The sequence below is a fragment of the Vicugna pacos genome, chromosome 1 (genome assembly GCF_048564905.1).
Source record: "Vicugna pacos chromosome 1, VicPac4, whole genome shotgun sequence".
NCBI classification, from domain to species: domain Eukaryota; kingdom Metazoa; phylum Chordata; class Mammalia; order Artiodactyla; family Camelidae; genus Vicugna; species Vicugna pacos.
Genome location: NC_132987.1, coordinates 73879891 through 74091863, shown reverse-complemented (window position 1 = coordinate 74091863; position 211973 = coordinate 73879891). Strand labels below are relative to the sequence as shown.

Here is a 211973-nt window from a genome sequence, read left to right as displayed (position 1 = left end):
AGGTAACAGAAAGATCAGGCACTGGCAGTTTGGGTAATCAGACAGGATTTACTTTTGAATTCAAAAATGAATCACCATGATCAGGAGACATAGGAGAGAGCTTTGCAATAGTTTCTTTGACCAGTGGAGATGACGCTCTTGACCTTCAGTGCTTTATCAAAGGCGACACTGTTGCCAGTGATAAAGTTGAAGTGATATAGACTTCACACCTTCTGGTAGGGTCACTGTCTTCTGAGGCTAAAGTGTTCATGCTCCTAATTTAACGTGGGTAGAGGCTAAAGGCCACCTATCTAGGCCAGATAGCTCATCATGTCTGGAGTTACGCTATACACAATATGACTGCAAAACTTTAAATACATATTTTTCATCCTCAGATACTCCAAGCTACTATAGTCAGCTCTGGGCACATTGTCTGTCTCAGTGCTGATGAAACAGATGCAGGAATTACGCCTTTCTGCTCACTCTTGGGTTCGCTTCACAGTGATCTTTAGGAGTAGCTGACTAAGGATCACACAGTCAGTCCCAGATTGTTTACAGCTTCTGCTCTTTTTGATCAAAGCTGCAAGAAGCATCTGTGGGTATCGTCAACATATTTTCTGAGAAATTACACTGAGGCCAAGTGCATTATACTGATTAGTGCTCCAACTAAAAGACAATCCTAGAAAACCTGTCATTTTTCCCAAAGGAATTGACACAGTCCTTCCTTTCTGATTCTACCATACAAATGACTGATTTTCACTTCTTGTCTTGACTATCAAGAAGGCAAAGTCCAGTTAAGAAATTTCTTTCTGATTATGAAAATAATATGTACATATTAATTATGCAAAAGTTATAAAGTACAGAAGAGTAAAAATAGGGAAAGGAGAGACATCAAAAAGTTAACCCATTACCCCACCATCCCAAAGAACCAGAGCCACTGTTAACATTTTGGTAAGAGCCAAATATGACACTCAGTTGATGGAATTGAATTAACTATTATGGTTGATGGAAATACTTACCTTTCACTTGGTTGATTTTCCCAATTTACTACTTTATATATGTATTTTTTTTAATTTACTTTTTTTTTTTTGATGGGAGGAGGTAATTAGATTTATTTATTTATTCTTTAGAGGAGGCACTGGAGATTGAACCCAGGACCTCATGCATGCTAGGCATGTGCTCTACCACTTGAGCTATACCCTCCCTCCCATATGTAGTGTTTTAATTGCTTCAAGTCATTTGAGGGAAGAGAGTAGGCAAATAAAATTTAATTCTTAAACTAAAGTTATGGTAGTATCTTGCCAAGTCTAGGTCTCCTGACATAATACCAACCCGACTGTGGGATTATAACTATTAAATCAGATGAGTCAGTGGTTACACATTAAAAACTTCAAAGTACTATAATAGAAGAAGAAAAGTGATAATAATAACAACAGCTAACATTTATTGAGCACTTTGATATTTTGCCAGACAGAGTGCTGATTTGCCGGCATGTTGTCATTTAATATTCACTATAAACCTATGAAAGAACCTCACTTTACTATTTGACGACAACAACAACAATGACAACAGGTACAAGAAAAACCCTGGAGGCTTGGGGGTACTGAGGCATCTTTCCAGTTATAAACAGGCAGAACTAGATATAAATAGGTGAAAAGGATTTTGGTGTGATACAAATTTTTGAAGTGGTTTTGATCAAAACATTTTGGAGAATTTTTCCAGTAAGTAATACTTAAAACTCAGTCTTTGGTGCTATCAAACAGCCCACTTCACACTTCTGTAAGATAATGAGGTCCACAACTGAGTCCCTGGAACCTGAGTGTGATCTTATTTAGAAAATAGGTCTGGACAGGTGTAATTTAAGATAAGGACCTTGAGATGAGATCATAATGGATTATCTTGGCACATCCTAAACCTAATGAATGCAATCTTTACAAGAGACATATGGAGAAGAGGTGAAGGCAATGTGACCATGGAGGCAGAGATCAGAGTGATGCGGCAGCAAGCCAAGGAATGCCTGGTGCCACCAAAGAGGCAAAGAACAGATTGCCCACAGAGACTTTGGAGGGAGGGTAGCCTTGTGGACAATCTTGATTTTGGATGTCTAGCCTCCAGAACTGTGCGGGAATAAATTTCTGTTGTTTTAAGCCACCAAATTTGTGGATATGTTATGACAGCTCTAGGAAAATAACACAAAGATCAAGAGAACAGAACTAGAACCAATTGGGAGAAAGTAAAAGGATGAACTTTCTAATTGTCAGAATTGCTCAATAGTGTAAGAGGCAGAATATTTGCAATAGCTAAGGCATGAAAGCAACCTGAATGTCCATCAACAGATGATTGGATAAAAAAGATGTTCTCTCTCTATACACACACACACACACACACACACACACACACACACACAGGAATACTACTCAGCCATGACAAAGAATGGAATAATGCCATTTGCAGCAACATGGATGGATCTAGAGATTATCATACTAAGTGAAGTAAGTCAGACAGATTGAAAGACAAATATCATATGATATCACTTATATGTGGAATCTAAAAAAATGACACAAATGAACTTATTTACAAAACAGAAACAGACTCACAGACATAGAAAACAATCTTATGGTTACCAAAGGGGAAAGGGAGGAGGGATAAACTAGGAGTTTGGGATTAGCAGATACAAACTACTATATATAAAATAGATAAACAAGCTCCTACTGTTTAGCACAGGGAGCTATATTCAATAGCTTGTAATAACCTATAATGAGAAAGAACATTGAAAAGAATACATACATGTATGGCTGAATCACTATGCTGTACACCAGAAACTAACACAATATTGCAAATCAACTTCATTTCAATTTAAAAAGAAGAGTCTGAGGGGCAGAGTTATAAAATTGCTGGCTTCTGGCAATCAGTGGTTGAGTGGTCAGGAGGAAGAGCGCTCATTGCACGGAATTGGGAGTCTTAAGGTTTTATTTTATCAAATTTACGTATTTCTGACTATAGTTTTCTGAAATCACATCTCAGGAATCCCCAGCTTTTATTCATTTCATTGTCCATTATCTCTGTTTGAGTTAAGAATAATACAGTTAAGTCCAAACAGGAAGATTAGTTTCCAGGGCAGGAGGAAGCCAGTGTTGACCATGACTGGAAACGAGATCAGGGATACCTGGCAGAGCTTCATAACTGTGCAGCCATCTCCCTGAAACTGATTTATCTGATGCTCTCTACGTTTGTAGAGGAGCAGATTTTCTTACAGGAAAATAAAGAAGCTACCTTCTTTGTATTATTATACTCTCTTTCTTTGGGCCACTAGCCTGCTTAGGGATTAAAAACTCACATAATTGCAGCTGAATTTAAGGTCAACTAAATAATTTTCCCTGTCTCTGAGATGGTGAAGAATTAATATTTTGAATCCAGTTAGGTTATCTGATTCATTGGCTTTTAGGAAACCACAGGTAGGAGTTTTTAACCTGGGTTTCAGGGATATGTGATGGGATAACTCTACAAATCTCTTAAAATTACAAGCAAATTTTTGCTTTCTGGAAGGACACTGGTAACCTCCATATCGCTAAGTTCAACAAATGTTTTTTATCTCTTCTCACAGCATCTCACAGTAGACTGCCTTTCTTTTAACTCTCCCTTCCACTATCATCTGTGATACTATGTGTTCTTGATTTTTCCTCTTATCTTTACATCCCTTCCTCCTGTGCCTAACATAAATTCTGCAGTTCTTGAAAGCTTGGACATAGACCTTCTCATTTTCTCACTCTGTGCTCTCCCCTGTATGATCTCATCCATATCCATGGCTGCAATTATGAGCCATAGACTCACAACTCCAAAATTACTTTTAATCCAGAGCTCTCCTCTGAGTTTCAGATATGCATATGCAACTGCCTACCAAACATCTCCCCTTAGAGAAAACTCAAATTGAACAGGTCCAAAGCGGAACTCTGGTCTTTCTCAGTCCTAGGACTCATCCTCCTCCAGTTTTCCCTCTCACAGTATGTAGTATCATTCATCCAGGTATATAATCCAGAACCTGGTAGGCATGCTTGACACGTCTCTCTCCATCTGTCCCTATATCCAATTAATCAAAGTCCCACTAATTTTACATCCTAAAAATAAAATATACACCTCTGCATCTCCACCACTACTAACTTTATTCTACACATTATCATCACTTGTCTGAAATATTGTGAATCCATTCCCTACAAAGTTACCTGAGCAATCTCCCTAGATACTGATTATGACATCCCCTGATTCACATGTTCCAATGACTTTCTATCACTCTTAGAAGAGAATCTAAAGTCCTTCATAGGATCAGCAGTCTGGCCCCTACGTACTTTACTAGCTTCATATTGTACCATTTCCTCTGACTCTCTGTGCACTTCAGCCAAGTTGACTGTACCAGATATCTAATGCCATGACTATGTTGCAGATCACCATCAAATATCACAGACATATGACCATCATCATGTATTACCCATTGTGATTGGCTAGGCAGCTCTACAGATCTTGGCTAGGCTTGCTCACATGTCTGAAGGTCAGTTGGCAGTCACCTAGGAAAATTTGGTTCTACTACACACCTCTTATTGTCCAGCTGGCTCTCCTGGGCATGTTCCTGTAGCAATTAGAGACAGGAAAAAGAGCACATGGAAGCACACAGGCCAAGGCTTGGAACTGGCACATGTCATTTCCACCGCATTCTATCAGTCAAAGAAGATTCAAGGAGTGTGAAAATAGATGATATACTTTTTCTTAAAAGGAATGTCAAACCTGGAAAGCAAAGGAGAAGACAAAGGGTGGAATGAAGACTTGGGACCAACATCACAATCTTTCATCTTATCTTTCTTGAATATGCTTTTTCCCTTTTTATCTCAAGGCCTTGATACACGTCCTTCAACCTGCCTGAGGAGTTTCCCCCACCTTTACCTCACCACTCCAAATGATTGGTTAGATTCTACTGAATGTTCAGCTACCAGCTGATAAAATTTCCTAAAAGGAAAACTGCCAGAACCACCCCCTCCGGACTAGTTCCCTGGGCCCCATATGTCGTCTCCTTGAACCGGTATTTCAACCAAAGAGAATAATTCACTGTATAATTTGCTATTTAATGTCTGGCCATCCTTCTAGAACATAAGCCCCTTGAGAATAAGAAGGATATCTGTAATGTTTGATATTGTGTCTCCAGCACTGAGCAGAGTGCCTTATACAGATTGAGCGCTCTGTAAATATTTGTCAAATCTATGATTGAATGCTGACATTTGAGGAAAAGACCCATAGCTTTCATTAGAATCTCCAATGGGTTTATGATGCTCTAAAAAGTTAAGGACAGCTGTCTGAAGGTGATGTGACATAGACTACGGACAGATAAACGTGGAACATGGAAGGCTGAGGGTTTGGGGATGTTAGAGTCTGAGAGGAACAGGGTGTGCCTGTGGCCTTCTGCCTTGGTCTTGCTTTTCTTATACCACTGGACTGGGCTATGGTGTGGGGAGGTGCCTTTTTGGCTCCTTATTGTCACTTCTAGACCATTTTGCTTTCTGATTCCATGAAAAGCCCCTTCACTGAGACTCAAGTCATCAGATAACTTATAAACCCCTCCTCTTTCTTATAGTCATTAGCTTCCTCATGTCATTCCTTGAAGATTTTAGTTCCTGGCTGTCGTTGGTCTCTCCAACTGAGAGAATAAATTAAGAGCTAGTGTCCTTATGAAAAGAATATCATGTGAAGAACCAGAGACACCAGGAGAACTTTCGGAGACGGTGAAGGATTGGAATGAGGCATCTGTAAGTCATGGAATGCCCAAGATTGCTAGCAAACCCCCAGAAGCTAGAAAGAGAAGAGGCAAGAAAGGATTCTTCCCTACAGGTGTCAGGGAGAGCATGGCCTAGATTTTGGACTTCTGGCATCCAGAACTGTGAGAGAATAGCAACTCAGTTTGTGGCACTTTGTTACAGCAGTTGTAAGAAGCTGTTATGCATGGTTTCATTGAATTTTATTCCACTTAAGTCCAAACTGCTTGCCTTGCCCAGCTTAAATAATGGTGATTGCTAAAGCAATAAAATATACATTACACAACTGTATTTATTCCAGTAAGGAAGCAAACAGATTGAAATCTGTGTATGTGTTACAGTATTCACTTATCTAAATCAGGTGATAAAATGTTGTGAGTAAATATGGTAAAGTTTGGGTGAGGGTAATGCTGAAAAGAGGACCAGTACTTATGTAACACATTAAATTGATACATTAGTGGTTTCTCCGTCGACATTGCAGAACCTTTGCAAAGAGGCTTACCCTGTAAACCTGAGCTGAATCTTCTGCGGTGTCCTTTGTATTGTTTTTTACATCTTCCAAGTTTTAATTCCCTGGCCAATGACCAGTAATCCCAAATCTATAGCACTGCTATCAAATCTCTGACCAAGGACTCTGAGTAAATAATTTCAGCAGCTATGGTGGGCCTGAAATCATGATTCTGTTCTGCTTAGTTAAGTAAATGACTTTGCAAACCTGAAACTGTACAAAAAAATAAGCACTTAAAAAAACTGAAGTATAGCCAATTTATAATATGTTCATTTCTGGTGTACAGCATAGCGATTCATTTCTACATACGTATATATTCCTTTTCATATTCTTTTTCATTATAAGCCATTACAAGGTATTGAATATAGTTCCCTGTGCTATACAGTAGGATCTGGTTGTTTATCTATTTTATATATAGTAGTTAATATCTGCAAATCCTAAACTCCCAATTTATACCTCCCCATCCCTTCCCCTCCAACCCCGCCCGGTTAACCATAAGTTTGTTTTTTATGTCTGTGAGTCTGTTTTTTTGTTTTTGTTTTTTTTTTTGTAAATAAGCTCATTGGGCCCCCCTCTATTTTTTTTGGATTCCACATATAAGTGATATCATACAGCATTTTTCTCTTTCTGGCTTACTTCACTTAGAATGACGATCTCCAGGTCCATCCATGTTGCTGCTGCAAATAACATTATTTTATTCTTTTTATGGCTGAGTAGTAAGTTGAGTAAAGGTAGGTTTATTTAGAGAGATACATACTGCATAGAGTGTAAGGCAAGGAAAGATGTGTGGGAATTGGGTGCTCAGGTAAAAGTAAAAGTAGGTACACGCTCCATAGACAGAGTGCAGGCCGTCTCCAAAGAGGGGGAGTGAAAAAGGCTGCTGGGCGTGGTGTTGTCAGTTTTTATGGGCTCAGAAGCTTCACATGCCTACAAGTGGGACCATTCTGACTACCCCGGGGAAGGGGCTGGGATTCCCAGAAACTGGGCTACCACTCATTCTTTGGCTTTTTGTGGCTAGCCTTGGGACTGTCATGGGCCTGTGGGCATGTTATTCACCATGTTAATATATTACAGTGGGCGTATAATGAAGCTCAAGATCTGCTAGAAGTCAAATCTCCCACCATCCTGAGCCTCAAGACCTCCTGGGGGTTGAATCTTCTACCATTTTGATGTTAATTGCTGTAGCATTCCTTGAGTGGCTGTGCCCTGCCCCCTCCCTGTTTCACATTTATTGAATTAGATATTTAAAGTAATAAGTTTATATGTAATTTCTGAGGGATTCTGCACAATTTGTTCATGAAATGTATATGCTGCGCTTAATTTCAATCTAAAAAATTCTTAATTTATTACATTTTTGCGATTGTACTTAACACTTTAAAAAAACAAGGTTTTCCAAATTTACAACTATAGCAGATTGAACATCAATGATAACACAGGCTACTGTAAGTACTGCTTCCTATAAACAAAGCCACTAGGAGATTAAACAAAAAAAGCCCAACTGATGTCAACCGAGGGTGGATTCAAAACAATTTTTTTTGATGAAAGTGACTCAGAGGTTAAAAGTAAGGAATCTGAAAGACAGCTAAAACAGAGCCTGAGCAGCAGAGAGGAACGACCACAGACTTCATCCTTAGTGGAGCATAAAGAATGAGTCAGGAATCCCTAGGAAGGTAGAAGCCAAAACTCCTTAATTGGAAAACTATGCAACAGGCAGCTTAAAAAAACAAAACCAAACCAAAAAACAGCCTCTTCAAAATGCCTCCCACTTCCAAAGCACGCACACATACTTGATACGGTAAAAATGAGTCTGACTGGCTTCGTCTAGAACTCTTTTCCCTGAAGAGGCTTTGGATGGGCAGTGCCAGTTAGAAAAAAGGCTTCAATTTGTGCTTCCTTCAGCAGACCTGGTGTCAGCTCTTTGGCTCAGGGAATAGACCTCAATTGTCTCTGCCTCTTGTTCCCGCTCCTCCCTGACGTACTAAACTTTCCTGGCAGGCAGAGTAATCAAGTCAGACCTCCTGCCTTGCAGCCATTTGCATTGAGGTCAGCACACGGGTGTGAGTGGAAGGAAGCAGAAGGCAGATCAGGAAGAAACATTGCTTGGATGGAATAAACTGTAACCCAGGTAGACCTCTGCCTTGCTAGCTGACCCTCCCAGGCAACCCTGGACTCCGCTCCCGCCTGACTACTCTCGTGCAGCGCCTTCTTGAAGATGCACCAGGGCTGAACCACACGGAGCTTGGCTGCTGGCAGAGAGTCACTGGTTTTCAGCTCAGTCAGGGTTTTTGTCTGCGTTTGCTGTTTCTTCTGCCTCAAATATGAACCTGCTCTGTCTTGTCCAATACTCCACTTCCAGTGTCCAGAACAGCATCCTCACATAAGAGTCACTCAGAAAACACATGTGGATGCCTGAATGGAGGACAGGAAATGCGGGAATACTCTTTCAACGGCCTTCTCAGAGTTTTCCATTTTAGTTCACCCCAAGGTCAGAGAAGGTCCTTCAGGGTAGCGCTAGATTTGCTCTCTGCCTTCTGTGCCAGAAAATGCCTCACCATTGTCCTTAGGAACAAAAAAGAGGAAAAGGCCACTTTCTGGAAAACTCATAAAGCAAAGTCTTTCAAGGGCACAGATGGGCTCTGTATTCAGTCCTTTTTTCTCATACTAGGGTCCTGGTCCTGCCCTAACCCACAGAATAAGAAAGCAGAATAAGGGAGTGCCAGATTGGAACGCGAGAGCCTTGGACTGGAGTCTTCTCTTCTATTTACTAGCTCTGTGACCTTGAGCAACACCCTGGTCTCCTCTGTACACCTCTTTCTTCAGAAGTAAGTGGAGTTAAAGATAGCACATGGCTCAGAAGTTTGCAATGAGGAACAAAGATAAAGTTTGCAAAGATTTAGTCAACTTCCTCTAGAGGTGTGTGTTCAATTTATGTTAACTATACTGTGGTTTTAGTTATCAAAGGAGAAAGCCTCACTTGGTGGATTTCAAACTGTGTTTCAGACTGAAAGTTTCTTAGAGGTGCTTCAAGATCTGCAAATGTTTAATTCCATTTTTTAATAGATTTTACTTTGTAGTGTTTTTTTTAATAGACTTTAATTTTAGGTTCACTGTAAAATTGAGCAGAAGGTATGAAGTTTCCCATGAACATCTTGCCTGCTCCCCAGATACAGCCTCCCCCACTGTCAACATCCTGTGCCAGAGTGGTACATTTGTCACAGTCAAAGAACTACATTGAAACATCACTATCACCCAAAGTCCATACTATACATTAGGGGACACTCTTGGGGTTGTACAGTCTATGGATTTCAACAAATGCATAATGGCATGTATCCACTATTATAGTGTCATATAGAATGTTTCACACTCTAAAAATCCTATGTACTCTGCCAGTTTATCCCTTTTTCCTCCCAAACCATGGTAATCACTGGTTCTTTATTTTCTCCTTAGATTATCCTTTTCCAGAATGGCATATATTTGGAATCATACATCATATTGGCTTCTTTTACTTGGTAACATACATTTAAGTTTCTTCTATGTCTTTTCATGACTTGATAGTTCATTTCTGAATGATCTTCCATTGTCTGGGTGGACCACAGTCTGTTTTCCATTCACCAAGGACACGGTTGCTTCCAAGTTTTGTCAATTATAAATAAAGCTGCTGTAAACATCTGTGTGCAAGTTTTTGTGTGGACATAAGTTTTCAGTTCTTTTGGGCAAATATGAAGGAGTGTGGCTGCTGGATCACATGGTGAACATAGTATCCTTGGTTTTGTAAGGAACCGCCAAACTGTTTTCAAAATGACTGTAGCAGTTTATATTCCCACCAAAAGTAAATGAGAGTTCTATTGCACTGTATCCTCCCCAGCTTTGGTATTGTTAGTATTTGGATTCTGGCCACTCTAGTAAGTGTATAGTTACTTCTCATTGTTTATACAGGTGCTTGTTTGCCACTTATGCATCTTGTTGGTAAGTTGTCTGTTCAAGTCTTTGGCCTTTAAAACTGGGTTGTTTATGGCCTGGTGGCTGAGTCATAAGAGTTCTTTGCATATTTTGGAAAACAGTCCTTTATCATGTAAGCATTTTGCAAGTACTTTCTTTCAGTCTGTGGCTTGTTTTCTCATTCTCTTGACTGTGACCTATGAAGAGTAGAAGATTTTTATTTTAAAGAAGACTGGCTTATTAATTATTTCTTTAGTGTATGGTGCCTTTGGTATTATATCTAAAAAGTCATCACTATGCTCAAGGCCACCTAAATTTTTTTCCTATGTTATCTTCTTGGGCTTTCATAGTTTTGCATTTTATATTTAGGTTCAAGATCCGTTTGAGTTCGTTTCTGTGACGGGTGTAAGGTCTTTGTCTGCATTCTTTGCTTGATTGTGTTGCCTTTGCTCCTTTGTCGAAGATCAGTTGGCAATATTTTGGGGGGGTCTATTTTGGGGATCTGTATTCTGTTCCGTTGATTCCTAGTCTATTCTTTCAAGAATACCACACTGTATTGATTACTGTAGCTTTATAAAAAGTCTTGAAGTTGGGTAGTGTTGGTCTTCTGACTTTGTTCTTCTCCTTCAATATTGCATTAATTATTTGGGGTCTCTTGCCAATGCATATATAAACTTAAGAATCAATTTGTTGATATTCATAAAATAATTTGCTGGAAATTTTACTGAATTTGTGTTGAATCTATAGATCAAATTGAAAAGCACTAACATCTCCACAATAATTAGTCTCTCCATGCACATGGAATACCTCTCCATTTATTTAGTTCTTTGATTTCTTTCATCAGAGTTTTGTAGTTTTCTTCATATAGATCTAGTATATATTTTGTTAGATTTATACCTAAGTGTTCCATGTTGGGGGACAATAATGAAAATGGGATTGTGTTGTTAATTTCAGATTCCACTTGTTCATTGCTGGTATACAGAAAAGCAATGAACTTTTGTATTATTAATCTTGAATCCTGTAACCTTGCTATAATCACTTCTTAGTTCCAGGAGTACTTTTGCCAATTCTATCAGATTGTCCACATATATCATCTGCTAAGAGTTTTATTTTTTCCCTCACAATCTATATCTCCCCCCATTTTTTTGTCTTATTTCATTAGCCAGGACTTCCAGTAAAATCTTGAAAAGGAGTGGTGAGAGAAGACATTCTTGTTTTGTTCCTGATTTTAGCAGGAAAGCTTCTAGTTTCTCTCTATTTAGTAACACATTAGCTGAATTCTGTTTTTCAAGAATATATTTAGGCTGTTATAAATTTAAATAGAAAATAACATTCAAGGATGTTTGCATGCCTAATTTTAAGTAAGTACAAACAGCTAAGGCACTATATTTTTTCTTTCATGGTGACTTCTGGGCAGTCTTAGAATGAAACCCACTTCTGCATCCCTGAAATTCTTTTAAATTTGTCATTGATTGGGAATATTTTAGGTCTGGAGTAGTTTTTTCTTATTTGGAAGACAATGCTGAGCTTTCTCACCAATCCTTCTAGAGAAGGTACCAGCAGATTAATGGACTGTAGCTGATACAGTCAAACTGATCAAATGCTGGTTGGAAATTTGATGTGGAATTCAGACCCTTTCACTGATAGCTGGATTCAATACTGAGAAAGGATATTTCTTTAGTGTGGACTCTGTCCTTCTCAGTACTGAATTCAATGGCAGATATAAGTCAGGTTAAAGTGGCTCCCTAACAACGTCCAAAGAGTCATATTAATGTCTTGAGTCCTAAAGGGCATTTCAAAAAACAAAAGTATTTTATTGTATGTTCAGCCTTTTTTTTTTTTTTTTTTTGCAAAACCTCATTATGGATAGAAAAGCAGAGCAAAGAGCTGGTTGATGAAGTCCTCCTAAATGCCAGAGGAGTAGACTCCATCACAGTCCTAGACCCTCTGCACAGGAGGGTTCCTGGAGGTTGTCTGTTCACTCCTTGTCAGCTTTGGCTTCTGCTTGAGTTCCTCTCCTGACCCTACAGATTAGCAGAGGACAGAATAATGAGGGTTTGTTGGGGTTTTCTTCAATTTTTAAAATTTGTTTTTATTTGTTTTAAGCTAGTTTATTTTTAAAGGTTTTATAAGAAATAAAGAGCAATATAATAAACATGTCATGCACCCCCACAAGTTTAAGAAATAGATCATTGCCAACCACCAACATTATCTAAATTCTTAGGTGGGAAATCTTAGTACTTATGTCTTTGTCTAGATTGTTAGAGTTTTCTTTTTTCTTGATACCTTTTGGAAATAATAAAATTGATTGCGATGAACCAGATGCCCGTTTTCCATGCCATCAAACATTATCTTTACTACCAAACTAGGACTCCTGTAATATGTGTCATAACGACTTTGATTCATTTATTCATCCATTCAATAAATATTTATTGAGCTTCTATTGTATGACAGGTGCTTGTGTTTTACTTCGCATCGTATTCTTAATATTAAGAGAGATGATTCCTGTAGCTTATTCCTTGTGCTGTATTGTCGGTTTCATGGTTCTTTCAAACCTATCTCTGGGGGAAGCTTGGTGCAACTCTGTTCTCCTCTGAAGTAAATGAATCCTCTTTGGTTTTGCCTAAATTTGCATACCTGTTATACTTAACTAACTGCCTGCCTGGATTTTCAAGGGCAGTTCTGTGTTCAAACATTTGTCTTAATTTTTGTCTCCTAAAGTATGTCAGTTACAGTGATGTGTAAACAGCTTCTTTGCCCTAGTCTTTGTTGAGAACATATCCTGTATATTTGTCACAAGAGGGAAGGTATTCTATAAATAATTGTTGAGTAAATTGATAAATATGTTTTAACTGGAGACATAATTTATCAAAAGAAAAAAATACACTGCACTTACTTTTCAGCTACATTGGTGTATTGTTAAAGGGAAAATAGAATCCTTACCACCTCAAGCTTGCACTGCTGCCCGTCTACGACTCAGCAATCTCTGTTGTAACCTTTCACGTAACTGTGTTTATGCTGATATGCACACTTCTCTGACCAAGGCAAACCTCCACTTTTACTCCACTTATGTAAATTTTTCCATCCTCAAAGACAGTTCCCCCCAGAAATTGTCCCAGGACCACTCTATGCTTCCCTTGACTAGATGTGTAAAGACTTGGGGATAAAATGGAAAAATCAGATTATTTCCTCTCGGCTTTTGGTTCCTATTGTTTCCCAACTTCTTCCAAAGAAAAGTGAGGGAATGAGGGCAAGAAGACTCCTTTCCTCCATATTTTTCCAATAAGACAAGTATACATTTTATGCTAAATTTAACAAACTGAATTGTTTAAAAGAGCAAGCCAAGTGTTGCATAATAGACTTTCATGCCCCCAAACAATGTGATTTTATCTTTTGTTAAAATTGAAGTATAATCAGTTTACAATGTTTCATCAATTTCTGATGTACAACATGATGTTTCAGTCATATATGTACAAAATTATTCCTTTTCATATTCTTTTTCACATAGGTTACTACAGATATTGAATATAGTTCCCTGTGCTACACAGTAGAATCTTGTTTATCTATTTCATATATAATAGTACCTGCAAATATCAGGCTACCAATTTATTCCTTTCCACCCCTTCCCCTTCTGGTAACCATAAGTTTATTTTCTATGTGAGTATGTTTCTGTTTTGTAAATAAGTTCATTTGTGACCTTTTTTTTTTTTTAGATTCCACATGTAAGTAATATCACATGCTATTTTTCTTTCTCTTTCTGGTTTACTTAACTGAGTACAATCATCTCTAGGTCCAGCCATGTTGCTGCAAATGGCATTTTTATTTTTTAAGGCTGAGTAGTATTCCACTGTATAAATATACCACAACTTCTTTATCCAGTCATCTGTTGATGGGCATGTAGGTTGTTTCCATGTCTTGGCTATTGTAAATAGTGCTGCTGTGAACATTAGGGTGCATGCATCTTTTTGAATTAGAGCTTATTCTGGATGTATGCCCAAGAATGGGATTGCTGGATCATATGGTAAGTCTATTTTTAATTTTTTAAGAAATCTCCATACTGTTTTCCATAATGGCCAAACCAAACTACATTCCCACCAACAATGAAGGAAAGTTCCCTTTTCTCCACATTCACCTCTAGCATTTATCATTTGTGGACTTTTGAATGATGGCCATTCTGACTGGTGTGAGGTGATACCTCATTGTAGTTTTAATTTGCATTTCTCTGACAGTTAGCAATATTGTGCATTTTTCCATGTGCCTATTGGACATTTGTATGTCTTCATGGGAGAATTGCTTGTTTAGGTCTTCTGCCCATTTTTGGATTGGGAGATCAAGCCTTTGTTGGTTTCATTTGCAAAAATTTTCTCCCATTCCGTAGGTTGTCTTTTTGTTTTACTTATGGTTTCCTTTGCTGTGCAGAAGCTTGTAAGTTTAATTAGGTCTCATTTGTTTGTTACTGCTTTTATTTCTATTGCCTGAGTAGACTGCCCTAGGAGAACATTGCTAGGATTTATGTCAGAGAATGTTTTGCCTATATTTTCTTTTAGGAGGTTTATTATGTCTTGTCTTATATTTAAGTCTTTAAGTCATTTTGAGTTTATTTTTATGTGTGGTGTGAGGGAGTGTTCTAACTGCATTGATTTACATGTGGCTGTCCAGTTTTCCCAACACCACTTGCTGAAGAGACTGTCTTTTCTCTATTGTATATTCTTGCCTCCTTTGTTTAAGATTAATTGACAATTACTGGGGTTTATTGGGGACCATTAGTGGGTTTATTTCTGGGCTCTCTATTCTGTTCTATTGATCCATATATCTGTTTTTTTGTGCCAATATCATGCTGTTTTGATTACTGTAGCTCTGTAGTATTATCTGAAGTCTGAGAGGGACAATGTGATTTTAGATTTTCCAAATTTATAAAAGGAAAAGAAAAATGTTCCATGTATTTTTCCATTTAAAAAAGTTAATCATTTTTAACCTTATTTTCCTAACTTACAGTTTTTGATGCACATTTGGAAATTAAACATGTATTCTCTCATGGGATGATTTACATCATGTTATTTAATATCTGTAGGGCTGTTTAATAGTTTATAGGCTTAGAAACATGATAAGGGTTCCAAGATCCAAGAAGTTTCCCCAGGAATCTTGGAAAAAAGATAGAAATTATTTTGGAGTTTTTGAAGTATTGGGGCACTAAAATTGAGATTCTTAAGTGAAAAGGAAAAGAATGGAAACAAAGTTTTTTTATGCCTCTAGACTGGGAGTGTAACCTCAGATTCCTATAGGAGTCAAGGGAGGTTAATTAAAACAAAGAGTTTAACAAGAATAAGGAGCTGTAGGATCTGTGTCAAAGTTGAACTCAAGCACTAGGTAGTAGAAAATAGAATAGCTAGGAAGATATGGAACTGCCTCTGTAGCACTGGGATAACAGTTTGTGGTTAGTGAAAATTAATATTTTTAAGTGTAAGTCTTGGAGGTATTGCTCAAATGTCTCAAAATGTCCTTTGACCAAGCCCAGGGTAATTTTTCCCAAGTTTATCAATGGAGTTACCAACTTGACTTGAAGCTCTTGAGACTTCTATCCCTTCCATCTCACTTGGAATTGAAATTCTCAAGTAAAGAGTAAAGGAATTAGAACATAAGTTGTGCCTCTGGACTATTTTAAAAGGTCTTATCTCTGCCTTGGGTGCTTCAGTGAAACTCCTCATGCTCTGTCTTTTTATGCACTTCTAAGCTATGGTCCTGGCCTCTTGGTCTTAGATCTGGTTTTTCTCCCATGACACACACTCCCACCCTCTTGAATGAATTCTTCTTTGGACTACTTAACTCACAACTTCACTTTCCCCAAGAGTCTGTTTTGTTTCCCATTTGCCCTACAATATTTTCCTTTGTGAGGCGTCATGTTCTTCTCTGACTCAGTGCCAGCTTTCAGAAACCCAGCCAAGAGCAAAGCCCTCAAGTCGCCACGTGCTGATGAAAGGAATTTAGGCAAGGATAATGTTGCAAGAAAACTAAGGAAACTGGGAGAAAAGGCTACCGAAGAAGAGCAAGAGCTCTTGTAAGAGTGGATGGGTGGACAAAGAGCCTTCTGCACGTTGGCAATGATGGCAGCCAACAGGACTGGTTTTTACAACAGTTAGGCAGCTCTCCAGTTAGCAGCAAGGTTCCTGCACCTGCATGGCAAATTATGCTTGAACTTGTCATTGAACGCGGCCATAACAAAGTAAGTGGAGAGGAGAAGCATAGCTCCAGGATGGGAAAGCTCAAATACCTGCCACAGCGAACATAAAGCACTCTAGACCCTCACTGGAAAATAGAAAGGAAATGGGGGAGGGACAACTCTTAAGATCGTTAGTGGAAGGAAACTTTTATCAAAGATCACTGAGAAAGCATGTACATGCTTTGTTGTCCTTCCTGTCAGGTCTGCCTGCTGGGAAGAAAAGCTACAGATGTTTCCTCAGTGAAGCACTCTGGAGATAGCAGAGTAACACAGCTATTCTAGACTGGGAGCCAGAAGCCCAGGTACACTTCCTGTTGTAACTGCCAATGTGCCACCTCCCACAAGTGAGTTACGCCTCTAAACCTTGGCTTCCCCATTTACAGAAATGGAGGATATAAGAATATTCATCTTATACTATTGTTGAGCAAAATACTAGGGGGTATGCAAAAGAACTTTCAAAAACTAAAGTATCTTATTAATTTGAAGTTGCATTATAACAATGTTTTGGCACTTAATGGTGTTTGTACAAAGTGTTTGTGATTTAAAGGATACAAATTAGAAAGACACTTTGGATTTTCAGTCCAAAAAGTTGTGAGTCTTAAAGGAGACCTCCAGCCGGATAGAAACAGGTAATATAATAGTATAATGGGTTTTGGAGTCAGACCTCAGTACAAATCCAAAATCTGCAATGCCATAACTACATGATCATAAATTGTCCCTTTTCATGTCCTCATGTCTTCATCTGTGACTAATTCTTGGCAGTTTTCAGTACTAAATAAGAAAGCATAGCAGAGCATAATGTCAATTTTCTTTTTCTTTTTCTTTCTTTTGTTTTTTTTTTTTTTTGCATAAATGAGAAGCAATAACCAACAACTTTTGATTAACCAGGCAGAAACTGCTGTGTCAGATACAATAATATTTTTATCATAAAAAAAGAATAAAATTGGGCAAAGACTGGATGTAAAGGCTCAGAAAAATCTCTCCTAAAGAGCAAATCAATCAAATCTTTGCATAAGATTAGGAAGACACACACAAGAGGAAAAACAAACAAAAATGTGAGTTTTGATGATAAAGGTGGAAGAATATCTCATCTTATGTGTATTTTCCCCCTTTATCATCTGTATCATAATAATTTGTTGTACTTAATTTCATATCACAATGAAACGGTTCCAATAAATAATTATCAGTAAATAAAGAAGTCTTATTTTCTTTACCCAACAGAGCATATCTACCTGAAATTTTGCTCCTTTGTTCTGACCAGTCACTCATACTCACCTGGTATGTTAATAGAAAATTATTGCAAGTGAATGCAGCAAGGACTGAATATAAATAACCTCTCCTCTCTAGCAAAACCTCAACCTGGACTTATGTGACAGATACCTGTTAGAGTCATCTGATGGTAAAATTAGATGAATAAATATTTTCAAGAGCTTAGTTGCTGGAAATTCTAGACAGGATTAGGCAAAAGTAAGTCTGGCTCTTCAGGAAACAAACAAATTCAGTGACTGTGTTTTACAGTCACCACTGTTACTCAGAATTCCATCCACTGTAACTTACTTCCTCATTTCATGATAACAACCCTGAGTGAGCACTGTTTCTGAAATAATGCAAGATCCCAAAGACAGTAATTCTTTCTTACATGATTAAGGATATCTGTATATCAAAGCACTTTCATAAACTTTATTCCATTTGTTGTCACTTTACATATTAGGAGACTGAGGTTCAGAAATGTGATGGGGCTGACGCAACGTCTCATGGCTAGTTAGTGGCAAAGGCAGGACTCAAATTCCTTTCTTGCAATGCCCAGTACTTTCCCTTTTTCAGTATATCTTATCTGAAAGAATGTCAGATACATGAAAAAAGTAAATTACATTTTTTTTCAGTTTAGTGTAGGGGGAGACATCCTGACTCATCGTAGACTTTATTCTATTGCTTTATCCTTGCTCATTTATTTGTCATCTGTTCTAAAGATAAAGAAAAGAAAAAAACCTATTACGACAGAAAGTTCATAAAGGGACCTATTTAAAAAACATGCCTCAAAAGTGAGCAAATATCATTAGACCATAAATCTGTCACTTACTTCATCAATTTAATGTTTTAAACTTGTGCCAAATTTACTTAACACTTGAAAAAGGTAACTGAACATCAGCCATTTATCTCACTTGTATACAGTTTATTGGAAAATATGCCCTCAAATACAGACATGAGCTATGTTTTTTTCTGTAAATTGCCAATACTTAGAACAGAGCCTGGCACACACTGGATGCTTGGCAACTATTTGTTTAATTAATGAAAGTATAAACTGTGCAGTGGTGATAGGAGGCTGAGAAGGAGTCATGAAAGAAAAGAGGAAAGAATTGTATATTGCAGACATGGCCTTCCTTCTTGTATCTGCCTGGATGATGGCAACAAAAAATTACACAACTTTGGCAACAGACACCCAATTGGGAAATTTTCTGTTTCAAAAATAGGATACTTCTTTTCCAAAGAAATCAGAGAACAAAGTTGACTGAATTTGGTGTCCTTGTGCATTCAAGTATCATGAATAATGGATCTCATAGGACATTTCTATAGTATATCAGAAGCAAAAACAAAAAGGAATTATCTGCTTCTTATACAACATGATTCTTGAGTTATTCAAGTGCTTCTCAAACTCTTATATGCATGTGAACCACCTGGAGAACTTATGGAAACAAAGTGCCCATAGATTTGATTCAATGAGTCTGAAGTGGGGCTGAGATTCCGAATTACAACAGCTCCCACATGTTGCCAACATTGCTGTTGCATCAGTCACTCTACGAGTAGTATGTGTTTTGTTTACTTTGGGAGGAATTTCAACATTTCCTTCATCTTCACCAAAATCTTACCATTTCAGTATTAATATATACTCAACATCAGACATGAGGTTCTGCCATGTCCCTTAGGTAAAACTCTGGATTGGCCCTTCATCCTTCCTGGATCATCAGTTACATTTAGGTCACCACATCAGACTATGTGAGATATTCTGATTAGTCAATCTTAATATTATGACATTTTTCATGATTGAGAAATTAAATTAACCACGTTAGGAAATCACTGACATCCTACCTGAATATGACTGATCATCCTGAAATAAGCATGGCTTTGTTAACAGGTCATCTAGCCATCAGAAAAATTCCCTTTAAAGAAATTTTTTTTTTCAGTTTATTGCTGTTACCTCAGGTTGTGAACTGGGCCACAGCTCTCTGAAATCTAAGGCTAAGCAACCAACAACCAACTATTTTCAATCATGGTCTCTTTAGGTGGTGTAGAGTTTCAAAAACAATTTTTACAGTGAAATTGAGTATCATAAAGTAGTGAAACTGGCAAAAGACTGACATTATTTAAAAATTATACTCCAATTATAGGCTAATCACATTTTATATTATTTAAAAATTATAGTCAATCAAGGTTATCTTTCTGCCAGTAGTTCTCAGGCTTGAGAATCAAAATCACCTGGAAGAATTCTTAAACCACAAATGCTGGGCCCTGCCTTCAGTTACTGCTTCATTAAATCCGGGTGGCACTTGGTAATTTGCATTTCTGACAAATTCCAAAGTGATGTTCTATGCCACGCGTTCTCGACCTCAGCACCACTGAACTCTGGGATGGGTGGTTCTTTGTTGTGGGGGGTTGTCCTGTGCCTTGTGGAAGGTTTGGCCATATCCCTTGGTCTCTTCTTTAGCCATGCTCCGTTCTTACAGTATACTCACCTTCCTCCCAGTTCCTTTCCCATTCTCACTCCAAAGACTGTCCAAGCCATGAAGTCATCACCAGGGGACTATCCCTATTACTAGTGTGTAGGAGATGAGGAATGTGAGCCTTTCCTGAATGAAGAGATATATTCCCAGAATCTGACATTGTGAATTTGAGTGCGTTTTTATTCAATGCCGTAATTCCATTGGCTAGTAAATTACTGCTATTGCAGAAGTTCAGGCTTATTGAAAGTTAAATAGATTATTACTGATGCTTGAGGACATTATTGTCCTAACACAGTTCCAAGGCCTACACAAAAGAACACAAATGGACACTTGAAACACAGTCCAGTCTTATAACAGGGGTTACCTCGAGATATCAATTAGGTTGCTTAGGAAACACATGTAATTGGTGTAAGGTCACATCCTCTCCTCTCTCTCTCTCTCTCTCTCTCTCTCTCTGTCTTCCTCTCTTTTTCTCTGTATTTCTCTCTTTCTCACTGCCTGTCTCTCTCTCTCACCGAACTGCACTTTCCCCCAATTTAGACAGTATTTTTTAAAATCTTCCTTTGGATCTTATCTTAAAAGTTTATTTTTTGTATCCAAGAAGTATTATGTAATCTTTGTGACTTCATTATGATTGTGTATTTCATTCACTTAATTCATTGAGTTCCTTTTTCGGAGGAAAATAATCCAAAAGACTGTGGAAAATCCAATGAATAATGGTGCTATTGAAGTAAATAAAAGGTAATTTCTTCCAGTTAATATTTAATCCTCATATTGACCGAGAATTCTTAAGAGAAATTTCTCAAAACATCTTTTTGTTCATTTACTGAAAGAAGTCCATTAACAATGGATTCAGATTTCCATGGAAATAGGAAAAACAACTTTAATTTAGAAACTGTGATTCAGAGACACAGAATGAATCGCAGAAGTCTCACATAATGAAGAGTAATAGAGGGCTGAAGAGAAGAGGGTGGATTCTGTTCAGACAAATTCTCTATCTCTTCCTCCTTCTCCCACCCTTAACACCCCTATTGTAAGCCCTGCCAGGCCCTCTCAACTATGCAGCGCGCTGACCCCCTCTTCCATCTTCCCTTTGCTCTCTGTACCCCAGCCCCACTAAGGATAAATGACTCAATAAGGACTGGGTAAGTAGCCATCTGAAGTGGGAGGATCTCTTCCCTAAGGGGACATAAGGGAGGTTTTAGAACATGGGCAGGACGAGTCTGAAAGGAAGACAAGTACAGAATCCTGCAGGGCCAGGGCAGAGAAGAGCTCTGGGAGCTAAACACAGGATGGTAATACTAATGCTCAAAGGGACCAACTCCATCAGAGGCAAAGGTCAGAAGATGCTCTGAGGCTAAAGGAATTGATGCTGAGGGAAGCAGCAAAGCTAGCAAGACTAGTAATTTACATTAGAATAATAAGGTATATTAAATACTTATAAGTTTACATTTTATTTGATATTTTATAATACATATATAAATTTTTACATTTAAAATGTGTTATATATTTAGTTATGTGGGGTTTTTTAATAATTGTATGAATTCCAATCACATTTTTAAATAAAACTCAGGAATTTGGAAATAGTGAAACAACTCCATAAAAACTGGCATTGTAATTTTTCTCCATTATTGTGCTCACTTAATCAACATGTCTAAAACTCAAGTGGTATTTAGCCTCCAAACACTTTCTCTCCATCAGAATCTGCAGTAAAAGGAATTTGCGTTCCTTCCTAGGCATTCAAACCCTGGGTGTTATTAGTGATGCCACCATCTCACTCAGTCTCCATATCCAACTTGCTACCAAGTCTCAAAAGTTCTACCTGTTAAATATTTCTTGAATACACCTCCACCTCCTCTCCATTTTCTGCTGTCTCATCCTCTCTCACTTGAATGACTTCCAGAGACTTTAGATTTGTCTCCCTTCACCCTCTTTTTTCCCTCCAATTAATTATCCAAACATCAGCTAGTGATTTTCTTTATATTATTGTTAGACTGGAGTCCTCACATGGATGTACATTTTTGTTAGTTAGTTTGCTGGTCAGTCAGACTCTATTCCCTACCCTTCCCTGAAGCATAACCCCAATTATTACGTGCTTTTGAGGAAGGTGATCCCACCCATAATCTAAATAGTCCTGGTAGACCCTTATTGGTTTCAGCCAGTCAGTATGCAGGAAATTTGAGAAAAAGAGAGTGGAGGAGAAATTAACTGGATTGTCAGGGAAAAGCAGCATTCTACTCTTCCAAGAGAGAAGTGGGTGAGATTTCTTTTTTAAAAAAGTCTCTTCCTGATGTGAGCCAGGAAGCACAGAACCTCCAGGAGAACTGGTAGCTATCATACGCAAAAAATGGAACCACAGTTATGTTGACGGCACTGTAAGACATCTGCAGAAAGCAGAGAGGCGGGCAGGTAATGAATTAGTTCATTTGGTCCGTATTTGGGTTGCTGGATAAACTCTTGCCTGAAGCTCACATTACTACTAGAATTTTCTATTATGAGAGCCAGTAATTTTTTTTTTATGACTTAAGCCCATTTGAATTGCTTCCTGGCCTCTCCCATCCTCTTTAGTCTCACCCTACCCCTCTAAATGGGACTCTCAGGGCCACATGGCCTTCTTTCAGCAACTTGACCCCATCTAGGGTTTTTCAAAGAGCTTCCTATGTATTGTTCCTTCTGCTTGAAACATTCTTTACCCCTGTGCCATTATCAACGTATTAAAGGCAACGACCTTGTCGCCTGATCTGTGAAAACGGATCTGAGCCCTTTCAAAACTTTCCTTTCAGCAGCTGACATGACATTAAATCTTACCATTTGTGGGTGCTGGAGAGAGACTGGAGGAACAAGGGGTTCTTTCCCCGTTCCAGCACTTCATTTCCCAGGCTCTTGGAGAGCATGGTTTTTGCTTCAGGGCTTGGCCCATATGTTTTTCACCAGTGCTAGGTGCCTGCATGCCACAGCTTTCTCTAGCATTTGGCTGCATGTTTTCTTCAATTCTTGACTACAGCAGTAGCTCAGATAATATGGGCCTATGTCCTAGCTCAGGTCACTGTTCTCTATACCTTCCCTCAACCACATGGGTACCCATGCTGGCCCAGAGCTGCCCTACCCTGAGCGGCATATGGGAGTGTACTGGGTTCCTGTAGAGGGCATCCTCTCCATACTGTGGTACCCCCAACTCCCACTGTGCACCCCACACTTTCTGCTTGGCTATCTACCAATCTGCCTGCCCATCCCCTGCTCAGAGACTGTGGACCAGCTCTGGCCCAGCCAATCCAGAAAATTTCTCCACCCTCCAGGGTGCTGTAACCACATCTCCTTCAACCCCCTCTTTCAATGAGAGCTGAGCCTTCCTTGCAAGTGTGTCTTTCCTTGGGTATGTGTCTTTCCCCAGCCCTAAGATATTATTTAGAGCTCTCTTTCCATCCACATTGTTAGTCTTCTATCTTAGCTTGATCACTTTTATATTAAACTTCCCCTGTTTAAATTACCGTCTCCTGATGGGACTCAGACAGCACACCTCCTTTCCTATGGCTGCTCAGATTCCTGGTCTCATTTCCTCCAGCAAACTTTCCCTAACCTCCAGACTAAGTCAGATCCCCATCTTAATTAGCTCTCATTGCATATTGTACTTTTTTTGGTTTGTTTGTGACACTTGCAGCCATAATTAATGACTGTATGGTTATTTGCTTAATATCTTCATTACTATCCCGGAAGGTCAATGAAGAAAGGGAAAATGTCTTTCTTGTACTCGCAGCATCTAACACAGTGCCTGGTACAACACAGCAGGCTTTCAGAATACTGATTTTTTGAAAGTATGTTACGTACGTATGTGAGTTTTGTTAATTAAGAAACCAAAAATCCCATAGTAGCTATGAATGGGATAAACAGAGAGGATGAATTTAGGCAGATGTCACTCCTTTGCTAAGTTCACTCTGGTAGGGCTAAAAGCATTTTAAGTGTTCAATAAAAACTTCATTAACTTATGGCAAAGGAAGCCTATTTCCTCCTACATTTGGACAGCATTCCCTTGTACCACAACAGAAAAGTGCTTCAGAAAAGCATTTATATTCTATCAACCTCCTTGGTCTAATAACTGAAGAGGACCCTTCTTTCCCATCAGGCTCTTGGTGGAGTAGAACCCAGCCAGCGTACTTGGACCAGGGAAAACAGAGTTCAGAGTGAGCAAGCTGAAGATGCACAATTATATTTGATCATCAGCTGACCCCTGGGTATTGCTATTCAGCATGTTAACAGTCGTCAAATCAAATAAATCCTGTGACCTCTCAGTCAGGAGAAAGCTCTCTTAAGAGACAGTGCAGTGATGGCTCAATACCAGAGTCTTGAAGGATCTGTTTTTATGATTTTCATTTTTGGCTCATACTGGAATCCAGTGTTTTCTTTATCTATTCACAGCCTTTTAATATGAATGGTCTTTCCTGATCAGCAGTTTATGGGCATCTTTCCAAACATTAATTTGATGTTTCCTGAAGAATAACTGCCTCTTTTTGTGAAGCCCCCAAAGGGAGTTTCACATACATGCTAGAGACCAGACTGTGTATCAGGACGTCTATAATGGGCAGTTGTTGGTTTTGCTACCCACAGTCAAGACCCTAATCTCGTGGTCACAGGACCCTGATTTGGTTTGAGGCAGTCATCCTTCCTCATGCTTCTGTCCACACGTGTAGGGTGAAGCTGACTTCACCCCTGGCTCTGGGGATGCCCTTGTGACCAAAATTCAGACAATACAGTTCTGCGTTACAGTTTAGCCTGGTCATAACTGGAGTCAAGATTCAAGTAGACATAGGATCCAAGTCTGCACAATCCATCTCTGACTTGTAGTTCTGAGGCTTCACTTTGATCTTCCTGACACAAAGACTGGAATTTAGAGTTTCAAAGATACATGTTCTGGAGCTGCTACAGACAGAGCCTGGCTGAGGACTGATCCAAAATAGAGGTGAGAAGAACCAGAAGATAGACAAAAATAATCCAGATTCTGACAGTTTTATTGTAAGCTTCTCATCAAGGTGCTCCAAAGGTGAGAGTCTAGACTTTTCAGTTATGTGAGCTCATAAATTTAGTTATTAAGTAACCAATTTACCATGTTAAGCATACCTTTCAATCTTGGTGAAAACCTGTCCAGCTGTTTTCAGGTGTAAATTGATGAGCATGAACAGATGAGAGACAGAAAATAAATTTTGCTCACATAGATTGGGACAATTAAATAATGATCAGGTACTGAGGTAGGATATGCTTATATCAGTGATTTATTTACTTAAAATAGGTTTTGTAGCATTTGAGAGATGGTAAAGATATCAAAATACAGGCTGCCCCTAATGTCTGCAGACAGGCAAATATAATAGGTTGCACATGGATATTACAACACAACAGAGTAATTATGGATACGTTTATTTGACCTTAATACCTCTTATGATCTAGTTAAGGGTTTTAAGACTGATTAATAGACAACACTATTGAATAATACACATGTCTTAGTTCTTTTGCAATGCTATAACAAAAATATCATAAACTGGGTAGTTTAAACGTTTATTTCTCACAGTTCGGAAGGCTGGAAGTCCAAGTTCAAGGTACCTGCAGATTCGGTGTCTGGCTTCCTGGTTCATACATGACTGTCTTCTTGCTGTATCTCCACATGTCTTCATGTGATGGAAGAGGTAAGGGAGCCCTCTGGAGTGTCTTTTATAAGGGCACTAATCCCACTTCATGAGAGCTCCACCTTCATGACCTAACCACCTTCCAAAGGCCCCACCTCCTTAATACCATCACATTGGGAATGAGGTTTCAGCATGAGTTTTGAGGGGACAAAAACATTAAGCCTATAGCATCATGGGTATGTGTTTGCCAAGAAAATACCCACTACATAAAAAATACTGTTTAGGTGATTCAAAAAGTAGAAAACAGAAAAGAGAGAGAAATAGAGAGCTAGATTTAGAGATAGGTAAAGAAAGAGAGAAAGAGGAAGAAAGAAGGTGGGAAGGAAAAAAGGAATGTAGGAAGGAAAGAAAAAAGAATGGAAGAAAACAAAATTTAATTTACTCAACAAATTTTTTCTGAGTACTTATTCTGCACCAGGGATCTGGGAACATGAAGTCAAAAAAACAAAATAAAAGAAAAGCTACTGTTTCTATCCTTGAGAAGCTGAGTGTGGTACAGAATACAAACATAAAAACAATAAGACAAAAAATATTTATATATAGTAGGTTAGGTTAGTAAAATACAGAAGTATGTACCACATGTTACAATAACAAAGAAGCATGAGAAATGAATCCTGCCTAGAAAAGACTTCACAGGGGAGGTGACCTTCCAGCTGGAAGTTAACCATCGAGTAGGAGTTTCTGAGGCAGAGAATGTACCAGTCCATTCACAGCACAGGTCCGTCCACAGCTTCAGGGCCCCATGCAGGGCAGATGGCTTCTAACTAAGCAGAAAACAGACCAAATCTCTCTGGGGGATGAAAGACAACAAGATGTTCCAGAAGGGGTAGACCCAACCAAGTCTTGTCCCTTTTTCAAATTTACAAATCAAATCAAACACGTCTCTTTGAGGAAGGGCAGAGGTTAGAAAACTTAAGGCAAAGGTTATTGGTTTTTTTTTTTTTGTTCTCTTTAAACTTTGAGCTCAATACTTTAGCCTATGGACCACCAGTGGTGTGAAATCTCTCTTGGGGAAGAAGATCAGAAATTCATAAGGACAGTTTTGTTCTGATCTTCATGATGTTGCTTTCCCCAAATACTAACTACACTTTAAAATGAGGGAAAATAAATAGGTAGTTAAGTTAAATATTATTGAGTCTTTATGGCCATAGTCACTTCTACACAACAGTCCAAGCATTATCAATGACAAAACTAGTATTTTGTCCTATCTGTCCAAATACATCTCTCTCTCATTTGAATCCAGACTTGGGAGCTGAAACAGGAAGTTGTTTATTATCCCCCTAAAATCTCAATAGGAGGATTTTAAATATGAAAGTGACATAAGATAGGCTATGTTTTTGAAAAGATAATTCTGGCTGCTGAGTGAAGAATGTGTCTTAGGCAGTCAAGGTAGGAGGTGGGAGAGTTGGGGAAGTTCTTACCATCACAGGAAGAAATTACAGTGGTTGTGAATAGGGTGATAGTAAAGGATATGGTGATGAATGGAGAAGATAAGAATACGTTTTTGAGGATGAACTAGCTGATGGGCTGAAGTAACAGGAAGAATAAAAGGAAAATCATAGATGTTTCCTAGGTTTTGGACATAACTAAACAGATAGGATGTCATTTACTTAAACCAAAAAGAAAGCAGAGGCAGGCCTGAAAGAGGAAGGAGATTAAGAGTTTTGTGCTTGACATGTTAAGCTTGAGATTTATATCAGGCATCCAAGTGAAGTTTTCAGTTATAGAGTTAGATCTGTGACGCTGGAGCTTAGATGAGGGCAGGCCAGAGATATAAACTGAAAGATATGAAGGGTGTGCCTTTAGAAGACAACTCATAAACTATAAACCTAATTCTTAAAATGTAAGAATAATGTACACATTCCACACTTGAAGTTATTTCTTGTGAAGCAATACAAATGAAAATATATTTTAGGCATTGTTTCTTTAAAAGAAGTTAGAATTTTATCTCTAAACTTGCCATTCAGGGCATTTTTTTGACAATATAAGGACACCACAAGGAGCACTTGAGCACTGCAATTGAGGATGAAATTAAAGACAAGAGTACATTGATAATCTTGACAGCAGTAAATACATATAAGATGTGGATGGTATGTACACTGGCACGATCTTATACAGTCAGTGATGCATATCTGTCCCTAGCTCAGAGTCTACACATGTCCCCAGCCCCCCAGCTGAGATAGCATCTCTTCATGGGAAAAAAAATTCTTCAAATCTTACACGTGGCTATCACATGAACTGTGCTATCTCTGTCCCAGTTTCTAATTTAGGATTTAAACCTCTAAAATGAAATGCTGCAGCTACTAAGGGTGAATTCTCTAGTTGACCTAAAACGAGCTGACTGCTAGTTATTTTTCCAGCAATAATGGGTTTATTGGCGATCAGCAAAGAATTTCAATTTGACATCTGCATTCATGGCGAGCCACGTGCAAGTCCCTGCACAGAAAGAGAAGAACTCTTATAAAGGGAAGAAAGGAAGTTGGGAAGACTATACTGAACAAAGAGTCCATGGGTTTTCATTGGTTGAATTATTGCCAGAAAAAAAGAGGAGGTCTCAGGGTGTGAGAGCGCCCCCTTCTGGTATTCCAACTTTATTTAATTGAGGTTTCTGTTCATTAACTTTTTACAGTATTTCAGAAATAAGTAAAAATGACTTGCTGAAATTCGTGCTGTCTAGATGTCTTCTAATCTCATGAGTCTATGGGTACAAATAAGGTAACATTAACATTGATAATCCAAATTTTGCCAGCTTGTCTCCTAGTGCCTGACTCAGGACTTTGGTCAGTTTCTGCCTCCTTGTCCCTCCAGTCAAAATATCTTCCAGTTACTTCTTGAAGCATCTCTAGAAAGTTATCAGATGTGCTCAGGAGCACATGTCGTTTGAGACTGATATTTGATTCATTTATGGGGGGTACGTCTCTATGACCACTTTTGCAAGTGGTGAGAACAGTGTGAGAACAGTGCCTCCCAGTCTTGGGTCCTGTCTCCTGCTGCTCCCAAAGCTGCAAAGCTTTAGGGTGTTAAATCAACTCCTGCACCCTTCAGTTTCTCCACAATGCCTGAGCTACCCAGGGTTACTTGCAGAAATAGGTATATATTCCAAACATTTCGGACTGGAACTTCCAAAGGTATAATAATTTCATGGTTCTGGATCTAACTATAGAGACTTCCACATGTCTTGCAGCACAGTGACATTTTTCTCTGACACTATCATTCTCATGGAGGAATACAGAATACAGAATAAGGACAAGACAAACACTGCCAGCACCATCCCTTCCCCAAGGCTACACAGCACAGGGATAAACTATCTGCTGGTGACTCCCCTGAGAGTGAAAGGGAAAGTGGTGAGTGAGTGCCTGGCTACCCCAGCTGTGTGGGACACTGCTGGAGAAACCCATTTCTCTCCAATAGTACCCAAAGTACTGAGGTGGGACATCCATGATCTTGGGGTGGGGTGGGGGGGTAGATCAGGAAAGAGGCAGATAAGAATATCAAAGGGCATTAAAGAGATTTAGTTTCTGCTGACTCTTCTCAGGACTTCAGCAGGAAATTCACCTAGAAGCCTCTGGAAAAACCTCACCCAAGGATCTCCCACCACAGATCTATGGGCACGCCCAAATGACCCAAGTGCCAAAGTCATACTCCTTCAACTCTGCAGTCAGTTCTGTATGCTATTGAGTGTGGCAGCAAGAGTGAACGCCAATAAACAGAATGCTCTCAGGAAACCAGACCAGGATCTGTGACAAGGGAGAAACCGCAAACTTGAACTGTAGCGCTACCTTCCGGAAAACAAAAGAGAGGTTTTCAGCAGCCATCCTGGTGCGATGTAAGAATCACAGGAAACACAAATGCTTAAGAATTCTGCCTCAAGAAAGAGAAAGAAGTGTGGAGCAGGTATATGCATACAAGGTTGGAGAAAACTCCAGCTACACCAGGACCACCAGTACATCCCACCCAAAAGTAACTAGTAAATACCGGAGGAGGTGTCTGTTATTTCAAATATGAAAGCAGCGAAGGAAAAATCCAAGGAGCATGAGAAATCTAGGAAATCACGTCATCATCAAAAGATAAAAATAACCCTCCAATAACTAAACTCAAAGATACGGAATTTTGCTATCTCGCTAATAAAAAATTCAAAATACCTATTTTGAGGTAACTCAACAAGCTACAAGAAAATACCAAAAGACAATTCAACAAAATCATGAAAACAATACATGAACAAAATGACAAATTTAATGAAGAGATAACAGTCATAAAAATATACCAAGCAGAAATTCCAGAGCTGAAATAGTCAATGAATAAAATGAAAAATGCAACAGAGAGCATCTACACCAGAGTACACCAAATGGAGGATAGGAACCATGTTCCAGAGGACAGCAACTTTGAAATAACCCAATCAGAGGAGAACAAATTTTAAAAAATTAAAAAGAACAAAGAAAGTCTATGTGATCTACAGGATTCCATCAAACACACAAATATTAGAATAATAGGGATTCCAAAAGGAGGAGGGGAGAAGAAAGGGGCAGAAAACTTATTTAAAGAAATAATAGCTGAGAACTTTCCAAACCTGTGGAGAGACTTGAGCATCCAAATTCATGAAGTAGATCACCAATTTATCTCAATGCCAAAGACCTTCTAAAAGACACATTACAATGAAACTATCAAAAATCAAAGACAAAGAGAGAATCTTAAAAGCAGCCAGAGGAAAAAGGATTGAAACCTACAAAGGAATCCTTATTAGGCTATCAGCAGATTTCTTAGCAGAAACCCTACAGGCCAAAAGAAAATAAAATGACATATTAAAAGTATAGAAAGAAAAAAAAATGACAGTCAAGAACATTCTATCCAACAAAGTTATCATTATGATATTACATGAGAAATAAAGACTTTCACAGACAAACTGAGGAAGCTCCCCACCACTAGACCTGCCTTATAAGAATGCTGAAAGGAGTTCAAGGTGAAATGAAAACGTGCTAATTAGTGACATGAAAACATACAAAATTATACAACACACAGGTAAAGGTAAATATACAGTCAGATTTAGAAAACTCTAATTCTTAGGATGATGTGTTAACCACTTAATTACAGTCTAAAGGTTAAAAAAAGAGTAACTTAAGTGTCCAGCAACAGGTAAAATGGATAAAGATGATGTATTATATATAATTCACATACTATAATATTCCATTATCCTATATTCCAACATATATATATTAGAATATTATGCAGCCATGAGAAAGAAGGAAATCCTGCCATTTACAACAATGTAGATGGACTGTGAAAGCATTATGCTTAGTGAGATGAGCCAGATGAAGACAAATACTGTGTTATATTACCCATATGTGGAATTTTAAAAGCTGAACTCACAGAAACAGAGTAGAATGGTAGTTATCAGGGATGAGAGGCACGGGAACTGGAGAGATGTTGTTAAAGGGTACAAATTTGCAACTAGAAGATGAATAAGTTCTGGAGATCTAATATACAGCATAATGATTATAGTCAACAATACTGTATTATATACCTAAATTGCTAAGAGACTAGATCTTAAATATTTTCACCACAAAAAAGAAATAATCATATGACATGATAGCAGTGTTAACAGAACTAAGGCGGTAATTGTATCAAATCGACACATTGTACACTTTAAACTCACACAGTGTGTAAATTATACCTCAATAAAAACACTATAAGTAATAATTTCATAATAGATAAATGAAAAAAATTAATTCATAAATCAAGTGAGTCTGTTTCAGGTGGACTTTATTGTGTGCCATCAGTCATTTACATTTGGGCCAAGACCACAATGTCTTAATTACTATAATTAATTACATGATATAATTGTATCATATTATATAGAAAGTATATAATTAATTATATAGGCTAAGATATAATTAATTAATTACGGTTTTTAACAGATCCCAAGATCTGTTTTGTTCTAGATTTTTTGTTCTTCAAGATTGCCTCCACTGTTCCTGAGCCTTTCAATTTTCATATGTATTTTAGATTCAGCTTGTCAATTTCTGCAAAAATCAAACAATTAACTCTGCCAGTACTTGACTGAGATTGATTTGATAGTTTAAATTAGGATGCATGACAAAATATTTTGTAATTATTAAAATTACAGATACAAAAAACTCACAAAAATTCAAGAAAAATTGTTATAATATTAATAGCAACTTATATTGTGCTAACATCTTGCATGAATTATTTAATCAAATTGTCATGATAACTATATCAGATCTATGGAACTATCCTTACGGTTTGATATTTTATGACATGAGATTTCATAGATACGATTTAAATTATGCATGGTTACACAGTGAGTGGCAAAGTTAAAAAATACATTCAAGTCTGTGATCTTGTATAAATTTCCCTGTGCTATACAGTATAATCTTGTTTATCTATTCTACACAGAAATCTTTCTAAAATGAATCACAAACTTATTTTGCCCTCTTCTCAGCCTACAGAACACAATTATACATTTTAATTAATTTATGATCACCATTAGGAGTATTAGTGATTGGCTTAAACTGTAATATGGTGTTAACTGATGCTTTACTATGCTACATAGGATTATTTTCTGTTACCTTAAATGGTCTGAAAGGAACCTACTTTTCTTTTTGTAGCTACTCTTTTGGGCTTTTCTAGAATAAGTACATTAACTTGACCCACCTCTTACTCTTTGCTCTGTTTCAAATTTGATTTTATAAACCATGTAATTCTAGCATTTCAATCTGGTCTGTAAGACTTCCTGGCCTGGGATATCTTCCCTGGAAGTGGATTTAGAGGGTACCATCACAGGAAAGTAACTTTCTACATAATAGCTAAGCACAGCAAAGGTAGATGAAAAAAGGTAAATCTCTGATGACAGCTGGGGAGGGGAACCAACTTACAAATTCACAATGTCAAACACTATAGAAAAATCTTTCTTTAAATTTATATATCACATATTTAGTGAACTATTTATATATTGGTAATAAAGTCATGCTTTAAAATTATTTTATATTAAGCAGGTGTCTCCAAACATGACACTTTGCCCATCTTTTAAAATCACCAATAGATTTCTGTATTATCAAATACTGTTGTATTGACATTTTCCAAATATTATGGACTCAGGGAAATTTAATTATGGACTTGGACATCAAGACAAAAGACTTATCACACGTGCTTATCTCTCCTACCCCCTGAGAATCCCACTGAAATGATAATAAAATAGCTCAAAATATAAGTAAGCAATAAAGGAGAAAAGGTGAGCACATGTTAAAAACCAGGGAGTTTTAACAAAATTATGAAAGATGGCAAGTGAACATAGGAGCAAATGATGAAGCAGGATGGAGAAAGGGTGTCCTAGAACAGATATAGCTCCAGAAGTCAGGAAGGCAATGAATCCTGAGGCAGAACTCTGGGGAAGTTTGTGATTTAGACCCACAAGTCATCTAACTGATACTCTTAAGTTCAGGCTAAGTACCTGACTATGTTCTCTAATTTTCCCAACCACATGCAGACACGTGGGCAGCCAGTTCTTTGTACCCCAGGTGAAAGAAAAAACAAAACCAAAAACAAAACACAGAATCTTTCCACAAGGAAATTTTAAAAATTAACTGAGATTACCTAAGGCAGAGTATTTGGACATCAATTCCTCCAGAGAAAGACCTCTCCGTGTGGGCAAAGGCGGTCTGGAAACATCATCAGTCCGCTCTCATTTCCACAACAAGACTGTGAGTTACTAAGCTCCGTCTAGATTCCCAGGGCAGCCAAGAGTCATGACCACCTCCAGCTATTTCAGGAAATTTGGAACAAAAAAGATAGATCAAGTTAAAAACAAAAGTAAAACTCTAACCATTTAACTTAGAAGAAAGAGAAGTGATTTAGGAAACAAAAGAAACAAAAACAGACAAAATTCTAGTTAGCAAATTTTGAGAGATTATTATTTACCTAAAACGAGCATGAAAACCATGAAAAAAGAAAAGCCAGTTATCCTGAAAGACCTCTTGGAAATTAAAAGTGTGATCAGCCAACAAAACAAAACAAAGAATCAACGAAAAGGTAGAAAAACAAAACCTAGAATTGCTGAAAAGAAGAAAAAGAAAATGGAAAATCTGAGGGAAACATAAAAAAAATTATGAATCAATTCAGGAGGTCCAACAACAGACTAAAGGAGTTTTAAAAATGATGAACTGACAGAAAGAAATTATCAAAAGAGGAAGTCATCAAAAAGAAATGTAGAAGATAATTTCCCTCACATGAAGAGCGACATTGAAAGGAACCACTGAACGCTAAGGACAATAAATGGATTAAAAACCCCACACGTATTCTCAAAGAAGTTCAGAACGTTAGCGAGAGAAGGGAAACTATCTATCAATGCATAAGAATCAGAGAGCAGCAGATTTCTCATGTCTCCCCAGGATTCTTGAAGCACTTCTAAGTCAAGGCAGTGCTGGAGTTCGGAATATAATGCAGCTACAGCTGAAGGAAACAAATAAATAAAATTTAATACATAAGTAAGCCATACAAGATTTCCTTGGGGTCAATGACAGTAATTCATAATTTTTTATATTAGACTAAAATATCAATAACATTTTAACTCTTAAAAAAATATTTTCAGATGCTCTTAAGTTGGTCTTAGGACCAATCCTGTATAGAAAAAATTAAGTTTATTTTTTTCACTAAACCTCATAATTTTTAGCATCTTTAAAAAAAAAGACAAGTAATAGTGTAAGGGGAGCTACTACACAATTTTAATCTTTTAAAATGTTCAGTAATTTGAAAAAAAGAATGAATTTATTTTCCTAGAGTCAGTTTTTCATCCTTCCCTTTCTCTGCATTTTCTCATTTCTTTCCTTCCACAACTCTGCAAAAGTCATTCAGAGTCTCTTTGTGATCCTTACTCACATTAATGAATTATTTGCTGCAGGGGAAAAAGTACCATAGTAAATGACACAGAAGTACCTATTTCTGCGACGGCCACCATGCCCCTTAACTCCAGCTGACCTTGACTCTCTTGCCTGTAGTGTGAGATGCATGGACAAGATAAATCCAGTTGGTCTTCCAACTTTAACATTCCTTCTCTGGATACAAGCCCTTAAAGGTCAAGGGCCAGTATTTCTGCTGCAGCAGTTTGTTCCCTCTGGAAAACAGTGCGCTTGTCTTCCGTAATTGCCACATAAAAACACATTAAGGGGACATTTGCAACTGGCTCAAGAATCACTTCTCATATGGTTGTAAATCTGGTTTGCAGGTTTGCATGGTTTTTCACTGTAGTTTCAGTATGACTGAATAATTTTCCCCGCATATTTGTGTTATAAATGATATGCATCATTTTTGCCTAAGAGTCTACTCTTCTGCTGGGACATTCATTTACTGACCTGGTCAAACTTGAAAAAGGGTCACTTTTTCTCTCAGCATCTATGGAAAACCTAAAAATATGATCCCTAATTAATAGGAAGCTACACATTTCTACCAATCTCCAGACTTAGCACTGTTCTAGCACATACTGTTGTGTATCATAACTACCTTTTTCCTGATCTCTCTTCTATGATTGCCAGATAAAATACAGGGCTATCAGTTAAATTTGAATTTCAGATCCACAACAGAAAAGGTTTTAGTATGTACTAAACACTACAAGAACATACTTATACTAAAAATGTATTTATTTATCTGAAATTCAAATTTAACTGGGTGTTCTGCATGCTCATTCACTAAATAGACAGCCCTAATCTTGTCCCATGTAGATGACAAAATCCTTAAGGGAACTGCTTCTATCTTGTTTGCTTCTGTGTCCCCGTTTCAAGCATAGGATCTCTACACAATGAACACTTGATTTTTGCTGAATTAGTTAATAAAACTACAAACTAAAGACAGATAGTATTAGTAAATGTTATTTGTAATTTAGTAGGTGAAAATAAGCCATTCAACTCAGGTAAAGTCAGTGTACGTTTAGAGTGGACTTGGTCATAGGACGATCACACACAGTTTTTGAATATTTAAACATAGGTGATAGGAATTACTCTGATGTTTGGTTCGAACTCTTTAAGAGCCTCTCAGCTCCTGATAAAGTGTTAAGAGTAGGAGTGGCTCCAACATACTTAGTATTCCATTTCTAAAAGAGTGAAAATACTGGCTGATACAACAGAACGGCCAAGGAAACTCAATTTAACTGAGCAGTATCTTTAGTAATATTTTCCCTTGACATCTGCGACTAGTAGCCAAGGACATAATTGAGTCAATATACAAATAACCAAACTATTTTCCACAGGAAATTTTAAACTAAAAAAAAAAAATCCCATTCAATAACAAAAGAACATTTTGAAGAGATTTGACCAGGAAGTACAAATAATCAGATATGTACATAAAAAATAAAATAAAATAAATTTAAAATTGCCTCTGTGTATCATACTTGATTTTGTTCACTTTCATTTTCTTATTTCTCTTTTTTTCTCTGACTCTCATTTTAAAATTGAGGAAGTTTGGCTTTTAACTTTTTAATAAACTTCTGCTGATTATCTGCTCTAGATTGGTGTTTGAAGGACTAGGACTGTCTACAGCTTCTTAGAGAAGATGGTACATTTGATTGTGTCACCAAAGACTAGTGCCCACCTGTTGCTTTGCAGAATATACTCTCATACCAGTCCCCTCTAAGCCTCAGTTTCCTCAACTGCAAGATGGAGATCAGGACTCGTGTTTACATGGCTGTTGCAACAATCCAATGAGAACCACTAGACACTGCAGATCATTGGTGTCCATGCATTATTAGCGTGGCCTTTGTGTGGGGAGGACAAAAGATAGACACACAGACAGTACGGAGAAAATTATTTGGGTTCAACCTGGAAGCAGCCATGAGACCGTCTGTCTTGTAAATGGCCTGATGTCCCATGATGAAGAATAACTGACCCACTCAATTACATTTAATCCAAATCTACAACCACCTTTTGAAAGGCCACTGTGATAGACACTAGAAATACTGAGATAAAAGATATGTGGTTCCTGCCCCAAAGGACATGAGCCATGAATATCCTTGGAGCTCTGTGTATTCACTAGTTTTATTCCTCCAAGAAATGCTTGTTGAATTTGTTCAGTTGACAGAACCTGTGCTAAATACTGTGACAAAAACAAAGAACAGGGCACGCTTCATTCTTGGCAATCTTGTGTTGTATAGCAAAACAAAACACTTTCTCAGCCTCTTCCTCTACAATGAAGGCCTAAACTTCACCAGCCACTTGTTCTTCAGTTGCTCTCAATTGGGTGTGCAGACCAACCACTTATTTAAAAAGACTTTTTTAATGCACATATGAATGTGTGTATATGTGTACATATGTACAGATGTATGTATATACTATGTGCAGACTGGTTGATCACCATTTTGTTTCTAAATGCAAAACAAACCATCTGTTAAAAAAATTATTTCAGGGTTTTGCCAAAGATCCATGCTAAGCAGCAAAGCTTTCATGTGTGCTTTGAGTCCCTGCTCTTTTTAAGATAAATTGTTTTTCCCCTTCTTTCTTTTCCCCTTGCCAAAAGAATGAGCTACTCTTTCCACTCCTTGTCATGGTTTATTGTGTATTAAGCTTCTGTTGGGGATTCTTAGAATTCTGAACGCTCACAAAGTGCATTATGTCTAATGTAATTGAAAAGAAACATGGCCTGAATATATCAACATTATTACACTTTTCAAGTAGTGTCAGTTGATGTGAGCATTTTCAAAGCCCTGTTATTTAATATGGATAAGTTGGATACTTCCAGGACAAAAACTATAGACTCTGGAAAAATGTTTTCTTAATGTTCAGACAAATGGATGCATATATCTGTATCTACATTAACCATAGAATGTATACCTACACACATATATACACTTTATCCTTCTGGGGGTGTGTGTGCGTGTGTGTGTATATGTATATATATCTCCATGGGGGTGGGGGCACGTGTATAGTGGTAGTCTAAAAATGGCCCCCAAAGATATCAGGTACTAATTCCTAGAACCTGTAAATATTACTTTATTTATTTAGAAAAATAATCTTTGTCCATGTGATTAAGGATCTTGAGATGGGGATATTAGTCTGTGTTATCCAGGTAGACCCTAAATGCAATCCCATATGTCTGTATAAGAGGGAGGCAAAAGTAGATTTGACACAGACGGAAGAGGAAGAGGAAGAGGCAATGTGGACCATGGAGGCTGAGACTGAAGTGACACAGCCCCAAGCCAAGGGTTGCAGGGAGCCAAAAGAATCCAGAAGAGGCAAGACCCAAGTGGCCCCCAGGGCTTCGGTGGGGCGGGGGGAGCACAGCTTTTCTGTCACCTTGATATTAACCCACTAAAGTCAATTTCAGACCTTTGACCTCCAGAACTGTGAGAGTATAAATTTCTATTGTTTTAAGCCACCAGATTTGTGGTCATTTGTTACAGCAGCAATGGGAAACACAAATACACACACACACACACACACACACACACACACACAAGCCACATAGAGTATGTGTATAAATGTGTGAGCAAAACCATCATTGCACTTGAAAAGAAGAAAAAGGTACCATCTGTATGGGAACCAGAACTGAGAGGAATCTCTAAAAGACAAAAGGTATATAGACTGAACTGATTAGAAGCCACAATTAACTATGCTTAATTAAACAATTGAACAGATGGAATTTGGCACCAAGAAACTCCATACCTGGAGAATGATGGGTGTCAGAGGCAATAAACACGGTGGCTGGGAGGAGCAGCTGAGCTGACCAACCCTGCCCTGCTGACTCGTCACATGATGGGAGTGGTTGCTTGCAACAGGGAGGCAGGAGATCGATTCAGTTAGAGAGCATGGACAAGGGACAATGTGCGTGGGACTGTGATACCTGGGAGGAGTGGTGAGCACCCACACTCAGGAAGAACAGGCACCCAGGGGCCGTCCTGCCACACCACACTTTCCTCATACTTCCAGTGAAATGGTGTCCTGGCTGGCTGCACGAACACTGACAGTCAGATAACCAAAACTAAAATTCCACTGCAAAGAAGAGTAAACAATCTGGAATGATAAGATATTTGAGGAAGCCGAAACATGAGAGAGAGAGAGAGATGAATGAATGGAAGAGCTCAATGAATGGAAGAACCTAAGATGGAGAAACAGAGCTAATGGAGCAAGCTAAATAGAGCTCTTTCTTTCTTTCTTTCTTTTTTTGAAAGCATAATTAGCATCCTTAAGAGAGATGAAAAAAGCTATTGCAGACATAAAAATAGTCAACCTCCCTCATAGAGCCCAGGCCTGCCCCACCGCCAGGAGTACGAAAGCAGATTAGAACGAGCCTGTTTGCAGCCAGGCAGATCCAAAGTGAGAGCCAACCCAGAAATCCAATTCCTTCTCACAAATTCACCAGGTAGATACACCACCCTTCTTCTCGTAGGAAGGTATGAGTGAGGAAAAGAGGCCAAGAATTACAAGTGTTTGTATATAATGCTGTCTGTTGAATGGAGTAAACATTCATTTCTATTTTCATAAAATATGAGAATCAGAGATTGTATCCCCATTAGATACGAATCTGTCCAAAACGAGTTCTTGTAATACTGTGCATATGCATGACATTTTACAGTTTACAAAGGACTTTTTTCATAATTATCTCATGTGGCCCTTACGAGGTTCTTCTGGAATGTAGCAAGTTGGAGGCTCAAAACAGGAACTGTATAAGTAACCATGGGTCTTGTAACTCTAAGATCTGCACATAGATTTCCATGATGACCCAACTGTTAAAAGATTTAAGATTAAATAAATGTCACAGTGATCATAACATTTCAGACCCATTTTTATTTTCATTTAGGACAATATGGTCCAAAAATAAAAAGAGGCACAAAAAATAGATGATGAAAAATAAGTGAAATCAGATAGACACAAATAACGAAATGAATCATCTCCATCCTTGACATCCTCCTCTCCCATTAGCATCAACACTCACCCTGGTCAGAACCTGGAAGTCATTTCTCCCTCTTCCTAACCTTTTTTGACCAAATTCTACTCTACAGATACGACATTCAAAAATATAAATCTAACCACCACCCTCCTCACCCGCCATGGAAGATGCTGTTAATGAGGTGAACCTACAGCTGTTTTCAACTCCCTTCTTCCTGAGCACTCCCAACTAAACAGGCAATTGAGCTCCCACAGCTCTCTTGCACCTAGGAACAGCCACAGTGCTTATTTGTGGCACCAGCTATGAAGACTTCTGAGTGGCTTCTGGGAAGACTTTACTTTTTTAGTAAAAGGAATCTATGTATTGAATCCTCCCAACACCAGCCAGTACTCTGAGAGAGATAGCTAAGAGTATTATTTTATTACTCTGAAATACTCCAATGGAAATAGCATGATAGCACTCATTCCTGGTATTTAAACCCTTTGACTACCTTCAACCATTCCCCAACCCCACACCCTTGGCCCTGGCAGCCACCAATCTGCTCTCAGTTTCTATGAGTTTGTTCTGTTTGTTTGTTTTTTAGGTGCCACACACAAGTGAGATCATACAGCATTTGTCTTTCTTTGTCTGATTTATTTCACTTAGCATAATGCCCACGAGTTTCACCCATATTGTTGCAAATGGCAAGATTTCCTTCTTTATGGCTGAATAATATTCCATTGTATAAGTATACCATATCATCTTTAACCATTTATCCATTGGTGGAAACTTAAGTTGTTCTGTGTCCTGGCTATTATAAATAATGGTGCAATTTGAGCTTTGAGATACTGACTGGATATCCTTCAGATATATATCCAAAAGTAAAATTGCTGTATCATATGCTAGTTCTATTTTTTAATTTTTGAAGGAAATCCCACACTGTTTTCCACAAGGGCTGTACCAGTTTATGTCCTCACCACCAGTGCACAAGAGTTCCCTTTTCTCCACTCCCATGTCAACACTTGTTACTCTTGCCTCTCTAATAATGGACATTCTGACATGTGTGAAGTGTCTAATAATAGGCATTCTCATTGTGGTTTTGATTTGCATTTCTCTGATGATCAGTAATACTGGGCACCTTTTTTGTGTACTAGTTGGCCATTTGTTTATCTTCTTTGGGAAAAAATGTCTATTCAGGTCCTTTGCCCATTTTAAAACCCTGATTGTTTTTTGCTACTAAGTTATATGAGTTTCTTTTATAGTTTAGATACATGGGTCACTGTTCAGGCTCCCTGGCTGTGCAGAGCCAGTGGCTGCCCTTAACAGCAGGGCAGTAGTGTTGGCCGGGATCCCTGCCTGAGCACAGCTGTAGGATGGGCTCTGCAGCTGCCTAGATTCTTTAGTCAGGCTTCCTGGTCACGTGGGACTAGAGGCTATACTCCGAAGTTGGGCAGGGCTGAAAACTGGCTTCCCTGCCTGGGCAGGGCCATAGAATGCGCTCCATTGCCCATATGGCTTGTTGGTGGGGACCTGAATTAGACAGAACTGCCTACCAAGCTCCCTGGCTAGACAGTATTGCTGGCTCAGCTCTGCAGATGGTCAGAGCCACTGGCCAGGATCTCTGCTTGAGCACCACTGCAAGTAAGGATGTGGTTTCCCCAAATCCGAGCACTGGTTGCTATAAACCTCATCCTTCTTTTCTGTCTCTATCTGATCCCCGGTGAGTAAGCCCCATTGATTCCCCTACTGATCTCTGTGGGGTGAAATCTGAGTGGGTGTCCCAGGAAGTGTCCCATAAGACAGGGGGAGCTATACAACCTGGGCTCTCTTTTTCCTACTGGAGAAACCATAGGCCCAGAGGGCCCCTCTCCATGTACCTCAATGACAGCCTGGGGAAGGGAAGACGTGGTCAGAGTGTAGCCACTCCTCTTATCCATCTAACGTGGTCCTCCAAGGTCTCTGTGATTCAGGGGGTGCTTCAGCCTCACCCCTATGTTGTGGAATTTTCTCTTAGTATCTTGTCTATGGATAGTTGCTAGCTGGTCTTCTTGTGAGGGGGATTGGAGTCAAGAACAACCTATGCCACCAACTTCTTAACTTCTGTTCCCAATGTCATAGTATGTAAAAGATAAAGAAATATAAAATTAGCCTTGCTGCTCAGAAATGGAATCACGTTTACAGTTAGCCCAAATTTTGTTATATAGGGTGAAGTTATGCCCTACCCAAAAGTATACCTTTGGGAATACATACTGTCAAAATTAATAGCATAGTGTTGTTCATTTATATCACCTTTCCTGGACACAAGTACCTTTGAACCCAGATAAGCAAAATAGAAGAATTTTGTGAGATGGGAAATTTATATTCTCCCTCTACCCCTTATTCCCATCTTAGAAATAGTTCCAGTAGAGTCCTCATTCTACTCCCCCTCATAGCCAATCATTTGAATAACTAATCCAACCCTTAAAATTTTTTTCCAACAGCTTTTGAGAAACAAGGGTTTCAAATTCCATTCTAATTTTTCAATAAAACTACTGTTCTAAGAATGAAAAGGAATAGCCATACAATATTATTTTTCTTTGTTCATTTCTGTACATTGGTAGAAGGCAAACACATACCTTAATCAGAAGAACTATATCCAACTGAGCCAAATTGATAGACAATTTGCTCTTCGAGACCTTTAATTATATTCTCCAAAGTTGCTTCTGTTACAGGATAAGCAGACCCACTATAGTGCAGACTCAATCCCATTTAAAACCCACGCACAGCTCCCTGGGGCTACCAGGATTAGTAGAATGCAGTCTATTTGCCAGCTGTGCACAGGCCCTTGCCCTCAGGCAGTCTTACCTGGGCCATTTCAAAGAATTTCTTTCTTGTACACAAGGTAAATTTCTTACCACCTCAGTGAGCAGACACAAAGGGCATCTGTAAGTGCATCAATGCATGACCTGCGTTCCTTCGTGCCCATTCATTTCAAAGTAGCTTCTAACTAGTGATGTGATTAAGGCAACCACCTTTGTCTTCCAATCCCCTTCTGAGCAAGCAACTTCACTTTAATTTTTCCTCTAAATTTCTATAGGGAATTTGAAAACTGAGTTTCTCATACAGGATTTTCCTTATGTTCAGTCGTCTAGGTCTCATTTGCCTTGACCATATAGCAAGGCTACTAGCTGCAGGCACAGAGTTTGTAAGTATCCAAACAACTGTCTACGGCTGGAGTTTAACTCCACTTCTGATGTTAAATAGACAATCCCCAGCTCTGTTCATTGTGCAGATTTGTGTTGCCTTCTTTCCTTCAGGCTTATTCTCTTCAGGGTTCTGCCTTGATTTCCACACAGCAACGTGACTCTCAAGCCAGGAATGCCAATCAGTTAAAAGTGAACATTGCCAATTAATCAGGCCTTGCCTCACCTGAGAGAAAATCCTAAGGTTCAGACAGCAGTGGGGCTGGGGAGGTCCTCAGAGGCCTCTATTAATGTTCTTACAGACAATAAATCAACTCGCCCCTACATGTGTTGAACACCTCCAGACACCCCCTTCTGCATGCTCTAGAATACACCACTTCCACTTTATGAGAGAGTCTGCTGGGCTTGTTTTTTCCTTCTGGACAGTCTCTCTGGTATCACCTATGACGTGATCCTTATTACTGGTCTCAAATTAGTTGATGCCTTTCTATGCTGAGAGCAGTTTGAACAAGGTCAAGTAACAAGCTATCGATTATTTTTCAAATGGGCAGTTTCTGAGTGTAAAACTTGAGAGGTACCCATTGAGTAATGTACTTGATTTTTGTCAAAAGCACCAATCATGCATATGTTGTGGTTGTAGATACTTCTAATATCATCTGAGCAGTTAGTTCCAAGAGTTGAATGAGACTACCTGTGCTACTGCCCTTTGTAAAATTTTAAACACTTGTTTCTGCTCAGAAACTCATTGAAATTCAGATTTCTTTTGGTGATTTATGAGTTAGGACCAACAAGATTTCTAGAAGAGGAATATGATTTTTGTCCAAACCTGAGTAGCCATTCCTGCTTGCCTCTGATATTCTTGTTTATTGACGGAATCACCGAGTGACAATCTATTTCTCAGAGTTGGAGGAATGTTTCTAAGTTGCTCCAGCCCACATAGTTCCCAGATCGGGCTGGGCCTTACATTTTGGTTGCAGTTATCAGCCGCCATTTACTTACCATAATGGTGACCACAGCCAGCAAGGCCTCCCGAGCATCCTCTAAGGAGGCAGTTCTCATGATATCGAGTGTGGTACTCTAACTTGCTCTTAATGGTTACCAAGTATAATCTCATTTTATTAGATTATGACAATATGTAAACAAATTTAAATATCTCTGTGCCAAAACTGAATGACTACTGGGTTTCATTCCATGAGAATACCACACTGCTTGGCTGGAATCAGAAATTGAGGTTGAGAAATAGACTTATGAACATAGAAAACAAACTGTGGTTACCACGGAGGAAAGGTGGGGAGGGATAGATTGGGAGTTTGGGATTGATGGATACACATTACTATATGTGATATGGATGAGCAGCAAGGACCTACTATGGACCACAGGGAACTATATTCAATTTCTTGTTAATGAGCTATAATGTAAAAGAAATTGAAAAATATATATATGCATGTGTGTGTATATGTGTAACTGAATTGCTTTGCTATGTACCTGAAACTAACATTGTAAATCAACTACACTTCAATAAAAAATAAGAATTAAAAAAAAAAAGAAATTGAGTTTGAAAAGAAATCATTAAGTCCCCAAGTTACACACCAGTCTGCTTTAGCCTTTCTAGTAGTCTTTACTATATCAGACATTGCTAAAGCTATCAGACAATCTAGTTTTTAAAATACTTCACTGTCTACTATTAACCTGCAGGAACCATCTGCCTTATGCACTAGAGTTAGACAGGGCTGTTAAGGGAGCTAATAGAAATCAAAATTCCCACCTCAATTATTTTCTTTATCAGAGGCATTATCTCTTAACGCTTCCTGGAATTCTATGTTGCTTAATGTTTACCAGGAAGGAGGGCTAAGATAAATCCAACGGTTCCCACGCAGCATGGCCAACTAAAGCTGGGCAAAGGGCACTATGCTTGATTCATATATAATATCATCCCAGTGAAATGCTCAGGTTAAGGTGATAACCACCAAATAATCTCTCCAGTCACACTTTCCAATATGCAGCTTCACCCCTGCCCTGGTTCCCTCCATCTGTGGTGCCTTCACACCCTCGCAGTTTCCCTTCAGGCCTTTTAGTGCACCTTCTCTGTCTGCCATGACTGTCAGGGGTTTTATCCTGCCTACTGTCTTTCTTTCTTAGGGATCCACCAGTAGGACGAGAATATGGATTGTAGGTCCACTGCTTAATCATTTTCTTCCTAAACTGAAAACAAGCATTAGCTATTCTTCCCCCTCAGCCTGCTTCTCTGTAAGACAAACAAAACCCGTAACCACCAGTAATGAGATTAACCGGGTTGGGTCAGACCTCCTAGGAGTGGGGACTAGGAGAGGGATTCCTACACACAAGAGTTCTTGAGGAAGGACTCCTCAGACTGAGTCCCTAAGAGGAGTATGAAGCAGAAGAGGAAAGTGAAACAAAGTAAACAGGACGTCATGTGGCTGAATCTCTGGGAGTGGGAGGTGCACAGGAGCATAAACTGCACCACAGAGTCGTTCCCCTTTGAGGTGAGGGGTTGGTCTATCATACCTAGCGTCAACTAGCCAGTCCATCATTGGCCATAGGCTGTGGTGGTCGGGGGTGGGGGGGGATGTAGTCCCGCAGCAGGTGACAGCCGTCACCTGAGGGCAATTCTCCAAGGAAGTGAGCAGATAGGCAGCTGTGAGCCATTAGCAGTCTGCACTTAAAACAGCCTGGGGATGTAACTGCTGGTAAAGGCCATTTGGGAGGGGTGGCAACACCCTCTAGTTCTCAAACACATAGTAGGCTTGAGAACTCTAAAATGGTATTAAAGAGGAAAACTGAAAATAGTTTATAAAATGTCATTAATGAAGTGATCAGTGTATAATATGACAGAAGTTGATGGTGTATTTTGTACAATGAAATAGACTACGTTCTGCGTCCTTTCAGACAAGTGGATGCACACAGATTTAGTGAGAGTAAGTATACTGATAAGGATGAGTGCTCATTAGAGCAGAACTTTTAAAGTTCTAGTGGCAAATAAAGAGTCACAAGAAACGTATAATTTGAACATATTAGCAGCCACTCCTTTTGAAAAATCATTACCTTTGCCCAGAGATGATCTCGGAATAAAATCTGAATCCAGCATTTCTTTGTCTCTATATAAGGATAAGAAAATTGATCTCCAATATACACACTTGTTATATAAGTACTTCCATCACTATACCTCTAATGCTCGCACAAATTCGTCTCCATATCTCTTCTCTCTTGGACTCGAACTCCCTTTAACACAGAGGGCATGTCTTACACATCTTTCTACTTTATTCCCAGTTCTCATTTGAAAGTCAGTATATACTTTTGTTGCATAAATGAAGAGATGAGTGGAGTGCTGAGGAAATGTTCTAAGGATCCTCAGTTCCACTGACAAAAGAAACATCATTACTATTGGGAATGTGTGTAGGACGCTAGGATAGTTTTAAATTTCTCAGGGAGTAATGGCTCCCCTTCCACTAACTATCCATCATAATTCATGGAAGCAATTTCAGTTTTTAAATTTGTTTTTAAATTTGTTCCCATTTTCACTCAGTCAAGATTATTAGGGCAAAGTTGAATTCTAACTATGGCTTGAGTCTCAAAATCAAAGGGAAAAGAGACGTCAGTGAGATTCAACACAAGAAAAAATAAATTCTTTGGAACTATAAACAATATTTAATTTCTTCTTTGAATGAAAAAATGAGAAGTGAAAGTAAGTCTAGTTATATAATTATACAGAATAGCTTTTAGGATTATTGACACTGTAGTATAGTTGAGTAGAACCTAAAAAATCAAGGATTTTATTCTTTCAGCTTCAGAAATTAAGTAGAAATATTGAGGGTTTTTTTTTTTTAACCAGTAAACCATGTTTTTCCTTGAGTGGCGTAGGAACTTTATTAAAATGCAAAAGTGATTTATTTTTGGAAATTTGCCAATCAGAATAATTGTCATGAGCTAGCTGGTCAGGGACCCCACAACCTTCTCCCTCACCCTGTCTTTAAAAATCTTTCCCTGAAAGTCATCTAGGAGGTCAAGTTTTTTGAACACTAACTTCCCATACTCCTTGCTTGGATTTGCAATAAAGGCTTCACTTCCCTTCATCACAGTCCAGTGTCAGGAGATACAATGCAGGAAAATGGATGTGGGGTGTGAGGATGGCCGTGTCCCCGGTCTCAGTTGAGCCCCTGGGATGTGCCCCACCAGGTATGGGTCCTTTGCTTCACACAGGGAAGAATTAAAGTGTAAGCCACAGTTGAGTAAAGGTAGATTTATTTAGAGAGATACATACTGCATAGAGTGTAAGGCAGAGAAAGAGGTGTGGGATTTGGGTGCTCAGGTTAAAGTAAAAGTAGGTACATACTCCATAGACAGAGTGTGGGCCGTCTCCAAAGAGGAGGGAATAAAAAACGGCGGCTAGGCGTGGTGTTGCCAGTTTTTGTGGGCTCAGTAGCTTCACACACCTATAGGTGGGACCATTCCAACTACCCTGGGGAAGGGGCTGGGATTCCCAGGAAATGGGCCACCGCCCATTCTTTGGCCTTTTGCAGTTAGCCTTGGGGATTTCATGGCACCTGCCGGCATGTTATTTATCATGCTGTTACAATGAGCATATAATGAAGCTCAAGGTCTACTAGAAGTCAAACCTCTTAATCCTCAAGGCCTACTGGGAGTGGAATCTTCCATCATTTTGGTGTTAAATTGCTGTCATTCCTTGAGTGGCTATGCCCTGTCCCCTTCCCTCCTGTCTCAGATAGGTTTTGATACATGTGGGCAAGCAGACCCAAGTTTGGTTTGGTAACAAATCCACATTAAATTTATTCTGTTAAGATGATGCTGTCAAAGATAAATAAAGCCAGACAGTAGTTAAGTGGTAAAGATAGATTTTATTCAATAACTGTTTCAATAGGGAAGTGGATTCTGTGTGAAACCAAATGCAACTTCACTGAAACAAAAGGCTGGAGACTTTTTAAAGGCTAGGATATGCTAAAGGAAAGGCTCTGAAAGATACTAAGGGAGGTTGGTCCATGTGACTAGGCTTGTTAATTGGTGCTTGTCTAGAGAAGAAAAACGCTTTTATTTTTGTAACAAGAGGCAGAGGAGCAAGGTCACCATGAAAGTTGGGCCCTTATTTTTTTACAGGGACTGGGAATTTAGCTTTTTCTAAAGCTAGAGTTGTGTCCTTGAATGTTTGCATTTCAAAGAGGTGATTCTCAGGTCCTTGAAGAAATAGTTTTAAGTGGGAAATTCACATCTCTAAAGGCAGAAAAAGAGTTTATAACCACAAGTGTTCTAAAGTAACTGTTCCAAGAGGAGGTTCAGGGAGGTTCAGGGATATCTGCTATTATCAAGTTTTACCTGGAACAGACAGTGATTTCCCCTGGCAGCACTGAGCTTTCTCAGACTGGCATTTTAAGAGGGGTTGAGGTCATGCTAGGGACACAGCCTTAATATGCAGAAGCCGTGCTAGGATTTGATCAATTCTCTTTGATCAGAAGTTTGGACGGTGTTGTTCCAAGCCCAGAGTTCTGGAGTTCTCAGTGCAGACAAAAGGGAATAACCAAACGTATGTTTGCAGTTAGAGTAGCTTCTCAGGAAGATATTTTGCTCTATGGAGTAAGTGTCTTTTAAATGCTGTTTTTATTATTGTGACTAGTAAGATTACTCCTGTTTTTTAGGTTCCTGCATGTATGCATGATTCAAAATATAAAACTTCATCCAACAATCAAACAAGGACAAACAGGCAAAATACAATGATTCTTCTGAGTGTGATCAGTCAGCTGTTTTTAATATCCGGGGAAGTAAAATAGGGGTTACTGATGATAATATTTTTCCCACCAGCTTTATTGAGGTATAATTGACAAATAAAATTGTGTGTATCTAAGAGAAGCAATGTGTTGATTTGGTATGTGTATAATTTCTGAAAGAATTACCCCAATCAAGTTAATTAAAACAACCATCACCTTAGTGTTCAGAACACTTGGGATCTATTCTCTTAGCAAATTTCAAGTATACAACACAATATTATTAACTCGAGTCAGCATGCTGTACATCAGATTCCAAGAACTTATTGATCTTATAAGTAAAATTTTGTACCCTTTGTCCAACAGTTCTTCATTTCCCACCACCACCACCCTCGCCCCCCTTAGCCCCTGGCAACCATGATGCTACTCTTTGTTTCTATGAGTTCTATTTTTTTAGATTCCACATAAAAGTGATATCATACAATATTTGCCTTTCTTCGTCTGGCTTCTTTCACTTAGCATAATGCCTTCTAGGTTCATCCATGTTGTTTGTTATATTTTATATATATTTCATTTTCTTTATGTGTTCCCCTATTGATGAATACTTAAATTGTTTCTGTATCTTGGTTATTATGAATAACACTGCAATGACTATGGAAGTGCAGAAATCTCTTGAAGACACTGAAGTTGTTTCCTTCAAAGATATAACCAGAAGTAGACTTAATGGATTATTACCTCTCTGATTGATTTGTCACAGCATCTGAGCAAACATTTGAAAATTAGTGGACATATTACAATGAGGATAATGACCAAAATGCACCCTTGTGGTACTTCCCAGAATAGTCCTTCTATTTTAGATGGCAACAGGAAAATAAGTTCTGGAGTGTTTCCTCTTTATATATATCCAGTAAATCTTTTTGAATTATTCTTTGTTTTGGTTTTAATTTCTCCAGGGGTATTAATTATACATAACTGGAACTATTGGCCACTATACATATGTCATTTTTGTGTGTGTGTCAAAATATGATTTAAAGCAATTTTATTGTCCAGTATTCTAGCTGAAGAATTTTATGCCTTCTGCTGGGAGGCTATAGTTTGAGCTGTCTTATTTGCCACTACTATTCCTAAAGTAAGAGAAAGCTTTCGTTGTTACAAGAGGAGACCATGATGGTCATAGGGTTGCAGCTGGCGGCTGCTGGCAGATATTGTTTTGAGGATTTAATGGTGTCCTTAAGTATTATACTATTTGGAAAACTCAATTTCTCAGTAATGCAAAAAAAAGTGTCTAAAATCATGTTCACAATGGCATGTAGCTCCATTTTAGATGTCTGAACCATAATTACTCCATTCTGATTTCTAAATGTATTTTTTTCTTTTAATAGTTAGAGCAGCTATAACAATGCATGTTTAACAGACCACAAATGGGCTGTTTTGGTTTAAGTAAAATATAAGCCAGAATGACTGCCCCATACTTAAATATGTGACAATTTCCTCCATCATTTTCTGCCTTCGATTGCAAATCGTTAGACAGAAAGCGTAAAGCACAACCAATATCTTTGTCTCTTGTTGCCAGGGTGGCTGCTGCTTGCCCTGTGTCCATTATCTCCCTAGGTGCTTGGCCTCCTTTTTGTTTTTGTTCACATATTTGCCTAGTTATCCATGTTGGGGGAAAACTAACCACACATAACAATCAAGTGCAGAGGTATGCTGACAGGGAAACACTTTATACGTTTATACCACACCATCACACAAACATTGTAGAGGTGCTTCAAGCAGTAGACTTCGAGCAGTGATATATGCCATGAGTAGTGACACTCTGTGATAACTTTATTAGACATTTTTTTCCCATCCTAAACACTAGGGGCAATAGTATAGCTAGAAGTAAAACAATAACTTTCAATGTTGATAGGGAAACAAACATTTAGTAAATAGTTCAATTAAATTAGTATGATAGGTCTTACTGGCCTGGTGTGGATTCTTGCATTAGCTGTCTAACATTGCTGTCATCTTCTTGTCTTGGTGTGGGTGTTATTTGAGGTCAGCAGTCCTTTCTATTGACAAGTCCAATATAGAGGCACTTCTTAAGTGGGAAGTAGGAGTTCAAGAGTTAATTTCTTTCAGTTTCACTGTGTATGAGGTACTTAAGAATACTTGATAAGAGTCCTTTTATCTAGGTTGGAGACAGTCCTTTAAATAATGCTTTTTCCAGGGTGCATAATCCCCTTGTTGTAGCTCATGGGCCATCTGATCTTCATCCAAAGATAGATTACCTTGATCAGCTTCAGAAACAAGCTTAGAATATCTTCTTAAGAACTCAATTAAATTTTACAATAATATAACATAGCAACAAAGGTTTATTTGGAAAGGGAGTCTCAGGCAGCAACTACTGACCTTATTTAACAAAACTAGAATTTAATATCCATTGAAACATAATTTTTTTCTCTAAAATTACCTTCATTTTTATCAGATATAGCCAAGTTAAGACTAATTTGTTTGCCAAATAAGTCTGATTAGTTGATCATATAGGCTCTTTTAAATTGGCTGTGCCAAGGGTGGGGAGGGTATAACCCAGTGGTAGAGTATGTGATTAGCATTCACAAGGTCCTGGGTCCAATCCCCAGTACCTCCACTGAAAAATAAATTAATAAACAAAACCTAATTACCTCCCATCCCTGCCTCAAAAAGACAAAACAAACAAGCAAAAAGTAAAAAGAAACAGACGAAATTAGTAAAAAAAAAAAAAATAATAAATTGGTTGTGCTGGAATTCTTCATAATTAGTCTTAGACTTTTAAAAGATCACTCAAGGCCTAGAAAGCCATGCCAAGGGCTTGTCACAGATTCTGCCTGCAATATCTATAGATTTATGTGAATTCCTCTCTTGTCAAGGTCCCCAAAATATCTTGAGATTCTTGCATCTGTCAGGAGGTGACCGTCCTTGTTCACCTGATTAGGCAGCTGGGAACCTAAGAGTTTTCAATTTCTGGAGGGATTAGGTAAAGAGAAAAAGATAAATGTTTCAATTCTACTTATAAAGTATAATTTATCAAGTTGTTATAAATCATATTCAGCTTAAGGGGAGAGGTTTCCTTTTATCTGGAAAATGCAGACTGGAAGCCAGTAATTGAAATGTAGACAAAAGACATAAAAATATAGCCATATTTATCAGTTCACTCAGTCTTGTGTAACTAACCCTTTTTATTAACAGTCTTACGAAACCTTTGGGGTTTCCACCAGAATTCTAAAATTTCTTACCTAGTTCAGCAGCACGATCTGAAAGTTATCGGTACCTGTTGAAAAGTCCTTTTGATGAATCTTCTTGAAGATAAATTACTTTCGCAAAAGCATCAGAGTGAAACAATAACTGTCTGATGAAAAACTTAAAAAGGCACAAAGATCTGAGCACGATTTAATTGACAAAGAAACTTAACCAAGTTGCTGTGCCATACAACATATTAAAATAATAACCAGAAGTATAAGTAAGAACATAATACCAGGACATATTCAAATTTTAGAAATTTTGTATAATTTTTAGAGCATTTATATTAATGACATTTACCCACACAGTATGACCTAAGAATGTTTATTATTTGACAATGCTTTCTATGTAATTTAACCTACCAAATAATCCTAGTTCATTTAATATTTTTTTCTGAGATGACTCAGGGGCCTTCTGAAACATCCCAAAGTTAGCTGGAGGAAAGAGAACTTTAATTAGAATTTGATATATGGGAAGTCTGCCAAAAAATATTAAAAAGTTTCAAAACACTTGGTCAAATAGAATTATAGATCACTGTGAAACAATACTTTTCCACTTCACCAAACTGACAAAATGCTTCAAAAGAAACTTACCCCATGTGCTACCAGAAGCAGTATAGCAAGAAAACTTTGTTCTCTTGACAGAGAAAACCAGACTCAGTTTCGTACCAGCTTACTGTTAGTAACCAAATTCATTTACTTAATAAAATTCAATCTAACCTTAGTCAATCCTGACCAAGCACAAAATCCTTTTCTCAAGATTCCTTTCTACAAACTTTCCATCACCTTCTGTATCCATATTAGTTCATCCCGTTAATTTTTTTTTCCCATCCAGAAACAACCAGCTCTAGGACAAAATTATTCTCCTTTTTTTTTTTTTTTGGCCTTAAACAGGTATTTCCATTCTATATACCTTTTATCACTGACAACATATATCCTACTTCTTTTATACACTGAAATGCATTTTTATTACTTTAGTAGTTTAATTACATATATTATCATTTTTAACCCTTAAAAACCTTAACCTCTAGCAAAAACCAAGAAGCAAGTAATTGACTCTGTCTGTCAGACCAGTATTTCCTGATTAGCAAACTTAACATAATCTATAATCTTTAAAAACATACATTTCCACAAAGTCTAATTTCTCTTTTTAATGTGGTACAAGATGTGTACCTAATAAACCAAAACATGTTTAATTTTTCTCATAACAAGGCAAAAGAGACAAACTTAGACTTGTCTAGCAATCAATGTTTTACTATTTTATCTTAAAAATGATTTAGACATTCAATGAGTTCTTATCATTTAATTTAACTTAGCAAAACTCCAAAGTTTCAAGTTACCGAACATCTGGGAAAATTATTTTTAAGTAGACATTTCTAAAACACAATTACTCCCCCAGGGTTCACTCAAAAAGCTTTTATCCTCTTTATCTCTTATAACTTATCATAGTATCACACATAGACATACGTACTTCCAGACAGAGATCTCATAGTTTCATTTTAAAACTTATTTATGAATCAGATATTACAATGTAAAACTTCTTAGTTTGTAAATTTTATCTCCTTTTTCTCTGTCTATTGAAAACAATTCGAATTGTATAATAGTAGCATAGTTTAGGGATCCGTTAATAAGCCACTTTTTCCCCTAAATCTAGGGAGCATTATGGCCAGGCCATATTGCAAAGGAAAATCATCTTTTTACATTTCATTGGTTTGTAACTGAAAGCAGTTCAGTTCTGGAGAACGCAACTGCAGGGGCTGCATTCAGGAAATGAATTTGAATCTCCCATAGTGGGCACACTTAATCACAAGACAAATGCAAACATACACACAAAGAACAAAATCTAATTCCTGCAGGCCAAAAATAAATAGGTGAAGTCCAACAAGTTTCTCAACTTTCTCAAACAAAAGTCTTTCTTTTTAACAACAAACAACATGCAAATGGAAAGACAGGGAGTAATGACCTCACACATCATAGCGATTCATCTGACAAACACAAAACCAAAAATAACATTTGGAATAAGTTAAAATTGCTTATTTTATTTGAGTTTAAAGAAGCCTCTTTCCCCTCCTTTTTTTTTTCTTTTGATTTGAAGTTTTGGTAATTAACCCAAGGTCAGGAGTCTTAGGCAATGTGGGCTGTGTTTGCGTTTCACGGCCATGATAGAGAGTTGTAACTTCAAGGTTTCTCCTAGGAATATTTCTGTCCTCTCAGGGTCAGAATTCTGAAAAACAAAAACAAAAACAAAAACAAAACAAAACTCTATCAAGCCAGATTTTTCTAACTGCATATGCAAAAAGAACCATTTATAAAATTTCAAAAGTGTTTCTTCTTAACCAATTTTCTTCAGTCTAAAGAATATTGTGGCCATGCAGTGTTAAAAAATTAGTTTTTCCTTAATCATAGGTTCATAGCTATAATCAGACCATTTTTCCAAAATGTGCCCCAGAGGCACATTCTCCATCCGTTAAAAACAAAAAGGACAAAATACAAATGGCGTCCCCCAAAACTGAAGGCTAGCATCCAAAGAAACAAAGAATTGGTTCACAAATGAAGTCCAACAATTATCCCTTTATCCAGCAGGGTACCCCACCCCAATACAAGACAAACAGGCTTATTCTGGGGAGAAAAAGCCCAGAGTAGAGAGAAATGGAGTTATTGCTGTACGCATCAAAGCGACTTACCCTCCTACATCAAGCCCGTTGACTCCCGAATGTCTGTCTCTGTCAATTAGTAGACACAGACCAAAACCAGAGCTCTGTCCCTTCATCACAGAATTGAAAGCACCATGGGCCAGCCGCACCGGTCGGTGGCCAGCACTCTGGACTGTCCCTGAGACAAAGGTGCTTAAGCAGCTGCTGGACAGGATCCAAGAGCTGTCACTGGCCAGGGCTGATGTGCTATCGCATCTGAGGTACCAAAATTGTTACCCAACCAAACTTGGGTCTCTGCGCCAGCAAGCAGCAAAGTCAGTCTACCGACACTGGTTTGCGGTGGAGGAAAGTGCAGCATTTATTACAGAGCACCAAGCGAGGAGTCCAGACAGGCAGTGCCTAAAAGACCCAAGCACAACTTAGGAATGTGTGCTGGGACTTTATCCATAACTTCAGGGAAATGGAAGTTCAGTGATTCTGCTATGTAGTGGATTCATAGTCTAAAATTGTTACCAGTTTCTCGGCCCAACAGCTACTTCTCCTTGGTACATCTTCTCATTTCCTAACCATTAACTCCTGAGCCAGCCTTTCGAGACTCAGGGGAGGCCTGGGAGACTAACCTAAAAGCTTTTTACTTCAAAGGACAGGGACAAAGGGGTTTGTATGTGGTTTCAATTCCCCCTTTTGTTTGATATTCTTCAGTCTTGAGGGGAATAGGTTCTGGACAAGAAAGGGAATAAAATTTTGGCTAGGGAGGTTAATTATAAACTTATCAGAGGAACTTGGTTTTGGGGGGACTCAGCTTCAATTACTTGAAGACATACAATTGAAATTCAATGACTTTTGCACTTATTATTTGTGCTTTTTTTCTTTATGAATGTTTTATGTCTATAAAATTTCTACTTAAAAATTTTTTAAACAGCCAGGAGAGGTGGTGATCAGGATACCACAGATTGCCAAATCAATGACTTAAAAAACATGAGGAACTAATTATCCATAACTCAAAGAAAAACGAAAAGCAAGGAATATGATTAGCCAAAAGATAAGGGAAATAGAGGAGAGAATCAAGAGGAAAAATATGCTTTCAGCTGAGGTTCCAGAAGTAGAGAAGAATTAAGAAAGACACACTTGGAAAAATGCTACTTGAAATTCAGAATTTCAAGGATAAAAAAACATTTCTGCAATTATGTATCAGGAAAAAGAAACAAACATACAAGTTACCTAAAATGGAAAAAAATCATATTTTTTAATAGACTTTGTTTCTATAATGCTCAAAGTCAGAACCAATAAAAATAGTAGCTACATCATTTTGAAAGAAAAATGTTATCAAGAATTTTGTATCCAGCCAAATTACATGTGAGGGCAAGATAAATACACTCTCAGACATAGACGGATTTAAAAAAAAAAAACATACCACCCATTTACCTTACTGGAAGAAAATATTCCAGCTGCCTGAGAAATAAATCTAAATCAGTTTCCAAGAACAGGGAGACATAGCTCAGAAGAGAAAATAACAAACCATTTAAAGAACATTGAGTACTTTTAGCACAGTTACAAATCACTCAGAGTTGCAATATAGCATTTCCCCTGGCAGAATTTTTCATCCTAAGCCTCTAAATACCTCAGTAGTTGCATAAGCTATAAATGATTCTACCCATTTTGAGTGAGAAATCTACCAGAGTAAAAATGAATCTTTGTTATTGTTGGAGTTGTAAGCTAGGAGTAAACTTCAGACCCTCCTGGTACCCTCTCCTGCCTGACTTCTCTGCAGTTTCTAGCTTATCTGCCTATCCACTCACCATATACAACTGGTATAAAGAAATCCCAAGACATTTCCATCAGGTGAGTTCAAGATCAATTTCTGAGGATTATCCTTCTTTAAATTCAGGTCTTAGGTATGTCTGAGGTCCAGTCCTTTAACTACATCCCTTTGACATATTTAGGCTAAATCTATTCCCCTCATATAAGCCCCAGAAGGAACATTAAAGGTAAAATGAATGGCAGTTTATACCCATGGAACCACCTTCTTTTACCATCTCTGGCTGAACATTCTGATGGATGTTAACACGAAGAAGCCCAGTAGAGAACTCTGGCCAGGCTCCTACAGTAGCCTAAATATGATATATCGCTCAGATTGATTTCATTTCCTATTCAGGCTTAAAAAACGTCTTTTTAAAATGACCTTTATTCATTCTCTTTTTGAGTGGTTTTTAAAAAGATACAGAGATAGCTGTCACTTCCTGTTGTTGAATATATACACTTTAATGGGGATAAGAGTTTTATCGTGTATGAAACATCCTTGTCTTAGTCCAACTGGTATGTTATAACAAAATATCATAAAATAGGTGACTCATAAACAATAAAAATTTATTTCTCACAGTTCTGCAGGCTAGATGTCCAAGATCAGGGTGCCAGTATGTTCCCGGTGAGGGCTGTCTTCAGATTGCAGAAACTGCCTTTTGGGTCTTTACATGCTGGGAGGGGCTACAGATCTCTTGGAGGTCTCTTTTACAAGGCACTAATCCCATTCATAACGGCTCCACCTTCACGACCTAATTACCTTCCAATGGCCCCAATCTACTATTATCACCTTTGTGGGTGAAGGTTTCAACATATGAATTTGGAGGACAAAAATATTCAGACCATATAAATCCTCATCTCTTGGAATTTTGTAGTATTAACTAAATTTTTTTGACTACTAGTAGCTAAGTCTTACACTTGATAAATATGTACACAGTTCCTCTTAATTTATTTTTTCTTTCCTCGCACCCAAATTGCATGTTCCTACCAAGCAGAAATCATGAACTACACATCTTTTTTGTCCTTCCTCAGGCTTGTTATAGAATCAGAGACTTGGAATGCAAGCATCATAAGAGAAGCAAATGACCATCCAGCCCTGGTACGGCATATAGGTTTTGTCTTGAAGACAAATTCTAATCAACAAAACTGGTTTCTTAGAATGTCATGGAGACCTGTGTAAATACTGTCATGGGCACAATAAGAAGGATAGCTCTACTGACAATTTTTTTATTTTGATCTTCATTTTTCATCTGAAAAGTTGGTACCCAGAGAGGTTAAGGTAAATGCCTCATACACAAACCATTCAACGGTTTCCCTAATGTCTATTAAAAATACTCCAAATCTGATAGCCTGGTAATTTAGACCCACAATTGCTTTCATAGTGCTAGGGACAGAGGAGATACAATAATATGTTAGTCTTTAATTATTTTCGGAAATGAAGATTTCATTTATGATCTTAAATTTTTTTTTTCCAGAGGCCATTCCAAGCATCTCATTTCTCTGCCAACCAGACGCATAGCTACACCTAACATCTTGAATCAGCTTCTTCCCAACACATACACAGATGGATGGTTTAACCTGGGGATAGGTTTAAGGGAATATAAGTCTGGAGACTGAAACAGGACTAGAATATTAAGGGGAGACCAAACTTAGGACAAAAGGACCTTTAGCTAAGATTAATGCAAAATCTAGTCTAAAAATGTCTATTTGGTCAGACTTTGAAAAAATAATCAGAAGTAATTCTATAAGCAAGCTTTGAACATTGAGATGGTAGATGTATAAAGTAGAAATAGGAACACAGGCATGGAAGGCCATTGAATAAGAGTAGAAATTCCATATCCTTGGTACTAGGAAATAAGGGGAAATTGTATTGAGAAATTAGTTTAACCAGATTATAACTGAATTTTAAAAATAGTAATATCGATTTAATTAAAATAATTGATTAAATAAATTCCTATGTGTAACATTTATTTAAAACAAATGTTCATCATTTAAAACAAATACGTACATATCGATGAAGTCTACAACCCCTGCCTTCAAGATGTGGGTGGATGAAGGAGTCAGGCTGCTCTCAAGACACAAAGAATTATTATAATCCAAAATGCTGAGGAAACACAGAATGAGGTATAAATCTCATGTAGGAAAATCCATGGAAGAACTTACAAAGAAAGTGAGAATTAAATTATTAAATGAATAGGAATTGTCCCTATGCAAAATGGTGGAAAGCAATGTCAGTAATCTCCTAGAGCTATCAGACGTCTAATTGAGACAAAGTGAGTGTTAATCAGTTTGTTACAGTTATCCATCTGGTATGTTCCACTCACTTGTGTAATCTACTTGATCCTTTTAGAATTTCAGAAACTAGTATTTAATCTCCATGATTCCTGCAATGTATACATAAAGTTTTTTTTACATATTTTATAACACTTCGCCTTTACTTTTAAAAACACATTTCCAGTTGATTTCTAGGTGTTATCAGGCTTATAGTTAGTCTATGAATTCTGATAATTTTGATTCTTTTAATTTGTTTTGCGTCAGTGGTCAGATTTAGAAATAGTTTTTAATAGAAAAAGCAATACTTTCAATTTGCAGCTTGAATTTCAGAATTCTTAACATCTTTAATTTTGTACCTGTGTTAAATTTTGCTGTGCGGGAAAGCTTTATTTCTAAGTATATTAACATAGTTACATGTTTATCTTATACCATATACATATTATTTTTAAAATAACAATATTAATATATTTATGAAAAATACCAAATACAGATTTGTTCTTATAATGTATCTCTCCAGGGATATATAATTAAAATGCTAATAAAAGTCACTTATCATAATTATTCTACCTGCATGCCCTTTGTGTCCTATACTCATGCCTCATCTCTGGTCACTGTTATTTGGATTACTGACCTCCTGATTTTAACCTGCCCACTTTGGGACCCTCCTATTACACATACTTACCTTAAATGGCCATTTTATGATTTGTCATCGACATCAGCATGTATACGATCTTCTCCAATGTAGTTTCAGAACCTTACCTAGTCCTAATCCCTTCCTTCTGCTAATGAGCCAGAACTGATAACTGATAAATGTAGAACCTTCCAAATGAGTCTGTCATTAATGTGAACTGGCTTCCTGCCACACCTGACTCCTGGTGGGGAGATGTGAGTTCATAACGGCTAAGTGGATCGCAAGCTTCACGAATCACCTGAGTGAAATTGTGCAAATACAGATTCTTAAGCCTGAGGTTCTATGTTTCTGATGACTCCCAGGGGATGTCTATCCTACTAATTTGGGGACTATCTTTTGAATAGCAAGGGAGTAGATGACAACAGGCTTCAGAATCATGGAAAATCATTAAATTATCTACATATTTTTTTCTTATATTTTATTAATGAAATAAGTCATGTAGATAACACTAAAATAGGTTTGGGATGTACATATAGAACTCTGATGCCTTTTATTAAGAAGGAATGAAAACATAATTTATGGTTTTGGCAGCATGGTACAAATATAAATTATTTACAGAGGTGAAATCATTATCAACATTACCTTTACAGTAGGACATGCTATGAATATTCTCAACAATAGACAGAAATGTTGTGTTGTTCAAATTCAAAAGAATCATGACGGTATTGTTTAGCTTTGTGTGTTCTGTTAAGAACAGCTAAATGTGTCCTCCCCCGTTTCTATTTTTAAGAATACCACAGCAGCTATTTTAATACATCTTTTGTATGTTAGTTGCCCAAAATGCATCTTGGCTGAAAAAGTCTTCCTAGAATTGATTGCTCAAAATTCGAGGTGTAATGATACCATACTGGCTAGATGACAGTGACTCCAAAACAGCTCCCCCCGCAACCCCAATCCAACGGGGCGAAAGTCTTACATGCCAGTGTTACATAAGAAAAACTCTGCCACCAAAGCTCAGCTTTGTCTTTTGAGGACAAAAACTTTTATCGGGTGTCATACTCCCAGCCCCATAACTTACTTAATACATTATTTTCATACATTTTCTTTAATGACTCATTTACTCTAGAATTTTGAGATTCTTCAGCAAACCGAAATGGAATGTCAGGGTTTTTCCGTTTCTCTTTTTACCATTTCTGTAAGTCGCTACCCTTCTTTCTGTATACTAACTCAATACCCCCCACCCTCTCTCTCACACACACATACCCCACATTCATTTGTGCAGCAGCTGACGTATTCGCTCAAGTGGATCCCAGCATTTGCTATTCACTTTGTAAGAGGTCTATTGCACTGTTTAGTAGGAGAACCTGAGAATCCTAATATCCTCAAGCTGTTGAACAATGCTATGGGCTATTTTTGAAGTAATTAGACTCAGGCACTCTGGAAATGCAGATAATCTGAAACTATCTCTTCTTGCTCTTAAGTAGCTATAACCTCATCATTTAAAAATAAATGGTTATCAAACTGCACTCCTTCACTATTGCATGATTGTCCCTATTCTTTAGTAAGAGGAACAGCAAGATACAGATGTGGTGAATGAAAATGTGTTGACTCAACTAAATACCCTGACTCATCTCCGTTCCATTAATTGCACTTTTATTTTGCTATCAGGTCAATAATGCGGCCGCTTAAACCATTACTCTGCACTTGCTTGCCTATACCTGTTATCACTGATTTTTTACACTTGTTAGACATCCACAAATATGTTAATTCAGCAGCATTATGTCACATTCATACATATTAGTCTATGTTACCCCAACACTGAGTCACCACTGTGTTTAAAAATGCACCATGTATTAATTGCTCTACTACTATTTCTGTTTGCTTAGCAATCTAACAGGGTAGATACAAGCATTCATTTGTCAGGCGTGGGGAACATCTACTCTATAGATATATTCCATATCTTTTTTGTATGTTCATTCTTTCCATTCTTTTCTTATATCATCAAGTCTAAAATGATTTCTCCTTTACATTTAAAAAACTCCAATATTAGATTGATGAAGGAAAATTTCTGATTATGGGAGATTGACTGGGAATAAACACTATCATTCCTGAATGTGCAGATAGTTAGTCAAACTGGGACGTTCTTTTTCAAGAATGTATAGTAAACTGATCCAGACAATACAAACCTCTCTCCCCTACATGTCTCTCTGATAGCCCCAAAGAAAATACTGAGTTTGTATACCAGATAAAATGTGGCTGATTTTAAATATTCTGCTGCCCTGCTATTCATATCATTCAGTTTAGGACAGAGGATTTTTGTTGTCCAAGGCTGTAGTATAAAAAGCTCCCAAAGAAGTTTCTGGGAGAAATTTTAGTCATTTGGCCAATGGTCCCGTAAGACTCAAGCATCAACATGAACCTCCTTAAAATGAAACTTCTCAGGTCAGGAAATAGTATTTGACCTCCTGTTTGTTTCAGATAATGCTGTTGACTGGCAGATCATTTAATAATCACAGTGGGAGATCAGGGCCAGACTTATCTCCTTATGCATATGGCTGCATTTTCTGTAGGTGTTTCGTGTAGACTTCCTGCCTGTCTTGGGTTCATTCCCATAATCAATGTCCTCTTTGTTTTCTTTCAGACAAGCGTTAAAATAAACCCCAGACTCTTTCTGGACCCTGATCCCGGGGTTATTATCATAAATTTCAGTTTCTGATAGCAGTGTTTGGGAATTTTGCCTGTTCTGGACCCTGATCCCGGGGTTATTATCATAAATTTCAGTTTCTGATAGCAGTGTTTGGGAATTTTGCCTGGTGCCAACTTCAGTTTCCTCACTCCTAAAGGGCTGGGGAACCTCAACCTAACAGAGAAAAGATTGCTTTAACTACTACCAAAGGAAGTGAGAGCGCACAGTTGTCAGCAGACTATTAGTATAGGCCAAGCTAAGTCGGTATACATCGAGAGGAATAGTCTACTCTTCCTCACAAATGCTGTTGACATCTTTTTTTTTTTTTAGCAGATTCTCACATATTAAAGGGTCAAAGGTTTAAGGAACCCTAGTTTTCCCAAATATTTATTTTGTGCTTCATTATTGGTCACTTTTGACGTCACACAACACTTTTCAATCCCTCTTAAGATGAAAAGCACAGCCCAAATTAATGAGAAAAGCATATATCCCATAAGAACTTCAGGCAACTTGTAGTATAATGGGTAGCATTAACAAAGTCCAGGATGAAACAATTAAAGCAGAACAGATACCCTCTTAGGAGGCAGAAAGAATAAATACTATGAATTAGCCAAGGTATAGTGTTATGATTTGAAATCTGGAACTGAAAATTGCTGTCAGTTTGGTATGGGTAGGCAAAGCTTAGAAAAAGTTCTAAAATATTCTGATAATTATTTCTATCACAAGACAATTCTTACACTTCCAAATGGAGGCAAATATCTTAAAGCTTCTGAGAAAGAGGTAAACTTAGGGAAACTAAAAATAATGGGTCCTAATGTTTTTTACTCTTTTCAACTGTTTGTTAGCCATTTCTAGCTATTCAAGGGACCCAGCTGGTAAAAATGAAGATATCACGTTGATGCTAAGGATTGTTATTTCCATTTTTTAAGTCAGGTTTTGCCAGTCAATTTATGTTCTTCAAGTCTGGCCTAACTGCTGTAAGCTATCGGGTCCAAGGCCTTTGATAGCCCACATGCCTTCCCAGTCCTTGTCATCCTCCCTGTGTGTGTTCAGAGTTCTACCACACAAGCCTGTCTGGCTCCATCCCGGCAAACTCGGTGTTAACCGCTGAGCACATTGCCTCCCTCTGAGGGGAGGGGCTGCCCAGGAGGTAACACCAAGGCTGAATGACTGAAAGGAGGCAAGGATTGCCTTAACCTTCTGTCTCTTGGCTCAGATGGAAAGTGCCTCGAAGGAGCCTGGAGCACTGGCGAAGACGACTGTCATGTGATCTAATAAACAGCCGTAACTCTTTAATGGATCAGCGAGGTCCCTGAGGTACTTTTCGGTCTATATAGTCTGTCAACTCAGTTACCTGGATCCCTTCCCAAAAGATGGCTGGCTTCCATGGAAAACTTTGTGAGAGTAAATGGGTAAAAGAAAACATGGTGCCCCATGCTGAACCTATCTTGTGGCACCTTAATCAAAGTGGGTGGATGCCACAAGGCTGGTGCTGGTGAAGCAGTTATCTTACTCTGTATATATTTGTATGGCACTTTACAGTTTATAAAGCACATTTTTAAAAAATATACAATTCTCCAATTTATAGTTACACAAGCACCTTTATACCCTCAAAAGACACTGTGGAATAGGATTAGAACTTTGGCTTTTATATGTACCTGCCATATTTTTACCAGTTCCTTTCTCTACTTTGGATTTCTATTCCACTGATTCCCATACAACTTCCTTAACAAATCTTTAGTCTCAAAGATCTAATATGGCATCTCTTTGATTATTTTCTGAAATGTTTGACAATTCAAATGGGACAAAACTGGGCATTTCTGTCAAAGACATGAACAAATTAAAATTCCCAAATCATTGCACACACAGAAAAACCCCTCTTGAATTCAACTTCAAATTATTAACAATTCATCCAGCTTACACAGGAAAAATATGGACTTTATTTTAACCAACCTGGGTTTTAGCAGCCCAGTAAATTATTTAGATTATTGTTTTAAGTAGTGTCATAGCTCTTAGGCCTGATTGTAACCAAATGTAGTTTATTGTTGTTGTTCACTATAAGAAGATAGGAAATCATATTTATGAAAATTGCCCTACTTGAAGAAACAAAACCTTACACCCAACACAGTGATGCCTACTGATGCTTACAAAAAATCTAACACAAGCTTATCAAGTTGAATTTATTTAGTTTGATTTAAAATTAGGTGAACTGGTGGGGAATGCAAAGTGAAATTTAATATTATATAGAAGTATTGGCTATATCTGCTTCTGGCATTCCTGGAAATTCCAAGAAGTCTGCTACATTTTTATCTCTACTATTCTTAACAGAAATACACACACACACACACAAAAGTTCCTTTGCAGTGCCTCACTTATATGACTATCCGTTTTTAACCAAAGAGCTCCGTAAAGTTCTTTTTCAAAAATGCATTGCCTCCTCTTGCATTCTATTTTGAGTTCTAATATTTACAGAACATTGAACTCAAAAGGAAGGCCTACATTTATATTCCAAGAACTTGTGGGAAAACTTTGCACTGCCTCCAAAACTCCCTTTCCTTTGTCCGGGAGGTCTCTTCCTTGATGAGCCCATACACGTCACTCAGGACTTTCGAGAAGTAACTAGGCTTACGATCATGGTTCTTTATCTGATAGTGTGATTTATAAAGAAACCACACTTCATTTTATGAGGTTATTTATGATTCATTCTTTAATTAATTCCCAACTCTCTTCCAGAAAGACTTTAAGGCATTTTTATGAGAATAAATGAATAGCCTGAAGCCACGTAACAGGCCAAGAATAGAGGCAAGGTTACACCACTCAGTCTCTGACTTTTCTGCTTAGGTTCTACACTACCATCCAAGTCCTTCCAAAAGACCATTTATTATGAGACTTGTTAATCCTGAAGAGCTTTTGCCACAGACAAAGGTAAATGTAAAATAAGCACATTTTAAAAGTAAATCAGTATATATAGCACTTAGAACAGTGCCACACACGTGGTAAGTGTTACGCAGACTCTTTAAATTTTTTTGAAGGTATATAAATATTAGCATAGTATAACAGAGATTGCATTTGTTTTAACAGCTAAACCGAACATACCAGGTTAATTTCCCTTCCTGTTGTGTCAGAAGGCTTTTCTTGTTCCCCTGGAATTCAAAAAGAAAAATAAGAAACCAAAAGAGGTAAACGAACAGCACAAAATAAAATTCATCCTCAATTCCCTGCAAGTATGGTCGTGGGAAGAATATGGGCTCTAGAATCAGATCACTAGGTTGAAATTCGGTCCCTAGGCAGAGGTGGGACGCCCCCCACCCCCCACGCTCACCCGCTCGCACGCCACTGATAGCATTATCGCTAGTTTGGGCTTGTTTATTTGCTGTGACTAGTGTGGCGCTCACACCTGAGCTTGTGAGAATTCATGCTGCCCATTTTGTTCCTTGGTTCTTCACTTCTCACTCCAGCGTATCCAAGAGGAAGGGGCAGGGTCTAGCACATCATTTTTAAGAGCCTGGAAATCCTTGTTCTGGGGACATTCTGCACTCGATGCCACACACACGGCTGTCCTCTCACCTACATCATCAGGATCTCCTACTGCCTAGTTCACTTTCGAAAGAGGCTTGGAGTGGCAGAGGTGGAGCTGGAACTACAGAGGATTCCCTCGGGATCCCGAGAAGGGTTCTCGGCTCCGGAAGTCCTCACCGCAAAACACCAGAAGCACTTTTGCTCAGACAAGGCTTTCTCTTATGGCAGAAATAAGGGTTGCTCTGTCCAGCTTAGTTTCTATAGCTACACAGTGGCTGCTTTTGTGGGAAAAGGGATTCGATGAGATGGCAGAGGGAAAAAAGGAAAGCGAGAGCACAGAGGTGGTTCAGACCAGAGACAGACCGAGATTCGCCATACATCTCTCCCTTACCGTGTTTAAGTGTTCACTAGTGACATCCAGTGAATTCTTACAAAAGCAGAAAAGAATTGTTTTCCAAATATCATATCCTTCCCATCATAGCCAAACCCACGTTTTTCAAATGCATTATTGTCGAATGAGGTTTCAGTTCAAGCATGTCTTTATGGCAGCAGTAAGTACAGACATGATGAGTTTTCCTCTGGGAGCATTAGAATTTCATTTAGATAGGGGTGTGGATGAGTGGGATGCTATGATGCTGCTATGAAAAACAGGGCGAGACAAACTCACTCAGATTAGACATATTGATCTGAGAGATTATTTCAACACTCTTAAAGTTTAGAAGAGCTCTTCCTAAAACTGACACAGTAGCATGAATAAGTCCCAGTAATATGCTTTCCTCAAACATAGCTCTTGGCTGGAACACTGTGCTGTGGTGAGCATACCTTATCATGACTAGAGGAGACCTGAATTAACCTAATTCACTTGTTGGTGGACAGATGAGTTGTCCCTTAGGATATCATTGTCCATAGTTTACAGCAGAATATTGTGGGAAATAAAAACAACAGAAACCAACCCGAAAAATCTATCTTCCCTTGTTACTGAACCCTAAAAGTGTGGCACAGAGCAGCAGAGAGAAGAGGGAACCCACCTCGGTGCTTCGAAGGCAGCAGAATGGGAAGAAACAGGTAATGAGTAGAGGCAAACTTCTCAAAGGAAGCAAACTATAAAGGACCCGTTGTCTGTCTGCCATCTCTTCCTGGGAAGGTGGTCCTGAGGCATTCCTTGTGTCTGAAATGGTAGTCAATACTACGACAGCTAGGAAAGATGGGACGTGTTAGGCAACACGCTTTGAATTGTCAGAACCTGAATGGAGCTCCAGCTGGTGCCTCTGTGTCCCGCTCAGGAGGCTTTCCCCAAGAACCCCTGGTCTCCGTACTCTCACCCACCTCTTGCTTTATTCCTGAGCACATGTGGGTGACTCTGAGTTATAATTTATATTTTGAGAATAGATTTAAAAGTTTATCTATTAGATAGAAAAGATTAAAAAATAGATTTAAAAAGAAGATAAATAAAAGGTTTTTTATTCTTCGAAGGTTAATCCCCTGTAAAACATTATCCAAAACAGCTCTCAGATCGCACTTCACTGAGCTTTTTCATTTACATTGTCTTATTTAACTTTTGCATTCACCACTTCAGAAAAGGGAATAGTTTCATCCAGCTGCATGCCTTGGGAAGAGTAATTGTCCTAAGACTTGCCCGAAATCAGACAGCTATTGAGCGGCAGTGGGGACTCAAGCTACCATGTTTCTAAAACTAAATCCAAGATCTTTAACACAGTGCCCTTTCGTCGTCTCATAACTCTGATATCTCCCAACGCCAAATACTTTTGGTATCTCCAGGTATCTATGATGTTTCCAGATATGCTTTGCTGGGCGTGCAGCTGGTGCGCATCACTACTGATCAATCTTCATGTGCATGAAGGCCCTGCTTATCCATGGAAGGTTGCAACTTAGTAGTGGGTCATGAAACAATTTAATGGATAACCCACAATATTTTTAAAAATTGAAACATAATAGAGTAGAAAATATCAGGATTCATCACACATCTTTAAATTTTGTACTTGTGTTAAATTTTTTTTTATCAGGAAAGCTTTATTTCTGAATATACTAACATAGTTATAAACCCCTCCCCATATACTTGGTTTTGGGGTAAAAGTGGTCAGGAGCTACTGGATCTGGGCATAAAGTGGTTTGGTAATGCAGTTTTAACAAATGCTGTATTGTTCACGCCACAGCTGCTGTTTGTGCTGGGCGAGCAGCCAAGTCATTGCCAAGATTGACAGACTCAGCTGTCTGGGGGAGGGGAACGGATAGCAACAGGGACTAAGGTTTCCACAACAGATAACCTAATGTGAACAAATCCACTCAGTTAAGAAGATACAACTTGTATTATTTCTCTGACCACCCAACAAGCTAGTTTCCTTAATTTTACTTGGCAAGTTTGATACTTACTTGTAAGGTGTTCTGAATTATTTTGAGTCCATTCTGAAATAGAAAAACAAGATAAAGACTCAAAATTGGTTGTGAAAACAATGAGGGTTATACTCAAGTTTGTCTGAAATCAGAGCTAGTCCCTGAAAGGACTCCTGCATTTATGTACTAACAGAGTCCAGTAATCCAGCTCAAAGGCAATTTGAGAAATTGGTAGACCATCACAAGACCATGGACACAAAGTAAATCCCTGGGTTTATTTTGAGTCTCAAAGAAAAACTGTATAAATAAAACACGACCTTCCTCTGTCTGCTTTGATTCCCTCTTCTGCACTCCTTAAGCATAAGGACACAATTCAGCCTGTATGACACTTTTTGGAATAACAAGGTGCATATTCAACAGGTGCTCCAAGTGAATGTAGGAAGTTATGAGGAAAGAGTGCTTTTGATGACGTGGTGGGAACTAATTCTAAAACAAAGATTGTGTCTCTCACTTCCTGCTCACTCATCCACCCCCACTTTCCTGCTAACATGATCACCACCTGCCTTTGTGAAGCTCCTAATCAGGGACTGACCAAAGGCAGGTTGGAAAGGACCAGTGTATGTGTCAGTGACTGCTCAGTCAACTGTCCCCTTGGGACTAGGTTCTGCAAAGTGTTTTTCTTCCTTCTGAGAGATAACTGCTTTCCCAACAGCAACCCCCACTTTAAAAAAAATCATATAATAATTTATTCTAAGGGTTTTTACAAAACACTTCATGAAAATTATACATACTTAGGAAGTACAGTATAATTTCACAGTTTACATTCTAATTAAAACTTGAACATAAAAAGCAAAAGAGAGTCATGAACCAAAGCAGGAAAATTCCCAATACCACCTTAGAAGGATATTTCAAGAGGAGACAACGGAAGACTTTCTATCATACCTCCAAAATTTATTTACCAAAAGCATGGTCCTTAAATACCGTTTCAGAGTACATTTTTCTCCTCAACTCATGCTCAATTTATTAAGTACTCCGTGGTACAGAAAGAAAGTTTTTCTTTGACACTTTCCCTGTTATGTTTGTTTTCATTACTTCATGAAAGGAAAATCCACACCCAGTTCAAAGACAATTTCCAAGTAATTCATTTGACTGTTGGAAACCCAGCAGGGATGATCTAGAGAAATATGACAGTTCCTGCTTGCCAGGATATCATAAGCCTTCATGGTATAAAAGGCAGTTCCCGCATTTCTACAGTACAAGGAAATCTGTGATAAATGAGAGGCAAAGATCTCAAATGGCATAAAAATGAACAGAAAAGACAAACCACTTCCACTAGGGTAAACACAGAAGGCTTCACTAAGAACTAGGAAATGAGCTGGGCTTGACAGGACAGGTAGTATTTTGATAGATGGACGCAGATAAATGGGTGCTAGAAGAACCATGGTGAAGACATGACAATGGCTAGTTGGATGGTTAGGCTGGAATTGAGAGGTTCTATGTGGAATCCAGAAACAATTCAGAAAGGTAAATGGGGATGGACTGTGAAAAGCCTTGAATTCTGGTCAACAAATGTGAGCCCAATAGTGTAGGCACTGGGGATGCTCTGCAGAGGACTCAGTGAAAAAGTGGCATTATGGAAGAAGTTATTAGGCAAATTAAGTATACTAGGAAGATTTTGGGCTGAAATGAACCAAAAGTGAGGAAACATTAAGTCCTAGCCACAGTAATCAGACAAGAAAAATAAATAAAAGGGATCCAAATTGGAAAGGAAGAAGTTAAGCTGTCACTATTTGCAAATAACATGATACTACTCATACAATATCATAAAGATGCCACAAAAAACTACTGAAGCTCATTAATGAATTCTGTAAAGTTGCAGGACAAAAACTTAGTATACGGAAATCTATTGTAGTTCTATACACTAACAACAAACTCAGAAAGAGAAATTAAGAAAATAATCCCATTTACAATGGTATTAAAGAGAATAAAATACCTAGGAATAAATCTACCTAAGGCAATAAAAGACCTGTGGTTAGAATTATAAAACACTGATGAAAGAAACTGAAGGTGACACTAGCAGATAGAAAGAGACACTGTGTTCTTGAATTGGAGGAATTAATATTGTTAAAATGACCATTCTACCCAAGGCAATCTACAGATTCAATGCATTCCTTATCAAAATACAAATGGCATTTTCCACATAAACAGAACAAATAATTTAAAATTTTCTATGGAAACACAAAAGACCCTGAGTAACTGAAACAATCTTGAGAAGGAAGAATGGAGCTGGAGGAAACACACTCCCTGACTTCAGACTATACCATGAAGCTAAAGTAAGCAAAACAGTATGGTACTGTCACAAAAACAAACACATAGACCAATGGAACAGAATAAAGAGACAGAAATAAACTCACACACTTATGGTCAATTAATCTATGACAAAGGAGGCAAAACTATACAGCAGGGAAAAGATATTCTTTTCAATAGTGATGCTGGGAAAACTGGACAGCTACATGTAAAAGAATGAAATTAGAATATCCTCTAACACATATACAAAAATAAACTCAAAATGTATTAAAGACCTACATGTGAGACAAGAAACCATAAAACTCCTAGAATAAAACATTTGCAGAACACTGTTTGACATAAATTGCAGCAATGTTTTTTGGACCTGTCTTCTAAGGCAAAGGAAACAAAAGCAAAAGCAAACAAATAAGACCTAATAAAACTTAAAAACTTTTGCATAGCAAAGGAAACCATTAACAAAACACAAAGACAACCTACTAAAAGGGAGAAAATATTTGCAAATGATATGACTGAAAAGGACTTAATATCCAAAATATGTAAACAGTTCATACAATTCAACAACAATAAAAAACATACAACCTGATTAAAAAATGAACAGAAGACCTGAATAGATATTTTTCCAAAGAAGACATACAGATAGTCAACAGGCATATGAAAAGATGCTCATCATTGCTAATCATCAGGGAAATGCAAACCAAAACCACAGTGAATTATCACCCCACACCTGTCAGAATGGCTACAAATAAATGTTGAATTATCACCCCACACCTGTCAGAGAGACTAAAAATAAATGTTGGTGAGGATATGGAGAAAAGAGTACCCCTCTACTCTGTTGGGGGAATGTAAATTTGTGCAGTCATTATGGAAACCAGTATGAAAGTTCCTCAAAAAGTTAAAAACAGGACTACCATATGATCCAGAAATTCCAGCCCTGGGTATATATCCAAAGAAAATGAAAACGCTAATTTGAAAAGATATATGCATCTCAATGTTCATAGCAGCATTATTTATAATAGCCAAGATATGGATGCAACCTAAGTGTCCATCAACAGATGAATGCATAAAGAAGATGTAGTGTATATATAACAAAGCAGAAACAGACTCATGGGTATTAGAGAACAAACTGGTGGTTACCAGTGGGAAGTGGGAAGGAGAAAGGGGCAAAATAAGGTAGGGGATTAAGAGGTACAAACTACTACATATAAAATAAATAAGCTGTAAGGGTATATTTTACAGCACAGAGAATATAGCCAATATTTTATCATAACTGTAAATGTTGTATATTATAATTTTGAATCACTCTGTTGTTCAACTGAGACAAATATAATATTGTAAATGAACTATACCTCAATTTTTAAAAGTGCAACTATCACCATTATCTAGTTGTGAAATATTTTCATCACCTCAAAAGGAAACTCCCTGCTCATTAATCTCCCCCCATTTTACCTTTCTCTCAGCCCCTGGCAACCATTAATCACTTTCTGTCTCTGTGGTGTTTCTCTTCTGGGTATTTCATATAAACAGAATCACACAATACGTGATCTTCTGTGTCCAGCTTCTTTTGCCTAGTATAATGTTTTTGAGGTTCATCTATGTTGTATCCTGTACCAGTACTTCATTCTTTTTATGGGTGAATAATATTCCACTGTATGGATGTACCACATTTCCTTTATCAGTTAATAGGCATTTGGGTTGTTTCCACTTTAAGGCTGTTGTGAATAGTGTTCCTGTAAACATTTGTGTACAGGTTTTTGTGTGGATATATATTTTCATTTCACTTGGGTATTTTCCTAGCAATGGAATTACTGGGGCCTGTGGCAACTATGCTTAACCTTTTGAAGACCAGCCAGACTGTTTTCCAAAGCATTTGCATCATTTTGCATTCCCATCAGCAATATATAAGGATTTCAATTGTCCATATTCTTGCCAATACCTGTCATCTTCCATTAAAAAGGAAATTCTAGTTTCCCTAGTGGGTAAAGTTGTACTTCATTGTAGCTTAATTTGCATTTCCTTAATAACTAATTATGTTTTTAACATTTTTTCCTGTGTTTATTAACCATTTATATATATATATTTTTAAGAAATGTCTATTCAACTCCTTTGCACATTTTTAATTGGGTTCTTGTCTGTTTTTGAGCTGCAAGAATTCTTCATATATTTTGGGTACTAGTCCCTTAACAGATAAATGATTTACAAATATTTTTCACATTCTGGGAGCTGTCTCTTCACTCTCTTGATAGTGTCCTTTAAAGCACAAACGTTCTTAATTTTCATGAAGTACAATTCACCTATTTATTCTTTTGTTGCTTGTGCTTTTGATATTGTACCAAAAAACTACTGACAAATCCAAAATCATGAAGATTTACTCCTATGTTTTCTTCTAAGGAAACATAGTATAATAGTTTTATATAAACATAGATTTTATTGTTTTAGTTTTTATATTTAGATATCTGATCTTTTTAAAATTATTTTGTGTATCATGCATGAGGGAGAGTTCCAAATTTATCCTTTGCATGTGGATATCTAATTGTCCCAGCACAATTTACTGAAGAAAGTATACTTTTCCCTTTGAATGGTCTTGACACTCTTGTTAAAAATCAATTGACCAAAGATGTATGGATTTATTCTGGACTCTGTTTTTTTCCATTGATGTATATAACTATTCTTACAACAGTACCACACTGTTTCAATAACTATAGTTTTGTAGTGAGCTTTGAAATAGAAAAACATGAGTCCTCCAACTCTGTTTCTTTTTCAAGACTTTTTTGTCTATTCTGGGTCTACTCTTTCCTGCCTCAGTCCAAAGCACACACACACACACACACATACACACATGTGTGCATACACACATATATGACTACAAATTACAATCTGTGAGTCATGGTAGCCTTCTGATGTTTTATGTGAGTTCAATGTCTAACATAATCACTTGATAATCTGAGCCCTTTTCTTGAAATATGATATGAAAAACATTAGGTAGTCTTGGTACCTGAAACTCACTTGTCACATTAATGGTAACTGAGTGGCTTTCAATGAATCCAGACAAAGAGTTCACTGAACAGCGGTATGACCCATTTTCACTAGCAAGCACCTGATTAAAATGCAAAATAAAAATAGAAATAGTCTTCCTTTCTTCTCAACCCATGTATCCCTGAAGTCTGTCCCCAAGATGTAAACAGCTGTTTCCTTCGAGCTTGCACCAGGCCCCAGCAAGTCTGTTAGCACAGTATTTCACAGGCATTCCAGTTCAAATGGACCCCCTGCTGACACAGCACATACAGAATATCTCTTAATGTAAAGTTGTATGTCACATGACTCTTCCCCTGAGAGATAAAAACGAAATTAAAATCAAATCTGTTCTGGAAGGACTAAATATTTGCCATTTCAACAGTTTCTGACAAAGATTTCTCAAGTATGATTCTATAATTTTCCCAATAACATTTTCCAGTATATTAACCCTTATTAGCAGAGTGTCTGCTAGTGACACATAGTAGGCATATAACAAATATTTGTTGAAAAAAATCAAAATTTCCTCAATTTTCAAAATATTACAATTTTCATTATTACAAAATTAGATTTTATTTTATTTTATTACCTCCTAGCTACTCCAAAAATAGCAAATAATAACAATTTCTTGTCAGTTTCTTATTGTATTGTAGGGGCTGTTCAAAACACATTAAATATTTCAAGTTATTTAATTTTCACAACAAAAATAATATATATTATTATGAACCCTGTTTTAGAGATAAGGGAGCTGAGGTAGCAAGAATTTGTCTAAAATGTATATGCTAATAATTAGGAAAATCAAGATTCAAATTTGTATGAGTTCATTACTCTATGATTCATTAACCATTACTCTGTTGTTGTTTCTTGAGCAGTAATCACATTTTCTATTACTAGCTCTGGTATATTCCAATAAATGACATTAGGATATTTTTATACTTGTTTTTCAATGACTTTTAAGATGCCTTGCAATTTTTTCCATGGCTTTTTCTATGTAGGAGACATGCAACTTAAGATAACTTTCTGAAGATAGGATGTTCTGAGATAACCTGATTTTTTAATATTTTCCCAAGTGTGAGGAACAGCAGTTATCCACCTCTTTTGGAAGTTATGCCTTCTGGCCCAACATACAGGAAGCATGCTTTCCTTTGTTTTGGTGGGGAGAGCTTTTTCCTGGAAATGGATTGTTCTATTAGCTCCTCTGAACCTTCTGTTAGTAATCATTATTTGTATATAAAATCTGCAGCCAAGAAAAAATTTTAAATTATCTGTATTATTGAATAAATTTTGTTACTCTTAATTTATTATGAAATTTTGTACCTGGTAACCTCAGCACCTGAAGTATAACCTCAGCATCCAAGATATATGAAAAAGAAATTTTCTCTGAGCAAACAAAATAGCTATGGCAAGATCCAAAATGTATCTCATTTTTGTACACAATTCTTACAATTCCATTATCATTTCCTAATTACCCAGGGCATAGCAAGATCCAAAATGTATCTCATTTTTGTACACAATTCTTACAATTCCATTATCATTTCCTAATTACCCAGGGCATAAGTATGTTATGTAATAAAGACTAATAACTATGTTTATAATGATAAGATTGAATCAATAATACAATTCTAAATTATGTTTAAATACCGTCTATTTTTAGATGTAAAGAAGTGTTCAATCTGTTTTACTAAGAATTTCATCATAAATGGTACTTCAAAAAATATGTAGCCTACAAAGGGGCACACTTCAATTATTTAGAATGTACATTTATATGGAAGTATTCATTCTGTGATAATTGCTGGACTCTATTGTCTCTTTCGAGACTCATGCTATATAAGGAGCATGAGAAATGGCACCAATTCATAACCACTACTTAGCTTTTTTGCATCAGTTACATCACGAGTGTATATAAATCATGATTATTCTACTATGGGACTGACTCCCTGTGATGGCGAATCTAAAATAGGCCAACTAAAATTAGATCTAACTAAAATGGCAATGATTCCTTTTAGTTAAGCACTGTGTAGTGATTTGTATCTTCTTATTTTTTCCAGCAGAATTAGCCTTAGCTAAACATATGGTCTACAGGATGTTTTCTCTCTGACCTTTTCCTACAATCTTACAGGTCTTTCTTGGCTCTGTCTCTGCCTGTTTTGAACACTCTCTCAGTGATATATCCAATCCGTCTAATTTCTTTCAATAATTGTAAATTATTAGATTTTTAATAGATTAATAGTATCATAGGTTATAATGACATAAGCATAACTGAGATTATAGCCAAAATTCTTTTTTAAAGACAAAGGGTTAAGGACTAGTCAGATGTGGAACTGGGGAACAACTTTTGGTCCTGTGTTCCACATACTGCTTTACCAAGCATAATGTTCCACTTCATTTCTACACCTTGGCCAGCACGATAATTCTTTTTTAGCTGTTTCCTAATATCAAATAGACCTCTTCCTATGATTTATGCTCATATCTCATCAGTCGCTGCTCAGAATAATTGAAAACTGATTCAGCTTTCAAGAATCAGATCGAGACAAGGAACCTGCAGAGAACTTGTAGAAACCTCTGAATATTTAGATATTTATAACTGCTCTAAGAGCTCAGACAAGTTCACTTTAATATACCCTAATTCAGTTGTTTCCAAAAATTCAGCAAAAATTAAAGCAAACTCAGAGTCAAGTTATGAGGATGAGGTTTTTAAAAACTTGAAGTGAAAGGGTAAGATAATTTACTAAAAGGAAATCTCTAACAATGTAACATCTGGGTGTGTTTAGACTTACAACAAAAAAAAGCAAGGAGGCCAGAGGAGAAAGACCAAGTGAAACCCTTGTTTCCAAAAGTCTGTTCTTCTCCTTAAAGTTAATAAATACCTCAGCCTCCTAACTTCCCTATTCATTTTCTTGGATAAAATCAATCATAACTTATGGAGCCTACAACTCTGTGCCAGCATTGTGACAAACAAGAGCGTTATAGGCAAAGAACTTTTTGATCGCAAGGAGCTTATCATTTAATTGGTGAGACAAGATTAATGAACAAGGTCACTTTTCTGAAATAAACTTACTATCTACCACTCCTTTTTTTACCTTCAAGTATATATGAGCTGAAAAGGAAGGTTCAGAGGGACCTTGTATGCTAGATGTAAGGTGGTATAGGAATAGATAAGACAAGGTACCTCTCTTGAAAGGGCTTGCCTTCTAATGGAAATAGAGAGGCTTAACAAGTAGGAGAATGAAATAACACTAGAATAAGGTGCACACTTTGCTTGGTGTGCAGAGGAATTGTAATAGTGAAGAACAAATATGATTCCACATTAGCTCTATTCCTTTAGCTCTAACCCTATTCCAGTACTTAGTCATGCTGATTCTGCATTTTTTGTAAAAGAATGTTGCATATAGCCTGAAATATACAAGGAAGCCTATTTTCAAGGCTCTGACCTTTAAAGGTATAACACTTTCCCTTTCATATAAAGATTAAAAAAAAAGTTGCAGAATATAAAATAACATTTGTCTTGTTGGAGGTTTACAGGAACATCATGACCTGACCTACGTGGACAGCTGCAAGAACAAAGGATTCTGACACTAAGAAGTTTGCAACAACCAACCACATCCCCTCCCCCTTTTCAGTATAAAAGGAGCCTAAATTCTGACTTGGGGAAATGGTTCTCCAGGGCATTAGTCTGCCATTTTCTCAGTCTGTTGGCTTTCTGAATCAAATTGTTGTTCCTTGCCCCAACACCTCATCTCCCATTTTATTGGCCTGTAGTACAGCAAGCAAAATGAGTTTGGACTCGGTAACAGCATAACTTCAACTGGGACTATAGGGGCAAGGCTGAATGCAAAGGTCACATTTGAGCTAAACCTTAGTGAATGAGAAGCTCTTTGATAACCAGAGCAGTGAATAGAACAGAGAAGGTATTCTAAGACTGGGGAAACAGAAGGACAAAGGTAGACTGGCCAGGAATCTCCAGGAAGATTTAGGGAATTGATACACACTTGGATCATGGTTTTCTGAAAATAATGACATGCAGACCACTAGTTGTTTCAGAATAAATGGAATAAGCATTGGGTAGAAGAAGTGTAAACTTTGTTATCCACCATGAGAAAATAGTGTCTGAGTCTTTTGGTATATTTATAAAGGGTATGTAAATAACTGAAAATGAGAATATGCATTTGAACATGGTTCTTCAAATGCTAACAGACTGTGTGATGTTGAGACAGCCACCCAGTCTCACTGGCCCTCAGTTTCTTTAAAATAAGATGAAAGGATTGACTACAAAAATAGGAAAAGTGTTAGCCACCATCCTCTCTTACATACAAATACATACACAGCTCCACCTCCCTCAGTGTATGTCTGACACTTCTAAGTCTCTCGTTCTATTACAGTATGTTACCTTTCTATTTAGCCATTGAGCTGTCATCCAGTGCTAGTAGCACTATTGAAGATCCCTTCTAGTTCCCTCATTCCATGACTATATGCTGGGGAGTGTAATAGGGAACAAATCTGACTCCATATTGGATCTATTTCTTTTACTTTAACCTTTGTATCTATTGCTTCTGCTACAAGTTAACAATTAAAGTGATGTTGCCTATGGCTTAAGGTGTACATAATGGCCCATCTCCTGGAACCCTGCCTCCCATGCCTGAGTGTTGAGCTAAAATACCTTTGTTTAAACGCACAGGAAACATCTTGACCAGACCCACCCGTGAATGGCTGCAGGAAAGAAGACATTAATACATCCTTTCCGGAGTCTGGTCAGAGCCAGGAAATATTTGCAAAGACGTATTTCCTTTTTTGACTTTACGTCCTCACCTCCCCTTCTTTGTTGTAAAAAAGAAACTAGCATCCAAACCCCAGGCAAAATGGTTCTCTGGAACACTAGTCCATCATCTTCTCCGTCTTCTGGCTTTCTGAATAAAGTTGCTATTCGTTGTCTCAACAATTCCTCTCTTGATTTATTGGCCTGTTGTGTGAAAAGAAGTACGAGCTTGGGCTCGGTAATAGGAGTGCACAAAGTGGGTCAGGGGTGGAGAAGAGCTAGCTTTTAGTCCTGACCCTGTCAATGACTTGCAGTAGGATAATGGAAACATCACTGTGGTTCTTGCATATTCTTATCAGCAGAATGAAGATCATTGGCAGTCACACTGACTGACTAGCATAGGAGTTTTTCTTGAATGGAGGGAAGAACAGATGGAGGCTTGCCAACTTGGCATTAAATGTCATTGAGAGTACTCATTCTTTGTACAAAGAAAGAACTAATACTGTGTATCTCTCTGATACTGAAACTGATGTTTGTAGAGCAGGACTGATACACTAAGCTAAATGACATAATTCTAACTTTCCATTTGAGAAGCATGTTGACACTTTTTTGCTGCTTGTCCTGAAGTATGTAAAATCATCTGTGACAATCAGGATATCCAAAGCTGTCCCCAGGGGTTTGTCTCATCAAACAAACATTTTCTGAAGAGGAACAAAGATCTCAGCCACTTTTGGCTGGAATTTATCCGTCAATGTTAATTATTGTTATTACTGCTATTTTTCTCAAACATTCATATCTAATGGTAGGGAATTTTCAATGCTAAAAATAATTAAAATAAATGCATGCAGTGAATGATGCACTCTCTACCATCCTCAGGCTCTCATATGAAGTATCCCTTTTTAAGTCACTGTAGGTTTTCAAAAATTCTTATGAACACCACTACTGAATTATGACAGTATGTACATTCCATGACTAGGGTGTACTTAGCATAGTTGATGCCCAGAGTGCATCATTTTTAACAAACCCTTTTTCTATATGGCAAAATATTTGGAAGTAATCATTAAATGAAACAAATAATAAAATGGTCTAAAAAGAAACATAGACAGTGAATATTTTCTCTCATTAAACTTCATGCATAAAATGATGCAAGTTAAAAAATATTTGAAAAATAGTAATAGGATACAAAGAGGAAAAACGTGCAGATATTTAATAATTTTATATCCACCTAAATAGCATAAACTTCAATTCTTTAGTTATAGCCTAATACTGAAGTTTATATAATTTTCCAGTAATTAATAAGTGAATGTTACTAAAATGGAAATTCTCTAAAAGATACAATTTAGACAACTACCAAATTGTACCACTAAGGTAAAGTTTAATTTTCTTAATTCATTCTTTAAATTTAAAACATTGCTTTATAGAGAAAAATACATCTCAATTGTAAAGATATTAATAAAACATTTCATATATAAATTTTAGTTCATGAATGAAAAGAAGTTGCACCTCCCAGTTTGTACTCTGCTTTACTTTTTAAAATTTTAAACAAATAAATATTCAAAATGATTGCATAGAATGAAAGAAATGAAACCACTCATATTCTGTTTCTTTATCTCTATAATCACTGTGGTATTACTGTTCATTTAAAATCTACTGTGTAAATGCAGGAATAAGTAGTACCACAGGGGTTGGAGACACAAACTACTTGGAGCAAGTTCAAATGATTCTGAACATTATGAATTTACTTTTGAAGTAAATACATGTAGCTGAACTTGTATGTGTTCAGGGGCAGCTCTCTAACTGGGATGTTCTCTGAGATAACTTTCACGTAGATGTGATGTTTATGAAAGGGGAAGTACTGAAAATGTGCTAATTTGAAACTTACACACATATTACTCAAACTCAGGAGTAACCAGAGTAATTATTTAGAATTTAGACCAAAAATTTTTTTGGGGGGAGGGGATATTTTATCACTGATATTGTTCAGAATTACTGGCATATTGTGGTCATTAAAAGTAGACCAAATTTGTTTTAAAACTCTATACAGACAAGGCACCCACTTACTGCCCACACCCAGGGGTGTGGACATCCCACTGTTCATGACTATTTAGTAATAGGACAGTTTCTAGTGCAAAGGGGATGCAGAAAGAGCTCACTTGTCTCTTCAGCTTTCTCATCAGATTTTTTTTAAATATAATTATCTTGAACAAGATACAATCTCTCAGAGTTTTCAAATCTCTGAGAGAGACAGAGAGAGCCCTTCTGGCTGGGTAATCAAGAAAGGCTTCAAGGAGGAGCTTGAATTTTCTTCTGTTTCAAATCCCACCCCAGCACAAATCGGGTCCTCCTCCCATTAGCACAGTATAATACTGTCATCTACCTAATCACGTGGGCCAGAAGCTGGGTCCCATCTTGGTCTCACTCCATTCCATCAGTTACCAGGTTAAGTTAACTCAGCATCCAAAATATCTTTCTTTTTGTTTGTTTGTTTTTTGTTGTTGTTGTTTACTTTTTTTAACATTTTTTATTGAGTTATAGTCATTTTACAATGTTGTGTCAAATTCCAATGTACAGCATACTTTTTCTGTTATACATGAACATAAATATATTCATTGTCACATTTTTTTTCACTGTGAGCTACCACAAGATTTTGCATATATTTCCCTGTGCTATACAGTATAATCTTGTTTATCTGTTCTGCATATGCCTGTCATTATCTACAAATTTTGAAATCTTAATATCTTTCAACTTTGTTTTTATGCCACTATCGTAATTTGGGTCTCATTCTATTTCATGAAGGTTACTGTCACAGATGATCACCTAGATTTCTACATTCCAAACTTGGCCTTTTCCCCCTCCCCTACTCCAGTTCATTCTCGACATCACTGTCACAGTTTACATTTTTAAAATGAAAATCTAATTGCAAGATTTTCCCTAAAACCTTTCAAAGATTCTTCAATGCCTGCAAGATAATGTCCAGACTTCATCAAATGGCATTTAGCCCCTGCTTCTTTATGCAAACTAACCCGCCACACACATATTCCAGCAACCCAAGTCCACTTGATGTTACCCCGAGTAAATGTTCCACGCTGTTTTGTGTGACATGTAGCATTCTATTATAGTTAAATACGTGTTTATGCATCTGTCTTCCGATCTGGTCTACGATCCCTTCTTGATGGGATGAGATGGTTTCAGAAAAGGTATGAAGAGGCGTGATGTACACTGAGACTGAACAGAGAGAGCTTCATGAAGAGGAAAATCTGATATCACAGCTCTAATGCTCTCTGTACACTAAGGCCACTGAGCCCTTAGAGAGGTGGACTAAAGACATTGAGATGAAGATTTTATGCATCTCAACATACCCTTTGGTGATTAAAAAAAAAAACTAGACCATACCAGTATGCAGTGTAGAAAGGCCTGATTTATGTTCATTGAGAGGTGATATTCAGTGTATTTAAGAAGTGACATCCCATGGTCACCAGATACCTAGATCAGCCAATCAAGAAGGCACGCCAGTCACAAAATACTACCTGGTCCAGTACTTTCCGGCTGAGCAAGTGTGGCTGCTGGTATAAATACCATCACGTGCTGAAAACACTAATGAATTTGTGAAACTGATTAGCTACTAAAATAAAGATGCTCATGGTTATGAGTGTTGCACGAAATACAATCGTTTCTTATTTTTAAAGACCATATGCCTTGATTATAACTATTACCATGAGGAAATCCCAGTTGAGTTTGACTATCTCCCCATTGAAAAATTCTTTCAGATTTATGAAAAGATCAAAATAGTTATAATCACTGAAGGAAATGAATGCTGCCATAAATGTAGATTGCCTTAATTTGACCGAAGACAGAGTTACAGTTGACCATAAATGTGTAAACAAATAATTCTTGAAAAACTAAAATGATTATGAAAGGTGTAAAACAGCAATACTTTTCTGTGACATGAACCAGGATTTTACCTTCTATCAGAAGATACTGTAATAGACAAACAACAAACAAATTACAGATACATGATGGGGAGACCTCAGGAGAGAAGGCTGTAGACTCAGGAGGAAACATGCCTTCAGGGGATGCTGACGGGATGGTCTGCCTTGCTGCAGAGTGCTGGAGGGGTAGAGGTCAGGGGAGAGATGATTACTAATAAGGAAGGGAAAAACAGGATCCTCTTCTCTTGCAAATTAGTGTGGCTTAGGGGTCCTGTGAGGAAGTCCACACACAGTGACAGCAGCCATGTAATCACACATCAAAGATCCTGGAAGGCATCCACCGGGAGAGCCTCAGGGAATCTCATGCACAACAGCAGAAAGCCCACGGGGCATACTTCCCATCACAAGTCAGCTGGCACAGACTCCTCAAATCAGAAATGTGACAGGAGATGAGGGTGGGGGAATTCCATCGCATACAGAAACCACTAATTTAATGTTGTATTCTGTAAGTGTTGATTAAACTCATTACTTTAACTCTGTGGTAAGCAAACCCACTCCGTAAATCAGATATTCCCAGAAGTGGTAGGAATATCTGGGGAAATTTGAATAAGAATGATGCACACATCACATTGTTAAAAGCGGAGCTTCTATTTTAAAGGATGACCATTGTTAAAGAAAAACCCTGTGACTTGATCCCTCAGGGACACAATGAAAATTAACTGAGCCTCAGCTCCTACTGCGAGATGAAAGAGCCTCAGTCCTTACAGTGAGATCCACCTGACAAACAGCACAGAATGTAATAGCGCTCACTGGCATAAAAGTGAAATAATAGTTTATCTTCTTCTCTCTGGATATTGTCTGACACTGATCTCTAGACAAGGATAGGCAACTCCTCCTTGCCTGAACACATATATACCACACACTCACACGTATCTCACACACACACGTATACACACACATGTACCCATGCACACACATACAAAAGGAGAGAGACTTAAATAATGTGAAGCCCCTTTAGCAAAAATGAAACTGAAAAGAACTAACTTCACACCAAGAATCTATATGGCATGAATCCATATTTATTCCCTTCATCTGAAAAACAAAGACCATGAATTGAGAAAATAGAATTTTTGCGCTCATCTTCTATTACTATTTCCCCTTTAAAATCTCCTTAAGATGGTATGTGAATGAGAACACCTAGGGAGGGTTGTTAGCTCTATGCTTAGCTCATAATGCATAATAATAAATGCCAGGTGTTACTATTTTTTGGATAGGATGGATTTAGGGACGTGCCACAGCAGTTGACACATCCAAGGCCACAGTCCTGTGGGTGGCAGAGACAAGGTGGAAACCCAGAAGGGCTGCCCCTGGTGCCTCTCTCTGAATAGTTATTTCCAGCTGCTTTCGGGGATCAGCAGTGATACATAATGACTGGTCTAGTCACTGGCCAAATATAACAGAGATAGAAAAGGCGGTACATCCCATAGAAAACTGTTCTTTATGTGAGGCATAAAATTCTTCAGAATTTTACTAATCAGGAAGACCAGCCTTGGTTAAAACTAGGAAGTAAAAAAAACCTTCATCTTTGGGTATTTTCTTAAGACGTCTCTCAGTACTTCTTCATTACATTTCTACCAAATGACATATGTCCCCCTATGGTTTTAACCTATTGGTCACTGACTTTGTCTCCCCAGACCAGAGGACCCATTCCAGTCCTTCAGCGTCCTGCCTGCCCTATCTGACAGAGATAAGTATCTGGTGGAGAATTCGTTGGCCAGTATGTAATTAGGTCTCTGGAATAGCAAACGTATTTAGCCAGTTCAATAGGCCTGAAAGTAAAATGATTCATGTTGACAATTTGGAGAATAGTTCTGGGCAAGGAAGACTGTCTGGCACAGGTGGGCTCGTCCTTCAGAGATAGTAGTCCCTCCACCTCAGTCATAGTGACTTTAGGGAGAAAAGCAGGGCGGGAAATGCCTGAAACATACCTTAGAAGCTGTGGATAGTAGCATCCAAGAGACCCATTGGCATTTTGTAAGAAACCAATGTATTTCTAAGTATTGCCTTCAGTGATAGAGGGGTTACATGTGTTGTTCAGAATAATCGTGGGTTATGCGTTGTTGGAAGGACACAGGGAAAGTCCACCTCTGCTTCTCCCCCAAATATTCCCTCACCTTCCTAATCCATTCTACCGCAGGGATCACACTGAGATTCACTGGCATTTCTCAAATTCTGGAAGATATTTAACATTATCTATGTGGGCAGAAGTGCCAATTGTCCCCCAATATTAATTCTCTCCTCCTAATATCACAGGAGAAAAAGAAATGGAGCCATCACCATCCAGCTAGAACCGAAGTGTTGCAGCCTTCCTCATAGCTACTTCTGGACAATGGGCTGTTTGTGAGATATGCAAGTTCCGGGTTATGTTCATAAGATAAACATGGCTATCAGGAAGGAGAAAAGCTAAGAAAAGCTAAGGGTTCTACCAGCTAAACCTAACACTTCCCTGTGACCAGCCCAGATGGCCCCTCTAACATTCTCCCGGACTGTGTTCAAAAAGAACCTCAACTTGTGCATGTTTAGATTCTGAGCATATGAACACAATACCCCTGCATGTGTATCCACAGACACAGGCACACAGTACTTTCTTCCATAGAGATAAGCATGGAAATTAGAGTCTGTAACCATGAAAGGATGCCAGAAAGGTGGAAAGTACTAAGTTTATTTTGATGTAAGGGAGTGAAGAAAATTAGAAAAGTGAAGCAAATTGCTTATGATACAATAATTCATTGACACGATGTAACTCAAGTCTCAGGACTCCCAAACTCTGTTCTCATTTCTTGGTGATTGGGGATGATAGCAGATAATGATGTCAACAGTTTTTCATAGACTATTTTTGTCAATCCCAAATGAGAGACAATTACCCAATGCTACTTTAAGGGAACTATCAAGCTAATTAAATTTTGGACTGAAACACAAACAAAAAACTAAAACATTATTAGCCAAACTTACATAGCAGTTAAAATGCATCAGGCACTGTCCTAAGAGCCTTAGAGAATTAATTCACTTAATAGTTACAGCAACCCTGTAAGGTCAATATCATTATTGTCCCCATTGTTTAGATGAGGAAAGAGAACCAGAGAGGTTACAGTCATACAACCAGCAAATGGCAGCGATGGGAGGGTGATCTAATACTCCAGAGTCCCTGACCTTACCCTCTCCACCACTGCCTCTCCAAGGAACAATGCAAAAGGGGGATTTTGTGTTTGCACGTGATTACAAGTGTTTGTGAACATTTTTCTTTCAACAACTCTGAAACTCACAAATAATGGAAATTAAGAAGGAAAGTCCCAGTGAAGCAAGATAAACTATCTGACTTCAATGTCATAATAGAGGAAATTTTGATAGTGGGACAGAGGAAGTGATAATTAATTAAAGAGCTCAGTGTTAGAAAAGTCTATTCAAGGCTGTGATCAACACAGGGGTTAGTCTTTTCACACCTTAATCCAGGAAACCCTACAGCTGCAGGATGTATTCCTAGACATTTATGTAGGAGGTAGTCATATTTTATGGCAGACATTTTTGTGATAACAATACATGGGCACTGGCAGGAGGCAGGGCTCTATCTCTGGCAGACGATTTGCATTTTCCAGTAGGAACAAGTAGGTAGATTCAGAGAAATAAGCCTGATATAGATGCGTGTTACAAAATCAGACTTGAAAGCAACAGACAGATACTGAGCACCTTCTGCCCTGGTGTTTCTGCTTTGAACAAAGGATAACGTCTGTTCATGGTGGAGAAACGCAATCTGGGAGGGATGTGAAGTATGGATCCATGGAACACACTGAATCAGCACAATAAAGGAGAAAGAGAACACAGGCAAGACCCAACGGAGACTTGGCCTCAACCTCTCTGTTCTCAAAAGAGCCAAACTATATGTGTTCTCTGGTTCTAGTCCAGATTAGGATAATTTATTAGAATAAACAGTGATCAATCAGAGACTTCCTCCTGGCTTCGTTCAGGATCATATACAGTGCCAAGCAGTAGCCAGACATCAACTGCTGCGCTCCTGGCTGCTTGAAGGTGGAATCCTCAATGATGCTCAATTGAACAAGCGGTCCGGGGCCTCACAGCGGGAGCTGCTCATTGGGGATGAGCAGGTGACTGAAAGGGGCATCTCCACCTGCAGCCTCGTTCTCAACAGCATCACCTGCCATCTGTCCATGTGTATGTGCTGACACTTTTAATACTTTCATCTAGACAGAAATAATATGCCGGACACAAAGGAGCAGAGATCCCCCTAATATTTTTTGAGAAACACAAAAGCAAGCAAGCATTATATTGTGTTATTTCATTATAAAGAAAGACCTTAGACAGGCTGTTTGTAGATAACATTACCTTTTCTATGACCTTACTATTGATGTAGCCTCATTCTCGGGAAGAGGCACACAGACCTCACATTGCTTTGAAGTGGAGGGAAAAATTTTTTTTTATTATTTTTAAACACTTTGAAACTGTGCCAGTGTAAAGAATTCAGTAATTAAGTGAACTATAGGAAATCCCCAAGATATAAAGGTTAAAAATTAACGAGGTCTTAAGGAATAGACCCATTAGCTCTGTCCAGGAGAACAAAGCTCACCAAACATTCCTTATCTCAACCTGTATTCTTAATTTAATTCAAGTGCCACTGCAATGCATCAACTGCTGTATAAGATACCTGCCCTGTACTTTGTCCAAGGCTTTCTGTTTCATTTTTCAGATAATTCGAAGTCACTATATTTTTGGCTAAATATATTGTACAATATATTTCATGTATTCATTTTATTTTAGCTTCAAAAACTCAATTATTTTAAATGATGATGTTAAAACTTGCTTCTCATTTAATTGAATTTTGTGGGGGTGGCTTGATGTAAAGGATATTAGTAAAAATACCATTAATGTTTATCAGACTTTTCTTATGTGCACTTACTGTTCCAGGTCTTCACAATGGGCCCATAATTGAGGTACAATTATTATCTCTATTTTACAAATGAATGATAAGAGAGGATAAGAAACTTAACCAAGGTCACACAGTAAATGGCAGAGCCTGTAAATGAACCCAATTCTAACAGCCAAGTCTGTTTTAGTAAGCACATCGAGAGGAGGAGCAGATATTGTACCATACTCCCAGCGTGATATATCACTGAACATTCATTTACTTCATTTCACAAAGAATAGTTTACATATTCTCCCAGCCAATATGATTTCTGTTTAATAATATTTGACTTCCATTGTAGCTATGTGATTGTAGGCATCTGATAGAAAGTGAAAAATCCAGCCAGCCATCTAAGCACCCCGTCAACATAATAGCACATACTTACAAACATGAAAATGCTTAGATGACTGAAGGGGACTTTCATTTTGCACATGGTTGTGTGTCATCCCGGCATCACAAAGACAAATTCCAAACCCCACAGTTCCAGAATCGAAGATGACATCATGTAGGATTTCAGGGACTGTATTTTCTGATTTAAAACTGACAAGGAACAACAAGGATTTACTGTATAGCACAGGGAACTGTATTCAATATCTTGTAATAAACTATAATGGAAAAGAATCAAAGAAGAATATAGGTATATAAATAAATAAATAAATAAATAAATAAATAAATAAATAAATAAGTATATGTATAACCAAGTCACTTTGCCATACAACTGAAACCAACACAATAAAAAAAATCAGAAAAAAAAACTGATAAAAGTATGTTTGCTTGTGGGGATAATAAGGCAGGATATTTGAAACCAGGAAATCAGAAACTTCCACTAGCATTTTGTAGCCCTTCCCTCTTTGCAATATGCAGGCACCTGTAACAATGTGAAGGAACAAGGGAAATCACTTTTTTGCCTGCATAAAATCTTTGCAGAAGTGGCCAAACATCATCTATGCAGAATTCGAGAATTTCCTATGTCCAATTACGCCCAAAGGGGACCCGTTCTCTTTCAACGTAATAGAAGCAGAGATGAAGTGCTTCCGTCCCATATTTCTCAGCACTGTCTCATTCAGGAGTCTCAAGGCACCTACCCCACCGAAGCATAGCAAGATTCTATTTAGTCACATCATTTAAGAGTAACCATGGCGTCAGGTATAACTTGAGTTATCCAACACCTATCCTACCCAACTGAGCACCTCAACACTCCTCTAGCCTCAGTTTGGAAAGATCAAGCTATTTATTCACCATCAGTAGAGCATCTGGAGTATTTTTCTAGTAGTAGTGAAAAATTTGTACTGATCTATTTATAGGGTCTGCTCAATTCTCTTTTCCTACCATTAGAACATGTTTTTAAGAAAACCAGCCAAGCTACGACTTAATGACTGTGTTTTCGTTTGGTTTATGTCCTATAATGTCTTTAAGTGAGCAAATCTAACTACTCGGTTGCATCTACCATTATCTACTTGACATAAACAACACATCTTACTAAGATCAGAAAAGGAAAACATTGCCTCCAAAACCCTCTGAGAAATATAAGAAAAAGTAGGTGCCTTACCACTGATACTCCAAATGCCTAGATGTAGGATTAGAAAGAGGACCCAAGACAACTTCCCAATACCAAGCATGGCAAGCGATGTCTTCATTTCCTGTTTCTATCAGGGATACTCAAGTAGGTTTCCCTTCCTCCCCTAAATCCTTCGGGGTTGGATCAGGTTACCTACTTCAATGACATCTATAAAGTAAATAGGGAAGAGAGAGTAGGTGGGAGAGGACAGTAAGAAGAGCCTGAACAGTTTGCAAAACAAAATAACCAGAAAGACTATATGGAACTCTGTTCTGAGGCTTTTGCTTCTTGTCAAATTGGCTGTTCACTTTGAAATGCCCTGATCTGCAGAGCAGCTCAGTCTTTAACTTCTCTTTTTGCCCCATATTGGGGTTTTTCTCATTCAAAGTTCAGTGAAATGAACAAACTCTACAGAAATCTTAATTGTTGCAATATTTAGGTAGAGATTTTAATCAAATTAAGGTCAGGAAATTCATGGTAAAAAGTACCTATTGTAAGTATACATTTTTCCCCATTTCATAGCTTGTGATTATGAAACTTCTTTTATGTAAGAGATTTTAGATTTTTCTTCCCAAACATCAGGTCATAATAAGATGAGAATGCTTATTGTCATTAAGCCAGTGGAGATTTATCTGAGATTATGGAGAACATGAGTGACAGGTCCCCTTCCTCAGCGGTTGAGGGAAGGGCAGCTATTTTTTAGTCTATAGATAAATATCAATGGAACCAGATCATCATTAGTACTGGCTACACATCCTCTCTAAATAATAAAGTTCCAAGCTGAATAACATCTTGAAAATCAGTGAAAGGAAACTTCCATTTTCAACATTTCTTCATGTGGTGATTGTCTGGACTAAACAGAATACAAACAATAAAGGAAGAAATGGAAAAGTTCAAGATCAATGTGGAGTTGTTTTCTCCAAGGCTACTTGTAATAATAAGTAGCTAACTTCTAACCAGAGAAGCTAATTAAAATCACCCATTTGAGATTCTAAATGAAAATGAAAACTCTAGACTTGTGACATAGGTGGTCATTGACAGAAGTTGACTTTAGAACTCTTTCTTTCAGAGGACGATGATTTTTTCCAAGGTTAAATATAAATGGTTTTAAGTATATAAGGTTAAAAATCAGTTATCATACATACATTCATTGATTCAGATACACACTGTGCAATGGTTGGAGGCACAAAGATGAAAAGTCACTGTCCTTGATTTTAAAGAGCTCAGTCAACCAGCACTGCAGCTTCCTCATATCAACCCTTGTGTTAGAATGTAAATATTCATGCATTTCAACCATCATGGAGTAACACTGAGTAACTATTCATAGCTTCTTAGAACTTCTATTACTGGCATTGACATTCTGGGAAATATTAGAGTCATAGGTACACAACTTTCCCACTCTCAAGGTGGAATGCAAATGTCCTGTGGCATCTGAGACAAGGCTCATTGTCCCTTTAAAATTGTCTCAGAGGTCAAAAGTCATAAACCATAGGCCAAGGATCTCAGGATATTGTCCCAAACCAGAGAGAAGTCATATGAATTTTGTTTATCTCAGCACAGAATTTTATTCATGATTCACTATTTTAGAGATTTTTTTATGTGAAAAAACCCATGCTAATTAGACAAAATTTGGGGGGGCAACCTTATGTAACATCTAATGTATTTTTTAAAAGATACGTATTTTGTGACTTTTCTCAGCATGTCCCTCCATACCTGGAGTCCTTAGAGCCCCACTGTCTACAGAACCCTCCATCAGAATCTGACTCATATCTTCATTCTCATAAAGAACTGAAAGAAGTCTGTCTCAGAAGTTTGCTAGCTCAGGAACAAGTCCATTTTGCTTTAAACTTATGCCTCATCTAGTAATTAAGCTTTTATCATGACCCTCGTCCCGTTATAATCATGTCCTGTTTGATCAGAAAATTATACTTTTTATTTACATATGCAAATTTGAAGAATTTACTACATTTAAAAAAGTAATTATATTGTATTTGAGAAACAATTTAAAAAACATGAAACTAGTTCCAATTTTATGGTGAAAGGCAAAAAGAAAAATAGAATTTGGAATCTTCAAACTTATTTTGCAGACATCTTTGGAGCTACTCAGAGGACAAATTCTTCAGTTCATTTATAGACACAGTTGCTTTTATGAATCATGAAGCAGCTGTACTTTCTCCAAACTTTTACTCCTGGGTGATCAGAGTAACAGCAATCACAAAACAAGATGCAGGTTCCCGACTTTAGTAAACATCAGCCTAGAGGGGTGAATCTTGATTCTGAAATTTTTTAATACTCCAAAACTCACTGCATAGCTTCTACCAGAAATGTAGTCCAGCACTTAAAATCATTTCCATTCTTCTCCTTGGCATCTTCTCATCAATGATAGCAAAGGTTTTTATATATGACTGTACTTTAGAACCAGCATGGGAACTTTTTATAAACTGAGTGGAACTATTGGATCCCATTTACATCTACTGAATGAGAATCTCAAAGGATGGAGGCCAAATATTCATAATTTAAAGAAATTGATATTTTAAAGGTGATTCTGATATAGCTGGTTTGGATGAATATTTGGAAACCAATTATGAATTGGTGGGAGGCATGGACTTTTGAACCACAAAAGACTTGGTGTCAAATCTTTGTCACTTGCTAGTGGTAGAATCTTTCATATATTTCCTAGATTCTTAGAGTCTGTGGTAGACACAGATGTACCACTCAGATTGCCCTTCCAGGACAGATTTGCTCTTAGCTGTGGGGAATGCACTCAGCAGACAGTATCCAGGTATCTACTTCAGGGTCTACTCAGCTGAAACTCACCTTGTTCAAGGTCATGCTTTCCCATGACAGCCTAATCCAGTATGGAGCAAAGAAAGTGATTAAGGTTTGGCCATTTTGACTTCACATAAGATGCTGTGGGCAATACTTGACCCAGAGCTCCCAGCTGAGTCAGCCAAGGTTATGTCGGCTTATAGCACAGATTGACTTCTTTCTCTGCCCAATCTCCCTGCCAACCCCTCCCTTTTCACAGGTGTTGATCCCTAATTAATTTCAGTGTCTGCTTCCAGAGAACCAAATCTGCTCCACATCTCAATTTCCTCTTCTGTAGAACACAGACAGTAATAATATCTATTGCATTGGTTAACTGAGGTAATATATGCAAAGTGATCAATAAATTGCATCTATAATTGTTTCTGAACCAAAGATTGGGTTTCATTTGGACAAGATGGATACCAGGAAGCCCTATATTAATAAGCCAAAAAATAATGATGGGAGAACAAGTTGAAAATGCTTATTTGCTAATAGCAGTCATTGTTGCACAGAGAGTGAGACTCTGAAGTGTCAAAACAAAGCTTTGATTAGCAGAGAAATATAACAGATTAAAGAAGGTCTGAATTCCAAAAAATTCACAAGGATAGATCAGCTTCACAGAGAGACCAGAAAAGTAAAGAGCAGAAAGAATTAGAGGCCTGAGAACAGAAGGGCTAAAAAAGGGCCCAGCCATTAGGTCTGTCTCTCAGGGAAAGAGCTCTCACCCTCCAAAAGATTGCAAGGGGTCAAAGTAATCACAGAATCACAGCAAGACTAGAGAGCTGGACAGGTAACAAATGAGGGACCACTTACTGAAACCGGGATACAGTAAAGGGTAGCAGTCATTGGCACCACACCTGAGACGCGGGAGGATGCTGACTTAATGTTGAGCTCCTCCCCTTGGCTCTTTAAAGTGTCCCTTTGGTGAGAGGATCAGACCCACACTGTCAGATGGACAGGGCTGATCCAAAAAGAGGGTATAAAAACCCCCCAGCTGCAGAAGTTAGAAGACTGAAGATGCCTTGGGAAAACTTCTTCTTGCAATAAAAAATGTATATACAAGCAATACCCAAGAACACCCTTGTCCCCTTACTTCCTTGTTGGTGGATTTGAAATGTATTCTGGTTCTGTCCTTTACTAGATGTGTGTCCTTAGACAGGCTACTTAATTTTGAATCTATTACCTCTTTGAATCACATAACTTTGTGTGTAAAGCAGGGAAAATCACACCTACCTGGAAGCTTGTTGTTAGTATTCAATAAGAGACATAAATAGTAATGTATATTTTAACTTAGGAACATGAAGCCACTTATGACACTGCCTGGCACAAAATTAGGATCCTGATAAATATATTTTCCTTTCTTTCCTCTCATTCAGACAGAAAAGTATAGAGTGACTGTGTCTTGTTTATTTGTATGTTTGAGGCATGGACAGGGAGAGGGTTGACTTCTCCTATACCCCATGCACCTGTGTGTACTATATTTGTATATGCTTATATTTTTATGCCATTGTGGATGTATGTTTATCCTATTGCTTTCCTCGTGAAGCCGATTTATGGAAGCATCATTGCTTTGCAAATTGTTTCATCTTTTACTTTTGTGGATGTGTACACGTTCTGACATGCCCGCAGCTTCAGATCTCAGCAGAACGTTAGGGTCTGAAGCTGTGAACAGGTTCTGCACTCTGAAACGTATCCCCCCATTTGTGCCATGAGGCTGCGCTTCCCAGCCAGCAACTAAGCACAACAGAAGCACCAAGGCAGGCCCTTTTCTGAGAGACCCAGGACCCCTCTAAGGACCTACTGTGACTTAAGAACTCCTGGAGAGCCCCGCCAAATTGTCTTCGCGGGACCTAGCAGTCTAGGATGTTTCCACTCAAACTGCTTCCTGCTGTCACTCACAATCACACTTGCTCTGAGGTCAAACAGTTCTCTCTGGCATTTTTTTTTTCTCATAGGCATTTCCCCTAATCTAATCCCTGCATATTTCATCCTGTTTGGAGTGTGCTTTTTGGAGAACCCAGTCTAACACATTAATTTGACATAGTTATGACAGTGTTGAATATACAACTTTTTATTTTGCTTTCCTGTGCGTCTTGTTCAATGGGTAATATCCTTCATAGGGAGAATTCTGTAGATGGTGGGAAGGCACGAAAGCTAGCTTAGTAGAAATCGCAGTATTGAATTAGTCAATTTGGGAGAAACTGTGATTATTAGCCAAGTCAACGGGGAAAATAGTGAAAAAAAACAGGCATAGGAAACAGGCAGAAACATGGAAAATTCACATTCTTTTAACTATAGAAGTGAAAGTGGCTAAGCGCACAGTGGGAATCGGACCCATAAAGTCAAAGGCTTTTTCAGAGCTGAACTGCACAGCTCCACCTACATCTGTCTTCCCAGCAGCATCCTCTCCTTATTTACATGACTTCACGAGAAGAAGATGTAAATGAGTAAATAGTAATTCAAAGCAAAACAAGCTTTATCTTGGAGTAAGGTCAAACAAAGAATTTGGGAGGAGTTTATCCCGAAATGAAATATGTATTTGCTTATCCATCCAGCAGCTTCCTGGAGGCCCATCGGTGCCAGTCATTTCAGTTGCTCAAAAATAAAGGGATCCCAGAATGAGAGGTCCCAAGGATGGTCCCAGGAGGCCAGGGAAGCAGGGACAATTCGAGGGATCAGGACAGCAACTAGTCACCATTCACCAATCGGTTCAGACGTACAGCATTTCATATTTCAACAGCCAGTAGGGCCAGGCCAATGGTAACTGACTGAAGTTTGGTCGTTTTAATCCTTTTAATGCTGATTGGAGTCAGTGTTAATAAATTCAAATAACTACATATCTAAGTCTTCCCACATAATGGTTTGAAAAGAAACTCAGAAACACCAGATCTGTGGGAGGCATTTTCTTCTGACCTTTGAGCAAGGTTTTGGCTGCAGCTCAGCAGCCTTGTGGGATTGCTCTCTCTGCCCTCCCTTATCATCGGCACTTCTCCAAGTGATTTAGGAAAAACTACTCTCCAGTGGCATATATTTAAATAGCTGAATAATGTTCCATCTTATAGGACTATTTATTTAGCCCTTTCCCTATAATAGGGTATTTAGGTTTTTCCAACTTTCCACATAAAAATAAACATTTTTGCTCTGCTGCATTTTGGATGATCTCCCACAAGTGATATTATTGGGATGAGTATGTGAACATTTTTAGCCTTCTTGATACTTAGGTCTACATAACTTCCAAGAACCACCAACGTACATTTCTAGTGCCAAGTTATGAGAGCATCCAGATTTGGTTTAACTGCACCTTTACCATTAGTAATATCTTGTTATGATCATGAAAATTTTAAAAGTAAAACTTTCCACTTATTTTGGATTTTTATGCTTAATGAGGATGAACAAATTTGGGGGTGTTTTATAATTTGTGAATTGTTGTTCTTGAGTAATTAACTGTTGATCAAGATATTGGAGTCAGTGATTTTCTTAATATTTTAAAATTTTATCGTGCATATATTGAATATATTAAACTCTTGTCACCTTTCCTGTTATATTTTCAGCAAATAGTTTTTGCCTTTTAACATTTGAATAGTAGTTTTTGATTTATAGAAGTTGCTTTTTAAAAAGGCAACTGTATCTAACAGTAACCATATCTAACCATTTATGTTGCTTTTAAATCAGAAAAAAGCTTTCCTGGGTGACCTGTAATCAAGATGTCTAGATGAGTGTGGTAGGCTGAATACCAGCTTCCCAAATGTGTCCATATCCTGAACCCAGGACCCCTGGAACCCCTGCTACCTTATGGCAAAAGCGAATTTGTAGATTTGATTAAATTAAGGGTCTTGGGATAAAGAGATTATCCTGGTTTATCCAGGGTGGACCCAACGTAATTACAATGATGCTTATAAGAGGGACACAGAAGGAGTCAGCATTGAAGGAGAAGGCAATGTGACAACAGAAGCAGAGATTGAAGTGATGCAGCCACAAGCCAAGGAAATTCAGTGACCTCTAGAAGCTGGAATAGCCAAGGGATGGATTCTCCCCCTGGAGTTACCAGAAGGAACCTGCTCTGCTGACATCTTGATTTCAGTTTTGTAAGACACTTTGGAGTTCTGATTCTTTAGAACTGTAAGAGAATAGATTTGTGCTGTTTTAAGCTACTGAGTTTGTGCTAATTTGTTATAAAGGCACTAGAAAAATAATGAATGATGTTATTTTGCTTTCCATCCTGCAAATTCCCAGTAAATGCCAAAATGTTAATGTCCAGGAAGTATTCTATATTAATACGAAAGGAAACTGCCTCTCTATAAAACTTCCGTGGAACTTCTTTTAGAAATCAAGAAGCTGGAAGTTCTCGAGCCTAATTCATCTCCTGTGAAGTTTAGTATACTTGACAACTATAGAGGCCGCCAGGCAGCGCATTTCTAACCTTTCCTAGGAAGAGTGATGACAGGTCAAAGGGCTACTTTAGGGTTACATCACGAGTTTTATATCAGTTTAGACAGTTCTGCGGTATATAAGGGAAAAATCTGAAATAGTGATGGCTTTAGTACAGCAGAACATTGTTTCTTTCACTTGCAAAATAAGTTTAGAGGCAGGCAGGATGTGGCTCCTCATTAAACAGCAACTCTGTATTCTGTTTTTTTTGGTTCACTGTCTTAATTCTGACATTCATCCTCTGGGTCCATGATCCAAGATGAATGGTCTCAGCTCCAGTTATCATGTCTGAGTTATAAGCTCGAAGCAAGAGAGGCAGAAAGGTAATGGGGGCATCCCTTGGGGATGACCAAGACCCTTGAAGGAGATTTTCTGGAAATCTAGTACCAAGCTTTCACTTATAACACATTGAGCATGACTTAACCACATGATCACAATTTCTTGCAAGGAAGACTTGAAAATAAAATCCTCTATCCAGGCAGGAAAAATACACAACTAAATTTCTACATTCCTTTACTAAGAAAGAAGGGCCAAAGCTGTCTCTACCACATCGACCACTCTGACCACTTAAATATCCAAGAAAAGCACACACCCTTCTCCAAAAGGGACAATACTAGTATCTTACCTTACCAGCTCGTCCAAAGTCAAGATATTTGGAGGACAAATATTTCTCCCATCAGATTTCTATGTAGCTTCTCATGGTTCCATGAACTATGAACTAAAAGGCAAGTTATAAGCTCCCAACATTTCCATGATAGTGTTTTTTAAAAATTTCATAAGCAATTTTTGATTGTTGAATGAACTGTTATTTGCAATAATAAAACATAACATAGAGTCCCACTTTTAGAACAATGGGTCTCCCTAAATGAAGAAAGAATATAGTTTCAATTATTATAATTTGTTATTATTCTATAACAATAATCAATTCTAATTGGATAATATTTGGTCCCTTTTGATAAAGAATAACATGTTTTTGCATATCTTTTCTAGACTGTGGTGCATCAATGCTCCAAATTATATAGAAGGCTACTTCAAGTCGAAGGCAAAAATGTTGATACAATTTCTTTGCAGCTTTTAGGGAAAAGATACACACACATTTCTATACGGAAAAGGGTATAAAGGAAATATGAGTAGCTACTGTCAAGAGTGAGGATGTCCTGCTACAACAGTGGTTCCTAAGTTTGTGCTTCCAGTTGCCCCAGGCTTTGCCCTCTGAAGCCCTTTCCTAGTGTTTGAAGATTAAGTTCCTCAGGAAGCAGACTCTGAGGCTGAGATGGCAATGCAGGAAATTTATTAGCACGCACTAGGGATCGCTGTGTGCAGGGGCAGAGAAGAGAGCAGGAGAAAGCTGAGGGAGACACCAGGCTGTGATACAGTCTCAGCAAAGGCTTCAGTCAACCATGGGGGGATCGAAAACTGGATTGGCCCCTTAGAGCGGTTTCAAGTTTGGCTAAGAAAGCTGGGACTTTAAGCACCTGCACTGACAAGTCTTGCATGTAGATTGTCTCCAGGAAAGGCAGTGTGTCCTTCGGTGAAGTACTTCTCTCCAGCAATTACCCAGACAAGACTGACAGCTGAGGAATCTCAGCCAAGAACGCTTCCAGCAGCTAAAGAATTAAGTCCTTTCATCCTAAAAGGTATCTGGATAGTGCATCATGGCTCCTACTACATTGGTCCTTTTTCCTTTATGACCACAGCTGAGGGGGGCATTGGAAAGGATGACTTTGGGAAATGCACAGCTTCACCCTTCTACTTCCTGTTTGTGCAAGTCAGAGTCCAGGTAGAGTGTTGGTGTTTAATAGTCACAAGCTAGTCTTGGGGTTCCCTCAAAAATCTAGTTGGATTTCTTTCTATTATTTTTCAATAAGTTTCATACACAAATAACCACAGTAAAGGAGCTTGTATAGTTGTGGACTTTTAAGCCAGAAGATTCACTTATTTACTGGCCACTCTGCTTTGTCCATCCTCTAGCTCTCAGTCAATGAGAGCTATCCTGAGACTATTTGAAAGAGGATTATGTGGGAAGGTAATTCTTCTTCTTTTCTTTTTTTATCTTTTTTTTGTGGGGGGGTGTAATTAGGTTTATTGATTGATTGATTGAATTTTAACAGAAGTACTGGGGATGGAACCCAGCATCTCCTGCATGCTAGGCACATCCTCTACCACTGAGCTACACCCTCCCCCCTAATTCTTAATCTGATCTTTATCAGTGAGCTGGCTGCCATCATCAGGCAAAGAACTCTAAAGAGACTTGCCTGAAAAAACTTGAGATCAGAAATTTATCTCCTTCTAAGGCTGCAGTTTTACCGTAGCCTTTACTATTGAGGTAAGAGAAGTTGATTTTTTAAAATAGACTTTATTCTTTAGAGCAGTTTTAGGGTTCACAGCAACACTAAGTGGAAAGTACAGAGTTCCCCTATACTTCCTTCCCCAACAAAAGCACAGCCTTTCCCACCATCAATATCCTGCACCAGAGTAGAACGTTTGTTACACTAGATGAACAAACATGGACAGATCATTATCACCCAAAGTCCATAGTTTATACTACAGTTCACTCCAGGTGTTGTACCTTCTATGGGTTTTGACGAAAGTATAATGACATTTATCCAACGTTATAGTATCATACAGAGTAGCTTCACTGCCCTAAAAATCACTGCTCTGCCTATGCACCTCCCTCTTTCTCCCCTCTAACCCTGGTAAACACTGTGGCCATAGTTTTGCTTTTTCCAGAATGTCATATAGTTAGAATCATACAGGATGCAGACTTTTCAGACTGACTTATTTCACTTAGTATAATATGTATTTAAGTTTCATCTATGTTTTTCCATAGCTTGATAGCTCATTTATTTTTAATGCTAAATCATATTCCATTGTCTGGATGTATCCCAGTTTATTCATTCAACTGAAGGTCATCTTGGCTACTTCCAAGTTTTGGCAATTACGAATAAGGCTGCTATGATCATCTGTGTGCAGGTTTTTGTATGGACCTAATTTTTCAATTCATTTGAGTAAACACCACAGTTGAATTTTTTAACTCTGCAAGATTCCAAATTACTAAAGATGCAGTCTCCTTAGATTGCAGGCAACAGGTCCATGGCCTCTCCTAGCCAAGTGCTATTTCCTTCTACCTCTGGTTTGAGTTAATCTGTATCTTGCAGGACTTTGCTGAAAGCAGCAAGAATCAGCACACACACACTAAGATTTTGAATGTTTCTTATCTTTTTGGTTAATGTTACAAGCTCTGCCATCCAAGGATGATTTGACATCATATAACCAGGTTTACAAGTTTTCTAGTCTACAACATCTGAATCCTTAGTATCTTTCTCTCCACTTCCTTCATGAAGCCAAAGCCACAGTTTAGGCTGTGAAACTCCCTGTACACAGTCCCAGTAAGAATGACTGTGTTTCAAATAATAAAATCATCTATAGCTAGTTCAATCAGAAAAGGATTCATTTCAAATTTCTTGAAGTGCCAGGAAACCAACTTAGATGTTATATGAAGAGAAGAAATACAGTAAAGAGAAATATCCAGTTATCCAGTAGGGCTGAAAAAAAAAAAAAAACCACACTTCTGCCACTGCACTCAATGCCTGTGAAGCCAGAGACTAGTCCATCACTGCTACTGTTCTAGAAGCAGAACAAAACAAAGCCTCAATGACAGTGCTTGTCAGAAAAGTCACTTGGCTGCTGTCCCATGATGTTCACTGCTATGTTCCAAGTCTCACACACAGAATCCTGACTACAAGGGAGTCTGGGGAATGCGATCTTCACTTGCCTGCCTCCAGAGTACCGGAAGGCAGGAGAAAAAAGAGTTGAAGTTACATAGAGGAATGGTTACTGCCGACAGGTGATTTTGTCCCTCCAAGACAATGCCTGGAGACATTTTGGGTTGTCACAACTGAGGTGGGGGTGAGAATAACATTTAGAGGATAGAGGCCAAGGATGTTGCTAAACATCCTACAAAGCACAGGACAGCCCTCAAAGGATTATCCAGCCCAAAATGTCAATGGTGCCAAAGTTATGAAACCCTAATGCAGAGTGAACCAATCTACAGTATCTGCCTTAAACTTCCACTTCAGATTCATAGTCCCTAGTGGCCCTGGGAGTCACTTCTGGAGACTCACAACACAGAGTCTTATCCTAAGTCCTACAGAACCACACAAGGAACACATCCAAAGAAGGGGGAAAAACAAGGCAGAGACTATGTTTTGTCACCACCTGAGTTTCAGGCTTCTATCCACTTCCCAAGGCCCCTCATTACTGCACCTTGGAAACAATAACAGTGTATGATAAATATCAAACTCTCTTCTTCATTCCAAACTTGAAGAATTTAAACAAGACCCTACATCAGTCTATAACCAAATTCATCTCAAGTTCTGTTTCAGGTTGGGTTTTTCCAGAAGCAAATTTCAATTCAAGGACTTGAGGGCAAGCTATTTATTTGGAGGTGTTTCCAACACAGTATGGGAGTGAAAAAGTTAGGCAGGAATGTGAAGGAAGCTAGTAAGTGGTTTTTTCTTTAGAAAGTTACCACTGGAGAGAAGGAACTTAGTCCCCAGTTCCAGGAACTCTGCGAGCCAGCATGAAGCATAGGCCACAGAGTCCTCCCACTCAAGGACAGGGCAGCTGGTACAGGTAACCATTTTACTCGTTTCCTATTGCTCCTGTAACCAACTGCCACAAACAGGGCAGCTTACAATAACACAATTTACTATCTTACAGTTCCAGAGGTCAAAATGTGTCACACTAGGCTAAAACCAAGGTGACAGCAGGGCTGCATCTGTAAGTTCTAGGGGAGAATCTATTTCCTTGTCTTTTTAGCTTCCAGAGGCCACTTGCATTCCTTGGCTGTCCTCTTTACCCATCTTCAGAGCCAGCAGCACAGCATCTTCAAATTTCCCTGAGATTGTGACTTCCTTCTTCCATTTTTAAGGACTCTATGACAGGACTGGGCTCACCTAAATAACCCAAAATAAACTTCCATCTTAAGATAATTAATTTAGTTTCATCTGCAGAAAAATTTTGGCATATAAGGTAACATATTCATAGGTTTAGGAGATTAGGATGTGGTCTGTGAGTGGGCCATTTTTTTTGGATGCCATATACATCTATTCTCATCACTCATGACTTGAAGGCTGCTCTCAGGAGGGGCATTAGCACTTCCAGCCCACTGCTCAGGTAAACCAAGCAGCCTCTGGTGACCAGGGCGAGCCCATAAGCAACGAAGTGCAGGTGCCAGCGATTGGAAGTTGGGCAGGTGCACCAAAATGATGAAGATGAAAGAAAGATACAGGTGGGGCTCGGACACTGCTGCAGTTCCTCGTGATTCTAAGTCAATAAATGGAAAGCACAGGCAGCCCTCTTACTAGATTTTGTTTTGATTTAAGAGATGAAGGAAGAAAGGGAGGGAGGGAGTGAGAGAGGATAAAAAGCATAGGATATCTATGCAAAAATATTGTTTATATGTTAGAAAAGGTTCATATAAAGGTAGAGGAGGGACACAGAGCTCAAAAAGCAAGCCACCGTATTTTTCAACACTTAAAAAAAGAAAGACAATTCTGAAGAATCAAAGGGACTGCCTCCCTTTGAAAGAGATTTATTAAGAGAAACAGAATAAATTTTAGAAAATTTAATGTTTTCAACATAATTCAAGAGTTCACTGTTCATTTTGGGAAGATGGGGGTGGCAGCAGCATAGGTTGGGAGTCTTTCCAAATCCCCACGCCAAAACAAACAGAGCAACTACACAGAAAAACAAAAACTCATAACTAACATTTACCAAAAAAACCAACACCAACAAACAAAAAAATCCCAGGTAACAAATTACCCCAGAGAACGCAGATGAGGACAAACTACCAACAGGCATGGTATCAGCTCTGTGCAGACGGAAGCAGAAAGATGCAAAAGGGCATTTGACAGATCTGAGAGTAGCAGGACCCCAAAGTAGCCAAGGAACTCACTGGAGCATACATGGGCCAAGTGGAAATAGCAACTGAACTGGGAGGGGTGTGCCCACTCCGTTGGCTGGTAATCATAGGAGCCCGCAGGAAGAGGGTGGCTGGAGAGGTCTAGTCTCTGTGAACTTTCAAAACTTGGCCACCATGGCTCCCTCCCGGGATAGGGCCCACACTAAGCGGTAACTACTAGGAGTGGCATCAGAGCAGATGACAGGGATGATAAAGATGAAGAGAAGAAAAGGGTCATAGGAAGGTGGGGGAGGAAAATAGAGTTCAGAAAGCAAGCCACAACATTTCTGAACTCTATAAAAGGAAAGAAAAAACAAAACCCAAGACCAGAAAATAGAGCTCTCTGCAGTTAGGAAAGCTACCCTGAACCATTGCATTGCTCATTCTAAAAATCTGGAAGAGCTAATTAAGAAACAGGAACGTATTAAGGGCAAATCCCAGACCAAGTTATTATAAGAGATTAAAGAACAGAATAACTTCCCTGCAATGAAAGTATGTCAGAAAGACACTCACAAAATAGATTTAAAGAGAGCTAAAAGAAATTAAACACAAGACATGAAAGAATAACATAATTTAGATCAGAAAAACTCAAAATAAGGCGAGACTTCAGAAAAGAATTAGAAATAAACATTTCAGGAACAAACACTAAACAAGAAGGAGCACAACGGTGAATGAGCATGACAGATAACACCTTAGTAACACAGAAGGTAAAAATTAGACTGGTTTCTAAATTCAAAAGAAATGAATAGGTAAAAAGGATTTGAGAGAAAGTAACAATATTGAATGCAGGCAAAAAAAGATCTAATATACAGTTAACAGAAATCCCTGGTGAAGAAAATCAATGCAAGAGAAAAAATACTAAAAAATATATTAAAAAATTTTCCTGAAATAAAAAACACTGTGATTCTAAGACTATTAAGTGTTTAATATGAGATAAAGTGAATAAGTAAGTATAGGATCATCTAATTCTACCAATTCCTATGTCTCTGAGAACACAGGAGGAATACAGATATAATATAGAGGTCAAAGAAATGTTCCCAAATTTTAATTGGAGGCATATAGTATTTGATTCTAAAATATGTATATACATAAGCACAAAGCTAGGAGATAGATGGATAGAAGAAAGAACGGAGGGAAGGATGGAGAAAGAGTTGAAAAAGGATGGAAGAGGGAAGAAAGAGAGAGGGAGGGAGGAAGATTTTTCCAGGCTCTATCCATTGAAGAGGCCTAGAGACAGTGACCGATTCCATACCAATGAGAATCTCCATATCTGAACTGTGGTTTTGAAATAACATTTTCCACTTAGAAACAAAACAAAACCAGCAACCAAAAACCAGGGCCTCTTGGAGAAACAGTTGATTCAGGACCTAGGGCAGGAAATGTATAAAATAAACCTGGAACATCTTGTCCAAAAAAAGAGAAAGGAAGCTATGAAAGATTACTAGGGTTGTATCAAAAGGATTCAGAGTCAGTTTGAAGAGGCTCCTATTGGCCAAAGAGAGGACAAATAAGCCTATCAATGGATAACTGCACTTTATTAAAAATTGATCAAATGTGAGGGAAGAAGTGAGCAGTAAGAGAAGAGACTGCAGGGTGCCCATCCTAACAAGGCTAAGAGAGAAAACTTGGTGTCAATTCTAGGGTTTTGTCTTCCACGTTAGATGAGCGTAGGAACTACTGAATTATGACTTTGTTTGCAAACATGATTCTAGGACAATCTTTTACTCGAGAAAGATCAGAACAGCCATGGGCCTGCTGGAACCTTTACCAGGGCTAAAGGAAGATGGCTGCTATTGAATAAAGTCTGAAGGACTGGTGAAAGATAAAAATAAAGTTATGTTTTGATTTTAACCCATGTGTCATGTTTATTCAGCAAACCAAGTTACATGCATAAATATGATGAACTCTGTCCTCATGAAGCAGATAATCTAGGAAAGACTTTGCATGCATACAAATAATAATAATACAAAATAGTATGAAATAAATGCTGCAATGGAGGCCCAATCAAAAGTCTATATTTCAGTAGGCAGAAATAACTAGAGAGAAGAGTAGGCTCTGAGCTGGTCTTTAACGGATGAGTGGCATTTAGCGGGTAGAGATGGGAGGGAGAATATGCCAGCCTGAAGAAATGGCTTTAAGAGAAACACAACATAGAAAATGTAGGGGTGATCTGAAAATGCACTAGGAAATCCCACTTGTCTAGAAGCAGAACATTATGTGATGGAGGCGTGAGAGGCAAAGCTGGCAAGATGGATTGGGACCAGAAAATTGGGCAGGGCTTTTATCATTGAAGGTTTGGAATTTATCTTACAGTTACTGAAGGTTTCTGAGTGGGAGAAAGTTTTACCAATTAAAATAACATTTTAGGATGCAAGAAGGCTAGGCTGAAAGGAAGAGAATGTGGAAGCAGAGGGACCAACAAGGAGGCCACAGCGATCATTAAATAACTGAACTGCCGTGGTGCAGAGGAGGTGAAAAGGGAGAGGTGTCAGACAGATTTTGAAGGAAAAATCAAGATGGACTTTTGATGAGTGATGATGATGAATGATTAGTGAGGGTGTTGAGAAGCTGAAAAGGGGTAAGGAAATCTGAGGGCCTGCGCCTGAGCAATTGGTAGGAGCTGTGACTGGGTTGGGGAGGAGAGAATTCTTTGCTTTATAAACTTGAGGCAATGTTGACTCGGAGGAGCAGGACCACTGAAACGAGAGACTGGAATCAGAGAGTGGAGATGAGGCAGGAAATAGAGTTTGTGGGACAGGTCTATAAACGAGAATTCAAGGGAGTGTAGAGGAAGAGAAGGGAATCAGTGACGGGCCCTTTGGAGAGGCTGACATACAGTGTGGGCAGGAGGAATGGATGCAGAGCAGCCGGAGAGGAGGGCAGAGACCCAGCACTGTCTCCTGCATGTGCCGGAGTCTCCCAGGCTCAGGCTGCCCCACAGACGTAGACTGAATCAACCTAACCACTCCGCCGGGTACTATTTGAGATGGCTCACTTCAGAGCAGTGCTTCGCAACCTAACTGGTGAAACACCAGTTTTCTTTTTTTCTATTTGTTGTGATTGATACTTTTGTAAAATCAATAGATGTTAATTACCAGAAGAACGATCAAGTGCTTGGATGGTGTGGCAATGCCGAATTGCTCTAAAATTTTCTGCATGTTTACTTTCAATTTCTGTATTTTCACTGTGGTCAATATAAAATTAACATCAACGCGCTTGAGTCACACTAAGAGGAACTGACACCGAGACAAGGTATTATTCCTGGCTCTGTTATCAGCTCTCTGTGTAGGCAAGCCTTTTAATTTCACTGGGTTGCATTCCCTTGTTTGTAAAGTAAGGGAATTAAACTTGTCCTAAAGTCTAGATTGTATGATGCTGGAATACTAGTTGACACTGAAAAAGGCCTGACTAAATTATCATTCCACAAGCTCACTTCCTTGCCCAAATGAGAAGGGTCTGCTTCTCCTGGGAGCCTTTTCCTCTCCTTTCTAATATTTTGAGATGAACTACTGTGTGTTGAGGCTGGAACACCAGTAACAGAAAAACACCCCCTGGGAGCCAGATTTTCTGCAAAACTATTCTGAGCTAATCTTTAATTATCTCTAATTAGGGCATATAAAAAACACAGGAAATCTAAAACAAAAACATGAACCCTGAACCACAGACCCCAGCTTAAAACACAATAGGATCCATGACTCACTAGCTCTGAAGTCCAGGCAGCCAGCACCTTGCGTGGATCTAAGTGTGGGCATTTCCACATCCTCCAGCTGACGTGAGATGGTCAGTGATGTTTATCTCATCCTGCTCATTTTATATGCTCCAAATGCCAAACACCATGCTAGGCCTACAGTAGATAGCCAATAACTCTCTCTCAAATAAATAAATGAATGAGAATGGCTCATTTCCTTCAAAAGCCTTCCATACCTAAGGCTGACACTACCAAGTTTCTCTTCATTCAGTGTCCCCCTAGCATTTATTCTGTGAAGAAATTACATGTTTCCTATTATTTGCTACAGGAATTGTGATTCACATCTCTAGAAAATGTCTGTTTGGACTGAAATGTGCCCCCCCCCCGCAACCCACCATCTTCCAAATACATATTACAGCCCTAACCCCCAGTGTGACTACGTTTGGAGATAGGCCCTGTAGAGAGGTAATAAAGATGAAGTAAAGTCATAAGGATGAGGCCTTAGTCTGAAAGGGCTGGTGTCCTTACAAGAAGAGATTTCTCTCTCTCTCACTGTCTCTGCACACCAGAGGGAAGGCCTTGTGAGGACACAGTGAGAAGACAGCCACCTGCTAGTCAAGAAGAGAATCCTAACCAGAAACAAAATTTGCCAGCATCTTGATCATGGACTGTGAGAAGCTAGATTTCTGTTCGTTAAGCCACGAGGCTGTGATACTTTGTTATGGCAGCCTGAGCACACTAATATAATGCCCTTCCCTAATTTCTCCCACACAAACATCAGAAAAACATGACTGATTCCCCCACACAGAAAGCCTCTAACTTCTCTTTACCACAACCTGAGGGATCAGGGGATTATTCTTTGGGTCTTTATATTTCATATCCCACAATCATCAACACACGCATAGCCCACTTCTTAGGGACAAAGCTCTTTTTATATACTGTAAGGAAACCACAATATACTAATTCAATGGCTTTTAACCATTTTGCAGTCATAGAGTCCTTTAAAAACTGACGAAAGTTCTACAGCAGCACTGTCCACCTGAACTTTCTGAGATGATGAAAATGTCCCAGAGTCTGCATTGTCTAGTATAGCACCTACTTAGCCAGAAATGGACTATTAAGCTTTTGAAATGCAGCTAGTGCAACTAAGGAACTGAATTTCTAATCTGTTTGATTTTAATTCATTTAAATAGTCACATGTGGCTAGCAGCTACCATACTGTACACTTCAGCTCTTTAGTTTCTAGGTTTCTAAAGATGCACATATATACTTAAACTCAAAGTTTTGCAAACCAGTATAGAAACTAACAGTATCTACTCAGGTTAGGTGACCTGTATTAAAAACAAAGACCTATGCAAGAATGAATTTTTTTTCAGTGTAGAGTTGATGTGTGGTTAGTAATCAGAAGTACAAAGAGCAGATAAAAAGCCCAATCTGTATAGTCTCAAAAACAGGCATCTAATGCTCACAAGGATCTTAATATATATACTCAGCCCAACCACTCTGGCTAATGAAAGGATGCGCATGTATTCCTTCTAAAGCCACCCTCATTCATGGGCCTTTGGGGAAACAGAGGTAGTACAAAAACCATGGCTTTCAGAGTTTAATGGACCTAGGTTCAAATTCCAGTTCCCTCTATTTTAATCAGAATAGATTTAGGCTTTTATATAATAAACAACAATTTCCAAATCTCAGTGGTTTAAAAAAGTTTCTCACTTTTGAAGTGTCTGCTCGAAGTCCAGGCAACTATAGGGCAACATTCCCCAGGGGTAACTCAACAATGCAGGCTTTTTCTATTTATAGTTCTATCATCTGAGTATGAGGGGAAGAAAGAGACTGAAGACTTGTGCAGGGACTTTGCATGGCTACATCTCATATCCCATTGATAAGAACTATTACTCAGCCTACTGTCGGAGAATAGGTTCTTGCCTCACACAGAAAAGAATTCAAGAGCAAGACATAGTAAAGTGAAAGCAAGTTTATTTAGAAAGATACACACTGCAGAGACAGAGTCCAGTCTGTCTCACTCAGAAGGGAAAGCAGCCTAGGAGATACACATTGGATAGCAGAATGCAGGCCATCCCAGAAAGGTGAGAGGGAGACCGAGACGTGTCGGGTATTTAATTTAAAGTAAAGGCATTGGTACAAAAACAGACATATGGACCAATGGAACAGAATAGAGAGCCCAGAATTTAAATGAACCCACAAACTTTTGGTCAAATAATCTTCGACAAAGGAGGCAAGAATATACAATGGAATAGAGAAAGTCTCTTCAGCAAATGGTGTTGGGAAAACTGGACAGCAGCATGTAAATCAATGAAGCTAGAACACTCCCTTATACCATACACAAAAATAAACTCAAAATGGATCAAAGACTTAAACATAAGGCAAGATACAATAAACCTCCTAGAAGAAAACATAGGCAAAACATTATCTAATATACATCTCAAAAATGTTCTCCTAGGGCAGTCTACTCAAGCAATAGAAATAAAAGCAAGAATAAACAAATGGGACCTAATGAAACTTACAAGCTTTTGCACAACAAAGGAAACCATAAGCAAAACAAAATGACAACCTACAGAATGGGAGAAAATTTTTGCAAAAGATGAAACTGACAAAGGCTTGATCTCTAGAGTATATAAGCAGCTCATACGACTTCATAAGAAAGAAACAAACAACCCAATCCAAAAATAAGCAGAAGACCTAAACAAGCAATTTTCCAAGGAAGACATACAAATCATCAATAGGCACATGAAAAAATGCTCAGTATCACTAATTATCAGAGAAATGCAAATCAAAACTACAATGAGGTATCACCTCACACCAGCCAGAATGACCATCATTCAAAAGTCCACAAATGACAAATGCTGGAGAAGCTGTGGAGAAAAGGGAACCCTCCAACACTGCTGGTGGGAATGCAGTTTGGTGCAGCCACTATAGAAAGCAGTATGGAGAGTCCTCAAAAGACTAGGAATAGATTTACCGTATGACCCAGGAATCCTGCTCCTGGGCATATATCCGGAAGGAACCCTACTTCAAAAAGACACCTGCACCCCAATGTTCATACCAGCACTGTTTACAGTAGCCAAGACATGGAAACAACCTAAATGTCCATCAACAGATGACTAGATAAAGATGTGGTATATTTATACAATGGAATAGTATTCAGCCATAAAAATGACAACATAATGCCATTTGCAGCAATATGGATGTCTCTGGAGAATGTCATTCTAAGTGAAGTAAGCCAGAAAGAGAAAGAAAAATACCATATGAGATCGCTCATATGTGGAATCTAAAAAAGAAAAAAAAGAACATACATACAAAACAGAAACAGACTCACAGACATAGAATACAAACTTGTGGTTACCAGTGGGGAGAGGGGTAGGAAGGGAGGACAGACAGGGAATTCGAAATTTGTAGATACTGACAGGCATATGTAGAACAGATAAACAAGATTATACTGTATAGCACAGGGAAATATATACAAGATCTTGTGGTAGCTCACAGTGAAAAAGAATGTGACAATGAATACATGTATGTTCATGTATAACTGAAAAATTGTGCTCTACACTGGAAACTGACACAACATTGTAAACTGACTATAACTTAATAAAACAAGAACAACAACAAAAGTAAAGGTAGATACACCCTCCATAGACAAAATGCAGTTCTTCTCAGAAGGCAAGAAAGCATGACCATGAGGTGAGGAGTTAGTTTTTATGGGCTCAGTAATTTCATATGCTAATGAGTAGGAGGATTATTCCAAATACTTTGGGGAAGGGGCAGGAATTTCCAGGAATCGGCACTCCCCTGACCACTTTTTGACCTTTTATGGTCAGCCTAGGAACTGTCATGACACCTATGGGTGTGCCACAAGGCTCAAGGTCTACTGGAAGTCTGATCTTCCACCATCTTGGTTCTAACCAGTTTGTGTCGTATCCTCAATTGTTGTGTCATTCCTTCAAATGCTTGTGCCCTGCCCCCTTCCCTCTTATCTCAAGCCCACTTAATTGTAAGGGAAATGGGAAGCAAATTTTCACATCCAGGAAGGGAAAACATTAAAATAAATGTTGATGAACACAAAGCATGGTCTCTGCTACACTAACTTCATAAACCTGACAATTTAAGTAACCTTTCTTAGTTATCTCATTCAGAAAAGGGAGATAATTAAATCTACACAATAGGGTTTCTAAAAGAATAAAAATGAATGCACATGTGTAAAGTTCACTGCACAATAATGGGGACTCAGTGATGCTGGATACTTTTTCTTCACTAGAAAGGGGATTGTGCAGCAAACTTGCCGCAACACAACTGACTCATGGAACAGAACGTTAAACCATGTCTCAGACTACCATAAATGTGATCTAATTCCCTGCTTTTAATTAGTTTTCCTCCAACAACTCCTCACCTTTATGTAATTTTTAAGATGGAGCTTTTGTTGTTTCTACTGGCAGGGATGGGTAATTAGCCATAATTATCCCAACCATTAGCTCTAATCATTAGTAACTATACAGAGAAAGCTTTAATACAAAATTATAATGAAGTCAGAGTTCTAAAATATCAGTGTTTTTTTCCCTCTTTTCCAAACAAAATAGAAAAATGTCATTTTGTAATTGTGTAAAAACCAAAATGTTGTAATAAATTTGAGCTGTTTGAAACATCTACACTGGATACTACAAAGTACTGCAGAGTTAAATAAAAGAAGACCTAAAAAAATGAAGAGCTATACCATATTCATGGAGTAGAAGACTCAATCTTGTTAAAATGTCAATTCCCTCCAAATTTATCTATAGATTCAACGCTCCCAATAAAAATTCCAACAGGATTTTTATTGTAGAAACCGACAAGCTTATTTATAAATTCATATGAAAATTCAAAGGACCTAGAATAACCAAGTTATTGAGGAAAAAGAAGAAAAACATTGGAGGACATACACTACCTGATTTCAAGTCTTCTATATATCTGTATCAATCAAGACCAGGTGTATTGGCATAAAGATTGACAAGCAGATTAAAGAACAGAAGAGAAAATCCACAAACAGATTTACACTTTTAAGATAATCTGATATTCAACAAAGACGTCAAAGCAATCTAATGGAGAAAGTAAAGTGTTTTCAACAAATGGGGGTGGAAGCTGAATATGGACCAGTTTCTCATTTACACAGACCAAAGTATAAACACAATAGCTAAAATCATACAGTCTTTAGAAGTAAAATAGAATATAGATTCATGATTTAAAGGTAGAAAGGTTTTTTAAACAGGATACAGAAAGTAACAGAAAAGAAACTGAAAAATTAGACCTCATCAAACTTAAAAAGCCTATTCCTCAAAAGACAAAATTAAGAAAATGAATAGGCAAACCACTAGAAGCAAATATCTGCAAAACATATTCCAAAGGTCCAGTATGCAGAATATACAAAGAACTGCAAACTAAAAAAAGGTTTAAAGACAAATAGCCCAATAAATATGGGCAAAATATCTAAACACTTCATAAAAGAATACATATTAAATGGCCAGTAGGCATGTAGAGAAAAAAAGTGTTCATCATTATTAGTCATCAACACTAAGGCACTAGAATGGCTAAAATTAAAGATTGACAACATCAAATATTGGTGGGGTTTGGAGCAACTAGAACTCTCATGCATTCCTGGTGGAATGTAAAACAGTATATACTATGTTAGAAAAAGATCTGATGAGTTTTTGTTTGATTGTTTTTGAATAAAACTACACATAAGCCTACCTTATGATCCAACAATTCTACCCTATGAATTTACCCAAAAAATAAAAACCGGTAATGTCAGTAAAATGGTAGACTAGGAGGATCCAATGCTTGTCCCCCCAACAAAAAACAAAGAATAAACAACTACATACTGATGAAAACAGCTCTGGGAGAACTCTAGAGTACCCTAAAGTCACTGCAGAAATCCCGAGGAGTACAAAAACCAAAGATGGTGCATAGAAAGGTATAGAAAGCATACCTATGTCATCTCATCCCCCAGTCTGGCACAGCTTATGGCCACGAGGGATAAATGTGATTGCCTTCTACGAGGGAAAAAGAGAACCAAAGGATCCCAGCAGCCTTCATCAGTGCTGAGGGCACCATGGCTTTTGCCACCAAGAACCCCTACAGTCTACACTTATGCTGAAACCAGCTGACAGAATTGCCCGGAGTCACCACTGCTGTCTCCTACCCCCTGCTAGGCCCAGAGCAGCAGCTGCATCCTCATACCAAGGGCCAGAGCTGCCTCTGTGCAATGCTGCTCCCTCTCCAGAGCAGAGCCACCTGTGTACACTGCTGGATCCCCAGCCCCCAGTTCCAGAGTTGACAGCCCTCTCCCACAACCACGTACACACCCTGGGCCCTGTCTCCGTAACTGCCCCACATGAGCCTGCGCCTTAGACTTCTGCTGCACCACTGCTGCAGCAAGTGCACATCCACTCTGGACCTACACCAAGAGGCAGCCTCTTAGCTGTGACTTGCTCAAATGAAATGAAAACATGGTAAACAGCAACATAAACATTTATGTGAAAGCATAAGAATCACAGATAAAGGCACATATACAGACACATGCAGATTCACACACTAAAGGTGATGTGTAAGTTATTTTTAATCCTGATATAAAATTTAATAGATATAAATTTGTTCATGGCTACATAATATAAAAGAACACCAACTGTCTACAAGAACACGAAGTGTTGGGATGGGAACAATAAAAGGACAGTATTTTGTACAAAACTGAAGTTGTGTTATCAATTTAAATAGAAGGTTTTAACTACCAGATATTTTGTGCAAGCCTCAAGCTAACCAACAAAAAAAACTTATAACAGATACACAAAAGATGAAGTAGAAAAAAACAAACAAACAAAGCAAATCACTATAAAAAAATCATGAAATGACAAAGGAAGAGAGCAAGAGAGGAAGAAAGGGACAAAACAAGTGAAAAGCAGAAAATATTCAGCAAAATGTCAATGTTAAGTCATCATTTATCAATAATTTATCTTAAAATATTTAAAGTCCCCAATAAAAAGGCACAAAGTGGCCACATGTAAACCAAGATCCATCAACATACTGTCTACAAGAGACTTGCTTTTGAATTAAAGATACACATAGACTGAAAGTGAAGCAAGAGAAAAAGATATTTCACACAAATCATAACTTAAAGAGCACAGGGGTAGCTATACTCTTATCAGATAAAATATACTTTAAGTCTAAAACTGTCTCTAGAGACATTATATAATAATAAAAGGATAAATTCAACTGGAAGATATAACAATTATAAATACATAACACAACTCAACATCAGAGCATCTCAAGATATAAAGCAAATACTGACAGACCTGAAGGCAGAAATTGACAGCAGTAAAATAATAGTGGGGAACTTCAATACCCTGGTTACAATAATGGACAGAACATCCACCCAGAAAATCAATCAAGAAACAACGGACTTGAACACTACAGATCAAATGAAAGTTCATTTACATAACTTTCCACATATCAGCAGAAGAATACACATCCTTCTCAAGTGCACATGGAACACATTCCCCAGGAGAGGTCACGTTAGGTCACAAAACAAGTCAAATTTAAGAAGACTTAAACTACTCCAAGTATCTTTTATAACCACATGGAATGAAACTAGATCAATAACAGCAAGAAAACTGGAAAATTCACAAATACATGGAAATTAAACAACACGCTCTTTGGGGCAAAGAGAAAATCAGAAGAAAAAATTTTAAATACCTCCAGACGATCAACATGCCCCAAACTATGGGATACAGGAAAAGCAGTAATAAGAAGGAATGTCATAGTGATAAATAGCTACAGTAAAAAGAAGAAAGAGCCCAAAGAATCTAACTTTATATCTCAAGGAACGAGAAAAAAGAAGAACTAAGCCCAAATTTAGCAAAAGGAAGGAAATAACAAAGATGAGAACAGGAAAAAAAACCGATAAAGACAATAGCAAAGATCAAAGACACTTAAGCTAGACTAAGACAAAAAGAGAGAAGACATAAAATCAGAAATAAAAGAGACACTACAACTGATAATAAAGGAATGCTAAGGATCACAAGAAACTACTATGAATGATTATGTGCCAACAAATTAGACAAACTAGAAGAAATGAATGAATTACTAGAAACACACAACCTACCAAGATTGAACCAAAAAGAAACAGAAAATCTGAACAGATCAATAATGAAAAAAGAGACTAAATCAATAATCAAAATTTCCCAACAAAGAAAAATCCAGGACTGTCTGGCTTCACTAGTGAATTTCACCAGACAGTTAAAGAATTAATATCAATCCTTCTCAAAGTCTTCCAAAAATTGAAGAGGAAGGAATGCTTCTCAACTCAACAATATCCTAGTATCAAAACTGATGAACACAGATGCAAAAATCCTCAACAAAATAATAGCAAACCAGTTTCAACAATACATTAAAAGGATCATATAGCATGATCAAGTGGGATTTACCCTTGGGATGCAAAGATGGTTCAACATACGCAAATCAATAAATATGTTTACAAAATGAAGGATAAAAAATCCTATGATCATCCTAATATATGCCTCATCCCAATATATTTCATCAAAGCATTTGGTGAAATTCAACATCCTTTCATGATAAAAACTCTCAACAAATTAGGCACAGATGGAACATAATAAAGCCTATATATTATAAGCACACAGCTAAGATCATACTTAATGGCAAAAAGCTGAAAGTTGTTCCTCTAAGATCAGGAACAAGAAAGGATGTTCATTCTCAAACAATTCAACAGCAAACACCAAAACCAAAAACATAACCCAATTAAACAATAGGCAAAGACTCAAATGGACATTTTTCCAAAGACATCCAAATGGCTAACAGGTACATGAATAGATGGTCAACATTATTAATAATCAAGGAAATGCAAATCAGAGCCACAATGAGATATTACCTCACCTGCAGGATGGCTGTTATCAAAAAGACCAGAGATAGCAATTGATGGCGAGGATATGGAGAAAAGGAAACCCTTGTACACTGTTAGGGCATGTAAACTGGTACAGCCACTACAGAAAGCAGTATGGAGGTTCCTCAAGAAATTAAATAGAACTACCATAAGATTCAAAAATCCCATTTTTGGGTATGTATTCAAAGGAAGTAAAATCATTCTCTCAAGGAGATATCTGTACTCCCATGTTTGCTGCAGCATTACTCACAATAGCCAAGATTTTGAAACAACCTAAGTGTACTCTGCAGGATGAATGAGTAAAGGAAATGTGGTGTATATTATACAGTAGAATATTATTCAGCTTTTTTTAAAAAAAGAAATGCTCTCATTTTTGACAACATGGATTAATCAGGAGGGCATTTCACCAAGAAAATAAGCCAGATAGATAGAACAAATACCTCACCAACATATCCATGTGGAATCTTAAAAAAAAGTCAAACTCATAGAAATAAAAAGTAGCATGGTGGTTGCCATGGACTGGGAGAAAGGGGAGAGGCTGTTTAAAGGGCATATAAACTTTCAGTTATAAAATGAGTAGGGTATGAGGATCTAAGTATAGCATGGCGACTATAGTTGATCATAGTGTATTGTACATTTGAAATTTAGGTAAGAAAATAAATCTTAAGCATTCTCACCAAAAAAAAAAAAAAGTAAATATGTGATGTAATGAATGTTATTTCAATCGTGAGAATTCTTCACAAACTATTCATATATCAAATAACCACACTGTATACTTTAAATACATTATAATTTGATCAGTTATACCTCAATAAAACAAAAAATTAACCCAATCCCCTCATTTTAGAAAGGTAGATATGAAGGTCAGGTAAGATGTTAGGAGATTGAAACTGCCACTAACAACAAGCAAACACTGGGTAAACTAGATGCCTCATTGTCCTTCAAGAAATGAAGAGGGGACAATCTCAAAATTAAAGAACGTTCACCAATGTCACCACCTCCTTCCCCCATTAAAATAAAAAATATCATGAGAAAGCAGAAGTAATTTTTGATAACTCGTCATCTCTAGGATGCTTAAATTCTTACTCTTGTGCTAGTCCACTGCCCTCTGCTGGTGTGATCATTATGAACTCGAAACTAGAAGTTGTAGAGTGGTAGCAATTGTAATCATATAATCATCAATCTCCTACATTAAAATTACGTGAGTTGCTAGTTTAATACACAGAATCCCAGGCACCAGGATGTGTCATGGAAGCAGAGATAACAGGATGTGTTGCTGAGATGGGATATGCATCAGTGGGGCGGGTTTTGTCTCAGCAACTGGGTGGGTGGTAGTGACGCCAGCTGAGATGAGTAGGACTGGAAGAAGTAAATGGGTTTTTATTCTAGGCAGTTCAGTTCTGATAGTTGCTGTTTGGCAGTGAATAAAAAAAAAGTTTCAGTTTAGACATGTTATATTCGAGATGTCAGGATAACAGAATAAAAATGGAAAATGGAGGAAACCACAAAGGAAATAACTGAGACTTTTAAAAAATGTTATCTAAGCTATTTAACTTTTTGCGCGTGCGGGGTGGGGGGTAATTAGTTTTATCTATTTAATGGCAGTACTGGAGACTAAACCCAGGACCTCATGCTATACCCTGAGCTATGCCCTCCCCCACCTTTTTACTTTTTTGTTTTGTTTCGTTTTGAATGGAGGTATGGGGGATTGAACCTGGGACCTCATGCATGCTAATAATGCACTCTACCACTGAGCTATTTCCCTCCCTGGAAATAACTGAAATTTTAAAAATTTAGAACAATGTTTAAGATCTATCCATGTTGTCTTACGTGTATTTAATATGTACCGAATTGCCATACAGTACCTGACATCCAGACCAATGATAAACACCCAGACCAACGATAAACACCCAGACTGCTTCCAACTCCTGTCACCACAAACAAAACAGCAATGAGCATCCTCCTATATATTCCCTGTAATAGAGTAATAAATATATATATATTGGTCTCTGTCCTCGGTTCCTGACACAGGGCTCCTAAAACCCTTGTAAGTTCCTACGTGATAAGAGTACTAACAGCATCTTTTTCTCTGTCAAGGTGACTCTGGGTGGGCTCTTAGATTAGGGCTTTTAATGAGAAAGACCAAGCCATGATTAGAAGCTTAGAATTTTCAGCCCTACCTCCCCATTATCCAGATAGGGGACAGGGGCTAGAAACAATAATCAATCATGCCCAAGTGAGGAAGCCCCCACAAAATCCCAATAACATGATGTTTGCAGAGCTTTCAGGTTGGCAAACACATCACTCTGGGAGGCTGATGCACCTCAAATTCACAGCAAAAGAAGCTCCTGCACCCAGGAAACTTCCCCAGACCTCACCCTTCATCTAGCTGTTCATCTGTATTCTTCATCATTTCCTTTAATAAACTGGTAAATGTTAAGTGTTTCTCTGAGTTCTGTGAGCCACTCTAGCAAACTAATTGAATCTGAAGTGACATACTTAATTTACCAGGTACCAACAGACTCCTCTCTAAAATGCTGTGCCAGTCTACATTCCACCAGCAGCGCATGATGGTTCCTCTACCTTCACCTTTTTGAATGCTTACCGTTATCCAACCACGTTTCCCAAATGAACAGGTATAAAGAAGCATCATTATTTTAATTAACACCTCTCTGGTAAGTTTGAGTTTCTTAACACACTTGTTAGCTTTTTCCATTTCTTCTATAAATTGCCTGTTCATATTTCATCTTTTTTTTTTTTAAAAAATTGGGATTCCTGGCTATGGTATTGAGCCTACAAGATAGTCCATTAATGATCCTTCCTTCATTCACACCTTTTTGTGAATGTGTCCTTCCTACACTATACAGGGCTCACCTGTGTAACCAGTAAGGATACTGAAAAATTACAGCATGTGAATTCTGAGACTAGGTCATAATAGGTACTGTGGCTTCTGCTTTATTCTCTTAGATGACTTATTCTAGGAGAGGCTGCCTGGGGAAACTCAAGAAGTCTTATGAAGAGATCCACAGGGGAAAAAGATCCACCAGCCGGCACCAACTTGCCAGACATTCGGCAGGTGAATGAGACATCTTAAACTGGACCTTCCAGCTCCAGGTAAGCCTTCAGATACGCAGCTGTCGCCAACACGTTGACTGCAACATCATGAGACCCCTGACACAGAAATACATGGCTAAGCCACTCCCAAATTTCTGACCCATAGAGGCTGTGAGAGTTAAGTGCTTACTGTTTTAAGCCACTACATTTGTGGGTAATTTGTTATATAAGCAATATACTAATACCCTGGAGTTTTTTTGTTTTGATTTCTAGGACTTTCCTATATAGTCCAAAAAGGTAAGAGTCCCCTGTCAGTTTTAGATTTTTATTAACATCCTCTCCCAAACTACTATTTGTCTATTAAATATGCCTATAGTTTTCTTTTGAAAATAAATTCTTAATTTTGGTATAATAAAATTCATCTTTTTTTTCCTGCCACATAGCCCATGTTGGGGGGAGACTGCTAGTTAAGAAGCCCTTCTGTATCACAAGATATTTTCCTACATTTTCTTCTAGAAAGTTTTTAATTTTACCCTTCACAAGTGTTTCTAGTTTACTTCTATACTCTAATTAGGGCAGATTTACCTCAATTCAGGCATATATAATTTTTCACTCAAGATCTACCGTATTCCTTTAAATTTTTGTTTGGAAGGAGGAAGAGTATAAATTATAAATACAAAGCATTCTGTAGCTTAATAAGTAATATTAAGCTTTATCCATTAATTGACTGACTAGAGTTCAAGCACTTAAAACAGGAGTCCTTCTACAAGCCTACTATCCTTATTTACCTAATATTTTTAGAAGAATCTACACCTATCTTGCTTGGTTGTCTCTCCTTTTCCCCGAAACAGAAGTCCAAACCCTACACAATTAACTATACATTCTTTAAACAAGTGAGTTTTGCAGAGTGGTTCGGCAACTCTCAGATTTATTTGAATTATTTTAAAAATACACTATTATTTTCAGTTGTTAAGAGTGTAAACACCAACATTTCACAAGCGAATGCTTAGTACACTATCATCACAGTGTACTTCCAGGTTAAATCATTTATGTGAAGAGGTCAGAATAAGTATTCTTCCACCATTTGACTTAACTGAACAATATATCTTGAAACTGAATTGGTGTTTTAAAAAACAGACTTCTTCAGGATGTGGAGAGCTGGAAAAAGTGGTATTTTCATCCTTGCAACAAAAAAGAGCAACACTAGCTTCAAATTTAAGACTTTATGTGAACTCATATGAGACCTAAGGTTGCAAGGGAAACAAATGGTCCAAAATCTTCCCCTCGGAAGAGGAGAGGTGACAAAAGCCCACCGCAGCTAGTGCAGCTGGAACAGCTGGCAAACAGGTGCAGACAGACTGCAGAATGGAAGAGTGTGAAATCGGTGGGGCTGAAGACACTGGCTGGCATCCTCTCACATGCTGCCGCCCCATGAACTCTACCTGGCACTCACAGAAAGAGCCCCAAGAAGTGACCGCTGTGGTGCAGACCTGGGGCGGGGAAACAGCAGCCAGACAGGAGGCAGGACGCCATCAGGATCTTTCCTCTCTATTTCTACTACAGGACAAAATTCCTTCAAAAATACACAAATTGTCCAACCCTAGAAAAAACAGTCCTATATATAATACAGAAATTGAATCTATTTAAAACTTTCCCCAAAACCTCAAGGCTCAGATAGTGTCACTGGCAAATTCTAATTCTACGTAATATTGTCAAGAAAACATAAGAGAAGCAAACACATCCCAACTCATACTGAGGCTATCACTATTGTAAAATCAAAATCAGACAAAGACTACAGAAGAAAACCACTGCCAATATCCCTCATAAACACAGATATAAAACTCATCAATAAAATTTTAGCAAAGTGATTCTAGCAATACATGAAAATAATATGTGTCTCACCTGTGGAATGCAAGGCTGTCTCAATAACCAATGTAATTCATATTAACAGAATTTTTAAAAACCATGATTGTTTAAACAGATATAACAAATTTGACAAAATCCAACATTTATGATAGACTCTTAGCAAACTAGGAATATAACAGAGCTTCCTTGACCTGATAAAGAACATGTACAAAAAGCTACAGCTAACAGCCTACTTAATGGTGAGAAACTGATCCAAAGATCAGGAACAGGCAAGGAGGTCCGCTCTCATCACTCCTACTCAACACTGTACTTGAAGTCCTATCCAGTTTAATGATACAAGAAAACTGTAAGACACATAGATAGATTGGAAAGAAAGAAAAACTGTCTATATTTGCAGATGATATGATTATCTATAGAGAAAATCTAAAAGGATCTATAATAAACTACCAGATTAAAAATGAATTTAGCAACATTGTGGAATCATAAGATCAGTATATGAAGACCTAAATATAAGACCAGAAACCATATAACTCCTAGAAACAAAAACATAGGCAGAACACTCTTTGATATAAATTGTAGTATTATTTTTTGGCTCTGTCTCCTCAAGTAAAGGAAACAAAAAGAAATAAACGGAACCTAATTAAACTTGAAAGCTTTTGCACAGCAAAGGAAACTATCTACAAAGTGAAAAAAAAAAAACTACTGAATAGGAGAAAATATTCACAAATGATCAGACCAATAAGGGGTTAATATCCAAAATATATAAACAGCTCATATAACTCAATACCAAAAAACAGACCTGATTAAAAAATGGGCATAAGACCTGCATAGACATATTTACAGACATACAGACGGCCAACAGGCACATGAAAAGATGCTCAACACTGCTAGTCATCAGAGAAATGCAAATCAAATACACAATGAATATCAACCCACATCTCTCAGAACGACCTTCATCAAAAAGAACACAAATAACAAATGTTAGCAAGGATGTGGAGGAAAGGGAACCCTTGTACACTGTTGGTGAGAATGTACATTGGTGCAGTCACTGTGGAAAACAGTATAGAGGTTCCTCAAAAAACATAAAAATAGAACTACCATATGATCAAGCAATTCCACTCCTGGGTATATATCTGAAGAAAATAAAAACACTAATTCAAAAAGACACACGCACCTCAATGTTCACAGCAGCATTATTTACAATAGCCAAGATATGGAAGCAACCCAAGTGTCCACCAACAGATGAATGGATAAAGAAGATGTAATATATGTGTACATTGGAATAATACTCAGTAATTAAAAAGAATGTAATTTTGCCATTTACAACATAGATGGACCTGAAGGATATTATGCTTAGTGAAGTAAGTCAGACAGAGAAAGACAAATACTCTGTTATCACTTACACATGGAACCTAAAAAATAAAACAATATAACAAAATAGAAACAGATTCAGAGATACAGAAAATAATCTGTGGTTACCAGTGAGGTGAGGGAAGTGGGGAGGGACAAGACAGAGGTATAGGATTAAGAGGTACAAACTACTATACACAAAATAAATAAGCTACAAGGTATATTGTACAGCACAGAGAATATAGACTATATTTTAAATAACTATAAATGGAACATAATCTTTAGAAACTGTGATTCACTATGCTAAACACCTGAAACTAATACAATATTGTAAATCAACTATATTTCAATTTTAAAAAAAGAGGCAAGATTGTGGAAAACAGTATGGAGATTCCTCAAAATACTAAAAACAGACTTATCGTATGACCCAGCAATCCCACTCCTGGGCATAATATCCAGAAGGATATATTGAAAAAAATACCAGCACCCGAATGATCATAGCAGCACTATTTACAATAGCCAAGACATGGAAACAACCTAAATGTCCATCAACAGGTAACTGGATAAAGAAGTTGTAGTATATTAATACAATGGAATACTATTCACCCACAAAAGTAACAACATAATGCCATTTGCAGCAACATGGATATCCCTGGAGAAAGTCATTCTAAGTGAAGTAAGCCAGAAAGAAAAGAAAAATACCATATAAGATCACTCATATGTGGAATCTCAAAAAATAAAAAAGACAAATGAACTTAAATATAAAACAGAAAAAGATTCATAGACATAGAACACAAACGTGGTTGCTGGGGGGCGGAGAGGGGTGGGAAGGGACAGACTGGGAGTTCGAGATTTGTAGACACTGACAGGTATATATAGAATAGATAAACAAGATTATACTGTATAGCACAGGGAAATATATACAAGATCTTGTAGCTCACGGTGAAGAAGAGTATGAAAATGAATATATGTATATTCATGTATGACTGAAAAATCAAGCTATACACCAGAAATTGACACATTGTAAACTGACTATAACTCAATAAAGACAAATAAATAAAAAATAATAAAAATAAAAAATAAAGAGGCAAGAAAAAAATAAAATGCACAAACAGCAAAAAAAAAAAACTATAGTTAATGGTATTTTATCAATGTTAATTGTTTCTTCGTTTTGATAGATGTATCATGTTTACATAGGATATTAACATTAGAGGAAGCCAAGTGAAAGATGTACAGTACTTACAATTCTTCTGTATATCTAAAATTATTTCAAAATAAAAAGTTAGAAAAAAATGTATTACCACTTTCTACTACTTATGCAAATAAGACATTTAAAAATGCCATGAAACAAATATAAAATATAAACTGGATGCCAGGCTTTTAAAATTGTCATCTATAATCTGAATTCCAATTCTTTCTTTTTTTAATTGAAATATAGTCAGTTTACAATGTTGTGTCAATTTTGGTGTACAGCATAATGCTTGTTATACATGAGCATACATGTATTCACTTTCATATGCTTCTTCATTATAGTTTACAGCAAGGTATTGAATAGTTCCCAGTGCTATACAGTAGGAGCTTGTTGTTTACCTATTTTATATATAGTTAGTATCTGCAAATCTCAAACTCCCAATTTATCCTTTTCCACCCCCTTTCTTCCAGTAACCATAAGTTTATTTTATATATCTGAGTTTATTTCCATTTTGTAAATAAGTTCACTTGTGTCTTTTTCTTCCTTAGATTCCATATATGAGTGATACCATATAGCATTTTTCTTTCTCTTTCTGGCTTACTTCACCTAGAATGACAATCTCCAGGTCCATCGACGTTGCTGCAAATGGAATTCCAATTCTAAGTTCATCAAAACAACTTCACTGTTCACCAAACCAGTTCAATTTTCTCAATGAGTGCTAGAAATGTAAACTCATAAAAACATATTTATACCATTAATATATCCACATTTGTTTTAGGTGTTGGAGATCCATATAAAATTTTCAATTGGAAAAGATCTGAGAATAAAAAGGTTTGACCAACAAAATCATTTATGCCACCTAGTGGTGACTGAGATAAATATGACTGCTGATTTAAGAAGCTTAACTGGAAGGAAAATGTTGACGATGTGATAATATCAAATATTAGTATCATTTAAACAAAACATATTCAGAAGTAGGATATTTCAGTAAAATCAGTTTGGAAGATTAAATTTAGAAAGGAGAGTAGCTTCCTGGCTACAAGACAAGCAGGAAATCTGAAGTATATGAGAAGATGACACCCCTGTTTATAATTTCACATTATACCATATCAAACACCACACCACTGTACCAACCTGTTATTTTCATTACAGAGATTTTCTTAAAACACAAAAATTGGGCTACAAATGGAAAGGGGGGAAATAAAGAGGCACTAGAAGTAAGGAGAATACTCTTGAATGATGAAGAATAAACAAAGGTTCCTCACAGGTAGGGTTAGCCACTCCTGTTATACGCAGAATGGAAAGAACAGGGACAAGGGCACTGTGGAGGCACAAAGAAAAAGTAAAAGAAGTCATCAGAGGGCCTGAGCTCTACCCCTTCGCTCTCAGTGCATGTCCCTAAGAACACACAGAACCGTTCTGAACTCCCAGACCCAGATCTGTAAAGTGATGTGACACAACAAAGGGATACCTTCAAATTCTAATATTCTACCAGGCAATCACCACAGGAGAAAATATCCCCGAATCCTTAATTAAAAATAACTTCGATGGTATCAACCTAACAAAACAATCCAGAAACAAAATAAATAACAGCACTTTACAGACTTCCTGGCACACAGTAAGCACTTCATCAGTATTAATGATTAGCAGATAGGAGACTTAGAGAGACAGAGACAGGGAAAAAAAGGAACAAAGAGGAAGAGAAAGAAGTGAAGGTGAGTCTAGCATGCAGTATTCCTAGTCCCAGTTCTCACACTATCACACATTTAAATACCTATATGTGAACCAAAAATACTCTTATCATCATTCTGTATGAGACACTTCTGTACGTAAAGAATTATTATTTAAGGAAAATACTAACATCACCTTTTGATAAAAAGCAAAAAAATGGTCTTTTTACACTCATTTTTATTAATCTAGTAAGGCTGGTAGTGGAACTTTTTTATTTAATGCATAAACATGTAAGTCCCTTTATTAGATAAATTGTACATATTGGTGAATATGGTCAATGGTCACATCTATGGGTTAATTCTTCAAAAATAAGAACAGAATTAGGATAGATTCTATGCTCTCTTCGTTACATTGTGAAGTGTCTTGTGTAGTCATATTCTATTGTTGGAATGACAGCTTGTACAAATTTCAAGAAAATTAGAAGATACCTAAATGTGTTTAGATAAGGAAAATAAATTGGTAAATAGTTCTATGATTTAAGCTAACATTGTAATTATCCATTTTATCAAGCAATAACTTCTCAGGTAAAAATAAAGAAGACAAAATCTTAAATCAAGTATATTAAAAAAAATTCACTCATGCAAGTTTGTGTCTATTCAACACAAGGTTCTCCATATCTTTAAGAATGTCTAACCCATTCTATTTAATATTTGCATGTGAAACTTCTTAGTGAGCATGAGCTCAAGTATTTTGATATAAAAATAAGGGGAAGGCTGTATATATTTGAGTGGAAAATGTTCTTTTTACTGCCTTTAAGTTTGCTACAGTATGTCAGATAATAAGACAAGGCAAAGAATATAAAAGCACTGAAGCAAAAGAGCAAAAACTAATCAAGTGAAAACCACATAAGGACTGAGTCTAGGTTTGTATACGTACCTGCCATAGAATCTGCTACACTGCACTGTCTTTAATAAAATTCTGAATTTTTTTCTATGCTCCACTGCACTTGGAAACATTAAGAGCTTATTTTTTATTGGAGGAATTGATGACTCAACTATGAATTGCATAGTCTTCCAAGTTTCTAGCTAGCATCCAACACAGATGAATGCTCAAATTATGTGTAACAGGATTTCAGGTTTGGACCAGAAGTTCTTGGTTTGTTTCAGTGTCAAACCAGCCCAGTGTTTCTCTGAGGGATATGCTCTATTAGCAACACTTAGGTTATCTGTAGTTCTGACACAGTGGTGACTCCTCGGTCTACAACTAACACCGAGTGGCAACTAACAACTAACAACTAACCACCAAGTCTAATAGCAATCTAGCACCAAACTAATTCAAGCTTTTTGGAATTCAAATCATTGACTTTGGCTGCTTTTGATGAATCCATGCTATGGGTACATGTATTTCAGGATCCAGTAGTTTACTTAATTCCTCTTGCAACCCCAGATAATTGAAGGGGTGCTTTTAGCTGGAGAAAAATGAAAACACTATATTTTAAGACTACCTGAAATAGACTTCATGTGCTTTACTTTTTAATTACCCTACTTGTTTAATCTGAATCCACTGCTTCAGAGAGACCTCAGACTGACAGAACCCAACTTCACTTTTACATCATGGGAAAGTTCATTTCTGATAATATGGTAAATCAGAAATAAACTTAAGAAAAAGACGCTCATGTGTTAGCCTCTAAATTCATAGGTTACCCATCTTTCATCAATAGATTAAGCCCATTGAGTTTCTTTTCCATCAAGCATTAACAGTTTTGTAAACACATACTCTTAGCCATTGCCTTTTAGCCATTGCCTCTTCAACAAACAAAAGCATTTGGCAAGCTTCTACCTAGAAGCACATATTGCTCTGAGGCTCTGCAACAAGGCAGAGCTAACTGGTGCACACAGGGACATGTGCTTAACTAAACAAGGCCAGAACTACCACAATGTAACACTTTCTAAATAAAAGCTTCCCACTAAGACTTCTAGTCCCTATCAGGGACTAAAACAAGTTATAGGTATTGTGCCATTAAGTTTACACTAAATTTCCCAAAAAGGAAAGAAAAAATCTCAGAAGCCAAATTGCCACTAATCACATACACAGGTAAGGATACATATGAACACCAAGCTCTCCTCCTCCTTCTGCAACAGTCTCAATAATTTTCTTCATCACCTCAGCATGCCTAAAAGCAAAAGAACAAATCATCTTAGTATAGATCTATTAGATCAAAATAGGAAAAACAAGTTTTTTGTTTGTGAAGAAGTCTACTTTACTATTGTCAGTGAATTAATTTTAATACATAACAGCAATACTGTAAAATAGTCTCCTCCCTACTCCCCAACAAGACAGACTGTTGAGTCATGTAGACAGCTTTACTAGGGGAGGGAATAATTTTAAAAAGCTACAGTAGTCACAAATGAACACAATGGGACTACTTAGCTTTCCTATAATGCAGACGGAAGAGGGGTGGGGAGGGCAGAAAATCAGAGAAAGGAAAATCATGCCAAAGCATAATTGCAGAGCAAGGGCTGTCTGCTCTGAGAAACAAAAAAAGAATCAGACCAAGCAAATTTAAATAAGCGACATGGTAACAGTTGGTTAAAAGAAAAACAGTTATTTCTAATGCTGTAATTTTGACTGTTCAAACATTTAGCTGAGAACAAGCCAAAACTGAGTTAAAGAGAAGCAAATTGGTCAGAATCAAGAAGTTTATATTTTCTTCCCTTGTTCTAATGTGTATTGTAAAAATTATCTGATTCTATTCAGAAAATTTTTTGGCTTCATATAAAGAAAGATATTTATCTGAAGTTTTCCACAAGTTTTTTTGTGGCCAACTGGTGTCTCTCCTGTGCCAGAGAAAAGAGTGATAGCAAAGTAACTGCTTGGGCACATAACGGCATCACAGAAAAGAAATGAACTTTTATACGTATCCTGGCTTAAATAAAGCCACTTCAATTTTTATGAATATAACCTTCACTGACAGAGGCAGTCACCTTAGAAGATGAGAGTAAATGTATTAGCCCTGAGAATATAAAGACATAATCTGAGGTAGTTGATGGAAAGGCCTAAAATGTCCTTGCAGTCTCATTTAACAAGCCCCCAGCTCTCTGTGTGTGCGCCACATTTACATTATATTACATAACAGTTATTTATTAAAATATTTAACATTAACATTACCAGTTAAATTAGTTATCTCTTTTCCCCACTAAGTAAAGTTTATACCTCAGAAAAAGAGCTGGCTCAGTTTGATAAATGCCATTCTAAAATCTCAAACCATAGAGGGACCAACAAAATAATTCTCAATAATGAAAACCTTTTAGATTATTCTAAACTTAAACAAGGACTCGAATTACATTTGACATTTAGCAATATTAACAGCCTTGACAGAAATTGGAAAAATGAACTAGGCTTTCTATGGGATAAAGTTTAGGAATAAAGGGGTTGTAAAAAGAAAAATTTTTTTTAGTGTCAAAGGATTTTTAAAAACTAGAATGTTGCATCTAATTAGTCAATGGAGTATCAGAGTTTTCATTTGAAAAATATTGCTCCCAGAATTTCTCAGTGATTTGTAGAAGTTACCCACTAGAAATAACTAACTGAAAGAAATTTGCATGTTAACGTTGTATTTTGTTTCTTTTAAGGAAAATCCTAAACAAATCATGTATATAGACTCAGTTTCACTTATTTGGCCCTGTTAAAACATTGATTCAAAGAAATCCTAAATTATAAAACCAATAAAAGGAGATAAATGGGTCACCTAGAAAAAGCAGAGTTAACTTTATATTCCACATTCACAGAAAGAAGCATTATAATAGAGCAAACTATATCTAAATGATAAGTATTTTTTAACCTAAAAAGGATCTTCCAAACTATTTTGGAGCTTATAATAACAGTAGTAAAATCACAAATATATATTATAACTAAACACACACAAAGAGCAAAAAAAAACATTCTTAATGAATCTAAACAAATTGTTAAGTTTTTTTTTCTTATATATTTAAGCATAAAAACATTTCTAAAGAAGACAAAAGAGAATTTTGTTCATTAAGTAAATTTTGTGTTAGGGCACTATGCTTGCACAGACTCCCAAGTAATAAATCCATGAAGAATAATACACATACATACCTGCATGGGTGAACTGAACACATAGGAGGTGGTGGAAGATGAGGGTGATTTTCAATGGTCACTGTTTTCTTCACATGATCTTGACTGATGTCTTCATACATGTGCTCAACCGTTAAAGGCTGCCGTTGCTGAAACCATAAAAAAATGCTTTGAAATTACTGTTTTAGGCCTAAACTTCAGTGTTTGTATTTATCCAAACCTCCCATATCACTTGCAATTTAGAATTCTAGACTACTTGGAATTACCAGATTATTGGGGGGAAATTATATACCCAGTAGGGAGGGAGGAGAGAGTCTGTTCAGCAAGGCCATGTGACATCAGCAACCATCTAATGCAGTAAAGATCCCACAAAAAAGACAGCTTCATGGCTACCAAAACACTTTATAACTTTATAACATCTTTTAGGTTTATATCGCTTTATTTTCCTATTTCCCATTTATAGTCATTGTAATGCTGACAGGTTAAACAAGTTAGTTTTATTTTAGTTATCCTTTAATTCAATTATGTGAATGGGTAAAAAAAGGTTTCTGTATTAAGGGGAAAAAAAATTACATGCAACATGATCATTCTGTAAATGCCTATAAAAATCCAAACATCCAATAGATATAATCCCAAACACAATTTAATAAAACAAGTCAACTTCAGCTTCCCTCAAATTTTGAAGGTATAAGCTTAGCGACCAAGAAATAAACATGTAACAGGTTGTTTAATTCTTGGTAGTGTTGTTGTCACACTGAATAATTGACAGTTTCTTCAAAATAAGAATCAAAGTCAACATTAATCATAAAATTACAAAACAAATGATTTCTAAAATTTAAACGGCCAAAATACATACTATGGACCTAATGACAAAGGGATGAAACCTAATGATTTAAAACATTTACATGAAAATAAGTTTACCTCATCATAGCCAAACAACCATAGTCGTGGTGTCTGGTAGTATTTATCGTAAGTGATGTAAAGGTCATAAGTTCTGGTTTGCAAAATAGCATCTTCACCTCCAGCATCAGGTTTAGCTTTACAAGCTTCTACTATTTTCCTTGTATCCAGGGTAGCCTGGCAATCGTGGTAAAAAATTTACAATCATTAAAATCACACTGAGTGTGGTATTTTAGAAAATCTGTTTTCCCACTCAATATATTTTTTTAAAAGCAGATGTAACAGAACTCAAAGTTAAAATGTTATATGCTATAACTGATGTACATATATATAGACTTGTTTGATATATTAAGAACACCAATCCTCAAGTTTATTCATTAAAAATTAAAGAAAGCAATTTACAGACCTCATCTGTTTCCAACAATCCACTCTCTTCATATTCTGTTATAAAAAGCAACAAAACATTAATCAAGTTCAAAATAATTTCCTAAACCAAATTACGTATTACTTCAGAGCCATCATTCAAAAACTAGGTTTTTGCTTTGTTTCTGACTGAAGATACTGAATAAATGTCAGTGAGCTAATTTTATACTTCCAGAGCAGCAGACACTTTACCTGACAGAGTCAGAGAAAGTTAGCATGGTTAAGGCCTGGTCTGTGCTACAGACTATTAATAATACCAGCTGGCACAACAGCACTGTGGGGTGGTCAGTGACTCCACAGGATGCACAGGGCTATTTATATAATTGCATAAAACGTGCCTGTTAAAGTCATCAGTGATTTCCACTTTGCTGAATCCAGTGGTAAATTCCCAGTTTTCATCCTAATTGACTGCTCAAGAACATCTAGTATGATTTATTCCCTCCTTGGAAGGTTTTTCTTTTCTCAGCCTTTAAGATACTACATTTTCCTGGCCTTCCTTCCACCTCATTAGCTTCTCCTTCACTATCTCTTAGACTGGTTCCTCTTTATCATCTCACCATCTCGACCCTTTTTTACCCCTAAACTCTGCAGTAACCAAGAGCTCAGTTTTTGGACCTTGTCTCTTCTCTATCTACACATACTCCCTTGATGATTTCACCTAGTCCCAATGGCTTTAAATGCTGATGACTCTCAAATGTATTCCCTGACTACAAATCCTGGATACTTGATTGTCTGCTCCAATGAATGACTAAAGGGCAGCAGAAATATCACATTAAAAACTGAGTTGCTGGGGTTGGGGATGTAACTCAGTGGTAAAGTGGGTGCCTGGCGTGCACGTGGTCATGGGTTCAATCCCCAGTGCCTCTGTTAAGGGTGGGGAAAAACAAAAAACCTGAGCTCCTGACTCCCCCTCCAGAGCTGTTCAGTCTAGATTTTCCCATTCTCAATTAATGACATTTTTCCAAAAGAAACTCAGGTCAAAAATCTCGACTACTTGGTTTCTCTCATATCACATTCAATCCAGCAGCAAATCCTTTTGGGCCCTAGCCTCAAAGTATGTCCAGAATTTTGTGGTTTCTAATCAATTCCAATGTTACTACTCAAGCCCAAGCCACAGTCATTTCTTGCCTATATTATCAAAATAACCGCCTAACTGTCCCTATCTCTTCCCCCAACACCGAAGTCATAGAGATTCTGTTAAGATGTTAAATTCCACTTTAGTTGTTCTTCTGTTTAGAAAAGCCCTCTAAAGGCTTCTCATCACACTTTGACTTAAAGCCAGGGCCCTACACGATCTGGTTCTCAGGGTACCTCTCTGACCCCATGTCTTACTACCGTCTCCTCACTCTTGTGGAGCCTCCTTGCAGTATTTTATACAAACCACACATACTCCCCCTTCAGGGCCTTTGCATGCTTCCTCAGACCTCCAAATAGCTTGTTCACTCACTTCCTGCTGGGCTTCACTCAAAGGCATATTCTCAATGAGGTTTTTCTTGACCACCGATTTAAAAATTACAACACTCATCCTACCACAGGACTCCCTACCCACTCTGTCCTTTATTTTTCTCCCTAACACTTACAGCCATCTAAGACAGTACTATGTTTTGCTTATCTATTGTTCTGTTTGTGCCCCCTAAATCAAATGTTAGCTCCATGAGATCATGTCTACTGCATTATCTCCAGCACCAAAGCAGTATCTGATACATACACACTGCATTGCCCAACGTATACTTGTGGAATAACAAATGAAAATTGACTGTTACGTTAGATACTATCAACACTGTTTTTTAAGCAAAATTCCACATATAGCAATTCTTTAACTATCCATGGGAAATGTAACAAACATACTAAAAGACTAGTTTTGTCTTTTGTTTCCGCCTAAAGATACTGAATAAATGTGGGTGAGCTAACTCTATACTTCCAAATCAGTGCTTTATTCATACAATTCCCCACTCCAACTTGGACAACTGTGTGCCATTCAGAGACAGATGGAATCCAGAAAGATTATTTGTACAAGAAGGTTGTTCTGACAATTATGAGACATCCAGGTGGAAATGAAACTAAACAAGTAGATTTGAAGTTCATGAGATCTGGGTTGGGGGTTTAGACATGGAAGTCTTGAGCAAAGACAGGGTATATGAGGTTGCTGTGAGCAATTTCGGTTACAAGTAATTTACTTGGATTTCTTCAAAGAATGAGATTTTACAATGGAAATAAGGACAAGGCTCTCGCTTGATTTCAGGAACAGATAAACAGCTAGGTTTCATGGTAACTCAAAAATAAGTTAGGAAACAAACTGAAAGATACTTTTAAGTCAAGGCTACTCTGGTGATTAGGCTAGGCTGTGCTGTCACCTCCTCATCGGCAAACACCACTTGCCATTATGGTGCTTCAACTCTACTGACGCGACCTACTTCTGCGTGCGACAAAACGTGTCTATCTCACCATAAATTCTATGTGTTTGGGTGATTCAGCACTTCACAGCTTCCAAAATGCCTGCCATCGGTTTTTCATACTCTTCCTTTTTCCCAACTGCTAACTCTCTCTAAATGCATACATATATAGTCATATTTAAATCCTCATAGAGAATCTAATGTAATTTAGATCGCCATTTTTCCTGTTGTACATAATTCCATACTGGACCACAGTATGCAATTACAGAAACCGTAAAAGTAGACAAAAATCTACCTGGGAGTGTAAGAAGTGAGCAGAAAAAAAAAAGTGAAACCTTATGAAACAGTAACATTTAACAGCTGGGCAAAAGTAAAAGAACCCCAGAAGAAGATTTAGAAGAAACAGTCAAGGAAGGAGGAGGAAAACCCCATGTCATAAAAAACAAGGGAGGGAAAAAAAAGAGGAGGAAATAGTTAACAGAATCAAATAAATAATGCAGAGAAGATAAGTACAATAAAGACAGACTGCATTTAACAGAGAGGTTGCCCTGGTGACAGCAATTTCTTCAACTAATTTTAATCTAAGGTTTCACCTGCATAAAGACTATAATGCTTATAAAATATGCACCTTTGAATAGCCATATACATTTAAACCTATATTACCCTGTTGTTAGTACAGTGAGTTTCGGTCTCTTGAAACAATGATTCGCTAAAAGAGTGATTCTCAGCCGGTATTCCTAGAAAAGCACTTCAGATTCTCACAGAGCAGTGAGGGGTTCTGTGTAGTTCAAAAGACCCCATTAAGAATCATTATCATAAGGTTTTAGTAGTAAGATATTATCAAAAAGGAAAAAGAAAATACAAAATGCCAGAACAGATTTCATTCTGTTCTTAGTTTAAGAATTAGCTCAAGAATCTGTACCTTACAGTTGTACCCAGAATTAAAGATTTATGATTAACACTGATCTCAGCAGAAATAATGCTATCAAGGCTACGGTCTAGGTAAAGCAGAAGAGTTCTGCACTGTTTAAGACCAAGATAAGTTCTGTACTGATTAAATTTAAACCAAACAAGGCCTCTTTGTGCTGTTAAATGTTAAAATTTAGAACTCAGTGGAGTAGAACTCTTAACTCAAATGAATTACATATATTCCAAAATCAATATTCCACTGTGATTAAAGCAAATTTGGAACACAAATACCTTCCATATCTGCAGCTTCTCCTTCATCTTCGTCTTCCTCCTCCTCCTCACATAGTACTGAGAAATCTTGGAGTTTTATACTGTCCTTTGAAATTAATTATATTTATAGTCACTTAAGTATGTTCATTAGTTCAAATACTGAGCATCCACATGCGAGCACAGTGCTAACCACTATGAAAATAAGAGCTATAAGACAGTTGTTATCCTCAGGAAACTCCTAGTTCAGATAACAAACCCATGAACCAATCATTAAAAGTGATGTCCTATGTGCTGTGATCGAAAAATACAAAAAGCATCAAGAGCTATCTAAGCAAACCATTTAAAAATAGCTGCCAGTTGTACTTCCAATAAAACAATATTTTTAGTTAACCAATTCATCAGTGCTAGAAAAATCAGTTCACAGTTAACTTGCACACTTAAAGGAGAAAAAACATATATTTATAAATCACAATATATTTATAAGTTATATTATTATGTATCAAACAATTATATTCTGTTAACAATACCTTGGCTGAATTAAACAATAACAGTTATTACAACACATGAGATTTCAGTTCATTTATTAACTATGTTAGCACTAGAATGTAAGAATGCTAACCAAAGATAAGCCTAATATAAATTATCATTTTCACAAAATTAATATTCTAAAAATCTGAAGTCAATATAGTAAGTAAAAAAATTGGACAGCTAGTTTTATCTAATTTACAAGTTTATTTAGGGATGATTTTATTTACTACTAGAAATGTAAATAACATGTAGCACTATTACACCAAAAATGTGAAACCATAGAAAAAAGACCATCAGTATCTGGGTAAATTTTAGATGCACCAATAGGTGACAAATTAATCAAGGGAAGTTTTAATGATGTTGGAGAGGTTCATAATTGATATAGTAGAATACAGTAGAAATCATCAACCAAAATTAATACTTGGGTCTGGATAGTAAATATTCTAAGTATAAATTATAAAAAAAATCACATAAACTCTATATTAAATAGGAAATGACAGGATATTTTCTAGTTGTAAATTATTCTAAGTATACATCCTTTAGGAGGACATAAGAATGTTAGGTGGGGTACCAAGTACCATATTAATCATTATTGCATTTATTAGAAATTCTTGAAAGAACTACCATAAACCTATCAAAACAATGCTATATCCACACTTCTCTCCATTTATCATTCTCAAAGTCTGAAGCATACACACTAATGGCTGGAGTAAACAAGAGCTTCTGAAGCAGCAAAGCCATTTATATAATTTTCCCTTAGTCATTCAAACTCTCCAAAAAGTAGAACTTCAAAAGGATGAATTCTCAGAATAATGAACTAAACCTTAATCCCTATCAAGTCTAAAATTGAACACTAAAAAACAAAATTAAAAGAAAAACTTGTTTTAGTTTCTAACACCTTTGTTGAGCCCTAGTAACAAACCCAAAAGATCTAAATGACAAAAACACAAAAAGAGGAATTTCAAACTAGAAACTGTTGCAGTTTAATGAGTCATAAGGACAAAAGGAATACAATCATCCTGTCCAAATATTCTATCTTCTAAAAGACTTGAGTGTTAACAAAACAATTAAGAGAAGATAAATGTGAAGGTATTTTGTATTATTTTTCATATCGTTTCAAACTATATAAAAATATGAAGACAACTGTACTCATTATCTCTTTAGAAATGAAAAGCTAATATAATGCATAGTCTGAAGTAACTGAAAACTTTCAAGCAGAAAAACTCCAATTATAAATTTTTATCCAATTCCCAAAATTGTACAATAAAACCTAACTGATTTAGCTTCCACATTCAAGACGTCATTTTAGATGATATAAATTAAAGTTTACCTTTAAATTTTCAAAAGCAAAACAAGAAAATCCTCAAATTAGCAGTAAATTAAAAAACTACAGAAGAGACGAGTAAATTGCTTAAGACAATGTTTAAACTACAAATTTAAACAATATATTGTCAGCATCTACTAATCAGCAAGTAAAATCTCTTTGAAAACTTCCACTTTCAGAACATTTGGTACTTATGCTTAAAAATAAACACCCATTTCTTTTAAACTGGCCTAAAAGTCTTCCCAATTAGTAAAAACTGGGAAGTTTTAACCAGTTACATCACAAAAAAATGTTTTTAACCCTTTGACAGATTAAGGAAAAGAAGAGAAGCACTGGGAAACGGCAGTGTTTTGGATGTTGATATAGAAAAATGAGAGGGAAAAAATGAAATTTAAAAGAGTCTGATAATAAATAATCAGAGTTTACACAAGAATTATATAAGTAACCTTAAAACATAGATACATACACATGCATATACACGTGCAAATAACTAGGTTACTGAATTTAGATACATAACTAATTAACCAGTACCTTGCTTTCCAGTGTAATCTCTTTAACTGCTTCAGTTATTCCTGCAATACCTATTTAAAATTTAGAAAATAATAACTAAAATTAAGTTGTAAACATCCTCCATTTATGATTTGAGCAATATAAAAACACTTAATGTTATCTAAATTCTCTCAAGTTCTCTAAAATGTGGAGTCAACGTTAGCAGTATTTTTATAAATGAACTCTAATAGGAGTAAATAATCTCAAAGGCACTTTTCAAGATAAAAATAAAAATTTTAAAACACTAATTTAATATTTTACCATGAATTATCTTACCATATCATTCCTCATTTACTACTCCTCATTTACTTTCTCATTTACTTTATTTACTTTCCTTTTCTGAGTCTATAAAAACATATATGCTCAGAAAGTGAAGAGATTACGAGACTACAGGAGTCATATTTACATTTAAATATGCACTGACATTTTCTCAACAAGACATTGGTTATATTAAATAGCCATTCTTCAGAAATCTAAGACACCCAGAGAGTAGTATCATATCACATTTATATGGGACTTTCTATTTTACTGTTTCCACATTTTATGTAATTCTTACAAACACTATTCTGTGAGGCAGTTAGGGTAATAATTTTTCCCTATAAAGATTAGTCTCCAGAGAGAGAAAGTGACTTGCCTCAGTCTCAAGGAGAGTTACATGAAGAAACTGGGATTCAAATCTACACGGGCCGACTTTTGGTTCCATGCTGTCTACTGCACCTCACTAAGCAACTACCTTGGAACCTACTTGTCCCAAGGAAGATGGCATTGAGCAGATGACAGCATCATAAGTCAGCTAAATAATATTTCTAATTCAAAATACCCGTCAGTGTTCTCAACTAGATAGTTCTACAGGGATGGGAAATATCCAAGAAAAAAAACCCTAAATATAAAATATGCTTTGCTCCTTGTCAATCTTCTAAAGCTTTGATATCTCTGTTCAATATATCCAAATCAAAAAATGACTCACTTTTACAAATGGAAAATGTCAAAATCCACAGCTCTAGCATCAAGCTTTTACTTCAGAGTAGTTTTTCTAGAAATTATTTTATAATAGGTATGCTTATAACAGTAAAGCCCAAGTATTAACATAATGAATTGGTATTATAAAACAATTCACTGAATCCAGTATATAGAAACAAAGAAAATAAACCTCTTCAATCTGTTCTAAATACAATAACGTAGTAGTATCCCATTAAACCAGACTCTCCTAAAAGTAGGCCATAACTGGCAAATAAAAAGAAAGCTCAAATGACTCTAATGAAGGTTAATACTCTCAAGAGCTCTGACAGTTAATTTCATATGTCAACTTGGGTAGGTTATTGTATCCAGATGTCTGGTCAAACTAGATGTTGCTATGAAGGTATTTTTTTTAGATGTGCTTAACATTTAAATCAGTAGACTTTGAGTAAAGCAGATTACCCTCCATAATGTGGGTAAGCTTCATTCAATCCATTGTAGGCCTTAAGAGAAAAAGACTGAGGTGCTCTAGAAGAATTAATTCTGCTTCTAGACTGTCCTCAGACTCCAGCTGCAGTAATCAACTCTCCCCTGAGTCTTCAGGCTGCTAGCCAGTCTGCCCTAGACATTTCAGAACTGTAAGCTCCAACAATCATGTAAGCCAATTCCTCAAAACAAATCCATCTGCATCTATATTCACAGTTTCCCTGGAGAACCATGACTAATTCAAGGGCTAGCAGAAATAAAAGCAGCCTCAGAGAAGAAAAGCAGGGATAAAGCAAAGGGAACTGAGGTGAATACCTCACCTGGCCTTGTGAGTCAGCTGAAAGCACTGCTTTAATCCAATCAGAATACAGTTTAAACCTAAAATTCTAAGGGTATTTATAAACATAACCATTACTTAGAATTTATTTTGTATACCAACTAACTGAAGTATTGAAAATGACGTTATTTGTCTCCTGTCAATAGGGCAAACATTTTTTTAGTTGTAGAATTTCTATAATAGATTTTTGTCAATCCAATCATACTGGCACCTACTCATCTCTGTGATGAATGTCTTTGTAAACATCCACCTGGATTTGGGGCTAGGAATTATGGAATACAATGCAACTAGACAACAGAGTAACTCATTAACTTGACATCAGAAGAATAGTGCTACAACCAATGGCTCTAGTCGGTAACAATTTCCTACAGATGTGCTACCCACATCTAGTTGTGTGAAAACTAAAGCAGAGCAGCTGAAAGATTATGGAAAAACCTGGGGAAAAAGTCTAACAGCACTGCCCACTGGGGAAAAGAGGACGATTTTTGGAATTATTTTGAGTTGTTCATCTGCTATTTCCTCTAGGCCATGACATAACAATATTCAGCTCAGGAAGGAACAAGAGTTTCAGATCAAGGAACTCAAGTCCTGAATCTGTTTCTATATCATCATAAGGAAACAGATGGCAGTGTCCTTTATTCAGAGTAGAGGACAAACTACCTTAATGAGGTACTTTTTCCTGTGCAGATTACTTAGCGCTCAGTCTATTGCCATGAGTCTCAACTGAGGGCACCAATTTTGCCCCTTGTAGAATATTTGACAATGTCTAGAGGCATTTCTGGTTGTCACAACTGGGAGAATGCTACTGGTATCTAGTGGGCAGAGCCCAGAGATGCTGCTAAACATTCTGCAATGCATGGGAAATGCTATGACAAAGAACTATCCAGGCCAAAATGTTAACAGTGTTAAGGCTGAGAATCCCTGCTCTCCTACTACCTTTGATATACCTCCTACTGTCTAGGAGTTAAGAGGGAGAAAACTTGTTTTTATTAACCTAGATTTAAACTTAGTTTTAATAAAGAAAATACGTTCTACGTCACAAATGGTAGTTAGCTATAGCAGTATATATAATAATATTCATTTACATAGTTACATAAACAAAAACATGTTTCTATAACTTGGAATGAAAAATCATATTCAGAGTTCCAAACAACTTACACAAACATGATTTAATGAAAAGCTTAAATTTAATCAATTCCTTTAACAATATTTTACTGAACAACTTTTATATCAGATATTATGACAGATACTGAAGATGCAACAATGAATCTCTACCCTCAAAAGCCTACAGTCCTTACAATACTTTTTAGTAATCATTCAATAAATAACTATTAAATATTTTTAAATGCCAGGTCTCTGAGTAAAATAAATATGAGTATAGTGTGGTCCCTGTCCTAAAAGCTTGTCATCCAGCAATGGAATGACATGTAAATAAGGGATTCTAAAGCAAAGTAGTACGCATACTCAGTATTTCTAACTGGCTTGCCTTCTTTCTTTAGAAATAATATGGATATTTTCAAATAGCTACTAAAGTAGCAGTGCTACAGAAATCTAGTATACCCAAGGAGCATTTTTTTCTTTTTTTCCAATTTGTCCTCCCACTTTTTTTCAGGTAAGTCTACTGGGACAAAACAATGGCTTATGTACCCCCCCTTTTTTTTCCTTTAATCAAGGCTATTATATAAGTAATTTAAATATATGCTGTTCTATCTCCTCTTACCTGTGTTATGGTAAGTATCTACCCATCCTCCATCACCATCATCTTCTTCAATGATAGCTTCCAACTCATCCGAATATTCCATCTGTTTGCACCGTTTGTAGCATGGCACTGTAAAAAAAAAAAAAAAAAAAAAAAAAGCAAGTACAGTTACTAGCACATAATCTGCTTCCTATAAAAGAGAGTTTACCCCAGAAAATAAATTTCTACCAAAATATTAGATAAAAATTATATTTTACTTCTAATAAAAGTGCTTAATTTAAAAGTTACATTCAGCCTACAGACACATAATTATGTGACCACACTTATCTTTCCCTAAATAGCTTTGTTGGAAAATAATTAGAAAGGGTCTACTGGGAGTATTCTAAGTATTCAAGTATCCCTTACCCTGGCAGTCTGTGGAACAACAGCAAGGCTGAAGCCAGAGATGACATTGCTCAACCTCAGGCTAATGACTAATAATACATTATTTTAATGGCTTTACTCTCAGAACATGGAGGCACCACCTGTCATACTCGGAGGTGGTAGAGGTGACCTCTGGGTTTGAAATGCTAAAGTAACTTTCAATATGAATTTTATAATTTATACTTAAGCTCCAGCTATTCATAATGGATAAACTAGTACAAAATTCACTAACATGTTAAACTTTCCTATCTTACACAATATTGGTACCAAGTTTTCCATATAGCAAACACATCAATTAACAGGTATTATTCATATAAGTCTAAAATTGAACAATTATAATATAAAAACATTATGATGTGGAACCAAAAAAAATGCTACTAATCTGATTTTTTTAAAACAAGCAATATATAAATGATCAATACTCTTAAAACATATAGTGTGATTAGATAGGGACTATAACAACCTTTTGATGATGTTTTCAAATTAACTTCATAAATAACTTCATTAACTTCATAAACACCTATCCATTTCAGAAACATTTGTGTGCCTATAGGCAATCTTTCAGTGACACAATGGATAACAAAACCTCCAGCTTTAAGATTTTGGATATCAAAGGCAGTATCAATAATACTTTCCATGAAAAGTAAGTCTAAAGAAGATTAAAATTAAAAAGCTAAAAAGATTATAATTACGAAGTCAACTTAAAAAATCCAATTAGAAGAAGTCTAACTTTGCTTAAGGCCCTTTTCCTTCATGTCTTAAAACTAAACTTGTCTTGCAAAAAGAAATAAAAAGGAGATTAAAAATCAGGTATGGAAAAAAATATTCTCACAATAGAGAACCCAGAGTTTCATTAAATTTCCAAATTTTCATCTGAGAGAAGATGTAAATACAGCTTTAAGCACAAATTAAGATCAGTAAGTGCTAAAGGTTTTTTAAAAATATAACTCTTCATGCAAAATTTACAAATATATGCAACATAATTCTTACCATTTTTTGTGACCAAAAATTGTTTGCCTGCTGGTAGGTATGCCTTCACTTTCAATTCTTCCCCTGTAGCCCTTTAAAAGAGTGAAAAGCACCAAAACGCACAAATATTTTTAAAGGCAAAGACAGAAGATATCACAAGTTAATCTCAAAATGTACAATCCACACCCCTGAGAAAACAATTTTAGGATGGTATGGGAAGGATGCCATAAGTGAAATATGTCAGGGCAATGAAGAACACAGCAATACTTTAAATGAAATGTACTAAGAGATACAGACAGACCAAGAAAATCTGGAATAAATATTAGACAAAAAAAGTAGAATACAGAACTATTAAGCAATTATTATGTTTACCTCTAAACAAAAAGAATTTCATTCAGATTTTTAATATAAAAGTTCTGTTCTTCTGAAGACCAGGAAGCAGAAAAATAGCTACATGACATTACATAACAAAGCAGGTGGTTGACAAGAACCATGTTCCTACCACTGTATTAAAATTGGAACTAAGAGATAAAATATGCTTTGGATCCCAAGATGGTAATGTTGAGAATGATGGAGGAAAACAAAGAAAGAATCTTTTATTGCATGCTAATAAATACAGGACCTAGAACTATAACATGCATTCTTTTCAAATAATCCTCAGAAACCTAAAAAATGAGCAATACTAATATCCCCATTTTATAAGTAAGTAAACAAAAGTTTAAAGAAGGTAGGTTGCCCACAGTCATAAAACCAGAAGGTAGAAGAGCCTGGATGAAGCCAAGAGACGGACTCCAGGACTCCTGTTCTTAAACACTACTCCCTCTGTGGGTCAGAGCTAGATACAACATTTCTGACTTTTTGGAGCTACTCTGGAATATCTCACTATTTGTGCAAAGATTCTTCTTTGGTTACCTACTGGAAGTGGTTAGAGCTGGGGTGGCATGTGGCATCCATACAAATATAAACGAGCATAACTCTGGAGGTCTGCTGCCTCCTTAAGCTTCAGTCTAAAATTCAAACCACAGATTTGAGCATAAGATAAAGCCAGGGAATGCCCTAATATCATTTGGTAGCTTTCTAGGCTTCTTTTAGACCACTCCCAAGTGTGAAATTCAACAATGTCATAGTAATGCCTGAAGTTCTAAGGAAAGAAGATACAATACGGTCATGATGGCACTGGTAGATATGAACGCATAGCACAAGAAATAATCTGTTTCTAGAACTGATTTAAAATGAATTGTTCCTTTGGCCCCAGCAGTTCAGCCAGAAGTGTGGACACTGGAATGTGGTGTAACTGAGTTCTAAGCTCAAATAAAATGATTTCAATCATCACAATTCATAAAGTAGAACTATGAACTACCATCCACTAAAAGAAGATCCTGTCCATATATACCAACCCATATGACAATACCATAAATCATATACTTAACCAATTACACAATTAAGGGCTACAACAAAGAAATCTGAATAAAGGAAATGTGTATCTATCACACGTGTATTGAAGAAAATCCTAAATCAGTAACTTTTTCTTTTGCAAAATGAGTATTATTTTAAATTTTATATATATAGTTGACTTGAAATATATATAAACTATAGACCAGAACTTAGCTAAATAGTTTTAACAATTTAGGGAGAGAAAAGAATAAATCAGAGAGCTTCTATGATAGGAACACAATTTAAAATATGGAACAGAAATACACTCAGGCAAGACAAAGACATAAAAATAAATGAACCTGACATTTTGGCCTTTCTTGGTACATAAAAACAAATGTTCTACAAGATAAAGAGCAATTGATAAAAAGCAGTAAGAACAATTTTGGATATGTGTTAAACTTAAAAATTAAGGGTACAAGAAAAGACCACAGATGAAAAAGAGTTCCAACTCTAATTTTAAATAGTTTAATAATTTAACCTCTTTAGATATTAAGGAAAACATTATCAATTAGACTCTTGTTAATTCTAGAACCCCTACTCCCAGTTCAAAACTATACCTTTCAATTACACTTGAAAAAGCATCACTGAGGGGGGAAAAAAAGGATGCAATCAGTTGACTCACTCATATCCAAATAAGATAATTCCAAACAATTTTAGTCTAATTAAAATAGTATGCCGGTATTGGGATCAATGTTTCAGCTACTTACAGTTTTATCATAAGAACAGAGAGTAATGAAACTGAATTTGTTTTAAAACATTGTTTTTATTCACACATTTAAAAGACACATTTTAAGTAGCTTAAAATACCTTATACTTAAAAGAAAAGTTACATAGAAAATAAAAGTGGAAAAGTCTATTATGAGTAGATTTCCAATTTTAACTTTATTCAGTATCACAAATCTCAACTTTTAAGCTAATTCCTAAAATTGGGAGATACTTTTGAAACTTAAAGAAGGCCTTATGGTTAAAATCTGTAAGATTATGCAAAATTCCACATTTATTATTGTCACAGAAATAGTCAATACTTTTCAATTTAAAAAATAAGCTGATCAAATTGATTTAACTTTTGAAAATTATTTTTCAAAGATCTAACACAAGATCAGACCTAGAACTAGGGAAGAAAGGGAATACTGGCAAAGGAAATAAGGCATTTATCTCCAAAATGTTCATCTTTTGTGCTAACAGAGCAAAACAGAACAGGTATAATGCCCAATTTTTCTTCATTTATTTTACTTGGAGTATCACTAGGGCACCATTTAACAGAAATTCTACTAGAAGAGGGTTAAACTAGTCATTCTAATTTTCATGCACTAATCTATTTTGCAAACTGCCATAATTGTGAAGTCATACCTTTTATGAATTTTCTGTTCCTCACTCAAGATTACTTACCATTGCCATGTTGGACAGTGGTGGACTAAGTGATCTCCAGCTGCCACAAACTATTCAAGATTTAAAAGGAGTATGACAAAAGGAAAAAAGAAAAATTGAACATCACTGAATGTGAGGTGGCAAAATATCAAAGGTCTATGTAAATCTGATACCCAATAATCAATTAAAATGTAAACAATACCAACTTGCTCTATCAGCCTAGAGATTTATTTATGAATATTAAAACTACAAAATTTTTAACATCCGAAAAATTCAAATTAATTTTAGAAAGAAAAATATTGAGTGCTATTAATTTTTTTATTCAATTTTAATCACTGGATTAAATAATGCCAGAAGCGTAAAGTATCACGAAATGAGTAAAGGTAATATAACAGGATTTAAAATGCTAAAAACCATTTTATAGATGATTAAAATGTAGAAAGATTCTTACTACTTTAGTTGAAAACTCAATGAAGATCTCTGAAAACAATTACTAAACAAATACAGGTCTATGATGTAAGAATAGCTTATTACATCACAGTGCGTAGTTTTTCTTCCTCATTTTAAAAAAAAAATTTAAGTAACATCTAATGTTGAAAGCTTTTTCATATTATTAAAGGAATCACTAACAAAAGTGATAATTGTAGTGCCAAACAACGGGGGGAAGTTAGAAGCTTCTGGATTAAGTCGGAAAACACAAAGACAATTTAAGAAACTGAATCCTCAAATCTTGGACTTTCTGGGCAGGTTGAACATTACACAAGTTTTTGTTTTTCTTCAGAAATGAAAAACAGACTCAGAAAGAAATAGTTTAACCTTTTGAGAATTTCCATTATACATGAACATGCACTGATCTTATCACAAGACAGAGATCCTACTTATTCCTGAGAACAGAAAATGAAAGTCTGTTACTCAAGCAATATGTGAACATACTTTCCCAATTTCTATTTCACAACAGCTCTAACTTAAAATCATGTATTGTTCACTGGTTATTACACAGTGCAAAAAAATATTTTAAACATTATCTTAGTCTTTCTGAGAATGTTTACATATCATTTGTTTGTATATCAACATATGTTTATATACCTTATTCTATTTTTAATTTGAGAGAGTAAAACTATAAAATAAGAAGTCTGAGAATAACTTTTTTAAGAAGATAGATTAACAAGATAACACTTAGCAGCAAACTTCCAACAGCAACTTTACAAATGTTCTGTTTTTTAAAGAACTTCTTTACTATTTAATCTGGTTAGATAAAAACAAAAACCCAAATAAAAACAATACTCTTTAATGCTGAAACAATTTCTTTAATGATACTGCCTTGAAGTCACAAGACTCGTAACATTTTATTCCATAGCACCTCTGGTGGCATCTATAAAAAAATAACAGAAACTATAAGATAAGAAAAACTATGAAAGAACATAGAATTGAACTGATATTTAGTATATGTGTATACCTGCTCTCATTAGCAATGGCCCTTATTATTATGTGCTTCCTATGCTCAAATGAAAGACTCAAATTTCTAAATTCTCCATACTGCTTGCAATAGCTTCTCTCCGTGATTAAATATTGGATAATACTGAGTAACTCCAACAAGACAAAATCAATAGTAACATTTTGATGAGCAACTTCATACTAGATAATGCCTGTCCCTCTTTTTAAACACAATACTTCCATACCTCTCAATGAAAATAAAAAGACAGCCAGAGGCTGACAGTCAGAAGCCCAGAAACTAAAACAAATGAACATACCAACTCAGTGTTTTTCCAAAGCAAATTATGTCTTCTGATTTTCTTCCTCTAGACTCATTCTAACCTAACAAAATCCTGTAATTGCGCTCTATCTCAATCCAGCTTTACATGATTGGCAACCAGCTGAGCTAGTTTTGCCTTGCATTTATTTAAAAAGGAGAAAATTCATAAATCGCTTCATGATTCAATTAAGTTATTCATTATAGCATTAGTAGTTGTTTTAAAACAGTTAGCTTAATTCCAGCCAACGACCACAGACTTGTATCTCTACCTCCAACTACCAATTAGTCATCTTCACATAGAGGAGATAAAGCTAAAGAGTACAAGAAAAACAGCATACTTCCAGCTCTGCTCTTTATTTTAGGTACTTAGTTTCTACAGTCATGTCTAAATTACAGCTGGCAAGAACATTAATGATATGCTTAAGATTAAAACTGAGTTTTATTTGACATTCAAGGTATTAAGCTCATGATGCCTGAGGCAGAATGGGTCCCTCAGAGAATGTCAGGTCAAACCCCTCATTTTACAGATCAGGAAACATGAGGCCTGTGCCTAGATAGCTTAACTGATTTGCCTGAGTCAGAACAGGAGAAATTAGAGAAACGGGTCTAGAAGGCAGGTCTTTCAGGTTTTGTCCATACCACTGAGTGTCTGCACTAAAAATAAAGACAATTTTAGATAAAACACCAGTTCAGCACACCGTTCTTTGAACTTATAAGGATTTGGGACTAAAAACATTTCATTACAACTGAAAACTGTATTAATTTAATACAGTTAATTCTCTGGCTTGAGGGCTTGGAATTTATAGCAACAGCCAGATCATACAACATGGCTCATTCCAAAATGTTTCTTTCAAAATAATGAGTAAAGTTCTATTGCCAATGAGTGGTACTTCTATTAAAAGTTAAGAGTGAGGCTTAAATAAATTATTTTCTGTTCATCAAGAATAATTTTAAGTCTGATGTAACCATAACTATACATAAAACTGGAGTATGAAAGGATTTTCAGACCAGTATTTATTTCTCTAAAGACAACAAAATAAACTAAAGGAAAAAGACCACTTTTATTATATAGATTAGAAGAACATGTAAAATGACTCCTCAAAACATAACTCTATGTTAGAAGTTCAATAAAACAAACCTGGCCTAAAAAACAGCCATTAGTTTCTGCATTAAGCAGATCCATCATTATTTGATTAGTAGAAAAAGTAAAAGAATAGTGGGGGAAAAAAAAACAGTGTTAAGTAGGTAGCAATATAATATTTAAGCTGAATACTGATAGAAAATTTAATATCCAAGCAGTGAGCCTAATTTTCCAAATGGAAAGCCATGAAAACCCATATTTGGGTAGACAAAGGCAAGACATGGCAAACACCAGAGCCCAGTGCATAGCTCAATATAATACATATGTGAGTGAAAAATAAGTCACTACAGGAATCTCTTCCATTCCCTCTCCCATCCTCATTTCTAAACAGAGGAACTACAGAAAAATATGAAAAATGGAAAATTGAGAGGGAAGTTGCCGTTTCTTCTACAGGAAGTAGAAATACTTACAAAATTGATGATATAGTCAACAATCTAATTTTACTCAAATCAAGATTAAAGTTCAAGATGTTTTCTTATAAAGCAAAAAAGCCACCCAGTTTTATGTAATTGTATAATGTAAGAGCTTTATAAGTGTCTCCAATACTCACCTCCTCTGGGGTGATAACACCTGTTTCCTTAAATTTGGATTCCTATATAGAGTAAAAATAACAGTATCACACATCTCTCACTTTCAATTGAAAAATGTTTGTTGGGCTTGGGCCATTTGCCAGGCACCCATCTAGGCAACAGAGCACAAAAATATTTATATCACTGGTCCTCAACCTCAAGGAATATACAAGTCTAACAGAGGAAATTGACATGAAAGTAATTGCAATATAATTTGAACAGTGCTACATTAAAGCAAAGCTCATTGGAAAAACATTCAAAAGTTTATACAAACATTAAACCTTAAAATAATTTTGTGAAATGACCAAATATCATTAAGTCACAGAAAAGTAAAAATGTCTTAAAGATGTTTATACATCTTACAATTCAGCCAATATCTCATTTAAATTGAGTAGTACTAGAAAACCAAATCTAGAAGTCATAAATCATTTAATACTTTACCATTATTCTTATTTCCACCAAGATATTATACAATATTCTCTCCTCTAAAGCAAGTTATTTACCAAATTTTTCTAAAGTTTAAGTTATTTGTAAGGTTTTGTGGTAGAATATACAAAAATGAAGATTCATTTATGAACATTATTTATTCAACAAATATTTACCAAATAACTCGTATGTGCCAAGCACTGTTTGGTAATAGGAACAATAGAGTGAATAGAATAGACCAAATTCATCCTTGTCCTCAAAAGAAGTTTAAACTCTAGTGCAGGGAGAAAAGCCAAGGTAATGAATATTACGAAGAAAAATGAGGCAGAGAGGAAACTGGAGGAAGAGAGATGGCTATTTAAAATAAGATGGTAAGAGAACAAAGCCTTACTGATAAGTGACTAGAGTAGAGACCTTAAGGAAAGGAACCAGCCACAGGCTGCGTTGGGGGAAGAGCACTTCAGACAGAGGGAAGAGCAAATACAACACCCAAGTGAGCAAGGTCTTTTGCTTAAAAGCCAATAGTAGATGAGATAGGACCCTCTACCAAACAAATAGAGGCTTGATCATAGTAAGGGCTATGGATTTACTGTACACATGCCTTCCAGACCATGATTTCTCTTAATTTTTACTTCTTGGGAGAAATCATTATTTCTTTCTCAGGGATTTAGTTTTTTTCTCCTTGCCTTCCCATGTCTAGTAGGAAACAACAAGAATTCTCTCTGTAAACCAATAGTTTACACAGGGAAGAGTAAGAAGAGAGTTCTGAATTCTGTTCTCCTTACTACTAAAAATACATACTAACAAGCTAACACAGTTTGGTGAGCAAGTAGAGTGATTTCTCACGACATAATTCTATGTTATACGTTCAATAAAATGCAACTGGCCAATAAAACAGCAGTTTTATATTTAATTTAGGAGGTCTTTTCTCTTGTTCCTCTCTCCTGAAACTAAGTTATAACAATCGTGTATTATTTAAATGCTGTATGCTTAGGTAGACATATTTCTGAAAGGATGACATATATGCAAAAGAATCATTTGAATCAAGTGTCAAAATTATTTTCAATTTCAAAGTTCACTGAATAATCAACATGGGTTTCATAGTAAACAAATATAAACATAGCAAGAGTTGGAATTCTTATTTATAAACTTTTTTTTTAAACTTGGTCCAACAAAGCATCATTTTACAATCAGTCTTAGAAATAAATATTTTTAAAGTACAGTACTAATATTTTCCTTTGTCATGCAAAGAGTGCAGAGTAAAACTGTTCACTATTCTCCTTAGCATTCCAGAATAATTTCTTGAATGTTGACTGGAACAACCACTTCCAAGGATATTTCATCCTCACACTAAGATTTCTAAAATTTTAATTGAAAGTTAAAAGAAAAAACCCAGTAAGCAAGAACTTTCTATTCATTTATTATCACTGCTCACTTTTCAGAAAGGAAAAATGAAAAATAAAGTTATCAAAAAACCCACAAATGTATGTATGTATATGTATGACTGGGCTGTACACCAGAAATTGACACATTGTAACTAACAGTAATTCAATTAAAAAAAAAACTTACCCTAAAAGACTTATAAATGAATAACTTGAAATGCACTTCTAGAAATTTATCTTTGAAAAAAAAATCAGTCACTGCTATATTTAGCTAATGTGTCGCAATTTTTACTTTAAAAATGCTGTTATTGCCAATGTAAAAATAACATTATCTAGGAAAGTTAAGCTGCTCCTTATTATCATTGATGTCCAAGATGAACAACTAGCTTCAGCTATTCTAAAACCTTGGGAAATGGATGTTTTGCCTATTCGCTGGGTTCAACGGTACTGAGAGAAGCAATGTTGCAAATTTCACCTTGTTCCTCTGAAATCTAAATTGAGACCTCAGTCACAACTTTCTATTTCAAACTCCTAATTACAAGAGACTTACTATGAAATTTGAAAGTGGCATGTCTTTTAGTGCCAAATACTGACTTCGTTTTTTAAGGTAAACAAAATCCTTATTTTAAAAGTTCCAAAGACTTTCAATGTTAGGATTTAACTTAGCTGCGGACCACCTTCCAACCCGATGAACCCAGACTAGCTGAGTTGCAACGGGTGGAGACAGGAGTACGCACAGAGCGTCCCTCCAAGTTTACCGAAGAGCTGGAAAGCCCTAGAGAACAGCTAGATAACACCTCGGACGGGGGCTGCACCCTTCCCTGTGTACCACCCTCACCACCTCCCTACACCTTCCCCACCAAAGAACACGGTGACACCCACAGACCCCCGGTCATCGGTCCTGCAGAGCCGAGCGTGTGCCTGACAGCCCTCACAAGCCCGGCTTACCTTGAGGACCGGGGTCAGGTACTCAGCCACTTCCAGTGCCTTTCCCTTCACCGTATTAATCACATTCTGCATCCTGGGGCCGGAGGAGCGGCCGGCCCCGCGACCGAGTGGAAAGGGCAGCCGGGAGGGGAGCTGGGAGTCAGAAAATGTCCCCGCTGCGGCTGACTCGCCTCGGCACCCCGCCGGCGGCACCCGAGGGGACGGGGCGCGACGGGACGGACGGGACGAGGGGGAGGGGCGGCCGGCGCCGCGCGCGAGGGCAGGGCGCGCGCTCCTCGCCCCGCAGGCAGCGCGCGGCGGGCCGGGCCCAGCTGTCGCCTGGCGCGAGGGAGGGCGGCGGGGCCGGGCTGGGGGGAGAAGCGGGCGCACGCGCACCCCTCGCCCTCTCGGGAGCTGTCTTCTCCTCCTGGCTTCACTCGCGCCCCTTCCGGCTCCCCCTTCCTCCTCTCACTCTCTCGCCGTAGCTCTGCCGCCACCTGGGCCTCACGTGACACGAGACTCTCCCGACACGTGACGCGAAACAGGCCGAGCTGGGGCGGGATCCGGTCGCTTCTCCTCTCCTTCCGGAAGCGTAACACTGAGCGCGCTTGCGCAATGGGCGCCAGGTCCGCTTTTTCGCTGTCCGGTCGTTACTGTGCTCTTTGTTCCGGAATAGGAGGGTCGGGTGCAGAGGCTCACTGGCCTTTCCTTTCCTCTCATAGCCTCCCCGCCTATGGACCCTAAAAGCCACCGCTGCTGCTGCGGAGCCAGACAGTTACTGTCTCAGCTCTAGGATGTGCGCTCTTCCACTAGAAGCTCTTCAAAGGGATCGAGGTAACCGCGGCTGGGGGTAAAGAAGTGCGCGTGCGTGTGAGAGGAGGGCGCCCCGGTCGACATCCCGCCTGCGCATGTGTGACAAGAGGGCGTTCCTAGATGCGGAGGTAAACCTGCCTTGCTGGTGTAAGGGGAGGTGGCGCTTTGGCCTCGGTATTGACATTTCAAGCCGCTCTCTCACCAACCGCTCGGACCCTGTGCGCTATCCTTACACAGGGATGCTTTGGGCAAGTAACTTATCTAGAGTTTAGTGTCCTCAACATACCAAAGGAGGGCCGGAGAGCCATTGATTTCTAAGTTCTTTTGTACATACAACCCTAGTTGATTGTAAACTAACAACAGTGTTTCAGATATTTGTCACGAAATCTTTCCCAGCAAGCTCTTTTTCTTCCTCCTGTGGAAGAGCTGCTACTGAGGAGAGAAATAGAAATCTGAGATTCTCTTCTAGCGCAAAGTTGCTCATAAGAATGGAAGTTAAAGAATCGCTTTTGTACAGAATTCTGCAATCCCAAAACCTTTGGCAGCACTTCTAACCTGGCTCTTGCTTTTTCTGTCTCTAGGGTACGCCTCCTATCAAATTTTGACTCTTTCATTTCCTTTCCCCATAGTTAGTCTTGTCCCTCAACTTCCTTGGTTTTAATATGGCCATAGCCAGACATCATTCTTTTTCTATTCTTCACAAATCGATGTATGGTATATGCTTAATCTGACAGCAGACCGAGTTGTTCATGAATGTTTTCTTTTCTTTAAGGCAATTAAAAAACGGTAGAATGGAAGGCAAGTACTGTGGGCATCCTGTGTTATGCTCCTTGTCAACGATGTATACATTCCTGCTAGGGACCATATTCATTGCTTTGAGTTCAAGTCGCATCCTACTAGTAAAATATTCAGCCAATGAAGGTAAGTTAAGACTTGGAATATGTATGGAGCACTTTCATCTAATCACACATTATCTCTCCTGTCTTTGGTTTCCTTGTGTGTAGAAATGGGGATAATACTTTTAAAAGTACTCTGCTTCATATGAATTATAAAGCATTTTTAAATTTGGTTCTTTAAACTTTCAGTCCTTAATCAGAAATATTTTTGATGCTGAGTGAAATTTGGGTCAGTCAGGTTCAGGATAGAACCCTTTGCAGAGCGAATCATAACATCTGACTATTACTTCAGTCAGCAAGTGTTTCTGGGCCTATAGCAGTATGTATTATAACTTACTTTGAAATAGGCAGGAGATGTATTTGTTTGGTCACCTGGTATTTGTGACCTACTATTTTAATTATGGTATCAATGGAACAGTACTGATTATTCGCTTTGATATATACATACTCAAGAAATATTTTCTTATTCTTAATGTAAGAATTTGTATTTAAATAGTTTAATTCCACAAAACTGTATTGAGAACTTACCACTAGTTTTTGAGAACACATAAAATCATGACATCATAACCATTAATGGTCCGCTTGGGGAATCAGATGTGTATATAAGTCTTTTTTTCAGTAAATGTTTCTCTGCCAGACATTAGGCTAAATATTAGAGCAGGGCTCAAAGTGCATAAGACATAGAGCTTGTTCTCAAGAATTCAGTTTATTAGAAGAGAAATACATGTAAATACATCATGAAAACACAGTATAAGAAATGCAGTTCTGTACCAAAGATGCAGAGATAGTTTAAAGTAGAAATTGATATATATTGTGTCTGGGAGAATATGGTATGGAGTGCTAAGACATTGGGGAACAGTTCCCTGATAGGGTGACAGTTAATCCACAAGAAGACAAGGTGGGCAGGTATATTCAAAACAGAAGCAGCAGCCTATAAAAATGAACAGCTTCATTAAAAAGCAGGATGGATTGTGAAAACATGTAGTTCAGAATTAGTGAACAAAAAGTTTAAGGACTTAGAGGAGAGAGGGAGACATGCTTGGCCAGGGAGGAAAGTTATCAGATTGTTGAGGACCTCATATGCCATGCTAATGAGCTGGGACTTTATTCTTGAGGCCCTAGAATTTAGGGGACAAGGAATACTTAAAGAACTATGAACAGGAGGGTAAAATGAGAACGACTATTATGGTCACTGGATGGAGAGTGGACTAAAGGGGAAGAGACTGGAAGCAGGGTAGCCAGTTAGAGGGTCATTGCAAGTTCAAGATGATGAAAACTAGTCAAAGCTTTTGAGGTATGAATAAAGAAGAGAGGATAGATTCAAGAAGTATTCTAAACATAGAAAAGATAGGACTTGGAGAATATATCGAATGGGGAGATTAAAGCGTTGGATAGCTCAGAAGGTCTCTGGTCTGAATACTTAGTGGATTGATGATGTTCTTAGCTGAGATGGAGACTGAGGAGGAAGAGAAGGTAGGACAGAGTTCAGAGAGGTTAAGTAGTTTTAACTCTGTATCTTCCGTGAGGCTGGCAGCTATGTCCTTCATATCACACATGTGAATCAAATGCCAGTTAAATGAATAAGTAGGAGGTAGTTATTCATATGAATATGTTTAGCTAGCATTAAATGTTCCAGAATATAGATTTGGAAACATTAATATTAAATTGACATTTAAAACCCGGAGAGCGGAGGAATCATTCAGGGTAAGCACTAAGAATGAGAAAACAAGAAAGAGCCAAGGACAGAACTCCAAGGACTGCCAACATTTAACAGGCCTCCTGACATTCAGAAGGACATTAAGAAGAGATTAGATAAGAGAACTAAAGGAGGTGGGAAGGGATAAAGTGGGAGTTTGGAATATGCACCTCTTGGGGTGTGTGGTTTCACAGCTATATACATCTATCAAATTGTGCATCTGAAGTATGTGTAGTTTACTATACAGAAATTAAACCACAATAAAATTATTTTAAAAAAGAGAATTAGTTGTACTTGACTTGTAGAAGGGAAGGAATGAGTTTGAAGACTGGGAGGGAATTGCAACATGAGAATTAAAACATGCCCTTTGGAATTAGTGATTAGGAGATACTTGCTAATCTCAGGGACTAGGTGGTTTGAGTACAGTGGTGGGACCAGAAACCAGATTGCTTGGGGAACAAGACCTGAGTAGAAGGTGGGTAAAATGGAGATAAGGAATGTTGACACTGTTTTATGGAGATAAGGAGGAAGTATGGCAGCTGGAGAGTTAGGAGCTTGTGTTTTATTTTTGGTTGGGAGAGCTTTGAGCATATGTATAGGCGAAGGGGAGAAAGCCAGGTAATAGAAAGATAAAGGAGATATACTGAAGCCAGAGGAAATACTGGAGGAAAGTCCCCCAAGAGAAGGGACAGTTTTAAAGGGGAGAATGACTGAATATTGGGGCCAGGACTCCTCTGTCTGGGACTGAAGGGAAACCACTAAGGATGGGTGTGATGTAGATAAAGTCGTGAGTGTGAGCAGAAGGTGAGTGGAGGGAGGTCACACAAGATGCCATGACACAGTTTGGAATCAACCATGAGAGAAATGCAGGGGAAAAAACAAAAACAATGAAAAGCAAGAATAAGTTAAAGAGCAGGGGCAAGAGTTTGAAAGTTGTGATCTGAAGCCCCTCATTTTTGTGTGTGCATGTTCACACGTGTGTATCATGCTAGAAAGTAAGGAGTATGATTTCAGTCTAACTTGGAGCTCAGAACTAGGCATCGAGTGATAAAGTATAGGAAGTATAGGAAGATGACTAACATGATCCTTCTCATATTCCTTACATTTTAAGGGTAAGACAACATAAAAAATGACTGTAATACAATGTTACAGGTACTGTTTTAGAGATTTGTACTACTGTTACCTGAAAACTGAGTTCGCCCCTTGGTGGGTGTCAAGCCAGAAGATAACAACCAAACCTAAGATTGGGAGAAGGATTTATTATTTGGAGCAAGTAAGGAAAACACTGAGAATTTTCCCCCAAGCAGTGTCTCCCCTAACAGCAAAACTGGGGAAATTGTAAGCTATAGGTACATGCATATTTATGAAGGGGCTTGAGCAGAAGAGAATTCAACATAAAATTGGACAAAGGTCTACAGAGTCCAGGCTTTAGTTGAAGTCTTGGGGGTCAAAAGGTCAATATCATCATCCCTTAGGTTCCAGTTGATCTGGTGGTTGAGCACTTAAGACTCATCTTTTCCACTGAAATAGCCCTGGGAGTCTTTACAACGAATATATTATCTTTACTGTCGTTAATTCTCTTGCCTGAGAAGTCATTTTGTCCTGCAGTCTTTTGTTCCCTTAAGATCATTAATTACTGAGCATTGTGGCCAGGCTGAGATCACAAAAAGACTTAGGCCAAAACTGACTTTTCTTGTGCCAAGAAAACCATGCCTGGTTCTCTTTCTCTGGGGACCCCCAGAGATCCCTGCAGAATCAGAGATGAATAAGGAATTGGTTATACATAGGTTGAGAAGGTCAGGGAAAACCACAGAAAAGAGAAAGAAAGGGAGTTCTGGAGAGGAAGAATGTCCAATTGGCATTTTCCTCTGTACTTGGCCAGTTTTGGTTTTTCACTTGATGACCAAGGAAAACAAGCAAATATTTTTGAAAGGGTAAAAAATGCATTCCTCCCAAAAGTACCTAATACAGTTTCTGATTGTCCTTGGCAAAATGATAGAGCAAGTTGTTTATAAGCATTTAGAAAAGACAGAAGTAACAGCTAGCTGAGATCAAGGTGTACTAACCCAATTTCATTTCCTAATTAGATTGACTTGTAAGTTGGCACTTCACTTTGTGACTCATCAGTGGGTTTGGATGTGTCAGTGTGTGTGTCCTTCCTGGAGCCCTGGGCCAGTTGCCTCTTGCCTCAAGCAGCTTCCTTCTTTTACCCCAACATACCATTTGTCCCAGAGCGCCAAACAAGTGTTTTCTACCTGTGCCATGATATGAAACAGATCGGAAAACTCCCAAGTTAAGGGAGTATCACAGACAGAGCGTACCTTGATTTTAGCAAGGCAAACAGGTTACATAAGAGGAACCATGGGCTGGGTAATAATTCAGCCTGGCAAATTGATAGCTGTTTATTGGGTCAGGCCCTGAGTGTTTAATAAACGGTCAATTTAGAAGACAGTCTAGTGCCAGGCTTTCTTTGCGTACAGCTCTAGCCTCCTCGACACATTTACCAGCAGCTTGAATGAAAACATGAGAGTCCTCAATTGCAAGGATAATATGATGCTAACACATTAGCACATTAGGCAAATTGATTCAAAAATCCAAAAGAGCAAAGCCAACTGGATGAAGTGTCACATAACCAGTGTCAAAATTCAGCTTTTAAGTTTAGAAACAACTCTAAATTGTTTACTGTATGTTAGCATTATATAGGACAAAACTTACAGTTAAAAACATTTCTGTTACATTTCAGAGAATAAATATGATTATCTTCCAACTACTGTGAATGTGTGCTCGGAACTCGTGAAGCTGGTTTTCTGTGTGCTTGTGTCATTCTGGGTTATAAAGAAAGGTGAGTCCTGAAATGGTACTATATACTTGTTAAAAATCCCATAATTAAAAAATTTTAGAACTGAAAGGAACTTTTTTTGTATTGTTTAGTTTGGCGCATTAATTTCCTATATGAGGATACTAAGATACGAATGTAAGTGTGGGTCCGCATGTTGGGCAGGTAGAGGAACAGGCTCAACGAGAAAGTGTTACGCGGTGCTGGGTAGGAGGGACCAGAGCCCAGACTCCAACCCTTATGTCCTAGCATCCTGTCCATTGCTCTACCTCTTGACTTGTTCCTGTTGAATAGTTTTTATTCAAATTCAGGATTTTCTGAATCACTGCTGTCTGACTTGGAGCATTGGAGTCAGAAAAACTGTATTCTGGGGCAGATTATTTTACTTTCTGAGCTCTGATATCATTAACTATTGGATAAGAATACTAACGTTCCTCAAATTCTAAAGTATGTAGCTCTTAATATGTATTAACTCCCCAATTATTGAACCTTAGCTCTCTATACTGCTTTGATCTACCTTCCCACATGAGGTAAACATAGAATTTAGAGAACTGCAGGGCTTTCCCAGGAAGATGTCTTTTCAGACTCAAAAGGTTTCAATCTGTGCAGAGTTTCTAGTTACTGGAATATGTTTCTTAATCTCATGAAATTTATGCATTGTTTACAGGGCTTAACCATAAATTGTTTTCTATCTTTTTCTTTTATATTCTATCTGTTACATAACTTGCTAAGTTTTTGGAAATCTAGAAATAGGATAATAACTCACACTAGGATGAGTGAAAGTTAATTTTCTCTCCTGCCCTATATGTAAATTTTCACCTAGTGTCTCCCTTTCCTGATCCCTAACACACCCCTGAAATCCCAGCATAAATTTTTTTTTGCTGCTTACTTTAACTTCTTGTTTTCTCTCTTGGCTTTATGCTCAGAGTCATAAGAGGAACTACAGATGTATCCTGAGTTGTCTTCTTAAGTGATATGTCTATCTCAAGTTAAAAGGAGTTAAGAAAATCAGTACTCCTAAGGTGTTGCTGATGTCACTGAATGGGCACGGTGGTGGGTTGAAGAAAGACAATAAAGAAATCCTGTATTTTCTTTGATTTCTCAAGGCAAATAGACAATAGGAAAGCAGGTTCACTAAGCCTCTTTTAAAGAATTGTGCCAGAAGTCAAATACAATTTACTTTCTCTAAAAATATGGGCATTCTCATCAAGACCATATGTTTATTGCTGCATTTCTCTCTTTAGAAGATCATCAGAATAGAAACTTGAGATGTACTTCCTGGAAGGAATTCTCTAATTTCATGAAGTGGTCCATTCCTGCCTTTCTTTATTTCCTGGATAATTTGATTGTGTTCTACGTTCTTTCCTATCTTCAGCCTGTAAGTAAATATGACAAAGAAAATAGCATTGGGAAAACAGAGAAATGAATTCCAGAACTAACTTTTTTTTTTTTTCCCAATCATTTTCTTTGGCGTTGTTAGTTTCTCACTGCCCTCACTGGCCTTCCTGAGGTTTGACCAGAATCATCTGAGTCCTGACTTACCAGTCTGCCTGCCAGACTCTCTCACTGTTAAAGATAACTGTGTTAAGCTGTGCTGACCGTCCTGTGGGAGCTGCTTCCTGACCACTGAGTCTGGAGCCATCTCTCTCTGTGTGACCTTCACCAGTCTGCCCATTTTCTGTCACCCATCTCTAATGCTAATCTCAACATGCAGAGCCTCCAGACTCCCGTGATTAACTCAGAAAATTATATACTCTACTGCTCTTTCACATACCTCCCTTAATGCAGTTTGTATGTATTCTGTTGGTACGATTTTCTTCTTCTGTTAGTCCTGTCATTAAGCAACAAGTTCTTTAAGAGTAGAGATTGTCTTCTCCCAATCTAAGTGCTAGTAATAACTGATAATACTAGGAATATTTTTCATCTCTCTCGGCATCCTCCATGCCAGTTTAGGGAACCATAAGTCTTCAGAATTAAAGTTTGGTCTTCTACTTCTACCTATTATTTAGTTTGGATCACATGTATATTTTCCCCTAATATTTTATAAAACGAAGATTTCTATCATTGTTGTTAAGAAAATGGCTTTTAAGTTTCTTTAAAAAGTAAATTCAGGCAGTTTGATCATAAGTAGATTTTCTGTTGACACTAGACCTCTATGGGAGGCCTCTGAAGCATAGCCAAACCCATCTGAGAGTGGGATGAAAAGGAGGGATCAATAGGGCACTGGGGTAGGAAACAGGAGTTTGATTCTTTTGCACGGTTTAGAAGCTCTGTTACCAGGCAAGGCCCAACTGCTCTGAGTGTCAGTTGCCCTTCTGTAAAATGGAATAGTGTTACCATAGCAGCCCAAAGGCAAGGACCTGGGCCAGACTATCACCTGAAGTTCTTTCAGCTCTGTTATCCATGGTATTAGAAAGTGTTCATTCCACCTAAAATATGCCCTCTCCTAAATTCTCGCTTCCGCTTTGTTTTTCAGATCTGAGAATTCCTGTACCCAACGACATAATTGTTCACATTCCATAAGTATATATTTGTTGTATTTTATTTGTATCCAACAGCTAGCTCTAAATTTATGTTCGTCTCCTAAATCCCCAGTACGGAAGCAAGCTTGCAATTTCCTGTTCTTCTTTCAGCTTATTGCCTTGCACTCCCTTCCTGATTGCATACAACCACAGATATTACAAAATAAATTACATGGCATATTCTGGGTATTGCTATGCTCAAGTCTAGTTGGAGAGAATTACATTGCGATGCATGGAAGTTTAGGGACCAAGAGCTCTGCTGTTTTGTTTGTTCTGTACTGTTGCATGAAAAGAGCTGATGTAGTTCACCAGGACAGCCAGGCCATTTCGTTAGGTACATTTGCACCCCATTATTGCGATTGATCGGAGCCACCACATCCCCACTCTTGCCAGCCACATACTTTTCTCATATCCTCCTATTCATCTCCTAACCAAGGGTTCACAAGCATTCATCTACAGAGAAAAGCTGAAAATAGTGGTTCTCTTAAAAATTCAGTAGAAAAATAGCAATATTATATTCTCGGAATTTTTGCTAGTTTTTATTGGATTTACTCTTATTTCTGTAATTCAGCTGCATATTAGTCATGTTTGCTGGTTATATAAGATTGTGGATACTTTTTAGGGTTTAATCAACTTAAAGTGACAGCAAAGAAGAAGGCAGGGTGAACTAAAAGCAGTAGGGTTTGTTTTTAAAAATTATTAATATTGTCAGATCCAATTATGGGGAGCAGTGATGAATTTCACACTTTCTGGCCCAAAATGTATCCACCTTCAGATTAATACTCAGATGTGAAATGTGACTGAATTCACAAAAACAAACCTTTATAAAATCTGGCTAACACACTTCTAACAATGTGACTAAATCCAAAGGACTGTCAACTCTAGTTTGGTAGTAAATCACTAATATAGATACAACTGTTCAACCAGGAAAATTGATTTAATTCCTAGAACGGTAAAGCTGCTTAAAAAAACCTCAGTTTTCTTAATATATAAATGGGCCTAACAGTACCTGCCTTCTCTCTCCAGAATCAGTATTAAAAATCGATGGAGCACTTTGAGAGCTTGAAAAACTATGTTAAGCATGGTAAACATTATTTCTAGACCTAAACTTTTATTAGAGTTTGTAAGTATTTCCAGTTATGCACATACAGATTATTTACATAGACATTTGCTGAATTTCAACACATTCAAAGTCTATACAATAATTTGGTCATATCTGCATAAGTTTAACAAGCCGTAAAAATAGAATTTAATCCTCTAGTGAAGTAGCTGCCCTAATAACCCCTCTGGTTTTTGACCAAAAAGCTTTTTTTGTCAGGTGAACCACCAAGCTGGGAGATTTCTGAGGTCAGAGCTTTGTTTCAGTTGTAACTCTATCTTCTCTTTCTTTCTAGGCCATGGCTGTTATCTTCTCAAATTTTAGCATTATAACAACAGCTCTTCTATTCAGGATAGTGCTGAAGTAAGTAACTTGTTGTGAAAGCATATATCATACTTTAAAACAGCAAGGCCTTGCTTCAGATGATATACCCAGAGCTCTGAACCCTCTGAATCCCAAGGCCGGGATTTTATTCCTAATTGGCTTTGTGTTTTGAGCAAGTTGTTTAACCCATCGGGAAAGCAGTTGCAGTTAGCCTGTCTGAATCCTCTGCAGTTCTGTGTTGGAAATATTTTTTCCTAGTATCTCAAAAAGATGATTGACTGGTTATAATTATATTAATATTTAGTTCCAGATTTTCAACAAAGAATTCATGAGCTTTTTTTATTTTTTTGCAGAAATCTATTGATACATTTGCTATTTGGAGTTTAGAGATGATAAAAAGTAGCAAATTCCTTATTAAACTATTTGAGATAAGTACTGATTTAAGCTCTAGGTAAAGATTTGCATGAGGAATCTAGTCAAGATTACAATTAATAAGAATGATAGGTTTTTAAGCTTTTCAAGTGCTTTCACTCATCTTACCTCCAGGAAGACATTTGAATAAAGTAAACATTTTTTAAGTTTAAATAGGCTCTGCTGCAAGGCAAAAGCCAGAATGTTCTAGGTTGATACAGAATCTGGGTATTTAACTCCAGGTTTAATTTGTTACTTCATAATGATGATAATGATGACAATGATGATGACAAAAATAAAATTAACTTTTTGTTGTATTTGTTGTGATTGTTTTTCTTTTAATTTTATGTTCACTTTCTCTTTTCAGTTTCTTATTTCTCAGTGTCATACATGTTTTTTCATAATTGATGTGTACAGAGGATGAATGGCTTGGTACATAGGTATTCGGTAATTATTTGTTGAATCCGTGATGCATTCAGTACACAAACTGTATGAAATTCTTGAAAGGTTTTCTTTTACCCTGTAGAAACATTCCATTTAATGGTTGAGGTAGGAAATGGGAAAAAAATGAACATAGTGTTTCATCCAGTTTAAATATTAGAGTCACTGAAATTTGCCATTGCATTATATTTTTCACTTTATGTATGAATTGTGAAAATAATTCAGTTCAGCTTGCAAGTTAAATAATGTTAGCTAATCCAGAAATGTTTTAAAGTCTTTAAAATCAACGTGAAAGTCAGTTTGTAGGATAAAAGTTGGCTTCTGAGAAAATATATGTAAGCGGTAATATTTTTATATTGATTCCTGTGATAAAATCAGAGATGCACTTCCATAAAGGAAAAAATATTGGCTCTGACACACAGTGAAGGATTACCATTTAATAAGGGAGCACTGGTCTCAAAAACATGTACCTTTTTTTGAAGTATTGTCAGTTTACAATATTATGTCAGTTTCTAGTGTACAGCATAATAATTCAATCATACATATACATACATATATTCATTTTCATATTCTTTTCCATTATAGGTTACTACAAGATACTGAATATAGTTCCCTGTGCTGTACTGTATAAACCTGTTTATTTTATGTATAGTAGTGTCTGCAAATCTCAAAACATGTACTTTTAAAGTTAAATTTTTCCTGTGAAATGACAGTTAACGAGTACACATGCTATTATACATAAGTTATTTTATAGCACATAAGCATTATGTCAAAATTACATTCATTTACCAAAGAGAAAATAAAAGGAATGTATTGCTTGGCTTGAAATCAGCCAGCAGCTCTAGCTATGCCTGTAGTTGGTTGGTTGTTGTTTCAGTCACTCCAGAGCATGAGCGAGCTGTGAGGCCAAGGTCAGGGTGCTGCGGGAGGCTCTCAGCCACTAAGGACTCCTCAGGGCCTTCCCCCCCACACACCCCCACCATCTTGACTTAAGCCCAAGTGACCCCATGAAATAGGTGCCGTTAACTTAAGCCGGGTCTGTGCCTGGAGTCCAGAGCCTCTATGCACTTCGCAGCACTTGGGCAGCTCCTTTGGCTGTAGAAGAGGGAGTTTCTGAGATGGGCAGGCTAGGGGCAGAGGGACCAACAATTTATGAACTACAGTTCAAACTTTTTTTTTCCCCATGTGTTTTACCTCTTAACAGTCAGAGCAGTCATATTGATTCTTAGACATGTGTTTACTTTGTTATTTATATCTCTCTGTTTTCAATCCTTGGAAGTCATTTGGATTAAAGAAACGACAAAATCATTCCATTTTTATAATTTCCACAGGCACTAACTTAGTCCCTAGAGTAGGTCTTGATTTGACTGATTCACATACCAGCCCTGAAGCTACTCTAAATAGTAGAGCTAAAATATGATAATAAATGTAGTACTGTCTTTTATGGGAATGCCTTTTAAGTATTATCTACTATTACATTTTAAAGTCAACTTTGTTCTATTTTCATCTTTTTGTTGGTGATGGTGTGTATTTTGTTTGTTTGTTTTTCCCTATTTCATATTCTTTGTGAATCATTTGATGGTCTTTTGTCCTTGGCAATAAAATTTTGACCTAAGGGTAGCTTGAGTTCTATCACAAGTTCTTAAATTGTCTGCCATAAGTATCTCATTTAGAATATTAAAGTTCGTCTTACTCTTGACACTAACAAGCCATCATATTCCTTTCCCATACAAATAATATAAGGCTACACGAGTAGAAAAAATAAGTCTGGTAATGCAAGAAGTACTTTGAGAATTAGAAAGTGGGAAAAAGAAAGATGTCACCATCCAAACGGCTTATTCAAAACCCCTTGTGAATGTATAGATTTCTTTGAAGTATAGCCACTGGTTCAGAGTAGAAATGTGGCAGGCATGCCTCAAAGCCCTGTTGGTTTGCTCTTAAAGCTTAGCAAAGTTGTATAACCTTGTTTTCTAGGCTTTGGGAAATAATAATATCAACCTGAACACTGAGATTTGGGAGCAAAAGATAACCAAGACCAGCACTTATTTTTACCTAAAGAGCGTATATATGTTTCTCTGATTTCTTCAAAGAGAAGCTGTGGGGAAAAATTTATTAGATGTATTTTGAAACAAAATGGTGGATGTCTAAGAAGTTATGGTACAGTTTAGTTACTCTGAACCATAAGAAAAGTAAAAGTACCACTCAGTAATACAAACATTTCTCCAAAATCACTCATTCACTTGATCGTCTTTGTTTCGGTTTCCCATGATAAACCTGCGCCTGGTCACTCTCTTCATGCCACTAAGAAAGGTATTATGTATGGTTTCTTGAAAAAAGTCATGTCTTTCCACTTAACCATTTTCTCGCTCTGCCGTGGTTTTACCACCAGACACGGTAGAGATGCTCTTAGATGACACAGTTTGGACATGATTGTTGAGTTTCTAGGAAAACTCAAAGTGGGAGAATCATTTATTAAAAATGTACTTCAGACAGTTTAACTGTAGATAGCTAAGTGTCCAGTCACTGTTTTGATGAAAAGCGAAGGCCTTTGCTTTGCGGGTGTGTGGGGTTTGCTGATTAGAGTTCTTTAGCTTCTTTCTTGCTTGAACCTACAGTCATTACACATTATCCATGGTTTCTGGTTTCAGTTTCTTTACAGTGAAGCAAGCCTTAAAAATATTTTTAGATTCTTCTAGATTTTTTTATTCATTCCCTAATCTGAAAATTAACCAACCTGTACCTAATTCGAAAGCAGTTTCTTATCTTGTGATTTGCCTTTAATCTTTCCAAAGCCTTCAACTTAGTTTTCATAAAAACAGCAACCCTTTTCTTTCACTCATAATTTATGATTTATGTAAGCATTAAAATATATAATTACAGTAATGAGGTCACCTGGCAAAAACACGTTTCGGAACAGAGACTCTTTGTGAGCAAACAGTTCACTTGGGAGCAGAGGCCGTCAGGTTCAGCAGCCTTCCAGCCACAAGCGTGCAGCTGTGAGCAGCAGTTGGAATGTTTTACAGGGGCAGTGGAGAGGTCAGTTAAGTGAGTTTCTACTGTTGCATCCACCAAACTGTGAGGAGCAAACTGTTGCGTGCACAGTCATCATTTAAGAATGCAGATCATCAGCTGACTTTACAAGATAATTTATTGGGGGTTTTTGGGTTTTTTTGGGTTTTTTTTTTTTTTTTTTTGCTATTTTCAGCCTAATCCTTAATAATTTTTACCCTCCCTAGAACATTATCTTGAATGAGTAATTATTTTCAATAGGTACTGTTTAGGCTTTCCAGACTTTATTTCCTTAGATTCTTTCTTCTCAATGTCAATATTAGTGGAAAACCTATAGCTGTCAGAATTGAAAACTTATAAAAGGACTGAAGGGTGTATCATTGCCTCATTTGCACCTTGATGTGCAATTATTGGTTATATAATAATTTTTATAAATTGGGCACCCATTTTTCCTCTCTCTTTTGGTTTCCATTTGATTTGCTTTCTCCCACTTCATGTGTATCACCTGCACCTTCAGAAATGTATGTGACTAGTTGACAGGTTCTGACCTCATGGCAAGGGGCTGTGCTAGTCCCGTCACCAAGTGCTGGATCTACTTATTTGAAAGTATACACACAAGGAGACACAGTAGTGTGCACAGGGATGCTGCTGTCTGTGCATTTAGCATTTTCACAGCATGAAGCTCTATGGAAGCATTGGTGAAATCAGATATGTATTCTTATACATGCATCCTGGGAACTCAGAATTATACTTAAGAGGTGCATTGGTGCTGAAGGAGGACTTACAAAACCATGGCTCAGAATCCTTCCTTGCTCTGTCATAAATCCATGACGTTAGGGAGGTCAGGTAACCTCTGAGAACCGTTTCCTCCCCTAGACCAGGAATTGCCTGACCCATAGCAGGTGTTCAATAAATGCTCCTGAACTCTTGTAACTTCTCATTCTCACCTGTTGCTTTACACTTCTGCCTTTGCTTCTGTTTTTCTCTTTTCCTGGTGTCCCCACCTGAGTCCAATACTCCTCTTTCCTTAGTCAACATCCATTCTTGTAGGCTTTTCATAGATTCTTGCTTCTGCCTGAATGTATCACCAACTCCCTTTTCACACGGCAGACTTCAAGTTATTTCTCATCTTTCAGCTCAAGTGTCAATTTCCTCTTCGAAACAATACCTGACTCCATGTACAGACTCAAGTGTTCCTTCCGCGTGTACCCGAGTTGTTCCGTGTATCACATGTCACACATCGTATTGTCATCATTAGGTGTCATGACTCTCTCCCTATTAAAGTGCAAATTGCAGCAACATGGATGAATCTGGAGAATGTCATTCTAAGTGAAGTAAGCTAGAAAGAGAAAGAAAAATACCACATGATATCACTTACATGTGGAATCTAAAAAAAAAGACCAATTTATTTACAAAACAGAAACAGACTCACAGACATAGAAAACAAACTTGTGGTTACCAGGAGGGGAAGGGGTTGGGAAGGGTTAAATTGGGAGTTCAAGATTTGCAGATACTAACTAATATATATAAAATAGATAAACAAGTTTATACTGTATAGCACAGGGAACCAAATTCAGTATCTTGTAACCTATGGTGAAGAATATGAGAAGGAATGTATGTATGTTCCTATGTGACTGAAGCATTGTGCTGTACACCAGAAATTGACACAACATTGTAAACTGACTGTACTTCAATAAAAATATATTTTTTTAAAAAATTAAAAAATTTTTTAAAAAGTGTAAATTCCTTGAGGATGGAGACCAAGTCTTTATCTTCCCAGAGTGCCTGGCACATAGTTGCTGCTTCGTAAATGACTGTTGAACTGAATGAATTCGGAAAGTGGAGTAACAGTCCTCACGCCCTCTATATCTTGGTGTTAGGCAAATTAAAAAATAAAGCGTTATTAGGGCTTTGTTAACTGAAACACTAAAAATATTTTTTCCTTGTCTTATCAAGCATGATCTGGAAGCTAGCTATCTCCTTAAATCATTTTCTGGCTCATGAATACCTTTGAAAATTTGACAGAGCTTTGAAGGGTCTCCCGGGGGTGGGGGAGAGCAAGGAATTCACCTGGGTAGGAGACTTGCACACACTGCAGGGGCTCACAGATTTCAGAAGCTCATCCCATTCTTACCGCTTCCTGGAACCCAGGTTGCGAATCCCTGCTGTAACTTACTTTATAGCGAAATAAAAAGTTACTGTACCAAGGGACCAAGATCAGCTCTCAAGGCAGAAAGGAGGCTTAGTTAAATCTACAGGTTAAAAAGAAACTCACAATGAGGAGAAATGACTGAATGGCCTTAAGGGACAGTTACCATAAAAGTGAATAAAATTAACAAGTTCAAGAAGACACACCAACAGGTCTCCTTTGAACTTGAATTGTGGGGAATGCTAGCAAAAACGGTATAGTTCATGCAACCAAGGACTCAAGTGATTTTTCAGTAGAAACAGTTGATAGGAGAAGGGGGGAAATAGTATTAAAATCTCTTTTTTTCATCTTTGAACAGGAGGCATCTAAACTGGATACAGTGGGCTTCCCTCCTGATTCTATTTTTGTCTATTGTGGCCCTCACTTCTGGAACTGGGACGTCACAGCATAACCTGGCAGGACATGGATTTCATCACGATGCCTTCTTCAGCCCATCTAATTCCTGCCTTCTTTTCAGAAGTGAGTGTCCCGGAAAAGAGAATTGCACAGCAAAGGAGTGGACTTTTTCTACAGCTCAGTGGAACACTACAGCCAGGGTTTTCAGTCACATCCGACTTGGCTTGGGCCATATTCTTATTATAGTCCAGTGTTTCATTTCTTCAATGGCCAATATCTATAATGAAAAGATATTGAAAGAGGGGAACCAGCTCACTGAAAGCATCTTCATACAGAACAGCAAACTTTATTTCTTTGGCATTCTTTTTAACGGGCTGACCCTGGGCCTTCAGAGCAGTAACCGAGATCAGATTAAGAACTGTGGGTTTTTTTATGGACACAATGCATTTTCAGTAGCCCTTATTTTTGTAACTGCATTCCAAGGCCTCTCGGTGGCTTTTATTCTGAAGTTCCTGGATAATATGTTTCATGTCCTGATGGCCCAGGTCACCACAGTCATCATCACAACTGTGTCTGTCCTGGTCTTTGACTTCAGGCCCTCTCTGGAGTTTTTCTTAGAAGCCCCATCAGTTCTTCTCGCCATATTTATTTATAACGCCAGCAAGCCTCAAGGTCTGGAATATGCTCCCAGACAAGAAAGGATCCGAGATCTAAGCGGCAGTCTTTGGGAGCGCTCCAGTGGGGTAAGTTTGTGCGGGTGCTGCTTTTTGCCTGTTTTTCCCAAATGTAAAGCATGGTTATACAAGAAAAGAAATAGATTGGTGCTGACTTAACACAGGATGTATTGTATCTCTGGGATTTTTAAAAATCATTCAGCAAACATTCGTTGGACTTGTGTAAGGGATCTAATGCTGTCAGGGTAAGAAAAAGTATAAGTCACAGTCTCAAGGACTTTATGCATTAGCTGTATCAGAGAATATTATAGAGCCACAGAGCTGGAAGATGCCTCACCGGTTATCCTGTCCAGTCTCCCTAGTTTTACAAGTGAAGAAACAGACTCAGAGAGACTAACAGGTTTGCAGATAGTGAATGAAAGAACTGGTACTAAATCAATGAGGTCTGACTCCCAGTCCTTCACTCTTTACACCATAGTTGGGGAGATAAGCCTCATTCATAAGCAAACTTGATCTTCAACATTAGAATGTCTGATTAACTATAAGTGGAAAGCCCGGCCCCTTCATTTTCTCTGTAGTTATTCATAAACCAGAATGTGCCAGAAGGGCAGGCCTTGTTTATCTCACTGAGAAGGTGGTTTCCAAAAGGATCTATGCATGGAGAAGAAAACTGCTTTCTAGAAAAATACCTGTGCAGTTATTCTTAATACGTGTTATTCTACCAGTTACTTATAATTGTTTTAGGAATGTCTGCCAGTGATATTATTAGCAAATGAATAATCATCTTTTGGAGGTTCAAGTTAGGAGTTAGATTTTTAAATAAAACATGAAATAGAGTCCTCTATCTAGCTTCTAATTTACAGATTTCATGCACACACAAAATATGAAATATTTCACACAATGACCATTTCACTCTGGGAGTATTAAATCTGTTGCTTGTTAGAGTTCATGACAGGGCTTCCCTCAGTAATGCCTCTGAAGTCATGATACAACAGATTCTTAAGATGAAAAAATTACAAGCCGGGGTCCCAAATGCCCTGATCTCAGCCAGAATATAAATTCAGAATGCCTGTAATTCTTTTCCGCAAGTCTAATAACACTGCGTGTCCTGCTTTTTAGGTGAAAGAGAATCAATTTAGGTCACAAGGTCTCCTTCATAACCTGTTTCTCCAACCTTTAGTCATTTCCCTTGAATACCAGCAGAGGGCGCTCCTAACTTTGCTCTTGTTAACTTTGAAATTCAAGTACTGAGTTGCATTCCAGTTCTTTTCATGATCTCATTATATGTCTAAAATTAATTTTCCAAGAACTTAAGTATTTATTTCATTTCGTTTAACCAGGTTATAGTTTAATGAAATAAAATTTATTAGTAAGGTTTATCCATGATTTATTAGTAAGGTTTCTCCTCAGTAATCGTTAAAAATGCTGCATTTCTAGTTTTGTTTTAATTAATTACTGATTTCATGTTTCCTTTTAGGATGGAGAAGAACTGGAAAGACTTACCAAACCCAAGAGTGATATTGAATCAGATGAAGACACTTTCTAATTGGTACCCAGATAGTTGGCAACTCTTAGAAACCTTTTCACTTTTATAAACCAAGAACATTTCTGAAGCATAAAACTCTTTGTGTATATCTAACCACTCCAGAAATAATTCCAACCAAAGCTTAGAGTACCCAAAGGCCAAAAAGTTCTAAGGAACTGACATAAGAGTAATAGCTGGAGACTGCACTGATGGCCTGGTACTTGGTAGGTCACCAAGATATATTTGCAGATTATTTTCCTCATTCCTCTAAGGTTCCCAAAACTTGTAATAATCATGTTAGCTGTACCCTATAAATATGCAGGTAGAGATCAGTTTGCCAGATACTCATAATTATGTAGTTCTACTATGCATGCCATTGTCTTCCATTTTTTACCACGACTATCCCTTGAATTTTGAGGCCATGGAGATAGTCATTTTATAATTAAAAAGCAATGTGACTCTTTCTAAAAAATGTAGCTGAAGGACCTTAATAACCAGCCACAACATTTATTTAAGAGTAATTTAGTCTTTGCTAAAGGTTTTGCCAAAGAAGCAATTTTTCAACAAAACCTCAGAATTTTTATTTTTAGGAATTTGTAGGGAATTTGATTTTTGTGGTTATCTTTTGATGTTTTTCTACACAAATAAGCTTCAGTTTAGGTCAAAGTTGCCTCCCAGTCACACAATTATCACTTAAACCAGCCATGGTGGGTTTTTTCTCCTCAGTTTGACCTCGTTATTCTTGGGTTACTCTGTTTTGGAGAACTAATAGGAAGCTATTTTATTTTATTAGTCATTAAATAGAACTTATGATTATTACATATCTTCGTATCATGTTCTGTTCCTAAGGGTTGAGACATTGGCTTCAGAATCATGCCAGGTTGTCAGTAAGACTAATGCTGAAGAGTTCCTTTTAAAAGAGTCACTATGCTAACAAATGGCTTTTACTGAAGTATGAATAATATTACTCTAAAAAAAAGAAGGTCAATAATAAATAAAGCACTTTATAGTAACCATATTTCACACTTAAACTGCATGGTATTTTTTGAGGTATTTTTGCATGCATCCAATTGAGTCTGTGAGGTAGAGAGGTCAAGTGATAGGTAATTTAAAAACAAGGAAACAAGTGACTTGTCCAGGGCCATACAGCTGGATTGCAATAGGATGAGAGTGGCCTCAGCTAAACAGGCCTGGGTGTTTACAGAGCACCGCACTGTAAATGTGAGCTTTAAGATGTCATTTTCCTGCAGACTGTATGTACATCTCTCCTTTCCCCTAATTTTCATACAGATAAACATAAGATAATACTATTACATAATCCATCTGTGATATCTAGAATAAAATGGCAAGAGTTAGTGGAAATTTATAAATAAAAGAATTATTAAACCCATATCTTGTGTTGCCACTCTGTCATGTGGGGTGGGGTACAGAGTATTTTTAATTTCAAAACATGTAATCTCAAAACAACTTTCAAAACGTTCTCTTTCAGTAGACCTTGACTGCTGAGAATAGCAAAACTCTTCGCCTTATTATAGGCATCCCATCAGCGTTATAAGGAATAAGATTACTTTGTTATGGCAATTCATTTTAAAGGTAAAGAAAATCAGCTATAGGAAGACCTCGCTTTTAAGAAATAGAGCATATAAACTTACTTATCTTATGGAACATAAAATTGCAACAGTATTATTGGTAAAGGTATTGCCTACAGAATACAGCAGATGCCACTAGTTCGTGGAGACTGGTTTCCCTATTTATGGTTGCTTTTTTCACCCTACTTTTCAGAAAAGCATTTATTGTCCAGAGTAAGGTATACTCGTGTTACAAATTAATTAGAAAGAAGGAGCTGGAACTAAAATGTGAGGTTCTGGTGTGGATGCACTGGAGTGCAGTTGACCCCCCAACACAGGTCTGAACGGTGCAGGTCCACTTACATGCAGATTTTTTCAGTAAGTACTTACGGTGTTACAGGATGAGCCGTTAGCTGAATCCTCCGACGTGGAAATGCAGATGTCAGTATCCATGGAGGGTCCTGGAACGTTTTCCCCTGTAGATACCAAGGGACGACTGTACTTTGTGAGCACTCCTGTTTCAATAGAATAACTGGAAGGTGAGAGGTCTAGAAGCCGTATCCTATCTTCTTAGGTGCTCTTGGATCAAGGGTATAACCTGGGGAAAAGAGTGACTGCCAAGTGGGAAAAGAAGTGGACTTCTTTCCTATTCGAAAGAACCGAGCTACAGTGCAAATTAAAGGGTGACGAGAGGGGCAAGTGTAGCTCAGTGGTAGAGGGCCTGCCTAGCATGCACAGGTCCTGGGTTCAATCCCCAGTACCTCCATTAAAAAAAAAAAAAATTAAGGGTGACGGTTGTTCTTTCCTTACAAGGAAGGCTCTCCAAACAAATACTGCTTTTCAACAGTGGAGAAGGCCGTCCTGAAGAGTAGTAGAGAGGGGTAGTAAACTCCCTGTCACTGAAGTGCTGAGGAGAGACTGTATCAGCGGGACGTTTTAGAAGAGAGCCCATCATTGATACAGAAGTTGGACTGAGTGATTTCTGAAGTCCCTTCCTGTTTCCAGATTCTCTTCTAAGTGGTTATGACCTATAACCAACGCACTGAATCTGCTCCCTCCAGAGTTTTTGAATAGCCTTTGGTTGGACCACAAGCATGGCCTGCAGTGACCTGATTCCAGCTCTGTCACTGATCCAAGAACCAGACTTCCATCCAGTGCTACCTAATCCTGAGGGGAAGCCGGATGTGGCTGTTGGTTATAGAGGGAAAGATGGCTTTGATTCAGGATCCCAAATCCTTGGCCAGCTGCGTCCTGCTGCCGCAGGTTTTCAGGGTCCGTGTGCAGAGAAGTCCCTAGGGGAGAGTTACTTTGTTTACACCTCTAAGGCTTTTTGCGTCTGAATCCCCACATGGAAGCCCAGTTGCTTATGAGCTGGGTTAGACCGTGTGGAGCTGCCGGGAATCCCTTCACTCCTGTACAGGCCCGACCTTCACCTAACACCGCCCAGGTCCTCCTTGGCAACTCCTGCTTTAACCTGTCTGATTTTCCCTGTGAACTCCTCTACTATCCTAGTGTGGGGAAGAGGCAGAGAAAGTCAAACCCAAAGGAAATAGAGTTGTTTTCCTTCTCTAAAGCCTAGAGCAGACTTTCTGAAATCGAGTTATATATATATATCCCTCTTTTAAAGGAAAAAAAAACATTGCATTGATCTCAGTGTTGACCCTTTTTCTACTTGACTATTATTTCAGTGCATTCAGTATGTCTATACTATGAAGCATAAACTTCTTGCTTGTAGTTTTTATACAGAAACCAAAACAAATTCACAATTCAAATATAAAGCTATAAAACCAGTAAATTTTCAATTCAAATAGGGATTTAGTGAGAAAGTGATATTTCGCTCAAACGGAATCACGATAAACTCCCTAACAGACCTGCAGAACTGTTCTCACTTGCTGTTTCCCTTGCTTCAAGCACCATCCTGTCTGCCAAGATAACGGAAACCTGCTGACACTGCTGGTGATGCATTTAATCCTGCTGGGATTTATCAACCCATGTCCCTAACAATCCCATACGGATGTGGTGTGAGTCAGGCTGCCAACTCCCACAGGTCTTGATGCCCTGGAAAGATTTTAAAAACGTCAGCTTTATATGTTCCCTGAAGCTTTGAAATAACTCACCAATCAAATCGCCGAGGCTTGGCACTTTTGTGAGGAGTACGGTTTTTTCCCACAACATTCTCTCTTCCTCATCCTCTTTTTGGTTCACTCTTGATCATTTATATTTTGCTAAAAATTTAAGCATCCAAATTTATTTGCACAGGAAATAAATTTATGAACTTATGAATATTCTCATCATTCTTTTTAATTTCCTCTTTATAGTTCTATTTTCTTTCTCATCTTTAATTTTGTGTATGAATGGTATCTATTAGTTTTTAAAAAATAGGTTAATGAGCAGTTTCTAATTAATTTTTACTTTATTAAAGTTTATTGTGTTTTATTTTTCTAAAGTTTGTTTTGTTCTTTTTCCATCTTACCTACTTCAGATGCATTTATTTTCTTTCTTGTTTGTTAATGAACATGATTATAACTAGTAGAAAAATTTCTGGGAGTGAGTAGATTTTAGGCCAGTCCCTAAAGACTATAAAATACAGCATTATCATTATTATTATTTTCTAATTCTGTTTTGAGTCAAAGGTAGTATGAGTGAGGATTTTACTCATACTTCTGTTAACTTTTAGTTTTTATACACTTGGTTAAAAGATTAGATCTGTCCCCTTTTGTTATTTGCATATTTTTACTGAACTTATTATTGTAGTTTGACTCATCCTTTATGCAACAACTTTTCTGAGAAAGTTGGTATTGCTTTGATATTTTGAACCAGTTTGAAAGTTTCTTGTCATGTTTGAGATTTATTTAACTTGCATTTCTAGTCTGTTTCATTGCTAAGTTACTTTTACATTTTTAAAAGCAAATTTGGAAGCTTATTTATAAATCTTTCAATCTCAAAAATTAAAATATGGTCATCGACTCCTTTCACTGAGAGATGAGGAACTTAGGTTTTTGCGTTTTCTCCCAACTCCCAGTTTTTCTTAATAAGCTCTGAGAATTTCATCCAGGTCTGCTCTACTGTATTGCAGCTATGCTAAGGCAGGTGTTTCCACCTGACCATCTCTGAAACTGGGATGTTTTAAACAACGGCATGTTGCAACATCTGCTGCCTTCTGGCGGTAATGACGATGTTGTCTCTGCTTGCACACGCAGGTGTTTGGCGTGTTTGGCGTGTCTGGGTCACAACAACTTCTTGGAGTTTCAATCAACAAACCACTTAAGGGCCATTTGAGGAGAGGATAAGAGGTTGTTGTCTGAAAGTCTTTCATCGATACCCCCAGTAAGATCAGGAACAGAACATGCCAGCATCAAATTTTACCGAATGAGTGCCAATAACTTGGAAGATGCTGGAGACAGCAGAGAATTTTTTAAGGAATTGCCTCCTTGTCATCAGTTCTCTCAATGGCGCAGAGGACTAATCTGTCTGGAGACCTCGGACACCTAGGATTCTGCTTTAAAAAATGATTCAAGAGATTCTAGCCCGAAATGGGAAGATGTTTTAGAAGTAGCTTAATTTTTTTAACTTCTAGTTTCCCTTTTTATGAAATCAGAGAATGCCACCTGATAATTACAAGGTCTTTACAAGCTCTTTAAACAAATTTGAAATAAAAATTCTAAACTAGAAAAAAATAGTATGTTTAATTATGTTTCTTAGCAGGACACAAAATAGTGGTGCCTCTGAGATTTGCTGCTGTCACGGATATGATGAAATGTGGAAGTTCTTTTAAAAATGTTTCATTATGCACTTTTTCTTTCAGGAATTAATAGTTTGCCTTTTAGTTTGTAATCCCAATTATCCCAACTAATTAAACTTTATTTGTTCATGATATAACTTCCTCATTCATAACTTTTTAATGTCAGTTCATCTCTGAGCTGGGAGCTATCTTAAAAATAGACTTTTCTCTTCTGAAAGTGTTTTTGGCTGATACACTTCCTGAGGTTTTTGTTTATTTTTTACTTTTTTAGCATCTAATAACTATTTACTAATTGCAAACTTTTTCTAATCATATTATTGCTCAAAGAAGTTTTGCACTTTTATTACTTTCTATAGCTGTTTAATATAAATGGCAGCTTGTCTGAAAAATAATTCTTGTCACCCTTTTTTCATCAGAGATCTCTTTTTTATCATTTAGTGTTGCCAGGCCCAATATTTGCCACGAAAGTGTGTAGGTAAAATCTCCCCTTCCCAGTTAGTCTTTTCCTGGACCCTGAATGCTGTCTTTGAAGTTCTGCTAAAGGTTAGAAGCTGCTTGAAGGAGGTGGGAGGGAGGCAGGACCATAGGAAACTACCAGAAGGGAACTTCCCGGGTGTGTACTTTTCCTCTCTTGGTTGAAAGTCCTGCTTCGAGAGCACGTTCCATAAAGATAGTGGTGGTACTGTCTCCTGTTGTGGGGAGGGGGTATCACCTGAGTTTGTTCCTGTTTGAGGCTGAGCCCCTCCTAACCTGCTAGGAAGTCAGGTTCAGTGAAGTGCCTTGAAAGCAGCACACACTTCTCTACAGCGCATTAGGCACACTCCACTCTACAGCTACAGTGCAATTTGCTACGAGAATTTTTATATCGTGTACTTATATGCTATACATTCTTATATTTCATGTTACATACATTTAACTTACTATATGAAATATTTTAATATTGCTTATTTTGTAAGGTTTTATATGTAAGATTTACACACACTGCCCTACTGCAAAGATTTCCCATGTTGATTTATTAAGAAGGACTCACAGGCTCCACAGAGCCCACTCATATAAGACTTTTATTTAAGGAGAAGGATATGGTGCAGCAAGAAAAGGAGAGTGCAGACACTGCAGATCCAAGAGCGATCCCTTGCCTAAGCTCCCAGGGGTCCTTATTTATACTCAGAGACCACACTGTCTCCAGCTTGAACCACCAAGACCTGTGGGAGGAAACTTGACTTTGGGAGAGCTCAGAGTAGAATTTCCCAGGATTTTTATGCCTCTCTGGCCATGTAATCAGCCGGGTTTACGTAATCTATTAGGCCAGTTGGAAACCATCATTAAAAAAATTAACCCTGAGGATCCCTAGGGGAGTTTCAAACTTTAAACAGCACATCATAAATCCCACTGCCCTTAACTTGGCCGAGAGTTAAAAACCAGATGCCATTATGTCCCCAAACATCAAGAGAGCTTTTCCAGTCAAGCTGCAAACCAACTCTGCCTTCCATATGTATACCCTTATCTCAAAACCTCCTTCCTTCAGTTAGGAAGTTTGGTGGGTCAGACAGCGGAAAAAAGGGCATAGCCATGTCATTTATCTTTGGCCTCTCAGTCACAGCCAGTCCTTGCATGGGCAGTAGGCTGCAAGTGTGTTACTGATCCTTCCTAGTGCCGTTTCCCCAAGACGGTGGTGGTCAACAGACGCACATTACTCAAAGTCCATGCTTTGAGATTAAGGCTATTCCTTAGTTCAGTCTTCAAGATTTCATCCATAAATCCACTATTTATTGTTGATTTTGGTTGATTTCAGGGAAGGGGGTAGTGTTTATGAATGAAATAACATGAGTACCACCATCTTTCCATGGACATCCAGACAACTGCTAAATCTAGGAGAGGTAAGAAGCTCCTAGGAGAAGCAGTGCCTGCACTGTGAGTATCCAAAAGCCACTGACCATGGTGGGCATGCAGTCAACATGGGGTACTTGCTCGAATCGTGTGGAGCCTGACAGGAAGAGCAACATAATCACTGCAGCCTCCAAAAGATTGAAGAACTATCATCACTTATCTCTCCCTGGTCCCTTCCTCCTATACCTCCTCCCCCCCAGTAAGGACCCATCACTGATTTTTTTTAATAATAGACAATTTTTTAGAGCAGTTTCAGATTTACAGCAGAATTGAGCAGAAAATACAGAGTTCCCACATAGCCCTCCCCACCCACACATATATACCCCCCTACCCTCAACATCCCTCATCAGTGTGGCATATTTGGTACAACTGATGAACCTACATGGACACATTATTATCAACCAAAGTCCATAGTTTACATTACATTGTCATTCTTGATGTTGTACATTCTATGGGCTTTGACAAATGCATAATGACATGTAGCCACCACTATAATTTTATACAGAATAATTTCATTGCCCTAAAAATCCCTTGTGCTCCATCTATTCATCCCTCCCTCTCTCCTTCTCCCCAAACGACCCATCATTGATTATATATACTATCCTATAATTAACTGTATACATGACAGTGCCCTACTAATCTGTACTGGGAAATGTCTTTTTCAGTTTCATATTCCTGGCTTCTAGCAGAGTACATAGACAATAGCATAAAGGCAATGAATGTTTGAATCATCATATAGCTTGAGCATAACTTGAAAACTAGAATCTCGGTTTAGGAACTGTAATGACTAGATGATTCTCTACACACGTGAAGACTTTCAGCTATTCCTGATCAGGCCTTGCCCTATTTGGGCGTATTCCTGCCTCTGCCCACCCTGTTCTAATTTGGCTCTCTAAAGAGTGTTCATGACAAGGAGCAAGCCAAAGGTAGAAAAGAGGGCTAGAGAAGATGAACAGAATGATGGAGTCCCCAGGAGGAGTTTATTCTTCCTCTAACTTTTTTGGGAAGGAAAGGGAGTCTTGCTTCCAGGGATTAGCAATCTTCTAGAAATGATTTGCCAAGCTGCTCCCTACTGCTCTCCTTCAAGGATCTCCTTCTGTACTGTAGATGTCCTTGGAAAGGGTGGCACCTTCAGCCGGGGGGTCACACCTAACCAGCTGTAGCCCTCTGTGAGTCAGAATGGCTGAGGAGAGAGGGGCCTGGGAAAGGAGAAAAGGGTCAGGAGGGAGGAAAGGGATGCTTAAGGGAGAGGAGGAAAGCCAAAGAAGATTTTGCCCAGGATCAGTTTTAGTTGTTTAAAATCATCCCACCCCTTTACCCAGCCTCCTTGGCACATGTATCAACCCATGGGTTGGAAGGTGGAGGACCACTCTTGCTTTCTAGAAGGAAGTACTAACATTTAAGGTCTCTGAAGTCTGTGCGGGGACTGCCCACGTTTCCAAACTTCAGGTGATGAGTGTGGTCCCTAAATCAGGGAATTTGTGTTGAAGAACAAGCATATGCCTTGTTGAAGGAACTCTCTAAATGTTCAGGAAGCTCACAGTCCTGGCCAGGCTGAATTCCTTGGATGCTCTAGCCGGGCTGTTAAGGCGATGATGAGGGTTTCTGTGTTTTAGAGGTGATGACCCGTTCGGATCTCAGCCGCAGCAGTGCACTGAGCTGGGAAGAATTCAGCCAAGTTGCTTAATATCTTCCCCTATTACCATAAAAATTTGGAACTGGTTAAGTCTGGGTTCTCTGAGAATTTAACCTTGATTGGATCATAGAAAGCCTCTAAGCTTAACATTCAACTCCCTAAAGGCCAGGAAAGATTCATAAATGTCACAGAGTTAGAGAAAACTTAAATATCTAGTCCTACGCTCTCATTTGGAGATGAGAACTGAGTCCCAGAAGTTAAGACAGGTCAGGTGAATCTCAGGTCAGGGCAAGGAGGAATGGTTTTCCCAAGTTCCATGGCCTTTTTAAAACACCCATCAAATTCTGTTACAACTGGCCCTTTGCCCCTCACCAAATTTAGTGTAAAGTGCCTAACAATTACTTTTTTAATTGTAGCATAAATCCTTAACATTAAGCTTTTGATTGTCAAGGCATCCATTTTAAAGACATTCACATTGAATAAACATTTTGGCAGCTACACAATAGTCACAGATCCAGCAGCCCCACGAATTCCCTATTGGAAAGCCCTGGGCGACCGGGGTACCAGACCGCTTGAGGGGCCCCACTTTCCCCTTCCGGTGCTCTAATCCCACTTTCATGTTTTAAATTCACCAATAAAGAGTAAACCCGCAAAACCCTAGGCACCCCACCTTGAACCCCAGTGCAGGCTCTCTCCCCCGTCTGTGCTCCTGCAGCCTCGCTGTGTGTATCCTCCAGGACCTGTGAGTAATGAACCTTGTTTTTTTATAAAGATTCTTGATGGTCGGTGAAATAAAATTCGTATTTTATGGCAAAATGAGAAAAATTTTAAAGTAAAATTTTCTTCACCCATTTGGGCTGCGTCCCTCCCCATTAGTGTGTATTGTGCATCTGTATTAACCAAGCCTCCTTAGGAGATAACCTACCTTCTTAATCTCATCCAGGGTCACAACTTCTTAGGAAATAATCTTCCTTCTTAATCTTGTAAGGGACCACTATGACCCAAGACTCACTGCTCGCTTTGTATATGTAGGTCTGTAAACTGTCAATAATGCATCATCACTTGACATATAACCCTTTGTCTCCAAGGTTTGTGTAACCATGCTTTGTTCTCTAACGGATGGGACAGCCCTTGGAGCTTTCTGAAAGACTGTCTCCCAGGTTATATTCCTCAGGTTGGCTCGACTAAAAGCTCCCATTTCTTTCTTAGATCAACTATTGATTAATTTTTTTGTCAACATGGTTGTTGCTGAAGTGTGTCTGGCGATTATAAGAACCACAAGGGCCGGTCCGACCACAACACTGGCTCCACAGGGGAGACAACTGTAGGGGCTGCCCCAGATAGCACAGACCCAGGTGAGGGCCCCAGGCATTCCTAGCTGACAGCACCACCGTGGACAGGCTGAGACCACCAGGAAACACCACCCCAACCTTGATTTCTTACATTCTTAATAACATGTTCAGAACTAAGGGGAAAGTCTGGCATTGGGAGCTTGGCACCCACTCTGAGAGGACTAAAGAGAAGGAGTCAGCATTTTCACTGAGCTTCATTTGACATTGAGAGTACTCACCAACCACACCCACTATCTGCACACCCCAAGCCATTAAGTACAGAGCAGCCGCGGAGGAGAAAGGAGGAAAGAAAAGCAATGGGCAGGGAAACGGGAGTTAGTGGTGGCAGAGAAAGGACAGAGGTTCTTTTTAAGAGGCTTCTCTTTTTCTGGCATCTCCATACAGTGCTGAGTACTGAGATCATCAGCCAGGGTCAGCTGGGGCCACCCTTCACCTTAATCCTAGGCTACTTTTATCCTCAAGGCTCTCAGAGCTGAGAAGGTGTGAGCTTCATTGTTAACGCTATTCCAGAAAATGAGACTAGCCGGGCTCCACCAACTCCCCTGGGCTGCCAGCCTCTGTAACAGGGGAAGGACCTCTCTGCTGAATTAGTACTCCCCTCAGAGCCCTGGGATTTCTCTGGTGAAAAGCAACTATTGGAAATTCACGGAAGGGAATCATGACAACCAGTCACTTCGGTGAGGCTGTGTCCATTTCAGAGTCTTCCAGATTTCCCTAACTCAACTGGTGCTTCACTTTCTAAATTCCATGAATCCATAATCTTTCTCAGAAACCATATTTTATTTGTTTCTTATCTTTTGTTGTTGCTGGTTTTTAGAAGGAAATGCTTTTGTAGAAAAGCAATACTCAGATTTCGAACCACCTGATGTATACCACTCCAAGACAGATTCAGGTTACCTAACTCTCCAGTCCTCCCATTTGCCGAGATTTACTCGGTATTTTTCCAGATTATAGGATTTGAGCACATCACCAGTAACATCTTCCTCTGAGTGTGTTTCAGCCCCTTTGCTGAGCTATGGCTTATCCTACAGAATTCCAAATGATTATCCACAACTTCGCCCACTCATTAGAGGAAGGGGAGTTCAGATGCATTGCTGATGAGAATATCAGCATATATGCTTGAAAAACTTATCTCAGGTTATGAAAAAGCGTTGTCTTCCTTTGTGTACAGGAGCTAGAAATTTATTAATATTATTCTCTAAGTAAATTTTCTATTATTCCTATCTAACTAGTATTTTTGGAAGATGAAATAATAAAAATAATGTTACTTGGTTACAGTTTGCTGAAAAAAAAGAAAGGTAAGAAAGAAGGAATGAAGAGAAAGAGGGAGGGAGGAAAGGAGGCTATTTAGTTTATATGCCATATGTAAAACATAAGTGCTCTATTTCACAGACAAGGATTGCATTTTGCACTCCAGCTACAATTTTATCCGCTCTAATTTAGGAACATTTTCCTTTGAAAACAGAAAGAACCCCTGAATGTAATCCCTTTCTTGGTCATTTTATTTTACAAGGTGCCAGTACGGGAAAAGCCCGCCAGCAGTGCGGACGGGAGCCCAGCGTGCGGAGCCCAGGTTTCCCTTGCCGGGAACTCCGTGGTACCTAACAGAACACTGAAGGGATCACCTCTAGCTGCAGGGCCAGATTCTGGTGGCGATTCAGAGGTTCCTTTCCCCTGCTCTCTCTCTGAACAGACACTAAAGATAACAGAAGCAGGGCAGGAAGTGGCTATGATAACAAAGCTGAGCTCTGGCTTTCCCCTGGCTTTGGCAGCCAAAATCACTGGACTCCTGTGGTATCAAGCCTCAGCGAGGAAACTCACAGGATAAAGTAGAGTCATCTTAATCATTTTTAGACTGACAGGTCAAAAAGGGTAAAGAAACCATCTGCTGTGTCTGTTTCATCTGCTCAGCTGTTCATCTGAAAACATCTGTGCTGTGATCTTTAATTTCCTTTAACAATCATAGTTTTCACTTACCAATTAATACTAAAAAAGAGTAAAAGAGAGGTATAAATACTTATTCTACAGAATTTTGTATACCAAATCATGTCCACCATGTTAGAAAAGGAAAATACCCATTTTCAATGCCATTATTCAGCAGCAGATCCCCACCAGTTAGAGAAACTATTCTTTTAAATGTCTTTATGATGTAAAGCTTCAATAACAACTCATGAGTAGGCAAAAGTTTGCTATTTATTTAATCTTGGAAGAACACTGAAAGAAAAAGGCAGGGAATGTAGGCAGTGTGGGAAAACTCTCCTTTACGTAGCTGGCCACATGTGCCTTTAAGAGCTGCAGAGAAAACTGGCTGGGGCTAAGGTTACATATTTCTGTTCAGTAAGGGTATCCATGGTGGTAACTCTCATGGTGACGGTAGTCATCCTGATAACCATCCTGGTATCCTTGGTGGTAACTATGGTAACCATAGCCTGCATACTCATCTTCTGGGCAGCGCATCCCCAGGGACTGCTGAATGGCCATTTCCTGTCTCCGGAGTTGCATTGAATCAATTAAATCATACACAATCACCATGGACCACATTGGGGAAGGATACCAGGATTTCACATTTCCATCTTTTCCGACTAGAAGCATGGAGAAGTACTCTGGGCTCACTTGAAAATAGTTACGTATGTCTTTCACCAAATGGGCTGGTACGTCTTCTCGTTCCACAACAGAGCTCCCTAGAATAGGATTAGAAAATTTGTTAGTGAATTAAAGAGGCAGCACTCAGGAAAGCATCAAAGCGAGAAGAAACAGAAATCTGTATTCACAAGAATAGAGAGAGGACCCAGGAGTCTGTTCTTTTTAGCTCAAAAATCCAATTAAAGTTTGCTGGTTTTTTCTACTAGAAATTAAATGTTTCTGCCATTACGCAACATTGTTAGTGTCAAACTTTGGGGCACATTATGTCTCTTTATGGGAATATTACAAAATGTAAAAACAGTCCCTTCATTTAATCCTGGCAAGATTAATTTCTCTAAAATTTGTCACTAACAAAGATTACATTGTTAATATTTTTAAGTTTATTTCCAATTAGCTTAGTTTCTTCTTTGCAATTACAGTTTTCCTTTTGATGCTGTTGTCTTTATAACAAAAACCTTATTTCATTGTCAAAGGTGAGAAATACCAATTACCTAAGAGCTGGATGAATGTTTTTAAACTATTATGATTAGTAAAAAGAAGAAAGGGGAGGGGAAAGGGTGCTGAGACTTCCTGGGTGCCTGCTGTCTCCAGCATTGTGCCAGGGACTTTACACACATTATCTCAGGCAAAGAGCTTGGTACTGGACGGAAGGACTGGACTTCCTTTCTGAAACCTTTAGTCACTGGTAATTTTCTTTCAGCTTCTCTGAGCCTCTCAGTCTATGTCCTCATCTGTTGAAAGGGAATCAGTGAGATACGACCTTTGTGCCTCAGAAAACTATTGTGAGAATTAAATGAGATAATATAGATGAAAGTGCTTTGTAAACAGATAAAGCTCTATGCAGACAGAAAAGAATTACAGATTTCAATTAAGAAAATGGATACTTTTGCTGTCACTTAGCAATGAGTTTATGTTAAAAACAATATTAATGCTTGTGCCCCACTTCCCCTCCTGCTACACGCATCCTGTGCACACACACACACACACACACGTGCACACGCACACGTGAGAACGGAGGATTTAGTGACCTTTCTTCACCTGAGGGGTACACACGCTGCTTACATAGAGCCTAATACAATTTAACTGAATTTATCATAGTTCATACTGTTTTAAGGAAACAGTACTTTACCATTAATCGGAAACAGTTCTAAAACGCCCCCTATTTCCTCTCCGACACCTAAAAGCTTCAGAATGGTTATGTGGCGCAGACCTGAAAGAAAAAACGAAAGTCGTAGAATTCGTTAAGTCCTCCTTCCAAAGACTTGACGCCTGAAAGTTAAAAATCTCGAAGTTTAAAAAGAACATAGACCATAACCTGATCAGGTAAAATAATTCATTTTTAAGTTTTTCCATTAAAAAGTATTTAAATACTTGTAAAACCTTGAAAAAGACCAAGTGCAGATTTTAGGATTAACAGCAGGGTCAGCTGTGGTTTTGTTTTGTTTTGTTTTTGTAGGTTGAAATAGAAGACTTCGCTCTTTAAACTGGGATTCTCACTGTCAAATGACAAAACAAAAATAAAGCCATTGGAGCTTTAAAATATCTGAGATGATCTAAGCTCATTAGTGTCCCCCTCCTAAAAAAAAGTCATGCCTGAAGTTGTAACAGTTAACATGGGGAGAATTTTTAACTTTCTCTCAGAGGAAAGACCATAAACCCCAGCCATCGTGATTGTTTAAGAAATCGTTCAGGCTTTTTCAAACAAAAGGCTCTGGGTTGAAAGGTCAGGTTCTTATCACTTATTTAAAAGACTCAAAGGGGTAGCACTCAGGCAGGCACGGCTTGCTTCCCACCCTCAGCTAAAGTTTCAGGAAAGGAGAGAAGGTCATGCCTTGGTAGCTTGTTGGAATTCTTTTGAAGACGCAGCGCACGTGAGGGGATTCAGAAGAAAGAACACAGGAAGACACGGGGGCTGTCGATTCATCCTGTCAAGGTTGCATGGTTTTAGACAAAATCCCAGCCTAGTCACACTAATAGCTTGGAACCAATAAATATGAATGTTGATGGTGCTGATTGTCCAGGGCAGAAAACTGAAAGCCGCCATGGGAGGCTCTTTTAAGGAAAAGCTGAGATCCAGGCAAAATGCTATTCCAAAAAATTGTTATGGCCTTTACTTTTCTCCCAGAGAAGGGAAGCATTTCTGTTCTACATTTAATTTTTCCTGGAAAACATGACTTGCTCACATTTCCTATCACAAAAGAGTTTGACTGAGGTTCTGTGTTGCAGATACACAGAATGAAACCCCACCCTATAGCTGCTGCAAAGATGTCTTTAGAAAATGATTAACAAACCACAATTTCATTTATATTCTTATAGTGGAGAGTCATTAAATTCTTTAAGAACTTCTGTCTTACACAGAACTGTTGGTAGCTATGAATAATTTAAAATTATGCTTAAGAATAGTGGCACAACCAAATCTTACATATGTTGATAAGAAGTCGTAAAGCATTAATCTTGACAATAGGGGTGTAAATAAAAATTCACAAATTTTCTAATTGTTCTTACTGTTATGAGCTTGTTTTCTGCCTTCTTTTGAGTTATTATTTCACATCTTAAAACTGAAGTGTATTTATAATTTACAGTACTGGGTTATAGCAAGGGCCCAGGCTCTGTTAATGCTTTTTAAAACTTGTACCATCATCCTGCCTTTTATAATTCAAGCACAGTTTTATAACTAATAAATGATTCTTCTTCCTGATAGAAGTATCAAAATCAAAATTCACCTATGTTCCAAATATGAATTTGTTAATCTGTGGCCCCTAGCTACTTCCCTCTCCCTGCCCCATGACTCCTTCAAAATTCTTCCTCTGCGGAGGTGTATCTTAAATGAGATTCAGTGGTGATTTCCACTTTTGAAACTGCCATTATCTCTTTGGTCCACCATTGAACTTAGTAGTAAGTTCCAAATATTATGCATTTCCTTTTTATATGTCCATATTCAAAATGATGTTAGCTCTTTCAGGCCAGTAGGATTGCAATGATTGGTAAAGAAAGCATACATTAGTTTTCAAAACATTGAGCAGTTCACTACAAGTAGTGATAATAATAATAAACTGCAGTTGTCTTTGACTTGCTTGTCTTAAAACATAAGGTTCTGTTCACCAGGTCCTACTGTCTTTTTGGTGCCCAAGTAGAGATCAAAATCCTTTCTAGGAGAATGGCAGTATGTGCTTCAGTTCCTACATTAACTTCCAAAGCCATTCCTGTTTTACAAAAGATGTTTAATCTATGGAGAAGGACTCAGTGTTGACACCCAAGTATGACCTAAGTAAAGGATGATACCTGAGTTTTATGATCTTGAGACAAATTTTTAAAAGATAAACAAGAAGACACATGATACAGATCACTGCAAGTGAAGCAGCAGGTATTTTCAAACACTTCAGTAAAGAATCTGAGGGGGCAGAATATTGAGGGAGAGAAAAAAAAAAAAAACAGACCCCAGTTGACTAGGGCTCCAGTCTGAAAGCAACTTTATACCCAATATAATTGAGTAAGTGTCTGGGAATCTCCAGTCTGGGCTGGGGAGTATTTGGATGACCTAAGCTGCTCTGTTCCATTTTAGAATTGACCAGGAAGAGACTGGTGTGGGAGGGCAGTGATGACGAGGCTGCCCGCTCACCAAAATTGCATGCCTGACCACTGAGGGCAGAGAGCTGCTGTGAATAGGCCCAGTCTTCATCATTAGGAGCGGAGATCACCAGCAACCGCCTCCTCCATCGGAACCTGGAAAAGAAGAAGCCGCAATTACTGCTTCAAACAATAGAGGCCAGTGTGGAAAAGCAGAGTAACTTTGGCTGTCGTTTTCTTTCCTGCACCCAGAATAAAAAACTGTGACCCTTAGAAATATTCCATAGCTCCTCAAAGCCCGATATTCAACTGCATTATCACCTTTCTTGCACTTTTTCTCTTGTAACTTCACCATCTGCTCACTGTGGCATTTGCATGATGCGTCAGGCATGAGTCTGCTCACCATCCCTGATGAGGTCACCGAGGGGGAGACGAAGTTCTCAGATACAGTGAAAACTGGCCAATATTGGATGTTAAATGGTAGCCACAAAAATAAGGGAATTAGAAGACAACTGGAAAAAACTCAAGTTCTGGTGGAGTCCCTAGGGCTTGGGGGAGGGGTACTTAAGAAATGAATATATGGATAGGAAACAGCACAGGAAAAAAAAAACCTGATAAATTTTAAGTAGGTGACAGTGACAAGAAGAAGGAAAATGGGAAAGTGTCTCAAAGGGTTAAGGAGGGTTCCTGGAAAAACAAAGACCTACGTGTAACTTCCTCAATAGCCAGTGGTTCTCCCAGGAGCAAATGCTCGTTCTAAAATATACCCTCACCTCACAGCAAGAACCACCATTCACAGAGCACCCCTATGAAGTAGAATGGGGCTAAAACTTGAGCCATAGGATCTTAGAATGTATAGTAACCTTATTTCTGCTCTCACAGCTCCCACACAGCAGGGCAGTAGGAAGAGCTTTTGCCTCATAGCAGGGAAACTTGGTCCATGTTTTGTCACTGCTTCTTTTGGGGTTTCTTGAGCATGTCACTCAATTTATCTAAGTTTTTCCTTAGCTCTAGAGCCAAAAAGCACATCTACTTCAAAGAGGTGTTATAAGAATTAAACTCTAAAACCCATCACTGTAATTTATCCATGTGATGGCATGGATATAGATCATGTTTAAACCTGCAGGCTTCTAGATTGAGAACTCTGTCTTACAAATGGATAAAGTCCATTAACATTTGTCTACTAACAGAGCTTGGACATTATCTATCATGATGCCATGTGGTAACCAATTTAATCCTTACGTTTGTATATCATTTTATAGCTCACATTCATCTATACAATAGGCATTCCTCCTCACTAGAGTTCAAGGAGGGGTTGACTTAATTTCCCCATTTTACAGATAACAAAATGAGTCTCAGATAAGGGAGGCAACCTGACTAAGTTGAGTAAATCTAATAGATGGGACCAAAATACGGATTTCTCTGACTCCTGGGCCAGTGCTTTCCTTTGTCCACTACTTGCGGAGGTGCTGATTCTTGGCTGGTACTGTCAGGGTCCCTGAGAGGGTAGGAAGGAGAGAGGGGTTGCATCCAAGAGGCAAGTGAGTATAGCTGTCTCAAGTTCCACCCTCGCTGAAGAAGGGGTTTTGCTTTCTGCCTTCCGTGCTGGTGACTGTGGGCTGTTAGTGTGCTCACTGAGCTGGAAGCCAGTCAATTTTATTCATGGCTTCCCTCCCTGTGCCCCTTCTAGCCTCAGAGTGAACATGAAGAGTTTTCAGTCCCAAAGAAAATGGCCTCTTGGGGGAATAGTGGTTTGGGTGAATGAGAGAAAATGACAGTCTGATGAAATCCAACCTCTGAATGGACGCCTGTAGCAAGGCTCGCCAAGAATTGCTTGCTGTGACATTACGTTCACTTCCTCTGCTTGTTTTTCTTCAAAGGGAAAGAAAAACGAAAATCTCCACTGAGGATAGGAAGATGAATGTGTTTGGCACAAAGGAGGGAAGAGGAGGGTCTGAGACTGTCTGAGGCTTCGTGGGAAAGGGAACAGTGACTGCTGTCGGATCACAAAAAACAGTCTCCCGCACTTTCCCTGCTTCTTTAGGAGGCATGCCAGACCAGCGCTGGCCCCCCAGCCCGCACCCAAGCCAGGCCAGCCTTTCTGGCCCCACGCGGCACTGCAGGGGATCTTGGAGGGAGCTATTTTGGGTGAGGTATATTTTGGCCTGTTTATCTACGCACCACTGAATACTGTCAGGTTGGAGAGGGATGGAAACTGAGGCTCCCTGTCACAGACACAGCCAAGAGAAGGTCATCTCCCCTAAGTAATGTTCTGTATCCCACAGACCTTCGCATTAAGATACAAGTCAGCATGAAAGGAGCTAACCTCTGTGGGAAGTAACAAGAGGTGTGACTGTGGCCCCAGATCCTTATTTTGGACAAATTGTTTTTCTGTTACTTTAGCTTGTCAGTAAATAAAAATTCCACAAGCTAGGCATGTGTTTGCTTCTCTTAACTGGCATTCCCAAATTACTGTGCGTTTGCCCACTCTTTGGGGCTTCTGTCTCAGAGAAAGGTAATTATAGCCTGAACCAGATCAGTGTCGCTAAAGACCAGACCGGCTTCAGAGTCTGGTCAGCTGAAACCAGGCTGTGCATTCAGCAAATTTGAAGGAAAATTCCCATTTGGCTACTAGTTTATTTATAGAACTGTTATTTTAAAAAATTTCTTTTCAGTTCTCTTATCCTGGGTTTTGATTCTGAAGGTGTTAATCTCCTCCTGTCTCTCTTTTGATGACATCTCCTCCTGTCTCTCTTTTGATGACAAAAGTTCTCTAAGACCTGAATAACTGGCCTTAGTACTAATAGCCAGTATTTATTGATTACTTCTTTGTGCTAAATTCTGGGCCATCATTACCTTTAGTACTGAATATACCTTTTATAACAATCTTAAGACTGGATAAACTTACTAGCCCCATTTTGCAAATGAAAAACTAAAGCGCAAAGAGATCAAGCAATTAGCCCAAGGTCACACAGCTAATACGTGGAGAAACCAGGAATCCATTTCAGGGCTGCCTTGCTCGTGCCTGTAAGTAATATATTGTTCCAGTTTAATTTTTAAGATCAGAGATCATTACCAGTGCAATGATTTCATGAGTTGTGACCACAAGTCAGAACAGCCATAGGACATCTAAATTACAATTACATGCCACTCTGGATAGTCATTAAGAATGTATGCTCCTGAAATAGCAATGAATATAAGAGCCCATAAGGCTCTTACATTAGATGGAAAAATATATTTATATATCAAAGGGCCCTATCCAGTTCAAAAGACTTTAGATACAAAATATGTATCATGTCTGAAGGATCAAAGAAAATACAAATTCAAATCAGTGAGCAACCTGAATAAGCACTGCAAGCTCTGTGAGTGAACGGAAGTGAGATCATGTCAGCTTTCCCTTTCAAGTTCTGAAGCCCATGGCACTGTGGTAATAAAAAGACACTCTGCCTGGAAATAGTGAGAATAATCCCTCAGAATGTCTGTACTTGCAGGTCTCATGGCTGGCCCCAGTCCTTGGTTATAAATAATATCAATGAACTGGATGCTAACTGTCTGCTTTAGAGACAGGGTAATCTGAGTTTAATGGGTTGGTTCAGTAGGTATGCATCTTTTTAGTCCGGGAAGGTTGAGAATTAAGGAGAAGTTTGCAAAGAATCAAAATCATAGTAATAACACATATTTTGAAGGATACTGGTTTTCTTTATATAATTTATGTTCTTGTGAAACTTAAAACTTGCCTTAATAAAATGACAGCCTTGAGACTCCAAATTAGAATGTATAATTAACTGGTTTAGATGTATGGTTTTGAGTTGAAATCTTACTAAGTATATGCAGTTATTGAAATATCTGAGAAAACGTTAGATTCACTGTATTTACAAGATTAATTTATTAAACTTACGGATCATTTAAGTACCCAGAAAAGTTTTATGTCAAGCAACTGAAAGAAACGTATTAAATGAAAAATGGCTATTTGGCATAATGATGTTTAATTACTGAGTCTGTAAGTGAGAGCAAACATTATTCAAAGCCCCTTAAAAGTGAGAGCTAAAATTTTCTAGGTTACATATAGAATAATAAAATTTTAAAGCCTAACTTAAAGGTTTAAGAGAAAACTAAGGTCTTGAATTTATAACTTGGATGTATTTAACACTAATTACTAAAATCAAAAGTAAACATCTAAAGAATCTTTTCTGCTTGGAAAAAAAAGGAGAGAAAAGTAAGAGAAGTGAAGAGGAGGAAAGGAGGGGAAGAAGGAATCTCAAGGGCAACAAGCTCTTATCATCGATAGTCTACATCACTGTCGTCAAAGGGACGGCCTTGGATTAGAAGTCGGTTTTTCGTGCCCCAGGACTGGAGAAGGTGCAATCTGCCCAGAAGCACCCTAGAGCCCTTTCTCAATCAAGAGCATGGCCTTCAGTCTTCAAGGAGGCATGTACCTTTCATCTCCATTCCGGATCCTGCACTGCACTGAAAATTTGGATGAAGGAAGAACTTCAGTTCCTTTCAGCTCTGAAATCGTGTGATTTGGGGGTATCTCTCTTCACTTCAAACTCTGGGCCTCTGGGTTCCCACTAAAAATAATTCACATTATATTTTCAAAAAGAGTGTTAGATAAGAAAGTAGACTTTGGGACCCAGATTATCCCAGGACCACTAACTGACACCAGCTCAGCGATGACAGAAAATTATTTAATCTCCATTAGCCTCACCTATCTTGTCTGCAACACGACAGAAGTTGCAGTATTTAGATCATGGGATTGTTGTGAAGATTAAACTCAGGAGGGAAGATGAAGTGGTTGGCACAGAGGTGAACTCACAAAAGATGATTACAGCAGCCTTGGGATGGAGGTAAGGCTACTCTCTACCCCTATTCTCAGGGGTGAGAGATTTTTAAAGCAAGTTAGTTGAGAAGCACAGAGGGAACATACCTAGGAAATTGCAAACTGAAAACTTGGGTGAATGGTAAGTCCTAATGAAACAGGAAGAAAGGGGACAGGGCACAGCCATTCAAAGAATGACAGCAATTAACACCAAAAAATGATGGAAGATTCAACTCCCAGTAGGGCTTAAGGCTCCAGATGGGAGACTTGACTTCTAGTAGACCTTGAGTTTCATTATATGCTCATTGTATTACATCAACGTGGTAAATGACACTCCCACAGGTGCCATGACAGCTTCGAGGTTGACCATAAAAGGTCAAAGAGTGAGTGGTGGCCCAATTCCTGGGAATCCCAGTCCCTTCCCCAGGGTAGTTGGAATGGTCCTCCCACTTGTTGGCATGTGAAGCTACTGAGCCCGTAAAAACGCAACATTGTGCCTCGCAGCCGCTCTCGCTCCCTTGTCTTTGGAGACGGCCTGCACTCTGTCTATGGAGTGTGTACCTGCTTTTACTTTAACCTGAGCATCCAACCCCCACACCCCGTGGCCTTTCTCTCGCCTTCTGAAACAGCCTACACTCTATGTAGTATGTATCTCTCTAAATAAATCTATCTTTACTCAATTGTGGCTGGCTCTTAAATTCTTTCCTGCGCAAAGCCAAAGACCCATACTTGGCGGGGCACATCCCATGGACTCACTTGAGACCTAGGCCCTTCTCTCACCCCATGCTCATTTTTCCTATATCACTATGCTCTTTACACATCATGATGTTATCTCCTAAGAGACCCAAGCCTCCCGAATCTAGAGTTCAGATTATCTGTTTACTAAAATCATGGAATTCTTGACGTGGGGGTGAAATTTCTGCAGCTTTGTACTTCCTAAGGTCCCAAAGATTCGTAGAATTTTCATCCAACATGGGGGAAAGGACGGAGAAGGGAAGAAGTAGGGTGATTTTTTTTTCTTTTTCTTGTGTGTATGTACCAAAGTTTCCCTACGGTGGTTTTCAACAAACCACACTCCCCAAGGAATCAGGGACCTGAGTCAAGAGAATTTCTCCTCTTCAGGACTTAGTGGAGCTTTTGTTGGTCTCTGCAGTTGGAAGGAAGCAGAAAATCAAGCACTGTTTGGAACTAGAAGGGGCCTAATAAATATATGAAAAAAAATACTGTATATAAAGCCTTCCAAATTGACTGGCTGAATAAATTAACGCTCACAAGAGGTCAGAATTCTGTGTCTGTGCCAAAAAAGGAACAGAAAAGGGAGAGAAGACCTATCCAAGGCTACCAAATCAACAATCCAGCCTGGAGCTGACCCCAGCCAGCCATGCAACCAGAGCCACTTCCAACAGGACCAGACTAAGCCAAGTGGCCAGAGTGCCCGGAAGCAGACAGACCTCTCATCAGGGAAGCTGACTCTGCACACATTTGTCTGCTCTGAGTTTCTGGGGGTTCTCGTTAGCTCACTCAAAACACACTCCTGCCTGCCTCCTGGAGGTCTCCAAAGTGATGTACCTGGACAGGAAGTTCTCCAGTGACTGCTTCTTGTCTTCTTTGCAAACAATGCCTTCCTTCTTTTGCTTTTCCATGTCTTTGATTCGGGACTGGAAAGTATCGATCAAATCGAACACAGACTTCATTGCTATAGGCACCTCATAATATTGCTGTTGAGGAATAAATAGAAAGTATAATATATAAAGGTGTTTCTTCCCTCGGCCCAGAGGATAGGGAGCTTGGGGGAATTCAGGTGAGCTCCAGGGAAGCCAGAGCCTAGAGGGCTCACTGATTTACAAACTCTCTCCTGCAACAGTACCTCCACTGATGTTTTGAGTTCTGAATCCATTAAACAATTGCCTTTCCCTTCGATAAGGATTTCTTCTTAACTTCACTCTTTTTATTGGAAAAGGTTTATGCCTTCCTCATCACACATGTCCTTGGCTCACTTTCCTACCTCTGAGACTAAGCTGGTTCCTGATCACTACACAACCGGAGAGAAAGTGAGCAGCAGTGTACCTAGCACAAGAGACCAATGAAATAACACGTTTGAGTATCCGACCTGAACAATAGGGGCTTGTTCTGCAGTGATCAGGAATCTACGTAAAGGGGCTTGTTCTGTGGTAATCAGGAGTCTACGTAAACACTCTGTGATTCCCAGAGACTATTTTACTGAATAAGCATCACTTAAAATTAGATCCTATTTGCTTATGTATTCTCAGTAAAAATCTGGGATCAAACTTAAGGATAATGAAATCCAGTTACCTGGATCAAAGCTGTCTGGACTTAACAACAGTAACCTGAGATGGATTTGGGGGCTGGCTGAGCATAATCAGCATAATCTAGAGAGAGAAGCCTGGACATGGCTTAGAGCTATGCCCTCAATGGGAATTTAGTCATCAAAGCTGGCAGAGACCTTAGGGGTCATCTAGTCCAACCTCTCACATTAAAGGTGCCACAACACAACCGTGGAATCAGTTGGTGAAGGGAAATCTCTTCAGGTTCAGAAAAATACTGCAGGTTGAATCAGTTAGTCTAACAGGCCAGGCAGCCTTTTTCCTACGGATTTTCATGTAAGCACAGCATACTTTCATGCTTGGTATGTAGTATTCGTGGTGTATTACAATGGTTAAAACAGTGGGCTTTGGAGCCAAGCTGCATGGGTATGAAGTCCAGCATTAACTGGGAAAGTTGCTTAACTACTCTGAGTCTCTGTTTGTCCTCTGTGAAACAAAGATAATAATTGTTATTTATCTTAGAGGTTTGAGATAAGGATTGTAAATATTTGAGGTGAGTGCCTGGTCTAAGGAAAGCACTCAATAAAGTTATTATTGTTACGACTACATGGCACAGTTTTTCATGGTTCAGAATCTTTGTCCCTATCATAGGAAGAAAGTAGGTGTAAAACCCTGCTATCTTGTCCATGTTGGATCTGGAGGTTATCTTCAAGACCCTTCCAAAGGAGGTCTATCTGGCTTTCCTGAAAACAGAAGTCAAATACTCTTCACCTTTTATTCCCAGGGCCTGGTACATCACAGCTATTCAATAAGTGTCTGATGAATGCATGACATTGATGTTACAGAAGAATTTAGTTTCAGTCAAGTTGCTGGACCATAGGGAGTAATCCAACCCAATATTTTCCATAGACCTCATGTCTACACACAAATGCTAAAGAACAGTGTAGACTATTTGGAAAATAATTTGTGCTTACTCATATGTCTAATAGAGTCATTGACAAAAAGATGAGTTGTTCTTCTAAGGAATGAGACCGCATCATCTGAAACAGGAACCCATACCTTGACTCTCAGGTCCACATCCGTGAGCACCATGAAGAAATCATTATAGGTCATTCCATACTCCTTCCTCAGCTCGCTGATGAGATGCTGGTCTACCAAGTCCTCATCATCCACCACACGCATAGGTTTTTCATTATCTTAAGGCAAATGAAATGTGAATAAATATGGGTGTGAAAAAATCGAAATCAGTGGGAAATGAAGGAGTGGAGGCTCTGAGCTTTCATCCCAGTCAATTAGAACAGTTTTCGTTAGTTGCACATATTGACTAACATTTTGTTTGAACAAAAGTTTACAAATGAATCAATAAGTATAGAAACAAATGAATAAATGAACTCATTTTGAAAGTCACTCTTCCAAAGACAATCAACCCTAGTTCTGCCCACCCTCGTCTTGTGAATCAGAAGGAGCAACGTGGGAGTTAGGCTGCTGAGTCATCCCTGGAAGAAAACAGCCAACTCACCCTGGGAATGAGCCACCACCCTAACCCACCAGGGAACCAGACCCAGATACTTTGGTTAAGTTTTATTTCATTTTAAAATTTATTTTAGCGTGAATTACTTATTTGGTTAAGTCTAAAATCTGTGCCTGTTCCTCCTTTTTCTTATAGAATCACTTTGGGACTCAGTGAACTATGTATGCCATTGCTATAGAGAGAAATAAAATGGTCTATGTTCAAATCTGGTCAATGTGGCACCAAAAAAAAAGTCAAGCTACTCAAAATACAAATGTTGTAAGTGAATACAATTTCAAGCAAAGAGTTACTGAATTTATGGAAGTTTTTAATGTTATGTATTCTTTCAAATATCAAGGCCTGAAAATAAAGTATTATAATTCTGAATGGTCCCTGAAGATATCACTGGGTTAAAGCAAAGCATGAACATGGTAACTACCATATCTGGAAAGCTTTTTTGGAAATGATAGGACAGCTTTATTTACTTCTTCCCTCCAATACAGGTCACAGTGTTTCCTTCAACCCTACTACAATTTTTGTCTGCAAAGTAATCCCCTGTATTTTTCAAAAATGTGCAAAAGTTAAAATTAGAAAATATGTGATAATAGATCTGTTACAGAAGGAAATCCACCAGTCATCATCAACATTGCTGCTCAGCGAATAGCACTGCAGTAGAAACATCCACAGCCTGCAGATACAGGGGTTACACAGCTTGAGTACCACAGAATATGACTTTTTTATTGATAAAAAGGAGGCAGTTACAACTTAACTATTACTCTGGATAATTTGATTAGGATTGTTGAAAGAATATGAACAAGGAGCTTGATTCTCTCAAACAGATCAGAATGAGGGGGAAGAATCTGTTTTCTTCTCCCAAATCATAACAGTTCTTCATGGACGTGGCCAAAGGCATGAAGAGCATATATGTGACAACCAAGTATTATCTGCAAAATAAATATTGATATGCCATATACACATAAACTATTTTAAATGTACATTCTTTGCTGTCATTAATGAAATACAAATTAATTTAAAAGAATTACTAGATTCATGCTGTTGGTTTTGTTCAATATATCTCATTGAATAAAAACAGCAATTTGCAGAATAAAATGCATTTTATGACTCTAGTCTTGGTTAAAAGAAAATAAAGTAAAAGAAAATAAATCCATATGGGAAAATGCATAGAAAAAAGTCCAGGACATACAGCTGATAACAGTGGCTGCCTCTGGGGAGTGGGAAGAGGTGAGGTGGAAACTTTCACTGTTTACTCCATGTAAGTCTACATTATTTAAATCTTAACAAGGAGTATATTTTACTTTGTAGTTAATAATAATACAGGAAATCACTAAAAAACTGATTTGTAAATATCCTTAACAACTAATATTCTGATTCTGACTTTACAAAGAAGATTTTATCTCAAACTTAGAATTGCTATTTTTAATTCTTAACATACATTCATTTTTGCTTTTGTTCATTCAACAAAATATTTGCTGCCAGTGTCCTAAGCTGATTCTGTGCTGGGTGCTGGATTTAGAGATAAGTAACGTGGACAGAGTTCAAGTTCCTAATTACAGTCGGAATTAGACATTAACATCTACCTAACAGGTAAAGACACAAAAACCATTGAACAGCTGAGATAAGAGGAAATTGGAGATTGTAGTAGATTTCAGAAATGGTCCCGATTCTCCACCCTTGCCTGTGTTTACACTCTGCCCAGTAACTGCACCTCCCTGTTATGGCAGATGGGTTGAACTGTCCTGCCTCTTGATTCTGAGCCCATCTATACTGCTTTCCTTGGCCAGGGTTCGCCAATGTTTGAAAAAGTGACACAAACAGAAGCCAGAAATGGGCCAGTACATGTACGATTACTCTTGCCTCTGCCATGGCCGTGAGACTACGTCCATACCAGCCTTCTGAAGGATAAGTCAAGCCAAGTGACTCTGGTCTCCTCCCAGCCAGGGCCACCCCAGGATTACCAACAGCCAGTTGACCCCTAACATATGTGCAGGCCCAGCCAAGATCAGCAGAGGTACCTGGCCCACAGACAGCTGACTGCAAACACGTGAGCAAGCCTAGCCAAGCCAAGCCCAGATCAGCTGAACTTTTCAGACTTGTGACTAAGTGAATGTTTAATGTCATATGCCACTGAGGTGTGTGGGTCTTTATTACATAGCCTTCTTGTGGCAATAGATAACTGATACAGACACCATCTGTCCCAACCCAGTCACATAATTGAGGATGAAACTAAGACTGCAGTGGGCACTCTGGTGTGTTGCCCAGATCCCACTTTCACAACTAAGGCTGCTATGAATGTCAGCAGCTGAATTCCTCTCTGAAAATTATTCTTAGAAAAGAGCTGCCTCTCCCCTAACTCACCCTCACAAGAACACAGCCCAGATTCAGTGGTTGCTGCGGTGAGAGAAGGTGTAGGTATAAAAGGGATCCCCCTTGCCTCAAAGAGAGCAACTCTGAAGAGTCAGTGGCATTACAATTCAAATTCTCCCTCTGCCGTCCTGTGTCCATCACCCCTCGTAGGCATTAGTCCCGAGAATACGCTTCACCAACCTCTCGCATGCAAATCTCAGGGTCTCAGAGTCTGTTTCCCAGAGAACCAACCTATCGCGGCGCCACGAAGGGAGCAACTCACTCAAGTTCACGTTGCTAGTGAATAAAAGAGTGAGGGTTGGACTCATACTGTGACCTCACTCTCATCCAGTGCTCTCTCTACTTTCACAAAACACATCACACTCAAAGGCAGACAGGACCCAGGACTATGAGTTAAGCCAAACTTCGTTCTACTCAGATATGGCAGGGGAAGGTGGGGGACGGTTCACATGCTATTTTCCTTTGGCATTCTGGTCTCTCCAGTGTCATTCACCGTGCTGCACCACCATACCTTAATAAGCTCTGTCCTGGAGTAATGTAAAACATAAATAGAACATATTTATAAGGTATTAAAAACACAACTATCCTATCCAAGAAGTCAGTACCAGCCAAAAATCTCATGGTTGTGCTTTGGATAAATCTGGAGGCGAAGACTCCAGCGGAGGCCGGACTGCTTTTACCTCGAGAATACTCCCAAGACTGCTGAGCGGCCCTTAGTACGTTATTTTAGTTAGGATAATATTGGCCACCTCCAGCAACTTCCTTTTGATTATAAACAGGTAAATTTAAATGATTTTGTCTTGGATCCACTTGCTCCTATTTTACCCTGTGAATGGGTCATTCACCTGCCTAGCGCCCCGTTGTGGGAGGAGTGACTGGATCACAGGGCTAGGTGGGACCGGCCTGGCCAGTCCCGATCACAAAGCTGCTGCTCTCTTCTCGCCTTAGAAGGAGCTATTTGTCTTATCTATGAAGAATGTGCCCTGCCAGGTGCTTCTCTGTCCTACAGACTGACTCTACTAAAACTTAAAAGTTATTTAAAATTTATTTGAAAAATATATTTAGAAATCTTCAGTGACTTCATGTCTTTTACCATGTAAAGTTTGAATTCTTTGCCCTAGTATTTGAAATCCTCTGAAATTTGGTGCCAATCTGCATTTCTAGCCCTCTCTTCTTTTCTATCCTACACCCAATCTTCTGCTCTAGACCAAATCGAGCTGCAAATCAGAATCACTTGAGCAATATTTTAAAAACAGATTCCTGGATCCCAACCTCAAACTAGGTCAGTACCTTGGAGTAGGGAGGGGACCTGGGAATCTGAATTTTCATTCTAATTTATTAAGAATACCCATAAATTGAGATTAAAACACTAAAAACAAAGCATAAGTGTTCCTGAAACATATGAAAGGATGTTTAATCATAAAAAAAAGAAATGCAACTCAACACTGCACCACACTGAGATACCATTTTTTACACCTCATTGGCTAAAAACATTCACAGGTTTGTTCACGCACTCTACTGAAGAGGTTTGGGGAGATAGATATTCTTACACATTTCTGTTGCAATTACAATATAATCCAACTTGCATGGACAGAAATCTGATGATATCTACCAAAACTAGATACGTTTTCCATTTAGCCCAACAATCCTCCTTCTCAAAATCTATTGTAAAGATGTACCCACATGCATAGAGTGACATATATACAAGGTCAGTTGTGAAATTGTTTATAATAACAATATACTGAAAGCAATCCAAGTGTCCACCAACAAGGGAAGTGGTTAAATAAATTATGGTCGACTCTCACAATGGTTTAATAAAGAATGAGAAAGATCTCTATATACTCGTAAGAAAAGATCTCCAGGAAATATATTTAAATGAAAAAGCAACATGCAAAACAGTATATGTAACATACTATAGTTTGTATTTAAAAAGGAGACCACAGGTATTTACATTTATTTGTGTTTGCAGAAGCATTCAGTAGATAAACAAGGAATTATAAATACTCCTATGGGGGCAGAGACTAATAACATAAAGGTCAGGAATGGGTGTAAGACTTGTCTGTGTATGCCTTTCATGGAACTTAGACTTTAGAAACCAAAAACTATTTTTTTAATTAAATAAAAATGAAAAGTAAAGTCATCACTATAAAAAAAAAAAGTCTATTCAGTTTCAAGGCCCCTCCTTTAAATCCACCCCTTTTTCAAAATTCTCTGACACATACGATACCTTCTGTAATGCCTGTGATTGGAAGAGCTCATCTCCCCACCACATTCTTCAAGCACTTGTTTTGTACATTTGACTTATCAGGTGCTTTTCGCCCCTTGATTGTCAGGGGTTAATCTTGACACTGATACACTTGATGTTGGAGGCAGTGGAATGGGATGACTGGACAGGTTAGGGGATGGCCTCTTTAGCCTCTAGGGCACAGAGTGATTGATAATCAAAGGCTGAATAAACAGAGAGAGACACCTCGGGCAGTGTCTGGAAATCTGATCACTCACCCAACATTGTCTCCCAGCTCAGGGTGGCAGGGTCTAGAGAAGGCAGCTGCCAGGCCTTGTCACCACTGAAGAAAGGAGGAATTGGGGCAAAGGGTCAATTTTTCAGGTGCTCCTGAGAGAAAGCAGCATTTTTTGCATTGTTATGGATCCTGACAGTTGTGAAGTTGTCCATAAAGACAATTCTCTTCAACAGGATCAAAGACAGAGTGTTTTAGGCTAAAATGTATTCTATCATTTTCTCACTCATAGGTTATTTTAGAGATTCACCTATGAATTCCCTACTTATATGAAGAAGGAAGCAACACTTTTCCTGTTGCCACATTCCACTTCCATCAACTTTCCCACCTCCCTTTTTTTCGATTCCCCTCCAACTCTTCTCCCTTCAAAAGAAGCTATCAAAGAACTGCCTTTGCCCCATAAAAATATCCTGTGTTCTAGCCCTTAAAATTTGGTGATCAATACCAGTGTTAAAATATTTTTCATCTCTTAATTTTGCTAAACATATAAATGTAAACATGTATATTCATATGCCTGCTGTGTTTCCCTCCCACTTCTCTTTTCACTCTGCAATAAAGTGTCTTTAGCCAACAACTTCCTGCAATCTGACACTGTCTATAATCCATCCTCTTAACATAGACACCAATAGTCCTATCTTACAGTAATATAAATATATTTATTGAAGTACAGTCAGTTTACAATGTGTCAATTTCTGGTGTACAGATAATATTTTAAATATCTCTAACAACTAAGAATGCCTTTAAATGTTAGGTCATTCTAAAGCCGCATGTGTAATATACTCTGGGCTGGTAAAACCAGATGGGCTTATTCTGCACTAGAATTTGCTCAAGCATGAATAACTTCCCTTAGGCTAATGACTAAAATCTTAAAGTAAGTTTCCCAGTGTTTGTACATCCATCATCTATAGTTCAAATACATTTAGCAAGACAGACCCGCTGGTGAGTACAGCCCACACTGTAGTTGGATGTGGGCCTCTGCTTTTAAGGCCCAGTAAAAGTCTGGAAGAGTAGAGAGTGCTTGATTTATTTTTAAGAAAAGTTAAGGCCATCTGATAGATTTCCAGCTGAAAATCGGTCAAGACTGGAGATTGGTTCACTGAGACCACGGCTCATGCCAATTCCTATTTTCTCATGGCCAACTCCCAGACTTGGCTGGAAGTGCCACGGCCTTTCCCATAAGGGTAACCTGGGACATGACACAAGGAGAGAAAGGCCTTCCAGGAATTAGATGAGGAGCAAAATAAAAGGCTCCCCAAATCATGTCCAAGCTGCCACTCAGTGAGTGGCAAACACCCAAATCACAATACCCGATTCCAATAAGGCAGAAAAGAAAACCCCAGTCCTCTACAGCTCAGATTCAATCCAGATGTCTAAAAAACACAGCAGGATTAATGTTAAAATTTTGCCAAGGCAGTCCCAGATGCCTGTAACAGGACCATATAGAGGTGGAGGTAGAAGATACAATGATTTTTCCACACTTCTCTGAAGTCAGGCATGAGAATGCTTGGTGTGAGTTGGTGGGTAACACCTGGAGGAGGAAGGCTTTCACCACCAGCCGGCACCGGTTTCTGCACTGGACTGAGCATCTGCTTCCTCTCTGGATATCTGGATCACAACCAAGCTCACTGGCTCTTGCTATTATTTGAAAATCCAGGAAGCCAGGGGTTGAATCCCAGTTAACCACTGACTCTGTGGCTTTGTGGTATTAGTCTCTTGGGCTTCAGTTTTGTCACCAAGAATAGTAAAGCAGCCTGACCTTCAAGAGCAGTTGTGAGGGTTCACTGTTAACATGGGGTAATCAGCAGAAAGAGATTACAAGTATTTTTCAATTACAGGTGTTCTAGTCCCTGTGACAGCTCATTGATCTCCAGGAGGCTGCCAGATCAAATGATGGTGATGATGACCACAATAGTAGCATTTATTACGTGACAAGTATTTACATACATTATCTTATTAAATTTTCATCATTGCCTGTGAAATAGACATAACTACATTCTAAGCTGACACTTAGGAAGTAACTTGCCCAAGATCACACAACAAATACCTTGGGCCTGTGAATCTGAACCCATTTCTTTGACTCCAGAATTTCTTTTGTGTCTGTCTTCCATTTGTATGATTACTATTGTTGCTGGTAATAATGCTCTCTCTCTTTTTTTTCTCCCTTCCAAACATATACACAGCATAGGGATGAATGTCCACAAACCAATCACTAATCCACAATGACTTACATTGGAAAGGATGCTATTTATTTACCTCTGGAGCTATCTCAGGGTAAGGTGAGCTAGTAACAACAGAGAATGCATAACTGAAACTTCAAGCCCAAATAAATTTGACAGACCTGCTGTCCAACATTGTACCTACAGTAAACAATACTGTATCGTGAACCTGAAAATTAGTTAAGAGGGTAGATCTCATGCTAAGTGTTTTACCACAATGAAAAATGCGATTTAGAAACTAGACTATATTAAAATCAAATTGACATTACATGACATAATTATGACTGACATATTCAATTATACCAAGATCACATAACAGAAAAATCTGTGATATATATCTAAAAATCTGTGAAAAAATGCTATATGTATTGAATTTAAATGTTAACTAATGGGGAAAGTATGTTTTATATTCTTGCAGATGTTTTCAGATGAAATATATTTTATGAAAAATATGCAGAATATGCAAACAGTACAATAAGAAGGATTTTCATTATAGTTGAAACAGCAATTTTAAAAATCAGAGAATCCATGTAAGAAAAAAAATGTTTAAAGAAAATTAAACTCTAGAGATGTAATAGTTATAAAAGAAACTGGGTGGGTCAGATCTGGGGCTGCTGACTATGAGGCGTAACTGCTCACAGTAAGTCCTGCAATGTTCCCATGGGAACTGCAGTGAGTCAGACCTCAGCTGCCCAGCACTGAGCTGTGTGCCTCACATGCATCATTAACATGAAAAATTGTGAAAACTCTACACTCAGCCAAATTCTTCTGCTCTCCAAAGGACGTGGGTGCAGTTCAGTCCACATTTCCAGTGACTTTTCATTTAGCTTCACAGCTTCTCTCAGCCCTGGTTAATTCCCTCCCCAGCCTTGCCAGAGTCAAGGACTCCCAGGGGTCTGGCAGGTTCCTGTCTGTGAGGGAGTTGCCTGCAGCATGAAGGCTGCGGAAGGATCAGACGGTGCTGATCCCAGGCAAGGAGACTCGGGGTTCAGAAGAAATTGCTGGGATACCTCTCCGGTTCTCCAAACTGCCCCTCCCACCCCGTATTACCTTTCCCGTTTTCCTCCACCTTACTGACTTTCAAACTACAGAGTGCTTGCATGTTTTTCATTTTAAAGTGCCAGAAACTTAAACCAGACCCATCTGGAATGATTATATAGGTAGTTAGGCGGACTGACCTTTGTTACCACAGGAAAAGCACCCTCCTCCCCATATCTGGATTTTCCTCTTGATTCCCCACCGACCCCACCCATAAGGTGTGCCCCACCTTAGCGATGAGAAAAACAATAATATAATTTAAATGTTTTAGAGAACCTAGCTGGAAGTGGTCGATTTTCATGGAACTGTTGCTGACGGGGCCAAAGATGGTGATCACGGAGACCTTCCTGGTAGCCATCTTGCAGAAGCTTTCCAGATACTCATCCCGCTGCTGAACGTACATGTTGTTCTCAGCCTTAGGAGCGGTGATCAGCTGCAGGAGGGCGAAAGCAAGCAGATGTTAACTCACAGCGAGTATTTCACACTGAGGCAAAATCCAATGGAGGGAGGGCTGGTAGTGGCTGACACCTACACTATAAAGAAACTAGACTGTTTGGTTGGATAGTTAGCAATAATTAGGGCCAAACAAGATCATTTGGAAAGGCCTTTTTTTTTTTTAATGGTTCCAGGCAGCTTCAAGTTTTCTACTCACTTCCACTATTATTTACCTTCCTTACCAGGCTCTGTGTGTCTTGATGTTCTCATTTGTGAACTGCACATGGGAACACTTTATTTGCAAGGCTGTTGTGAGCTTTACATGAATACTTGGCAAGTAATAAGTGTTCAATAAATGCTCTCTCCCTTCCTTTATTTTGTCTTCATTATCTTAATTGGCTGCTCAGACATTTGTGAATTCAGTGGTTACTACTATTATTTCATGTCTCACAGAGTTGAGCTTCATAGCCAGGACTTGGGCACTATGAAACATTCAACGGCTGAGAATTTTATTAGGCAGCCTTGCAGAGAATTTTTAGGATGGCCTTTCAGCTTAGTTTTGTCACACAGAATATATTCATCGTCACACTGGGCCTGTACAGAGCTCATGGTGGACATCTTTGATGTTGGAGTCCTCCAACAGGACAGATTTTACTCTTTCAGTCCAGCCTTCTCTTCAATTCAAATCTGGTATTTCTCACCCACCCGCTCAAGTCTTTCATGCTCACTTTGAACCCCTGACTTCTGGGGAAAAAGAAGACAAAGCAATTGAAAGAGATGCTTTGGTCACCAACTATCTGGGAAAACATATATTTCATTATTTTGGATAAAATGAGGATACTCTCACTTTTTAGGGCTCCCCTTGAGTCCTCTCCCTAAGAATGTCTCCATTTTTTTAAATTGAAGTATAATCAGTTTTAATCTCACCTGATAGAAAAGCCTTTCTACTCTTGGGATTATTTTTGTTGCCTTTTCTTAGCCTTCTCCAATTTTACCAGGTTTTGCCTGAGCAGAAACCAAAGCTGCGTACCACACTGCACGAGTGTGTGGGTGTGGTGCTGTTCAGCTTGGAAGTGGAAGGACATAAAATTTTATTCTGAAATGACCAAGTCTTTGTTGATCTCTTTGACCCCAAACAGCTCACTAGGCTGATGTCTGCAGTAAACACTGTCCAGCTACCCTTTGCAGGTTCATCACTGAGCTCAGAGGCCATTCTCTCTATGCTTTCTTGCATTCAACTACATTCAAATTTATCAGCCACTTTTCTACTGACCCATCTAACCTTATAAAATATTTCTGAAGTTTGTGGCTATTAGCTTGGCATTTTTCAGAGGGGAAGTCACCATGTTGTTAACCTCTTTATCAAATACTTCACCATAGTGGTAATAAATCTGGTCTCAGCTCATCCTGCTGTTTATTTTTCTCTGTCAGAGATGTGTTTATTGCTGCCTGCCGGCCTTCCCTTTTAAGAATTCTCTGTGCTTGACAAAATATGATCCTTCATGGAAATGAAAATGATTCAATAAGCTTTTGAGCGGAACATTAACAAAGGTTTTTCTGGGATGAAGTTTTTTTTTTCTTTCTCAGATTGTTATTTATTTTAAGTAAACATGATTTCATCTACTTTTGATTTTGCGTTTATATGCCTTTTCAGATGGACAGGGTGCGTAGGAAATGCTTGTTTTAGAAATATAATTTTCCAAGAGGAAAAACAATAAAATTTCCAATTTATTCATTGATTCATACTTAGCCTTAAAAAAGATGCCAATTCCTATTTGAGGTGGCTATAGAAAGATATGGTGATGGTATTTTTGCCTTGTTAGCTTTTAATTAGCTATGTGACATTTGAAAATATTTCTTGAGGTTTTGATGGTAGCCCATTTCTGAGAGTTTCATTTTCAGTCGGTATGTTTTAGGTTTTTCTTTCTGGCTTTTCTTTGCTTCACTATATTTTAAAAACAATCTTTTTTTCCTTTAACGGAGGCACTGGGGATTGAACCCAGGACCTTGTGCATGCCAAGCAAGCACTCTACCACTGGGCTGGCTACACCCACCACCCACAGATACACGGTTTTGAAATAAATAAAATGGATGCTTAAGCAAGAACACAAAATAGTCAAAAACAAAGGTAAGATTTACTGGAAATGATTTTAGAATCCCTGTTCTAAATGAAGAGTAAGCCCATATTTAGAATATATACTAGATGACTGATAATTCCCTGCCTCTGGAACTTCAAATCCATATATAGACGCCATCTTTCATGGACCTCATGGACAGATCATGACATGACAAGATTTTAAGAGTCCTCAAAGCCCCCTATGGTCTTTTTCTCCCCCTTGTGCATAACTGGGAATTTCAGAGAATATATAATCATACTGAACCTCATCCTCCCTAGCCGAACAGCTTCTCCCTTGTACCTGAACCCAGTAGCCTTAGGCTGCAGATAGCAGTGGGAATGGCACTCAAATAAATAAAGAGCTCTGATGTTTACTTTCACCGTAGGCCCTTTGCCCCTGGAAGCCTTGACCCACCTGGGAGGTGACATTCATTTAGCATGACTCATTTCCTAGCTTCCGGCCCTCCACAACCTGACCTCAGACTCTCCTGCTAACCTTTCCTCCTCTTCCTCCCTTGTGTGACCTCTTCACCCTGTAACCAGAGGGTCTGAATTATGAAATGAGACGGATCTGGGCAGAGGGGCACAGAGAAAGCGTGACTGCAGTCAGAATTGGAGGGCCTGCATTTTAGCCCTAGCTCACTCCCTGGCTACTTTGTAGCCTCAACAAGGCCACTTGCCCTTCGAACCTTAGCTTTCTCATCTTTACAATGGAACAGCTTCCCTACCAGCTCATAAAGTAGAATCAAGCAAAAAATGTGTGTGTGTGTGTGTGTGTGTGTGTGTACAGGCTGTGTGTACCCGAGCACCATGGATATATGTTGCCTCTGAATAATTAATTTATTCACATTCCTTCCTCTGCCTTGACTCACATCACCCTTTTAACCCAGAAGGCCCTCCCCTTGCCTCCACCTTATCAGAATCTGAGTCATTCTTCAAATGCAGCATCCCCCTTAAAGCCTGTTCTAGCCCACAGTGATCCCTTTCTCCTTTTAAATTACGTTCTTGTCTGCACGGCTCCCCTGGAATTTACGCGTTTCCTTGCTGTACCATTTTGTTTTATGTTATGTCATGTCTCCTCACTAGAGTCTAGATTCCTCAAGGCACTGAAGCCCCAGCCCCATCACTGCTGTGCAGAAAGCAGGGGCACAGCGCTGGCCTACTATGGTCCTCGGGTTACAAAGACAGAGGAGGGGTCCCCTGGGTGCAGCCCACACACTGTTGGTAAAGACACTCTCCCTTACATTTACTCTGCTCCTCGAGTTTGCATCAGGGAAAGCAGAGGAGGCTGATCAGCTGAACATATCTTGGGGATCCTTTCCCTGTGTATTGACATCTCCGCGCCACTCACTTTCTAGTGTGGCAGTGTCTCAAACAGTGTTTAAAATGGTAACCATTTCCAGTCCCTTCTTCCTGAAAAGAGCATTCTAGAACTTCTCAGTAAACATTATTGTCTGGCACTTGGTCTCTTTCCAGTTTGGTGGCGACAAATCAGTGCATGTATCATGGATTTAGAATTGTGTTGTTCTTTTTTATGTTCCTGTTCCAACACTCCTGTGGTGTGTTGGCACAAGGAGCCTCGGAGTATAATGAAGCCAGTTTGCATAAGTAAAGGGCACAAACAGGAACGGGAAGATGCCAGGGGGAAGATATTTTAAGTCTCAGCTCATCCTAAATATTGTGTTGGGCTCAAAACACTAGATTTTTACAGGATTCAGAAAAATAGCACTCCAGCTGGTAGTCTGCCTTAGTAAACCGGAGCTTTATATCCTTTTCTAAAATTAAACCAAATAAGGGGGAGAGTATATATAGCTCAGTGGTAGAGTGCGTGCTTAGCACGCAAGAGGTCCGGGGTTCCATGCCCAGTACCTCCATTTAAACAAATGAATAAATAACCCCAATTACTTCCCTGCCACCCTCCCCCAAAATTAAAAAGAAATAATACTGTAAAATTAAACCAAATAAGTAGATTGTTGTCCCAATATCCAAATCTCTGAGGTAAGGTTAAAAGTATTAACGCACTTGAATTACTGGAGAGTCAGTCTCCAAAGAATACTTATACTTGAACTTGAATCTGTGTAATTCAGCATTCTGTGGCTTCTTGTTCCTTGACAAGTAGGTAGATCTCAGGGCACCACGTGATGGCTTTTCAGCCATTCTCCACATAGTCCAAGGTTTCAGTAATAACAGCTTGTCTATATTCTCACAGTTGTCCAGCCCAAACAGACACCAACCAGTCTGAGGGACTACGTCCACTGCGATTCAATCTGCTGCTCTCCACTCACTGCTGGGTAAGCTAATGAGTTGAGGTGCAGAGAACTAGCTGCGTATTAAAGGTAGAAACGCTGCATTGGTGCTGCTCAGCACAAAATGTGGGCAGTTGGTATAGCTTATCATTTATCTGAGGTTGAAAATGAGTTTTAAGATGTCTGTATTGATTAACAGGGTAATTTCTCAGTTTCCCCTCCACTTTGTGGCGTACGCCCACAGGAAGCTCACACCCATGGGAAGGCAGATTGGGACTATGGCTTAAGCCTGTGCTCTAAAAATCAAGCAGATCTGAGTTCAGTTTCTGGCTTTGTCACATATTAACTGTACATCTCGGGAAACTTCTCAGCTTCTCTAAGCTTCTGTTTCCTCCTCTGTAAATGAAGTCCTTCCTCATGGGATTGTTGTAAAAATTAAACCACACAGTCTCAGCAAAGCATTCTGCAGGATGTACCCCTTTCAACCGACAGGCTAAGAAGCAGGGAGTTTGGAGGCTTGACCTCTGGCCTAAGAATAGGACACCTGGCTCTACCTGCTGCTCCTTTGAAAACCACTAGGATGCTGTTCACCCAACCATAACCTATACCATCGCTGCCAGTGTTTCTAAGTAAGTGGGTAAGTACAGTTAGGTGATATTTTCACATCTAAGAATGATATAAATACATGCAAAACACTTCAGCTTTATGATTAATTGAGTTGAGCACCAGGTTACTGAAAATCAGAAAAGATGAGCTAAGAGGCTTGCACAATTTCTTGGAAGGCAAACTTCATTTCAGTTTGAGCACATTGGTTAGGTTGAGGCCAGTTGGAGGGATAAGATGTCAGCTGTACTTTAACAGTCTGGCGGCTGCTAAGCCTTAATACACATTAATTGAATCACTGAAACTTCCTAAGCAACATCTGCCATGTTTGGTGGAAAAAAATGAATGGGAAAAAGATAAATGGCACCAGCAAAGTCTTTTACCCAGAAACACTGGTCTCCTCTCTGACTGGCGAAAAGACTCTTTTGTCTTCATCTTTTGATTTTACATTATGTTTATTTCATCATATCTTTTTAAGTCCATTCGTATATTAGATGTTCTTAGCTCTGCAGAGAACATTTTTTTTTTACATGATCATCAGCTGGGCACACGCAGAATTGCAAGACTGAAATGCCTCCTGTTGGTACTTCCTTTCTAATAACAATCCTGGTTCTCTCTCCAACCCCAAAGAGCAACCCTGCCCTGAGCAATCCCAGCTGGTTTCTGTTTTGCCTCACATGACATCAGCAGAAGCTGTCGTTTGAGTTTCATTTGCTAGAAATTTATGATCAGGGATACTGTTAAAAGCAGAAAAGACCCAGCTGGGCTTTCAAATCCCTGACTAAGGGAGTGGGGAGAAAGAGAGAGAAATGAAAGGCATGACTAATATCAGGGATATAGTATGAAAACCCCTTTCTTTGGACTCACAAACTAGAGGCAATGGAAGTATTTGCCAGATGGGTGCACAATTACAATCCTGACATTTTACCCATGATTATTTTCCCGCCGGTTAAAACCTGACCATGAGGAACACTATGCCTGCTCTGTTGGCCAAATGGCCAGGGTTGGGTGATGTGCTTTAGCAAGCTGGACAGAGTCCCAGGTACTCAGGAAGAGAGCAGCAGAGCACACCACTGATGCTCTCCCCTATCCCCAGAGAGAGCAGTTTGCCCCCACAGGGTCTGTCGCAGGTGGAGTTCTACTCTAAAATCAGTGATTCTTTTTGGTCCTGATTGGAACATTCCCATTTAAACTTACATAGTCTGGGAATAACCAAACAGCTGTTAAACTACTCTAATAGTCAACCTATCTTCTGCTAGCCTATGTTTACACATTTACTTTAAGGCTCTGGTTAAAAACAAGAAACAGAGAGTCTGGGGATAAGCCCCACCCATGATAAACATCACAAGGCACTCTGCCCTGAATAATATTTCACATGCACATTTAACTTTTTGAAACCACTGAAGATAAATGGACACCAGAGTCACTTTGCTCAGATAACTAATCTAAATTTAGTCGGAAAAACTAAAAGACCCTCTGAGAGATGCCTTCAGAGGTGAGTGTCTGTCTCTTTTAATGGTGGGCATGCAGGGTGTGGAGTCACCGTGTGCCTTCAGCAGGATAGGTACTGTCCTCAGTGGCATGAAACAGCCCCCGCCCACTCAGGTATCTGACAGAATCATTCCTGGCTCGCATTATCCAACATTAATTTATTGATTTTTTTTTTTCTCTGAAGTAACTTCATCGTGCGCTTTTCATCCTAGACAGCCTGGAGTAAAATGATGGCATTAAGAAGCTAGGGGTAAAATCTTAGAAGGGCACTAAAAGAGGGGCAAGGAGACATTAAGAGACGAGCGAACCTTCATCACTCATGAGAACTGCCCTTACATTTAGGATTGTGCTTATTCTTGTCCGAAGCCCTCTTGGACTTTGACTAGATTCTAGTATCATCCTTTGGATGATGGCAAGGAATGGCCAAAAGAGTTACTGAGATGGACCTGTAACTCGGGGCCCTCAGAACCACAGGCAAAGTAGAAGTAAGGACTTTGTGTCCCCTTTTACACACACATACACACACACATGCGCACATATATACCAGCACGCACGCACACACAAGCTCATTTTCTAGAGGCTCAGGAGAAACTGTCATGACATCTTGACTCTAAATTCAGATGTAACTCTAGGGCATTGGAGACTGGAGCAATTAACCCAGTTCCCCACACTCCATTCTTTTCTCTTCCTACTGGTAGTTGGGCAGTGGTAGGGGAGGCACCCTTTAGGGGAGACGATTTTAGCCAGCTGGTTTTAAAGGTATTCATGAGGGCAGATCAACAGGGACCCTTCCCCACTCCCAGTCACATCCACTCCCTACCCAGGCTGCTCTACTTCCCCTTTGAGTCTTCCAATTGTCCAATTGTTGACAGAGATCTAGTTAGGGAGGGAGGGAGGAAACCTGCCATTTCCCCCAGACACATGCTTCTAGTTCTTAAGTTCATCCAGAGAGAAACCCTTTTCCTAAACTGTGACCACAGTCAATGCATTCCATTTTAGGAACTCCTTCATTCTCCTTTTATTCTTTGAACTTGGCAAAAGGGAGCTGTATCTAGAACTGCCCCATGGAAGAGAGCAGTAAGGATGGGGATGGGTCTGACGGGTTTGGAGGAAGCTCAGCACAGGTGCCTCCCTGGGCTTATGTCTAAGATCCACCAGTCACTGACTCTGAACTTAGGGCTGTGCATCTGTGTCGATAGATGTTCACAGACCATCTAAACCAGAATGAGCTGGCCTGGCTGCCCTTCCCTGACAAACCTCGGGATCTTGACATAGTGCAGCTTCAGCCACAGTCTGCCATCCAGCAATATGATTTTAGAAAAATCACACACCAAACCGTAACACTGCCTCAGCCCACAGAAAAACGCCAAGAGGAAGATTACTTACAAGCAGCCTTCGTTTGCCCTCAAAGGGCCCCAGCAGGTCGCTCACCGGCTTCCTCGGACTCTGCGTGAAGTGTTTGGTGGGTTTCAGGTGCCCGTCCTGCTCGTGTCTCCCCGCTTTTTTCTTCTTGTTCTTCTCTTTCTCCTGCCGGCTCTTTTTCTCAGCCTTGTCCTTCTTCACTTGCTTTTCACTCTTAAGTAACTTGTCTGCTTTCTCACTCTTCACCTTTTTTTTCTTCTCCTTCTCGGCTTTCTCCAGCTTTTCGTGCTTTTTCGACTCCTTGGCCTTTTTCGGGGGAATGTGTCCCACTTGCAACTCCTCCTCCAGCTGAGAGGCGGTTGGCCGGCCGAGGTCATACTTATCCTCATACTCATTGCTGAGAATTTTGTCCTGGGCTTTCTTTTTGGGAGATTTCCCTTTCCCTGGCTTGTGCGGCCCTGGCACCACATTTGGGTCCCGGGGGCCTGGCTCGCGCCTGTCGGTGCGGTTGTCCCGGAAACGGCCCGCGCCAGCCCGGGTGCTGGGCTCCGAGATGGTGGTGGGAGGGGCAGCCGTGAAGCTCTCCAAGCTGGTGGCCTTGCTGGGCCTCCTGGTGGTCAGCGGCCTCTCCCTGGGCTGCTCCTTCCTGGGTGGAGGGTAGAGATTCTCGGAGGACGCGGGCCCCCTGCCAGTGGTCACCTCGGCCGTTGCAGGGGGCCTGTGGGAGTCTGAGGAAGGATGCACCCGGGGGGTCCAGGGCCTCTGAGTGGTTGGAAAGGGTGTGGTGGTGGTAGGTCTTGCAGCTCCAGTCACCACCCGAGAGGTGGCCCGAGTCACTGTTGTGGCGGGAGTGGGAGGCATGGTGGTGGCCCGTGGGGTTGGAGGCTGTGGGGGAGGGGCCCCCATCGTGGCGGCCGGTTTTCTCATCACCTTCACCCGACTCTCTCTGGTGGGTGGCACGTGCGCTCGCCTCTGCTCTTCTTTCCTCTTCTCGCTGCTCAGGCCTGGCTTTCCTGCTCCTCCACCATTGTTCCCCTCCTTCACCACCTGGCCCTCTACCCCTGAGGCCTTACATTTTTGCACAAAACCCTTCTGCCGGATCTTCTCTATCCGGCGGATGGGGCCCTGGTCGATGATCTCGTACATGGCCTCCAGCCTGACGGGATAAGGGTAGCGCTCCTCCACCTGCAGCGTCTTCTTCAGCAGCACCATGCCAAACTTGCCCTTCTCCAGCTTCAAGAAGCTCATCAGCTTGGGGATGAGGCTGGGGTCCAGGGGCTGCTCCAGGACCCGGCCCTCACTGGTGATCCTCCGCACCTTGCCTCCTTCCTCGCCGGCCTGGTGGAACAGCACGATCTGCTGGATGTGCCTTTCCGCCAGCTCGCAGTACACATCGTCCTTCAGCAAGCTCATCATGAGGCGGTAGTAGCCTTCGGAGGCATGAGGGGCCGAGATGACCCACACCCTGTTCTTCCCCGCAAAGCTGGCAAGGATGTTGGGCGAGCTGGACCCAGACGGGAAGCGCAGCATCCTTGACCGAGCTGAGGACCCCTCGTCTCGGACCATGTCGCGGGGAGAGCTCCGAGCTGCTGGCCTCTGCTCAGTTCTCACCCGGGCCCCATGGATGCCCCGCGAGGCCGGCGGTGCCGTTGACTGACCTACTCTCAACACCGGTATGCTCCTCCTTCTTGGGAGAGGCTGAAGGTTTGGTTCTTCCAGAGTGGTTCTCTGAATTCCCTGAGACCTCCCCGTGTGCCTCAGAAGCCGAGCTGGCCTTCTGTTGACGGGGGAAACCAGAGGCACTTTCCGCCCCCCGTGGCTCCCTCTATTCATGGCCTGAGAGGGGGGTTCTGATCCGCACACCAGCCACAATGCCAACAGCATGGTAAAACTGGGTCCCATTCTCCATGTCATTGTGCAGTCCACTTTGGGGAGGCAGCAAGGTCAAAAGACAGAAAGGGGAGGACAGGGGGAAAAAAAGAAGAAAGAAAGAAAGAAAGAAAGAAAATCACTTAATTGCAAACAGAGCTGGGCATTATCTTTTTCTCTATCTTGGCCAAGGGGAGGGGGAAGGGGTGGTTAGAGAAGAAGGAGGGAAGTCAGGGAATGGAAAATAGGATGATATCCTGTTGCTTTTGAGTCCCTGTAATTTGTCAGTGCTTAGCAGAGACGGTTACATTAAGCAGAAAACCCAGCTCAGTTCCCCATTCAGCGTGCTTGCACTGTTTCAACTGACTGTCTGATGCTCCAGAGAAAATGCACACTGAGCAATTAATTATGACAACATTCTGATTTCGTTTCTTTAGATAAGCAACAAAGAAACAAACACGGCAAAGACAGGCAAGGTTACACACTTACATTGTGGCTCATGGAGATGGAATGCAGAGGGTTTAAAAAACAATCTGAAGTGTGCTCCCAGGACAGTTCCTAGATGAAGTACTTTTCCTCCCAACTCTCTTTCTCCTTTTCCAGGCTGGGCGATACAAAGGGCTGTGCTGCAGCTCCGGCTCCCAAAGCCGCACACAGACCACCGCCTGTCCGGACCCGTGGGCTGAGACTTCTTTTCTTTCTAGCTGTGCCTTTTTACCTTCTTGACAAGTAGGATGAGGTGAAAGGAGCTGTCCTTTTAAGTCTTTGCATCTCCATTTGTCTGCAGCTTCTACTCAGGCTGGTGTGTCTGTGTGTGCCAATCCCCCCGGCCGACAGCACTGGACGCCCCTTAAAGTGGAGCCCCAGCTGTTTCTGTATCTCGCTCTTTCTTTCGAGTTCCAGGATCCTTCTTATCACGCTTTCCCCCACAGTCTGGCTTAGTCCCTTTGTTTCCAAGCAAAAGCACTGGGATTAATCTGTTCTCCAGGCTGAGGGAAAACACAGGAATGTGATGTAAAAAAGGACTTTTTTTTCTTTTCCTGCGCTTCTCTCCTCCCTTTATTTCTCCCCACCTTTTTCTCTCCTCTTTTCCTTTTCTTCTTCGTCTTGCCTGGATTCAGTCCCAGAAATGCCAGGACAACCTCAGTTTTGATCCAAACCAAACTCAAACAACAGCAGCCACTGGAAATCAACGAAACTTCACTAAGAATTTAACAGATCAGCAAAACACCGCCTCCTTCCCATTTCAGCACGGTGAGCGGTGAGCCCAGACTGGGGGGTGGGGTGGGGGAGAGGGGCTGTTCCTTGGGGGTGGGGGAGAGTTTTGAAACACTGCACATCATCATAAATCACTTTAG

General features: G+C 38.4%; 5 protein-coding genes across 13 annotated transcripts; 1 reads left to right on the top strand and 4 right to left on the bottom strand.

Annotated features, from left to right (window-relative positions):
- Window positions 1-53090: 53090 nt before the first annotated feature.
- LOC102543482 (B- and T-lymphocyte attenuator) lies at window positions 53091-116985 on the bottom strand. 3 transcript variants are annotated; one of them, XM_072965215.1, is made up of 7 exons: window positions 116746-116985; window positions 116006-116114; window positions 67819-67851; window positions 66456-66622; window positions 65005-65051; window positions 58326-58421; window positions 53091-54087 (listed from the first exon to the last, which is right to left on the bottom strand). In XM_072965215.1, the coding sequence occupies exons 1-7, from the start codon at window positions 116878-116880 to the stop codon at window positions 54054-54056; spliced, it is 621 nt and encodes a 206-aa protein (XP_072821316.1). In that variant the 5' UTR covers window positions 116881-116985; the 3' UTR covers window positions 53091-54053. The 3 variants fall into 3 exon arrangements, 2 of the variants coding, with proteins under 2 accessions (XP_072821316.1, XP_072821319.1); XM_072965218.1 differs by having other exon boundaries at window positions 66456-66613; XR_012074590.1 differs by lacking the exons at window positions 53091-54087; window positions 58326-58421; window positions 65005-65051; window positions 66456-66622; window positions 67819-67851 and adding exons at window positions 85715-86077; window positions 87138-87292 and having other exon boundaries at window positions 116006-116068; window positions 116746-116832.
- On the bottom strand, window positions 72989-90752 carry BTLA (B and T lymphocyte associated). The gene is given in 3 exon segments (XM_072941008.1): window positions 72989-73326; window positions 73329-73412; window positions 88302-90752. Coding segments are annotated over 3 exon segments (510 nt in total). The 5' UTR covers window positions 88390-90752.
- A 141-nt stretch (window positions 116986-117126) lies between the features above and the next one.
- On the top strand, window positions 117127-168716 carry SLC35A5 (solute carrier family 35 member A5). 7 transcript variants are annotated; one of them, XM_072965182.1, is made up of 8 exons: window positions 117127-117254; window positions 149258-149476; window positions 150121-150269; window positions 154684-154782; window positions 156021-156154; window positions 158693-158760; window positions 165090-165870; window positions 167279-168716. In XM_072965182.1, the coding sequence occupies exons 2-8, from the start codon at window positions 149469-149471 to the stop codon at window positions 167345-167347; spliced, it is 1308 nt and encodes a 435-aa protein (XP_072821283.1). In that variant the 5' UTR covers window positions 117127-117254; window positions 149258-149468; the 3' UTR covers window positions 167348-168716. The 7 variants fall into 7 exon arrangements, 6 of the variants coding, with proteins under 6 accessions (XP_072821283.1, XP_006207621.2, XP_015097467.1 ...); XR_012074571.1 differs by lacking the exon at window positions 117127-117254 and having other exon boundaries at window positions 149340-149476; window positions 156024-156154; window positions 165090-165250; window positions 165723-165870; XM_006207559.4 differs by lacking the exon at window positions 117127-117254 and having other exon boundaries at window positions 149061-149476.
- Window positions 123494-148688, bottom strand: ATG3 (autophagy related 3). Its single transcript, XM_006207558.3, has 12 exons — window positions 148557-148688; window positions 145782-145823; window positions 142359-142408; window positions 139557-139627; window positions 138165-138272; window positions 134647-134696; window positions 132285-132369; window positions 128675-128709; window positions 128290-128445; window positions 127390-127517; window positions 125378-125446; window positions 123494-123761 (listed from the first exon to the last, which is right to left on the bottom strand). The coding sequence occupies exons 1-12, from the start codon at window positions 148626-148628 to the stop codon at window positions 123680-123682; spliced, it is 948 nt and encodes a 315-aa protein (XP_006207620.1). The 5' UTR covers window positions 148629-148688; the 3' UTR covers window positions 123494-123679.
- A 10970-nt stretch (window positions 168717-179686) lies between the features above and the next one.
- CCDC80 (coiled-coil domain containing 80) lies at window positions 179687-211743 on the bottom strand. The gene is made up of 8 exons (XM_006207561.4): window positions 211105-211743; window positions 208771-210671; window positions 200770-200926; window positions 191885-192021; window positions 190110-190258; window positions 183774-183877; window positions 181284-181364; window positions 179687-180192 (listed from the first exon to the last, which is right to left on the bottom strand). Exons 2-8 carry the CDS (start codon window positions 210658-210660, stop codon window positions 179846-179848), a joined length of 2865 nt encoding a protein of 954 aa, XP_006207623.1. The 5' UTR covers window positions 210661-210671; window positions 211105-211743; the 3' UTR covers window positions 179687-179845.
- Window positions 211744-211973: the final 230 nt, after the last annotated feature.

Bases quoted from the DNA above. Each gene is read 5' to 3' on its own strand.
- LOC102543482 (XM_072965215.1), bottom strand. From the start codon at position 116,880: ATGAACAGGCAATTTATAGAAGAAATGGAAAAAGCTAACAAGTGTGTT. The intron at 67,852-116,005 runs GTACTGTATGGC...TTTCTATTTCAG, and splicing joins ATCATTGGTCTGGATGTCAG to AATGGACTCAAAATAATTCA. The intron at 58,422-65,004 runs GTATGTTCGGTT...GTGTTTCCTCAG, and splicing joins CAGGAAGGGAAATTAACCTG to CATTTTGGATTATAATAATT.
- ATG3 (XM_006207558.3), bottom strand. From the start codon at position 148,628: ATGCAGAATGTGATTAATACGGTGAAGGGAAAGGCACTGGAAGTGGCT. The intron at 142,409-145,781 runs GTGAGTATTGGA...AATCTTGAATAG, and splicing joins GTGTTATCACCCCAGAGGAG to TTTGTGGCAGCTGGAGATCA. The intron at 138,273-139,556 runs GTAAGAATTATG...TTTTTTTTACAG, and splicing joins ATTTTTGGTCACAAAAAATG to TGCCATGCTACAAACGGTGC.
- SLC35A5 (XM_072965182.1), top strand. The intron at 156,155-158,692 runs GTAAGTAAATAT...CTTTCTTTCTAG, and splicing joins TTCTTTCCTATCTTCAGCCT to GCCATGGCTGTTATCTTCTC. The intron at 165,871-167,278 runs GTAAGTTTGTGC...GTTTCCTTTTAG, and splicing joins TTTGGGAGCGCTCCAGTGGG to GATGGAGAAGAACTGGAAAG.
- CCDC80 (XM_006207561.4), bottom strand. From the start codon at position 210,660: ATGACATGGAGAATGGGACCCAGTTTTACCATGCTGTTGGCATTGTGG. The intron at 200,927-208,770 runs GTAAGTAATCTT...GCCCTCCTGCAG, and splicing joins AGGGCAAACGAAGGCTGCTT to CTGATCACCGCTCCTAAGGC. The intron at 180,193-181,283 runs GTAAAGTACTGT...ATCCTATTCTAG, and splicing joins AGAACTGTTTCCGATTAATG to GGAGCTCTGTTGTGGAACGA.